The sequence below is a fragment of the Haemorhous mexicanus genome, chromosome 3 (assembly GCF_027477595.1).
Source record: "Haemorhous mexicanus isolate bHaeMex1 chromosome 3, bHaeMex1.pri, whole genome shotgun sequence".
In the NCBI taxonomy this organism is placed as follows: Eukaryota; Metazoa; Chordata; class Aves; order Passeriformes; family Fringillidae; genus Haemorhous; species Haemorhous mexicanus.
The window spans coordinates 72,005,728-72,264,244 of record NC_082343.1 but is presented as its reverse complement, the minus strand read 5'-3'; the positions used below and the strand labels follow the sequence as shown (position 1 = coordinate 72,264,244).

Here is a 258,517-nt window from a genome sequence, read left to right as displayed (position 1 = left end):
CATTCCTGGCTGTGAAGCTGTTGGCATGATCCATGGCTGCGGGACATGGCTGGTCCCTGCCCATCCTGTGCTGTAAGGGACTTCCAGGGGCTGCTGGGATTAAGTGGGATCAGTTGCCCAATGATACATTTAAGTGCTGATTTTTGTGTTTCCCTGTTTTAGCGACATTCAGGGAGGTGGTTTAGCTTCACTGGTTTAATCAAGAGCTCCAGAGCTGAATGTGCAAAAATGATGTGCTGCATTTTAGTGAGAAAATAAGAGATCTGATCAGATCTGGTGAGAAATCCCTGAGTAATATTTGACCTTCCTTGCTGTCTGTGTGCTTTGAAGGCGAAGGATTTAGTGCTTCCTTATGCAGAGCCAGGTGTTCCCTATGAATAACTGGGCCCAACCTAAAAGCAGGAGGAAGTGTATTTAAAAAAACAGAGGTGTGGTAATGACACTATCAAGCTTTTTGTGTGTTGTGTAATCCATGGCTCCTGAAGAGCCTGCTCCCCAGTCATGCCTAAATCACTCCAGCAAAACAATGACAAAACCCTAATAAATTGTCTGGCAAGAGGGGTTCATTCCTTTTCCTCAAGAAAATGCTGTTCACCTCACATAAATACAAAGTTCTGTGGGCTGAATGCTCGTGTGGCAGATACAGTGCCTTGTAAGCACCAAAGCCAAAAGTTCTGAAAGAAGTTTTCTCTTACAGTTTTCTTTATCACCACTAATTGCCCTGATGATGACGATGTGTGCAGATGGTAAGAAACAGAAGAGTTTCATGCAGAGGGCACTGAGAACCTATGATTACCTAGATTAACAGAAAAATAAGTGTCTCTCCATAAATGTTAGCAACTTACACCTTTTGAATTGCAGCTGTACCAAGGTGTGTGTGGGGGGTAATGTTAAGAACGTTAAGAAATTGTTTTCTTGTTCAACCTAATGCAAACTAGAAGTCTAGAAAAAGGGCATCTTTTCTAGATTTGGCAATACTTGTGTTTGGGCTTTAGGTGACTGGTCCGAATTTAGTTCATTCCTACAAGGTAACAGTTCTTAAAGGCAATATAAAAAGACATGCTTTTTCCTCCTTTCCTACAAAAAGTACATGCACTTTTATTTAACTGTGGAATGATTCTTTCTTGTGTGCAATAATTCTCCAGACACTGGAGAATGATGTTGGAAATCGAGAAACAAAATGGTCAGGAAAGTACAAACTTCTCTGCTTTTGTGCACATGACTAAATACTTGAAGGGGAAATCTTTCCACCATTCATTTCACCATTTTAAATGTCAATAACACCACCAAACAGTGCCCTAAAATAATAAACTAACACTCTAGCTATAGAAATTGACCTTTGATTAGCTGGAATTCTATCTGATAAGCCCCAGTAAACTTAAACCATTTGCACCAGTACTGTGGAGCTGAGATGGGTGTTGGGGTTTCTTTTCCTCTAACTGAAAGTGCACATTTTAGGAAATGCAGCAAAGCTGGCGCTGCTCAGCAGCCTCGTGTGGAGACATCCTTAAAAGCTTGTAAGGAAGTCAAAGGTAGAACTGAAAAGCTGAGGGATGGCAGCAGCAGCAAGGGCAAGGATGATTTCTGCAGGACGATCAGGAGGGGCATTTCGTAAGAGAGAAACCTTCTCCCTGGATAGTTTTCCATAGCTAGCAACCATGCATTGCAGTTTCTGTCTTGCAACACAAGCTGTCTGCAGAGATTGTGTCTCCCTACCTGACCTGCATGCCCTGAAAGAGGGCCATGAAGCCTCAGGGGAAAAACACCGCCCTGGGGTGTCCTGTGGACCCCAAATAACCTCTCAAGCCTGGTGTAAACTCTGCCCAAGAGGCATTTGCAGAACACAGGCTTCTTCCTTGCAAACCTGCCTTCACATGGAGCAAAAGTGGAGAGGTTGTCCCCTTCACCTCCTGCCAGCCTCTCTGGCCAGACCAAACTCAAAACCCCAAGGGAAAAGATCCAGCTGGTGTGTTGCAACATCCTTCCTCTGTTTTTGCCAATCCTATTTCTCAGTCTGTTGGCTAAGGTCCAGTATAATATCTCAAGGACACCCCAGTTCCATGGGGGGGAACTGGAGAGATGCAAACAATTTTGAAAACACTTGTTTACATTATTTTGTAGTTTTTTTGGCATCTTAAATTAAATTCAACCACCCATGAAATGAAAATAACCCAAGGGAAAATGTTAGTAAAGGGCTTGCCAATATATCCAATGAGGACTACAACGTGGTAAACATGTTGCTACTAAAAGGAACAGAGGTATAGATGCCAAAGTCTGGGTTTCTCTGGTTTGGAAGTAGGATTTAATTCAACCCAACTTTACTCAGACTCAAATTCAGTGCCCATTGAGGGTGTCCACTTTCCAGTTCCTGAACAGTTTGACTTCTGAAATTCTGCTTCTTGCAGTAGTCTCTGTAGCTTTGGGTCTCCACAGTTCTTTTCTACAAAAATCCTGTCAGTTCATGGAGGAATGGTTTTCCAGCACTTTATTCCATCACATCTCTCAAGAGTGTAGTGCAGGATTGAGGCAAATCTATGATATATTTTCAGAGCAGTTTGCATTTAGAGTGCAATACATGTAATACTTACACAGGTAAACCTAGAGGTGTGTGAAGGGGCAGAAGCACAGGGCTCTCCCAGCCTTGCCACTGGAAGGAGCCTAGCGGGGCAGGACAGGGCTCCAGCAGCTGCATCCAGGGAAGGACAGGTTCATGTGAGACTGGCAGCTCAGGGAGCTGCTGTGGAGCAAGCTGTGAGGGCTGTGGACCACGGGCATGCAGGCCAGATGTAAAGGAGCAAACTGCTGGTGTTAGAAGAGCTCCTGCTCTTGATTTGGCATCCAGAAATGGCCTATGATACTGGGGGGGACGGATCAGAGATCTGTGGAGCGCTACTTTTTCATGCTGATTGAAGGGGACTGCATTAATAGGGCTGCTGAATGTTGATAAGGGCTGCTCTAGTGAGAGAAGCCAACTGATATGATAAGGCATGTATTTTTGTGTCATGTTTCAAGCCATTTAATAGCACTGTGTGGGGGTGGGGTGAACAGGAGCAAAAGTTGGGTTAAAAGATGTCCTTCATGTTAGAGAAACCTATTTGAACTTGCTTTCCTGTAGTTCAAATGAAAAACTGGGTTAAATTAGCTCCGATAAAGCACAAACTGCATGAATTATTGTTCACAGGCAGGAAAAGTGCAAATTTCTATCACTATTCTGCCCATGCATCCTTTTGGGTTTGGGGTGGGTTTTTTATTAGCCCCCACAGGACAGTACTTGAGGCCTTTCCCAAATAATAGCATCAATTGCAAGAAACTGCGTGTGAGGATTCTGCACTGCCACTAGCCCAGGGACAAGGATGCCAAACTTGCTTTCATTGTGGGTGATTTGATTAATCTTTTATTGAGTCTGTGACAGGCTATTGAACTGACTCAGACATGGCTTCTGTGTTTCAGAGACCCAAGGTGTCTTTTTATCCAGTCCTTCCCCTTTCCCTCTGAGCCCAGAAAGCCTGCAATTACGGGCAGTTTTCAAGGATGGCAGCTTTTGCTGACAGCCAGGACTTGTTGGGGTGCAGAGTGGAGGAGCTGGATTGCACTTGGACCAGAATGAAAGCTATTTCAAATGGTGCCACTCAATGCCCCAGGGCTGGGACCTCCCCTCATTTCTGGGTGTGCAGGCTTGGAAGCCAGGACCTGGCCTTGGAGCAGGTGTGTCCCTTGATTCCAGCTGCAATCAGTTGCTCCTCTGCTGCGGGGGGGACAGACACGCAGTGAATCCATATGCACTTCCATGTCCTCTGCCAGCACCCCTAACTGCTCTGGTCATGCCTTCCTGTGCAAACCAGGAAAGGGAAATGTTTGCATGAAAACTCTCAGGAGCTGGGTGATAACAGAGATCCTCAGTCCTGCCATGCTTGACCAAGAACAGGCAATGGTGTCAGGAGCTGCTGTAGGAGTGTCTGACCTTGTACCACTTGCTTGTGTAGAAAACCAAGCTTGAACAAATCTTGAGCTGGCCTGAGTGCCTTTGGAGAAGATGAGATTTCTTCATTTGTCTCCTGTTGCCTGGAGCCCTCAGGACTGGGGTCTGGGTCTTTCCACGACCTTTTCCAAGCCCCCCTGCAAAGCCTTGCCTGAAGCACTTGAATGTGCTGGCAGCTGGAGTTTTTCCATCAAGAGGCTGTGGTAGCAGGGGCATGTGGCAGCACAGGTGAGGAGCACAAAAAGGGCATTGCCAGAGGGAAAGGGAAGGGCACCATCTATGAGCTCTGGTCTTCTCAATGACCCTCAGGACCCTCCATTAGAGGGTGGTGACCTGCTCCTAAAACTTTGCAGTGGTGAAGCAGCTCCCTTTGTAGGGCTCACCCCCTGTGGGGTCCCGTGTGGTTTGGGACCCCGATTTGTTGGTAAAAGTTTCTGTTTCAGCCCGCGCGTTCAAAGGATGAGTCAGAGCTCTTCAGTTTTTCGGTCTCAAGGTTGTTCATTGTATCTTATCTATAAAATTTTCTCCCTGCCCAGCCGAGGTCCATTCAGCAGGACAGTCAGAGGCACTCTGCCTGTCCACACACAGGGTGGTGTTATCTTTATATACTACACACTACTTTTAACATGTTTACAATTATTTTCCAATACCTATCACCTATGTTAGACAGTGAGCTTCTACTCTAAACCAATCTAAAAGTGCCAACATCACCAGAGAAGATGGAGGTAGAGAAGAAGAAGAAGAAAGGCTAGACGCGCCCAAAACCCTCCATGTTGTCCCCAAAAACCCCTATACCAAAAATCCTAAAACCTATATTTACACCCTGTGAGTACTTTATTTTTACACTATTTAAACTGCTGTGGCTTTTATCTCTTCGTGTAAAGGTGGCAATTTGCTCCGTGGTTCGTAATCGAACCCGCTGGTGTTCTGGGCTGTGTGCCAGGGTCTCTGAGCCCCCTGGCAGGGGTCCCGGAAACTCCGGACTCCCAGAGGGATGTCCTGAGTTCCGACAACCACCCTGCTCTGGTGTATCTTGACCTACATTGAAATCTAGGCATCCTGGTGGGTGCCTCATGGTGTCACATTTGTCTCTGGATGGGATCTGTCTCTGTCACTGCAGACAGCTCTGCCCTCTCAGCCTGCAGTCGAGATATTTACATGATTTTTACAACAGTGCAGTATGCCTGTAGAGGCAAGGCACTTTTTTCTCCTTGCAGAGGCAGTTCTGGGTCTTTCTGGCAGCTTTCTGTCTTGGCTCACAGGGTCATTAATGCTGTTAATGGTTGTAAAATTACTGTACCCATTCCTAATATCAGTTGACTTTGGCCTTGAGAGACGGTGCTACCCTTTACACTTTAGCATTTCACAAAGACTTTAAATGCTGGCAGAGAGAGCTGGGCATGAACTAATCTGGGCAGCAAGTTACAGGTTGCTACACTTAAGCTTTTCCACGTGTTGACTTCAGGATCATAGTTACTGTGTGGCTCCACTGATGTAAATGTGAGAGTTCATTTTTCCCCCTGCACTTGTGACTGAGCTTGAAAAATTACTTCCTCTGAAAGCCAGTGTGTTTTAGCGTTTGCTGAAGTGAACCTTTCCTTCCAGGCAAGTGGAATACTGGGCTAAGATTGAGCTTGGTGATTCAATCCTTCAACTTGCAGCCACTCCTCACCCTTGGCATGAGGTTGAGGTGACACAAGGTACAGATCATTTCCTTCAAATAAAAAGCAAAATGTTCTTCTAAGAAGGCCTGAAATATCCATGGTCTGAGAGCTCCTTCAGGAATATAATCTATGGTGCCTGTTTTGGGGTAGGTGTGTCAGACATATCCCATACATTTTAATCTGCACAGCGTGCATGTTTCTTTCTATGATCCTTCACCCAGAATTGTATTTTAATGTTACAGCTGAAGACACATATTTAATTATTGTGGTGCCTGTAAGAAACTCCAGGCTCCTCTGAAGTCCTCTGACAACGCGAAGTGTTTCACAATGTATGAAGAGGTAATTTGCATGGAGAATCAATATGCTAATTATTGTGTCAACGCTTATTGTTTTGGCGTGTTTCTTGGCTCTTTGTCCCGGGGTATACAGCCACGTATGGTCCCAATTCCTCTGCGAGATGAAAGATGTGCCTTGGCTCTGCCACAGTCACAGGACTTGTTAAAAGAGATGCAAACCAAAGAAGACTGGCACAGCTTGTACTGTCTTATCCAGTCTAGCTTCATTCTGTCAGGGAACATCAATTAAATCAGATGAAGAAATTAGGGAGCTTTTGTCTAGCTGGTGAGTTAAATAAATATTGATTAAAATAAAATGATTGCTAAGCAGATGAGTCAAAATAACAACCATACCAATTCGTATGTTTATATAAAGCCAAGTGGTGTGGGAATACAAGTGTCAAATATAGGCCCAGAGAAGTTCTCCTTCTTTGTTTTATTTATTTCAAGGATGGTTCTGCTCTGAGTCAGGGACCAGGAATAGTTGTGCCAGGCTCTGTGCTGCCTCAGAACAAAAAGATGAACTTTGCCTCTCGGCTTTGTCGGCATCCTGAGGCTCTTTTGGACACCGGGGCCGGGCACATGGGAGGAGCATGAGAAACAGGAGGACAACAGGGCTATAACATCATGGATCCCAGCAGGAAACTGTGCAAACCCAGGGCACACACAGCCCGTGCTGCACAGCTTTGGGCCACTGAGCTTCTGGTGGATAACACCGTGGTGGGGCTGTGTGCCATCCAGGACAACAGCCCAAACTCTCCTGGGAGCTTGGGAAAAGCCACCAGAAAACACCATGTCCCTCTGCTAGAGCTGTTAGTTCCTAATTGCTGCACAGCAACTAACGACTGAGCTACCTAGGAAGAATTACAGTGCAAACTTGGATTACACTTCCAGTTTTAAAGTGCTTGCTTTTGGGGCTGTGGATACATGTGGGGCACGGGGAAGGCCAGTGGAGAGGTGCTGTGGATTGGGATAAGCAGTCATAAGAGAAGAATGTAGCTCTTTCCTCACCCTTACTGTCCCTGGATGCAACAAAACACAGTGCAAGCAAAAGGGACAGGTGTGCACCTGAGAGCTCCCTGTTGTTCAGGTGTTCACAGCACTAATGAGCATGGCTGGACTTCCTGCATTTGTCCAAATGTCCACTGTAAACTTTCTGGCAGATCACTTTTTGTGATCTGACAGATCACTATTGCTTCCCCCTCACCTGGGCTGCTGGATCACTCTTTTGCCAGCCAGCTGCTAAGTTGCAGAACCAGCAGCACACAGTCAAGTCTGACACCCACTTGACCCAAGTTTGCTTACCAAACCCTGTTACTCACCTCCCAAGGAACAGAATGGCTCTTACACCCACCCTGGGACACACATATTTGTTGTGCATCCCAGACTTGGGGGGCCAGGCCAGGGGCTGGTGGTGCGTGATGCTGAGTCAGTCTTGCACATTCTCCATGCTTACTCTCCACCCCCAGCATGAGGAAAATAGTTATTTACTCTCTCTCTACTGCAAAGATAAAAAGCAAGAGTGGGGAAGGGTTTATAATATATTAAAATATTCACTAATAATTTTCAGGTATACTTTTTCTAAGTCTCTGTGATCAAGAGCTAGGAGAAAAATATTTGTAAATGGTGCTACACTGAACCTCAGGCAACCATCAAAGCTTTCTTTTCACAAGTACTTCTAGTTTTACTTTATCAAGGATTCCAAGGGCTTTCTGAGCCTAACAACAAGCTTTTAAAATTTGAACAAGCACAGCTTCGGGTGGGTTTCCTCCCAAAAATTGAGAGATTATATACATGCAGGGTGAAGCTAACCTAGAGATGACCTGCCCTGCTGCTGGCTAATCTCTTTTTTTTTCTTTTTTTTTTTCCTTTTTTTTTTTTTTTGGTCTCTGATTTGTTTTGGGTTTGTTTTACTGGAAAATTTCAGGGCTACATTTGTTAGGCTCATGTTCTAACACTTCATATTTTTGCTCTACATGTCAGCTTTTAATTTTCAAATTGCCAGCTACTATCAGGTAACTGAGGTTAACAGAGGTCTCTTTCTTTAGCTGTAACTTAGAAAGCAGAGGAAGAGTAGAGACTATTGAGAAGTCCCACTCGAAATTTGGCAGGGTGCTTTTGCTCCTTTACCTGCAGTAATTAAGCTGGCCCCCCACAGCCTCTGGAAAGCAGCTCTGCCAGCAGGACACCTCCGGCAGCCACTCTCACAGGTGAGCACAAAGGCTCACAGAGCAGAAATGCCTTCGGGCCCCCGGCATGTCAATAGGTCTGCTCAGCTATGCCGAGTTTAGTCATGCATTTTAAGTTTCTTCCTGAACCGGGGTCTTAATTCTTGTGCCATTTTACTGGAACAAAGAGGTCAGATTATTTATAGGTCGGTCGCCTTTGTGTGCACGGAGCTAGCAATGCCTTCAGTGCTCCAATTTCTGGGACTCTTTTTCCCTCCGGCTCTTAAGTGCCAGCTATTCTCTCCTAATGCAATAACAGTAATTATCCCATGGCCGGCCACCGCAGCACCCTGCATTAGCGCCTGCCTTAGCCAGCGCACAGCGAGGCTGGCAGCCAGGTAAAACCCCTGTAATTTATAGCTCATCAGAGAAGCCAGCCAGCCCACGGTCTTCCTGTTTTGCAAAGAGACAGACTTATCACCCAGACGCTGCTGCGATGGGTGCACTGGAAAGGCAGGAAGATAAACTAGTGCACATGCAAGCTCTGGCCCCATCTCTGTTTGTGTTCTCTGTTGTTTCATCCAGGCATGCAGTCAAGCAAAATCATCATGGCTCGATGCAACCAGGAGACAATATTGATGTGTTTTTGCTTCCCGGCAGACCCGTGACATTTCACAATGTAATTGTTGTTTCGCATCCGGCTGCCGAGTGCGGAATGAGAGATGTGGGGCTGGCCATGCCAGGGTGTCTCTGCTAAGGCTTGGATTCCGATGGGAACAGCTCAGATGTTTTATGTGACTGGTGTCCTACAGCACCCTACAGGGTGGGCTGTAGGATGCATGGACTGACTTCACTTCTTCAGACCTTGTACAGTTTGATGACCAGAGGGCTGGAGCACCTCTCCTATGCAGACAGGCTGAGAGAGTTGTGGTTGCTCAGCCTAGAGAAACGAAGGCTCTAGGGAGACCTTACAGGACCTTCCAGTGCCTAAAAGGGGTTACAAGAGATCTTTTTCAAGAACATGAAGTGAAAGGACAAGGGGGAATGGCTTTAAACTGGGAGAGGACAGGTTCAGATTAGATATCAGGAAGAAATTCTTCACTATGAGGGTGGTGAGACACTGGAACAGGTTGCCCAAAGAAGTTGTGGAAACCCTGTCCCTGGAAGTGTTCAAGACCAGGCTGGATGGGGCTGTGAGCAATCTGGTCTAGTGGAAGGTGTTTCTGGCCACAGCAGAGGGTTGGAACCAGATGATGTCTAAGGTCCCTTCCAGCCCAAACCATTCTATGATTCTATGAAATTCTACATGACAGCACTTGTGGTGTGTCTGCTCTTGTGAGGAGATGTTTTCTTTTACTGCTAGGCTGACACATCCAGCAGGATTTGGACAACAGCAGTATTTGATGAGGATAGATGAAATTAGGAGCAGATTTTGAAAGAATCACCGTTGACACTTATCCCAACCTCATGCAGGCAAGGCCAGACAATCCTTGGTGCAGCGGGGGCAAACACACACACATCTGCACTGGAGAGAACAGTCAAGCAAAACCTTCTCCACTACCTTTGGACTTGGCTTGCTGCTGTTCTTCAGGTAGTGAAGAGCATTTTCTGATATGTTAGAACACCTCAGGGTGATAAGCAAAAATTTACTAGCAAAGAAGTTTGTGCCAATGTTTTGCTGAGTAGCTTTTGCATTTCTGACGGTCCCATGGCCTGTGAAACTCAGCAGGAGCAAAGCTGCGGGGTCACAAGTACACTTTCTCTTGACACCTTTAGCTGCTGATCATGTTTTTGGCTGAAATAAAAACTCTTTTGGAAAATATTCATATCTTCGTTCAGTGCTTTGGCAATCTGAGGAGCCTCCATTACTCAGTGATGCTTCAAACTAGCAATGGTAGGGCCCAGATACCCTTGGATTTTACAGCCAACAAACATCTTCATCAGTGAAGTCATACGAGACGATGCTGTTTTGATGTGCAATTAAGTTACTAGAGATCTAGTCACAGAGCAGAGCTTTGAACTAAGCAGCTCTTGCTGTTTGAAGTAAATGGGGAGAATAAACACAAATACGTGTGAGTCTGAGGCTCAGTTTGCCAGCGGGCAGGCTGACAGGTGGGGCAATGTTCCTCAGCAAAGCCAACTCCAGTGGAGAAAGTGGAGGCTTCTGTGCAGGGAAGGCAGAGACAGGGGTGTGGAGGGGCACCCTGTCTGCACCCTGCCTGCTCGCTCCACAAGACTGGGATGCTCAGTTCTCTGGTTAACTCTGGAGAGCCTTGCAGAAAGAGGAATTTATCATTTAGAGGCCATAGAAAAAAAACAGAAAATATTTTCATATAGAAAAATAGTAAGTGTAAGCATCAGAAGCAAACCTGAACTGAAACTTGCAAAGCATTCCAGAAAAAAATGGGAAAAAGTTCTTCAGAGTAAGAAAGGAAGAAAAACAAAGTCAGACTGTTGTGCAGTAAATGAGATTAAGATAATTTAGGCATGGCCTGCAATCAAAGGAGTATTTTACCTCTGCTCTGGTTTAAGGAAGACAAATCCTAGGGGTAAAAGAAGGCTGCTTAATGGGAACAGGGATATGGAAATAGAATTGTTACTGTGCTCAAAGAGCAGGCGGTGTTCCTCTCGGGAAGGCAGGTCGTGTCTGTCCAGCAGTTCTGGAAAGACCAGCATGAGAGGTGGCACGTCTACTAGCAACTGTTTTTATAGATCTGCCAAGTCAGAGAGGGACCCCGTGACTTCAGGATATCCATTACAACGGGTTCAGTTGTGCAGGGTTAAAAAATAATCCTGCCACCATCGGCGCCCTTGTAGCTCCAACCTCACTGGTATGCGGGGCCTCGGAACGTGCCTTGAAGGTTAATTAAAAATGCAAAGGCACATCAAAAATGGGATGAAATGCAACTAAAGGCACATCCTGCCAGACTAACCCGATGGTTCTCTTTGATAAAACAATTATTTTTCCAGACAGGTGATATCTGCCAGATTTCCTTTATCTAGGCTACTTTAATGTATTTGCTATGATGTCAAGTGAGAAACCGCTGATGTTGCTGGAGACAAAATAGATTATTAGAAAAATTGTGTTGTTGGTAAGAGGAGGAGACCATGAGTGCTGAGGCTGGAGATCTCAGGTTAGGAGAAGTTGTCTGTGAGAGTTCTTCAAACAGGAGTTTTGGGAGCAATTTTGTTTCACTGTTTGCCTTAATGGCACGCTCCTGGCCCATGTGAGCGCTGTGCTGATGAAATGTGCTGCACAAAGCCATGAGGCACTGCTGGCATGGAGGTGGCTTGCAGGTCAGGCAGGATGAGCAGGGCACCTGGAGAATGGCTGTAATAAAAGGAGGGTGACATTCAAGTAAAAGACAAAGAGTCACTCAGGTGAAAACTGATGTCAGAGGTGGCTTTTGCTATTAACAGAGACTGAATCGGTTGGGAAAAGAACTGAGGAAAAAGAAAAATCAGCATTAGATACTCACAGGGGAGTTGTGTGCTGCCCCCTTGATTCTGAGGTTGCACCTATTTCCAGCTAAGAAGAGAAAGGATTGGTGCCCAGATGAACTCTCCTCCCCTCCTACCCCTCTCTTTGGGAAAGATGTATTAACAGCAGAGCAGCAGAGAAGATCTGCAAGGGAGACCAGGAGAGCCTCTTCCCCAGGAGGCCATGGGAGTTACTGGAGCACATGCATGTAGTGATGGGGATGGAGTTTGATGAAAAGGCACCCTCCTGCCACAAGTATCCAAGTGCTCCCTGCTCCAGCCTAAGGCCAGCCCCCAATTGTTGCCAGCCACCGGCATATCCATATCTATCTTCTTTGGATTAGGGTCAAAAGCAGCCCCTGGAACAAGAAGCATAACTGGGAGTAGGGGACAGAGAAAAGCTCAGTGGTGCCTCCCAGTGCTTTGGTACCAAATGAACCTGGGAGCCACATTCCACTCTCTGGCCTGGAGCTGCCAGCTCTTCCACCCCCAGCCCCTGGCAGCTGAGCTGTAGCATCAGGGGTCTGACTCCAACACTGGCATTCTGTGAGGAGCAGTTGCAGTGGCGTGCAATTGCATTTGTTTTAATGTTTTTCCTTAAAGCTTGGAAAAGCAATGAAAAAATGAATAAAAACAACTGCCTGTCTGCATGATTCATAGCCAAAGCAACCAACTATATCTTGCTCTGCCTAGCAATTACCAGGCTTTTCATACATGTGCTGTGGAGAAGGGAATTTGTAGTAGGACCCCAGGTGAGGCCTAACCAAACAGGTAGGAGCAGAACCTGACCCTCTGGCTATGCCTTAGGTCAGTCAGATACGGAGCAACCTGGGTCTGGAAGCTACATTGCTGCCTTTGCTGCAGATGCACTGAGAGAGGGGCTCTTGTGGTGAGCTGCCAGACATGGCCCAGCAAGTGGCCAAGAAATGGTTTCCAGCCCAAGTTTGTTGCCCCAACACTCAGGTCAGCAAGGGGAGCAGAAGTGCTCGGGGCTGCAGGGCCTTTCACAGAGGGACTGCAAAGTTACATTCCAGAATTCCTTCAGCTCCTCTAGGAGCTAATATTGTCTCCATCACTGCTGCCTTTATATAGAGAGGGGTGAGACAGAAAGGCAAGAATGTGAGAGAAGAGTAAGTCAGACAGAGAAGAGCTGGGTGCTCATGTAAACCTGCAAGAATTAAAAGTGGAGGCTCCCAATGCTTGTGCAAGAGCCACACGGCATTTGCAGCCTTGGCAAAGCAGTCAGGCAAGCTCCAGCTCCTCTCGTGAGAACAGTCGGGAGCAGAGCGGGGCTCTCCCACCAGGGAGCCCTGGCAGGCTCTTGATTAACACGTTGGTGTTGAGAAGCTAAGTCAAATACAATTATTAAACTGATTATTCATATTCCATTCTGTTCACTGTGGGAAGATACTCCTTTTGGGGTTGTGTTTATGGGCCATACAGATTGTCAGAGTGAATCTAATTAGCAAGAGAAATCCAAATGGAACAATGACTGGTAATTGTTAATGATGCAAGTGTATATTATACCAGCTCAAATGAAATCTTGGGTTGCAAGCAGCACTGAAAGGCAAAAGAACATTTACAGTTGTGCATAGAACACTTCAAGTCCTTAGCTTGCTGCTCTCAGGTGTGACTGAGCTGAGCTTCCACCTGTACAACAGCAGTGATTTGTGAAATTATTCACGGTCACCACCAAAATAAAATGCTTCAAGAATGAATGAGCTGCAGAGCTTTGGTAGGAGAGGTGGTCTGTATCTGGGCTGAAAGTGACCCTTGCTTTGCTTTCACCGCCCTATCCTCAGCTGCCTACAGAGCTGATTTAAAAGAACAGGACCTTTTTTACTTGCACAGTCTCTGGATTGTGTCTCCAGCCTGGGGGTCGGAGCATCCTGGTCCGCCAGCTGTTGGGGCTGCTCTTGGCACGCCTCTCCAGCTCCACCGAGCAAATGTGGGGCAGGCCGCCATCCAAATATTTTGGATTCAGTTTGGATGGTGAATTATGCAATGCACACAGGCACACACACAAAACCTATTTTGTTGTTTCTGCCAAAACAGGTGGCAGAAACAACAGGAGGTGGGCATGTAGACCTTTCCAACTGTACAGCGAGCTGTGCATCTGAGTTTGTTGAAATTATCCGGTCCAGAGCCTGCATTTTGGTTAGCAGACCCCAAACCAGAGTGCTGGGGACTGGCACTCTCACTCTGTGGAAACTGCCGTGCTTGTAGGAGTCGTGGATTTGGTCCAACACTGAGCCTCAGCTCTCACATGAGATGGCCCTGATCCCATGCCTTGCTTCTCACTTTCTAGCCTTGAAAAGGTTTCAGATGGGTTTTCAGTTCAAGACCTACTTATTCCTCTGTGTTTTCTGGGTAGGATGTGTTTGTAAGAAGTGAACTGTATAGAAAAGTTGTGAAAGATAGTTTAAGCTGCAACATTCTGGTTTTCAGAGGTTAGACACAAGTTAGATGTCTTTTTGGGAATACTATAAATGTATATGTGATGGGAAGCCTGGACAGTTGAAACATTTTTTACTTACTCATCCTTCCAAATGTGTGTGGGCAAGACAACATGGAACAGAAAAAAATGCAGATGCTCCCTTTCAGTATTTACTTTATATTTTCTGTGTCATGAATGATGGGAGAAATAACAGACAAGGGTAGGAAGGAAAGTATGAGGAATAACATGAGTGATAGTTGTAAGACCAGAGCATTGGATGAGGCTTCTGTGTCCTTGACCAGAACGTGCAAGCTGGCTGATAAACATCCTTTCATTCATATGGTGTTAGAGTGTTGGAGATGAAGTAGGACATTCAGCTAAAATGAAAATATTTTAGTTAAAAGAGAAAAAAATGTTTATATTAACAGTTGCAGAACTTGAATAAAAACAAGCAAAAGGGCTGGAAAATCTAATTCAGATCCTTTTGTTTTATATAGCCTTGAAGAGAGGTCTGACATGGCTGGTGTCTTATAAAAACCCTTAAAATTTCAATAACACTTTTTCTAATATGTTTGGCAAAATTGTTAAAAACACAAAGAAAAAAAAACATTTCTTTTGCGTAGTCCTCTTCCTAATGCAGATTTGAGTCATCAAAATGAGTCCACTGTATGGCACTCAGTTTTGCCATGCACATGTCAGATTGAAAATTAAAAACCTGAGAAAGTACACAGTACAATTAATATACTTTAAAGATTTTTGTTTGAGGTTTTTTTTTCCCAATGACTTTGCATAGAAGTTTTTCCACGTAACTAAAATCATACTTAGAAATGTATTTTTCAAAGCTAAGAATGTCATCATCGCTTCAATTTTTGCCTTAAAAATAATGATGAGATTAGACTTTTTCTATGCTTTTATTTCTTCAGGATTATAAACAGCGATTTTTTATTTCTCTTTGCTATTGAGATGTGTCAAGGAATTTCAAAGGCAAACAAAATTTTGCCATTGAAAGCAAAATTCCTACACTGTGGGGCAGCCCTTGTTTCAGACATTAGGACTGAATTTTATTTTGCAAATTATTCAAGTAAGAGAGAGCACAAAAAACCCCAACTCAGTGATATTCAAACTCACTTGAACAAGGCACCGTGGAGCCTGAACTGTGTAAAAGCTGGTCCAATTATGAGCAGGGGGTGTACCATAGGAGGGCTCCAGAGGTCCCTTCCAACCCAAATTATTCTATGTGGCTAAAATAAAATATTTTAACGTCACAATTTCTATTTTTTCTAGACTTATGTGAATTTAGACTTCTTCCAGATTTGAACACTTTTTTTTTTTATATCAAAACTAGGCTCAGAGTTCATTATTATCAGTTACAATAAATAAATCTGTTACCTTCAACTGGAGGGCTAGAAAACAATTAAAAATTACAATGAGACCTCTTGGTATCACTTTAAGAAGAGTGAACAAATGCTCAAGAGGAATCTTCACAAACTATTTTGCCAATTCACTTACTGTGTAAGAAGGCATAACAGAGCCAGCATGATGTCCTGGATCATATTATAACCAAGCTTTATCCTGTAACAGCTTCAAGGTGCTAACAAAAACCTTAGGTCTTTATTGCCCAAAACCATTGCACTGCAGCTAACTGAAATTGCCTGGTGTTTTAAACACACTTGCATGGAGAAATCTCTGTAATATCAGTTTCTCACTGGATATTATCAATCCATGGAACATTTAAGAGTACAAAAACAGGAGAAGTGTTGCACAGCAGGTTGAGGTGGGCTCCCCAGCACAGAGCTGGGCTCTCCTTTTGCCAACACTTAGGGAATGCACCATTCCATGTATACAGTCCCCAGAGGAGTCAAGCAGGAGGCAAGTGTTATTTATTCTAGAATCCATGAACCTGCATAAGTGGAATTTGTTTGTTTTGTTAAGCCATAGATCAATCTTCCAAGCCCGTTTCTTTTAGCATGGCTCCTGTGGGTTTTCAGGAGCTAGAACTATCCCACCTGTGACTGAGAGTGACTTAGAGTGACTCTTTCTGTGTCTCAGGCATAAAGAGTTGTTATCAGAAGATGAAAAGACAAAAACTACAAGAACTTTTATTGATTAAATGGCCTCATCACTTTTCATTTGAATGCACATTCAACGCTATCCCAAGATGTCATCCAGTGTCAGTGTCCACTACTCCTTTTGGTCCACATGACTTCTCCACTCATTTGCTCTCCTATGGGTTGAGGTTCTGTCTTGTCTACAAATACAGAACCAGAGGAGGAATCAGCAGGAGGAGAAAAACCAGCAGCAATCCAGACAGGATAGGAGAAGTTGTGTTCCCAGCCTGTGAACATGGAAACCTGAGAGAGATTTGTACCAGACCAGGATGAGGTTTACAGCATCAAAATTCCACACAAGTCTTAACACCTAATGTCTGCTGTTGGACATTTGTTCATCTCCTGAAAAACATTGGTTAAAAAACCCCACACCGATACTTTTTAAACTCATCTCCCTAATCCCTAATTATAAAATGTGATTATCAAAGAACAAAGAATTTGCCCTACGTCTTTATGATGTACAATTTACATACTACCCCATCCTCCCAGCACAGTAATTTTTAAAGGGCACTAAAATATGATAATAACAAGTATTATGCTTGCTGATGTATTATGAAATGTATCCCATTAGTCACTTTATATCTGAAAGGCAGAAAAAATTTCAACCTAGCAACAGAAAGGCTTTTAGGATTTAAAAAAATATTTGGCAGGCAGTAGGCGTGTTAAACTATGCCAGGAGGAACCCAATTGGAGGTTTCCAGAGACAACAGGAGCATAAATAAGTTGCCATCCATGTCGCCCACCGCAGAGCTGGAAGAAAATTCAAAGCTTTGTAACCTGAAGGAGCAAAAGAAAAGCAAAGGACAGCCTGGTGGCAGCTGTGGCCTGGCTCTGGGATCCTTGGGAGGAACTGCTGCCCTCCAAAGCCACAGGGAGAAACACAGCAGCAGATATTCCAGCTCACCTGAGCCCCACTGTGCCCTGCTCGTCTTGTGGGCCACAATAAAGATACCTCACTGCCTTAACTTAGAAAAACTGATCCACTACCAAAAATGCTCAATTAATGATGGTGCTGATGAGACAGATTGAGAGAGTCTTGCCAGCACTTCTTTTTTCCCTCCTACATAGGAAAATTGCTAGCACTAGAGATTTTACTGAAAAGCAGAGCAAGCAGAACACTTCAGTCTTGGACACAAAGCAAGCCAGGCAAAGGACAAGAATACTTCTTGCTCTTTATTTATATCAGTAACTACCTAGAAAAGTTTGGGTTGTTTTTTTTTTGCTATGATCTCTAACTTATTCTGGAGCAGAAATGTCCTTGATGGGCCAGGCAAAGGCTTTCCCCATGAGAAGTGTGTTTTAATCATACTAAAATTTTCATTCAATCCTTTTTTGTTTGGACAAGGAGCTCTTTCAGCAGCAGAGGAGCATGCAGCCAGCAAGACTCCCTGCATAGCTCAAGACTGATCTGCTAAAGAGAAAAAGGCAGCAAAATTTCATTTCCCAGGTGGGTCCAAGCTCAGGACCAGGCAGTTCAGAAGGGAGACAGGAAACTTCTATGGGCTTTATTGAAGATAAGAAATATCCTCCTGCCTCAGCAGGACACACCTCAGCCACACAGTGCTATATTCCTTAAGGTCATCCTGAAATGTGATGGAAAAATTGCTTTTTCCACTTTTGAAGGGACACTGCTTTAATGTCTGAACACAGAAAGTAAAATAAATGACCAAAATTAGTATCAGCTGGGAGGATATCAACCTGTTAGAGAGCGTCCACAGGAGTACCACCAAGATGATTATAGGGATGGAGCACCTCTCCTATGAGGAAAGGCTAGAGGAATTGGGATTTTTCAGCCTGGAAAAGAGAAGGCTTTGGGATGATCTAATTGTGACCTTCTATCACCTGAAAGGAGCCTACAGGAAAGATGGAGAGAGACTATTTACTAGAGAATGTAGTGACAGGATGAGGGGGATTGGCTTTTAACTGAAGAGAACAAATTTAGGCTAGGTATTAGGAAGAAACTCTTCACTGTGAGGGTGGTGGGACACTGGAATAGATCTCCCAGAGAAGCTGTGGATGCCCCATTCCTCAAAGTGTTCAAGGACAGGCTGGAGGGAGCTGGAAGCAATTTGGTCTAGTGGAAGGTGCCCCTGCCCGCAGCAGGGGTGTTGGAACTAAATGATCTTTAAAGTCCCTTCCAACCCAAACCTTTCTGTGGATCTGTGATTCTATTGAATGAGCATAATGAATGCCTGTCACCCCTCAGTCCTGGAGAGAGCTGGCCTATTCAAGGACACTCTTTCTGCTGCACACTGCAGGCCAGCAGAGGAAGGAGGCCTGAGAAAGGACAAGCTACACCTGCAGGAGTCAATGTTCCTGCTCTCAGTGGGAGAGGAAGGTGTCTGCCTTATTTCATTGGCAGTGAGTGACAGTATTTGTGCCAAATCTTTGGGAAAGGCTCTATGCTGCACAAGAGGGCAGCAGGGTTGCTGAACTGAGTGTTTCACAACACTGGCAAACAAAGAAACACTGTCTGTGCCTCTTGCAACCTGGCCCCCAAATGCCAAGCACAAGTGGCCCGGTGGCACCCCCATGGAGGATGCCAGTGAGCAAAACAGTGCTGGGCAGGGGAAAGTGGCCTGCTGCTGGTTATCTGAGAAGCCTTCAGATGCTTCCTTTCTTATTCTCACTTCCTAGAGAGGCTGCTGGGACTGATAAACCTCTGCCTGGAGTGAAACCCTTCCCACCTTTTATGTTAAACACAACCCACTTTACTCTAGTTTGGAGACAAGTGGGAAGCAGTAATTTGAGGATACCTAAAATGGCTGTGCACTTCCCTTCCGTCCAGCCCAGTCTTTGTGTTCCCTATCATGAATTAGGCAGGGCAAACACAGCCAGACAAACCACGGGCTGCAACCTGCCATCAGAACTCGGCCCCATCTCACAACCAGTGCCCGAGGCTGGAATTCGATCATGGGAGAGCTAATAATAACAACACACAGCAAAGAGCAGAGTACCTTGCTGCTGTTGCTGAAAGCATGAAAAATACCATCTTAATTTACAGACTTCTTATGGCATATCATGGCAGGGCATGCCAACAAACGTAGAGCGAGCTAGAAGTGCTATGCTATGGTATGTACTCTTATTGCAGTAAAAATAATAATGATAATAATGATAGTATTAAAAATACCTGCTGAAAATACAGTTTAAAAAAAAAAAAAAGAAAGGACATTCTGCTGTTTATTCAACAATAACGAGGAAAACTATGACATCCACAAAGTGGGCAAAAATAAACAAAAATGAGCCAAGTAACTTTTCTGCTTCTGAAAGCCTCTTAAATACCCCCTTGGCCTGAAGAATATTTCACACAAATTACTCTGATATTTTTCAGATTTATTTTTCATCATTGTTAAGATATCCATTTTGTAAAATTTTATTCTTAAAACCAGTAAAGCTCACACTCAAAGAAACACTGGAACTTAGAAGTCTGGTGGGATTTCATGGCTTTCATTTTACCTGGATTTGAGAAAAAACCCTAAAAACTCTAAGACATTGCCGTGAGCTCAGGTAGGATGCAGGGCTTGCATACATGTCAGAGGCAGCAGCACATGTGCAGGACCCATCCGTTTTCTATGCTGGCTTCTTGTGCTGCTCCAGCTGAGAAAGCAGAGGGGTGCTGAAGATCTGCTGTTGGGTTGAAGTAGGATGTCAGCTTCAGGCAGCCTGAAATTCCTTGCTCCTCACTGCCCTTGGCTCCCAGCAAACCAGCAACAGGACAGGTGGAGAAACTCAGGCATACCATGGGGTTCCTGTCCTTGGACATCCCTCAGGGCCATCACTGGTACTCTGCACCAGGGCTCTGCAGTGCCAAGCTGCATTCAGGCTGTTCTTTGCTTTTTCACAGCATCTCCTATAAAGCCACTGTAGGACAGGAGCAGGCTGCACCACCAGCAGCACTGTCAGAGCTTTCTAAATGCACCCTGGGAGGTGACCTGCATTTCATTTAACAGCAGCTTATAATCATTATCTGGGGTTTCTTAGTGAAATACCAGAGAAATCCTAAATTTGGTTGGAAAAAGATCAGCCTTTTCTGTTTGCAGTTACTTGCTGGAGAGATTATGCTCCAGAGTTATAAACCATTCTCCAGCAAGGAAGGAGTGTTTGGGATTTCCAGCATTAATGCTCCTAAGAAATCATTTGGCTGTCACTAACGTTATGTAAATAGATGGTTCATGTTTATACTCTACAAAATGCATTTACAAGAAAAAGGCTGACTAATTCGGAGGTCAGCTTCTAATTCAAGGTTAGTGCTCAACAGTTTTTTTCCCCTGCCAAATAAAACCACTAAAGGCTAAATTAAAACCATGTGCTCTAACTTACCTTTATGCAGTTACTGATATAAAGAGGGTGGAAGCAATTTTGCTGTCAAATTTAATGCCTCTGTCTAAGGAGTGAAGTAGAACATCCTACAGGAGCTTTTGCACAAGGACACGCATCAAGGGTGCCTGACCTAGAACGTGTGAAGTGCTTGAGTACATGAAAGCCACCTTTCAGTGACCTGTCACTGTTACAGACTAGAGGCTTTATTTCCCAGGAATATTTGAAATAAATAGCAATTTAATGAACAAATCATTTTGCTACAGGGAAAAAAAAAAGATCAGCATGAAGACATTTGACCCATACTATATGGTAATATTGGAGATGGTTGCCAAATTTCTGAACACTACCAGCTTCTAAAGATTGTACCAGCATTTTATTCTCCCTTCTAGCCATTTGTTTATTACAGCTTAAGTGTTATACAGTCTTTGAAATTTCACTTATAATTGAAATGAAAACTAAACTCCACTCCTTTTTATTAGCTTCTCTGGTGTAAATAATACTTTAATTTTATCCATCACTTAAAACATTTTGCCTGGAGAGAGTGGGAGCGCTCACCTGAGGACTTGAGCAGAAAGTCAGTGATGCTGTTCAGCTTCTGCCAGACTAGAAGTAGGGTGTGATGTTTCTGTTCTGCCCCATGAACATGCTCCCAAAAGGTTGAAGGACTGAGGTCTGCCTGATCCCATCTCTCAATCCCTCCATGTCTAAGAAATGCTTGGCCCAGGACTGTGAATGTGTGTCAGGGTGACAAAAACCCAAGCAGATGTAGTGCTTGTTGGGTGGTGGGACTGAAGTGTGCAGGCAACTCCATGCAGAGTCAGCCTGCTCAGGAGCTTCCCAGCTCCTTGGCTCCTTAGCTATGGACCCTGCTTGGGGGCATGTAGCCTCCCTCACAGATCCCAAACTCTTCTGGTACTTACAGTTGCAAAAGAAAACCTCTGGTTTATGAATGTGGCATTCATCTTTAGATGTGGCATTCATCTTTAGAGCCAGCCAGCTCAGAAAGGTTTCTTTCTGGCAAAATTATTGTGGTTTTCTGACTTTGAAGTATAAAATACAAGTTGGATTATGAAATAAATAAAAAAAATGTTTGCACTTCATGGCCTCAGTAAAAACAACCACTTTGTATTACGGAAGCTTGCATCTGTTCCACAGCATCAAAAATGTCACCTGTCCAGAGCCGAGTTTCCCACACAGTCCAGTTGTTATAAAACACTTACATATCACAGTGGCCAAGTGCATACCACAGACTACAGGTGCTGAAGGAAATACAAATCACAGCCAACTGTAGGATGTGTGTCCAATTCAGTGAAGGCCAGGAAATAAAGAACATACATTTATTTAACTGCACTGGGCAGGGACAGCATGAGCATATGGTGGCTGAATGCAGGGCTGGGCTTGCTGTGCTTCCACCTGGGTCAGGAGGGCTCCTCTGCCCTCACAGCACTGGAAGGGTCCCTGCAGCCCACAGGCAGTGCAAGGGTGGATGTGTCAAATGACTCTCCCAGGTGCTGGGTATTTGTGCTACCTGGAGATGCACCCTGCTCCAAACAGAAATAACAGGGATGGCTCCAGGTTCAAGGCACTGGCTCAGACACTGAAGTGACACCACAGCCTGAAAATTACTGAATCCATTCAGAGCAAAACAAAGATCTCACAAGTACTATGAGAAGTGCTGAGTACTCACCCTCTCAAAAGGATTTCTCAGGTGCTGAACCTCACATATCTCTGCTGAAGTCTCTCTTATTTCCCAAACCCTTGTCTCGTTTCAGGCTTTATGTTCATATTGTACCTTTAAACCCAATGAATCCTAAATTTCTTTGCTAAACTGAACTACCACTGAATGTAAAAAGATCCATTTTCACTATGTGCCCAGACTAGATGTGGTGACACCAGAAGAACTGCTGCTACAGTCACCTCATATGCAAATGATTTGTCTCTAAAAATGGTGACCACAAGCTTTTCTTGTAGGCTCAGTACTGTCCGTAGGTCAAGCACAGTGTCCAGGGGTGGGACCCAGCACTGAAGGGGAATAATCAGAGGATTTATTATCTAACATTGAGCCAACTTAACTTTAATAACTCCCATTGCATCTGTGCCCAGATTCTGACCATGACTATAGTGGTAACATGCCTTCCATGAGGCAGGATACGCTGCCTGAAAAGAAGGAGCTTTAGGTTTTTGGATTAAATGGAGAAACGGTTTTGAGTGGATCAGCCAAGATAGCAATAATTGTTATGAGGCTTAACGTAGCTTGTGCAGAAAATATTTCTCAATTGCTTATGGTGGATTGTCAGATGTAAGAACAGGCAAATTGAGCAGACTGTGAAAATAATCCTAGCATAGCTTCCAACAACAGAAGTTAAACTTTTTTTGTTGCTAAGAAATGTGAAATTACAAAAAGCAGTAATACCAGTTGCTTCAGTACCAACAAAAGCATAAAATATTGTTAGCTGCAGTTATTCATTATACATTATCTGATTAAAAGAACGTGATAAGTAACATTTTCCAAGGCTTGCCCTTAGATAAAATTATGTTTTGGCAGGAAAGATCTTCTGTATTGACACATATTGCATACTGAGAAAACATTTTTAAAAACTTTACTGAAGAGAGCATATTTTTCTTGCTGCTCACTAAAGACTCACATCATATTAAAACACTTCCAAAGGTTTTTCATTATTTGAACAGGGACTGATCAGTTATTTGTCTGAGCAATTTCAATATGGTGATGCAGCAGTTATACAAATTTTTTGAAAAAAATAGAACAATAAACTAGAGTACAACCAAATTAATTGTATTTAAGTACTATCCTTAGTTGCAGATGCCAGATTTAACTCTGGGGGATTCCACTTTCTAAAAATTTAATGAAAAATGAGAATGAATGATTGCTGCCAGCTAACTGTTGAAATCATATATATTGCATACATCCATAATAGATGATAATTTAATCTTCATTTAATCTTGAAGGTTATGCTTAGTTTTCAATCATTTAGGGGGTTTAATCGTCTCTCCAAATGTCAGAATTACCAACCTTTGTCAAACTTCAATTTATGGGAGTGATAAGGCAAGCCTTCACATGGCAGTTTATCTCTATACCCTAAAGTTGAAAGATCTTAAAATGTTTTCCAGCTAATAGAAGTTATTTTTGTACAGTAGTTAAGAATTGCTCAATTGTAATTTTAAAAATTCCTTAAGGATGAGTTAGACGGTGATGAAGGAAAGACGTTTTCGGTGACTGAATACTCCTTATCTTCATCTCACACTGAGCTAAAAGTTTGACTGCTCTAATTTTCAAGCTATCTAATCTTTTATATGCTAAAGCATATGAAATCATGCATTATTAGAAGTATGAATTGCAAGAAGAGTTCATTTATTTGGTGTTCTATATACCCTTAATCTAAAATGCATTATGTGGTTAAAATTTTTTCACTTGGTAATATTCATTAAGTCTCAAACTCTTCTTTCAGAGAACAAAATTGCTTCAACCTGATTGAGATATTTTATCTGGGGAAAGAAAAGGGTTACTTTCTTACAAAATCCATTATCATCAGTAAATGTTTTGATGCCCGCATTGGATGTGTATAAGGGATGTTCTCTACTGGAGATCCATTCAAGTGAGTACACAGGCCTCAGGAGTCTCCCACTGAAAACCAGCCACATATTCTTCCTTCAGAAATGTGAGTTTTTCAGTTTCTTAGAACATGTGGAATGTGTTATATTCCTTTCACTGTTGCATCTGAGGCATGCGTGACTATTTTCTTTGTATACACATAGCTGGAAAGAGTGCAGAAATCTATTAAAAGCAAACTCTATTTAATGTTGAGCTTTCAATTTACATTATTATCATTGTAGAAGTAAGGAGTTTTATCACTTGATCTTTTTGTAAAGATATGATTATAGCACTATGCCAATGCATATAATTTTACCAATAAAGTGGAGCTTATCAGAGTGGAATGCCACAGCTGAGAGAAGGGGACACTTCCACCTTGAAGAAAATCAGATGATGCTTGAAAGGTAAAACAGAATTTCCTTGAAATATCCTTTAAAATAATGTTCCTAATTCCTACCTGAAATGGTGGCCAACCTGCCCAAGAATGATGCTTTCAGGACAGATTATTTGTTTTACAATGAAAACACAGTGTGAGCCTGCACTTGTGCTTTTTAGTTTAGTCCTAGGACTTGGGGGTTTGTTTTTAGTTTTCAAGTGTCACTAAATCTTTCTCCCTGCCCCTCTGCTGCAAGATTAATTACTTTCTGTACAAGGGCCCTTCTTTCAAAGTCCTCCATTATTCTGTTTGGACCATACTGGGGAACTTATCCAAGTCAACAGAAAGGCAGCCTTTATCACAGAGAGGCTGTTCATGAAGTGGATGGTTTCATATATTGCTGGGAGAAAATTGCCTTAACATTGCTTATTCACACTGCTGTGCCAGGTGCATCCACTTACATGGCTCAAAATGCTGCTACCACCACATCCTCTGCTGCCAAGACCATTATGTGCTCTGAGTGATGGAGCAAGAGGCAGGACTTAGATCTTCTCTGCTGGGAAGTGGAGGGAGAGAGAACAATCTTTGTGTCTCAAAAGAAAAAAAAAATCTGCTGTAGGGAGCCTTTTAACTCGCTGCGGCTCTGCTACTGTGAGCGCTTCAGAAGATGGGGAGAAAAATAGCAGGAGTTTAGAACAAGATTCTGCTCTGCATCACTGCCCCAAGATACTGTAAAGAGGACAAAGGGAAACTAGGATATAAATAGAGAATGACATTTTCCTTGCATTGTCCACAATGAATACATTTGTACATGAACAAAATCGTTGGAACGAGTCAACATGCATGCCTGATGCTGAAGAAAAGCTTGTTTGTGCTTAGTACATTGAAGACATTGTTCGAAAATAGTTCATCCTTTTGTAAATATTGCCTCGGCATTGGTGCCAGGGTCACTGTTGCTTTGCGCTATCAGCTGAATAAGTATCAGTCATGCACATGCTGCTGGGAGAAATTTTAATACGGGCACCAGATTTAAAAGCAGAAAATTATCCTCTTAAGGACTGTCCCCTTCATTTGTAGTTAATACTCCCTGCTTTATTCTTAGTCTTCTTTCTTCAAAACTTACACGATTTTCTCACAACTAAAGGGTGTTTCATACATGCCACCAGGAAGTAAAACTTGCCCCATCCCTCAGCCACTGCTGATGTGTGTACAAAAAGCAGATTTCCCTTTCTGACAAAACCCTGGTAGGAGGAAACCTTGCCTTTGTTTTTCATCTGCAGTGAAACAACTACAGCAGATACAGGCAACTCCCTCCTCGTGCAAAGTGGTTGAGGTCAGCTGAGCGGCGCCACGATGGAGATCTTGGCTCTTCAGTTTGTTTGCTGTTTTCTGGAAAGACATTTACGTGGCAACAATCCTTTTCTTTTCTCCAGAAGTTTTGAGAATCCAGCAAAACAAATACTTGTACCACATGCAAAACCAAATCTACAAAATTAATACAGTATGTTCTGCATCCAGTGAAAGCTTCCTTGTATCCCTATGCAGAAGGCAAATATGATGAACAAGATACATCTGTATTCATCCCCATACCCAGATTTTTTGGCAAGATAAACCAAAATCTGAAACTACAAAGTATGTAGAACCCTCCAGCATTTCATGCTAGCAAGCAAATACAGCTATCCCCGTGATAAAGTCAAATAGATGAGGGGAAAGTGAACTAGTGACTTGAAGAAAAAAATTGATCACTGGAAAAGCTGAAAATTATACCTCTAAAAATTCTATGATGTCCAGGCAATTTTGAAAATGTTTCTCTGCCCTAAATAAGGTATAGTTCAATTTCAAATAAGATGTGGAAGGAGCTATTGTATCAGGCTTACACAGTGTCTGAATATAACAATGCCACATATCCTGAAGATTACTGTAGTCTACCACTCTGTGCTTTTACCTCTATGGCCATGCCCAGGGTTAAAAAGGCTCAAATCCTCCAGATTCAAATAGTCCAGGCCTCCAGATTTTGCAGGTGGAAGTGGGAGTTTCACTAGGCTGACAGAACAGGGACATCACATGTGTTTTTCTTGCAGCCCAGTTAAGTTGTATTGTGCTCACCCACCTTCACCTGGGCAAAAGGGCCAGGCACTCAATCTGCTCCCAGCTAGTAGGACAGGGCTGAGGGGACACGAGTCCTGCTCTGCTGCTGGCTTGCTTGGAGACAGTGGACAACTTCTGAGAGAGCCCTCTGGGAAGGATGGTGGTGTTGCCTGGAAGCTAGGGAGGCTGGAACTAGGTACTCTTCAACCTGACCCATTCCACGATTCTATGATACATCATCACCCCAGGAATCCCATGTTTTAGGAGGTCTGTGTGCTTTAGTTCAACAACTGCTTTTATGCATTTTATGCATTTGAACCCTGCCTGCATTTATGAAGAAGATGTGCTCTTCTGGCTGTTCCCAGCCCAGATAGGCTTGCCCTGTTACCCCCTTGATTACAGCCCTGGCAGGGTTTTGCCACGTTATTGCCTTTTGTTTTTTGACAAGTTAGTACAATGTGAAAACTTTATTATTGTGATATCTCCTAAAAAAAAGGTGAAATAATCTATAGATCAAGGATGAATGTCCAAAGATTGTACTAATTAATTAATTAATGGAGAATTTCCTTCATATCTTGTAATAACGATTTGCTACAAATTACTCCAACACTTGTCACTTCAGGTTTTCTGATAAATACCTTAATGAAAGGAATTTTTATGTTTTCTATTTCAGGTCTGCAGTCCAGGAGCAGCTTGGAAACTATGAAATACTAGATAATTGCCTGCAAAACTGTTGCACCTATTTGTTTTTCCAGAAGTAGTATCACAGCACACCCCAAAATAAAATATGCATATGCTTTCATACGTGTAGGAGTTAACTAACAATGGTAAGAACTATATAATTAAAAAAAATAAAGGTAGGTCACTAAAATTCACAGTTCATGCTTTATTATTACTATTACTTAAACCATTTGTGACTACTGCACATGCTGATAAATGGATTTTTTAAATTTTTTTTTTTTTTTAGATTGGTTGAACTAAAATGTCAAGAACACTGCTCAAAACCAACTACACTAGCCAAATTACTTTTGTTTGAGCTCTGGACACCTTGAGCTCTCATTTCAGTGTAGCTCTCTGCACATTTTCCAGCACTGCAATGGGTCTAGGATTCCATCCTTCTTCTCTCAAAGATTCCAAAATAATAAGAAAACCGAGGGGTGTAAGTAAAACAAAATCCTTTTGCAGTTAATTTATGTTGACTAGAAATGTGGATTTAAATCAGAACTAGAATTCATTTCTGTAGCAATCACTGCAGTGATTCGCTTTTGTATATGGTAGAATTTAGCAGACTTTTTGAGTAAAATTTGTAAATTTTATTCCAAAAAATTGGAGTTAAAAAGTTCCTTCAGCACAGCAGAAAAAAGATCAAAAAATTGCCATTGTAGAAGTGAGGACTGATTACTCATAGTGGACTGAGTAATCAAGGAGACAGTATATACCCACCTAAAGTAGGTATAGCTTACCTCCCTAATTGCATTTTGCAGTGGCTACAGAGCCTCAACCTTCTTCCGTATTTCTGATAAGCAGAATGGAAGTTTATCCATATCTTCATAGGACAGAACGATAGCAAAGACATTGCAATACAATGGAGTTATTGCAAAAGACTGCTTCTCTCAGTATTGGGTGGTTCCTTGAGAGCCATGAATATAAATATTCAGGAGGAAGTACTGTCAACAAAGGAACATCGTATCTTATGCCCTGGGAGTGATTTAAAGTAAGCAATGTTATTAATAGGATTCCAGCAGTAGCCTATACAAGGTTTTACCACTGTCTTTAGATGACACTCTGACATCACAAACACAATATATTAATAATTAAAATTTGCTTTTAGCATCCAGGTGTCCCACTTCAGACCAGGGACCTTTCCTCTAGGCACTGTAAAAATTCATTAGAAATGGGTCTTGAAAGATTAAGATGAGTATCTGGCTAGATCTTTGCCTTGATTGCAAAAGAGCACTGTCAAGCATCTTAATAATGTATTTACTGGTGCTCAATTAGATGCTAGAGAACAAAATTGATCACCACACTTAAAAATATTTGCTGCTGCCTTACAGCAGTGAAAAATGTTACTATTCATCATGCATATGGCAGAACCCTTGGCTTAACACCAGTTCCTTCAATCACCCTCCATACCTTGGGAAGGAGCTGCCAAGCGCATCCAACCCTGCTTCTCCTCACCTGCAGTTTTCCATGTGTCCCTGAGCAGCTGTGACAGGGAATGTGAGGGAAGTCTGAGAACAAAAGCCCCCCAAAAAACGATGCCCTTCCTATCCATCTACAGGTTAACAGATCCAATGGTCTCTCTGGATTATCAATGATTTTCAGCATGACATTGAACAACTGCTTTACCCTTATTAGTAGATTTGATCTATGAGGATAAAAGAGGGGAAGAGAGGTGCAAATGAGGGTCAAACTATGGTAAGACTATTCTAAATACTCACCTTCATCAACCCATATCATGTTACCAGTAGTGCCATAGCTCTCCTCTTATGTTGAATTTTTTTCCTTTTGGCTTTTCTGAAGATGAGGGAGAAGCCTGTGAAAGAAACAGTTGTTTTCCTTTAGTGCAGTGGGTTTTGTTTGTTTGTCTGATACTGGCTTTCTAGCTTTGATTTTGCAATGTTTTTTAAACACAGGCGTTGCCATGCCTTTTTGCTAAAGGCAGACAGACCAAAGAAACATGTGCAGCACTTAGAAAGTGGTAGAAGAGTTTGACGCAGCACCATAAAATTGAGATTTTTTTTTTCTTTAGATTTTGTTCCCTGTCCCTTTCTTTGCAATTCCTAATGTTTTGCATGCTTTTTGAACCACTGCCAAGCTGTGCATTGATGTTTTTGTGGCACCACTTATTGGAGCCCCACGAGGCTGGAGGGGTAGGAGCCAGCCAAGACCCCTCTGTGTATCACAGGGTATTTATCCACAGCAAGGCTCATCTGCTATTTTCTTGCTCAGTCGTTCTGCTTTGTGGCCTCGTTCCTCATCCTCTCCTCATCCTCACAGTAATCTCTGCACTTTTATTCTTGCCCCTTCACAGAACAGTTCTGAGCATGCTAGTGAAGTGGCTCTGCTACTGGACTCCCATCACCACAAGAAGTAACCATTTGTTTCTGACCTTTGCTCCCTCTCTTTCATGTGATGTTTGTCCACATGAGAGGCTGCCTCTTTGTCCGTGCAGCTTAAGGTTTTTGAGAGCCTCTGGTAAATGATGTCAAATGTCTTTCTTTAATTCCTTTTAAGTGTGTTGACCAGATCTCCCCTCCCCATGGAGGGATTTGTGAGGCATCTCCTCCCTCTGCACAAGGTGCCTGCTTCTTCCCATGTGTCATGCTGGTTTTCTTCAAAATTCTTATTTTGATACAGTTAATAATGGTTTTATATATACATATATAACCGGCCAGCTGATCTTTTCTGATTTCTCTGTTTGGGCATATTCAGGTTTTTAAAGGATGCTTTTAAACTTGTACCAACCCTGATCAAGTTAGTTAGCTATGTTCACATTATTTTTAAGACTTTATAAAAGCTCCAAGATATGATTAGCCCTGGGCTGGACTAGAAATGAAGTGGGAAAGTCTTGGAGTAAATTGCAGGATTTAGATGCTCTTATATCTATGGTCTTCTCAGCTATATGCTGAAGACTCCAAGAAAATCCATATTTTACTACTGTCTCTGTGAGTGAACTTCTCCAGGAGTCCTTTAGATAGAGGTGAAATGGCAAAAAAAAGTTTTGTTCTGGGTTTCTTTATTTCTGGGTGGGCAAACTTGGTCCTTGAATCCAAGCCCAAGAGCAGTCACCTCAACTAAGATTTTAGAAGTAATGAAAGTTTCACAAGAGGAAAAATTGTGACTGCCCATCAAAAACTGGGATGCAAGGATGTGTGGGATAAAATTGGGTAAACAGAAAAAAAAGATAAACACTACAAAGCTTTCCTAATAATAGATTATGGCACGTTAGCCAGACATTTACAAAAACGCACCAAACCCTATTTTCTACATCAAGGAAGTGAGCTGACCTAATCTGACTGGGTTTCAGGAAAACATTTGTTAGTATGCTACTTGAAAAAAAAAAATAAACTGAGTAAGATAGCAGTTGCTAAATTAACTCTTAATATGAATAAAAACTTGCAAAGTAGTTTGGTAGGGAAAGTCTCAAGCTAGCAGAAAGTTTATGGTGAACTTCCTTAAAGAATGATCTCAGACAGATCTTATTAGTTATTTTCACTAACTACTTTCAATTAGGAATGATCAGCTGAGGATTCAAAGCTGGGGTACTGCCTGCACAAAGTGGGGCTGGAATATTGTATAACAATGGGCATGAGAGTCATTTTACTTGATAAGCTTGACTCATTACCCTGGAACTCTGCCTATGCCAAACTTAAGAAAAGTTCCTCAGTATGATATTTTCACTATAAAGACGAATCAAGTGGTAGAGTTTCTCAGTTGTTCTGCAGGCCCAGAAATAAAATATATCAAATAAAGTTGCTATATAAAAATGCCACAACACAAAGGCCATGTAGCCAGTTCCAAGGGAAGGAAAAAAAAAAAAAACCCAAAAAGAAAAGAAACCAGATTTTTGCTTGTTTAATTAGACAGTCATAATGTTAGCTAACTTCCACAAGTTAAAACGACGAAAATGTTCCAGATTTTTCTATTAAAGAAAGCAAAAAAGAATTAATGTTATTTAAGAGTGCCACACAATCCATTCCTCCAATTTCAGAGGCATCACCTGTAAACTGGAGATTAACCTACAAGATCAATAGAAACAATATAATGAGACATTAAATCCATTCCTCTGTTGTTCCTGTAAAAATATTTCAGAATTTGGTCTCTTGCTCCCAGAGCTGTCAAATGAAGCCAGTGCAGGCAGCGAGTGAGAAGTGCTGTACAAACTCTGTTACCTGAGCTAACACACTATGATGTGCTGGAGGTAACCTAATCCTAGAGACAGCTCTGTTCCATGAGCCAAGCTAGCTCCCCTGCAGTGCCCTGCACTGCATGGTGTGCCTGTGCCAGCTCACGTCCATAGTCATGAAAAGTGCAGAGATTCCCAAACAAATCTGGACATGCCAGGAATTCAGGGGAAGCCCGTGGCTTGTATGAATGTGATGACACCCTTTCATAAAAAAGCCTTTTGACACCCTTGTCATGTAATACCAGTATGATAGTGCAAAGGTCAAGGTCACAAGCTAGGAATGAAAAATGTTTGCTGTCAGTATCCACAAAAAAAGGGTAAATTGGGTGTTTTAGTCAATCCTTACACCTTTTGAGATTCTGAGAGCGGGTAGCTTAAATATTAAAATAAATACATAAAAAATCAAAATATTAGTTGCTTTGTATCTTGGAGGCATAGGAAGATATTAATGCCACCAAAAGAGGCACTGGCAACATCTCATCTAGGTCACTGTGCTCACTTCTAACCCCGCAGATTAAAAGAGATTTCCTGGAAGTGGAGGTAAAAAGGAGGGTTAGAAGAATGGTCAGTGGAAAGCACCCTTCTCTGTGACAGGTACAGCACAGCTGGTTTGGCTGAACTCAGGCCGAGCAGGTTTCGGCAGTAAACTGAAAAACTCAAGGGAGGACAGACGGGAACGGACTTTATACTGGGTGAGAGAAATGCTCTTTAAACTGAAATTGAAGAGCTTGCAGAATGTGAGATGTTCAGCTGGTCATGATACACATGCTCTGAAATCTTTCACCATACAGAGGAACAGAAAAACAGAGGCAAGCTGATGGCAGGGGTAGCTTCAAGATGGAGTCCAGTGTCTCTGCATGTTAAGTTGAAGAGTGCAACACGGCTGTCTGCAATAGAGAGGATCAGGCCCCACAGTAGAGGAGGTCTTCTCCAGCCCTGCCCACTTTGTCAAGGACAAAGCTGGCTATGAAAGCTCTGATTTTCAAAATGCGTATCAAATTTACCCATTTGTCACCGGCCAGTTTATCACCACCCTCTATCGTATATTCAACAGTGTTACACAAGAGTGTAAATTAATGTGGAGTGCAATACTCCTAATTATTACAGTTGGGGAGCAAATGGGGCCATGCATATGCAAATATCTAATTAGTCACATTGTGGTTGTCTGTCTGTGGAAATACCCTGTGTGACTATGAAATCATACTGCCTGCTTTGGCTTATACAATGATGCGTGTTGCTGCGACTCTTGCATAAGGAGAATTAGTCCTTCTGTTTTAATAATACTGCACCATTCTGCTCAATTCTGAGCCCTTAATCTTGCATCACAGTGAAACACTGTAACAGCAACGCATAATTGTCTATTTTTCCAATTTTCTATTTTGTAAAATGCTAGTTCCTGACCTCTGCTGAATGTGTACAGTGGCTTACCTTGACACAATATTAGATTAATCTTAACTAAAAAGAGTTTCAGTGCAGCTGTAATAGAAAAAAGAATATGACTTCACCTACCCAGGAATTTCAGGTTTCGGTCTTCTATTCTCAGAAGAATGTTATCGTTTCACTATGACACATTTGTAGTTTCATGAGTTCTGTTTGTTTTAGCCTGAGATGACCTGGCCTTATTAGTTCCTTCTATCCCCTCAAGTTTTGGTGGGATCCCAAGTGCCTCCTTAGTGGTATTGCAAAAGGAAATCCCCATAAACCACAAAAATCCCTAAGAAAAGCTGATGGCAGAATGGAGCAGATCCCCGTTCAGCCAGGCAGCGTCCTCCCCTTGTGCAGCGCTGCCACGGGTGTCGGTCGCAGTCCTGCAAAGAGACAGAGGACAGCATGGCAGCCCGCAGGTTCTGCTTGCTCTCCATGACTGAAAGGACACCTTCACCCAGAGCACTTTTTCTGTATTTGCTCAATTGTAAGATACCTTTTTGCTGGGATTTCCAGGGCAACATCATCACTGTGGTGCTTCTGTAATTTACAGATAAAGGGTGACAAAAATGTGGTTTGGAGGACTGGGCACAATATAGGGTTGTGTTCGCTAAGGCTGGCAAGATATCTGCTTTTTCTGCTCAATTTGTAGGGCTAACTGGTTTCTGAATTATCATTACTTTGTTTTGAGGAGCGTCAGCAATGGATCGATCAAAAAAATGTGTTTCTGTGGTTTTATAAATACCTCTACCTTTTCTCCAGAATACAATAATTTCTTATCTTACTGCTTATACACAGCAATTTAGATTCCTCCTAATTACTACCTAATTTTATGGTTAATTTCACCTCCTTCTCCCTCTCCCAAAATGCAGACATATATATTCTTATGTACATACGCATACCTCATCAAAATTATTTTAGCATAAGCGTGAATACCACGAACCAAAAGTTTGGCATCCCTGCTACAGTGAAAGATGACTGCCACCTATGGGTAAGAGCTCATGTTAACATATTTAGATAAAATTTTAATATTATTCTTTTTAGTTAATTCAGTTTGTAATTATCTACCAGAACAGAGTTCTGATTCATTTGCTCATATTTTGTCAACAACAATAACTGAAAACCATCCTCTCCAAGTTAGGTATTAAACCACTCCCTTAAAAAGGAGCATCAGCTTTACGACGAGTAAAAAAATGAGGTACGACGTTCTTATTTTTCTTATTCGGAATAAAGACTACATAGAAGTGCTCTAATTCCCTATGCAAAGAAAAAAGACTTATTGCTATGCAGCTAGGTACAGCATATTAGATAAAGCTGTATTGAATGACGACTATAATTTTAAAGTTTAGCCGTCTCAAGGTTTTAATATTTTGCTTGCTGTTTCTTTTACTAAATACATAAAACTAGCTTAGTTGTGCAGTTCCATGAAAATGTGTGTATAATCAGTATGTCATAGTAATTTTCTTTTCAAAAATTTTCATTTTTCATAGTAAAATGAAAGCTAAGTGGGGGAAGGGAGGCAGTAGAAAAATGTATGTCCCGATTACGTAAGCCTCAATTTTTCTGATAATCAATCTGCGCAGCATTTACCTAGAAAACTCAAAAGAAAGTACAGACTGGAAAGCCAAATTTATCATATCAAAAATACTTTTTCCAATTCAGTTTTCAGGTACTTAAAAGCAAACAGCTTGACAATTCTGTATATCTGACTACCAAAGAGAAAAGCGCTTGATTACGGCTGCTATACTGTGGTATGCTGCATTAAAATGGACATTATAATCTTTTTCTCAGAAATACCATACGTAAGAATTGCTGGAAGTCTAGCAAATTAATGCATGTATTTCAGTTTGTGAAAAAACATCATTTTGCTCCGGTAAACAGAAGCTAATTGTAGCCATTATATTTCTCCCTTTCGGGGTTGGGACACAGTATTTCTAAAGGAAGAGAGATGAACTTAACAAAAGAGAAAATTATATTAAGAGAGAGAGAGCAACTAATACAAACTAAGATTAAGTCCAATACTGATTTTTTAAAAAAATCTGCCTTTTAAAGTAGTTTTAGTCCTGGGCCTTCTCATTCGTATTGTACTTTACTAAATATGATAATTAGCCGATCTAAAAAACCCCAAATCAGTTTTACACTACTGCTTACCTCCTCCATTTTCACTAAACAAAACTGATACTAAACCTAAATTATAAACTTGCAAAATACTGTAAAAGTGGTTCGTAAATGTTGCTCAAATATCTGAGGTTCACAGATCACCATTTCATGCTTGCTTTCCAACGGCGTCGGTACCCTTTATAATCTACATAATTCAGATGCCTGCGGTAAAATCTTTGTGCTTCATAGACAAAACCATCTTCTAGGTAAAGTCACTGCTCCACAGTAACATATTAGCGATGTATCTTCCTGACTTGTTTTAGGCCAAAAATAGCATTCTTCAATTTACTTCCTTGTGTCCACTTTGGCTACCAAATCAAACTGTCACCAGTCCAGTAACATTTCCCTGTACTTTCAAACCACAGTTTAAAATTAAACCACTTAGTCTCCTTTGATGAGAACTTCATAACAGACAGAAATTACTCCTTAGCACGTTTGATGAAGCCAGCTTAAAATAAAACACCAGAACTGCATGAACATCTGTGACAAATGACTTGTCTCAGTCATCCTGCTCTTTCTTATTTAATCTCCCACTGGAGTACAATTTCATAGGTACACTATTTTACAGTGCAGACCTCCTCCCACCAACCTACTGCTTGCAAAAGGAATTTTAAAAAATATTTTCCATGTGTCATACCAAAATCTGAACAAATTATAGTTGAACCTTTTAAAATAATTAGAAGTAAGAAAATGGAAATAAATAAGCTGGTACCTCAAATTTAAAAAAGCAACAAAAAGGTAAAGAAATGTAGAAATGCAATAATGGATTGTTAAACTAATAGATCTGCTAATGGAATACGAAACAAACCCTCCTTTCTTGATGACACATCGCTGAGTTACTACCTGGATATCATACAAGTAAAAAGGAAGAGAAAATATTTTTAAGTATAGTCAGTATGACGAATTTTGAGATATTCCTATTTCAGTCTCCTTAAAACCAAGGCCATCTTAAAAGACAGGGTACTCGACAAGATCTACATGATATTGGAAAACCCAGACAGGCTTTTCCTGATTTTTTGCCGCCAATGATCTCTGTGTTTTACAAAGGGAAAAAAAATTTCCACAAATCAGGCAGCATTCTTCATTCCCTGAAGTGCTTGCTGTCAATTTTATACCTTTACAGAATGACGAGTAAAATTCCACTTTCCAAGTAAAGAAATACAGAACATTGTATCATTGCTTTAAAAAATTATACTGTTCTATATAGGTGTCTCATCAATTTCACTTGAATGCTGCTTATACTGTATAACACAGATTTTACTTTAAATAATAGTACTTAATGCCCATATGGATTTTTTGTTATCTAATAGCTTTGCTAGATTGGTCATGGATTTTTTACTGTGCTATGTATTTTTTTCAGTACTTAGTTATATGCCTGCATTCTCCACCAGACGTTCAAAATATTACTGCGTTCTGATCTATTCCACTGTTTTGACACTGAAGTGCATTAAGATACTCATAATGTGCTAACAGAGGCAACTAAACAAAAAAACAGGTTACCTTCTGATGTTCTGGAACAAATGGGACTTTATTCTAATGGGGAAAACCTGTTTGTTTGTAATAACTTAGTTTGTAGCTTAAAAAGAGAGCAACACACCTAGAATCACCTCACTGAAAATTCCAGAAAAGCAAGGAACTTCACAAAAAGTCTGCAGTTACCTTGTTTATTAAGTAACCATGCAGAGCTGACAGCTATTAGCAGTAGCAAGGACTTGCATAACGAGGACTTGAAGGAAGGTTTAGTACTATCCATGCCGGAGTGATTTAAAGAGAATGAAGGCACGTATTTCTTTATGATGCATTATGTAACAACAGAGAGGGCAATGTGAGGCATTCAAAAACTACAGGATCCACACTTGATCTCATCCTTGTTATTTATCAGACAAATATTTAATAGTGCTTCTAGCAGAAGGCTTATGAAACACCAAGCATAGGAATGTTATCCTGTATAAATTAGTTTGAAATGTTTTGGGTGACGTATTCTATGTTTTGTACGTCTCTATGAAAATGTAATAGGCCCTATAATTCATCTGCTTCAAACTTCTGCAATACATGCAATCTCAGATAAAAATGTCAAAATCAGTGATAGCTGGACCTTCTGGTTCACATTAGTGTGAAAACTGCTGTTGAGCTGACACATTGATAGATTACGAGTTCTGCTGAAGAATAGCTAAAAATGGTGATTCAATCTTGTCGCTACTATATAAGAAGAATAACAGAAGTGGTGATGATACTCATTATATCATGTCTTTTATCAAAATCCTAAAGGGGTATTGGTGCATCAAACACATCCTCTTCCTGAGAGCTTCTGGTTCCAAAAAAATATTTGTGTAAGTAAATGAAACTAAATAGGCCAATTAAAAACCAGGATCACTTTGTGCCCTAAATTTATTTAAACATTGATACAAATAGCAGATTGTTAAAAGACTTTTTTTCGGGGGGGGGGGGGGGGTGGGTCCTCGCTCTTTCTGTTTTTTTGGTTTTTTTTACAGTAGAGATGCTGGTCTTGTAATGACGAAATGGAGAGCTAGGAGGATTATGAAACACAAGGAACATGAAGGGCAAATCTGACTGAAAGAGAGGGAGAATATTATTCCGATTATTTAAAACTTCACTGGGCTTCTTTACTAACTTAAATCAATACAGGTTCCTGAAATCTATATGGTGATACATGCATACATCCAAGATGCATGTAAGGTAATGTGGATCATCATCTTCTGTTAGGACAGTAAATAAAAACACTTGTATAATCATCTTTTCTGAACACCTCCCTCATCTTTAGATATGCAAAAGAGAACTTTTAAATGGGGCACCTTAAATACTTCTGCTATTCTACCCCTGGTCCTCTGTTATCTGAAACTTGCGTGGTCGTTAATGCTGAAGTGAAGTCAGGTTTAAACACTGACTTCTGCCCCTCAGTGCTTCATACTTCCCTGTGCTGCTGCAAATCATCATGGAAGGCTCAAGATGGAGGGAACGGGGCCTGGGTGGCTTGTGCCTTCCTCCCACAAAGATCACAAAATGCTCCCGGCGCTTACTTCAGACGCATCCAAGGAGTTCTGCAACAACAGAAGGGGAAACAAGGCTTCACAGTCCTCATCTTTCATTGACAGGAATAACAGGTAAGGAGAAAGAGGAAACAGAAACATGGGGGAGGATGGGGGTAACGATTTCATTTTAGAGGCTCTCCTTTCCCAAAGGGAAAGAAACCTTGACACAAACTTCATCACATCACAGAGATGTCGATAGGTAGGCACCTCAGATTTCTGATAACTTGGTCGGTTTGTTTCAGGGAAAGATTAAGCATTCATTTGATTTTTAGTTTTACATTTACCGGGGCCTCTACAGCAAGAATTTGCAGCTTCTCCTGCAATAATTAATGTTTCATGTTGCATAGGAATTTCTCATTACACAAAAAAAACCTTTTCCAACAAAACTGTAACTTAAGCTGTGTTCTTAATTTGATGATGGATGGGGAAGAAAAGCAGCAAGGCAGAAAGTTTATCACCCTACACTAAAATGTAGGGAGAACTAGAAACCGAAATCAAATTTAAAAATAACCAAAGAGGTCTCAGCCTCGTTTCGTGTTTTTCCTACAATTCTTACACATGCATTTGCCTTTTGAGTATGCAGGTCGACATCTTTAGGATATTCAGGCAACGCAGTAATTCACCGTAGATACGGGAAAGAAATAAGTCAGAATTATTTGTAGAGTGTGAAGCAGTAAACAGTAACCAAGAAGAAATGTTTTACGTAACGCTATCATGGCTTGACAGCAAAGTAGATTTATACCATGCTCTTTCAAGCTAGTAAGCTTGGTAACAAGTGAAATGGGTTAAATTTTCTGAGTTTGGAATGCAATTGATTTATGTTTGTTCCACAGTGCTACGCTCTTAAATGTACGAGCTCCTGCGGATGAAAGTCTGCTTTTAGGACAGGCCCCGCAGTGACAGGCTGCGGCATGGCAGGGAGAAGCCCAGGTAATTCTGGCGGGGCAGCGGCTGGCGATGCAGGACGCAGCAGGTACCCAGCCATCCAGCCAGCCCGCCTTACGTAAGGACTTCATTTTCGTTCGGCTACATCTCGCTGCCGCGCGAGGCACGGGAGAGGAGGCTATTCCATCTCCCCGTGCAGCCCCGTCCCCTGTGCCAGGCCCAATGACCGCATCCTCGCATGTTTTAATTTTTTTAATTATTTTTTTTTCTCCTCTCCAAACAGCACATCTACACAGTGGCGTTTACCTACTCGCTCGCGCCGTGGCTGCCACGCAACCTATCTGGGCGGCCGGCTGGCACAGCCCGCGGTCACCGGAGCGATGCCGAAGAGGAAACTCCCGGTCCCTCTTCGGGCGAGGGGCGCGCTGCGGGCCGGCTCCGGGCGGGCAGCTCTCCCTCCTCGGCGGCGGCGGCGGCGGGTGTGCTCCGCTCTGCGGCCAGCGGCGGGCAGCGTCCATTGCAGCTCGGCGGGTCCGCGTCCGGAGTCCAGGGGCTCCGGCAGCCAGCGGGGGCACGCGGCCCCCGCTCCCCTAAACACCGCTGGCCAGGTGCGTTTATTTCTCATCCCGTCCTCTTCCCACAAATCCACCGTCTGCGGCCGCCGAGCCCCAGCAGCAGCCCGGCCAGCCCCCGAGTCACCACCGATCGCTCTCCCCTCTCGCTCTCTCTCTTTCCCTCTCGTTTCAAGCTCTCCCCGAGGAGAAAACAGCACGGCGGGGCCGCTCGTCCTGCATTTCACCGGGAGACGCGGCCGCCGCCGCCGGAGCGCTTAAAACAAAGCGGAGAACAGTCACTTTCCACACTGTTCCTTTCCCTCCCCGCGCCGAGTAACGCGGCTGGCTAGGGGAGCTCGCCTAGCAGGGATGAAAACCAAGGGGGAGCGAAGGCAGGAGAACCCACCCACCCAGCCCGGAGCCCCCCGGCTGCTCCCCGTTCCCGGCGCATCCCGGCGCACCTGACAGCCCGCCGCGCGCGCTGTATTTCCCTCCCTTAGCGACAGGGGAGGCGCGCGCCGGCCGCGGCCCCGCCATTGGCGGAGCGCAGAGGCACGGCGCGGCCATTGGCTGCGGCGGCGACCAATGGGGCGCGCTGTATCCGGGAGGCAGCGGCTGCGGTGCTATTTAAATCCTGCTCGGTGATGTCAGCGCGGGCGGCGCGGGGGGAGCGCCGGGGAGGGCGCGCGGGAGCGGCGGCGCCCGCGCCTGTCAGGCCGCGTTAGGAGCGGCGCGGCCGCCGCCCCCTCCGCGGGGAGCGGGGCGGGAGGGCCCGGCGCACCTGCACGGCCGGCCCCGCCTCACGGGACCCGCAGCGCCCCGCTCCCCTCCCCGCTGAGTTGCCGCGGTGTTGCTCCTGGAGGGTGCGGGTTAATCCCGGGGTGCTGGGTGCGCTCTCTGGTTGCGCGAGTGTCGCGCTAAGCCCTCGCTCGCGGAGAAAGCAGAAGGGCAACTCTTGGCGCTGAAGGCACTTCTGCCAGCTGTTCGCGGGGAGGTACCCTCACTGTACTTCATTTGCTCTCTGTGGCCTCGGTGACACTGAGCCCCTCGACTCAGGAGGGACATTGAGGGACTGGAATGAGTCCAGATCCGGGCAATGAAGCTGGTGAAGGGTCTGGAGCACAAGTCCTGCGAGCAGCAGCTGAGGGAGCTGGGGGTGTTTAGCCGGGAAGAAGGGAGGCTCGGGGAGGCCTTATTGCTCTCTACAATTGCCGCCTTATTGCCACCTGAAAGGAGGGTGTAGCCAGATAGGGTTGGTCTCTTCTCCCAGGCAACCAGTGGCAAGACAAGAGGACACAGCCTCAAGTTGTGCCTGGGGAGTTTCAGACAGAATGACGAATTTATTTACAGAAATGGTGATCAGACATTGTAATGGACTGTCAAGGGACATGGTGGAATCACTGCCCCTGGAATTGTGATGGAAACTTGCCCATGATGTGACCAAAATTCAGGCATCTTACTTTTCACGAAGGTGTGTCACCCTTGATGGGAACACACAGCTGCAGGATTTTCTCAGTTTGCAGATGGATGTGTGCTGTGACCATAGTTTTTTGGCCCATATAACTACAGGCATCTTGGTTGCCCAAAAATGTGTGTTAAGCTACATGGCTGCAGAAGGACTTAGGTGAGGTGACACGTGGAAGTCGTTCCCTAAAAGCAATTCTGTGATATGTTTGAAATAACTGCAGAGGAGGTCACCAAGCTGAATACTGTTGATGCCAAAGAGGATTTATCATGAGGAAATTAGGACCAAAAGCCATGAGGAAGGAGGCTGTCACTGAAAGCGTGTTTGTTTCTTTGCCGGGGCAGGGTATGGCAACAGAGGTAGGGGACAGTAGAAGAAGGCTGATCATGGAAGTGGCTTCTGTGAGGTTTGGGATGGCATATCATAACTTGGGGTCCTCAAGATGAATCTGATATTCTTTGAAGGACATTCTTCCACTGAGAGCCAGATGGAAGAATGCAAGAGCCTCTTTCAGGCACTGATTCCATGTACCTTTTTATTCCCATTGCCATTTCCTTGTTTTCCCTATTTGGGAGGCTGCTTGGAATAGAGGTTAACTCACTCCACTCAGTGTGTTGTTTATGTATTGTATGTGTCCACCAATGCCACCATACGCCAGATTTTCTGTGAGTTACCAACAAGGTTCAGGAGTAATATTTTTTGTTGTTTTGACTGCGCTTTCTCCCCCTGGTTCCCAGCTCTGTTACTTCCAGGATGACTTGGGGAAGTGTTACCTTCCTCTAAAATATCAAATTAGCATTAGCAAGAGATGAAAAGCTGGGCAGAGGTGTTCATGGTGGCTCTGCTCCTGACACATGCATCTTGCTCAAATGCTTAGAACTAGTGATGAGATCTGACTTGAGAAGAATTTTTTCTCTAACATGGCCTGTTGCATTTGAGGTAAAAAATAAATTAATAAATAAAAGGGTAAGGGAGAAGCATTCACCCCACTCAGCAAGATAGGATGTGGTTAATTTTGTAACTGAAACTTGGGTATTTTGGGGACAAGAACTTTTGGACAGAGCCCTCACCCTAAAGCAGTATAAACCTTAAATCTGCTGACAGAGGGGTGGAGCAGAAGAGCTTAATACTTGTAAGTGGAAGACAAATGGATATTTCTGTGCTTCACAGATATGGCATAAACTTACAGGGCCAGAAAGGAATGTAAAGAGTTCATCTCATCTATCCCATGATTTTACTACCATAAAGCAGGATCCAATCTCCCCATCTCTTTCCTGGTAAATACCCAAATTATGCAAATATCTTTAGGGATGAAACTTGATAACCTCCCCTCACATCTCTTTGAGTGTTCTGCTTTCCTTAGCTTAGTACAGTCTAGTTCTTTTTTTATGACCCTGAAAGACTGTAGTCCCTGACTCTTCCTCACTTAGTTCCACACATCTGCTTAAGAAAGGTCTGGAGAAAAAGGCCAGTAGTTATGTCAACATTTCCTCGTGTTTTTTTTTTTTTTTTTTCCTAAACAAGCATGGTGAATTAACAAAGTTAATGGCAGGTGAAATTTGCAGCCCTGGGAAAGTAGCAGACACTGCAGGGGAAGAGGGATGGATGGATGGTGATGTGATGACATCAGCTCTAAAGAGAAAGGTAGGGACAGCTGGGTGCAGCTCCACTGAAAAAAGGGAAAAAAAACCCCCAAACCTCCAACCTGCAAATTTTATCATGCTTAAGGAGAGGGATGCTTACTGACAAGCAATAAAATGCTATTGTAAATGATACTCACTGGACATTGTAGTGTGTAGCAGTGCCTCAGCTTCAGAGTTTTGAAGGGTGTACAAAGATCGCTGCTAGAGCTAGGTAAACAGAGACATGGAGAAACTAGGAGGCAAGTGAGTAGCTGAAGCTCAGATGAGGCAGAACTCATCTGGAAATCCTTTCCCAGTCTCGACATTGCTTCTTCCTGGCCACTCTAGAAATCATTCCTGCTCCAGACTAGTGATACATAATGCTGTCATTTTTCCTGTTAAGAACACATTTTGCAGAAGGATCTATAACATGGTGTAGGATTCAGGCTACAAGATGGGGTCACTGCAGTCCTCTGCTTTAAAACATCACCGATAAAAATCTTATTTTAAATGTTCTGGTCAGGACTAGTGAAGCTTTTCAATTTTTAAATGTGTTTTGTGTGGAAAATCCCTCTGTTAAATAATTAGCAAGTGCTCTGAGCATTACTGCATATTTTATATTTCATCTGCCTGGAAGAAATGGACAGTTCTGTTGCTATAGATTAACTGCAATTTATTTTGTAATACTCTGGCTGCTGGAAGAGAGAGACTTCTTATTTCTTCCTATTTCTTTTGCATCCAATTACTCAAGGAATGGAGCTGGACAGAAGAAGGGTTTAGCCATACCTTTTCTTCTATTCCCAGTCCCAGTGGGCATTTGAGTTTACAAAAAAAAAAATCTGCACAGGCTGTTAATGTGAAAAACAGAGACTGAGTGGTTCAACAGTACAAAGAATTCCAGTGCTGGATCTTATTTTCTTGGCAGGCATTGGCTAGGATGGCTTGTTTATTTTACCTTTTACATAGCCTTATTCCACATTTTAGTGTAAATTTTCCTCAGGCAGAAAAAAAAAATCATTGCTTTTGCATGAATTAAGTCTTAGGTACCAGTGGACACTAATTGTGTTTAAAAGGAAGAATTCAGCATAAAAAGCTGTTCAGGTTTAACCTTTTCCTCTCAGAAGTGGTGTTACAAATGATTCTTTTAATTGAATGAAGGATAAGATCACCTTTCAAGTAATTTTGATAATCAGATTTGTGTTCCTGAGGCTGTTTGAATGGCAGGGTGTGTCAGAAGTGTGGCCCTGGCTCTGCTGTGGGCATTTCTGTACATCTCACTGCTATTAGGCTACACCAGCAGGCCTTGGTGTGACAGAGTGGTAACTGTCACATCGGTTTTCCTGGAAAGTTGTTTTGTCTCGTCTTCAAGACAAACTTTGAATTCTGAGCTAGTTTTATATCCCTGGCACTGCAATGGGCATCACCGTTCCTGAAAGAAAAAATGCTTCAATTTTCATGTGTCTTGGACCTAACAGCCCTCCTGGCAGTCTGTGGGAGCCTTTAGTCTGCCAGAAGATGCAGGTGTGGGTGGGGTCCTCAGCCTGAAGGAATTGTGGATTACAGAACACAGATGAATGTTGATTAACCCAACGTGCCTACAACATACAAAAGTTCTTTAGGAGTATAAGCTAACTTCCTAGTCTCCTCCCCTAGTGTAGCACCAATAGCTCAAGTCTCTAAGCAGACCTCTGCTTAATTTGACAGGCACTGCTTAGGTGGCTGCTCCAGTTTGGTTGGTAAGCAGTGTTACACAGACAGTGGTAACCTGTGCTTGCTGTCTCTGCACGCACTGGGGCTCAGTCCTATATGTTGCACACCTCAGTTTCTTCCATGGTGTTGCCTCGTTAGCACTTGCAGCAAGCATCCTGTGAAGCCTTTAGAAAAGTCTCTTCCAGCTTGCTGGAACACACAGGATGCTGTTTACCATCATGGAGTATAAAGGGGATGTTTGCAGTGGTCCTCAGTGGTCTGCTAAGGACCAGGTCCCGTGTCAGGCCAATGAGGATTGCAGGGAAGAATCAAGGGCTTGGATAAAACTTAATTCTCCATTCTGGCAATCAGACTGGGGAAATGAGTGTTTCCTTGCAACCCCGCTGCAGCTTGCGCATTCTCTTCTATCTCCAAAACACTGCTGAGACTGATGCCAATGAAAATAACAGGCAGAAACATTTTTAACATTTATGCTGCTCATTTGCAATGCAAGTATTGTGAACTCCTGTGTGCTGAAAAGCAGGGAGCAGAATAGAATGGACCAATCTGTTTATGAAGACTGCAGAAGTTTTATACCAGCTCTGAGATTTAAAGGATTGTTTTAGTGTTATTGATCAGCATTTCCAAAATGATGTTGAACTGTAGCTTTCCTGTTGTCAAAAAGCAGAACAACTACAATCTTCATGCTTTGTTAGTAGGTTGGCTCCACGCATCAAAAGGCATGGGACACCAAAGAAGGCTGTAAGAATGTGTTCAAAATAGCATAAGGGGGAATTCTATGTAGTATTTCCTAGGTACAATGTTCTTAAAGAAGTGAAACATTTTACTTTATTCTTTCACAAAACTTACGTCTATGCGTACAACAAAGTCTGCTTTTAGGTATTGGCTTGATTGAGCAACTGTTTTTAGATTTGTCATGAAGTATAATTTGATGTGATATCATGTCAGTGGGCAGTATTAATCTCTGCATAATTTTCCATAACGGGTATGGAACTTGAGACAAATGTTCTTTTATGATCCCCTATAATGAAGGGGGAAGCTTGTCAGCTGTTTTGCCCAATATGTGGATTTTTTTTGTTTTTAAGAGTTAGCTGTTACATTTCACTGTGGTCTTTCTTCTCCTCGCAATCCTGAAAAACAGATTATTCAATCACTAGCATAAAATTTTAAGTCCAGAGATGACTCTTACAGTAAATACCAGTGTGACATTTAATAAAAATTCTTGCCTAAAAATATCTGCAGTAAATCTTAGATCCTATAGGTATGCATATGTATGTATTGGTACTAGAGGATGATGTTGTTGGGGGTTGAGCACCATGTTCCAAAAAAGCAAAGCCATGTAAGCTACTCATCACCTCTTCATCATCTGAGCATATGCAGACACCTACCATTTTTGTGACACTGTTTTAATCCTATGTGGAATGTCTTCATGAAGGCAGCTGCATTTTTAGCATACATGGAAGATTACTGAGCTCAGCACAGAGCCATTTCCAGTCAAGAATGCAAAACAGCAGAGATGGTTATTGTCCACTTCTTTCCTAATGGACATATATTTAGAGGATAGAGGACTTGGTGAGGAACTCAGACTTTCAGCACCGTCAGACAACAATTCCCACTTATTACATGACAGATTTCACCTTAATGGCATGAGTGGAATCATGACACTTCCTCTTCCATGGTTTTCAGAGTTGATTTATAGTCTCTTCCATGCTTGCACGGGACTGTTTTCCTTTCTATAACCACTTAAAATGCCATTCTCCTCTAATTTCTGTGGAATTTGAGGTTTGTAGTAAGGAAAGGGATAATTTTAACACAAGAACTGAAATTGTGTCTGACTCTTGAGTAGATAGAGACAAATATCTCTAGTGCTATTTCCATAGGTCTTTAATTTCTAAGATAAAAAATATATGCCTATTCTCTGGTACCAACTTCTCTTGCATCCTTTAAATAACTGCTCTGTTAGGAGTTTTAAAGCACACAGTGCTTTTCAATTCATTCAGTTCAGCATGAGGGAGAAGCGTGCATCAAATTTAAGGACTCAAATGGAATCATCAGCCACTCACAAGGCAAGAAAGCATTTACAGCTTCTTGTCCTGGGCAATACAGAACACTGAGAAGCTACTGGGTTAACTTGTCCCACCCAACACAGAGCAGAAGCCCCTGGAGTGAATCCAGCATTGCTTAACTATGAGCTGTGTCCATGTGTTTGATTGGTGTGTTGTTTTGGTTTTGTTTTTTCCATTGGAATCATAACTCATTTGCACAAACAATCCCTCGTCCATAATGAATACACATATCAGGTTTATAACAGATAAATTAAATGAGATGTGCTCAGGAGACAGCAAAGCATGCAGTAGTAGAAAGGGAAAGAAGTACCCTTTTCATTCTGCCTGATAAGAATGATCACTCAGAGCAGGATATAATTTTAATTTCTAAGTTATCCAAATCCCCACATCAAAAAAGGAAAACAAAGAGAAAGGAGGTCATTATGGGCACATCGGTATCACAAGTGCTTTGGTATCTTGCTCTTGCGTTGCATTCAATATCTGATCGTACAGCATACAGCACTAAAGCACACAGCATTTGTAAAGATGTCATTAAAGACTGTGACAGTCTAGGCTGCAGGAGACAGAAAGAAAAAAACCTGTTTCCACTTAATCATTTGTTTGAATCTTACATGACTTTTTCCAGGCCAAGAAAAACAACAGCTGTTAAACAAGTGGCAAGTGAGCTGCTGCTCAAAGAAAGGGTTGCAACTCTATATGGCATCATTAAAAGATGAGAGCCAAGAAGTTGTGATCTGCTGCAGACAGCTGAGGGTGTGTGTTACTCTTCAAATTAATTTAGGTAAATTTAATTTATCAGTAAATCAGCTATGATAAGATGCTGGAGAGGGATAACCAGGTTATAGGTGTGGGTGGGAATAATAAGCCCAGCAAAACAAGCTGGTTGGGTATGTGGAGAAGTGTGTTGCTGGACCATCCTGTGAGATGCTTCATCTAGCTGAAGTATCGTATATAAACTTGTGTCACATGCTGATGATCAGGCAGAATTCAAACACTGAAAAGTCTGAGCTGTGGCAGTCTCTGGCTTTGTGTGATTGCCAAAAAAACCCAGAATGGAACACTTGGAGGTATCTTAACCTCTAGTTTCTGCTTGTAATGATTACATGGTGCTGTTTCATGGCAATTTTGAGGTTATTTGAAGGACTCTGGAGAAGGTAGCCTGAATGGCATATGGTATTGGAATGGACCCAGAAACTGCTGGAAGATGCAAGAGGATTCACAAGGGAGGAGAACTGCAGAGGGCAGTGGAGAGAAGCCAAAGTGAACAAGCATGGAGTGCAAAGAATGAACAGATAGTTACCATTATTTACCATTATGGTGTAGTTTAAGATGTTACCTAGGGCTGCTTGGACCTGTGGGAAGCTGAAGAGTGCTCTTTGCTTAGCATGGCAGACCTGCTTATCTAATTATTTTATCGGTGGTATTTCTAGAATACAAGTAATGTGCAAACTGTACTGCAATGTGGAGATAAGCAATAAAGGCAATTCATCAGCTGGATCTGCAGATGCTGATGCCTGAGGTCCCTCATAATCTGGTATGTGCCCAGCAGGAGAGGAGAAAGTGTAGTAAAGAAGAGTCATAGTGCACTTGCTTCCATGGTTCACACAGCTACAGCTGTCAAACAATAGTGCTTCTTGTTTTGGAGTTAACTTGGGTAAAAACTCTTCAGGCCTACTTGCCTGGGGCAAGCCTTCAGGCTACATTGCTGTTAGGAATTTGCAGCTTAAATCTCCTTGGCAGCAGTTGCCATTTTTCAGCTTTTGTGGCAGTGGAGCAGGTTCTTGGGAATGCTAAGGGAAATCTCAGAAGGTATTTGTGAGACACCTGGGAGATACCTGTAAGGATAGGGAGGAAATGTGTGAGAAGCCAGCAGGATGTCATGGGCCTGTAGTAGACCTGCAATGAAGGGGAGGCTTTACTCAGTTTCTTTCCCTTCTCTCAATATGTTCTCATCTTTTCCTCCTCGGGGTGGCTCCTCATGTTCTTGGGAGATTAGAGCTTTTTTTCTGAAGCCCACAACTGTCTACTTCTCACCTTATAGCTGTCTTCCTCTATCAAGTCAATTGTACCTTGAAAAAGCCCTCTTCGTGGCTTTGCTGTAGCCTCTAATTATTCTCTGCTGAAAAGAAGAGGATGCTGGTGTGGCTCCTGTTACAGAGCAAAGAGGAGGCAAAGGCTGAGTGGGGATTATTTGGGCTAGAACAGCAGGTTCTGTATGCCAAGGCACAGTGCCATACAGTCTTCAGCTGCCCCTGCTGGGCTGACCACACTCAAGTAGTGTGTCAGAGGCTCACAGTTCAATCTTCATTATATTGCTGTGTAGTTGTCAGGGATTAACTTTTGTTGGGTAAAGCATGATCAGGCACATCTTATTAAGAAAACATGACTGGTAGCAGTAGCAGAACTGACAAAAACACTTGCCCAGTGACTCAATGCACCCATCATCAAGCAACACTAGAATGAAGAATGAACCTACAACCAGTAAAAATCATCAACCTGAATGGTGCTCTCCACCTCATGAAACTCATCTACCTCAACCCGAAGGGCAGTAACAGAGCCCTACCTTCAGGGACATCTGGGACCAAGCCTGTGTAGCTGGAACCAGCACAATTAATGCTGCTCCTCCCATCTATTGACAATCGCTGGTCCTGTCAGCAAAGGGAGGGGAAGTAGAGATAGCCATTCTTCTGTAACTCTGTAGTGTGCTTTGCATTATTAATCACTCTTTCATGGAGGTAATGAACAGTCACACTCCTTCCCACATATCCAATTATTGCACAATAATTAATGTGCAATTCAGCCCATCCTGACCTAAACCACAAGATGCTGAAGTCTCTTGAGTCTGCTTAAGACCGTCTTGTAGGTTTCCAAACCAGGATCAATTAATGGTAAGTATTTTCTGCACGCTCTCTGCAAACTCCTGCCCCAGTTCCTGCCCTTTGCCTCTGAGGTCTGTCTTCGGTGCAGTGGTGGTCAGGCAGTGGGTGGCTATTGGATACATCAGGACCATAGCTCAGTGGAAAGAGCCCTTATGGACACACTAGCCTCTTTTATCTCTACACCTTTGTGTGTAAGTAGAGGTCATGTTTATATAGCTTTGTATCTAGTTTAAATGTGCAACATCCACTTGCTTAACTGAATGTGCATTGATGGAATAAAACATTTTCCTCTTCATTCCAGATCTGTTTTCTAGCCAAGCTAAAATCTTGTCAATTGATGTATCTACCTCATGGATAATGTCCACTGTCTCCCAGCATAAATAAACCACAGCTGTATGCGTTTCCTGCTAGTTAAACTGACTTAAATTACTAATCATCTCTTCATTCATGTATTGACTTTGGTCTTCTCAGGGTCCTCATAACCATGCAGAGTGTAAAACTGGATGATTGTCCTACTAAGTTATCCCTAAAATAGTTAAGTCTTCTTGAACAATAGAAAGTTACCTGGACTTTATTAATGAAAGATGAGTTTCAGTGTTTGGAGAAGATCTTTGTTCTCTTTCCTGGTTTTCAAGGAAGCTGGTTTCTATCTTTGCTCAGAATACTCCCATAGTGGCTTGTCTATTTGAGTTTCAACTCATGCTTCAAAATGCATTCTTCCTCACTAGTCTTGAAGTCTGAATAGCTCTTTACAAACAGGTAATGTAGGACATTTTAAATATTATCCTTCCAGTCACTCTCCAAAGCTATCTGTCATGATAGGCCTATAGTGGCTGGAATTTAGTTGCAGACATTCCAGGATTTACACTCATCAAATGTCTTAGGTGCAAATGCAAGATGTGGGCAGGGCTGTGTATTCTATTGCCATCTGTCAGATTCAGGTGGGGCGGTTTTCTTTATCTCTTCCACAACCCATCCTCCCTCCGGGGAGACATCTTCTGTAAGTGGGCCATGGAGTGTCACTGCATGGCTGATAAAATTAAGTCATCCCATTGGGAGATGCTTCGCCCAGGGGGAGGAGCCAAGCATTCCTACCTGGATATCATCAGCACTCAGGAATACCTTTTGGAATTTCCTTTGGAAATCCAAAGGATTTCCTCTGGGAATCCTTTTCCACTGGATTCCCAGAGGAGCAGCCTTTTTTCTACTGGATTTCCAGAGGAAGACCAGGCCCATCTACATCAGCACTGGACCTTCAGAGGAAAACTACACCCTTCTACAGAATCACTGCTTCAACAGAACCACATCCAGCACTCCAGGAGGATTGCAGCCACCATTTAATCAGACTGCTACCAACACTCTGACCAATAAGGTGTCAAGTCATATTCTGTCAGCGTTGTTTTGTATTTCTGCATTTTTATTTTTCCTAATACAGAACTGTTATTCCTACTCCCATATCTTTTCTGAGAGCCCCTTAATTTCAAAATTATAATAATTCAGAGGAAGGGGACTTACATTTTCTATTTTAAGAGAGGCTCCTGCCTTCCTTAGCAGACACCTGTCTTTTCAAACCAAGACATAACAGTAGCTACTATTATTACTAGCTAACAGATACCATCTCTTTTTACCTCTGTATCTACCTCTCCTTTTCCTAATAATTAAATTGCAAAATATTTGTGACTGAGAACGTTGTCATGTTGCTCTCCATTTAGAGAGATTGGTTGGAGTTGCTCTCCATTTAAAGAGTCTATTACAATTGGCTTATCAGTCATGACTGAAATTCTTAGGTGGTAGTGAAATAAATTTTTTTAAACAAATTTAATTATGTATTCCTTCAAAAACACCATGTGTTTTAAGGGAATATTTTAGGATATTTGAGTGGAATATTCCTGAAAATACAAAATGTCAGTGTTTCAGGATTCTATCCATAACATGGTTTCTCTATCACTCCAATTGCCATGGAGTGGCAAATTTTACCATGTTTGTAAAGCCAGTATTAAACACTTTTAGTGTTTATCTGGACTCTCACCACAAGACCATAAACTGGATCAACCTTCACTATGGGAATGCAGTGATATTAGGACAGAGCAGTTTCAAAAGCTCAGCAACTGTGTATTCTTTTAGATACTTAAAGTAATAGATTTTCTAAGCTGTATAATCTCACCAGATTCTTAAAGGACACCATCTGTCTGTACCATCACAAAAGTCCAAGTATGCCCTCCCCCTCCCAAAAAATGCAAGATGTTTTTTAATCATAACTGTTGAATGTATTTTCACAATTCAAGAAATCTAACAATGTTTTTGAAGATGAAAGAGTAGCAACAAAACTGAGAAAGCAGATTGTGGGACTTTCCTCCCTTGACCTGATGTGAATGTGGAATTTGAACAATGTTTGTCCTCCTTTGTTCCCCCAGCTGAGGAACACCGTTCTTCCTGTACTATGGACAAAAATCGTAATACAGATCTCTCAATGTACTGTGAGAATAACAGGGCAGGAAACAAGAGTTAAATATTTACAACTGACCAAGTCCTACTCTGTTTGTTTGTACCCATGACAGCAAAGGAGCCATTCTCTGAATGTTGTGTTCCTGGTCAGAGAGGCTTCCTAAACTCTCAGACACCATCACTTCATCTCCTTTCTCAACAGTACCATTAAATTGTGTGCTGGCTTCTGGCTTTCTGTGGAAATCCTTCATGCACATAAATGAGTAGAACGATAATGACAGCAGAGTGCCTCAAGCTGAAATATCAGGATGCAGTTTCACAATTTGCCCACACTGCTCTCAGTCCATTTTGCCATATCCTTCCCCTGTGCCCCACACCTGCCAGCAGCAAAATGGTCCTACAATTACACACAGACTTATCAGCCACCCTATTTGGCAAAGCCAGCTGATTCTGGAGAGGGGAGAGTCTGTTTTCTGTTTAGGCAGGTCCCTTGCCCCCTACACAGCCCTGTGAGAGTCAGCACCAACACACAACAAGGGGGCAGGGCCAGGACATAAGGTTGTCTGTACCTTTAGCAGCAATGCAGATGACTTAAGTTGGTAAAATCTCCCACTAGAAAAGGCATTAGAACAGACTGATAAAAATGAATTTAGAAATTGCCAAGACTTGACAGTATCTATTCTTCAATTTCAGCATGTTTAAAATATGAAACTGTTCTATTGTTTTTTGTGGTGTACCACTTGAATTGGGTGCAGGAATTGAAGGTGAAGGGTTTGAGATATTTTTGGTAAGCATAAGCCAGCATGTCTGATTTCTGCACCAAGAAAATAAACTAAAACTTTGTTTTAGAAAACTAAGAACTAGTGTATACAGCAGGTGGATAGTTTATGAAGAGTCAATATGGCTTTATCACAGGGAAGTTGTACTTCAAAAATCTATTACAGTCCTTTATGCTGAGTGTATGAAAGTAAACAAGAAGCTGAGAAAGGATTCAGTTAGGCTTTCAAAATACTGTTGACCAGGTCCCTCAGTAAAAGCTCATAAAAAAATAAGTTTCATGAAGCAAGAAAAAAAATCTGTTGGTTAGTAACTGTTTAAAAGCTGTGCAGCAATGGATAAAAATACAAGTGTTTTCACAATAAAGATTTGTTACAATTTCACAGTTATTAGCTTTTCATTACCCAGTGAAAAGGTAAAGAATACTATATAGTGATAAGCTTTACTGACTATAATAAGTTCTTTAGGATACTAAAATCAAAAGCCAGCTATAAGGTGTTGCAGGAGGACACCACAAATGAGAAAAGAGCTAACAAAATTAGGTAAACGTAAGCAAATCTTAACTTTTCAATACAGACTAATGGTTTCTAAACATCACTAACATTCAAGAAAGAGGCTATAGAATCATTTTGACCAGTTTGATTAAAATAGTCACAGTTCAAAGGTAAACCACAAGGAAAGAAACTGAGATTAAGCAGGAAAACATTGTTAAAACACTCTACTTTTCTCTATCTCTTATTTTTCTAGGTTACAAGGAAGATCAAGAGGAATGATCAAAGGTGTGGAACATTTCCATCTGAGGAGATAGTAAATGAAAAGTAAACAGACCAAGATGTTTCTATTTGAAGAAAGGGTAATTGAGGGGATACTATGAAGGGAATCTATGAAATGGTGACTGGTATTAGGGCAGATAGAGAGCAATCACATACAACTTCTCACAATAAGAGAATTGAATGTGAGTCTATAAAATTGTCATTTGCCAGGTTCAAAACATTACAAGGAAGTAATTTTCAAAATTACAAGGAAGTAATTTTTTTTTCCATAAAATAGAATTGAATGTAGAATAAATTTGTTGTTATGGTAATAAAAATGAGAATGGGCTAAAAAAGTAATCAGAGTCATCTTGGAGACAATTCTATTGAAGACTATTATGCAGTGGTCTAGAAAGAAATCTCCAGCTTGGAATTGTTGGGAGCTACAGGATATACCCTGGAAAGAATTGATTTGTATGTCTAATGAGCTTTTCATAAGCACCCACAATTGGCCACTGTGGGGAAGAGGGAACTGAGCTACAAAGACCTCTGGTCTGCCCAAGTACAGACATTTTAACTTCTACTTTCCAAACACAGCAAATTACTTTAATGAGGCTTCTAATACCAGCCACATAATGTGAGGTCAGCACAGGTAGGCAATATTTTAGATATTACATCTAACTCCATATTGCCTTGATTAACAGCTATGAAATATCCAAAGGGCATTTATCAGCATCATTTAAGTGGAACTGGTCTTATGCCATGGATGCAACAAACCTCTATATGAGACCAGAGCACTTTCTCCTGGTAAGCACCATGCCATATGTTTTTATCAGGCACTAATTTGGGGGAGAATTAATCTTTATAAAGTTATTACATTAGAGTGTCCTAGTTATGTCAAAGTATAGAGCTGGGGGCTTCTTCATTTGTACAAATGTTGCTAAACATTTTATTTCAGATTTTCAGTCTGGTGGATAATAAAAAACGACTACCCACCAAACCTGGAGCATTAAATTGAGGCTGTGTTTTTGGCAGCTCATCATAGAGGGATTAATATTACTGGAATAGCTTTGTTTCTCAGCAATACCTCCTTAAAAACAGCTCCTCCTGAACACATATTTCTATTTTATTGAGAAAAGGAAATACAGTATTAGAAATCAATGTTTTTAAAGGGTAATTTAAAGAAATCTATCTTGGCAGATGCTGAAATATTTTCAATTTAAAACAAATAGTATTTCTGTCATCCAGTTGGATTTTTTAAATTAGACCATTACTCCTTGATAAGTTAATTACAAAACAGATAGAGACTCAACCAATCTAAAAAAGCATATTGATGAAAGTATAAAGCACATGTCTAAAAGCTACTTTTACTGATTTATGGGTGAAATTTTACTTTTTATATAAAAAAACCTTGTCTCCAACGTCTTAAATCATAGGGAAAAATGCTCAATTTTTCACCCTATCACAGCTAATGTTTTACATTGGTACACTGATGGACTATTGTTTTCCTGTGCTACCATCCATTATAAAAAGTGACAGCATCATAATTGAAATTATTTAAAATATGTTGCATTTAGATAATTCTTTACTTTGCTATAAATATGACTACACAAGAAACGCTGCTGCTGGAAATTGCTAGGATGAGCTACCAAAGTGGAATTATTGCTCAGCAGGCCATATTCCTCTGGGGGTAGGAAATGAAAAATATCAGAACTTCCTTTGAAATTCAGAAAGGTTAAAGGAATGGAAGGAACATTTTTTTGTTGTGTCTGAGATGCAGACAAGGGAAGCACAGAGTGTGTTGCAACCATGGGTTGAAATGTCTCCAGGTCCATCAGCTGAATCCTGGTCTCGCCAAAATCCCTGACAAGTCTTTCAGCTGAGTGAAGTCACAATTTCACCCGAAGGATTTTGGGGTAAAAGGAAGTAAAACTCACCAAAAAAATTGCACTGGGTGATTAGTTTCGTAATCTCTGCCCATGGATGTCCCTGTAACTGTGTTGCATGGCTGCATTTTGTGCTTTTTACAGTAAGAACTTGCCAAGGTGCCAGTGGGAATCCTTCCGGATTCGTGCTGGGATCTGAGCCAAAGTCATGGCAGGTATCAGTCTAAGAGTTTAACAAAATGAATGGTGGAAATCCAGAACCCAAACTAAATGCCATCTATGAGTAATTTACCTGTATAGAAACTGTCCCACAAAGACAACAGATATTGCTGTCCTAAAGTGAACAGGCAGATTTAGCATTTTCAGATACTGTAAAATTTCACAGAACTGACCAGCTGGTGAAAAAGAACCTGGCCAACTGCAGAAAAGTGGCAGAAATAAAAAATCTGGGTTATAGAGGACGTTGTGCCCATGAAACTGTACAGTATCTGAAAAGGCTAAATTTGCTTGTCCACTTTAGGGCAGCAACATCTTGGGGTAAGAAAATATTTATCATATTATAATACATTAAACAGGACTGGCCCTAGAATTGAACCTGGATGAATACTGCTGGTGACTGGTCACCAGCCAGTTTTAAGCATGCCCCTTTAATAACAATCATTAGACTGTTCAATACCAGGTGAAATCATAAGAAATTTTAACAGAAAGGTGTTCACAGAAGACTTCTATACTTCAAACACAGAAAAGAAAAAAAAAGAGAAAAAGAAAGTATGGGACACAACAAAACCCCCAATTTTCAGTATATTGTCCACTGGTAATTCTAAAAACCCAGAACTTTTGAAAAAACAGTCAATTTCTTTAATTGCATGAGAAATCTCCTTTATACAAGGCTTTCCATATTACTGCTCACATCAATACTATCTCAGAGATAACAGCAACCCATAAATTACAATATTGCTCATCACCCTAAATGTGCAGCAAAATTTAGGCAGACACTACGTCTTGGTTGTATACCTTCATCCCCTCCTTCTGATGAACAGCAATACAAGTACCACTGTAAAGTTTGTAACTTTATGCTGTTACATGAGACAAAGTACTGATCTTCACTCCTTCTATTTAAAGAGAAAACCTGTCTGGTGATGTTTGTTTTATCTTTACCTTACAAAATGACATAGTCTAAGGACCCTGAAGGACAGGCATGTCAGCTCTGCAGTTTTGATTTGGGATTGTTCCAGGTAAGACAACTTTTCAAATACCCCTAATTACTACTGTGGAACAGTTTGCATTTTGATATAAATTAAATCCCTGTCTGTAAGTGTGGACTTCTAATTTCCACAGAGAAAAAATGGAAGTCAGAAGTTCTATATGAAAAATAAACATAAGCTGCATTGAAAATTGGACTTTGGATCATTATTCAATGGTTCACATTAAGATGCCTTAGGGAAGTTACTGTGAGCATGGTAACGGCATTGTGAGTCCAGGTTCCAGTTCTGTCACTTGCTTGTGGCTTTTCAGCAGGAGTTTCTTGCATTGCTTCATGATGGAGCAATGTGAAAGGACAAGTGGGGAGTGTCACTGAAATTCTGTGTTAGGGACTGTGCCTGGCCTAGGAGAATGTGGCAGAGTCCATTATCAGGGATTTGACTCCTTCATTTATCACAGTTATTAATGTACCAGATCAAAAGGTCAAGTGACTCACATGAGAATCTCACTTTTCATTTTCAAGAAAAATGTGTCTCTAGCCTTGTGGTTATGGAGAAAAGATAAAAATGTAAATGTGCAAGGGCTTAAAAAGTAGAACAATACTTAAAAAAATCATTAAAAGCCACACTAAACATGAAGAGGTTTTGATCTGATGCTATGAGCTGGGGGATGAATTCATGACTTTTGAGTCAGGGATGGAAAAGATTAGGATGGACAATAGAAAAAGGAGTAGAACAATCTTCCAAAATACTAATTATTTAAAGAGCTATTCCCACATGTTTAAAATTTGAGATAATATTTTACTGTATGCTGCTGTAGACTGTGATCCTTCTGGCTGTTATCTCACTTCAGTCAGTTGGAATTTTACTGACCAATAACTTGACATTTGTTGTTGCAAAGTAGATCCACAAAAAGCACATCTGTTCACGTAGCACAGAATTGCTCTCCCCCAAGGCCCTCAAGACCTGCTTCAGGGCTGGTGCCTCTTACCAATCAATTAAATACACTTGTTTTTATTTTAAAAATGAACCCAGATTTTACATGAAATAGGGGAGATCTGTGTGATACAGTTTGCTGTGCAAGAACTATCAATGGTCAGGCCTGAAGTAATGTTTTGGTTAGAGTTTGTTCTGTAGTGAAATGCTGAAACAAAAGGTGAGGTAGTTTAGTGAGCTTTCAACTACTACAAAGAAGATCTAGTAGAAAGAAAAGAGGCTGAAGAACTCAGCTGAGTGTGAGAACTCTTTGGGTAAAATTTTCACACCTGCCCCAACTCCAGCTTTTTGCAAGTGCTGAATCTCTTGGCACATCTCTAACTAGTCTGTTGCTGTAAGCATTCCTTTTCCATCTCTGAGTATCCTGTCAAGAGCTTCCCACAGGTTTGATTATGGAAACGTGGGGTACAAATCATGGTATCTTGCACAGTGAAGTGTTTTTGTAGTAGAACTTGACATTGCTGGCTGAGTATGAAGAGAGAAATTCTCTATCAAACTTGATGACTCCAAAATTCCCTTTTGATCAGCCAGTGGTTAAATTTTGAAGGGAAGAGCACAGCTATTTCAAAAGTGAAGTTTAGTGGTTCTTCATAAATGCCTTCCATTTCACATCCTTTGATGTCAGGTGAAACCTCAATATTTCAGAAGTTTCCAAAAGTTGTTTACTAAAAATCACAGAATTGGAAAATTTTCTTTTAGTGACCATACTTTTTACTTTGAACCACTTCTCTGTGGTTCAACTTAATTTTTTTGGTTCATCTGTCACTTGCAGACTGATAACATCCTGGTGTCTACTCATGGCCAGCTGGGTCTTAATAATGTGAGATGATGTATAAACACACTTAGCAAAATGATGTTCTATCCCAGAGACAACTGTTGTTGAAAACAATCCTAAAGACGACTGTAAACCTGAGAAAGGAAGAGGATTATTGGTCAATACACTACCATAAAACACAACAGACTGTCTTTAGCTTGGCAGAAAGTTATCTTTTGTCACATATTTGCAGCCTTAGTGTTGCAGCTGTACAATAAAAGATCCTTATTTGCTTCTTACATTTATTAATATTATGTTGTTCTACTTGCATCACAGCTGGAGAATGTTAGAAAGTATTTGGGAGCCTACTGAGCAAAACTCCTTCTGCTACTCCGTTGTGTGGGCTTGATCCAGGAGCAGTAAGTGGAGAGCTGAAAGGTAGAAAAGAACTCTGAAAAAGTTGTGTGATTAAAGAAAACAGCTAAGAGAAATACTGGAGCTTTTAAACCCCTCCCACTTAGCAATGCTGTTTCTTGCACCTTCAGTTTCATCAGCTTCGCACAGACTATCTATCCTACCAAATATGCCTGCCTTCCAAAATTACCCCAGCTTTGGACTGGAGGTAGCAGCAGCTGCAAGACCCCACAGGGTGTGATTATCTGTCTCCTGTTGATTATGTTTAAACATATGCTAAACTGTAAAGGTCATTTTTCTAGCGTGACTCTGGAGTACACTTAATGATAGTCTTGTTACCAATTGACCTCCAGTACCTGACAGAGATTAAACATCTTGGGTGAATTTTCATTGCTTGAATCTGTGCCAAATCCTTTTAATATGTGAAGGACTTGATCACTTTTAAACTGGTGATGTAGTACAAACGAGATTCGGTTTGATGCCAAGATGCCTGCTTGATTTTTGCAGTAAAAGAACAGAAATTCATAACCACTGTGGGAAGCCCAATCTGATTCCTCAGTACATCCTGCCTGGACAAGGTTGAGTAATGCTGCAGCAGCCAGTAGAACTACAGCCATGCTACCTCATGTGATGAAAACACATTATCTGTGTCTATGGGTTATCATCAGAAGCATAACCTCAGCTTTCAAAATAAGGGATATACTTCTTTAAGTATTCATATTGTGGAAATTAAAGTAAATTAGATCATGTTGTAGTGTTGGTTTTAGCAACTTTTACTTACTCTGCTTCCAGCATATTTAGACTTAAACATACCTGAAAAATCTCACTAAATCTTCAGTGGGGCTATTTTCAGGGGTTTCTTTTATGCTCCATTGGCTATTAACATTTCACAGTGTGTCACAACTGGCCATTCTGATTCTATTGAGCCTCGCTGAATGGGAATTTTTGTATCATTTAAGAGCAATTCATGGCGCTGCCTATATTCTATATCACCTCCTCAGAAATAAGGATGATGACAGGTGATGTCTCAAAAGATAAGTAATCTTTCACTACATACCCTCTGTCTACAGTGAGTTCTCTAGATGTTGTACATGAGGTTCACCAGGAAAATTTAGCATGGCATGTTACCTACTTTATTTATCCATTCCATTTGATATACCTACTAAAAATAGCTGTTCTTAGATGAGTGAGTCTTGCCCTCTCACATGTGTCAGTCTGCAGGATCTAATTCTGTAGCTAATTTTACAAAACTGAAGAGTCATAAGATGAATGGGCTGCATTCACCTACTAAATGGGAAACTGTGTCCTCCAGGGATATGTTGATTTAAAAATTTCTTAGAACAAATGTCAATTAAAAGGAAAACGGAAGAGAAAGGATTCCCTACACCCTTTCATGCTTATTTCCTCTTCTTCACTGTTGTTTCCCTTTTATTTGCATCTCTCCTCAGATAAGCTTTCTGTCACCAAATCAATTTTGCCATTTTGTATATCTTTTCTTTTATCTTCTTTACTTTTGCATCTTTGTTGTGGTATAATCTGGCAGGCAGACAACATCACACACTGACTGACTGACTGACTGACTGACTGACTGACTCACTCACTCACTCACTCACTCACTCACTCACTCACTCTTCTTTCCCACTTCAGTGGGATGGTGGAGGGAGTTGCATAAGAAAAATAAAATTCATGGTCTGAGATAAAGACAGTTTCATAGGACAGAAAAAGAAAAAAAAATATTTAAAAGACCATGCAAAACAAATGTTGCACAATGCAACTGCTCTCTACCTGCTGACTGATGCCCAGCCAGTTCCTGAGTAGCAGCCCCTGGCCACCTGTCCCCCTAGTTTATATACTGAGCATGACATTATGTGGTGTAAAATGTTCCCTTTGCCAGTTCAGGTCACCTTGTGCAGTTGTGTCTCCTCCCAGCCTCTTGTGCCCTGCAGCCTGCTTGCTGGTAGGGTGGTGTGAGAAGCAGAAAAGGCCTTCCTTGACTTCATGTAGCAACAACCAAAACATCCCTATGTTATCAGCATCATTCTCATCCTAAATCCAAGCCACTGCACTGTGTCAGTTACAAGGAAGAAAATCAACTCTATCCCAGCTGAAACAGGACAATGTTTTATGTTACTACTATGTGAGAAAATATTTCTACTTATTTCCAGGCATTCCCTATATTTTTATTATTAATGACAATGAGATTGGAACTAAGTTCAGCATCAACCAATGGCTGATTAGTGGTCTTAGTATTTCTGATTAAAATGAGCAGATAACAGTGAAATTTTGAAGGAGAGGGTAATGATTAAAATTTTGCTCATATTTTGAGCTTTTGCTGATACTTTAAGTAGAGAAAGTAGATGGCTGAATTTAACAGCTTCTCACCACTAGAATGGTTTTCTTTACATCATGACTGAAAACTGCACTGACAGGAGACCACAGAAAAGCTTGCTAAACCTAAGCTTTAGGTTTAACATTGGCCTAACATTTAAGCCTGGTTTAACATTGACAATAAATGTCCTGCGCACTAAGACAGAAAGAACGGGACAAATTGTGATTTGCTGGGCATAGGAAAATGGACAGAAGGAAAAATTAAGTCTTTCACCCAGTCTTTCCTTTCTGTGCTCAGAGGCAGGTTGTAGAATACAAGAAATGATGAAAAACAGCAACAAAAATACTGATCAGGCCAGTCTTGCTTTGGAGAGCATGCTGAGCAGGTCAGCAAGGTTGCAAACAGAGATGGGTTTAGAACAAGTATGAAAAGAGTACATCTGCAACAGTCACAAGGTCATGCAAATACCACTCAAGTATCCATGAATATTTGAGCTGCAACTGCTGCCAGGAATTAAACTGGTTTTTCTTTCAATGTAATTCTACAAGTAAAAATATATTTTTGTACGTAGAATCAATCCCCACAGGAAAGTGTGTGTTCCAAAATCACAAAGAATGCCCTTTTCCTTAATTTATTTATCACGGAATAGAAGTGTCCACACAGGCAGCTTTACATTCATAATTACATTGTAAGATTTTTAGTGGTTCATTTTTTCAGTGAGTCAAGTCTTAAAACTATTACTTGATGGAAAACCCCCCAACCTTTGAGGAAGAGCAGGAACAATATTGATATTGCTGTGTTCTGGAAATGGTACCCTTTGTCCTCTTTGAGCAAATCTGGACCATCACACAAAGCACTGTTAGCAATGAAACACTCTGATTAGCAATTTAGGAGAGAAATGTGATGCCATCAGAAAGGAACCCAAAGAATCAACAAAGATGGTAGCCAGAAAATTATATATCACCAGTACAATTTCTAAAAATAATGGTTTCCAAACTTTTCCACGAGGCATTAACAGCTCTTTAAAGGATAATCTTTATTGCTTTGTAATGTACAAAGCAATAAGCAGCTGCTGAGATTGATTAATAGCCAAAGCAAAGTTGAGGCATGTAATCAATCTAAAAAGCCATTTATTGTAAGTATACTACAAAGCAATAGAGATTATTGCTGTTGCACAACAAACCATAACAGAAAACACACAAACACACACACACAGACACACAAACAAACAGTTATTTTCTTTTCAAGGCTTGGAGGGCTATGCTTCCTTTTCCCTGAGTTTTTCTCTCTAACAAAGGCAGGCAACTGGCCTTACAGCAAGCAATCTACTGGGAAAGGTAATGCTCCAAGAACTTCAGTGTTATCTAAAGGAGAAGTAATATTTATTCTTTTAGTTCTGTAGATAGAAATACAAAATTCCACAGGCATTCATCTCGTCCTTGGTAGCAGTACTTTTATTTATATCACCGAGAAAAACAAAAAGTAAGCTTACCAGTCAAAAAATCATCTACTTCATGCAAATGCAGTGCTCATTTAGAAACGAAGGCTATTTACTTTTGTGTGATATTTTTATGAATGGCTACTAAATCACTTCTGATTTTTTTCAGAGTAACACTGAATAAAACAACTGGCTTTCAGCTCCAGCTTATTTCAGCAACTACCCCACCTCATTCTTTTAATGCAACTTTAGTACAGCTTTTAATATATTTTGGTTTTGACTTCCTGAGTCTTCCTGGGAGGCTGTTTCAGAATCTTATCTCTCTACTAGCCTTAAACCTTTTAAAAAATTGGCATTCTGATTTTTCCAGGTCAGATAATGCTCATTTGTTCCTGAACTTAAATTAAGTATACATTGCTTTTTATCTTCTTTAAAGAGATTATATAAACAGAGTCTCTCACCCTTCCCTTGGACAGAATAAACAAGCTGTGCCACTGCAGCTTTATAGCATGATAGGCTTGTCCCTGGATCAGTCTCACCATCCTCCTGTACACTCATCCCAGTCTCAGTCTCTCTCTCCTGAATGTGGATGCTCTGGATGGCACTGAGCTACAGGGGGGCTCCCAACACTGCTTCCTCCTGACATGCATTCACCATGCCTCATGGAAATATCTCACTCAGTAGACCCAAGGATCAAATTTGCCTTTTCCACATCCCCTTTACATTTGAAGCCAGTGGTTAACTTGCACTTCCAGGCACAACTCGCATATTTCTGTTTCTGAACTGATGACCTTGCAGCTTATGACAGAAATTTGTATTAGGACAGAAGGGCACAAGCTTGCAATTTGCACTATTAAGTTTCAGTCCATTTTTATTACTCTAGTTCTCAAGGTTATTCAGGTCTTCCTGTATCATATTGCCATCCCTTTCCTTATTAATTATGTCTCCCACTTCCGTGTCATCAGCAAATTTTATTAACAAACTCCGTCTTGCTATTCCAAGGTAATGAATAAAAATATGACTGAAGAGGTATCCTTGAGACACTCTTGGTAGAATACCACTCAAAGTCAGGTATCACAACAGTGGGAACTGAATTCTCAAATTTCACATTTACAGGAAATACAATTCAGCTCAATGAAAGTTAATTTTTGGGTCCTAGTGGATCTAAACTTTCCAAACTGTTACCTTCAAAAATCTGAAAATATTTCATATCTGCAATTACCAAAAATTTAATAACACCTACTTAAAATCATAGAGCAAGGATTTTCATGAATACATGTACATACCTCCTTACAGATATAAAAATTTGGAGTATAAGAATTTTACTCATGATGTAATGGTCCCTTTGCTTGTTTCTAAGCATTTGACTCTGGTAGTTACAACAATTGTTTTAAAGTTTTTATTGCCTTAGCAGCCAATTTTACCATTTATTCAGCCTTATATTTAATTTTTTATCACCTTCATATATTCCTGCAAGTCATAACTCCCTGCAGAAGATGATCTCCAGACTTGAGATGACATTCTTAATGAATTCCTTTTCTCTGTGGTTCTGAAATTTCAAATTTCCTCATGTTTCCATTTTCAGCAGCCATACCACTCTTATTTCAGGAAATGCTGGACCTAGGTTCATAATCTTCTTCATGACCTTCTTTTTATCTCTTTTTTTTTTTTCCCAGCTGGGGAGTTCAGTGTCAGCAAAATCAATGAAAATTTTTCAATAGTTACTGGTGATATTTCTTTTGTTCCTGCTGGTATTTATTTGCAAAGGGATTGTCACTGAAGTACACGACCTTTTGTCAAAAACTTTAGAGGAAATTCCCATTTACAGCAGCCAAACTGAAGCTCTTACCTATCTCAGCTGTGTCTAACCCTACACTTGTGCTCAGGAGGCATCCCAGGGCTGTGCACACCACAGCTGCTGCTGCTGCTGCTGGTGGCCTTGTTTGAACTAGAAAGTTCTAGTGGCAGAAGATCTGCTGGCATGTGCCACTGACATAGCTGTTTTGGCAGGATGTGCTCACATTTGGCTGTTTTTTAAAGATGCAGTAAGTCCTCAGATCATCAGGCTTTTATCAGCAAGAGAAATCTGGTGCTATGGGAGGTTAACTCAGAGTACCTTGTGCCACATTTTGTAGATTGCTTTCTGGTAATTCTTTGCAGCATGTTGGGGAGCTGCACTGTATATTGTGAGGTACAATGTCCCATCCTAAATCTGAGTAAATATAGGGTCAGATTTAAAAATGCTTTTCTATCTTGTACAATAACCTATTTTTATATGTGTTGTTTCTTCATATTACAGATTTCTCAGTGCCAGAACTCCAGACTGTATCCAACAGCAGAGCTGTCTTGCTCATTTAGGACAGATGAAAGAATTCTTTTATATCCAGAGAGGAGCTTAAAATATTGGGTACTGTGGGCAAATGGTACATAGAGACAATGAATGATAGCTAACTATTTGCAGTAAGTATTTGCTAAACTACAAGAACAAACTGTATTTTTGAGACATACTGTAAACACTGGATGAGGGAAAACTTCAGGGTTGGATCTAAAGTTTGTGTTGTCCTCACAGCACATTCACTCTGAGTTAAGAATTGCTTAAAGCAAAGACAGTGGGGAAATAGGTGGTGCCAGCATTCTGGAAAGCTCTGCCAATCTGGGCATTTTGGCATTATTTGAGGTGCTCAGACTCCAGTAAGATACACAAAATTAACTATTTCCTGCTGCACAGTCTTTTCATGCTGGGTAATGTACTGTAAATCAGAGATGAACTTGATACAATGAGCTTTGCTGGTTGTGGTAGAACAGCAAATAAGGTTTATGTCCAATTTGGTCCCATCTTGTTTTGAATACATAAAATGAAAGCAGTGCTTCTCAGCGGTGATCTCTCTGGAGAGTATTTTATATCAATGTTGTTTGTGAGAGAGTCCATGCTTTCCTTCCCATCTATACTATTGTCAGTAATAGAGCTACAAAGCCAATCCTGGCAGCAAAGACAAGGCAGATCTGGTTGACAAGGTGTTTGTGAAAACAAAAATGCTTAACTGGACAAAAATAACACCAACCCACAAACCTTTAACTTAGCAGTCTCCTGCAAAACACATGAAGGGTCTCATAGGGTCCCTCAATTTCAATGGAGTTTCATCCTGTTTCCTGAATTCAGCACAGAGGCAGTGGCAGTGCTTTGTATTTTTCCATAACATTTCCAGATATTAGAGACAAGTAGATTCCTTAGAATAGCTATCATACATGTAGAATATACAGATGGATGAAAAACACATAGAGCTTAGAGACCATATGTAGGCATGGAACCTGCTGGGTATGTGCATAACCACATGTGTAAGGAAAGTTCCAAACAACGAGTCCGACATGTTATTGACCTGCAGCACCTGTGGTCTGCAGGCAGCCTCTGTGTACACAAAAACAGGCTGAGAGAGTTGGGGTTGTTCAGCCAGTAGAAGAGAAGGCTCTGGGGAGACCTTATAGCACTTTCCAGTACCTAAGGAGGGCTACAAGAAATCTGGAGAGGGTCTTTTTACAAGGATATATAGTGACAGGATAAGGGGGAATGGCTTTAAACTGGAAGAGGGCAGGCTTAGATTCGATGTCGGGAAGAAATTCTTTACTGTGAGGGTGGTGAGACACTGGAACAGGTTGCTCAGAGAAGTTGTGGATGCCCCATCCCAGGGAGTGTTCAGGGCCAGGCTGGATGGGTCTTGGAGCAACCCAGTCTAGTGGAAAAAGGTGCCCCTGTCCATTGCAGGGAGTTGGAACTAGATGATGTTTAAAGTCCCTTCCAACCCATTCTATGATCCCTTGACTTTTTGAACTTTGGCTGAAAACTAATATTTCAGCAATATTAACATGCCCACCCACCAGATACAATTTGACAGGAGAATCTGTTTGGAGGAAAGGCAAGGAATGCTGCTGTAGATACCTTGAGAAAGCAAGTAAGATCACCATGTTAATGCACCAGCTTGATTCAGTGAATCCTCTTACTCATTTAGCTACTTAATGGGCTCTGTGTCTCAACAGTTTTGACTTTATCCACCTTTCTGTGCCTCAAAATCCCTTACAATTTAGTCAGTTCTTGGTATTCTTCACCACAGGCTTCTGTGAATTTTAAGTGCAGTGTCTGAGCTTAGTACGCCCCATAACGAATGTACAGCCATCATAAGTTGTGCACAACAAAATGCTCATAAAAGAAACACTAAACTGAAGGTTGTGTCTTCTGAGGAAAAAAAAAAAAAAAGCCCCTTCTCTTTCACCTTTCACTGGTTCTTAACTTGCACTTTAGGCTCTACATTGGATTGCAACCTTCAATGACCTTCATATTTTTCTTCTGAATTTATTTATTCTTCAAGAAAGGCTATTTCTCCAATATTTCTTCCTGCCTGGCCCAAAGAAATTTGGGATTTGGGTCTTAAATTGACAGGGAGCACCAAAGTCATGGGGAGTTCTGTTCATCTAGCTGTTTCAAAAGGCAGAGTGGAGGAAAATCAAGCATTTCACTAACATGCCAGGGATTTCCAGTCACTGGCAGAGCAGCAGAAATCTCAGGAAATCAATGAAAGCAATCATTGATGTAGGGACAATTGCATAGTGGGTGTGCAGCTGGTAGATTGCTCACAATGCTTAGTTAGCTGGTACAAGAAGTCTTTGTATGCTGTGTGTCAGCACAAACGTGGGTACAACTGAAGCGTATTTCACTTGGCAAGCTGGTGTAACTTCACTGGGAAATCTCAGCTTTTGGCTGGAGGGTTGAGCACTGAGCATGCAGGGAATCCATTGCTGGTCAGAGAGAGGGTAAGGGGCAGAGTTTTCAGGATGCAGTGGTCAAACCACACTAAGCAATGGAAGGTAAAGATTGATGATGACATTTTCCAAAATCTAAAATTTCATCTGAATCTGAATAAGATTTTAAGAAATTTTTAAAAATTTACATCTATCACAGAATATTTAAGGTTTGAAAAAAATCTCTGGAGATCATCTAGTCCAACCCCCTTGCTCAAAGCAGTTAACTAAAGAAGGTTCTTCAGGGACTTTTTCAATTAAATTTTTAATATCACCAAAGATGGAGACCATATAAGCTCTATGAATAACCTCTTTTTGTGCTTGAGATGATTAGAGATAACCATTCTCATCATAGAAATTTGGTTTTATGATTAAATGGGGTTCCATGTACTTCAATTTGTGCCTTCTTTCTCTTGTTCTTTCACTGTGCACCACCAAGAAGTCTGTCTCCATCTTCTTTGCACCCTTCCTTCAGACACACATGGATAAGTTCTCACCAGAGCCTCCTCTTCTCCAGGCTGAACAGGAACAGTCCCAGCTCTCTCAGCCTTTCGTCATGCTAAAGATGCTTCATTCCCTTAGTCATCTTAGAGGCCCTTCTCTAGAATCCAGTATGTCCCTGTTGTACTGGGGACACCATGACTGGACCCAGCACTGCAGCTGTGGCCTCACTGGTGCTGCACAGAAGGAAAGGATCACTTTTGTCCACCACCTGGCAGTGCTTTTCCTAATGCAGCCCAAGAGGCTACTGGCCACCTCTGCAGCAAGCAAAAGGACCTGGGGATGCCAGCTGACTTAAGTTGAACCATTGCTGGTTCAACTTAAGTCAGCTGGCATCCCCAGGTCCTTTTCTGCCAAGTTCCTTTCCAGCCAGCTGGTCCCCAGCATGTACTGGTGCATGTGGTTATTCCTCTCGAGGTGCAGGACTTCACATTTCCCTTTGTTGTGCTTCTTGAGATCCCCCTTGGCCCAGTTCTCCAGCCTGTTTGGGTCCCTCTGAATGGCAGCACAACCATCTGATGTACCAGTCACTCCATCCAGTTTTACATCATCTGTAAACTGGCTGAGGGCGCACCCTGAGGATGAGTGGTCCCCAGCTGCATTTTGTGCGGCCAATCTCAACCCTTTGAGCTCTGCAGTTCTGCCAAATTTAAGTTCAGCTCCATATCCATCTTAATAGCCCATGCTTCATCAGTTTGTCTGTCAGGGTGTAATGGGAGACAATCAAAAGCCTTACTTAAGATATTAAGATAAACAGCATACACTGCTCTCCCTTTCTCCACCAACTAATCATCTCATCATACACCCAGTTCTCTTTCCTGTGACAGATTTCCCTGCTGCATGTAGTGAAGATCTTCATAAACTTGCTTTATTAAAACTTACTAGGCAACTTGATATAGGAGTTGCTTCTAACTGCTATAAAATGAACAGCTCCACCTGCCTTTGTAATGATCTACAAGTGATACAAAACATTGAGCTTATTTAACAGCACATACCAGATGGTTTATGCAAGGTTGAATATGACAGGAAGATTTTTTTCCAGATTGGGGGTGGGGCTGTCATTTTATTTTGAAAAAGAGGGAAGAAACATGGACAAATGGGGGCTGCATTGCCTCTTGTGCTGCTCAAATTGCACTGGAGGCTGCTTTTACAGGTCAGCAGCTAGAAGCAGTAAATGTGGTCAATGAACACTTGGCAGGTAAAGTGCTTAACACTGTTAACTAATTCTCAATTGCACTGAAATATAGGCTTGGCATGTTTGGATATTCAGGTAAGTTTCATCTCTAGACAGATTTAAGTTCAGACCAAAACCTGAGACTGGACACCAGCACAAAATCCCTTTCATGATTTTCAAATCAAACAAAATTTAAAAAAAAATCAATTTGAATGAATGTGACACAATTGAATACTTTTTCATTGAATATTTTTTCATTAGTGAGGCAGAAATGTTCAGAACACACTGATTTTATCTTAGCAATCACTTCAGCAAATACTAGCTTACCTAGACCAAGTGAACTTATAGGCTTTGATGATATTTCCATCCTAAAGTACGGTTACTGCAAACAAAATTTAATTATGTACCCGCATTTAAAAGAGGTGCTGAGAGAGTTCCTTCAATAAAAGCACAGGATGGAAAGGATTTAAGTGAGAAAGTTATAGCAATTGAGACATAGCAGAGAGATCACAAAAGAAATATTTGCTATAATTGCCAAAACTCAGAAAATGAATAAAATTTAACTCTTCATTTTGATGACCTAGAAAATAGAGAGGAGAAATAATGTGCATATGAAAAGGATTAAAGAAGAAGCCAAGAAAGTAGGCTTAGTGGGTTTAACTGGGTGGATTTAAAAATTGTTTAAAGAATGATAACAGTAAAAAGAAATTCAAACTGGCTTTACCAGGAAAGAGATCTACACATTTTTCTGTGAAACTTCCCTTGTATTATTTCAATAAAAGAAAGGTTCAGAAGAAAGTAACAGAAAATGAGCTAACTGTGAATGATCTGAAAATAGCATACATACATGCACACACACACATTCTTTTGGCTTTTAAAGAAGAATATACAGAGGAAAGCGGGTACAATAATAACAAGGTTTTCATTACTTCTGAGGTATTGAACTTGGCTGCCAAAGAAAGAGGACTAGATGCCTAATAATTAGAGATAAAGTAGAAGCTAGCAGAGATAATGGCATGTGTTATGTAAACCAGGTAGCGTTAAACACGGAGATCTTTTTACTGCTATCATAATGCCTGTCAGAATCAAAAAAGGAACTGGAAGAGGGTGTTTGTCTAGAAGAGAGTGGCATAACAAAGCTTATCATAAAAATCAGAAAGACAAATTAAATTTAAAATATCCACAAGGTTCTTATGTAGCAAACATGAAAAAGTAAAAGTTACATTAGCAAGTGATTGGTAATACGAACTTCAAGCTAGTAAGAGATTTATATATATTTACATATAAATATATATAGAGGATGAATGTATTTGGGGAGTGCTTTCAGATAGATCTGAAGTATATAATAAAGGAACAAAGGAAGAAGTTTGGTCAGATGGAGCTGTATTTGTTGTGTTTTTCTATTATTCACAGAGGTAACAACTACCCTCCTACAGCAGTTTTTAGATAAATGTCAAAACGCATTCAGAGATAGCGAACCAAGTCAGTCACAAACAACCCACTTGCCACAAAAGGCCTGTCTTTGTTGTTAATACATGTCTGGAGATTTTCTGATACAGGCTGTGATCACATTACTCATTGCAATAGCAGGAAGCACACGAGGGAGCTGTTCAGGGAGCGTCTGGTTCACCTGGCCAATGGAACCCAAACCTGGAGGTGGATGCATTTTTGGTGAGACCTTGCCAGGAGGCAACCTGGGGAAGTCACTGCAAGTGACCCATTTGTGCCACTCCAACAAAGCCATCTGGCCTGTGGGACCCGTGTGTGTGAAGCTCTGCTACAGCCAGTGTGAAAAGGTCCATCTTTCAGCCTTCCAGAGAACAGGAGGCAAGCGGGAGATGTGACAGCACTTCTGCCCTGCCAGAGAACCAGTAACGTGAGCAATCCAACCTTCACTGCCTGACCAGAGTGACCCAGGCGTGGGACAGGAGTTTGTGGCTGCTGCTACACCATGTCTGAGACCCCAGTTTTTTACTTTGGAAAACTTTCAATGTCTCCGTTTTGAACCTGCAAGTCTGAGCTCAGAGAGAAGGTGTTACAATAATGCTGACACCCGAAGAGTCAGAATCAGCCAACAATTCACCCAGAGAGTTACAGAGAATGAGAAGGGGGTTGGGAAACAGAGTCTTGCCTTATCAGTGAAACAGGCATCATAGCTTTAAAGGTCTGACCCTGAACAGATGATCACCTAGGCTTTTATCCAGTAGTCTGAGATCATCCTGTGAGTGGTCAGCTCCTGCTGTGTCACCTGTCCGTTTATTGTCACTTGCTGTGTCTCTTGTGACTTGTCTGGCCACAGGTCCCGTGCCCTTTATCATGCAAAGAATCAGTGCCAGTTCACAGCCTCTTGATTCCAGCCACCGTGGAGACTCAACCACCACTGGCCACCAACTCAAGAATCCCACCAACTCAAAAGAAGAGAAAGATTGAGCATGAGGACTAATTAGCAGGAGAAGCAAGAAAATCATTAAACCAATAGAAGGTTAAATACTAACAGGAGAATTTGCCAATGAACTGTGATTTGTCCAGTTTGTTTGCTAAAATGTATATTTAGTGTAATTGAAATGGACTGCTCATGGTGGTGTTGGAGTCACTGACCCTAGGAGGTGTTTAAGGAAAGACTGGAAAGACTGGATGTGACATTTAGTGCCATGGTCTAGTTGGCATGGTGGTGTTCAGTCATAGGTTGGACTCGATGATCTCAGAAGTCTTTTCCAAGTTAACCGATTCTGTGATTCTGTAAATTTTTGAGAATCTGAGTTGATTTGTGGAACACTTCCACCTTGCACCCTGCACAGAACAAAAAACATCTCCTGTCTAAACATCCCCTGTCTGTGTTTAGCGCCCCTAAATTGGCAACAACAGGTCACCCCGAGTAACTTCTGCCAGCTGTGCCCTGGGCTTGTGCGAGCCGCCACCACGCTGTCCGTGAACGTGGGCCAGCACTGGCCACGGGGGACAGCTCGCAACCAGGAACGCACCGTCCTGCGGGCCAGCGCCGTGACAGGAGCCCGCACGGGCACTGCTCCTGGGATGTGGGCACGCCATCCCCGGGATGTGGGCACGCCGTCCCCGGGATGTGGGCACGCCGTCCCCGGGATGTGGGCACGCCGTCCCCGGGATGTGGGCACAGCATCCCTGGGATGTGAGCACGCCATCCCGGCCAGGCAGCGGCCGCACGCGCACGCGCACGCGCACGCGCCCGCAGGTGCTCGCGCGTGCGCCTGGGGGTGCCCGGGCGGCCCCGCTCCGGCCAGGGCCCGGCGGCGCCGCTGTGCGTACGGTTGCTATGGGAACGGCGGGCGGCCGAGCGAGGCTGGGGCCCTGCGGAGGCGCTGGCGGGTCCCGACCGAGTCCCCCGGGCAGCGCCCGGTGCCCCCGCCGGCCGTAGTGCTCGTCCCTGGGGGTGCCGCCTGGCCGGGCGGGGGCGAAGGGCCGGACTGTGCGGTAAGTCGGGCGGGAGGCTTTGGAAAGCGGCCGGAGACTGATGATCCCTGTGCCGCTTCCCGGCAGCTTTCCCGTGCTCGGGAGAGAGGCGTGATTGCCGGGTGTGGGCTGGGACAGCGTTTACTCCACAGGTGCTGCTTATTTGGGGTGGGGTTCCTCAGGGCCGTGTTTTCCCACGGCTGCGCTGGAAACCTCACTCTGCTGAGAACTCAGCTCTCCTAACTTCGTTCTTGTTTCTCTTTGATAGCGATTTCTCTGCGTCAAAATTTCATCGGGGTGAAAGTGCATCAGTTGTGATTGGTAAGTTTCAGTTAATCAGAACTATGTCTAATAATAGCGATTGTTTACATCTGAAACGAGGATGTAGTGAGGTGGGGGCTCAGCTCTTCTACCGTGCCTGCAGTAAAAGGACAAGAGGAAGTGGCCTTAAGCTGAGATGGGGAGATGCAGATTAGATATTAGAAAAAGAAAATTCACTGTAAGGATGGCCATGCACTGGAATAGGTTGGCCAGGAAAGTGATGGAGTTGCTAGCCTTGGATGTGTTTAGGAGGCGTCTGGATCGGGCACTGGTTGATGTGGTTAGGGGTTACAGGGGCAGTGCGGGGTTGGCTGTTTAACTTCATGATCTTAAAGGTCTCTTCCAACCTCAGCAATTCTGGGATTTTTACTAAACCTGTACCTGTGTGCTAACTGTTCTAGAGATTTGCTAGGGCAGACAGAACATGGATTCGGATGTCAGGGAGCAGAATGTTCATAGCCTCAATAAAGGGCTTTTCTTCACTGTACTTAGTGATTGCAAATACACCCACTCTGCACCCTAGCAATTAAATGACAACACTCCTGAGATGGGAAAGAGAATGGCAGAGCCAGTGCAGTGCCATATCTGATGTAGCCAGCCATGCTTCTCTCATCTTGATTGAACTGCGATAAGAGCTGTGAGAGTACAGCTGTCTCACTTCTGGACATTGCTGGGACTAATGTGTGGATCCTGTACTGCTATCTACTGCTTTAAAATCTTCCTGTACAGCAAAGACCAGACTTCTGTAGTAAACAACTGGGGAATAAAGACAAGAGCCCAAGTATGGCTTTTCAGACACTGCTGTGATACTCTTCTACCTCACAGCAAAGAGTCAGAGAGGAGCACTTCACTTGTCTGAGTTAAAGGCTACTTGGGAAATGGTGACAGTAGTGAGGGACAAGATCTGTGTGAATCAGTTATGCTGTCCCCATTGACACTGCAGTCTTCCCTCTATCCGTTTCCTGCTGGGACTGGGGAGCAAAATTAGAGAGTCACAGAATATGCTGAATTGGAAGGGACTCTCAAGGATCATGAAGTCCAGCTCGTGGCCCTGCACAGGACCACTGCCAACTGTATCAAACATAAGGCCTACAGAGAAGACCTTCCACTTAAGGTCAAAATTCTGGCTCCCAGTAGCTGGGGGAATAGGGAATGATAGTCTGTCTTGCTTTTTCCAGTGAGAACTGACTGTATAAATTTTTCTAGATAGACAGCTGCAGTGGAACTCCTTAGTGTTTTTTTAATCACATTGTAATAGAGGGAAGAGTAAGGAGCATAGAGAACAAAATTCAGTCACAGTGAAGGCAAGTAATATATTAATGGTAGTTGGAAATATTGAGAACACTGATAGTCTCAGGCTCCTGATCTGTTTCTGAGGGTTTTTTAATTGCGCATCATTTAGTGAAAGAGTTGGTCAGTTCTCCTTATCCAGTTTTATATTGAATGTGCAACAATGACAGACACTGCCAGAATGTGCAGGCTCTCAAAGAAAGAAGAAGCAGCTGGAGAAGTTAGACTGCAGAACAGGAGGAACTGAACTAAGAAACTAAGGATATAAGATTTTTTTTTTTTTACTCCATAGTTTAGAAATAACCCAGATGATGGTGTCTGATCTACTGTCAGTTCATTGTCATAAACTGTGTGAGAGAATAGAAGTTAACAGATGGTCTGAGTCACAGTGCAGAAACATAATTTTGTTTTTAGGTAAGTTTGAAAGCAGAAGAGGAATTTTGCATGGTGTAAGACTCATTATGAGTTTGCTGTAAAATGACAAGGATGATACCTACAGAGAACTGCACCATGATAGGGTCCAGGGGGTGATGGAGCAAGTCTGTCACTGCCCACTGCATTTCCCAGAAACTACAGCAGGACAGAATGCTGATTGAAAGTTTAGGTTTATAACTTACATTAGTGTTGTCTTTCTTTGCCTGTGCTTGGGGTTGGGGAGTTGTTTCTTTCAGAGGAAAAAAATGGATTGCCTGTTCCTTGTCTCTGCTTATGAATTGCTGATAACTGTGCTTCAGTTACTGATAAGGATACCTCTGACATATTAGGAAGCTGCCCTTGGTAAGGTCAATAATATGTATTGGGTTTTTCCTAAGTTGGAAAAACCTGTCTCTTTGCAACATATTATTGAATTCCTGTTTTGGCTGTGGTGTTTCACAAGTAACCAAGTGTCAAGAAACAGTTTTTCTATGGAATTGTAGAGGACCACATCTGGTCCATGAAGCACTGTGACGTATTTTAGTATCCTGTAAAAAAACTGAATGTAGATCTCCATGTCAGATGCTTTCTGTTTTTGAGTATTTTCTCACAGAATTGAGGATCAGAGGAAATGCGTTATTGGTGTTCCTCATTTCCCACTATTTCAGCACAATCTAGGATTTACTGTGGTAGCATAATGAGTGATGAATTAATAGTTTGTCATTTAAAACTAGCATAATACTTTGTGCCATTCACATATATTTTCCAGTGTTCTTCCTGTGCAGTACTTTGCAGAGGAATGCAAGCTTCAAAGACTGAAAATAGAAGAAAAGCAGAACCATTCTACTGGCTGTCAGTGGCAAAGCCTAGGACCAGTTCTGAGATTGTAAATGAAGCCAGAGATGCTCTACAAACAGTAAAAACTCAAAGACCATTCACACCTACAGATGAGCAAAGGAAACTTTTTGGGTCTCAATCCTCACGATGTTCTCAAAATAGACGCTCTGTATGTTTTAGGTACTGTGGCTTTAAGATATTTTCAAATATCCTTTAGCAACAAGAGATTTGATTCTCTAATTATGCTTCCGGTGGTTATTTTCCCTGTGTTAATCTGTATTCCTAATCACATCCTTTGCATTCTTCTAATGATCTTTACTGTTGGTGTTAATCTACACGTCCAGGAAGTTTCTCTGCATTAGAGCTAGCAGAGGCAGCCACTATGCTAGTTTTTTTATGTGTAGAAGAAAATACTGTTACTTACCTTTTCTTGAGACAGTGTAATGCTTTTAATTGAGATAGTCTTCAGCTTTTTTTCCTAGAACATGTGAAAGCTTGCTTGTTTCCTGTAACCTATGTGCTAGATCTTTTTTCAGAGCCTTCTGGGATCTTTTAAATGTGAAATTTTAGGTCCTGCAGTTTGAAATGCCCATTTTCAAACAAAGTTTTTACTACCTCTGAATTATTTCTACGTGGAGTTTTGTTACCATGATGTGCTCTTGTCACTTTTTCTTTCTTCCATTTCCCCATATTCACTGGCAAAGGGAAGAAGCATGCAATTAAAAACCAGCTGATCACACAACTCTGGATCTGCTTTATTCTAACTATGTTTCATTTCTTTGTTAGTCTTGATACATCCAGTTCTGATTCGTCTGAATCAAGACCAAATTCTGGTGTTCGTCTAAGTCCACTGACTCATGTAAGTACTCTGGAAATAACTCATGCAGTACTGATATAAAAATGTGTCTTGGAAGTGTTAGGGAAAAATGGAGGCTTGGGAAAATTTGGGAAAAATGGAGGCTTGTTATAACATTAGTCTGAGACTTTTTAAGTCAGTTCTCCCCAAAAGAAACCTGGAAATAATTTAAACTACTTAAATATTGCTGTATTGGTTTGTGATTCAAAGTGACGTTAACAAGAATTGGAAGACTGATACTTGAGTCAGCTTTTTTTCATTGTAAGTTAACTAAAATAGGTGAAGTTCATGAGCATGAACATGTGCCAACAGCGTGCCCTGGCTGTTAGGAAAGTGGCTGGTGGTATCTGGGGCTGCATTAGGAGGAGTGTTGGCGACAGGTTGAGGGAAATGATCCTTCCCCCTCTGGTAAGGATCAGCACTGGTAAGGCCACACCTAGAGTGCTTGCACTAGTATGCAATTCTGGGCTCCAGAGTACGAGAAAGACATGGAGCTACTGGAGAGAGTCTGATGAACGGCCCCAAAAGTGATGAAGGGGCAGGGAGACATGAGAATGTTCAGCCTGGAGAAGACCAAGGGAGGACCTATTCCATGGATGTAAATATCTGAAAGGCATGTCCAAAGAGGATGGGACCAGCCTCTTTGCAGCAACTGGACCAGAGGCAGAGGGCATAAACTGGGACACAGGAGGTTTCCTCTGAACCTCAGGAAACAGTTTTCCCACTGTGAGGTGATGAGGCCTTGGCACAGGTTGCCCAGACATCTTCAAAAGCTTCTTGGGCATGGTCCTGGGCAACTGAGTTTAGGTGGCCGTAGTTGAATACGGGGCTTGGACCTCCAGAGGTCCTTTCCAACCTCATCTATTCTGTGCTTCTGTGAACAGTAACTTGAAGGTAACCAGGTTGCTTTCTATTTGGCTTGCATTTCTATAAAATGTCATGATTGTAGTTTATTTCAAAACAGATAGAGATCCTTTAAGAACCACTTTTCTCCCTCTGCAAAAGCTGTGTATTGTTTTCAATTTATAAGTGTATCTGCTCTTTCCCAGTTTTATTTATATGTCGTCTTTAAATATAAGATTAAGTCATGGCTGTTTGTTTAGTACCAGAGATAACAGAGCATGCTATAGCAATTAAATGTGCTTGCTGCATACATTGCTTTTTCCAGACAGGAACCTTTAGGAAATTCTTTAGGAAATTGGGGGAAATAGCTAAGAAATTTTATACTTTAGTAATTTGGATAAGGGAATGAATTTACATGAACCAAGTTTAAAAATTTTGAGCATACTTCCATTTAGATTAAGTATATCTACATTTGGATTTCAGAACTGGTGTTAAATTTTCATGGATTTTGTAAGAGTGGAAAAAAATTAGAGAAAACTACTGACCAATGCAAAACCTGTTTTGTTTTTTTTTTTTTTGCTTTTTCAATGGATATAAGTTAATACACTGTAAATTAAGAGTTTGTATTACTGATGGTGGTTGTAAGTAGTCAGTCTCACCTGTTGGATCCTTAATTCTATGGAGAGCTCTGAAGGATCGGCTGGACATTTTCTAGTGGATTCTTTATTTTAAGGAAATTGGTATTGATTTTAGAGGTCAGTGCTTTTATGTAGGTCAAGAGCACAACAAGTGCTTGATACTAGAGATTAGGGACTTGTTCACCTCCTCCAATATGCAAGACACTGACATAAAACTAGGGCTTCCATGTTTCTGGATCTTCATGATTTGTCTCAGTGTGATAGAAAGTAGTGCATATGATGTGGACATATTTGGAAATACTGTTTTAATGCTCAAAAGCAAATCAAAGGACAGATGTATCTCTAGAATTGTTAGCAATAGTCATTGGCAGAATATTTTCTTTGATAAATAAGCTTGCTGCAGTCATAGTTAAATTGAGTACTTATGAGGAGTTAATAATTCTGAGTTCTACTCAAGCTAGGTTTTGTTTTCTGCACCCCTGAATATTGGCTTTATGTGGTGATAATGGTATAAACATCTGGTTTGTTTGGTGGAATGGTATCATTAGATTCAGGATATGAAAATTTCTTAATGAGCAAGCCAGTGTAACTTCTGTTCTATTTTGAACTTAGCCCTTTGTTAGAAATTTTGTGGGTTTGTTTTTTTTTTTAATTTTTTACTTAAATGAAAATTAAATTATCTGTGCTTTTGTTTAAAAATCTTCTTTATTTTTGTCACAGAAACCAGTAGTAATAATTTCTGAAAAAAAAGATGATGCTGCTTCTGTTTTCCATGCAACACCTCCTGCTGATGCTGCGGAGGTTAGAAAAGTCAACAGTGCTTGCAAAGGCTTATTTAGAACACCTTCTCTGAAAGATTTATTTTCTGCTAAGGTGGTTCCTCTGGATCAGAGTAAGAATGTTTTGATTCATATTATTTGCTAGAAACATTACTGCATGATAGGTTTTAATATTGGTAATTACATGAATTATTGATACATTAAAGGACTTGTGTGTCCTTTCAGTGTGAATTCTGGAAGTATTTAAATGGGTTTAAGGCAGTTTTGAAACTGTGATTTCCCAAAATGATGCTGGCTTGCGCTACTGAAGACGAGTTGAAAACTATTCAGGTGCCTCTTCTTCCTATAGGATTCCAAGTAATGGAATTTTACTGAAAGTTGTCATCAGTGAGTAAAATTAACATTAAATGCTGACATGCTTGAACAGATAATGAGATGCCATCATCTAAGGAGATTCCCTGATGGCTTATTGAGCCTAAAAGGAGGAATAAAAAGGAATGATATGTCTTGACAGGCCTCCAACTACATTGTATTTGTTGTTAAGAGTTTCATTAGTGGAGATTTAATAAAGGTCACCAAGTGTGGGATTTAAAAGTAATTTTCTTGAAGATGGGAGATGGCATCTTTGTTTCCTGCATGTGTGCCGGGACTCAGTCTTTATTTCAGAAGATTAATTTATAATGACAGTTCTTACATTCTCCGGGATTGTTACTTTAAGTTATAAACTGAATATTTCACTTTTTCCCTACTAAACTTTACTTCATTTTTATGTATTTATTCTATAAATATATCTTTATATAATGTATCGCTTCATATAGCCTTAGTAAGCTGATGTTGCTAATTGAAGAAGTTGAGAAACTAGTGTATTTGTAACCTGCCTTGGTCTCTTCCCTTTTGGGATCATGCAAATGTAATGTGAGGGGTTTTATTGTGGAGGTTCTTCTTGTATGTACATAGAAGCTTCAGGATTAACAGCTACTTTTTTCCTGAGTTCCTTCATAATATTCAGGTCCTGACATACAATCACTTTTTTTTCTCCAGGTACAATCCACCTATTTGTAAAAGGGAAATAAAGAAGATGAAATATTAAAACTTTAAACACAAGCCCAAAAGACTTTAAGAAATACTATTCATAAGAAGACATTGACTACCTTATTCTTAATAGTCTTAAGCTTTCTCACCTTCTAAATTGATACAAGCAAATTTTGATAATGTAACATGACAAGCAGTAATTAATAACACTTGAACAAAATGTGTTCTCTTTGACTATTTCAGATGAAGTGAAACTTGATTTTGAAGAGCCACCTATGATGATGAATAGTCTTGACAAAAGTAATAATAACTGCTTAGCAGAACAAAAGTTGTACACATCATTTAATGATGAGAGTAGACAATTAATTTGTAATGAACATACCAGCAGATCACGAAGTGAAGACTCCATGGAAGGGACTCCAGCAAACTTTTCACTTCAGCAGCAAGGAGAAAGGTCAGCATTGGTCAAGTATGGTAATGTGCGTCTTCCATACAACCTTTGTCCTAGATACTCAATTGTGCAGATATCGAAATGCTTAGAATTAATGGTATTTGAAGATAACATTACATATGCTTTAAAATGAAACTGTGTTTAGATTATTAGAAAAATTTACATTTCTTCTTTTAGGAAATTTCTACATTCAAAAGATGAATTTGTAAAATATTGTTGGTAGAAATTTGTTCAATTTCTGTGATTGAGATTTTTTGATCATTAACATTTCAAAACCAAGTCTTCTAATCACCGTGTGTAAAGTCCTCAAGTTTAAATTTGATGTGCTTGCATTTGTAGTTTAGTCCTTTTGTTTTAAGGTGCTATACCATTGTCACTTAGCTTGACAGATGAGTAGAGCCATGCTTTCAGTTCTAGTATGTGATCGTACACCAAAAGCAGGCTTGAACTCTTCAGCAATAGAAGCAGAATTTTTTGTGACTTTTAATTTTTAGTTCTTTTTTTTTTTTTTTTTTTGCATGACTAAATAGATAAAAGAGATTAATGAGACTCACATGCCTGCAGTCTGTTTTTACTGGACCTGGAATATCATATCCATTCTTTAATTCATAATCAAATAATTTGTTTTTCTTTTGATTCAGATGTGAATTCTTGCACAGGCAGGAGTAGTCCTGTGGCACTATGTATAGTTGGTGTATCAGTTGCTGCATTAGCAGTCTGATGAGCAACTGTTTTGTGCTAATAAACTGAGAGATCTGGCAATCTCAGCAACAAAGAATGAAAAACACTTTCTTTTCAAAACACATCCTTGTAAAACTTGTTCACTATTAAAAATATCTCCTGGCAAATATGTATCTTCTTTCTAGCATGTTTGTATGCTTAGGGAAAAGCTATTTCCCTGGGTATTCTTAAGCACCTTTGATATTAAAGATTATGTTATTAATTTTATAAAATGAAAAGCCTTTCTATTACTAACTTGATGACAGCACTTAATAGTTTAAGAGAATGTTGTCCATTGAGGCTGTTATAGTAAATTATACATACCAGAGCCATATAGGACTCTTCTATATTAAACTGTAAGCAGGATTTTAAAAAAAGGTAGATTCTAAAAGAATGAAGACTTGTTGTAGCAAAGAAAAAACTCCATGAGTGTGGAGGAAGAATGAGAAAATAAGAGCAGAGATGAAAAATGTAGGTGAAAAAAAGAAAAGTTAAGCACCAAAGAGAATACTTTATCGCAATATCATTTTCTCTCTTTAAAATCAGCGATCTAATAACTTCTTAGATAAAGACAAGTTGGATTATCATACAATACAAATTACTGTAGTTTGAATTTTATTTAATAAAGGTGTGGTGTGAAGTACTTCAGTGTTGCAGTGGAAATGGATAGTCCCTTTTGTGGAATATGCTAGTTTGGTTGATGATGTCCAAGTGCCTCTAACAGGAAAGGGTCAGTTGATTCTTTTGCTAATTCAAAAGAATGACCTTCCTTCTCAGTCATAATTTTAAAACTTGCATGTATAATTGAACAGCTAACCCATTAGGCATGCTTCCTGTCTGTTCAAAATTGTACACTTCTCCTTATAAGAACAAGAGCTCTGAAAATTTTTGGTTTTGCATTTTCGTTACTGGTGCTTTTTGCAATCATGAGTCTCATACATCAGTTAAATTAGATCTCAAATTACTGGCCTTAACATAATACAAAAAATTGCTTTCCAATGTTGTTGTGACTAGTTTTCTCCAAAATGGAAGAAAAATATAACATTCCTCCATCTTTCTGTGTTGAATGCAAGATCTGTATTTTTGAATGTCCCATTTTTACCTCTCCTGTGAGTCCTCTTCTGTGTACTCGAGTCAGAGCTGGTTTTTGCCAATACTTAGGAAGCGAAGCTTCCTGACACCATTTAGGTGCTCATGTGGCTTAGAGCACCACGTATATCTGCAGTGCAGCAAGATGCACAAGAATAATACAAAATGCTTTCCCTTTAGCCACAGACAAAGGTCTCTCATCTGTATCAGCCCAAGCAGTTGATGCCATCATGTGATGGGATGGGTGTGGATAATCTCAGCTGCTCTCATAGGTTGTATCTTCTTGCTAAGACCACACAACACATTGGTCCAGTGTTTGTTTATGATACTACACAAGTCAGGCAGACCTTGTTCTGTGTGCTTGGGTGAGTTCAGAGATGTCATTCTTCCTCTGACATGGCAGTTGAAAGGTACCACAAACCTCGCCCTCCATATAGTTTGTTGAGTTTGGTTTTCATGATAGTTGTATGTAAAAGGCTCCAGAACCATAGGGGGTCATTGCAGTGAGAGATTTGGCATTCTCTCTCAGTAGAACATGTTTACTAGATGATTGTAAGGTTAGATTGCATCTGGTTCTGTATCATAAATACTTGAGGTATCTTGTATAGGGTTACAAGATATTTTCTATTTAAAGTACATTGCATTCAGGAGTAATAGGATGAAAGCTTAAAGGAATGTCAGATCTTTTATTATCTAGTGTCCTGTCATTTTCTATATGAAGCAGGTGTCAACTTCAATTCTGTATTGCAGTGACGTAAAATCCTTACAGGAATTAAGCAAGAGGATTGTAGATACAGCACACTTCATACAGGGGGAGGCGTGGGACTTCCTACTCCCCTTTCCCTACAGTTCCTATACACATACTGAAATAACTTTCCCTAATGAAACCATTTTTCTGCTAATGAGGAAACAGTAGAGCATGGCAAAATAGCATGGCAGATTCCTGCCATTAGTGCTATTATATTTATTTTAAAGGCAGCAGAAGGGAGGTATTCTGTTCCAACAAGAGACTTGATCACTTTCTATCTCACATTCTTTTGTTGTCCCAAAGACTGAAGAAAAGAATGAACAGTGCTAATGAAATCACAGCTGCCTTGTAAAGGTGCTAGGGGGAAAAACGAAAACAACCTTTTGAGGGGAAAAGCCATTTGCCACTTTGTTTGCAATTCTGTTTTGCAAATAACATTCTAGGTGTAATAGAATAGGTGTATTAATTGAAGCAGATTGAATTTATTGACATGTTGCCTCAGGAAAGCTAGGAACAATTTTTGGCAATGATAAGGAAGCTCAGTTTTGTTTACATCTTCTTCTAACCATTGTGCCTTGCCATCTATTGTGATTGCTATAGAAGTGAAACTTCTGAAATGTTTTCTGCATTTATATATTTCAAGATAAGTGTCAACAGTGATGGCAGATTTGCTGATGAAGAGCAACAGTTTCCCGGGTGTAAAAGAATGATGATTTTTTTTTTTCCTACTCCAATTTCTCAATATTCTGAAAGCTTAGATGTCATTCCAGGACTTCTTAAAAGCAGAGGTGCCTTGAGTGAGGAAGAGTTTGGAGGCAAACAGTTCATTCCCAAGTGGCTTGTTCTTTTTTAGTAAGTGAGTTTTATAAAGAGCTACAAAAGGATTAGCAGGTACTGTAAAGAAGATATAGTGTGCCCTGTTTTCTCTCACCATTGCTCTCTTTATTAAAAGCCAGTTTTACAGTATCCTTGAAATATATTCTTATTCCATGAGAATAGTTTCTCTTTCTTGTGCTTTTTTAGAGTTTTGGAATATTTCAATAGAAAATGATAAAAGCAAAGAATTAAATGATAAAGTGAATCATACATTCATAGAATAGGGTGGGTCAGATGGGACTGCTGCAAATTACTTCTCTCTGGTTGCTTAAACTACCTTCACATCTGTGCTCAAAATATACATTCTTTTTCTCTTCAAAGAAAAGGATTCCCACAGAGGGGAGAGATTTTTTTTTCCTGAGGGGAGCACCCATTCTGTTTTGTTCTGGGTGATGTTATTGAAATGAGTGATGTGGTGTGGCTATTGGTTTGAAGTATGGTCTAGCTGACTCTCCAGACTTTTTTCAGTATTTTTTCAGTATTTTTTCAGACTTTTTTCAGTATTTTTATCTTTCTGGTTTTTTAAAAAATTATATATAATTTAGTATATATATAATTATATAGTATATTGAAAACTTTTGGAATTCTCATAAAGACAGAGAAACAGGAAATTAACCTGCTCCCAACTAATCTTTATCTATTTCTGCCTCAGTTGCACTGGCTGTTTGGATCACTGATTTTGAGTGGTGGGAAATCCTTCATAGGTGGAGCTTTCTACAGTGTTTTCCAGATTGTGACATCTACCCTTTCAAGAAGGTGCCTGGTTTGGTCTAGGGTTAAGGGATAGTGTGAGAACACTGGGGAAGAAGAATTCCTTTTTTCAGAACTTGTTACAGACTTCTAAAGAAAAGGGTAAGAGGTAACTTTTATCTCTGGTCTCTTAGTTCACAAGAGAGACAGTGGAGTTTAGGCTCATTTGTGCCCTGTACTCGAAGGACTCTTTCCACTCTAGCACTTAGTTTCAGGTCAATATAATTTTTCTCCAAATCTAGAAGATCTAGGTCTTGAGAGTGCTTGAGAGTCCTTAATACCAATTGAATTGCAATTCTGGAATGGGAAAGTATGCCACACAAAGGGTAGAGAAGAAATGTCAGTTCAGTCTAGGTAGACCTGTAGTAACCGTGGATTTAAATTGATTTTCTCTTTAGAAATGCAGTGTTTATTCAAGATTCAAGTTAGGAAGATGATGAGGTTGTGGTTTTCAGACTCAAATATATTTAGGCTAATGTTTTAGATATTTTTTATGGTTAGAATTAGACTGTCAGTTGTCTGGTTGTCTGAAGATACTCTGCCACAAATAGATACTGTTAATATTTTCAATACTAGACAGAATATGCAGACTGTGAAGAATAAAAAGGATAAGGATAGAGGTTTTGCATCAACCTTGATTATTATTTTAAGTCAAACTGTTTAACATGTGCGTGAGGTTCTCCATCAATAGCCTGTATAAATAAGAAAGGCTGTATTTTTTTATCACTGGAGTTGTCATAAGAAATGAGTGAGCTACTGCCATGATTGTGTTTACAGGATTGTTATTTACTCATCTTTAGGATGACTCAGAGAGTTGGTCTATTTGTCAATATATTTTTACAAATTATGTTGTCTTTCTACTAGTTATATTTTCTCATATCAGTGGTATCAGTTATACACTTGATTATAGTTTTCACTCCATTTGTTTTTTTCCTCTTCTTATTATGTTCCTTATAATCCTTTGCAGTTTCTGAAATAATTTCAGGACATCTATATTACCAGCTTTTAAATTATTTTCATGCTTTTGAGAAGTTTTGTGGATGAGAAGTAAAACTGACTCAAATTGTGTGTAATTGGCTTAATACTTTATTTTATATCTCTTTTAGCTGTCTGCCAGTAATTTTGTCTCCATTGTTTTTTTGAAAAGGAAAATAGTCTTTAAAAATTGAGCTATTATACTGGGTTTTTTTTTCTTTGAGGCTTATTTCCAGATTGTGTTTATCTGTCTTGTTTGTCCCTCAGATGACATCACAGAATGGAAGATTCTGTGGTAACTGAGTAAAATAGGGACAGATTGTCTTAAGTGGCTCAGTGAAGGTCAAATTCTTTGTCTAAAAGGATAGGGTGCTTTTCAAGTGCTAAGTTATGGTCAAGAAGGAATCAGTTGGTTTGCAATAAAAAACATATTCCCTACTATTCAAATAATGAAAGACAATACCAGAAACTAATTCTGATGTCCTTCTGGCAACACAAAATATCTGGATAGTATAATGAAATTGGAATAAAGGGATTAATGAGAAATGCAAATGTTAATTGGTATGTGGAAAAATTAATTTCTGTGAGAGTAAATGACAAAACAAAATACTAAGTTTTCTCATTTTGCCAAAAGCTAAAAACACTTCCTACTAGTTGCTTTGGCAAAAATACTGGAATGTTGTTTATAGTTCCTTTCAAAGTCTACAAAGCAATGTCTTGTTGTTAACATCAGTAATTTTGGTTTAAAGTTAGATGTCTTGTTTCTTGATCACTAAACACTTACAGCAGAGGAATCATGGTAGCAGGGGATTGTGTTCTGAAGCAGTGGCTCCTAAAAGCATTGTGTAAATGACCCTGCTCTGAGAAGATCCATTGCAGTTTCTCTCACTTGCCACAACTCCACATCTGACTCCTCCCCTTCTTCGCCTTGGGGCCCTTGCACCACTTTGTCCCTTGCTGCTGACTCAGGGTTTGCTCCATTGTACTTAGTGCCCTAATTCCCAGGATGACCATTAGCTCCTTTAACTTTCCTTGGAGCCGCTATTGTTATTTTTGAGACAAAGCTGCTGAGTTTGGCTGTGCCCTGATAAACTTGGTCTAGAGCCCTACGTATCTTTGCACAGTGCTCCACAGTGCTCCTGCCAAGAGATCTCACGGGCTGTTCATGAGACCACAGTTTTGAATCATTTTTTAAAAAGTGCTGACAGTCAGTAGATAAACAACCCATTGGCTGATACACCAGAGGGTTGTCCAGAGGAGCCTCAGCAGGCTGCAGAAATGGTTTGACAGGAACATGATGCAGTTTAACAAAGTCTTGCACCTGGGCAGGACCAACCCCAGGCACTAATATATACTGGGAGTGATCCAGCTGGGAGACAGCTTTGCAGAAAAAGACCTGGAGGTCCTGGTGTACACCAAGTTCATAGAACAGCTTAGGATGGGAGAGACCTCAGAAGATCATCTGGCCCAATCTTTTGTGAAAAAGAGAGTAGATGAGATAATCTAGCGCACTGTTCATTTGTGTCTTGAAAACCTCCACTACATCTGGGCTGCTGGGACCAGCTCCAGGCTCCCCAGTGCAACAGAGATGTTGAAATGACTGGAGGGAATCCAGCTACTAAAATGTGAAGGAATCCTTTGTATGAGGAAAGGCTGATAGATCTGGAACCGTTTAGCATGGAGAAGAGAACGTTTGGCAGGGGTTTTTATCAAGATCATTCAATACCTGGAGGGAGGGTGCATTGTAACACCATCACTGGTTGTGGGACAAGAGCTCTTCTCCCCCATGGCAAGCACTCAAAACAGGAAAAACTATTTACCTGTGATGGTTCTTTTTAAGGATTTAATGGTTGTATATACTTCCACAACACCTCCTTGCAGCTTTTCCCTTTGTAGTCCTTATAGAATTGTGAATCTTGGGTTGAAAGAAAAGCACTCAGCTGCTTAAATAGCCAAATGATCCTTATCAACATAAGGCATGCCATCCTGGACAGTGATAGCAATGAAAATAAACCCAGATTACTGTGTAAATATGTAGTCACACTCTGAATATACAGGTGAGTAAAATCTCAAATAACATTCTTTCTAAATGGCTTGTCTGTTTAAGGATTATCCACAGTCAAGGGAACCAAACTCTGATCCAGTCTGGAAGAACACCTTTGTGCCTAGTAGTCATTTTGATACATCTGGTTTTCCTGAACAGGCCCCCAAGATCTGCTTAGCACTGCTTGAAATCTGTTCTTCCTAACACTTGGTGAAATGTCTTGATTTTTGGGTGTAGATACGCCGTGTCTGGCTTTCCAGTGCACACAACGTATGTTGGTAAAATCAGATGTTCAGTGCTTGTATCTATGTATAAACAGTCTGCATCTACTGCAGTGCCTACACTGTTTTTAGAGCTTTGTGAAAAGTTAGAAATTGCTCTCCTAAACTTTTGCAGACCTGAAAACATTGATATGTCACAGATCCAAAATCTGTAAAAATTTCAGTTACATTTTTGTGTTTTAAGTAAACTAGAAATAGGAATTTGTGGGAGCTGAAGGGGATGTAATGAAGGAAAATACAGTGGGGAGAAACTGAATGACTATGAGAGGAAAATGGAAGAAAAAAGATTTGTTTACCTTATCAAAATAAAGACCAAATATAAAAGGGCTCTAAGGTTAAACAAACTATCTGGAGCTTAGATTTGCTTCTGAGGAAGTAACTTTAAGATAAGAATGGTGGTTCTATAGATATAGAAAGGGTTCTGCAGTTAGAGATGTGTAGAAATCATGTGCTCATAGTTAGAGTTCTTAGGCTTAATAAAAAGGGCATGTTTAAAAATGGAAAAGAAATCTGTTTCCAGACACGATTTCCTTACAGCATTTACTCAGGGCATGCTATGCGCAGTCTGTGTGTTAGTAGCTCTGTGCCTTTTTAAGAATCTGTTCAGGTTCTGGTTTACATGGGATAGTCCCAGTTCCTGTCTCTACTTTAGGAGAGAGTCCACAGATCCAGTTTACATGGGTACAAAAGGAGAGGCTCGTAACATCTGGATGAGCAAAGTTGTGTGAGGCCTTGGCAGTCGCAGAAGGAGATACTGTGGAGCTTATGATGTTTTCCATCCCCACTGCCCTAATTTTTTCTCACTCCCCTTTATTCCTGCTCTTCCCTTTGAAAAGTAACCTGTATATTTTTCATTCTTTATTACACTATGTCAATTACTGTGCTTCTCTGTTCTTCTCTCACTTTGTTATCTAGTTTTGCCTCCCAGAGCTGTAAGGATATGTAAGATGATACAGGATCCTTACTGTGAGGAGAGGGTCATGTCAAGAGGGAATGCCTTGAAGCTGGACAATTCAGAAATTGTCCAGAATTCAGAAAAGATGGTCATGTTCTCTTTTTGTTCTAGTTGAGCTTTGCTATTTCACTGACCACGGGTGCTTGATAGATACAATTCTGCAGAGAAGAATTAACTTGTTAGTGTTAGACCATATGTCCCTCTTAACTGGTAACTAAACAATCAGGGGTACCATACATACATCTCTACCCATAATTAAACAAAGGAGTAAGTCTCTGGGTTGAGGGCTATCTGCATTGTCATAGGTTATATCAATACAATGAAACTATTATTGATACACACAAGGTAGGGTCTGGGAATGTCCCTGCCTCTACTTATCAGTGCCCTGTGCTCAGGCATTTGTCAAGGAAAATATCACCTTTCCTGGGCCAAAACTGTAGCAGGGGTGATGCTAAGGGTCGAAATATGTGGGACAGTGTAAGACAAAATTCAGGCCCAATGCCAGACGGTTTAGCACGTAGGGAGGTGGTCAGATTCTCAGATGTTTAAGGTGCTGTATGAGGAAGGAGCCAAAGCACTGTTCCTTCATTGGGATCTTACTTTCACACTTATGATTCAAACCTTGCTGTTGTGTGCAGCTTCTTTGGAGATTACTAGTTCATTTCTTTGCCTCTGAGATATAGTTCATAGAAATTTAGTTTTCCCAGGAATACCATGGAAGGGTGACAGTTTGCAGGTTTACTATGAACAAGAGGCTCATGGCGAGAACAAGCAAGTAAATTTCTAAACATGCAGAATTGCTTAATAAATGCAGCTTTCACTTAATTATCCATTTTTTCACCTGGGGAAAATACTGAACACTTATTGGGTCTGGCTGAGACGGAGTTGATTTTCCCTGGAGCAGCCCTCACAGTGCTGTGCTTTGCATTGAAGGGTGTTGTTGATAACACACCAGCAGTTGGCTACTGCTGAGCAGTGCTCCACAGCATCAGCGCTGGCGCTCCAACTTCAGCTTGGCGCCAGTAGGCTCGGGGTGGGCAAGGTGTTTTGAGGGGACATAACCAGGACAGCTAGACAAGACTGACCAAAGGGATTCCACAATGTATGATGTCTGCTCAGCAATGAAAGTTAAGACAAAGGAAGTGAAGGGGCATTTATTATTATGAGGTTTGTCCTCCAGAGCAATCACTGCATACTCAAGCCCTACTTCCTTGGAAATGGCTAGACATTGCTTTTGGCGGGAAGTTGAGCATAAATCTTTTGTTTTTCTTTGCTTTTGCATGTGGCCTTTGCTTTTGCTTTATTAAACTCTTTTTGTCTGGGCCTATGGGTTTGTCTCTATCTTATCTCTACCCTCCGTCCTGCTGGGGGCGGGGGGGAGTGAAAAAAGTGGTGTCATTGGGCACCTGACATCTGTCCAAGGTCAACCCACCTCACCACACTACTCCAGAACTGTCTCACTTTCCTTTTGGAAGTCCTCACACTATGTGTACATTCAAGAAAGTAGTGCTCTTCATTGAGGCTACTATGGTTTCTTTTATATGAGAAGGACAAAAATGATCCAGTTGCCAAGTTCTTTTTCTTCTAAATCATCAGAGCCTCTGTCAGTTGATTTCTTGATGAGGCCCTTATCAGACGATCAGATTTCTGCCAATTGACTTTGTTTCCAAGGCAACCACTCTCTTGACAAGCCAGTTCCCTTCAATAGTAGGTGACTTATTTTTTGTAATAGGTTGATTATATTTTAACTGCATTGTTCTTAATAAGATACTTCTATTTAAATTTCAATCCTAAATGAAAATATAAAGATAACAAACCAAAAGTCTGAGTAACTTAAATGAAGTTGGCAGAGTGGTAAAGACACATAAAGGGATTTTTTAATCTCTCACAGAATTCCTATATTGTACATATTCCCTAAAGATAAGCCTGCTACGAACCATTCCCAATTATATAGGTATTCTGTGTATTCATTTTCTGAAAATAATGGAAGTTTGGGTGATTTATGAGGATGTTTCCCAAAAGCATGGATGGTTGTACTGCTGGTATTCACAGAACAATTTGTTTTCCTACAAATTTAAGTCTCTAAACTGGTGGTAATGGTGTTTAAAAACCAACAGATTCCAGCCCAACTTCTTTTTGTGCACATTTAATGTGGTCTTACTCTGCATCTCACACATGTAGTGTTTCTCTCTGGTGAGTTAACTCATCCTTTCCTTTAGTGGCTTTTTATATTAATCTGCTTTTGCTTCCAACAAAACTCATAGTATTTTCTTTGTTGAGTTTCTTGGATTCATCCTGGATTTACATTTTCAGGGAAGAGACACAGACAGGATATAGTTACAAAACTCTTTCTCTGAGGAAAGTGAATTCAAACATCCTTATTCATAAAGGCATGTAGTATCATCATGCCTACACAAATTCGGAAGGTAGTGATTTCTGAACATAGCTATGATTAGTATACCATGACTGAAGTTGTTTTCTTGCTTATCCAGTGTCCTTTCAAGTTGTAGTCTTGATTTCAAACATGGCTGAAACTTGTAGAAACATTTCTGAAACTTGTAAAGTTTGTAGGACGAGGCATTCACAAAAATTGAATCAAATTTTTGTTTCTACCAATACATTGAACTGTCTGTCGTGTGCTCTAAGCCCCTTCTTTCTTAGACATGTCAGACAGTTTTAGAGAGGCAAGCACTTCTCTTTTTTACTTTATAAAATATTGCTTCCCTAGAGGAGTAGAAATTGCTATATGTGAGCTGAAATAATTTCAAGGTAGTTTGTGTAAGCATTTGGATTTTGAAACACTTAAATCCTCATGCTGTAAAAATAAAGCACTATTCACTGTTAGCCATAATGAAGCAACTGGTCCTCTGTAATGCGATTGCTTGGGAAATTTCTCACTGATCACAGTGAGCTATCCAGTCCCTTTTGCAGGGAACTGATCTTGCAAGAGCTTTGTCTTTTATTCTGTCTCCATCTGTTGATAGGATGACTTACGTCTTCTGTCTGGACTGACAGACAGGATTTAGGCACCAATCCAGCAAACTCCTTAAACAACAGTTTAGTTTTAAGCCTCAGAGTAACTAAATTACCTAGTTTAAAAAAAATTGAAATAACATTGCTAACAGGCTACTGTCATCTTTATATCGGAGTTCAGGAGATGAGGTTATATTGGTACACGAACTTTAAATGGAATAAGAAGTATTGAATTAAACATACCCTGAGAATACAAAACATAGATTAAGACTTTCCTCTTTAGTGCAGGAGAAAAGATTCCAGTTTGATAGCAGAGAGCCTACATCTTGTATATTTCTTTTAGATCAGTGCTGCTTGAGTGTGTAGCTAGGCAAACAGAATCAATAAATAAATTTATTATAGATGTATGTAGTAGTTTCCTCTGTCCAAAGAAAGACTGACCATAAAATCAGCAGGAATTATTTCATTACTTTGTAAAACAAAAGAAATGGCAACATACCTGTTGTTGTACTGACAGAACTAGTGACCACTACACAGTTAGCAATAATTCACTGGCACTCAGAGAAATTCTAATATATACTTTAAAGGTTACTCAGGTGTTTGTTTCTTTGAAAGATCTTCTCATTAAATATTATGAAAGTGTTAATCCTGTCGGAAAAAAATACTGTCCTTGTGAATGGATGAACTTACATTTTTAAGCTAGTTGAGTTTTATATTCATTTAATGAAGCTGATGGTAAAATAGAAATTTTCTCTTTCTGAATTTAGTTTGGTTCATCTTTCGTTTTATTGAGCAAGCAGAAATGTTTAGTTTTTGTGTTCCATAATGGTGACCTCTTGTGGTGTGAATATGTCAGTATTTCTGAAGGAGCTTTCTGTAATACATATGGGAGGAGTTTGTATTTACATGTAACTTTTAATGAACAGCTAACTTACTAACTTAGTAAAATAACATCATCTTTTCCAATTAGTTAATAATATGCACAACTCAATGCATGTGAAAGAACAAGCATTTTGAGCACAGTTTTGATATGCTTTTGTGTGTTCATACTGTATCTTTTAGTGACCAGATGGAAGAGCCTGGTAAAAAGTCATCACAGCTGAGGACTTCAGGCCAGAAGAGACGAGTAACAGGTACAAGGGATTTCAATATCCATTCAAAAAATGTGAAATTCAGTCAAATAGAAATAATGTAATTCTTGTGATTTGCCAGTATTGTTCTTTATTATTCACTGAACGATATGTTTTGGTTTTCTAGATATATTGGGTTTTCTTACTGTTCTTAGTGAAGAGAAACAACATTCTAGAGATCTTCACTTAAATATATGTTGGTATTTTCTATCTTGCTTTTCTCATATCTAGGCTTAAGAATTTGCCAGTCCCTTAATACCTTATTTGCCCATCACTTTGTAATCTGTCACAGTTGCACAGAAACTATTAAAATTATGCCAACCTGTATTATCTGAAGAAACTGATTTTGGATTGCTGTGTAGGGATGCATTTTGCTAATTTTACGTAACAGTTTTTAATATTTCCTCATAGCTGGCACATTTCATACATCACAAGTGCGTATTTCAGAGTCTAGTATGGATATCTGAAGTTTGTACTGTGCTGTTATTGTGCTTTATTACTGTTTTTCTAGAACTGAGAAATTCTATTATTCTAGATCATTCTGGCAAAAGCTGCACTGTGCTCTGCTTTTGATTCTTTATGAGGAGCAGAGAGTATTTACCATGTCATGCAAGTTAGTACACTTACAAGCCTTTTAATTTGTTTGTGCTATTTTATTGGTGTCACTGAAAATATAAAATATGTTTTTAGGATTGTTTCTTTTTGCGTCTCTTTTTTTAACATTATGTAGCTTCCTTAGTTTGTACATGCTTCATCTTTTATCCCACAGTAAAGAGGGAGATAGCACTAGGAATTCTCCATCATTTCTTCTCTGCAATGGGATTCTTTGTGGAGTGTTCATTTACAAATTATTTCTATTTTCTGATATGAATTGTGTTTATGCTTTGACATTTTAGAGAGGAGGTAGACTGTTTTAATATTGATCTATTTGTGGCCACTCAGTATTCAGTGAAAAGGCTAAACATTATAAGTCAGGCAGTACTCAGCTTTTCAAAGCTCAGTGTTGCTAAGGCTCTTGTATTTACATGCTAAAAACAGCAACCAATAAATGTAGACTGATTAGTGATTTTTTTTTTGACCAGAATGCAAAGCAGTGGTTAAGACCTAGGAAAAACGGAGACAACCAACTTGAAGTTGCTGCATTCTTTTGCCTTGAGTATTTTTTCTGTTGAATTGTGGTTTGCTCTATTAGAAAGTTCTGGACAGCTTCTGCAATATTTTAAATATAGCTAGTACCCTAACTTTTCATCAGCAGCTAAAAAAATCTCCCAGGACTGAGACACATACAATTTAGTAATGTTGCTTTACTTTGTACTCGTGTATTGTATGGTCATTCTTACTTATTTGTACTCGTGCATTGTATGGTCATTCTTACTTATTTAGTAAAAGCTGATTATCTTCTTTTTTATTTAGGTCTAAGAGATAATTATATTTAGATAAAAGGTATACCTTATTTAGATATAAGGTATAATTTTTTTTTTTAAAAATTATGCCATTATGACTTTCAGTTTGCTGTATTCTTCTGATGAATATGAGACAAGTGAAGCAGAGCAGTACAAAAAAAGCATCTGTTCTTTTCATTCTGAACTGAAAATTAAATGGATTTGGTAATATTTTTTTAAAGTGCGAAGTTTGTCTCTATCTGCAAATGCATGCCTGAAGTTTTCTATTTCTTGACTAATGAAGTTAAGTATATGTGTCGTTAAAAAGTCAGTTCCATCTTTCAGTTTAGGAGAGGTAACTACAGATAGAAAATAAAAGAAATAATTGAGTCAATATGTGGGTTTTGTGGCAGGAAGGAAGTGTGCACACTACTATAGTGTTCTCATTTCAGCTGTACTTTTACATTATCCAGAGCAGAATTTTCACTTAATTGCAAACACTGCATAGTGTTTTATTAATTAGGCTACACATCAATTTAAATAAGGCTGTCAACTCATTTGATCTAGAAAATAAATATGCCATGCAAAATAATAAGAATAATAATATTTGCTAATAACATGTACTTATATATTATATATATATAACAAATACAGTGTATTACTTCTGAAATAGCAGCATTTTTTATAATCTTTTGAAATAGGTATATTTGGTAGATTGTGTGTAAGATATAGGTAGACAGTTAATATAGACAAAAAAACTACTCTTTTGGTTATTTTCTAAAGAGCAGGTTTTTAAAATATGAAGTTTTAAATTGTTTTACTGTTCCAAGTAATGCCAGTACCCAGTCACTGTTTTAAGGTCTGAGATACTGTTCTTGTGGTGCAAACCTCTTATTATTGGTGTTCTCAGGTAGTATAGTAGTTTTTGTGTTCCTTCATATTTCTTTTAGGAATTCACATTGTCCTTTAAATTCAAGAGCTAGTAATGGACAACAAAAGACATTTTCAGACAAATCTGTGACTTAAAGAAATGTGTATAATTAAGTCTTAGTGGCTTTCTTATTTAGTAGAGTTGTGTGACTTTTATTTCCCTATTAAAAAAACCTCAAAACAAAACAAATCAACAAACCAGACCCTGTCTTTGTAACAACTTTGCTTGCCTGCAAGATAAAGAGCTTAACCCAGTCTTGAACTTCAAACGCATGCCTACATGCCCCTTGTAAGCAACTGTTAGATCCTTCTTGAGTTTTGCAGAAGCTCTGGCTCTCCATCTGTAGTGGCCCAATAGTCAAGGCCATTATTTTGTCACTTCACAAAATACTAGATGGAGATGTAAAGGATGTTCAGCACGTCAGAATAATTCCCAGTGATACTGCATCCATATGAAGGTGAATCCTGGATTCCATTTTTTAAGAAACCGTGTTTTCACCATCTTCTTTGTCCAATCTGAAAACAGATCCATGCTCCCAGTCTTGTTCCCAGAAAAATTCTAGTCCACTGGTTTTTAGGTCTGCCAGTTTTTGCCTTGATGTCTGTGTTACTTTTTTTTTTTTTTTGTATTTTCTTTTTGAAGCCAAGTATAAAAAAGCTTAAATATTTTTAAAAACTCTCTTTGTGAAGTGGACAAGGTTTCTGATAGCGGAAAGTAGCTTTTTCTGAGTCATGGGGGTATTTGGCTGAGGGTGGCCAAGAACAGTGGGAGTTGGTTGTCTTCAAGATTTCTGTATTGTTTTTTGGAGGCAAAATATCTTTCACATAGCTATAGTTTACTACTCATTTCAGAGGTTGCCGTGTGACAAACTGCTGAATGCAATGAAGAATAGGAATAAACATGGATTTTACAGAAGTTTAGTCATGAAGTTCACAAAACTAATTGCTTGAAGTAGTTACAATTGCTAACAGGATGTAATAACTAACAGGACTTTTCCCTAACTGACCAGTCAGTTAATCAAGCTTAGTGTAATATCATGCATATGTACTAGATAAAATTCTACAATCCTAGAGGATTGTTTGTAGTATGCATTTTTTTTAACAAATAATAAGCTGTCACGTGAACCAGACCTGAGAAATACTAGGACACTTTGATGTTTAAGTAGTCGTTACCTTCCAGTTCAGTGATCAAATTAAACATTAATGTCAGCAAACAAAAGCTTTACAATACAGCTTTACGTATCAAACCACTTATCCATCTAGTTTTGTTTGAAATGTTCGTTTTTGAGAACATGTAAATAGAAAGAAAATCTTTAATTCATAGAATAACCCAGCATATAGAAAAACGTGACATTTTTAGATTTTTTCTGACTAATGAATAAAGTATTTGTAGTTATTTATTACTGTAGAAAGTGAAACCTTCACTGAATGTGTTCTTTTGTTTTGAATGTATTTTGAAGGCTTAAAGGATGAAACAAGAATAAATGAATGGGAAGAGGAAGATTTCTTTTGGCATACAAGGATTCTACCAATTCTGCGTGAACTGGAAAAAAGTCGGTAACACTGCTCTGAAAGGGTGTGTTTTCTGTACTGTTTCTTGCAGGAAGCATGGGACTCATTTTTGTTTTACTACAAAATAATAATAGTAATTGGGGTATGTGGCCTTTTTTTCTTTCATATGTTCAGTGACTTCACAGTGTGAAACTGGCCTGGACAGTCTAGGTGGCCCTGCTTGAGCACAGGGGTTGTACCAGATGACTTTCACAGGTCATTTCCAACCTTACCCATTCTGTGATCCTGTAAAAAAATCCAGAACTGGTTTAGAGAAGATCTTGTCTGATTAAATTACCTTATTTTAGATGGCACAGCTCTGCCAGCGTAGCAGTCAATGTTGAGCTAGTAATTTTAAGAATAAGCACTGCACAGATTCACTGCTTTAACCATGGACTGTATTGAAGGTCTCAATCCATTTTAAAAAACTATGGAAATCTTAATGAAAATTTCCACTTGTGATTAAAGTGTTAGATGTGCCAGAAAAGTATGTAATTACTCAGAATACTAAAGCAAAATTGAGTAAATTAAGTATAGCTTGAAAGGTTAAACACTGGAATCCATTTTGCATTGAAAAAGTAGTTCAGTTGCCTTCTGTAGACATTGTATTTATTTGAATGGTGGGAATATAGAAAGTAGATTTGTTTTTACAAGTAATTCTGTTTTACAGGATCTTTACCAGTGTTTGTGATAGCATGGTACAGATTAGAACTTATTTTGCATAGTTTTGCAAATGTTCATGAGTATGAAACACCTGTACACTGCTAAGTGATTCCTAATATTTATAATTGTTTAAAGAGTTCTCATTCCCATGTCTGTCACTGATGTACAGAAAACAGTGATCAGGAAATTTGAAAACAGCTATGTAACTTCACATTTTCCTTGCTTAATGCCAAGATTGTCAAATATCAGCCACTGAGTTACAGTTTTGCATGGTGAGATGTTTTTTATTTGTAAGCAAAATAAAATTTAGAGGTAAAATCTAATCATGTCTTTCCCTTGTCATGAATGTAGCTAAGGAAAATCAGTTTTCATGCCCCTTTTTCTCGGTCTTCACTTGATTTGGTTAGTGTATTGGGGTTTTTCTAGCTTTTATAAAAACCTGATTATGGCTTAGTTTTTTAAAAATAGATGACATTATCTACTGATTCTTTCTCACCAGTTGATTGAATGTAGTACTACATATACCGTTCGACCTGAGTTTTGCTACTTCTTGAAAATTAACACAAATTGTAACCGAATTGCATCATTGCGTCCTGCAACTGTGTGATATATTGCTTTCTTTAGACTGTTTACTGCATAATTCTTAGGAATATTAGAATTCCATAACTGAAATGCTTTGAGTGGGTCTGTTGGTAATTTAGTATTTTTTAATTTTGTGTGCAGTCATTTGCTTCATACCTTTTAACTAATTCCCTGCACATGAACGTAGGTCGCGTTTTGTTTTTCATATATTAATAGAGAAGCCTTTTTCTTCACCTTCCTCATGCAAAAAATATTTGCAGAAGCCTTTCCATGCAAAAACAAATCTGAAGTTAACCTGGAACTTATTTATTGCCTAAATTCTTCTGAATATGATGTGCTTGGGTTGTTTATAATATGACAAAAAAACCCCTAGTCTCTTTTTCTAGAGGAACAAATAATTTATTTTGTTACATTCCAATACTCAGGTGGTTAAGCTTTAAAATTACCCATGGGATGAGTGATGAATAATTTTTTTGTCAATTTTGATGAAATGGAGTGTAAGACCTTTCAGTTTTGGTTCCTTGCCTCTCCTGTTTAACAGCTTACTGGAGCAGAGCATTTAGAATCACGCTAAATTTTGTAAAATTTTCTGTCATGATGGGAGTAGAAATGGAATAGCCATAGCTGATCCTTGGGTATGGTGATTGCAAATGGAGAGCTTCCAGGCACTTCTCAGCCTGAGAGATCAGTCCTTAAATCAGATCAGTCCCTGCCTATAGGGTAGGGGCCTCAGACATGTTTCATCACAAGTGCTTTGCCTCCTTCAATATGACTTTATTTCAGCTGTGAAGTACACCCTGAGTAAATGCAGAGTTTATACTGCTAGTTCATGTGGATTTACGTGGGGCTTTGTAAGTGTCACCTTATGGACAAAAGCAAATGTAAAAAAATCTTTAAAAAATCTCACTGTTCAATTTTAAAAATAGACAAGACTTCTCCTTTTCTCTGTAAACATGTACATTATTCCATTGTGTTGAGATGCAGTTTTTGCAATTCTGTTTGATTTTTGTATATTTTAAACATAGTCTCAGGGACTTGAGTGAGGAAGTAGATCACTTTTTTGTCAATAGGACAACATTCCACTCAAATATGTCTTGCACCTCTACATTGAAGAGTTCTAGCAAGTTTTTACATTCACTTGTCTTTATCCCAGCAAGGTTTGATGTGTAAAGTTACGTATGTGGGGAGAAAAATGCTCCTTAATGATCCCTTTTTCACATCTAATGTTTGGTGGAGTGCTTTAAAAAATGTTTTCAGAGACACTGTTTCCTGGTAGACATTTGGTCAATCTGATTATTAAGCATCAAAGGTGAGTTTCATTTTAGCTCTAGGTATTATTTTGGCTCAATGATTTCTCAGCTTTTGTCTCCTTTTTTTGACAAAGCAGAATAAAATTATTTCTGGGGATCACATTATCATGTGAAGACATTTATTTTGTGTCTTATTTTTGTTGTTGCACAACCTGTTCTTTATTTTGTTCTTTTGTGTCTTCATGTATTGAGATGCTCTGAATAAAGTGGCACTGATAATTAGGGGGGTTTTTGTCTCCTTTCCTACACCCTTCAAGGAGAAGACAATATAGAACACCTTTGTCTAACTTGTACCAAGCTCCATCAAGCATTGGGTGATGGAAATATGCTTGGAAAAAGATTTAAAAGAAGAAACATCCTTCTGAAGACATTATATAAACTTGTAGACATCGATTCAGATCCACTTTCCCTGAAGCTGGCAAAGATTATTCTGGCTGTAAGTGTTTTGAAATGCTCTTTGGTAGAATGTGAAGCTCAAAATCCTGAATTACAACTTGCATTTAATTTTTCATTTCGTACCTGTAAACTATGTTTAAACTAACCCTTTCCTAAGTTCAGTTTGCTACCACAGGGATACTAGTTTGCCATCCATCTACATCAACACTTGTAGCTTATTTTCTGCTGAGAAGTTACATCTGGGGGAGGAAGGAGGGGTACAAATAGAATAGTTGGTGTATGGTGGCAGGAATATTGTATAGGCATGGAAAAGACACAGTGTTCTAAACTGGGATACACATGCTGGGATTTAAAAAACCCAATGATTATAAAATGTACACTTGGGAATGAAGCTTTGGTTTTGAGTAATATCTTGATCTTGTTCTGGAAATACTAAAATGGAGAGTTGTTTTTTTTGGGTTTTTTTTTTTTTTTTTTGAAGGTGAGTGAATGTAAATAATCTTTTGCTTTAATATTTCTGGTTAAAACTCTCAATTAAATTTTGTGCTTCAGAACTTCTTTGTTCATGTTCTACAAAGCATGTATGGACAGTCACTGGTGAAAGGAAGCCCACTAACATTGTGTTGTAGGCATCTGAGTAATATGTCTGCATGTTGAGGGAGTCATGTTCTCCTATAAGGTACTGTAAGTTATGTTATTGAGAGGATGCAGTTATGTACTCAGATACCACAGAGATGTTAAGTGGTGCTTATTAAAAAGAAAGGTTCCTTTACAGACATTTTTCTGTGTAATCTTTCAAAAAGCATGAACCTAGAAGAAATTGCCCTTGAAATGCAGAGAAAAGGAAGAGAGATGTCATTGTATTTTTACCACCTTTACTTTCCTTTCACAATCTCTCATCATATAGCTGAGAGTAAATTTCATTATGACATGTACTGTTGTACTGGAGGTCTTTGTGGTAGGGTCCAAGATACCAAACCACTTATTTCCATACAGAATTTCTTTCTAAGGGAATTGGAGAAAAAATCCTGTAAGTTATTGATATACTACCTGTTTATATTAATACATTAAAGTTAAAACCTGTTATTTTAAAGCCAGCACAGTTTGCTAAATAGAGTTTAAAATACCCAAGTTTCAGGTTGTTTCAGTTTCCTTTAATTCTGCATACATCTTCAGTGTGTTTCCATGTGTTGTTAGGATTTCAGCTGTAATTTAATAGTTCTGTGAGAATACAAGCTTGCCATGGTGTCTGAACTTATAGAATGTTAGGTGCATATTTGCATGCAGATTTGAGTTGTGATTTTATGTCTTTTAATTTCTTTGCAGATGAAAGTAGATGGAAAAAATCTTCTTAGTGTTTGCAAGCTAGCATTTAAAATTTGTAGGAACGAAAATAATTATTTCATCATTCAAAATGATACATTATTGGGTATGTATTCTTTCTTGTTCTGTAAGTGAGATGTTGAAATTCAACAGTTAAAGTTGTTCATCTTTGAAAAAACATTTTCAGAATTAAAAATTCTGAAGAAAGACTAAAAATTGCCTGCCTAGGTCAAAGTAATGGTTGGTCTAGTCCAGTATTCTGTGTCTAAGTAGCGATGGGGATGGGGAATGTTGTTTAGGGGGAGCACAGGAGCCTGTGTGTTTTCTGTGATCTGTTTCCCCAGCACTCCTCCACCATCCAGAACTGATCTGTTCTATTAGGGACCTTAGATGGTGCATCCCTGCTTAATCCCATTTTAGTTTCTGTTTATATGTCTTTTGTTCATTCATTTGCCTTTTTGCATTTCCTGATTCTGTCTCCCTCTATGATGTCATAGAACAATTTCCAGAAATTCTCTGTGTGCTGTTTTAAATCTGTATATTTTTCTTTATCCCCCTGCTTGTAGTTTTGCAGGATTTAGATTTGCAGGTATACAGTCAGTTTACCTTTAACCTTCAGGTTTTTTTAAAAGGCAATCTTATCACATATCTCTGTCTTCTCCATTTCAAGACTGGGGCATCTCAGCCTCTTGGCTCTTTGAGCAGATATTGTGTCATTAATTTGTTTTATAATTCCTTCTCTGTACCTTCTCAAACTCCAGTGGATCCTTCTTGAGATATATGGAACAAAGATATCTATAGAATTCGAGCTGTGTCTGCACCAAATTTATAGAAATGAGATAATCCTGTCTCCAGTCTTGGCCATCATCAGGGAGGATCTTGAGAATAGTTATTGGGTTTTCAATATTTTTTATAGCTGCTGCTTCACATTGAGCCAATGGTTTTGCAGAGCTGTCAGCAATGGCTCTAAGATCTTTTGTGTTTGTAACAGTGTTTGTGTCATGCACACCTCCCTACCCCTTGCAAATATGAGAAATATGAAAAAAATTAAATTGTGCAAATGATACTCAGTATTGATTGAAAGTAATTCCTTTCATTAAAACTTTAATATGTTTTATTAATGTAGGCCTTGATCTTGCCAGCAGTTATTGCTTCTGTATTGGTTAAGGCATATGTGTATATTTGCTTAAATAGTTGAGAGTATTCATGGTCTTTGAGTTTAGTACACAATTGTTGTCAGAAATGAAGACACGCCTTTCAGGTGGTAAGGAAAGGACTCGCAGGAAGCAGAACAAGGTTTGGATACTGAAAAGTAGTTTTGTAGAGATCAGCATCATACACAGCATTTGAACAAGTTGCATTTTTCTCTCATTTTCATCCTCATTCACTTTTCTTTCACTTGCTCTTCTTTCCCTGTATTTTAAAAACTAGTGAAGGAAAGAGCATTGGTAGGCGTTGTTTTATTTGTTTATTCATTCTTGTGTTTTGGACCCACCTTTTCCCAGAAGAAGATATGACCCTGGCCTATCATCACAACTGCCCAGGTCCCTGTTACAGTCAGGGTTATAGATTCTTTTTTTTTTTCCCCTCTTCTGTCCCTCTGAACTATTTATGTGCAGTGCAGCAGCTCCAGTAGAAGAAATAAGTTAATCTTTCACCCCAGAACAGACAATACTGTTCAAGACCCTCTTTGATACTGTGCAGAGCAGGAACCTGCAACTGAGTTCTCACATTGCCACAACCCAAGTGATTTAATTGGTGAGGATGGGAGTTTGGACAAGAAACTACAGTGTGTACTTCATTTATATATATATATATATATATATATATGTATGTATATATATAAACACACATATATACATATATATACATATACATATATACACCATTTCCCACAGCTTCAGTTGAGGCAGAAAAAAATTTTTAAATTGCTTCAATTTAATGATATAAGAAAATGTTTTTTTCAGCTGGAACTGAATGGAACATAGGAAGCAGAAATCTCTTTGAATCAGTTACTAGAAGTTTAAAAGTATAATGTTGGTTAGGATTGCTCATTTGTTTAAGATACCCCAGTAAATTCAGAATGTCTCAATTTGACTGCAAAAGATACCTTGGCCATGTGTTAACACAAATTTTAACATTTCAGATGTCTGACAGTGGTTGCAAAAAACAAAACTTCTATGTCAACTTTACCTATATAGAAAGTAAATCTAAAAAGACTAGGAACAGATTTCAAATGTGAGAGATGTGAATTAGGCCCCTGTGCCTTTTAGTGCTCTATTTGAGATGCTTTAAGATACTTGATTGTTAATGAAGTAGTGGGAAGTACACAAAATTCCAGGCATACACAATCACTTTTGCATCTTGACTGAGAATTTCAATGATTCCTGCTATGTGTTTACAGCTTACATTGGTTCTTGAAGTCTAGGAGAACAGAAGTCCGGCCCATTCTCCTATTCATCAATAATTGTTTCCTGGTTTCAGTCCAAATATCCAATTTTTCTAGCCCACTTATTAGAAATGTAAGAGTTCAATCTGAGGGTGCTTTCTAGTTGTTAATCTCTTTATTGACTGGATTGTGTCAATAAAAACTTTCATATTAGACTTTCTGAATTATGATTTTCCTCTTAGATTATTTGCTGCAGGTTCTGTGGAATGAAGATCTGCAAACAAACCATGAAGCTCTCGTCTATTGCATGGCAGCTATAAAAGTCATGTCTGAAAAGGAAGCACTCCGTTTTAAAATGGTCAGCAAAGGAGCTATTGAAATGTTTCTGGAATTAATGAAGCAGATTAATAACATAAAAGAACATGAAACATATTTCTCCAAGTTGGGCCACTTATTAGTCCAGGTTAGCATTTACTTTTTTTTCTAAAAGTATGTACTGCAAGGGCAAATTAAAAATTTATTTAGAGGAGATAAGCTAACCCTGTGTGCTACTGACAGAGTTGTACCTATATTTCAATAGACTTATTTTTAAGAAGTTAAATGAAGTTGTTCAGGACCTAATTTAATTACCACAGATGTTTGTGTGTAGTCAGTTTTAAAGGCTTTAGAAATTCTGAAGTTAATAGAAGTATTTTTATACCTAATAAACCAGTTTCTCATTACTACTTTATTGTGCTGGCAATATTCTGGATACTGTAGTAAGCAGATAAAAATATGTTCTCTATCTAAATTCTTGAAGCTGAAATACAAGCTGGTTCTGCAATACTCTAGGAGATTACAAAAATCTTTTTTATTACAAGAATAATGCCTTTTTATTACAAGAATAATGTATTTTAAATATGTGTAGGGAAATACAGCTGTGTTTCTTTGACAAAATGTTTTTGAAGAACTGTAAGATAAGGAAAAAGTAGTTGCAAAAGCAAACACTTTTTGAATCTTTTGAAGGCAGCAGGCTCAAAACTGTTTTCACATACAAAGCACCTTGATAAGTGGTGGCTCTGAAAACCAATCCTTGTCCCTAAAAGTTTTTAAACCCATGTATATTAGAAACACTGTGAGATAGATATTGTGTTTACCAAGGATTTGCCAGGTAGATTCCTGGCATTTGTTTGGAAGTTACTGATGAAGTGTTTAGTGAATAGTTGAATTGTAAACTTTCAGGTACTTCATAGGAAAATACATTGAACAATTTTCTGAGGTAGCGTTTGCGCTAGGTTTGTCAGCTAGTTATGCCAGATTTCTTTAATTCTCTACTAATTTATAAGCACAGGGTTTTATACTTCTTGAAATTATATGAGAAAACAGATAACCTACATCATCACATTAGTATTGGTGATTTTTGTCTGATTTTTTTAGTCTTAGTAATAAAACTAATGAATCAATTTATTTCCAGGATTTTTACTATCTGTCTGAAATTTCTCACAACTTTGCAGGAATGTTTTTCTTCCACTATTTGCCTGTGGATAAATTTAGGTTTTTTTTAGTCAAGGGTTTAATTTGCAAATGTGTAAAAGGAAAATATTTTATGCTTTCTTTTAAAAATCCCTCATATCTCTGCTTTTTTCAGTACAAATGGAAGTGTAGCAAATCTGCTTTGTACTGTTTGAATAGACTGGCTGTTTCTAAGAAGTCCTTGAGTGTTTTGTGGAGAAGTCAGTACTGACAGCTGTCTCTTACTGAGATTGCTCTTTCACTTGTTTGTGTTCTCTTCTATAATAGTACAGATACTTCAGTTTTCTTCCTCTTGTGAGAAAAGTAGTGATTCCTACTTCTATGGAATTCCTGTGTGACTTTCTCATATTGGTTGCTTCAACAAACCCATGTGCACTACTTCCTTCATGTGAGTTAATTGATCAGTCTTCATAGACAGATGAATGAGTTGTTCTGCTTTAGGGATGGTTGAAGAAAGTTTCTTCTGTGATCCATGTCTTCAGAATAAAGTTTTCATAACATACTGCATCTTGTAGCAAGAGATCAAATAGCCAGTGATGTACAGAAATAATGTCTTCAGTTATAGACAGCAAACTAAATTGGAGGAGGAAAAGACTTTGAATAGTCACAGTGAAGTGAGCTCTGCTATCTCTTAACCTTGGTAACTGAAGTATCCCATTTAGTTGGGACCAGCTCTTCATTTTTTAACTGTATAATTGCACAATCACCAGATGGCAGTGTTATACATAATCTTGCTAGATCCTTTTTGTGGGAATAGAGTCCCTATCTGATTTCTTCATTCTTCCACAATGGTTTTTTCGCAGAAGTCACACAGTACAAGAATAAAAATGTTAGTAATTTTTTTTCCCCTTAATAGAAGGCATGAAACCAGGATCAACTTTGATTAATTTTATGTTGCTTAACCTAACAGTCTGTTAATATTTATACAAAATACAGTAGTGCTTGCTCAAAAACCAAGATTTTTGAAGACTCACTGTCAAGACTTAGTAAGTATTCCCTGTTCCTTAACTGAAAAGCACTTAAATGTCTTTTCCTTTAAAAATAGCATTTGTCATCAGTTAAATTTTCTGTTTGGGTGAATTTAATCTTTCATATGGCAATGTAAGGATTAGGACTGGTGGGGGTTGCTAAAGATAATGGTTATGCATTTCTCCCCCAAACATAGGGTCTGCTTGAAGCAATCACAGTATCTCTAGAATTCAGCTGCTGTCTGGCTAGCTTCTGTTATTTTTCAAACTGTACTCTTCAAGTCTCAGTTGCACATTAAGTGTGTTTTATGGATATATACTTCTGTGAGCTGCTGAATGCTGTTTTCTTGCACATTTAAGTGTATATGTTGTTTGCATTGCTTTTCCTTTCCAACCTTTGTCTGAGGGTTGCTCTTGATAGAATTTACTGCTTGAGGATTTTGAACCATCTAACTGTATCAAGCATTGAAAAGTTTTGCTCTCTTTTTGGAGACCTCTGTGCCATCATCTATTGATTTTTCCCCATTCTCTAATATGTAAGTCTCTTTGCTGTAGTGAAAGCTCTTGTCTGGGTTTGAACAACACTTAATATGTGGCTTTTCCTTAATTTCTTTTATTGTGTCAATTGAAGCTTAGCTAGAATTCAAAAACTATCATCCTAGGCTGACTGTGAACGTCTTGTATGTAAGCACCAAATGGAGTCAGCTGTCTCTATTCCATGTGACAAGAATTTTTCTACCAAAACTTTTGAAAAGCAAAGTATTTGATCAGAATATATTTATTAAAATGTACCTCCAGTATTGTGTTGATTTTTGAAGCATCGTGACTTGAGAAGGAATATACATCTGGAAATTTTTTTTGCAGTTGTTCAGTAAAAATAATCAAAAATCCCATATGTCTTCTTAAAATATGAGTGATATGAAGCAAATGGCTTCTGTAGGTTCAGATTCTCTGTATTATGAATATAGTATAAATTGCATTTTTATTGCTGAAGTTAAATCCATTCACATCCTGCATTGTCACATAGTTTTTCCCTCTATGCCTTGCTTCTCCATTTTGACATGTTGCATCTCCTGTTGCCCCATTACAGAGCATCATGGGGTTGCTGAAGATTTGTACTCTGCTGTCAAATTTGTTGAAATAGGGTAGCAAATTTGGAAGCTGCTGGAGTATGGACAGAATATGCATAGAGTCCCATGTGCAAAAGCTGAAACACAGCATCTTAACCTGCTCTTTGTCAAGAGTTTTTCTTTAAAATTAGCAATTGCATATCATTGGATAAGCAGTCCAATTTAGTGATAAAATGCTTAATTTCCAGAGTTTTTTGTGATAAGAAACAATTTGAACAGATAGTTTTTGTGCCTTATCAAACTCCATTCAAAACCAAATTGAAGTTAATAACTTCACTCTGAATAAGGAAACTTGGAAGAATTCCCATATCCGCATAAGATTGAATGACTGAATGACTTCATTTTGTAGTAAGTTCTGGATTAGATCAAAATAACTTAAATGTCATTGCCTGTCTGACCTTGTCATTTGAATACTCTTGCCTTGGAAGAGAACCAGAATATTTCAAAATGTGCAATATTTTGAATAGGTGATGCATTTGTACATCTACCAGAGTTAGATTATGCTTTAAGCTCCTTGAAATAGAACAGTATCATCTGAAGATGTTTTGGTTTCTTCAAATAGACCTGAGCACTTAATTGTTCAAACAGTGAATTTCTTTTATCATGATTAACTTTTAATTTTTTAATTGGAATAAATCTGATTGTGTTTTAAAATCAATACATTTTAGTTTGCAGTTATCATCAAAATATATATTAGTATTTTCAAGATTTAAATATAAATTTGCAATACTAAGATTTATTGAGGAATTATGCAAAAAATTCCTTTAACCATCCGCAGGGTTTCACCTAATTCCACTTGATACATGGCTGTATACATGCAAGATTTTAAAGCATGAAAGATCCTGTGTCCCTCATAGAAGGAGGTTATATGCAGTCAAAGACCAGTGTCAATCTTACACTTTCAAACAGTTATCCCAAACACACCATCCTGCTCCCCCCACGTTGTTATTTATTGGTTAACACCTAGCTGCAGAATGTTAGCGGGCACGCAGAGTGCTTGAGGTGCTGTAAGTGAGACCCGAGCTGTACTGGCTTGTGCTGTGGGCAGCGGTGGTTACTGACTGTTCGAACCTCCATGTGCAGCTGACGGCCACTCTGCGGATCCTGGCTAACTGCGCGCTGTCGCGCCGCCAGCTCAGCCCCAGCGCTGCCATCCCCGAGCTCTGCGTGGCGCTGGAGCAGCGCAGCAGCGACAAGGACGTGTGCATCTGGATTGTCAGCGTCCTCAGGTACGTGCGGACACAGTTCTCTCTGCAGGCACGTCCCCCTCCCTCGAAGGAGGCAGGAGCAAGCACTGAGTTTGGAAGGTTTACATTGAACTCTTTTTTAAAAGCTCTGTGTAGCTTGTAATTATATTGTATGTTAATTGTGTCTCTGTTAATGCTTACAGAATTGTGTAATTGTAGCCATACAGACTTGGATTCATCATCCTGTGAAAAATATTTTGTTGTATTGTGTCATTCTTTGATCCCACCGATTTTGATTGAGTTTTTTAAAGTACCATTTCTTGTATTTTAAAGCTGCATAAGTTATTAGGTATTTATTAATCCTGGTTTAGGCCACATTTGAAAAAAGAATAATGAGAGAAATTACACAAGGAACTGTGTGTTGTGAAATAAAATACACAAGAGGGAAAATGTGACTAGTGTTCATTGTTTTGAGCTGTTACAGAGTGTTTGAAGAGATTAACCCTGGGATCAGGGCTTGAGTGTGCAGATGGAAGTGCTGAAAGAATCTCAGTTTTATGAGCAGCCAACGGCTGCTTCCCAAGTCGTGCTTTTTAGAGGGAGATCAGTGTGAGTTAGTCAGCACAAAGATCTTTTTGTAATCTGAATAGTTTCTCAATCAAAAGTCTTCCAGTTACCAAGCATCAGCTTGCAATATTCAGTGCTAGATGGACTCGCAGACAATGTAAGGATTTGGAAGAAGTTGTGAAATGGCCATTGGTAATTTCAGGAATAGTGGGATAATAAGTGCAATTTATGAGTGATGTGCTGGGTGAAGTATTTGCCATTGCTGCTTTTTTAGTGCATTGAGTCATGTTGCTCTATGTTCAGTGAGATTCTCTTGTGGGCTTCTCCTCCTGTTCAGGTACTCCAAATTGTCCATCACGTTCTCCTCTCTGGATGAGGCTGAGCTATGCTTTGAGCAGTGGCTCTGTAAGGGGCTGGCACTCCTTCCTCCCCACAGCTGAAACCAAGCAAATCTGCTTCTTTGCTGTTTGTGCCATCTGTGAAGCATGTGAATGGCTTCCCCAATTCCATGCTACCTTGTTCACATCTGTCTCTAGTTTTGTTCCTAAAAATGAGCTCTTGCAATGATTATAGCACTTTGAGCATATTTACTTCTTCTGAGGAGAGAGCATTTCTTTTACTTGGAAAATGCCATGAAAACTGGGATAATGAGTTTGCAATTAAGTGTAATTGATACTTACACTGTAATTCTAATAAGGACATTTACTTGGTATAGAATTCAATATGGAGAAAAAATAACTCACCTTACCTTACTTAAAGTTTCCTGGTGCTTCAATTTTTTTCCTCAAGATTAAAACCACATGATCCAAGAATACAAATTAGCCATAGAAATCAATTTAATTAGCTGCCTGGAAATTGCAGTCACACCAAAAAAATATATATATACTATGCAGTAAAGAGCTCAGATTTGAATTTTGTTTTGTCTTCTAGTAATACAGAATGATTAATCTCTCAATCAACTTTAGGCAGCTTCTTCATAGAGAATGTGTTCAATCTATTCAGATTATTCATTCAATAAGACTGTAAATCTTCCTGTAATAAGTTGTAATTGAACATCAACACAGATCTTTTCTGGTTTTGACTACATAAGGAGTAAGATGTTATCCTAGTTTGTTCTGTTATTGCATTTTTATGGTGTGACCAAAGCATGTCCAGTTCCCTGTTCTGGCAGTGGGCAAGGTAAGCAGTGCAGGACTGGAGCAGATGTTAGGAAATGTGCAGAGATAAATCCTGCCTGCAAAGAGGCATAGTCTCTATTTGCTGGTGAGAGAGGTGTCTCTTAGTGCTGTTGCTGGGCTCTACTAGGTGTGCACTAGGAAGGGACCCTTCATTTCCTCTCATCTGACTTCCCACATCATCTTGAAATTCCAGTTCTCCCCTTTAGCGCTAAGTAGTGCTGGTGTTAGCATACTGTGCCCGTATGGTAAGCAGGTTGGGAAGCTCCTTATGTTTGCTTCTTCCTGTAATGCACTGTGCCAAGGATAGCTAGGCTTCTGTTGTGCTCTTATATAACTGCACAGGCCTCTGCTAGAAGTATTGGCATTCACTTCATTTGTTGGAAAATACAGCTCTGAGAATCAAAAGTGACTTTCTAAAAAATGTTTTGTGGAAAATAGTACTTTCATTCATTTTTTTTTTTTTCTTTATAGCAAACTTTCTACCTACAATGACTTCTGTGCAGCTTTAGCAGACTGCTCCAGATGTTACATTGTATTTTTAACCCTGCTAAACAAATACCAGAAGCAGCAGGTCAGTTTTTCATCTCTTGATTTTTATATATTAATCCTCTGATGTGTCTGTGTATTATTGTGTATAAGCTTGTTTTCAGTGTCCTACTTTTATGCATTTACCAAATAAAAATTTTAAATGGTTGACAGCATTTCTAAGTAGTAAATAATTGTAATTAAATAATTTAGATTAAAAATTCAAAGCAATACAGCGGACAGTTGATTAACTTGTCTATCTATGTGTAGAAACAGTCCTTTGAGTACCTTTTTTTCCCCCTAGTTTTAAGAAATAAGTACCTTTTTTTCCCCCTAGTTTTAAGAAATATTTTTTAAAGCAACAAGCTATTTGAATATTTAGTTGTTGGTAATTGTTGGGCTTCCTCCTGTCTTCCTCACTTGCAAAAGAAGTGTGACTTTTCTAGAGCTAAGCAATATGAAAGCAGAGGAAAATATCTTCCTTGCTGTCATGTAAAAAGGGGAGATTTACTCAACCCCTTTGTGTTTAAATAGTCTGTCAGAGCCCCAGGAAAGCCGTGACCCTTGTGCCCAACCAGTCTGTCAGTGTCCCATTATGGGACCCTTCACTAAGCAGTCCCAGTGGATCTGTCCAACTGACTTATTCAGGGTCACACACCTAACAGAGGAACCTCCTCCTCCTCCTTTACCCACTGTGGGCAGAGGGCAGTACCCTTGGAGGACAGTTTGCAGACCAACACTCTTATTAATAGAATTGTGAAAGGTGAAGGTTTGAGACTTGCCAGTGATAGTATCAGACTGCAAAAAGTATATTCAAAGCAATGTATTAGTTTAAACAACGTACTAACAAGCTCTAATCCCCAATAAAAGCTGGTCTGAGACAATCATTCAGCATGTAGAGATCACATTGCTTACACAGTAGGCGTCCCTATGAGGGAAAAGACAGATTCAGCTTGTCGACTGATCCCAGAAGTTACAATGGAGTCTTCCCCCATTTCTTCCCATTCTTAACTCATTTTTATACTTTTTCTTTATGTTTAGGTGGGACTTGAGTGGCTTTGGTCATAGCTCTTAGTGAGAGGTGGTTGTACTAGGGGGTGGATATCTCAGGATAGTACCTGGGATAATCTTGGGGTGGGGACATGCATTAGTCCAAATAGAATGATTTCATAACAGCTACTGATTCAAGAGCAGGACATTTTCCTTTATCTCCCTTGGTTTTCAGCTACTATGGGGCTTATCAACTAGAAAGTACCACTGAGTTCCCTCCTCTGCAAGGGTTTCAACACTGTGCCTGGCCATGGTGTCTCCACTCTGCTCCACCCTCCATTGGGTCCCCTTAGGTTGCATAGTGTGTGGGAGGTCAGATATGCTGACCATATTTCATCCAGGGAGTTCCACTGTGGTTTGGTTTTCCCTGTGACTTCCATACCATTATCTTTGTACCCTTAGTCATCTTCCCATACTCTCTAACTGCATAAGATAGCAAAGTGTTTCTCTCCTTTACCAGAGAAAACCACATGCCTGGAGTACTGCATCTGGGATGTTCATGTAGAAATAAATGCTTAGACTTTGTCAAAGTGCCTTGTATCATGAAGTAAAATTCTGAGTATAGTTGCTGCCAACTTTATTAGAACTCCAAGGGTGTTGCTCTATTGTCCTGCTGTATCACAGTGATCTTTCTTACATTTACTGAAGATAAAACTCAGAGCTTGGTGAAGGATCCCAGTCTTACAGATTGATGCATTGGTAAGAGTGGAGTGCCCTATGTAGGGCAAATTACTCAGCTCTATTGCCAGGTAAGTTTTAAGAAGAAAATAATTTTTATCTAAAGCATAGATGTTCAAGTGTGGAACAAGGTCCCAAACCAGAGAACATTAAATTACATTAAGATCAGTCTTAAAAGTAAGGACCTTTCTTGGCTGGTCAGCATCTAGACTAGTTTGAGATAATTTAGTTATCCTATTCAGTTTATCCCAGGGTTAGTTATTCTTGGGGGTTTGTTGGAAGGAGGTTTTTTGGGTTGCTATCATTGAAGGAAGTTAAAGAAAGTAGCTGGATTGGCTATACTGAACAATATTCTTTCTCCTTCCAAATACAAAAATAATTTGTTCCTTTCCTGTTTACCAGCATCCCTGTTTTCTATGATAATGCACAAGGAACAGGAACAAAGATTAAGTTGTTTCTCTTCTTCTAAATATCTGCTGTAGCATATCTGAGTATTTCTAGGTTCAGACTGCTCTTGTATAGTTTAGTCTTCCAAGACACTTTAGTAAAATACTATGTAAATGCTGTGTAAATAACATGAAAAATGTCAAAGGCATTTTATTTTCCTAGATTTATAGTTATTCTTTCTTGTGACCATTGAATGAAAAACTCAACAAATTATGGAACTGAGATTAAGGATCCTTAATTAAGTAATGCCTTTCTCCTAAACTTAATCTGTCATTTTAAGGGTAGCTTTTCTAGGTTCCTGAGATAATAGCTATGTGTCATAATGATCTGTAGGTTCATATCTACCTCAAATTTTGTTGTTATTTAGTATTCAGAGTTTAGCTTCTTATTTGGCTATTAAGTGGTCCTAAAATACATCTTTCTTCACAAGGTTAGCATTGCATTTTGTGTTAAATTGTCAGTTGTTTTATCAAAATACAAATGAGTGAAGAAGTAGCTTGTGTATCAGAAAAAACCTTAGCTTTTACATTGTGTTGATTATATATGCAATGTCTTCAGAATAATTATTTCTTACTGCAGATTTGAAACAAGCATGCAATTGTCAATTGTCAGCTTAGCCCTGCAGAAACAAGAAGAAGAACATAGATAATGTAGTGCACCACTTTTTCTGCAGTATGTAATAAACACTTGAGCTGTGTGGAGTGCAAATGTTTTTCCTGAGGTGTAGTTGGCACTGCTAATCTTTTTTTTTTTAATGCTGACAGCTAATGAGTTACAGTATGAGTTGGTATGTGTTGAAAATAAATGAAGTAACAGCAGTGTGAGTAAAATTGTCTGCTGTGGGAAAAATCAAAGAGAAGGAAAAATCATCATTATTATTATTATCATATTAAAAGCATTAAAAATCTTCAGGACTACAAACTGATATGTGAAGAAAGGAAGTGTGTGTATGTGTGTCTGTGTGTGCATGTGTTTTTCTGAGTTTTCAGGTTGCAGGTTTTGTGGGATCAGGCTTTTTACTGGCATTCATAGTAGCTAGAAACACAGGGGAAGAAATAGAGGAAAACCAGCATTCAGACTTTCTCAAGGGCTGTCATAATTGTGACTTTAATTATTAAGTACAGTGAAAATAAAAATGGGAGCACTGGAAATAGGCTTAATGACTTGCACCCACACCACACACTGAATTCCACAGTTGCAACCCAAATAGTCTCTGTTCTTTGCTTCACACTGCAGTTATAATTCTTTTCCCTTTTTTTCTCAGCTCATTTTCTTCCTTGAGTGAAGGAGTCAGAAGGAATGGAAGGGTAATGATTCAACTCTGAGGCAGACTTTTGGGGAAATTGAGTTGGCAAGACTGTGTCACAGTCTTGGGTAGGGAATACAGAAGACTGGAAAAGCTGAATCTTGAGGGCAGGACTGGGGAAGTCAACTGGGCTTTTACACACAGCTGAAGTATGTATTCATGATTGGCTTTGGACCTTCCTTGTGTGGAGTAACAAAAAAATCCTTGGTGGTTGCCACATGCTGTCAAAACTGTCAGAAGTGTTTGTGTAGAGCCTCTGTCTTGCAGGATAAGCTTTGCATGATTCTGTTTCTAGTCAGCATTGTAGTGTTTTGCCCATCTCAAGAAATCTTCTAGCAGGGTTCTGTTCCACTTCCCCACATCATTATAATCTCTAAGCTTTCCAGATAAACTGCAGAAAGAGTGACTTTCTCAGGCTGTGGTTAATATCACAAGTCACAAGCAGGCCATGCTTTTGGAACAGAGACCTTGCCGAAATAGGACAGTAGCTTCTGTCAGGCACTACCTGAGCTTAGGTGGCATTTTGGGGCCCTGCCAGCTTTTGTGTAATGTTTTATCAGTTGGGAGTCTGTTTACAATCCTAAGAGCACAAACGCAGGGTGTGATACTAAAATTTGTATAGGAGCAATCTTATGCCTGTTGTATAGAAAGGTCCCCTTACACTTTAGTGTTCCTAATTTTGAAATTGGGAAGCATTTGTTTAAGAATCTGACATCACTGGATGCAGTAATTGCCTATTCAGCAAAATGATAATTACATTGGATCACATGAGCAGTTCATCCAGTCTCCTCTTGATACTTAGCAATGGTGAAATTCAGATGTCTGGAGAACAATAAAAATGGAGCAGGCTTGTATGAAACTTCCTGTGTGTACTTACCAAACCTCCAACTCTTTCCAGTTTGGAAACACCCTCAGCCAGCTGTGTATGAAATAAACCTCAGCTGACTTCTTTTCTATGAAATTCTACAGTCTCCCTTCAACCCCATGTAAACTTTTAACGTGTTAAAGATCCATTGACAAGGAGTTACATAGCAAACTATTCCTTTTACCTATTTTGAATTTTGTCTTTACTGTCTTTATTTGATGCTTTGTGGTTCTTGTATTGCAAATGTCTTTTCGCACCTCCCTTGATGTTCTAGGTGTTTATCCTATTCTCTTCTCCATGCTGAGGGGTCCTTGCTTATGTTGTCCTTTCTGATAGACTGTTCCATGCCATGGTGTAGCCATGTTGCTTTTCTCATAATATTTTCCAGTCCTGATTCCAGTCTTTTTTTGAGAGGAGGAAACCAGAACACAGCACTTAAGATGTGGCCATATCGTAGATATACATGCCTGCATAAATTTATTTCCCAATAATTCCCAATACTTTATTTGCTTTCTTGATCTGTGGTCATTAAACTCTGTCATTAACTCCAAGATTGCTCTCTAGGTAGATATGGTTGGTTTATAGTCTGTCATTTTATACATGAAGATATGTTTGGTTTGTTCTTTTCCATGGAACCTTTAATGTGTAAATTAATGCATTTAAATTTCATCTGCTATTTTATTACCAACTGACCACAATTCTTTTTCAGCTTTTCAGTCAGCCTTCATCTTAGGTACTTTGAATGTCATGGTGAAATCAGTACATTCTTTCATTTCACTGCTGCTGCCCAGTTTCTGTGTTTATGGACAAATTGAATACAACAGATCCTAGAACAAAGCCTTGGGAATTCCACTGGTCATCTTCCACCATTGCAGAAACTAATAATTTACTCTGTTTTACATCCTCTAATCATCTATCTATACCAGAACATTCTCCCTTTCAGCATGACTCCTTAGTTTCACTAGGATTTTGGTGAGTGACTTCGTTATCAAAGTCTCTTGGAAAGTCACATGGGTGATATCAGATGGGTCTTTTTTATGCATGTTTGTTAATCCCTTCAAAGGGCTCAGTAAATGCTTAAGTCAGAAATTAGAAGTCTTAAAGCTGATTGTGTCCACTTCTTTTTTTTTTTTTTTTTTTTGGTGGGGGGGGTTAATCTTTTTTTTGGGTTTTTTTGTGGTCTCTTCTAATTTACCTGGTTCAGACACCAGACTTGATTCTCACTTGGAATCTTTTCATGTTTGTTACAGTTTTAGGAGGTTGCATAGTGCTGTTCATAATTAAGCTATTTAATTAATTAGTTCTTTTAGAACTGTTGGATAATTATCCTGTCCTGGTGATTGGTTACTCTTTGTTTTGTCAGTTTGTTCCTTAAAGTTGTTTGTGATTGCTTCAGTTCTGGACAGATGGTTCTGATGAGCCTTCCCCAGAGAATGCTGTCGCTTTGAGATCTCCCAGTTGCTTCTAGAGTGGGCATGAATCAATGCAAAGAACTCATTTAGCTTCTCTGCAATTACTTTTTCTTCTCTCAGTGCTCCTATTTTATCCTGATCATCAATTAGTTCTTCAGATTCTGGCAAACTTCCCAGTCCTCATTTTCTGATTTGAAAAAAATTGTTATTATTTTTGCATCTCTTGCATCAGCTAGAAGAACTGCACTTATTTTCAATTATAATTTGCACACTGCTTTACCTGGTTGATTTGGCAATCAGTTTGTCAGCAACAATTTATTAAATGAAGAGATGTTGCCTTGTCATCCTCTGTAAGGACTTGTGCACATTTATCAGGTTCACTGTGCCTGGGTGCCCAGCTTCCTTCCCAAGTGCATCTACCAGGTAACAGTTCCCAAATCAGCTTATTGTCTTCTGTGAGCAAGCAGGCTTTTGCTTGTGAGATTTGCTCTTGTCTCCACTAAAGAAAAAACCTTGTTCCAGGGCTGTTGAATGTCCTTTTTGCTCTTGGGAATGCTGCTGTGGGGAATGTTGTCGCAGGTGAGGCCTCTAACTGCAGCGAATTTTCCCCCTGTGTTTCTGGCTTTATTGATTAGGTAAGGGCTTATCTGCATGTGGTGATGGCTGGTATTCCTGGCTAGTGTTTTGGCTGGCTTATGGGTAACTCTGTGATGAGCTCCCAGGAACCCACTATCTGTCTGTTTCAGTCAGTCATAGAACATCAGTCATGTAGTGCCCAAAAGCAGCCACAGGCTCTTCCTTATACAGTGCAGTGCTGCACCTGTGTTTAGTTCAGGTACACATTTGCCTTTTAAATACTTTGAGAGTTGTTGGAACTCTGCTCAGTGCCATCACACTCTTTATTAATGTCATATTGGAGGCAGTGGTGTGTTCCTGTGTCTACTGCTTGCTCCTAAATAACTGGCTATCCAGTGCTGACCCAAGTGTTCTTTGTGTTTTGGTTACTCACTTTTTCCTCTGTGCCATCCCTCATTTGAGCTGAGGACAGCTGTTTGTGTGACAGCACGATACATCATGTCAGAGAACTGACCCAGCTTCCAATAACCCTAAAACTGAAAAAAAGAACCCCAGTCCTTTCCTGGTTATCATCTGCATTCCTTTCCTGTGTAGTTTGTTGAACAGCCATACAAATGCTTCCTTGATCCCAAATACTGAGGCAGCAATGTGGGAGAGGAAAGAAACTCTGTATGGAAAGGAGATTGAGTGCTGTTTATGCCACTACTTGTGCTGAAATGCTTGTCAAGGTAACCCTGCAAAGAACTGGCATAGATAATGTGGTTCTTTTCTCCTACATGTACTAGTACATATTTTCAGTTGTATTCCTCCTCAGTGTAGCCCAACATTATAATAGTGCCTAGGAAAATTTTAAAAAGGAAATTGATCAGTAATGTAATTGATCATTAAAGAGCAAAAAATACAAGTTTTTTCTCAGATGTTTTGTATGTGTACTTGCATATTCACAACTGAACAATCATTCTCTCTGAATTTGCTTCTGTTTCCAAGAAGGAAGTAGCAATTCTAGGATTGTTATTCTGTCAACTCTGAAGGACATTACCTGCTGATAAAGGTGGATAACAACAGAAGGTCACTCTTTCCCTACAGTATGATTTCTGATGGTGTGCTGAGCTGAAAAGTGTATGTGTGTCTTCCTAAAGCTTTAGGGTTTTTTTTTCTTTTTTTTTTTGGCTGAAAGAAAAAGCAAAAATGTTAAGAAAAGCACAGAATATTTGATCTGTACACTGAGTGTAAAATTATCAGAAATGCAGTGTTCAAAGTTTGTAATGAACCAGTTGGCATGCATCATATAGAAATCTGCTGTTCTGGTGTATCAAAAGATACAAGTGAGTGTATGTAATCATTAGATAGGTAAACAATAAAATATCAATAATAATAATAATATATTACTGCTTGGTGAGACACATTTATGAAAATATGCTATTGTAGTTTTTGATTTACCTTCTCTAAATGATGCTGAAAGCTTGGTAACACCTCTAAAAAGGGCTAAAAGAATTACTAGAGTTAAAATGCCCCAAGGAAATTAATTTATCCATGACAAAGGTCAGACCATTAGCAAGCTGCCTATTAATAGAATCTGCACAAGGAAAACATTTCTGTTAGAAGAACAGTCTTTAATCTAGAAAAAAAAAAAAGAGCTGATAAGAAATAGGGGCTAAAGTTGTTCAAATTTAAAGTAGTAATAAGAATAAAGATTTTAACAAGAGAGATCAGCAGTCATTGGAGCAATACCATGGAGGATATGGTTTTCAACTTTTTTTTTTCCAATTAATTTAATTTCTGAAATACTATTTTTTTAGAGAGTCTACACAGCTTTTCATCAAATATTGTTCTGCTTGCTTTTCTTCTTTTCCTTTCTCAGGTCTCCAGGTCTCCACAAACAAACCTAAGCACAAGTTCTTGATTGCTGAAATTCACTAAGTGCAAATGAACCCTTTTCTGAAAAGTTTAGCCTAACAGATCAGATTTTGGGATGTAGAAATTATTGGGTAGGGTCCTGTGCTGTGGATACACTGAAGTATAACTGCACTTTACTAATGGTCCCTCCTTCTCCTCAAATGCATTAATATTTGGGGGGGGGAAGGAGGGTCCCTTTACTGGCAAGGTACTCCTTGCTGTTCCCGTGGCAAAACTTCTCTCTGCTCCTTATTTCACATTACTTAGTCAGGAGATTCTCTATTTGTTTTTGATACTTCCAGTGTGTTCTACACCACTGCCCTCTCCCCTTTTTTTAATTCTTTAAATTGAGTTTCCTATTGTGACAGCTGTTCTTTCTGTGGTTGAACAGAAATTTTTCCAGCTAGAATGTCACTTCAAGATGAGTATTTACTGTATTTGGAAGAGATTAGCTCTGGGTTAGTATAGGTACAGTAATTTTGCCTATAAGTAGACTATTAAACCCAAAGGAAACTCCCAAGTTTTCTTTCTAAGGTGCATAATAAAGCAGAAATACAAATTTGGAAGTGAAGTGTACATTAGATTTGAATGAGAAGCAGGGCAGGTGGTAGAATTTTGACTAACTCTACTGAAATTTGGGTAACATGGAAAGCAGATTTCATTTACAGCTGATGATTCAATAGGAACTCAGCTGCTGGCATCTGACCTTTTGTTTGTTACTATCCCCCTCATTTTGATTGCCCAGACACCAAATAAAGTAACAGCAGGTACTTGGCCAGCATTCACAGGTTCTAGATTAGACTGTCCTTCCTTGTTGATCTTGTTTTAGTTAGAAACTACTGACCTAATTTGCTTTCCTTCCTTACTGATAAGATGCCTGTACAGTCAGTACCTGTGCTCATCATGCTTACACTGAAAGGCAGGTGTACTTTATTGCCAAGATCAACTGTTGTCAGGTTCTGTGACTCAGCAGGTCCATGGGGTACCTTTGCTACTAGGGCAGGGCAAGGAAGAGAATTTTAGAAGTAGATAAGCAAAAAAAACCTTTCATATCCGTCATGGTCAAGTGTTTATGTGTCAGTTGCCAGAAGAATAAGAGTTAAATGTTGATGGAGTATGTGGTGCTGTTACCACCTCAAAACCCAAAATATCACGGTTTCTTCACAGATAGGAAGCAAATAAAAAGATCTTCTCAAGCTTTTCTTGATTTGTTTGTTCTAATTTATTTATGTAGGTGAAGCTGTGTGCTCTCGTATATAGCTTTCCACTCAGGTTTTTAGTACACTCTACGTTCAGCATGTCTCACATGAATGCCTCACTATAAAAAGATGAAATAACTGAGTGTAATTCCTATCTTTAATCTAGTTTGTCTTTAGTGCACTACATGTTTAAACTTCCATACGATATAAATTGGTCTGACAAATGTAATTTTTCTGTAAGTGTGAAAGAATGTCTGGAATTCCATATGCAGTTAATACTCCAGACATGTGGAAATGAACAGTAATCTCATTTATTATATTGATTGTTTGCTACAGAAAGGCCCATGGGCCTTGCACAGGTTTAATCATGCAAGGAGTTTCAAAAGATCATGTAGCTTTGCATGTATCTTTTTACACAGCCATTCTAAGATGGTGTTTCTTATTCTTGCAGTCCTTACCCATGAGCATTTAAAGAAATATAGCCAAAAAAAATACAAATCCTTGAGCATTGTACTACTCAGGAGAAGTTGTACAGCTTTCCTCTTTGTCCTTGCTTGTTAAATTTTCACTGAAAGAGAATGCAGCTTTGGTACTAGTCTATTAAAGCCGGATGTGCTTAGCTAAAAAAGAAGTATTTTATAAGTTTGTTTTGCTGGGCTGTAGGTGGAAAGCACAGCTGAGATCACACTTCTCAAAATATCAGTTGATTGCTGTGTGGTACCTGTTTGTCTCTTTCCTGATTGGGTAGAGCTGTTGCTGGGCTGATACCATTTTGACCAAAATTAGAAAGTCAATATAAACGAGTCAAACTAGATTGCCTGCTTTTTTCAGTTCTCTCTTCTGATTCATCAGTTGTTTGTTTCAAATTTTTACAGCCTTTGTGAGTTGGGTGTTGTGCCAGCAAAGGTGAAAGCTCTTTGTGGTTAGTCATTAAGAATATTCATAAAAAAATAGTCGTGATGACATTTAGATCGTAACAAAAATGTGATGCCTAGTTAAAAAAAACCTGGAAGTGTGTCCTACAGAGTGATATTATTAAATACATGAATGTGAAAACCATTTCCTCATGTAAGAGACTGCTGCTTCTTATGTTCAGGCATAGCACTCATCTTCCTGAGAGGATGTTATTGTGGCAGAGGCTTAGGACCTGAAACTTACAGGTGAAGGCAGGTATCAAAGGAGGAATTGCTGCCTAAACATCTTTTTTTCTTCAGTATTATCTTGTATATTTTAACAAGTTAGACTGTGCCTGGTTAACTTATGTTACTAATACTGGGGAGGGTTAGAATATGTGTAAAAATAATTATGATATTTGAAGAAAAACAGCATAATAATTGTTTAGTAAAATTCTAGGTTAGTGCAAGTACAGCAGGTTAGGAGCTAAAGGCAGATGGTTCTCATGTACTTGAAGAAATGCTGTTACTTTACCTGTACCATTAAGCTAAAGCTACAGACTTTTTTTTTTTTTTTAAGTTAGTAGATTTTGATGCAAGTGACGGAGGGAAATGTTTCAAGTAGTTTAAACTTGAGTTACTTTAGACTTTCAGATTTTTTTTTTTCTTGTCACATACTGTTGGCTAAGGAAAAGATGGGGACGTTATTGAATGCCATTCAGTTAGGATCCTCTAGTCTTGCCACTAAAAGTTTGTGTCTCAGTATGTACAGAGGCTAGGCTAGAAAGTGCTTTAGGAGAGCAACTTGGTTAAATCATGAGATCTCAAGATACTTTACAAAAATAGAAAATAGGTCTCATTCAGCAATGATAAAAGGGTAGGAAGAGCATATAAAATCAGAAAAAAAAAAAACCCAGCAGAGCACAATATGAGGTGCAACTACAAAGGGACATAAAAAGAAACAAAACTTTTTATAGTAAAGTGAGAAGACAACAAGGAAATAATTTCTCTGGTGTTCGGAAGAAGCAGAGCATTACTGTCAGGTGCTGTGAATAGTGAAGTGTGAAATGCCTTTTTTTTTCTGCTTCTTTTTCTGAAAGGGTTATGTATGACCAAATGAATAATCTCTACTTTAGCCTGGATTCTTTTGTCACTAATAAACAAGCTGAAGCATATTAAATGTCATCAAACCAGCTGATGCAATTTACCTTTTGGTGTTTACAAAAGGACGGAAAGGGGATCCCAGTCTCTGGGATTCTTGAAAAGTTATGATGAATTGCAAGGTTGTAGGGTGCCTGTTTTTAACAGGAGAAAGAGAAGGAACTGAAGAATGACAGACCAGTGAATTTAAATTATATTTCTAGTAGAAATCAGGAACAAATAATTCAGCTGTTAGCAATTAGAATGAACTACAAAATGAATAAAACCTAATTTGGATTTAACAGTAACAAATCAAGGGGAAGGAGTTTAACCTCTAAAACTGGTTACCAGGCCTAGAAAAGGAAAGGTTGTGGTCTCTTCCTGTAACAGCTGAAACTTTCTTACTTGAAAGATTAGTAAATTCTGGCCCATATGATTATTCTAGTTATATAAAGTGTGGTTTTAAGATGTTTTAAGATTACTGTGGGCTTGGTAAAAATAGATGACGTCTACTAAGTATATCGCATTAGTCATTATCCCAGTGGTATGTTAGTTCTGTCAGATGTTTTTGATTTCTTCTGTAATTCAGGTTATGAAAATTGGTAGCATAAAAAATTATTTCTAGCTGCTGTGTTTGGCATTCCTTCAGTTGTTCTGGATGTGCTATTATCTGAATTGGGAAGCAAATTAAGTATTATTTTCTTTTTAAGCAGCTGCCACCTTCTGATGTTTTCCATGTAATATGATTTGTTTATTTATTTTGTTACAGGATTTGGTTATCCGTATCATCTTCATTCTTGGTAATTTAACAGCAAGGAATGACCAGTCCCGGGAGCAGTTTTTTAAAGAAAAAGAAAGTGTTAACACCTTGACATCATTATTCCAAACCTACTATGAACTTGATTTGAATGCACTGACATGGCACCATGATAGAAAAGGAAAAAACCAACCAAAGTATCCTTCAGAAGCAGAAGATGTTCTGATAAAACTCATCAGAGTGCTGGCCAATCTCTCCATTCACCCTAAAGTAGGTGCAGCTCTTGCAGCTGCCCATCCTGTTGTAGGATTACTTGTTACAGTACTAGGTAATAACATTTATGTTGTGTTTGTTATCTTTATTCAGCCTGTAAGGAGAGTTTAAGTTTTTCCATTGCAAAAAAAACCCAAAGTCAATTGGCTGACATTCACACACTGTTTTATGTAGGAGGGCTGTACTTTGGTGCTGACTTTTCAGTATCTGGGGAAAGATGTTGTAGAAGTCTTTAATTCAGTGATCAGGTTTGCAGATAGGATCATTAAAGATAAGAAAACAAATTTTATTTTAAACACATCTCACTGAGAGTTAATATATAAGGAAAGTTTGTTCTTATCAGGTGCTATATAGATGTGTTTGGTGGTGGTTTGTTTTTTTTAAAGGCTTGCATTTTTTGTGACTGTTTTGGATTAAGTTTCTGTTCTCTGCACCCATAACTTTCAGCCTCTTCAAGGAATTTTCTCTTACTTTTTTCCTTCTTTTTCAGTCTTCCAACCTTTTATCTCTTTCAGATGGAAGAGTGTCTCCCTCCAAATGGAGGATTAGGACTGCAGTTCCTTTACCACTAACTGATCCCCTTGTAAATCTAATTACAGACTAGGGCTGGTCTGTTTGGCCCATAACAGAGTTTAACTGGGACAAGATACATGTTAAACAGCTCAGTATATTTTACTGTGTAATGAGAACATTAAATATTATGTTAAGGTGATCAACCTGACTGTACACTGTCTTACCAGTCATGAGGGATGAGACAAGTCAGACTCACAACTTGGTTCTGTCTCATAGGTTGAAACTGTCTCAATGATTTTGTAAGTGCTTTTGACCTTCAGAGCTTCTCTGTGCTACTGTCTCCTCCTCTTGAGCACTCTATCAGTCAGTTTACTACAAAATGTTCAGTCTCCCTATGAACTTACCCCTCATTTATTTCTTTCACTCTTGGCTTCTGAGGCCAGAGACCTCGGACAAATAAGTCTTTCAGACTTTTATACGTGTTAACATTCTGTCAGGAAGTCTGAGAGAAAAATCTTTCAGATATTATTGAAGTGGTCTTTAACCATTTTTTCTCCATGTCAATCACACAGCCCTATTTCTGCACATGGACTCTCCTCAGTGCCATCTTAAAACAGCAAAGAGGATTTGTAAAATGTCTTAACTACCTAAATTTTAAACTATGTTGCCTGAGTCACAGTGATTTCTCTAAATTAATAATGGGAAAGAATGGTTTTGGATTAAAATTTTTGATCAGGTGTTCCTGTAGCTTCTGCCATGTTACTGAACAACAGAAAGTTTGACTGCAGTAGCAGCCATATAAACTATTACTCACTTTGCTTCTGGGATCTAATGCACTGCAAAATTAGACATATGTGTGTGTTTATCTACACATGCATATGTTTTGGGGTTTTTTACTCTCAGAATACAAATCAGTTGATGCCTGTGAAGAGTTGGTCATCAATGCTGCAACAACAATCAACAATTTGTCCTACTACCAAGTGGAGAATTCTGCAGTTCAAGAGAAGCAGCTACACATTGCTGAAAGTAAGGACTTTTAAACGAGTACTTTTTGTACAACTTTTAGAAAGCAGAAATATTTTGACACAACAGAAGGACACATAACATTTTGTGGTATTATATTGCAGGAGTATAAAGTTCATAGGGCTAAATTCTTTCAATAATGATTTCCCCCTTTTTTTTTTAAAACAGTATGACATATATGAAAATAGTTGGGTTGTTCACAAAATCCCTTCTTTTCCTCCACAAAGGAATTTGCTATATTGTTTTCTGTTCAGCAATTTTTTGCCAGATTTGTTCAAAATCTATATACCTGAGCCAAAATAATCATGTTGCTTTTTCCTTCTAATCACGGTATGGCAAGAGGATTTTTTCTTATTATTACTTTCTATACCTGTAAAATCAGATTTCTGTCTGTTTCTGGCTTGTAAATCCATTGGCAATATTGTATTGAATGATTGTCTCCCCTCTGACATGGTGGACAACAATCAGTTATGTGTCGGAACTGCACTGATTTCTGGGACTATTGTGTTAATGTTGTGCAAAAGATAGAGAGGCTGTGTCTTGCACATCTCTCTGTCTCAATAGACCAAATACTGGGGAGAGACAGAACCTGAAGTTCACACAACAGGTAGAATGAGGAACAGGAAAAAATATCCTGGCTGTCAGCCCAGTGCCTGGGCTGGTAGACATCATATTCTCTGTAGGTAACATCTCTGCTGTTCTGTCATGACTCATTTTATCACCTATAAGCCAGCTGCCTCTTGTTGCTGGTTGAAAACAAATTACTTCTGTCCTGTTGGCATGTGGAGCCAGTCCCATCACCTTCCTGAACTGAGGAAAGAGGAAACCTTTTGATGCAAGACCAGCAGGCTTTCTGCTCCTGCAGGCATTTTGAGAATACTTGCTGTTTGATATGAGTGGTGGACAAAATCCCTTCAGATGTCTTTTTAAGACAAGTTCAAGGTGTGTTCAGTACTAGTATTGCAACATCCAGAGGCAGAAGTAATGATGACAAAGCCAACCTCCCTTCTATATTTTTTTCTCTCTTCTGTCATATGAAGGGCCAAGGGTTGACTTATTTGAGTCCTCTGTGTGATGGACTGATTTTAGTGTTTTGCTTTGTACTCACAGAAGGCTGATAAATGTAACTTCTGTAACATCACTCCTCTGCCATGCACCAAAATCTTCCATGACTGTAGCTCTTCCTAGGAAGTGCTGAAGGTGTCATTCCTACTGCTGAAGCACACACTGATCGTATGTGAAAGTGCCAAGCAGAAAAGCAGCAAGGAAGTGAATGCATCAGATTGGGACAATATTAAGTAGCTGTTGAGAGAAAATGTGTTTGCTTTATAGCAGCACTGAGAGAAAACAGAGCTAATGTCAGAAAATAATTTGAGCTTTAGGAGACATCCCACCATAAGACCATCTGTTCATCAATTCTCTTATATATTACAACATTTTTAAAATTATGTCTTCCTGGATTTTCATATGAACCCACTCAAAATTGCATAGCAAAACTGGCTCCCCTATTACAACTGTGCTTAGACTGTCTCCATAACTCCTCGTTTGTTCCTTTGCATTTAGTCCCATATTGGAGTGCTTTGTTTTATCTTCGAAGCCAAACAAAACAATTTTGTTCTTGTTCTACCATCAGCTCACCCCCTTTGCTGCCACCAGACAGACAGACAACTGCTCCCATTTATTACATTTATTGCTGTTGCTGTTTGCATTCTGATATTCATTGATAAAAAAGAGCCATGTATTTGTGATTTATAATTAATTTCTCTGCAAACCATCAGTGCTCTTAAAGCTGTTAATGAGTGACAATATGGATGCAGTTGTGGAGGCTGTCAGAGTCTTTGGCAATCTTTCCCAGTATCATGAGATCCGTGACTTCATCATGCAGAAAAAGAGTGAGTTACTTTTGTGTTTGTAGGAGTTCTATTTTTAAATGTCCATGGTTCTAAAAAGAAAAGGTTGTTAATAAGCTGTCTCTGTTAAAGGGTAGAATCAATCTTCCCTGATGTTTTGCAAATTAGGCAAGCATTAGAATCCAATAATAGTCTTTATAAATACCATTTTATTTCAGTTTCATTAAAATGGAAATATTGGAGTAGGAAAAATATGCCATGGTACTTTCACAGAGGTAAATATTACAAAAACTCTGTTTTTCCTGAAGTTTCAAATTTGAAATTTCCCTTTACTCAAATAGCTTTTCAGATCCTTCAGGTTAGTAGTGATATGTTACAAAATTAAAATCCAATTAAAGTCTCATTTAGGTTCATAATCTCAGATTTTTTTTCCCCATATTTGACAGCTTGTTAGCACTTCATAACATGTGGCTAGGATTTGACTGCCTCAGCAAAGACCTCCTATTTGCCTCAGGGTGAAGGAGGATACAAGTCTTCTCAAGTCCTTTTGCTTTGGGTATCTAAAGAGCTTTGGGGAAAATGGCAACACCTTGCCATCCACAGAAGGTGTGTCATCAGCTTAGACACCAGTTCATTGTAATTTTTTTTTTTTTTTTTTCCTGCCTCTTGGTGCTGAAAGTGAGGTGATCATGTCCCAGTATGCAAGTCTTTATTCCAAGGGTGGCACATCACCATATATAAAGGGAGAAGTCACCCTTAGTAGCCGGTTCCTGGTGAACAGTCTCAGTCAAAGGACTAAATTTTCCAGCTGAGAGAGACTGTGGTGTTGGTGTGCCAAGCTCAGGAATTGCTGAGAGGCTTCCTCTCAGAGAGGCCAGCCCAGCTCCCTGGCTGGGTCTGGCTGCACTGCTCTGCAGTCAGTGCCAGCAGGTGCTGTGGGATGCTGCTCCCACTGGAGCCCCAGGCTGGAGTCGGTGCAGTCTGGGACAACCCTGCATTCCCAGGGGAAAGAACTTCCCCCTCTGAGTGCCAGATACCAAATCCTTGCAGTTTCTGCTGACTCTGGGATGGAAGAAGGGGTGATACTTTCAAGAAATAAGCTTCAATTCAGTTTGATCAATTTAGCCTCTTGCAATGGGATTTCCACATTTCTTTGGTGTATTTTTATTACTAGAATTTCTGGTTTGTTGTTTTGAAGGAGCTGATGTTCAGCGTGATGTTGCTTTGTCATGTGCCTTCTCTATAAATGTCACAGTAATGCGCTACAAGGGTGAATTTTTGGATAGGGTCTCCTGCATTTGACTGCTTTCTAATAAGTGTGTTGTAATGCCATTTGTATGGTAAATCCATCTTCCTGGCAATATTGTTTCCTTTTTTACAATCCAGTATACAAGTTTGTGATTGCTTTGCTGGATTCCAAGAACCGAGAGGTCTGTTTTCCTGCCTGTGGAGTTCTGCTCAATCTCACAGTAGATGAGAACAAGCGAGCATTTCTCAGGGAAGAAGGAGGAATTGGAAAGTAAGTTCCTGATTGTGCTTGAGAAAAAGTAATTTTGAGTAGTTTGGCCAAAAAGTTTCAATTGGAGTGTTTTTTATTGGGGCTAATAGCTTGTAATAAAGATGCCAGCATAGCAGATACTTGGTATCTAATGTTCTTAGAGAAAAGTCTTTCATAAGAGCCAAACCCCACAGAAAGGTCTCCCAAAGACCCTCTGTGATGTACACAGCAGAGACAGAGAAGAGAGCAACTCAGGCCTGGCTTTGCAGCAGCTGCTTGTGCTTGGCTTAACTGGATCCTAGGTGGACTGCAGTGAACAGCAGGGTCAGTGTGTGTCTGGGGCAAGGTGAAGGTACTTCAGGGAATTATAAAACACATGGTCCCTTGCAATTTTTGTAACCACTTGGTTCTGTAGGGAAAACTACCTGATGTAGTTCCCTGCTCGGCAGGGAACAGCTCCTGAGTCTCCTCTCTCTGGGACTTCAAGTTAAGGGCACTGTAACATTGTAAGGGATATTAGACCTTGAAAAAGCACCATGGATGCAACACTTGTGGCTTTGATGTTCAGATAATAGCGGATCCAGCTTAATTGGAGCAACATGAAAGATCATGTTCCTGTGCTTGTAAAGCAGTTGGTACAGCCCACAGTTGTGAAACAATATGCCTCACTTTGAAATGCTTTCCTGTTCATACATCATATAATTACTTTTTTATACACTGTAAACAATGCATAGTCTTCTTGTCCTTCCTTCCCATGTTCTAGTTAACTTACAATATAAAGCTGGAAAAGGAGAATAAAAATAAGTTGCTGGGACATTTGCTAATAAATGTGAGAAATTTCTATTATATAGAATTTTCTGTAGCCAATAGAACCATATAAATTCAGAATTTTCTAGACTGTGTCTGAAAATTTGTGAGGGAAGGAACAAAAAACTGTAACAGCATGGAATGAATCTAGAGAATTTGGAAGTGATTGTTAAGGAGATCATCCTGACAGTGCCAAACCAGCTCTATGGATTTTTGGAACTGAGGTTATTGTACCAATATATAGTGGCCCAAAGAAAACAGGGAATTAGTCTTTTCAGAGAGTTACATTTAAAAAAAAATTAGGGCAAGTTCTTTTGGCTTTTCATTAGATGCCTCCTGTTGTCCCACAATGACTGCCTTCAGAGAGGAGGAAAAAAGCAAACATCTTTTTGGGTGGTCTTCAATGACTGATATTTCCAGCCATACCTGAATACAGTAGTTATCCTTTACTATTCAATAGATTATAAATCTCTCTGTGAAGTGGAGAAGTGAGGGAAGGAGGGGTTTCTAAGGTTGAGGAAGAGAACAGCAGTGAAGGATTACTGTTGGAGAGGTCACCAGGGACACCTTAGAAAAACAGGCATTTCTGAGAGGAGTACCTGGGGAGTTCAGGCTGAGGAAATGAAAGAACATGTGGGATCAGCAAAATTGTGAGACTTCACTGAATGTGAAAGGTCATTCTTTGATCATGGAAGTAGCAGATTCCTTTGGATTTGTTTTTTTGGTGAGATGATCTGATGTGTATTGAGATGGATATTCTGCCTGAAGCTTTTTCTGCATTCCCACCACCTTTTCCAGATGAATCATTGGTACCTGATAAAGTTTGGCTTGGTTTGCAATCTCTGCTTTAGTGGTAGTCACAGATTTGGGACAGTCACATATTGTAATGAAATTTGATGGAATTTTAGTGTCTTTGAAACGGTTACATTTGCAAAGTATATGAGTGAAATTGGTCAGCTGGGTTAGAAAGTTACAGAGGATGGGCAGCTGCAGGCAGGCACGCACATGTGTAGACAAAAGGCATGTCTACATCCTTGGGGAACTACTCTTAATGAAAAGGGGGAAGAAAGTAGCATCTGAAGTTTATTAATGTAGAATTTTCCTGCAAGCTTCCATGGAGTTTGCTTACATTTCTAGACTGCCAGATTTTGAAGAGCTCAGGAGTAAATTCCATGTAACAAACCACTGGTTTTGTTTGGTACCAACAGGTTGATTGACTGCTTACAAGACTTTGGGCCAGCAGACTGGCAGCTCTCGTGTTTGATCTGCAAAACCCTGTGGAACTACAGCGAGAACATGGCGAGCGCGGCCTCCTGCTTCGGAGGGAACACCAACGTGCTGCTGATGCTGCTCACAGCACTTCTGGGTGAGACTCTGAGTCTGGGCTCTTTTCCTCAATAAAAGACATGGAAGGAGCAAAATCAAAGCAGGATTAGGGTGGGAAGTCTGTCCTGCAGCTTTCAGTGGCTGGCCAGTGTGGGCTGTGCAGCAGCACAGTGGTCCCTGTGCAGCACACACTGTGCCCCCTGGGGATCGTGGCATTTCTGGGTGCAGTGGGCTGACTTTGCTGCCTGGCCATCCTTCTTGTCTCTCCATGGTCTCCTTGTGGGCAAGGACAACAGCCTGACAATTTCTCATCTGCTCCCTAAAGCCAAGAAGTGTGTGCTCATTGCTTCACAAGGCTGAAGGATTAATGTAAGGACCTTGATTTGCTTACCCAGTGGGATCTTTTCATCTGGGCATTTAGTTTTCCTTCAAATTTTACATAGTTCAGTGGCTGTGTAATAGTCCTGTAGTCAGTATATGTAATTTTCCTCGTTTGGTTTTTGAGCACTGCTTTGCTTATGATTTTATTTTGGGTAGGTCACTTGCAATTATCTTTCAAAAAATCTTTAAAATATAAATCAAATTGAAGGAAACTAACTATGTTTGATATGGTTTTAATTGGAAATTGATTAAAGATGTATACTTACTGTCAGACCCAGACAGAACATGAGATCTCACAGTCTCTTTTGTTGTAGACAATCAGAAAAGTGGGTGGGTTTGTGAGGATTTTGTTCCAGTTACGGCAGAATTACTGATATTCGCTGCTGTAATAGTTCCTTGCATTACATTCCTTGCTATGATGGACTTTATCTTAAAGTGTGCAGTAATTCCATCTATTTATCAGAAAATAGCAGTGTTTCAAGGTTATTGCTGCACTTTTTAACATTCTGCAAGAGATCTGCAAACTTTACAGCCACAATCATGCTTGAATTTTCTGGCACATAACGAGAGGTATACATCTTTGTTTTAGAAAGTACATGCTTATGTTTTCCTCTGCATTTAACACTGCTAATTGAAGCAATTGATTTGACTGCAGAGTCCAGGCTGGATAGCAATTGTAACTCTTGTTGATTTGTATAACTTTCATCAACTGGAAGTTTGTGTACATTTGCAATTGCAGTTACAGTTGTGATTGCAATGCAGCTATAATGGTAATTAATTGGGAACAGGTTAGAATTAAATCAGAAAGCCAGTCATTCTTCACACTCTAGTAAGAAGAGGAGCTGTCAAAAAAGCACATCGTATTCATTGGATCTGGTTCCTCTGTGTACAGAGAGCCAGCAAATCTTAGTAATAGCAGCTGGTTGATATTGTCCTACATCTTCCTCCTCCCATTGTGTCCAGTAACAGCCTTGAACCGTCATTGCTCTGATTCTATCATTCAGGAAGCAGGAGGCAACTGCTGACAGCCAGTGAACTGTACTTGAGCGTCAGCACACCCTCAGGAAGCGGAAAAAGTGGAGCATGGCACAGCAGACACCTCACTTCACCTGCTGAGCTTGGCCTCCTCCCCTTTATTTTTCCCTCCCCCACCTGGCACAGGATGACAAAAGATACAAGGAAGCAAAAGGGAATGGAAGTGGCCTGGAAAGAGGTTGTGCCCAAGAGAAAGGCTGGACAAAGGGCACTCTTTGTTTTTCTTTTTCCTTGCCTGATCCCAGCAGCCTGGGATGCAGTAGCCCTGCTTTCCAATGGCACTTGTCCTTCACCTTCTTTCAGCTGCTCTTGACTTTGATGTCACTCTGCTGGCTCAGAGCTTCTGGAGGCTGCTGTTCCCAGGCCCCTGGCAGCAGCTTTGCCTTGGCCCAGGCCATCATGGGCAGTGGTGGAGATGAGTTTCTGTCTTGGGAACATTCTTCTGTTTGGTCATTCACCGAAAAGAAAGTTTCTCCCTCTCTCTCCAGACTTTTTCTTGTGCTTTCACCTCTGCTATCAATTCCAGGAGGTTATTTTGGAATCTCAGTCCATGTGAACTCTTAGATGACATGACTGAGCTTCCAGGGCTGCCAGCCCCTGTCTTGCCGGTGTTTCAAGGATGGGCAGCCCTTGCAGACAGCAGGAGTCTGCACTCCAGTTTCCAGTTTCCCCCACAGTATGCAGGCCCACTGTGTTTGTCTTATTCCTGGGCTTGCAGCCAGCACATATGCTCTTTGGCCAAGACCCAATATTGCTGGTTTTTGAGGAGAGTCGTGGGAAAATTAAATTATCTGAGGATGCACAGCTTGCATGCGGAACACTGATCCTCGCTGATCCACAGCATTACTCACGTTCTGCTTTGGAAGTTTGCTGTTTCAGTTCAACACTTCAGCTTTGAACTGCTTCTGACCCTTGTTCTTGTAGGCTGGAATTCTCAACCTCAGTGATTCCATAAATATTCAGTCGACTTCTGGGGGGCACAGCTGTCTAATAAAAGGGAGAAATGCCTCTCACTCTGTGTTTGAACAGAGTTAATTTGGGTAGAAAAAAGCAGGAGTAGGCAAAGCAATTCTGTTTGAAAACAAATCCCATAATCCCTTATTTTCCACTTCAGGGTCTCTGGCTTCTCTGCTGCTGAGATTGATTTTAGGTATGTTGGGTTACTGTGCCATTGACAGGACAAGAGCTAATGGGCACAGGTTGCAGTAAGACAAAATTCCAATTAAGCATTAGGAAAAGAGATTTCCATCATGATGGGAGTTAAGCACTGGAACAGGCTGCTGCCCTAGAAGGTGTTCAGTACTCAGCAGGACAGGCTAGAGCAAACTGATACATGGCGACTCTGCTCCAGAGGTTTTTTACAACCTAAATTATCCTATGACATCATAAAATATAAATTTGATGTCAGAGGCTGGATTTTATCTCTGATTACAAGCTTTCTTCCTGCAGAGATATGACATCCTTCTTGAAAGAATGGGTGTTCTTTTTCTCTTTATTTTGTTACTGAAAGACTCTAAATGTCATCTCCTTATGTAGAACCCCTTTTGGAATCTTTCTCACCATCAGCCTCCGTTTAACTTTGGTAGTTGCAATGTAGTGGCACAGGAGCCACTTGTTTGCAGTTGCTGGTAACTTTGTGTGAGCTGGAAATGATACACAGGAATGTCATTTCGTCCTTTATACCTGTCTCAGCTCAGGCCATCTGATCTGCACAGGCACCTTGGCATGCTTTTGGGTGGGAGTAAGTACTCTTTTCTCCATAAAGTTTGATTCAAAATGTGGGTAACTGAAGTTTCTCTTCAGCCCCAAGTTGCCTTTACCTGCTGTGACTGTGCAATTAGCTCCCTTACAGAGTTTTTTATTTAACACCTTGTGAATCTGGTGCCTTTTCGTAGTTTAGGCCAAGGGTTAAGTATTGCCCATTTGGAGCAGGATTCTACCTTCATTTTAGGTTTGTTTATGGCCTAAATCCTGTCAAATATCCTTCTGTTAAACTGTGTGAAAACATTCAGCATTATCAGTTGTGTTTGTGGATTCCTGATTCAGGAGAATGCTTCTGGTTGCAGACTGATTTGTATTTTCTCTAAGAGTTTATCTCTTTGCCACATCCAATGCCAAGCAAAATGGAGGGAAGAAAATGACTGATGACTTCCTTTCATTCCTAACATTGTCTTTAATAAAGACTGTCCTGTTGTTTTATTTTTGAAATTTGTGAGGAAGGGAGGGCATCAGTAAATAGAGTAACCAGTGTGGTTCAAGTTCCTTCAGTGTGAGAGTAGATAGAGTTTGAGTCTCCAGATTAGCAGAGCAATTTGGGACAGGAAAAACATAGTTGTAGTTAGATGAATGGATTGCTTACCTCAGCAAAATTGCTGTGGGCAATATTAAACCCTGGGTACTTTCTGGACTGACAGTCACAGTAAATGATCAATCTCAGAGACAGTTTTTGTCTCAGAGACACCTGTGAGGCGTGAGAATAAAAGAACTTGCAGTACCATTTTCACTGTTCTACTGACCTTACCATCCTTTATTTTCAATTAAATCTAAGACCCTCAGACGGTGATGCTGAACTTACCTCAAGTGAGGTTGTTTTTAAGCCATCAGCATACACAGCTGGTAAGCTGCATGTGTCACAAAATACATAGTTGAGTGTATTTTTATTTGGAACTGATGACAGTATTTCCTTGATTACAGATGAAGAGGTAGAGTTGGAGTGCAGCCTTGACAAAGGTATAAAGGACTGCCAAAGAGTATATTGGGAAAGAGAGTTCAAACCCGTGGCAGAAAAACTTCTTGACAGAATTCAAAGCCATCACTCTTCCAGCTGAGTCTATCACTCCATTTTAATCACTCGGGGTGTTTTTATCAGGTAAACTGTCTATTTCTAATATACCTGTTCATTGCCAGTGGTAAGCTTGTTGGGGAGCATGTCTATTCTAAAAAAAGTCAGAAGAGCCTGGCATTTATGTACTGGATGCTATCTTCTGAAGAGCTTGTATGAAATCTTTGCATATGTAATTACTTTTTACAATATACCTGAGCTGATGAAGAAGCTGTTCAGTGTGACTTGTCTAGTAATTGCATTGTTTCTTCACTGGAAAAATATTTGCTGAACTTCTAATTTTAAAAGGTAAGTTATGAGTGAGTACTTGGACCTCTGTGGTACCAAAAATGCTGTGCAAACCAATGTTATGTGACAGGAGCCACATCTCACCTACAGACTTTGACACGCTTTTACCTTTTTTTAAGGAACTTCTGTGACAGAGTAACGCTGTGCTGTTGGGGCATTGTCCTGTGTTCCTTCATGAGCTTCACTCTTGTGGTCAGGGAAAGTCACCCTCTTTTCCTTCTGACACTGGGGCTAGGGTCTAGGGTATCCCTGCTAATCCAGCTGCTGCCTTGATGCTGGTGGGATGTAGGCCCAGCTGTGCTGATCTTCTGTGAATTGGAGCTTCCCATCTTTAGGCAAAACACCCATATCCCTGATGTCAGAGAAGATTTTACCTTCTTTCAGTTGGTCCCACACTCCCGGGAGCCGCCTGTGTGTCTCGACTTCTCAGATTTCTTGGCCAGCTGTCTCCCCTGAACCTGTGTCTCTGTCTGTGGGGCCGTAACAGGCCTCTTTCTCCCTGTTCCCCCTGACTGCTGCTGGCTTGTTTATTGCTCCGTTTCATCCTTCCACCGTGTAAAAGTCCGGGCTTGTAGCCCATGGATTAGCGCAGCAGGCGCATCGCCGGCCTCGAGCGTTCACAGCCCAGTTGGCCACAGGGAGCTTTACAGCCCTGACCCATTTCTCTCTTTCCTGACCTCAGATTACAGAGATGAAACAGCTGTGCGGGGGCTGCAGGGCTCCTGCTCCCGTGGGTCAGCAGCATCACCAGGAGCAGCTCCAGCCTGGCAATCCTGGGAGAGGCTGGAGGAATTTGTTGGGAGGCAGCAATTCATAGCTCCCTCAGTGGCACTTTCTCTCTACCTTTGGTAGTCCCTGACCTCTGCTTCCAGGTGAGGAGAGAGAGGCTGGGAAGTAGCACCATGGTAGAAGAGTAGCGAGACTTCTTTCCTAGTTTAGATCCCTGCTTTTACAGGGCAGGGAAAGGGAGATTTCATGGTCCAGGTTTTGGGAGTGGTGAGGAGGAAACTTCAGTGAAAGTGATAAAATTTGCTCCATTCTTTGTGTCTCAGCAGTTCAGGTGTTACTTGTGCCCAGCAAGGCTCAGCCCTGCTTTGGGAGCTTGTGTGCTGGTGGCCTCTGTCACGGAGGCTGATCCACAGGAGAGAAGCGCTCGGCATTCAGTGTGGTTTGGCTCCAACAACAGATCTGCTCAGCTCAAAAATATCTCAATTATCATCCCTTCTTTTGCCATTTTAATTTTAGCTGAAATTGAAGAGAAAATAAATGGTTTCAATGTCCCATTTGTTTCTGGGAGAAAAGAATGGATTTGGTCTGAGAGAGTTTTAAAGAAAGGATGATGGGAAAGTAGTCCCTGTGGGGAAGAATCTGGAGGCATTTGTTCCTGGCATTTGTGTCACAGCAAGGCAGGCAAACATCCGGCTGTACAGGGCAGGGTGGGGGCCCTGGAAAAGGCCCCTGTGGCTAAGCCCTGTTAGGAGGACTAATCAGAATTGACAAGGGCTGAATCTCTGTCAGAAGGCAGCTGATACTGATGGCTGGCTCAAGGCAAGGTGGTGCTTGGGCAATTTAGATTTGTTCAAGTACAACACTAATTATGTCAGTTACTACTAATAAAACTGTAACCAATAGCTTGAAGCACTGTGTCGGCAGCTGGGCAGAGCTGGGGATCCTGGGGCAGCCACCATGTGTGAGCTCTGGCCTTTGAACAGGAAGAGGCATGTTCAGAGGAACTGGATTGGGAAGAGAGGGTGGCACAGGACTCTTGAGCACCCCTCCAGTCGAGCTATACCAGCCTCTGTCTTTCTCTGAAGAAAAACCTGTGAGTAGTAAGAAGCAGCCCCAGAATGCTGGATTTCAGGTGTGTTCTTATGGCATTGTTTACTAGTTGGGTATCTCTGCCACAGACCTCAGTGCAGCAGCTCTGTGGTGTCCAGGAGCCCATTCCTCTTCTCCCTTGGGAAGAGGTGCCAACACCACAGCTGAGGTACATGAGAGGCTGCTGTACTTCATAGCCACGGGCTGGGGCTCTGCCAGAGCTGCCCAGGAGTACTGGGCAGGGAGTTGGGATTGCCTGCAGGTTGTGGCTTCTGCTCTGATGGCAGCTGTGACCAGATGAAGCCACTCACACACAGATCCACTGCAGTGTTTACTGCTTGAAAAGTGAGAGGGCACTTGGATGTGGCTGGAGAGCATAGGATGGAAATGGCCACTTGAGGTTTCTTGGAGAAATTCATGTCTACCTTTGACCTCAGAAAGCACCTGGAGACTGAAGTGCTGCAGGAACTGTTCACAGACTGGAAAGGCACAGCTCAGCTCTACAATGCCCTTAAGACAGGAAAGTTTTGCTCTGTTTTTGGAACATTAAAAATCCTGTATTTTCAGTTAAGAGGAAGCACCAGATGCTTCCTGTTAGTCACAATTTTTGACAGTTTATTAATCTTTCTCCCCTAGATCTTTTTAGATATTTTAGCTTCTTGGATTGTAAACTTAAAACTGTTCTCAGAAGGTTCTGTAGAAAAAGAAACCAATCTGAGCTGAGACCCAGGCCAGAGGACAGAAATTAAACTGCTTATGGGCTTGGGAAATTCCATTTCACAGAATCACAGAAAATCATAGAAGCAGCTGAGTTGGAAAGGACCCATCAGCATAATCGAGTTCCAGTCCTGGCCCTGCACCAGACACCCCAAGAATCACACCTTGTGCCTGAGAGCTTTGTCCAAATGGGTGAAAATATCAGCAGTACAGAAGAGGTGTTCCCACTACAGTTAGTGAAGCTCTAGCTCTGTTTTTAAACTTTTCCTCCCACCATTTCAGACTCAGTTAAAAAATTCTTGGCCCACGATTTTAACTGTTTGCTCAGTTACTGTTTCAAACATTTTAGATGGTCTTACAACAAGTAAGAACAGAAGCTTAAAGTTAAACCACACAGAAACACCAAGAGAAAAAGTTGTTACCTTTATTTCAAAAATACCAGTAATACTGACAAATTTAAAAAGCAATTCACACTCATACAAAAGTATTCATGTGTTCTCCAAAACCACTGTATATTAAATGTCAGCATTTTAATCACGTTTTGATTTACTAAAAATAGATGTTTTTTAGCCTAGTTATTTAAGCAACTGCAAAAATCATTAAGACCAGCGTTGGGCATGTAATACAGTAGGACTGTTTGGCAGTCTAGAACAACATTCCCACACCTTTTCCTAGCTCCTTTTTGGTTCACCCATGAAAAGGAGGACAAGAAGGCTACTCGACACTTTGTGTAGGTAGATCTCTAAGCTCTGAGGACTTCAGTCCCCTTCTTTCCATAGGAAGACCATTGCACTTTGGAGCTCATGAAATAATGCTGAACAAACACCCTGTTTTTAAGGCTAAACTAGTTGAGAAAATTGACTGCTATCTTTCAAATGATCAGTGTGGACAGAAGAGGTTTAGTTCTGATTGAACAGGGAATCTAAATAACAAGGCTTTTTTGAAACCACACACAATAAAGGCTCAGACAATAGCAGTGCTCACTTTCACTTCTAGCTCAACTGGAACAGCCTGGGTCTGTTCACTCCACCTGCACAAATAGCAGCATCAAGATTTTCTAGAATTATTCTTGTAGGGAAAGCAAATGTCATCAAGTCCCAGTTCTTTTTGCACTCCGACTCCCGCAGTATTTGCCTTAACACAAGATCTATGTATCTATGGTTTGCTATATTGCCACAAGTTCAGAGAATGTCCCGGGCTGTCTAAAGCCAAAATACCATGAGCAGGCAGCACTTCTGCACAACCCTGTCTGTCAACTGCCAAGCGTTCGCTGCCCAGCGGCAGCAATGATATTCCAAACATGGAAATAGCTGAAACTAAAGGAGTTATGGCACAATGGGCATCTTAACTTATAGCTACTGTTGGTCCTGAGGCTTCGTATCTTCCTCTGCCATACTGCAGCTGCAGAACATTCCAACGTCGACAGGCAGCCAGAGACATCAGGTCATGTAGCGAGTAATAGCTCTCAGAGCATAAAGTAGTTCGGCTTGCATCCGAGCTTCTACCAGAAGCAAATTGACATGGACCTGCGGAGAGAGAAGAAGTTCCGCTTTAGCACCGAGCTCACCGCCACGCGCTGCAGCCACAGGAAGCCCGGGGGCTGTGGGCACTGTGCTGGGGCAGGAGCAGCAGGGGAGCACTGCCTGTGTCACCAGCCAGACCTTGCTGTGGAGCTCACTGAGGGGGCAGAGGAACCAATGTCACAGCCTGTGGCACTGTGGCACAGCGTGGCACTGGCCCACGGGCACACTTACATAGGGCCAGGGCCATAGGAAGAGGAAATTATCCTTTAGCAGACCAGCTGGTTTAGCTGGAAAAAACAGACAAGCTTTCAAGCACACAAGCCCTTCTCTGGCAGCACAATATGCACAGCTTGTTCAATTTCAGTGAGGCTAATGACTAAAGGCAGAAGGGCAGGGAGTACCTGTGGAGCAGAGAGGGGTGCTAGCAAAGGCAGAGGTGATAAGGACATTTGTCCCTGGGGACTGAGAGAGAAACACACAGACAGCTTCCACCTGACACAAGGTGAAGCACCAGAAAAACTCTCAAGTGCCATAAACTCTCTATCTCTACTGAGACACAGGTGTTCTTAAGCTACTGGAGCTAAGAATTTTAGTTCCCCACATCATCTCCTCCATGCCTTTACTGCATTTCTTTGAGAATGAAATCAGAAACTTGTGGGGGGAAGGGTGTGAAAGTATTTTTTCACTGACAGCAGGCTGCTGTGAGTTTGCTCTGGCATGTAAGGGTTGTGTGTGGTTTCATTTGCATGATCTCTGTGAGAATGTATGGTTATTGCGTTCTGTGACACACATGTGAATGAGCCTTGGCTTTTGATGGCTATGGAGATGCAAAGATTGGGCTTTAAAGAAGGATTTGTGTGCTTGGAAAGCTCATCTATCACAGTCAGTTTAACCAAAACATAGGCAGGGTTTTACTTGAACAATCTTAAATCATTGTAGTTACAGGACCCTTCTTTAAGGGCTTTATCAAGAACTAGAGCCTTTAATGATATGAGCATTAATGATTTCTGCATCTTTATGTTTCAGCATTGACTTTAAGTGAGGCCAAGAAACACCTTTCCAAAGAAAAACTGAAGGACATAAACTTAATGGACTCAATATCTGGGAATTAACAGCAGGAAATATGACTGGGAGGTGTAATTCAGGCTGTAACCCTGCAGCAGAGCTTTTAAGCTTTGATAAAAAAGCTGTTTTGGGGCTATCCAGGCCAGAAGGACCAGGGGACTGGAAAGACCCTGGGCCAGCCAAAGAGCTGTTTCAGGTCTGCTGCCAAGGGATGGATGGATTGTGCACCACTTTCCTGCCTCTCTGGGATACGGGCAGTACTGACTGCAGTTGAGGTGAAGCTGTACCATTCTCATGTCTAACGCCCTGTACTGCTCAGAGCTTGCCCAGTCCATGTCAGCTGTTAGCCAGCAGACAGGCAGGACAGGGGAGATTATTTCAGCCTGGAAACATGACACTTCCCAATGACTTGACTGTGAGCAGAACCCCAGGAGCACCAGCTAAAGCTAAAGCTGTGTGGCTGTCAGGGAGACAGGGGCCCGTGGCTGTCCCTCAGCACACACACCAACTGTACCTTCTCAGAGTGTTCAAACTGTCTCCAGAAGCTATCATACATTCTTTTTGTGGTCTTTTCAGGAGTGCAAACCACAGTCTTGATATAAACTTTAAAGCTGCGGTCCAACAACTGATTAATTTCACCATAGTCATAATCATCGTATCTGTTTGGAATTGAAAGAAAAACACTTTCATTTTCAAGCAGCAGTTATTTCACTTGCATTGTTTCTAAGTTCCTATGGCAAAACAAATTATTGGGTAAGTGTAACACTAGTGGCCCTCCCCCACAAACAAAATATGTTTAGAAATACATGCATGTTTGCTTAATAAATAGTTCTGGTTCAACCCAAGAAAGAAAAGCCCATGTGTTGAGAACAAAACCAGTAAAACTGACCTTATTCCAAACATACAATGAATATAGTTCCAAATAGCTCGTCTTAGCATTGAGGTATCCACATCTTTGTGCATGGCCATTGTGTTGTAAGTCAGATTATAAGCAATATGGAACTTCTCATCAAGTAGTTGTCCCACATCTGGATAAAGACGATTAACCAAGGAATAGCCATGGTCTTCCCAGGAATAATCCTTAGAATAAGTAAAAATGCAAAATGAAGCATTTCAGAAATAAAATATACTTGTGAAGACCCAGAGCTTTAGTATAGTTAAAGATCCCAGGGTAGATAATCCACTGGGGGTAGGGGTTGTTCATTTGCTGGCTTAATTTAAGCCTCACCCATGGGGAAGTGAGAGCACAGCCATTTCCAGGTTTGGTATCTGGCACAGGTTGCTCCCTGAGCCTCCCTATGGCAGCAGGCAGCCTTTTACCTGAACACGAAAGGTGGGCACGTGCATTCCGTGTCTGGAGAAGTCTTTGTAACCATAGCTGGTATCCTCAAAGTGCCGAGACACATCTCTTGTTGCTGCAGATTCTTCATCTTCTGTTAATGTCAAACAGAATTTCACACAATTTGGAAAGAACAAATTGGAAGTGTATGAGCAGAACTCCTGCAGAAGAATGAGTCTCTATGCTTTTAATCAAACACATTTTCACTGGATTACCCGTATTGAGATTCTCTGGTACAGTTCTGTGACCGCAGCTATGGTGTTCAGGCAACTCCATGAAAAACACTCAGGTTTTTTCTTACAAACATTTTTTTCTCCCTTCTGTTATACTGCAGTCTCCACCCTGTCCCCTGAATCTAGGGGATGTTTTCCCCCTAACTCAAGAGATCTATAAAGATGTCAAGGGAAAAACCTGGCTTGGAACAGAGAGCTTATTAAAAGAGAGACTTCTGAGACTCCCATGCAGAGAGTGCCTTAGAGGAAATTGTATTGAAGAGCCCATTACAACCCTAAACTTATAACAGATTAAGTATTGTCTCTGAGTCATCTGAAAAGTAATGTTTCATATACTTAAATAGCAAAGCATGTCAAGTGTCTTGTTTTTAGAGCATCTTGCAAGATGCTTAAATCTCCTGTGAAACTTCTAAAACTCTCAAGAGATTCCATCTCTTCTGGAGATTTCTGTTAAACACAGTTTTGGTCAGAGTGTTATGGTGTGTCTGCAAGCAGACACAAATCTTGGCACTACTTTGCTTCTAAGTGTTCCTGGAAGAAAACAAGGCATCCCTAATCCTGATTCCTTCAAAGAAATGTTAATGTTTGTGTGACATCTAATAGCACTTCTTTCCCCTTTTGCAGGAGTATTTCTTCAAATAATTTGGAAAAGTCTTAATAAATACATATACAGACTACATCTGCACTACCTGAAGAGCACACAAACATGCTTTCTCTCTTCTCTCTTTCAAAACGTGTGGCCATCTCTTCTTGGCTGGCTTCCTCTTCATCTCTGCACTCCTGCAGCTGCTTCATCTTCTCCATAAGAGCTTCAACTTCACAGACAGACTCTGTGGACTAAAAAGAAGTGAAAGACATTTCATTTTCATGCAACAGGAACTGACAATGATGGCAGAAATTGCCAAGCCAGAAAGTTTAAACACAACTGAAGTCCTTTACATCTTTAAATAAAGATTTTTCAAGGAACACAGTTTTTGAAAGAAACCTGTACTGACAATGGTTTACATTTAGTCATCATCTTTTCTCAATTAGACCCCTGGTATTTTTAGCATGATTTAAAAGATTACAGCATTTTGGAACTAGTTGTTCTCATGCTAAAATTAGTTTCTCTTAGTCTAAATGTTCAACAACTGAAAAACAAGGAGCTGTAACAGAAATTTTGATAGAGGAAGTAACCACAATTTACCACCCAACTGTATTTTTCTCCTCCTCTGCTCACAGAGAAGAAACATTGAAGGAAAAAGGAAGGGTAAGTATAAATGCAGATTTAATGAAGCCTCAAAAGAAAGCCAGTGCAAGATAATCGTCTTTCGCAACAGTTGTTTTAACACCACAAAAATTCAGTAATTGATCTTGTAAACATTCATCAGCACCAAAGTAGAGTAAAATTATCTTTAATTTATACAGTTCTGCCCCTTTCCTCCCTGCCTTTTGCAGTTTGGTCCTTCAGAGAGCCAGCAAGCTCCATCAAACAAATTTAAATGCCACCCACACCACTGCAGTAAAATATCACAGGCAAGGATCTTGCAGTGAGAACACCCTCATGGCTGTTCTTAAACCAACACTTAGTTCACATCATTCTTCTCACCAAGGGAAAAAAAGTCCAGATCAACATAACTGCTGCAGGCGGGAGAGAGTGTTTTAAAGAGAGTCACAAAGTTGTGAATGATCTGTTAAAAATGATCCTTTGTGTGATGCATGACAAACACCTCAAGGCAAAAAAGTCAGAGCCTAGAATCAAAGGAAGAGCCAACTTTCCACTGCACGGATTAAAAAAAGCATTCCTGGCCACTGCCGCTCAGGACAGGCGTCATGAACTAGCTGAGGCTGGGACTCGTCTCAGTTCACCTTCAGGAATGACAGGCAGAAAAAAAAGACAACAGAGATGTGTCTGCTTCTCCCTTTGGTAGCTTTCCCCAGCTTCCCAGTATCATTTCAGCTCCTCCTAAATGCATTTTTTCAATACCCACATCTGGATTAGGCTCACCAATCCCACTCTCAAAAGAATGAAAAGAGACAGGCACCCTCCACATATTAAGTTTACGAAGAAATAACTACTTTTGGAAGAGATTGTTTGTTCAGACAGACACTTACTGGAATACTTCCAGCTGGGCTGGCATGGATTTCATCCACCCCGTGGTAACCATTTGTTATATCACATATGCAATAGTTACTGACAGAGGGGGGCCTGAAGGTGTGACCCCCTTCACAGTCGATCTCTGGGCTGATCCCACAGCCAAACGTGAAGGAAGCAAGGGAGTGGTAGTGTGTAAGGAGAACGACTGCATGGATCAGCTCTGCCAGGGACCAGCTGTTCTCTTCTGTCTTCAGAAGTTGCTTTAAAAATAAGGCAAGACAAAAGCATTGAAGTCATTCATTTGACCCCACCTTAATGCAATTTATCAACACATTTCTTTGTCAGGTAAAATTACTTTTCTGACATCCAAACACGCTTCCTGACTCTGCTGTCATTAGCGTGCTCAGTGACCGGCCACACAGACCTTCATAGTTATGCCACAAAGGACACAACTTTTTTCCCGTCTCTGTCCCTGGGCAATTGAATAAGTTGGGGCTTCTCTTTTGCACCATGTGGTTTCTATTGAGGCCATACTGACTTGCTTTGAAATTTCACACCTCTGATGAAGATGCAACCACAACTGTTGCATGTTTGTTCAAATGGTCTTTATAGCATCAGAAAACCCAGGCAACTCCTTGCTGATCTGCTGTGTAAAAACCTGGCACAGGCTCCCTCCATCTTGTCCCTGTGGGTGGAATGCTCTAGATTCGACAAGAAGCTTCAAACCCCAACTTCCCCTTCAGGCAGGAAAGTGTGGGAGGTTTGGGGCCTTCTGGCAGAGCGTGCACCCTCCCCGTCCTTCCTCAGCTGGACCTGCCACCACCTCTCACCAGGCCAGGCAGCACAGAGGAAGTCCCAGCACCCACGTGCTCCTTGCTCAGGGCACAGAGGAGAGCAGAAGGGGTGGAAGAAGCAGCCCTTTTGTGGTTTGTTGGTGCTGCAGTCCTGGCTGTCCTGTACTACCACCACTCCCCTGGGCAGCTCTGCCAGCCTCCTCTCTCCAGCCCACCTGAAAACTCAGCACTTGAACTGGCAGCAAGCCAGACAAAAATGTGGTGGCTGGTGTTCTGCCTGACCTCTGGCAGCAACTCGGAAACACCCAGGGGTTCTGGCTACTGAAAGCACACAGCTTGAGGAGGGAGGTGCACACCTGAGCACATCGTCATTGCACCAACAGAATTCCAACATGACAGAGAAATTTCAGGGTGTTGTAAATGAAATTTGTTACTCATTTAAGAGCAGTTATAATCCTGTTAGTTTTACAACAGGGCACAAGTGATACTAGATCATGCAGTGATGTAGCATGGAAATCAAAGCCATTACCACAGAATATCTTTCATCCTGTCTGTCTCTGAATCCAAGAATCTGTGATTGTTTTCCTGAAAAAAGGTGACATTCACATTACTCCGTGAGAGACCTACCTCGATATGTTCCTTGGTGATAAGCCAGGGTCGGTGAGCCAACATTTTGTTCAGTTCTCCTAAATTTTGCAATTTTTGAGGTGCATTTTCTAGACCATTCAACCATTTAGGGTCTCCACCAACATGAAGGAAGTCATTCACGTGGAGGTTAACAAGGTAAGAGCACTGATGTCGTGCTGCAGCCTAGAAATGAAAACAGTGTGATGCAGAAAACAATTACAGAAAGTTAGTACTTTACGACAAATACCATAAGGCATCATTTCCTCAAAACATCCAGGAATAAGACTTGCACTGATCAAAGACTCAAGTAAAAGAAGATCTCTGAGATGAACACATGAGCTTGTTTTGATTATTGTTCTCGCAACATAAATACCCCTTGTTCATAGACACCGTCGTTATGCTGGCTACAGGTGCAACGTGCCTATACCCAGGGAGAAACACAGGCATGGATTTATTGCATGTCCTGAAGCAAGTAATCCATACTGCATCCTACTCCCCAGGGGGAAGAAGCTGTCTCTAGCTGAACTTTACCAGCAACAATCAAAAGCAGGTTTTAGATTGCATATGGCAAGAGAGACTACAGGCAGCTTCTCAGCAAAGAAAGACCCAGTATCATTTACTCCAACACTTTCTACATCAAATTAAGACACAGCCCTTAAAACCTTAATTCAACTTCACCAAGCAAAGATCAACTGGCAGATTAAAAATTAGAAATCAACCACTTTTGGCAGAAAACTTGCTCAGAATTTACATTATTCAGAAATGCACAATGGGACCAAATATTGAGTTAGGAGAAGTGTATGTGACAGGACACAGATACAAAAACAAGCTTTCTTGAGAAACAGTTTCTGAGATAGTAAGGAAGCCAATAACAAAGTTATCTCATTTCTATAGCACGCTTTTCCCCTTTTTCTCACAGTCCTAGCAAATTGTGAATATAAAGTGCTGATCTTCTGAAACCATCTGTAAAGCAGACACCAACAAACCTACTCTGCTTTTCCCTTAGCTGCTGGTGAAACGCCTTTCCAGCTAGAAACTGCAAAGCAGCAGCAGCTGCTCTGGGGCAGGGCTGGGGCTCTGCCGGGTGCGTACCATGATCCCGATGTAGTGCCGGTAATGGAGCGGGAGCGGGCCATCCATCTGCAGCAGATAGTGCTGAGTTTTGAGAAAGCTTTCGAGATACTGCGGGTGGAAAACCATCACCAAGGTGACGTTGTCCAGTCGGCCCAGCGTGGCAAAAGACTCCGCAAACAGTGTGTGCATCGTGGCGTCCTCCCTTCCCACCTGAATTGTCTGATTGGAGAGAAGGAGCAATGAGCAATATTGTCCAAGTTCCACCAATAAAATAGCAAATAAATACATTGCCACAGCACCCAGAGGCCCCAAGTGAAAGGAATTATACTATAAATCTATTAATGGCATTAAATCAGTGCACATGAGGCACATTAAATCCCTGTAAAACCTCTCATTTAGGAGATCACAAGTGGTTGTACCAGCAAAAGGAGATTTTTGGCTTTAGACTCTCTCTAATACAACACTGACTTCTCATTTTTAACAGTCTCACCTTCACTTTCTTGAATACCCCAGGCTGATCTTAGTTTATTATAACTAGAAGCTAATTGAATCATCACTTTTACTATGGGAAGAAGAGGGAAAGAAGCAAAAAGCTGGCTAAGATTATAAGAGAGAAAAAAAAGGAAATTGAAAAAGACTAAAATTCCTAGAAAACCACAGGCATATTACTAACTTTTCCTCTACTCCAAATTCTCTTACCAGACAGTCAGGAGATAAGCAGCAGAAATGCTCATCCAAAGCACTCTGAACCTTCTCAGACTCTTCAGAGTGGTAGAGGCAGCTCAGGAAAAAGCAATCCCAGAGCAGAGGGGCAGGTACCTTGTGGACCAGTAGGAAATTACATCCGGATGTTCACAAGGAAACAGTATTGGGTTTCTCTCATACTAGATAGCAGCATGGGAGGGGTCATAACTATTCCAAAGCTCCCCAAGGCTCTCGCTGTTCTGTACACTAGAACTGTGGCCAAAGTCTCAGGACTGAATGTGATCACTCCTGAAAATGTTTTGCAGATCAGCAGCTGTCCTGAAACCACTGTGAGCAACTACTATAAAATGATGTTCCTTAAAAGCATAAAGTTCACTATGTACTTGAAAACACTACCACACCTCCTTCTCAGGGATGAATCTGCTTGGTCCGTGTCCCAGTGGTCTAGGAATTCTTATTCCAAGTTCCTAGAAAAGAAAATTACACCACCTCAGCATTTAGTTATAAACAGCTTTTCAGCTGTGGTTGCAAGAAAGAAAAGAGTTCTCCATTCAGAGCTGGGCTTATTTGGGTACTTGTGGTACTCTTGCACGGGCACTTTTACTAGTACTGTTTGTACAAATGCAAATTTTTTTTTATACAAGTGCTTTATAATTAGCTGTGCTTGTTTACAGCACACTGCCCCGCTCCAGCAACAAAAAGTTCAGCAACAAAGGCCCTGTCAACCAAAGAAAACACACACAAATTTATATGCATGCACACACACACACAAACACACTACAGGCTGGTTCACGGAAAATTCTGCATAAAGCATATTTTGGCAGGGTGTCCAGGACAAGGAGTTCCGAACATGCCGGCTGCTGTGTGGTTATGCCACTGATACAAAACGAGGCTGCTGTGTGTGTACATCCGCAGCTCGCCAGCACACAACACCCTGTGCATCTGTCAGGAAATGAAACAGCTGTAACCCTAATCAGATTTCTTCTTCCCAACCTCAAAGAGCACTTAAACTGCTGAAAGTACCTGATCTACATTTGCATCTGCTTTCTTTTCAAGATAGGATAAAAAGCTATTCACATTTGCAGGGAAGGAGGGAGGGAGGGGAATTTGCTCCATCAGAACATCAGCAGCCACATCCTTGCACCCACTTGTGTGGATGTGTTGCCTTGCAGGGAAGGTGGAGGCTGGATAACCCTGGCAGTTCACTACTTGTCCTCTCCTTCAGCCAGATGGAGCTTTCTGACAGGCCTATGGCACCCTGGGCCTTTCCTGCAGCCAAGGAGCAAACACATGGAAGACTTGGGTGCATTTGTGTCCTGTCCGTTAACACTGTTCCCTTTGGAAGGGAGGGAGCCGTGTGTTCCAGGGCAGTCTCTGTAGCACAGAGCTGCCCGCTGAGAAGGCACAGCAGGTTCCAGGGGGCAGGTACCAGGGCAGGACAGGGCCTCACCTCACACTTTCACACATGCCCCCCGTGGCCATCGCTGCAGAGGCTCGTCTGCCGTGTGCGTGGCACTCACTGCAAACCAGCTCTCCTGAGGGGATTACTCCCCACTGAGCAGCTTGGCTCCCCCAGGAAAGATGGGAGCCCTGCCAGCTGAAGGCATAGCACTCTTCCAGATGGAGGGAGACCTGGGATTAAAGCTGAGGATGGAGCTGAGTGCTAAACACCAGGCATTATAGAAACTAATGGTTTGGGCTCCTTATCTGTGCCCTCTTTCCCAGTCATCTTTTAGAACATATGCATTGCCTCTATTCCACAGCCAAATCCAACCATTTTGTGACGATACCAACTTCTCAAGCAGGTTTAGATGAATAAATACCAAGGACTGAGCCAGTTCAGGCCGTACAGAGCAGAGGGGCACTTTCAGCTGGTCCAGGCCTCAGAGCAGATGATGCCCCAAGAGCTGCCTGCCAAATGCAGTTGTTAACTTTGCCACATTTTCCCCACACAGGTAAAGGCCGTTAAAATGTGCAATACTGGTTGCGCTCACTACTGCACTTTTTTTCTCTTTAGCTGAGGTTTCTATTTGCACGAGTTTCACTGAACGAGAAGCAATTTTATTAATCAGTTACTGTTTCCTGAACTTTCCCCAAAGATTAAAAAACAACTTCAGAGAGCTGGAAACAATGAGTGCAGGCCTAAGTGGCAACTGCCAAACTCTTAAGACTCTGCCAGTCTCCTTAAATCCCAAAGTCAGATGCCTTCATTTCTCAAGTCTTACTTGGATAAAATAAGATCAAAGGGCATCTCTAACAAACAGTCTTTTCACTTTTTCCCCTCAGTGTCGCTTTTTCCTGCAATGGGTCCCAACACACAGAAGCAAATTTTGCCTGTCAGCTAAGCAATGCCACTTGCAGGATGGAATTTATCAACACTTCTCTTTAAAACTTCAGCAAAACTTCTTATTTTGGCTATAACTACACTCGATAAACAGAGCCAAACAACAGCAAGCAAAAAGAGAGATCACTTAAATTGTAAACAGGATTTAATTTAGCAGATGTCTGCAGTTTGCCAGACCAAGCCCTCCAAGACAAACACCTTGAAGTTTAATTCTTGAACAACTGTTTTTCAGTTTTTCCTTTTCCCAGAACAGTTAGAGGAAGCAAAAAAACCCCCAAACTCAGATGTAAGAACCCGAAATCAGCAGACTGCTAGTGTATTTTGCTTCACAATCTAAAATACGTCACAATCAATACACTTCTGTTTATTAAAGCATACAGAGGTCAAACTTACAATTACACAGCATGTAACAGGTTATATTACTCAACCATCCAAACCCTGGCTGCAGAGTGACTTAAGAATTTTTTTAACGATTAAATGAGTTGCTTTGTTTTCCATCAGGAGAGGCATCATCCCCCTGATATCATGGCACCAGCCTAGTACTTGAGAAGCTTGGGGTCAAGGCTCTGTTGTGACAGAAACGTAACAAAGGCTCTATGAAGATGAGCCTGTTTCCCATCTGCAAAACAGGAGTTTCTTCCAGAGGGTGCTGAGAACAGAAGTGACTTACTATGAGGTGCATGCTTAACACAGTCACGAGAGCTGTGTAAAATCTGACCCATTAAAAGCCTTTTGAAAACTTGTTCTTGAGTTACAAGCTATGGCAGACCTTTCAAGAACTATTTTTCTCTCTCTTTCAGAAGCAGCATTTAATCAAATTCTCCTAGTACTTCAGAAATAGCTGTGTGCTTCCAGCATCCCAGAATTTCAACTACTTGATAACACAGCAAAAATTCTCCAAACAGTCCTAGTGAATCTCTCCTTTGTGCTGAACATGTCTATGCTTCACGATACCCTTCGCTACACCTCCATCTGCCAAATACACGAAAGTCAGGGAGCAACACTCTCCTCTCAAAGGCAAGACCTGCATCCTGACCAGACACACCCCTACATCTCTCTCCTGCACCTTTCTCTTAAAGCACCATCTCACCTGAAGCGCCAACAAGCACTTGGTGAAGCAGTTGTGTCTAGGACAAGCAGCATCTGGAAAAAAGCCTGTATTCCTTTTGGTGATTCCAAAAGTATAAGCAACTTTCATGCAATTCCAGACCACAGAATTGCACACCAAAGTGACCTACTTAGTGACACATTCACTGCATCAAACTTCTCCTGGCTCCTTTCCTCCTGTTTGCCAACCTCACCACACCACTTTCATTCAGTCGAGAAACTCTGCAGCTGAATACAGCTCAAAGCTCAGCAGAAAGCCAGCCACAACTGAGGCTTTAGGTGCAAACAAATAACAATAACAATAATGATGAAGGTGATGCATCAGACGCACTCCATCTTCAAAGCCAGAACATAAAACTCAGGTGGCTGCAAAGCTGAGCACCAAAGGTGGAACACCCAGAAGCTCAAGCTAATGGAAGGAGGTGGGCCTTGCTGGATGGCAATCCACTCCACTGCTCACATTCCAGACATACCTTGACAGAAAAGCAAGACTTTAGCCATGTCAGTGCTGTATTGCTGCATTGACAGAGACAACCTCGAAAAACACAGAAAAACCTCCTCTTTCCCCTTATGTATGTAACTTGTATTTCTGTACAGCCATTATTATTATTTCCATGGGAACTTAGCTCACCAATCACCAGGTACCGATCATTTCCCAATCTACACATCTCTCACCATTGCCATATCAGCCCAGCATCACATGTCATGCATTTAGATAATGCAAGATTCCTGTGAGGTAGGATAAGTATATTATCTCCAATCTAGAAAAAAAATCCCTCAGAAATGGAAAAGCTACACATCTTAGAGAAGCTGCTACAGAAGACTGGTGGCTTGAGCTGAGAGCTCTGAAGTCACAGGCTAATGCCCTAACTATCAGACTGTGTGCCTGTTCAGAGACTTCTCAGCCAGGAAATGCTTTATGCAAATTTACACCAAGAAACAGCACTGCAGAACTGAGACAGAAAAGTTAATGAGACAACTCTGCAAGCTTAATTATATACTTCCCAGTCACCACTTACTCTCACCAGTCTGGCTCAATTAGCACATCCAACTCCACAAGGACGACTAGACCAAAAAGTCTGTACTGCCTGCACATATATGCTCAGGGAAGACTACTCTAAAGCCTCAAATGTGTAAATTCACACAATGTAGAGCTTTTCTGTATCTTACAGCTGTTGATCCAGCCCAATTTTTAGGTAGCTTTTTAAAGCCTCTTGACAGGAACATCATTCCTGTCAAATTTATGTAAAAGCCTGAGATCAAAAATTGAACTGCAATAGTGTAGAAGAGGTTTGTAAACACTAACAGTACAACACACATTACCTCTGCTAGCAAGAAAACATTATCTGCTTTGGTTCTGAATTTCTTAAAAAAAAAAAAAAAAAGTCACAGTCTAAGCAGACACACAGTATCAGAAATTCAATTTCACCTAGAAACACTGAAAACAAAGCTACAAGCCAGGTCACAGAGCCTCTGGAACAGGAACAGCTATCTTAACTTAAGCTACAGTTCTTCCTCCACTGTATGCCTAAAATGCTTTTTCAGATCCTTGTTGGTCCCTCACTACTTGCTCCTTGAAGCTAGAGCTCTGCCCCTTTTCACATAACCTCTCCCAAAACTCCATGGTAGTTTTGTCCAGTGAATCTGGGGACTTCACCAAACTGCTAATTTTCAGTCATTCAGGACTGTTGAGCTATGAGCCACAATGCTCACTCAGACTGCTTCCCTGGTGTTTGCACAGTGAGTCATTTTGCTCCCCTCAAGTACAGTCAGTACCACTATCAAGTCTACTAGATTTGTATCTACCAGAAAGACTTATTTATGTACCTACTTAGGCCTTCTCTAAATGGCACAGGGAACATTTTATCATAGAAAAGCCACAGGCAAAGTAAAATTGTAATTACCAATTTACTTCACTAAACTACATTTGAATTAACGTCTTTATCTGAATCATCTATGTCCTGATTAAGCACCAAGTCCTGCTAGATTCAAACAAAATTATATGAAAATCACACCCCATAATACAATATAAAACAATCTAATGTAATGAACCAGGGAAGGAAAATGAGATTGAATTTTTTGGAGGTAACATTTTTTTCTAGATAACCAGTCATCGTTTTACATAATGTAAGTGCTTTCCTACCCAAGCTTAGGGTTAAGAAAGGCACAATGAGCTGTGAGTTAAAAACTCTTCAACACAATCTCTCAGCAGAATTAACTCCTCCAGCATGCCTGCGCTGAAAAGTCAACTCAGTATAATATGATGAGCATCTGAAGCATGGGCATTGAAAATACCCATTTAGGGCTTTATAAGCTTGTAGGATGAAATGCCCCTAAGGATATAAGTGTCCAAGAAGGTTGTGCAGCGTTTCCAAGGGGGACTTGGCACTTACCAGTCTAAGAGGCTTCATGCTGCTCCTTCTGCTGTGCTCACAGTGAACTGTCTGGTTCCTGCTTCCCCTTTAAAGGCCACCAACAGCAAAAGCTCACTGGTGGTGACACTGAGGCTACAAGTAGAGTTTCCTTGTTTAGGACCTTAACAACAAGGACTGGCACAACTGGCCCCACAGGACAAGCTGTCCCCAAGCTGATACATACTCAGCTTAAAAACTGTATTTTCAGTTCTGCTAAATGCAGTAGCTACTGTAGTTACCATACTGGTCAGAAAACTTTCAAGAAGGTGGGATTTAATAACAAATGGTGGTGATTAAATATATTTCTTTTCCTACACACAGAGAAATGCTACATATATTCTAAATGGGGGCTATGCAGAGCTGGCCCCACATTTTTCCTACTTCACTTTTTTACTAAATCCTGAAGTAGCTGCAATTGTTGTGGCTTTCCCAAACAAACCACGATTCACATTAAAATGACAGAAAAAAATTATCCTACAAATGCTCATGTACTTTAAATTTTTGCACTGGTTCTGTTTGCTGGGTATTTCAGACTGTCATTCAGCTGAAGCAACAGACATGTCTCCACTTGTACGGATTTAAAGAACTGGGAACAAGTACTCCCCCTCTGTTACAAAGTGCTTTGTTACACAGACCTACCACTCTTCACTGGAATTAGAGCATGGCAAATGCTGAACTGTTCCTCTTTCATATAGAGGATGTTATTCTTACATGAATTTAATTTCATTATAATTTCTCTGAACGTCTCAAAGTGCTTTGAAATACCCGATTTTAAAAACAACCCCATCTAGTTTATGTGATTTGATTCAAGACAGAAACCAAGGCAAGGGAGTGTGTCCAAGATCACACACCTTGTTCACAATGGCAGGAATGAAAGCAAAGCTCAGACTCCTCTGTCTCCATCTCTAGCACCTCATCTCTGGTCATTTTCTAGGACTGAGTGGTACAAGCAGGTCCAGCTGCAGTAGTCTCAAGGTGCCTGCCGATGTGTTACCTACTCTTACTCAGCATTAACAGCTCTTCCTGAAGCGGTTTTGTGACACAACTGCCTAGAGTCCACAACCCAATTTACTTTTGATATGAGCTCACTGAAACTGAGGCTGAGTTTCAATGATTAGTGCCTAGCTTTTTTAATATGGCACTTCTGTAGTGAAACAGAAAGCATTAAAGGGCAATGGATTTCGAATGAATGCCTGCAATTTCCCTGCTGTAAATACTATTTAAATACCAATAAATTGGTGACACAGCAGGAAACAGTCTAAATGTGACAGTAACTGTTTGCATTACATAGACTGTACTGCTGGATTATGTCAAAGCAAAGCATATATTCATACATATGTATCCATATGTATCCATGAAGTACTGGGTTACTCTAAATCAGAAAAACACAGAACAGGCTCTGCCACAACCTACCCCAGTTCTGACGATTTAAAATTTTCCTTTAAAAGAAGAATCTTAACGTGGTGACACTAAGAAATTTTACAAGAGAGAGCCAAATCAGCAGGTTTATTACTGCCCAAAATAATGCTCTTGACTTGCATTTGTTTATAATTACAGCCCGCTCTTCTCCATGAGAAACACAAGACCAGCTTTACTGTTTCAAAAGGATAATCCAAATCTATGCAAGAACGACGTGAACGCCGGGCAATTCCCAGACAAAAACCACCTGGACGAGCCCGAGAACTCTGCAGAGGTACCCGGTTACCACACACCCCAGCGGAACACAGCTCTCCTGGGAGCAGGGGCGTCGCGGAGGATGGCGACAGCATCTGCGCTGTCACCGCGGGCAGCAGCTGCTGAACAGGACCTGTGAACCCCCGAACGACGCCCTCCGAGCGAGGAGCCCGCAGGGAAACGTCGCTGCTGCCTCCTCAGCCCCGCGGATGATCCGCAGGGGACTGCCCGGGCTCCCGCCCCCCTTCCAGCAGGGATTTCTCTGGGGAATGCGCCCGGGCAGAGAGACCCCCGCCCCTGGGGGCAGCCTGGCCACCCGCGAGTACCTGGTGCTGCCGGCCCTGCCTCGCCACCATCCGGCCGGTGCTGGGGCCGGGCTCGCCTCTCTCGCAGCCCCGCTGGGTTCTGCCCCAGCGCCGCCGGGGCGGTGCCAGCCCCGTCCCGCCCGCCCGGCGCAGGGGCGGAGCGGCGGCCGGGGCCCTGCCCCGCCGGGACCCCGGGGCTGCTCTCTGTGCCCGGGAGTGGCACCAAATGCCCCGGGCGGGGGCACAAGAGGCGGCAGTCCCCGTCCAGTCCACCCCGGCCCGGCAGGACAGTCTCGAGCCCCGGGCCCCTCGGCTCCGTTCCGCTTTCCTCCCCGGCACAAAGACGCTCCTCGGACGATGCTTTCCGCCCCCCTGTCCTGTTCCTTATGCAAGAGTTTCTACCTTCTCTTTAAGCAACAAAATAATTACGGCTTTTAAACCGAGAAATCGCAGGAGGTTCACATTTTGCAGATATTTGTGTGACTAAGTGCGCTGCTGCTGCAGAAATCTGGCCTCCTGCCTATTCCCAAGATCATAACAGTCCTGGGCAAACATATGTTTTGCAATCGTATCAGCAAAACACTCGGCCTTTGTTTGCAGCAGGCTGTGCTGCGCCTGCCGACCCCCCAGGACTGTAAAGTCTGCCAGATGCCTTGCATCTCCCACCTCTTTTGGTCTGGGATTTTATGTCATCAGTTATTTCAAAAGAAACAAGTCCCTGAGCTGGCCCATGGGATTTTTACTGCTTTTTTCTTTCACAACATTATAAGATCTATAAAGCTACATTCTGTTAGATAGTGTTACTTCAAATAATTTGAATTAAAATAAAATATGGTAGACCCCAAGAGGAGACCTTTTGTTGCAGATTTCATGGGAGAAGGGCCAGGACAGCTCTGAACCCCTAAACATACTCACCTGGGGGAGGAAGGCTTCTGCCTACAATTCAGGCTGCGCAGTTTTGAACTGTACCAAGTTATCTTAACAACCAAGCAGGGAAATTCCGTGACACTGAACTTTACACTTCTGTTAAATGTAAAACTGAACACTGCAAAATTGCACACAAGCTGTTCCTGTTATCAAATCTAGCAGCTAAATGCAGAAAACACTGAGGACAGTGCCGTAAGGGGAACATGGCAACATGACGCAAGGTAGCACTTCTGCACATCTCTAATTCTGGAGCCTTAAAGGCTTTCTTTCCTCTCCAGTTTGCAAATACCACCACACCTCTGGGTCATGCAACTAATGCTGGAGAACCAAGGAATACTCCACTACTGAAGGCTTAGCAGCAGTTATAAGGTTAAATTACCTAGAGATGCCCAAGCACCACAGCTCCATCCTTATTTGGGGCCTTGGCTTGAAGCTGCTAAGTTTCTCCAGAAGAAACTGAGTGTCCTTACCTACTTGCACTTTATAAAATGCTCAACAGAAGCATGGAGAAAGAATAAAGCAATACTGGCAGAGAAGATTACACTTTGTGAGCTAATAAAATAAACAAATGAAGAACAGTGTTTAATTCCCACTGCTTACTTCCTTACTTCAGGCCAAGGTATAACAAAAAGGTGGCATGGGCTCCTCTTCCAACAAAGGCAGAGAACTGGCTTGCGCTCAGAAAAACTATTGAAAGGGAGAGAAATTACTTGAAAGCTGAAATGCAAGAAGATGCCTCACCATAAGAAGCCTCCCTGGATGACAAATGACCATCCCCTTCAGTGAATTTGTCAAGACCCTCGGAATAAGGGGTGGGGTAAGAGGGGCAGAACTCCCTCACTTCCGAAGTGGTTTTGTCCCACTGTGGTCATTTGTACTGCCTGGGTATTTGTGAGGAAGCCTGTTTATATTAACAGTTGTTCCTATACAAAGAACCTTGGCAGATACAGAGTCTTTTCTGGCATCGTCCAAGGGAAATTCTCTCTCTTTAAACAACCAACTCAACAACAGAAGGTAGGAAATTGTATCGTGTTCTCCGCTTTCTCTGTCAGGAGAGATGGAGGCAGTGACAGCATGTCAGAAAAACTGTGTACAAAGGGGAAGAGGAAGTTGCACAGCCACAGCAAACAAGTAATAATGGACTTAAAAGCTCTCCCATATGGCCAGAGTACACAAGCCCTGCTCAGGCCCCAGGTATGCCTCTGCCTTAGTGGAATCCCATCACCCAACTTGCTGCAAGCCCTTTCTTCACCCCAGCTCTCACACAAGTACTTCTAAAGTGCAACTCCTCCAAACTAAAGAGCCCACACAAACCTGAGCCCCTGCTCCTCTATAAATCAGTACACAATTGCAGACTGAAATTATTTGTATTTGTGAGCTAGTATGACCAATTACATGAGCAATTTCATAACAGAATATGGCACAGAGCTCACTTGGGTACTGAGGAGTGCAAACCGCAGTGCAGCTGGGGAACAGGGGGACAGATCCATGGTTTGGTTTGCATAACTGGAGTGTTCCACTGGGGAAACACAGCAGTACGTTTGACCATGTATCAGTGCAAGTAAACAGATCTAGTGAAATGCTCCTACGGGAAAACACAACAGATGTTTAACATGAAAATACTGATAGATACCGAGTTCCTTTCACCCAGAAAGAGTGTATGAGATATACTCAAAGCAAACACCACCTACAGCAAGGAAGCACACTCCTTCATATCAAGCATATCCATAGAAGTTGGCATTTAACATCTGTGTACTCTAAGTTACCAGAAATGCAATTTTTCCTTATTGCTACATTTAAAGAAAAGCCCTGGGGAAGCTAAAATGAGACCAACCAGCTACAGTGTGAAAAGCCTAATCCTGCAAACAAAAACACCTCCACTTTGCTGCTTTAAGTTGGAACAGTTCTGTTTCAGCCCAATAGGGCAACTTTTTGAGTCAAGTTCAGCACAAACATATGACTCCAAAGAACTGGCAAACCTAGATCTTAAATTCTTCCCACAGAAAATCCATCCAGGCAGGAGCACTTGAAATGCCAGTTATTGCAGTGCCCTGGACATCAAATTAGTATCTTGGAGAATGATCAGATGATTCTTTCCCTGGAACACTTACTAGAAAAAACAGGTAATTCTTTGGGGCTCTGAGCTGATTTGTATTAGTTTTAACTCCACCTAATATGGTGCCTTAACGAAGTCACCAGCTGTTTCAGCAATGACAAAGCAGCCCCACACTGGCCACTATGAACATTTCCCTGTGGATTCCTCTCATTCCTTGCTGTCCACAGCCACTTTTCATAACAAATTTCATATGTGTCTATTAATCTTTTCTATCCCTTGATTATACATTTGTTATTTCTCAAACAGCAAAAATCTTTATCATGACAACAATATGGCACAGGAATCAAACCACTAATTACAGTGATGAAAGAATTTAAATTAAATAGAAGAACATACCATTGTAGCATGCAAGTAAAAAAAATATAGCCAACATTTGAAAGCCTTCCTATTGATTGAACCTTAATCTGTCTGATTTTAAAAAAATCATTCTATTATTAGAATTGTTACACAGTTCTAGGGAGGAGAATACACTGTATTCTTTGTACAATCTAAATTCTTGCTGTATGTGTCAAAAAGGATCAACCCTTTAGGAATGTCACTACACCTAATACTTTTATAATAATAACAAAAACAAGTTATTAGAATGGAGGGCTGACAATTGGCCACATCAGGAGATAAGTTTAGACCAATATACAGAAGCTTTCCTTTTGTAGTCTTTAGGATTGTAAGGTTGGCTAAGTCCAAACATTTTACCCTATTTGTACATTAAATTTATTGTCTTTTCTTCAAACCTTATCTGTCCTCAAAATTCTGTTTTTCTATTTCTAGACCCTGCCTAAATGCTGTATTCTTAATGGCCACATCTTCAGCATTAATGGGCAAATGACTTGCAAGTGATCATGCTGGCTTGTGAGCAATTATAAATCAGGTCATTTATTCCTAGCCCACTGTACTTCCCACCAAAAACACCATCTTTTCTCTCAGAGCTGCAAGAGGCTGTGAGATTCCTTTGTTTCACCTGAGCTGTTATCACAATTGACTGACCTGAACTCACCAAGCTGTAAGAACTTCAGTAGTTTTATTTGTTTCCTGAACTGTTTGGTTCATCACTTAGGACTCTTACTGCCCCCAAAGAGTCCTTCTTCTGGTAATTTCTACATTTAAGATATCTACAGCTCACTCCCACTTCTAAACCACAAGTTGTTTTGTTTTTAATGTCAGCACGGCTTATCCAAATTTAACATTCTGTTCTGCAGTTATTAGGTAGCAGAAGTACAAAGTTTCATTTAGGGAGCTATAAGAAGTTTAGATCTTGAGATTATTCATGCTTTGGCAAGGACACAAAAACAGAAGTATGGTTTCTAAGACTACTGTAAATTGGTAGATTAAAGATGCATATCTAAAGCTTAGAAGATTTTCAAGAGTGTCTTACCAGATTATCCTTCCCCTTTTTTATGAGGGTATGCAGCCCTTCCTAGGCTGATAGGGAGCAGCTGACCTATCGAAGTTGTTTGTCTGGCTGGCTGTGGGTTCTGCTGCTGCTGTTCTGAGGTGGCCCCAGACTCACACACCACATAAGAATACTCAGGTTAACAAGTTCCCCCCAGATCCAGCTCTCCCAAAATCAAAGTCTGTGTCAGCTAGTTTCAAAGCTGACCTTGGTATCTCGGAGGTAACTTCTGAACTTTTGATGGCTAGAGGGTGTATAGAGAGGGGATGGGCTGTCCAGCTGCAGATTGTCACCACTCCCTGGGGAATGGAACATCTGCAGCCTGCCAGTCACTCTGCAGTCTCTCTGTACTAAATAAGCATTAAGGTTAAACAAAACTAGTTTAACCTTAATAAAAGAGTGTATTTGGAGTTCAGACAAGAAAAATAAAACTTAGCTCTCAGCTGTCTAGAAATGGTTTGGCCTAAATAGGTCACTTCTCTTTCCTTTAGTAACAGACTGCTGGGTCACACCAATGCCAAACACATTCTCCTTGGAGCTGGGATACATTCTACCATTTTATACTGATGTCCCTTCTCCCCAAGATGAATACTGAAAAGGGATGAATAGGATGTGTCCAGTGAAAATTCACCCTTAGGAACTTCCTGCGACTCTTAATCCTCAAGACTGATTGAGTGAGACAATTCAGCATCTTACTTGCTGTGCTGCCTGGAATGCTGTCTGACCCTGCCTCACCACTATCATGTGAAGATGCTCTTGGAAGGCCTGTCCTGCAGGGATGGAAGTGTCCCTATCACTCACTGAGCAATCAACTGCCAACAAACCTTCTACACAATGCAAACATATGTCTTCAAAGCAAGGGAAAGCCAGCTGAAACATCTCTGTGAGTTTAAGGCTTCTGTTTGTTTTATTTTTAACTGCATTTAACCTCAGAAATAGTCTTTATACGAAAACATAAGAAAAAAACAGTGAAATGCATCTCATTTCAGACAGAAATAAGACACAACAGCAAGCACATGAGGAGAAGGAAAAGGCCTTTAGGAGTACTGGAGTGTTACGCTTAGCTTACTGGAATTGGCTGAGACTATGACAGCAAGTGACCCAGAACTGCACTGCTGTGAGGTTACAGCAAGTGTGCAGGAAATGCTGTGCAAGTGTCCTGTAAAGAAGTTGCATCTAAAACCTGCTCTCATACTCTGGAGCATACAGACATGCAACCCAGAAGTGCATCTTACCAGAAGCTTTTTGCCATCTTTACTCCTAGGGGCTCTAGTGTGTTTCTAGAAAATTGCTTTGTACTGTGACCTGAGGCTCATGCCTGATTTGATTCTGCAGGTACAACATACAAAAACCTTACTTTTGCAGAGCCTTCACTAAGAAACAAACTAGAAGTTTATAAAATGCTATGTCAAGAAGTCAAGTCAACCCTTAATCTCATATATATGCACACTGCTTTCAAAAACTAAGATATTTTTGTGTGTTTTCTTTGTGTGTGTTTTGATGGTGTTTTTTTTTTTAAAATAAATTCAGTGTTCTCCCCACAAAACCACAAGTAACAAGAATGGAATATGACAAAATGTCATGCCATTTAGTGTACCTCAAGACTCAGCTATTTATCTGTAGCTTGATTTTTCAATGAGATAAATGAAGTGAAATAGTACTAAACTAATAATGCCAATTACTGCTAGATATTCAGGAACCCTTCTGTCAGTAACTGCACTTTGGGGAACTGTTTTGTGGCTTCTTGCACTTGCCACTTTCAGGCACATGCTCAGAGTGCCTAAGAGCAGCAACCAAGAAGAAAAAAAGAAAAATCAGTTCTTTTATTTTCAGTTTTCACAGTCTAGCTGTGTCCCACATAATGTCAATTAGTTTTTTGAGTCTGGGAATTCTGGAAAAACATCACAGTTTTGTATTAGGGAAAAAAATCCAAATAACCATAACACTATATTCCTCTTGCACTGTCTATAATGACCTATCTTGTCAGGAGGGTTGCAAATTCCTCTACTGAATCTCTCTCCTTATTTACCTTATATATGGAGCCAAGTACAGTACTATCATATAACATTTATCAACTCCTTTAGAACGGTATCTTGGCAAAAAGTTAAGTACAAAAGTAAACAGCATCATCATATAAGAGCAAAACCCACATCATTGATTTAATGATAGCCATTAAGAAAACAGATCATCCTCTAGGTACTATTCAAGAACTGATTGTTATAAGTTAAGGAGATAACTGTCATTTTCATATCAGATCTGTTTCTTTTTGCTTTTGTTCTCAGAGACAAACCCATTAAGACCTCTGCATGAGGAGAATCATAAAAATACCCAGATGAATAATATATTTCTTGTCATTTTTGGCAATTTTTATTGGTGTTTTGTTTCAATTCAGACAGGACTGTGATTTTCATTATTCCCATTCTCAGAAGACAATGCTAAGATTTTTGAAACAAGTCATTTTTTGGCCTTTGCTTTCTAAGTCAGAAGAATTGACAAAAGCACTGCTTTCCTGCTGATACAAACCCTAAAAGATCTGGCCTGTCTCCTACTCAGGAATCAATACCATTTCCTACAGTGGGTCTTACTATGTTGCCACTTGCAGCAACATGTCATTCCTTCCTCTTACAGCGAGTTAAGAGGTCACTGACACTCGTTGGGAGTACACAGCAGGGAGCAGAAGCCTCCCAGCCCATCAGGAGCAACCCCTGCCCTGTGACCAGCGCCGGCCAACACCCGCTCTGATGAGCCCCAGCAAACTGCAGTGCCTCTGCCAACACGTGCTTCAAGGACACAGTACACGTGCCTCTGTTTAGCACAGCACAACTTCTGCATCCTTCTAAATCCTGGAGAGCTTCAGAGCTTGGAGAGCTCCCTCAAGGCCCCTGGGACAAACTGGCCTGGCACCAAGCTCCTGCGGGACTATCATCCTCCTACTGCCACTGCCACCTTGGCACTTTTCCACTGGCCACAAATGCTTTGGGGCCCTGCAGGACAAGTGTAAAGTCACAGGAAATTTCTGCAACTGAGCTGCTCAGGATCTGAATAAACCCATATACTCTTCTGGACTTTGTAACATTGCTGTCTGCAATACTGTCATCTAAACCACGCAACTGTTAATGCCTTCCCCCATCTACCTTCTCAAAAGCATATTTTGTAGGGCAACTAAGTCAAAACAGGCTTGAAACCAATTCTAGCACTTTCTGTTCAAATACTGTTAAGTTTTTGGGGGCTTTTTGTTTGGTTGGTTGGTTGGGTTTTTTTTTTTTCTGGTTTTTTTTTGTTGTTGTTGTTGTTTTTTTTAAGTTAACCACAGTACTGGAACTTAGCCTTAGATCCACTGTTTGTTACAATCATAATTTTAAATCAACCACTTGCTGCTGTGAGAGATGAAAGGCCACCTACCACTGCCTACCTGCCTACTTTCTATACAGCATTTTAAACCCATGATAGATTCTGTCAAAGTCTTGGGAAAGGCCAGCACTGACTATATAGCCCCTCAGATTCCCACATGCTGAAACCACACACAAAATACATACACCATATGTGCTGTAGGAGACACAATGCTCTCAGATTTCCTTACCAAAAGAAGAATCTTGTAATCAAGTATCTTGTAATCAAGCTACCAATGAAGCCTGATTAATAGCAATTTTCAAATGTAAAGTAAGTAAATAAAATACAAGTAAGTAAATGAAATGCACACATACAATACTAAACATACACAATTTTATTAAGATAGGATTAAAATAGTATCTGATAAATCTGGATGTGAAGCTATAAGCGTTCAAACACCTTCTCATTTAGTCAGTGAAGCTACAAATCCTACCTGACCCTCTGCTCCTCACCAGCGTGACAAGTGTACTCTGGACACTCAGCAGGGATTCCAAACCAGCAAAACAGAGCAGAAAACTCAGGCAGAACTGGACCACATTTTCACTACTGATGAATGATCACTGAAGCCTGTAAACTGAAATGTTAGCAAAAAATTCTGGTTCATTTGCTAACTTGCCTATATTACCAAGAACTAAGCAGAGATTATGACTTTTCTTCATCAGGGTGTGTTTGTCATCTTCCTGAGATGTCCTTCTCTTGAGAGAGACTCCACAAAAATAATTCATTCTAGTATTTTTGTAAATGTAAATTTCATTCAAGTAACAAATTATAACTTAATGTGAAATATGACTTGAAATAAAGTCATATATCCCATCACACTCCTCTGAAGCTGGTAGGTTGAGACTAAACCAAATCTGGATTCTAGCAAACAAGGGCCAGAGGCCAACTCTTTAGAGCTGCAGCAAATAAGGAATTACTTGGCAAAGCATAGGTCTGGAGATGTCAAAGATCACTGCACAATGCCTAAAACATACAAGACTGAGATGACTTCCAGAGAAATCATTTTGGTGAGCCTAGACCAGGGGTTCCCAGAGAAACCAGAGTCAGGATTGGCATTAGGATTTGAACCACCACTGACTGGTAGGGCAAAATTCAGGCTTTGGGCTAAGGAATGAGAGAGAACTCCTTAGCATCATCTCTCTAGATTTAAACTTAAGCCTAGTGGGAGTCATTTTGTTAAGGCAAGGTGTTTGCACATCCACAGCCAGAAGCTGAAGTGTAGAACTTGTACTAACCAGAAAGGGAGGTTCAAATGTGGCAAATGAGAGGGCTCCCTGAGTCCCCTCTTTTAACAAAAGGCTGATTCTTTGCTCTGAAAGAATAAATAAATAAAACCCTGTGTACCTGAATTCACACTGCAATATCATCTATATTCTTTCTTCTGCATAAAAGGGCCACATTTTCTACAATGAATTCTTTCTCAGGGCTATAGAACAATAATGCAGCATTACACACACAGGCAGGCACTTTCTTAATAGCTGTCCCGCTCTAATTATTTTGTTGAAATACAATCAAGACATTGCTGGAAGGGAATGTTTTAATTCGGAGTCACTTGAGACTTCAGGTTGTTTCTGGCAACACATTGCCCTGGCTGAGGGAAATGGTCTTGTACAAGCAACCAAAATTAATCATCTGACCACGCCTAAGCTGACCTGAACAGGAAAGAAAGATAACCCCCATATAAGCTTGTACAGCAAGTATGTTAGGAGTGAAGGACTTTGCCCAGTTTCACATGATACAGCAACTGGACAAATTCTCCTAATGGCTCTGAACCTCAAACACAGGCTGCTCTGAAAGCAGAGGGAAGAAGAAATCAGCTAGAGGCAAGCTGGGGAGCTAGTTTGAGAGGAGAAACTCCACGAAAGAAATGACAGGATAGGGTTAGAATGTTTCTGCATGGCAATGTGGGCACAGCCCAGGTGGGCAGCATAGATGTTAAATCAACAAATTTTGAAAGAACATGAAATGTGACTGCAGTGCATCCAGAACCATTTTAGTTCACTGGGTACTGCCAGTGACCTCCCGAGTATAGTTGGTGTAACAGGTCTGAACCTGCTCCAAAAACATCAGACACCTGTGTGTATGCATGCAGCCATCATTTTACAGCCTGTAACCAGCTACCAGAAGCCCCAAATGACCAATTTCCTTTTTTTCCCTTGTCTATGCCATCTTCCAGGAGGGAAGGGGATGGCAGGGGTGGAAGGGACAGGAATGTGTGTGGGTAATGGCAGCTCTATTTATGAAGTCCTAAAAACAGAGTAGCTCTCTGCATGGGTACTCACTGATGAAAAAAACCAACCCACAACTGCCTGCTTTGCCTCATAACAAGACAGACGTTCACATAAAACAAAACACACATTTAGATTTTTGGCTCAGTGTATTTGTCTCTGAATTGTTACTCTGCATATCAACAAATGATCCTTTGTTTTGAAAAAGCCTTACCAGCCACAAGTTTCCCAAGAGAGGGACATCCTCAGGCACTGACAGGCCTGCCTGGTAATAAGTAACCAGCACGTATGGGATAGATGGCACAAATCCAGGTCTGAGTATAGAGGAATCACAGGAATACTGGCCAAGAGAGAGTTTAAGTTAAGAAGGTGTCTGGGTACAAGAATGACAGAAAAGTACTGGACACAGTTATCCTACAACCCTGCTATGCTGCCTTGCATGCCAGCTTGTTGACATTTATGTGGCTATTGAAAAATGAGAGAACAACCACAAACAAGTCACTACGCAGAACTTTTTTTCTAAAAGTACAATGTTAAGGAACATTGGACACAGAGGTATCCAAGCCAGTCTTAAAGCAATCAGCCTCACATTGAGAGTTACTGGCTAACAATTCTCAGTCAACAGTAGCTAAAAACATTCAATCCCAAGCACCTAGAGCATGGGAAAGACTGCGGTCTATTTAAAAGTCAGGAATATCAAAAAGCTGCAGTAGAAACAGAAGTCTGGACTTGGCAAGTAAATGCCTTTTCCACTCCTTTTTAGACAAACTTCCTTGATGAAAGTTGTCCATTTTAAAGGAATTGAATTTTGCATTTGAGTATCCTATTAAATTCTTAACCAAGTTAGGTTAAAACCTTTTTATAAAATAAATACAAGAATATAGTAACTGTTTTTTTCCATGAAGTTTGTTGACAGACTAGAGCAACAGCACTTACATTATAGTTTTCAAACAGTAATTAAAGCCTCTAAAAGCAAATTTATTTCATGTTTTCTCTGTTAACTAGCAAAGTATCAACTGAATGTTATTGGCATTTATCCTGCTATTTTGGTCACTATCAGATTTGAAGGAATACAGCTGCACCCATTTTTCCCATTTGTTTTATACCAGTGTCTCCCTAAATGTTTTCTTCCTCTCACCATATAAAACTTCCACCAACTGTTGGAGAAGTTCCCCAGCTGCATTTGACTCTAATATGAACTTCCTCATTAGACTGTCTACAACCTTTAGCCCATGTTCCCAGTAGTCTCAGGGGGCAAAGGGAGTGGGAAGTTGCTCAGAAAGCTTGTAACTAACAGAACATTGTGAAAGGAACATGAAGGGAACTAGAGTCAATAAATTTGATTTGAAGATTTTAAGCAAAGTGCCTGAATAGACAGCACATATTTTTGCTCTGGTAACAACCTCAGCCATTACATAAGTGTATTTGTACATCACCCTGGAAAGCCTACAGTTCCTGTGGTAGAAGGATGCTTGACCTCCACGGTTTGCTGCTTACAAACAACAGTTTACATCAAGCAAAGTGTCCCATTTGAGATGCCCTTGAACCAATTTGAAAACTTATTACAGCAGCATTGCAATTATTTGTAAAGTAGGTGGAGAACAACCCAGGAAAAAAAAAGCTTCAAAGGTTTTCAATTAACTTCCAAGTGGCATTTCCAAGAATCGGCATGCCTGTTCCATACTGTGAAGTAGTTTTCCAACTGTTTCCTTTGCCCAGTATTTTTCCAAACTGACTAGCACAGCCAAGCACAGCTAGGCAACTCAGAAGAGTGCACAGTGAAAGACATTTTAGAAGAAGCCTGGGTTCGTGACCTATTTTATGTAATGGAAATATGCTTAAGTATGATTCTAATGTAGATATAAGAACTCTTCACATTGAGATGATATCGACTTATGTGGCTCTCTTATGTGCCAGTAAGGCTTGTACATCACGTTCTTCCCTGATAGGAGGCCCCTTCCACAAAATGAGGCTCAAAATTCAGAACACAGAAAAGCCAGTTTTCTGCTGCTTTATTGTTTTCAGTCTCTCCTGATCCTCCTGCTTCCCAAACTAGCTCAGCTTTTCAATGACATGAAAACTAGAAGGATCTAGAGCAATGTACTAAGGTTTCAGGACAATGCCAGAAAACCAAAGCAGCCCCCCAGTTCTACTCTAAACTTCCACCTGCAAAGACTTTCTTTCACATTATGGAAGAGACTTATCTCTGCTCTGCTATAAGTTGCTGCTATTAAAAATAAAAATTAAATCTAGCTATGCAAGAGCTCATTATTACTTTGCTGATGTCTCTTTATCAAAGCCACTTGAAGATTGAAAATATCTGGTCTGCCCCAGGAAAAACAAAGTCCAGGAGAATTTATCTAAATTTGAGCTTGTTATGAAGCTGAAACTTCCACAAGATCAATAAATACAGGCTTTGTCTCAGCTATCTGTGGTTATATTACACCACAACTTCTGCCTTGGAAGAACTAGGAAGGTAGAGGTTGAAAACTTGCCACGTACACATGTAAAAGTAGAAGAAAACAGGCTGCACTCCTCCCCAGTGCCTGAGAGCTGGATCCACTGATGATTAAGGAGAGGGGAGAGAGCAAAGCTAGAAAAGGCAGTTTATGGACATGAAGGATGGCAAACCAGAGGCTTGGGTGGGGATAGCAAGAATGAGCATCCCGAACCAAGGACTCCTAGGGAAAGGCATGCCTATACTTGTTGGGCTTAGGGACAGCCAGCCCCCCCTTAGTATGGAGACTGATCCAGGACAGGAACCTTGGAAGTTGCTGTGTAGTCTATCAGGAACTAGTGGAAACCATCTCTCTCAGACTAAAAGCAGCTTTTAGGGGGTGAGATTTGGTGTGATTCAACTTCATTGAAGTTTCAAACACTGGAAGTTTAAGATAGGGCAGGGACTTCATAGGAAACATGGGTTTGCCTGAGTCTGTGACCAAAATGCAACTAAATCCTTCCCAATGGTCTGAGAGCTTTGCTGTTTAATCTGTTCAGATAGATTCAATTTGTAGAATTGAACTTCCAAGTTTTATTATTAAGCACAGCTGCTAGCAAACAGTAACACAAAAATCTGATGTCAAACTAAAACGGTAGCCTGTCTATTCCTTCCACTGCGGCTACTGTATTTGTTTTCTCTCTTTGGACAAACACTCACCCAAACTTGGGACAGTTCCAGCTGATTACATCAGCAGTTTATACCGCAGTAGTTACAGACAAAAACTAACCTTCATATTACTCTATGGACTTTATTACAATTTCCTGCTAAAATCTGCAGCATTAGCAACAACCTTGTATGTTATTAAATCTATAGCATCTGAAAAAGAAAATTGAGATGCTTTTATTTTTCATCTTCAGAACAAATAAATTAGAGTTCCGCAGAGCATCTAATTATCACAGAGATTTTCAGAGACATCAAATTATCATCGACTTTGCAATTAACACTACAGGCCAGTGACAAATGATGCAGGAGTACCTCTTAACACAATTTAACAAAACCAGTTAAGTCCCAAAGCAAAGAGGGATTCAAAGCCTTTCAGATGACAGGAAATAGTGGCCAGCTGGCTAGAGATTTAATGAATACAACAGCATTCAGCAGCAACTTGAAAACTGTCTGCTTTGGTAAGGCTGAGTTATTAAAGAAATCTCCATTTATAAACAGTGTTGATGGGATTTAAACAGCCTGTGTAAGAAGGATTAAAAGTCAATTGAAAAGTCTATACAGATAAGAAAGCAAAAAGAAACTGTGCCCTTGAATTCTGTACACAGTGATTAACCTTATCTCTGTCTCCTGGCACTCAGCAGGGGTAAAACAGGCTGCCTTATGCTGGTGAGGTGGGCTTTGCATTAGGGTTATTTAATGCTTGTACAGTGCTTTGAGCTCTACTGTCCCTTCACTCTCCCCCTCTCCGTTTTTCCAAACTGTATACTAAAAATCATCTTTTGCCATCCCACCGGTTACATTTAGCAGATACCAGAGACACATAAATTGCAAGAGGCTTTCCAGGCATGCTATAATGATTAGGTTTTTCCTTCCTTTATGTAATTGATGATCTTGCTATTCTCTGTTAGACTTTGATAACTGTACACTTTCAATAGAAACCAGTGTAAATATTGACAATGGAGATTGGCAAGTGGGGATTTCTGGAAGAAGGAGGAGGGAGATGAGGACTTGTTTTTAAGGGTTTTTTTTCCTTTTGCCTTCAGAATATCCTGTAATATTCTGCTTCACCCACGACCTACTATGGCTCATAATTTATGTATCACTTAGAATAAGACAACAGAAAGGAACACAAAACTAGCTCTTTTCAGTCCTTAATCCATCCCTCCCCTATCCTTTCTCATCTTCTCATCCCATCCAAAATCCAGCCTATTCTGGTAACATAAGTTGCCTATTTCTGATGTGCCTTTTGTAAAACTGCCAAAGCCAAAGAGCATTTAAGGTGAAAATGTACAATGCCACGTCTTGTCTTGGTTTCCCTTGCCTGTAACATAGTCTAACATTTGATTTGCTTCCTTTGGTCTTATCCAGGATACAATAAGAGCTTTATTAAGAAGTAAGAATCTGGGCCATTGATTTGAACAAGGGCTGTTTAGCCATGACACAGAACCAAAGAGAGCTGCTCCACACATCAGCTCTGGAAGCAGCAGTGCCCTTTCAGTGCAGGGCTCTTTACAGGAGTGCAGTGCTTGGCAGCCCAGCTGGGCAGCTTCTGGGACCCAGGTTATCTCCTGGCACAGTCCTTCACCTCATTGTGCCAGCCTGTCAGAGCTAGTTCGGGTGTGTCCAACGCTGCACCACAAACACGATGTAAACATATTCCAATTACTTATCTGTGACATTTATCAGCCTATGTTTTTTTCCAAGGCATTGCAGAAACCATTACATAAACATAACCAGAACATTACTTGCAGAAGGGGAAAGCTATTCCACTGGGAAGTAATATTTAAGAAACAAACAAACCACAGATACTTATGAGTACATGGCCTCCATGCAAATCTGGGGTGGAAATGAAGAACATCAATATACAATTGCCCAAGGGAGATTCAATGAACTTATATTCAATCAGCTATGTTTGTATAAACGTGTATAAAAATCCAGTAGGAAATACATTTTTTCATTCAATAAGTATGCTTTTATATCCTTCAGAGTAAGAAGTATATTTTCACTCAAAACATATTTGTGACTTTTCATTTTGCAGCAATGTTTTCATGGTCCAGGTCTTGCTCTGGATGACATACCCAGGTAGTCCTCACTGAGGATATAGAAATAAACTTAGCAAAACCAATCCCTCCTAAAAGCTCATCACCCTTTTATGTAGTTCCTACTTAAAAAAGGAGGGTTTCTTGTACTTTCTTCTGTTTAGGCTGCAAAGTCAACATAGGTAAGATAGCCAGGTGTCCCTATTTGTTAGGGTTTCTACCATTTTACTATGACACTAAAAAGGATTGGATTGCCATTCTGTGAGAGCTGTGAAAGATGAGGTGAACCTTAAAAACTGAAAAACCACCTTGCATCTGAAAGTAGCCATGCAGCTGCCTCACTGAAACATCCAGAGTATCAGTCACAGTTCCCCTGCCTCAATGCACGTACCTAAGAGGATTATGGTCTAAAAACGTGCAGTTTGGCTCCTCTGCTGTAACCTCATGATGTTATTTGGGCATTTATGAATAGCCAGATCTCCGTGCAGATGAGCTGCTAATAACATGGCACGTACCAATCACACTGCAAAGCAAGTGATCTCACCTAGGCAGCTTGTGTAAACACAAGCTCAGCCACAGAAACATGACAAGCTTCTGAGCATGCTTAAGGTTATTCCATGAAGACTATTTATTCTGTTGCTTGGAAACACATAAATAGGGCTTTTGGGGGTTCCTCTCCAATTTTTCATGAAGAAAATTTAGACCAAGAATTCCTTCAAAGAAGGGGGGTTTCCTCTTGTGGTAATTTAGCATACCATATTCTGAAGATTAACTTTTTTAAACAGCATTTCCAAATCCAGCAATCTTCCTTTCTGACTACCTATTTCCATTAGGAAGTATTCTACTGTCATAGCCAAGAACTGATGGCACTTCCAGTGGCCTATTTGAACAAATGCACACTGCTGGAATGAAGACCACTTCTCCCCATGAATGCATTTTGGAAAAGTATTTTTGAAAGCATCCTGGACACGACAGTGAAACTGAATTTAAATTCTGAAAGATAAAAAAAGTCCAAACCCTTTGAAAGAAGCTATAAATATCTGTTTCCGTCTTCCTTAAATCAATAGATATTACTTACTTGTTGGCAGACTGGCAGGAAAAAAAAGTCTTTGGTTATTCACAAGGTCTACCATTAAAAACCAAGAATGGATAGATTCAACTGTATCATGGTCTCATGGAGAAGCAGTTAAACCCCAGTTCTGTCCAGATTAGAAGAGGGTAAATCCTATTTACCACCATTTAATCTCCCCTATACTACATCTTCCATTATTCATACTTAAAAACAAAATTCTATTTCATATGCAGCAGTGTTAACAGAAATTCCATCAGAGTAAATATGAAGTCCACACTATGTGAAATCTCTGGTTTGCAAAATATTTACCAAAGAATTCTGTAAGAAAATAAAGTTTATTTTTATATAAGATAGTTCATTATATCAACTAAAGCAGTTGGAAAACTACAGGGGGCAAGCTCTACTTCAGATCAGGCTTAGAAGTTTATCTACTTTTATCAATTGTATGAGCTCATCTAAGAAAAGCAAGCACCTCTTCCCATAAGTCTGATTTGCTGTTATAACAGCTACAACACTATTTTTATTCAAAAAGAAAGACCAAATTTAGAATTTTGCTAAATGTTTTTAGTTGTTTCCCCCCCCCGTGCCCATCAAAACAGCATATAATTCTTTCCTCAAAGGCTCCACTGCTACAAATACCAGAGCAGGAGAAGAAATAGTGGTCAGACAATTATTTTAGAGATATATACTCTGCAATTTATTTTAGAGATATATACTCTGCATGAAGTGGGATTTCAAAGAAAGATGGTATGATAAGGAGGTTTAGCCAACAGCTTTGGCTAAACAGCCAAAGCTTTTTTTATGCAACTTTGTAAAATGAGCAGGTATTTATTTTCAATATACAGTTATTGAACTCTGCCTGGCTTACCTGATGAGTACAAAATTTGATGGACAAATGACAGAAAATTATTACATATTCTTCAATGTTTTAATCTTCATAATAACAAAGAGAAAAACACCTTGAAATTTGTACAGCACACCATGCAGAGTATTTCAGAAATAGTCAAAGGAAATTACAAAAGTATCCCAGCTGTAGAAAAAGGACAGATGGGACCCCTGAAAGCCTACTGGGGACCAACGTCCTGTTTCAGCAGAATCAACTGCAGCTTTGTCATCCTGACAGATGTTTGCCTAACCTGACTGAAGTGCCATGAGTCCTTAAGTAAAGGAGTGCTTAACTAGCCTTATTATTAAGAACTATATTTTACCTGGTACCATTATCTGAATGAATCTGTGAACATAGAATGACTCTTCAGTTATAAAAAAAATATTACCTTCTATTAGTGCTGCATAATTTAACACACCACCAGTTCTCAAAGAACATATTGCTAAGAAAGACTTTTATTATGTTCCTGCAGTGTGACTCAGCAGCTCAATTGTCTTTTCATCCAGATATAAAGCAAAACAAACTCAAGTCTAGAAGCAAAGAGCATCAAATATAATGCATGACAGAATGGAAGTGACAACAGGCATTTCAACTTAAGTGCAGCTCAAAGCATTGTTCTTTGTTTCCCAATTCTTTTATGGCTTCAGTGACTGAGAAATAGAGGGGTAAAGATAAAGAACAGGGTGATTTAAAATTTCTAAGGAACAACTGCTTTGTCTGTTTTGTGATAAACTTTTCAGAGCAGGGGAATGAAGTTTCTAGGAAGAGCAGCAGTACATAATCTAACTGCAACTTAGAACAATGCTTTGCAGAGGATGGGGGATTAAGAGAGGTCTATTCCTACTCTATCAGAAAACTGGTTGCAGTACACCATTAGCAAAGGGTGGTTCAAAAGGCTTAGATCCCATCTCTATTCAACCCTACTTTTGCACCAGCTCTTGCTGACTTTTGAGAATTTCTTGTCCTTCTCCAGCAGCCCCACTATTAGTTACTCTGTCAGGGAGAGATTACTTCTTCAGAGACAGATAAGTAATGACCTTGGACAGCAAGTTTGTTACTTCATCTTTGCCTCAGAAGATGGGGACAAAATGTTCTACTTGTTCTGTGCAACCCTTGTCACTGAAGAAAACAAGTAGTGGCTGATGTACTGCTGTCTCCTCCAGACTGAACAAGCCAAGTGATCTCAGCTCCTCATAAGGCTTCCTCTCCAGACCCTTCACCATGCTCATGGCCCTCCTCTGGATGCTCTCTAATCCTTCTTGCTTCATATCCTTCTTGCATTGTGGTGCCCAAAACTGCACACAGGACTTGAGGTGAGGCCCCACCAGCACAGAGTTAAGTGGGACAATCCCCTTCCTTGCCTGGTTGGCCCAGGGAAAGGTTCCTCTCTGTGCTTCTTAGCAGTGACTTAAGTTCAGATGGAACTTTCCGCCTGTGCTCTCCTCTATTGTTTCTTTCAGTGGTAATTTACTACAATTATATCCCCATTCCATGCTCACACGAACTCTGCCAACAGAAAGCAATCCTGTCCTACATCCTGGAAGGCCCATATATTTTTTTCCTCACACAACAGATGTCATCACATCAAAGAACAGTGATGATTATCAGCAAGCCTCTCAAGGCACACACAAAGGCAAGCAAAAACACACAGCTGTTTAATAAGTCTTGTTGAGGACCCTTGGTATACTTACAAAAATTCACACAAAAGCAGGATCAATGAGCCTCCATGCAAGATTTCTCCCAACTGCATGATGGTCATATTTCAACAAACTAGTTACAGGTGATAAAAAAAAAAAGAATGCATGGAAACTCTTTTCAAGTTTTCACAGGTAGAGGTGAAGCAGAAATATGGAAGTCCAAGACCCCAGCCAGTGTAAGATGTAGGTAATGGCTGGATAACAGTAGATTTTTGCAGGAGTTTTACTTAGTCAATGTAAAAGGATATTTCTAATGCTACTACAAAGGAATTTCAGGGTAGAAGGGAAAAGGGCTCAAGGACATTTTAAATGTATGCGACTACAAAAATCAATCCTACAGGAAAAAAAGGAGGAAACAATGCTGAGTGCAGCTCTGGAAGACAGTGGTGTAACGGACAGGAGCACCTTTCCCTCCACTGGAATCTTGGGCTACCCTAATTTGTGAACATTTGCACATGTGTGTTCAGAATGGCACAGTAAAGAAGGGAAAGAGGATGGCTGGAAAACTGTAGAAAACTGTGGAAAACTCTTAATAGCCAATGTCCCTTTTCTTTTATCTTACATTTAACCTAGGACTCCCTGTCTCCTTTCAAGAATTCCTTAAAGATAAACATTTTGCCTGTAGTCATGCATACAAGCCATATTTCCACCTTTATTTGTCAATCAGTGCTAGGTTTTCTTCTATGTTAAACTGGCCTCCTATTCACTATTGAGGCAATGATCAGGCATTTCAGTCTGTATGGAATAATTTCCTATGAAAAGTCTTAGACACTTTTCCTACTTTAAAAAAACTTACAAACTCACTGGAGAGCAACAAAAAGAAAACATTATGCTAGAGCAGTTACCACAGTGGAAACACAGTCAATGATTACGATGTCTGGGAACTGTCACAACATAATAACAATAAATTAATACCTGGGGAAAAAGACTAAACCCCACTGTTCATTGAATTATAATATGAATTAGCATGGCAATCCATGAAGGAAAAAGAGGCTACATATGTGATCAAATTCAATGTGAAATCCCTCTCTACAAATATCTGATACTTATTAATTATTGTAATCTTTAAATAATTGATCTTATTTACTCAAGTGCTGTACTTTCTGAAACTGAAAGCTTTCCTTACCATCAAGAGAGGCAACTCTTTTCCTACAGTTGACATCTCAAAGAGTTCTCTTCGCTTAAAAATGTACTTTGGCTCCATCTGCATTATTGGTTTGCCCTTGCACTATATCTGAATGATTCCATAGGAAATATACTTAAGTCCACAAACAAAGCTTTTTTTAAAACCAGTTTCTACAGTTGTACAGCTGAGCTTGCAAATTCATCCAGGTCCAAAAGTCTAAAGTGCACCTCTACAGATCATCAGTGCAAGAAGGTGTCTGAACACAAGCCAGCTTCAGAAACCATACAACTTTGACACTGTTTTCACCATTTCAGAGCTAATAAACTCTGCCTCTTAAAATGAGAAACAGGTCTAATACTTCCTGGAAGACATTCAACCATAATGAAGGTCAAGTTATATCCCAGATGCATACCTGTAATTTCACTCTGTCCACGTCATTAACGACCAGACAAAACTAGAAACGGTATCAGATTCCAAGCAGCTAAAATGGCTTTGCTGATGCCGCTCAATCCTGGACAATTCATTCTTACTCTGCTGGGGAGTTCAATGACCTAACAGGATTCAGAAGCAGTGAGCATTCCTGCAGATATGCTCAGCAGATAGCTGTACTGTGAGAGGAGACAAGATCTGTTGAGAAGGCAGTCTTTCCATGGCCTTAGCTATATGCAGTATTTGTAGGTAAACTGCTACTGATTATTAAAATGGGTTTGGTTAATCTGCCACAAGCTATGTCCATACTTTTTTAAACACTGTTTACAAATGGCTTAAACAAGAAAGAGATAAAACCAAATGAAAAAGAAGCTTTTATAACCCCATGTACATTTATTTACATCAAGATTCAAACCAGCTTAAACTTTAATGATGGTTATGTATGGAACAGCATTTGCAAAACAGACTACTGACAAAACTATGCAAACATTGCTCTTGCAGTACTGTCAAGTCAGCTTGGGAACAGCTACTGCTGTGGTTTCCTTGTGAAAGTGTAAGCATCTTAGGATCTGATAAGAGACACTGTAGGAGGGTATTATAATAAAGACAGAATTTAAGTTCCAATTCTTCATCCTCATAAATTCATTAGGGTAACAAAGGCCCCATATGACATAGATGCAAGTAATTCTGGGCTTTAAACATGAGAACTGCAGGTATGATGCTAAAGTAGTTGCACTTGATGCTGTCTGTCAATACTTGCTGAGCCAAGCAAGTCTTCAAACCCTGTCCCTTTTCAGCTCCAGAAAAGAAATTTATGAAAATCTTAGCTTCCAAAATAGAAAATTTAAATATGCATAATCCAAATATCTGCATGTTGTTTACTTGTAATTCAAAATTAGCATACAGTTCTGTGTAACTGGACTCCAAAGATTCTGCTGGATTACTGATGACAATTTATTGTTGAAATGCTCATTTCAAACAGTAAGTATAAATGAGTTTTCCTGTAGTGTCCCAAGAATCACTCACTCAGCCATTACCTGAACATCTAAAAAGTCTATATATTGAAGAAACAGCCTCCTGTCTTTCTCAAATATGGTAGTACACCTTCTAAACCAAAATTTTTACCTGAACTGTAGTAATATGGTTTCAGAGAGATGTGTAATCAAAGCATGAAGGGAAAATGGCTCTCTCTGCTTCAGGTATCTTCAGGTAAAAAAAGGAAGTTCTAGAACTGATAAATTGTAAACCTCGAAAACAAAGAAACCTGCTTGTTGTATAGTCTGTGTGATAAGAGCTCAAACCAGTACATTTTGGTATACTCTATAATTAATCTTTGGACATATCTCCTATGATAAATACTTATCTAATAAGAATAATGCATATACTTTTTCAAAACATCAGTTGGAGACAATCAATTCAAAACAACCAATGGAGACATTGCTCAATGAGTCTAGCACAAAAGTTTAAACAGCTCTGCAGCAGTCTTTAAAGGAGCCAAGAAAGCCTGTGTGATGTGCTTCTCTTCCCCCTTCAAAAAAATGGGAGGTAAAGGAAGTTTTATTTGACAAGCTTAGAAATTTAGGTTTGTTTATATGAGACTCTAGAGAACTAGCACAGCTACACTGCAGTTTTCAGCAAGTTCAGCTCTGGCCATAAATTACAGTGGATACAGCCCAGCAGGCATGACTCATTCCTTCTGCAACTGTGCTTTAACATCTAAAAGGCCCTGCACATCAGCCTGTTTCCAGGAATATCATATTTTTTGCACACTTGCCTAATGATGACAAGTAGAATTCCGGGCTTTTGTTTTTGCTCAGGTCCCATCTCCCAAGACCTGATGTGCCCAGCTGTGTCAAAGGCATGTGAGTACAAGTGTCCCCAGTTTATGTGTCAGCCTTGTTGATGAGCACTTTCCTCGAGAATCTCTGGTCCTCTGGTCCAGTGTTAGGCCACAGAACTTCACTACTAGACAATAACATTCATCTGGGTAAGCAAAAGGAGAAAATTACAATAAAGACTGGCTGTAAAAGGATTTAATTCTGGATGAGAAGGGGATTTACAGAAAATGTGTGAGGAAGGAACCACTGGTAGGCTTCACTCATCTTTTATTAAGAAAAGATACGTTCTTTTTTAATTAATAAAATGAAATACATTGCAAAGATTAGAGGCAAAATACAGAGTGATATCTCAAAAACTTAAATATATTTACAGTTTTATTGATAATTTAAATTAACATGATGCATTCATTCTTTTATAATGGAACTTTTATACTCACTTTGAACGTTCCTCTTTTCATTTTGAACTTAATCAGACAAAAATTGTCAAAATCTATTACCAAGAAAAGCTAATTTTCATAACTTGAAATTTCAAGATTCAAGATCTTGAAATGTGCCTCCATAAACAAAAAAATCTAAACCATTAATTATCTTGAAAGATTTCTGTAATTCACCTGATTGAAAAATTGCTTTAGTAAACAATTCAAAGCTATTTGATAAATATAGGGACTACTACACTATCTAAATGCTAGTCATAAATTGACAAGACTTTCTTCCATAAAAGGGTCTAAAAGGCTGTATTTCAGAAATCTGGTTTTTAAGTTTTTGTGTTAATCATAATGAAATCTGTGAGCATGTGTGAACACAACATGTATTTTTTAAATAAAGGATTTTCCTGACAAGGAAACCGGAGCTGGCTACAAGAGCCATGGCTGACTTCCTGCTCTTTCCTTGGACCTAAATAATAATTCAAGGCAAATTAAAAAAAGGGTGGACATTTCTGCTTCCCTAGGAAAACCCATCTAACATCCAATTAAAGAGTTTAACTCTGAAGGTAAAGGTAATCTGATAATATCTTAGAAATCCTTGTCTGGATCTTCTGTCCATACTCAGAAACAATATTATCCTTACTTGCTTATGGTGTTTTTTCTATATTGTTAATGGTCAAAAATTACTTGAATTATTTGTTACAGCTTCTATTTTCACTAGCATATGCAATTAAGACCTAATAGGGTGTTGTAACACAGGCAAACAAGGTCATATGGCTATATCATGGAACACAGACTTTCATGGCCCTGAAAGAAAAAAAACTCTCAAAACCTCAGAATTTTAGCATCTATTAAAACCAAAAATTTTAAAATTCTGGGATGAGATAATAAGTGAATGGAAAATAACAAAAAGGCAACATAACAAAACCATCTGAATTTCCTTTTTTAACCCTCAAAGCTTAGCCAATTAAATATATTTCACCTTAAATATATACAGAATTGACTGAAATGGCTAGTGTTGTTTTCAAGATTGTATGGAGGATGGGCAAAGTACCAAAAACTAGAGAAACAAGAAACAATGCTTTCATTTAAAGAAGGAAACAAAAAAGGAACCAGTTCAGCCAGCTGAATTTCAATTCCTAAAAAAAGTGGGGGGGGGGGGGAAATTAGCAAAGCAGTTTCTAAGTGCCTAGGCAATATGTGATAGGGTAAAAGGCAAAATTCAGTTTGACACACATGTTGAGGACAGATTCTGAAAGCTTTCTAGCTTGCCTTCCCCAGCCGATAATAGGTTTGAACAAGGGAAGGCACATGCTGCTGGTAGTCTTTAAAACAGTCAGATAAACTTCTCATACACAGCCTAGATATAGTAATTGTTTCTTCCCTGGGGCATCTCAACAGACCTAACAGCTCTCTTCAGCACCTTCCCTACCTTCCCTGTTCTGTGGTTCTGTGAAAACACCTTTTAATTTAGCTATCCCACACATAAGGACAAAGAAAATAATCAACATGCACACTTGGGAAAGTAATTTGGAAAGCACTGTCTCCAGAAGGAACATTGGGAACTGCAGCTTGGGGTCTACTATGTATTTGTTACTGTGGTTCAGCTGCCTAGAAGGCTAATTTGAGCTAAAATATATAAAAGTAGAAATATCAGGTAAAAAAACCAACCCCCTTTCCTGCAAGCATTATGGCAATCTGATTGTTTATGATGATTTTCCTGGTGTCAGAATTTACTTGAAAATACTAGAAGGATTTTTAAGGCTCCTGTTGATTTGGTAAAGAAAGGGGAACCTCTCAGTACACACCTTAAAAACCTCACTATAGGCAAATAAATGGAAGCTGAGAGATGACTTGATATTTTTGCATATTCACATATATATTTTTATATAGACACACACCTTTAAGACTCATTAAGATGTCTAAGAAGAAAAAAAAGATTGGGGAAAAAAAAAAAGAATTTTTTTCAAATTCATAAATTAACTCACAGAAAACCACAATGAACAGAAATTGACATTACACAAATATGTCTTACAGAGGTACCACTTTCTAGCAGCAAGAAGATTACTCTGAAATCTCTTACTACAGGAAATGGACATCATTGCTTCAATTTTAAAGTAAATTTAGATACCTTTCAGGAACTTAACTTATATTCAGCTTCTGGGAGAGAAATAAAACTCTGACCTACACACACAAGACTGATTCAGATCATCACAATTCTCTAACCTGGCCTAGAAGTCTGTACACTTCTTTCTCTCAGCTTCTGTGAGATGCTTCCTAGTCTGTGTGTTTTGTAACAGAAGGGACTCAAGACAAAAGTGCCATGATGCAAAGACAGACAGAAAGAATACTGAGGTACCTGAAAAAAGGTACCTCAAAGGCAACAGTCATATAAAAATAACTTCTTAGATTCCACAAAGAAAGGAGCTTTAAGACTTGGCAAGTGAAAAACTCAAAGAACACTATGGAAAGGAAAGAGGCAAGGAGAAAAATCAACATATCAGAAGGAAGATGACTGCCATCCATCATGGAAGAAATGGTGAGCTGCCTCTTGAAAAGGCTCTGGGCTTGAAATATGTGTGAGAGAAATAAAACTCATCTGCTCCCATAGCCTGGGCTGCCTGACATGTTTCAAGTTAATAGTACCTCAGGCTTTCTGCAGTCCCTCCATAGGCTCAGACTTGCCTGACAAAGCAGTTCCAAAGTCAGGGACATTACAAAAAGCAAGCATTTTATTGTTATTGCTGTACTGATTAATCTATGTCTAAACCTACCCTGTACATTACATACAGTCTTTGTTTACATTTTATTACTGTACAAGTTGTTCCAAAGGAATCTTTCCCTTCCCTACAGTAACAACCAGGAAAAAAAATTTCCAGTAATACATTATGCTTCCATGTGTGGTAATTGTCATAACAATTTAACCTCCAGTCCATCCTAACAACCATTGCTAGAACAAATTCTCCCTTTGGCCAGCCATGCATCAAGTCTCACTCCAAAATACTGTCAAGGCTGCTACTGGATGCTCAGCAGAAGACTTCAGCAATGTAACTAATTCATGCTACCCATCTGCTAAAGAAAATTTAAAACTGCCAGTTCAGGCAGGACATTTTCTATGACAGCAAAATAGCATATTTGACATGTTTATAACTTTCAACTCCCAGTCTTAAAGTCTCAATATTTCAATCACAATGTTGTCCCAAAAAAATAGTAATAATGAAATTTTGTATGTCAGATTAAATTATAAAGTGGTTGGAAAACAGAATCTAAGTTAAATATAATTAGGTGTTTGTGTTTATTTTTTTTTTTAAATTAAGACATTAACGTAAAAAGGATTCTTAAAAATTTAATAATGAGAAAGACTTATTATGTACCAACACATACAGGATTCCAGAGGAGCCCAAACTAGATATTTACTCAGAACAAGAGAATCTTAAGACATTTTTGCTGTTTTGGAAAACATGACGGAATATGTTAAGTTAAAAGAAATACAGAATACACTCATATTCTTTATCCTCAGATCATTATATTAGATAAGTATGTTAAACATTTCCTAGGACTTTCAAATCATTACGAATCATTATGAATGGTTGACTGAACGGTACGTCCAGGTGCCTGTGGATTAGAGGGCGATATGGAAAGGTGCCCTTTAAAAAACAGTCCTAGAGTGGCTCAGTTCTGAAGTCCTACTTCTGCCTGAATGAAATTTTGAGTTCCTGGGACAGAAAGATAAAACCTTGTTCTACATGATATGGAAACAACAGAACATGTGAGAATTGAGATATAGGAAGAAATATACATGTATCAGAGATATGCAAGGAAGAAGCAATTACAATATAGCACTCATTACAGACCTGAATAATGAAGAGCAGGAAAACATCATCAGCAAAGCATACAAGAAAAGGGCAGGCTATGTTAAAGCTCTTCTGGAGCTGAGCCATCTAACAAACACGGGAAACATTCTGAGAGATAAAATGCTCCACAATGTACTGAGACAAAGTGTTTGTTTAGGAGATGGGGGATTTGTTTTTCAGCACTGTAAGGTAGGTTTGGCTCCTCTTTGCAATGTTGGGTATTTTATAGCTGCTTAAACATCTAGCCAGTTAATGATCTTTTAAAACTTCTAAGATTATCAAAACATCTAAAAGTATGACTTTAAATGTTCATAACACTGGAATTAAATTTCATATGTCTTATAAACAGTACTTCCTATGCAGAAAAACAAAACAGTATCACTAAAGCAAAACCCTAAATGACAGTACAGCCCATTACATTAAAACAGAAGCATTCTCTATTTTGGAGAAGTGCATTTAATGTAGATATTTAACATTAGTTCATATTTATTGAGCTCCAATTAAATGTTGTAAACATTTTTTTTTGGTTTTAAACCAGAAATGAAACCTGAAATTCTTTCTTATTTATTACCCAAGGGACACATTAACAGCAGTACCTCCTTACTGAGCTAGGCTGTACCTGTTTTAAATGAAAGCATCTGTCAGCTGAACAAGCAAACCAGGAGTTGTCTATTTCGGTCAATACTTAATTTCCACATGGAAGCTAAGAACATGTGCACCCACCTAGGAAAACCAACAACTCTAAACTTGGCAAAACACAGGGCATAGGTTTATTTTTTACCAATACCAACAGTGTATAACTGTTTCTTAGTGAAACTACCTTAACCAGCCAGTAGAAAAATTCCTGGGAGATTAAATACTCAGTCCTCCAGAATCAGGTTTGAATTTTCTACTTAACATCAAATTCATGTTGTGATGCTGTTATTCTGGGAAGTAAACTAACATTTTCTTTTTTTCCATGCCCTGAATCCATGGGCAAAGAAACAGTACTAATAGGCTTGTGTTTTAATAGTAATTGTAATACCAGCAATAATTTTGTTGGTACAAAACTATTCAGTCAACCATTTATTGATTCATAAGGCTCTGAAAGTCCTAGGAAATGTTTAACATCTTTATATTCATGATTTCCATATGTAAATCAGATATTAGAATAGGGCTTAATTGCAAATTAAATTCCCCCTCCTTCCCCCATGATGAAGAGATACAGGACAGAGCTTTCACTGTAGGATAAAGTTGATGAAAGTGATTAAAATAGAACTTGCTGTGCAGTTGCTCAGAACCACAATCTTGCTTTCTGCACTTTCAGCATTTCCAGAACGTGGAGGAAAGCATAAATAGACTACAACAATGAAACAGAGCTCCACCAGAGATCTGAGACAATGTGTGCAAACACAGGAACTTCCCTTTTTCAACTCTTGGTAGTCCCCGATTCACAGAATATCCTGTATCACAAACTTTAGATGACATAAAGTTGGACATGGGAAAGGGGTAAATTTGTCTTTGACTAAAATTTGAGTTTTTATTCTCAGAATTTAACTGGACAGTGACTGTGGTGAGGATTGCATTGTCTATGCAATAAAAAAGAATGTCAACACTCAAAGGAAGAATTCAGGTTGCATGAATGATTTTGAACACAAACAACAGCACTTGCATAAACTCCCACTAAGCTTCAAACCTGCAAAGTTTGGAACTGTGGCATAATGCTTCTGGTGACCCAGGGTACAGGGATAACCTTACACACAAGCAGAAGCTTCTTTACACTTAGCAGACTGTCAAGAATCCAGAAATTCCAGTGAACCTCAACACTTATTTCCATGGTCCAACTGTAATATTTCCCCCCTGCCCTGCAACTCCAAGGAAAGGGAAAATCTACCATGTCTACATGACTAGACTGCAGATTTGAAGACAGAGCCTTTTATCCTTACACCTCCACTCTCACTACTGATCTGACAGCTTCCTCCAACTCCAGTTGCAATGCCTGCAACTGCTGCAAAGTTTTTAGAGGCTCGTAACTGCACAAAGGCAAATCCTTCTTTTTAACACTTACATGCTTGACAAATCAGAGTGGTAGCCATGGGGAAAAAGAAAATTCCTCTTGTGTAGTTCAAGTGCTCCTGTCAAATATCAAAAGATCTGCTTCAAAAAAAAAAAAAAATTAGACTCTCTCAAAGAAAAGGTCATAACAACTCTTTCCAAGGAAATGTCAGGGCATATCTATGCAGGTTTTGCACAAGGTAATGTCTCAGTAATGCAAACCAACATTAGTTTAGAAAAATATATGGGTAAGGTATAGCTATATACCTCTAGAATTAAGTCATAGTAATGACAAGACAAAAGCACTTCTATTGCTCCAGTTTATAGCTGTGGATAAAATGGAGAATAGTTTGTAGTGTGGAAATTTTAGACCGACAGAAATATTTCTGAGTAGTAGCGTTATGAAACAGAAAAAAAGAAATACTGAAAACTCTACAAATAAGCAAAAATACTAAAACTCATCTTGATATAGGGTGATTTCCATAATCTATTTGATCTATAAACCACCAAACCAAAACTATTGACCCATGCACTTCTTCCTCCCAAACCAAACCATATTCAGTGTCTTATCCAGCTCTGATTTAGTACCTCAAACACTAGATCAGTCACTCTTATGTACATTTACTTTGTGGCATTTCATTATTTTCCTTCAGTTGTTCAATACAGAGAGGTTACATACACCTGCCTGCAGAAGTAAAGACAGAGAGGAGGGGGTTTAAGCTACAATACCTGGAGCTTTTACAATGATTGAAAAAACTGTTTATATATTTTTGCCTTAGTTTCCACTTGAAACAGAATGGTATAACTGAGTCCAATCCCTCCGTGTGGAAGGCAATTATTTATCAGCTTCCTTTTGGCAAAGAATTCTTTCACCTCTTATTTTAAAGCACTGAGGGTACCAAGGTGTTTCCTGCTCAGCCATTTATCACAGCAGGCTTATAATTTATTTTAACAAGAAGCACAAGATAAAAAGGATATCACAGAAGTGCAATGCCCCACAGAAAAGGGAATGCAATTCTAATAGCCACCAAGACAGGTTTCTAATGCTGAAGATTCTCCTACCAAAGCAAGCACCGTTAATCCCTGTTGAGTCAGAGCATTGCACAGACTGCTGATGTATTCAGGAATTACTGCCCCCTGCTCATTGCCCCCAGTTAGACTGTCCACAGTATTATGAACAATTGGCACGTAACACCAGAGGTTACCACCAGCTGTATATGCACACACACCCATTCCTATGAACACATGTACAAACACTCAGCACCATGCTATTAAAACACCACATTTCTTCTGTCAGGTCTCACCTTCTCAGAGGTGTTCATATGCTGTTCCAAAAACTAGTCTGAACAAATGAACACTTTTACCTTCATTTCTAGATTAACATTCTTCATTGAGGGAACAATTAGCACCAGCTGATGGAGCTATTACTTTGGTTGAGTTCTGAAAGCGGTACAAAGTTCACAGTAAGTCTGAAGTCATTGAAGACTTGATTTTTTTTTTTTTTTTGCCAGCACAAGAGAGATGAACTCTGGAATTTACTTGTATGTTTCCTCCAGGAAACATACAAATAAATTCCAGAATTCATTCAATGTTTGTGCTTTGCCTATTCCCTGAGCTGCATGATAGATCCTGGACAAGTGAGGATAATTGAAGTTAAACATTTCCAGCATTCAAGAATAAAATTTTGACCTTTATAATCTGAAAGAAATCTTTTTTTTTTTTTTTTAAACTTCACTTTTCCTTTAATATTTAGAAGAAGAAACTTACACACTGGAGGATTTTGAAATTTTTCCTCTTAAATTTATCTTTATTATTTGTAAACTCCTGCATCCTCTCAGCACAAGGAATTAATCAGTTCTTCTCTGAGCTTTTCCATTTCCCAAGCCAAACATCTGCACTTGCCTTCCCCCATCTGCTGTTCTTGTTGTTGAGTTAGTTTACCACCTCAATCACAATTTCCTTTTCAGTTTCACTAAACAATAGATTGGTGCTCTCCTGAATGAGGTTGCCTTCTGTCTTTTCTATCATTCCATCTTTCCCCTTCACTAACCTGAGGCGATGAGAAGAAACCACTAGCAAAAGCTCGTCTCCTTTGCTTTATAAGAGAAATTGCAAAAATAGTAAGACAAATGCAAAGACAATCCAAGAGCAAGGCCTCATATATGTATATCTATATCCACATATAAACACTTGTTTTAAAGCAGACTAGGAAGAAAGCCATTTAAAAGCAACACAAACACACTCCTACAAACCACTGTAGCTATTGTTAAACATTTACTTGGTTTTGCCTGTGTGCAGTGTTACTTTATTAAATACAATGGAAATGGCCCATTGGGTAAGTGTGATGAGATGCAACAATAGCCAAAGCTGTCAATTAATTTTAGTCACATATGTGTTGTCCAGGCTATACAAACCTGTAAATGCAAGAATCTTAAATGAAAAATAAAACAAATAGTGAATTCTACAGGCTGAAGAGCCTGAGGGCAGTAAACAAAACCTACAGCCTTTTTCTATAAGTCTCACTGTTTTGGGAGTTGCCAGAAATGGATCAGCAGATCAGACTGAGGAACTGCAGACTCAGCAGCTTCAAAACCAAACTACCCCACCATTTTATCATACTGATCTACAATAAAAGACCTAAAAGAATTTTCTTAAACTACAGTAAAATAAATTTAAAAAATTTCTGATATCCTGGCAAATAACATACATGAGCAAACTCCAAAGTGTATTTTTTGTGAATTTTTCGTTATTATTGGAATGGTGTGTGAGCAACTGGAACTGTAATTACATATTGACTTGACTCACACGATGTTAAACCATTTCTAAATAGATTTTCAGTTATGCTTTCTGTAGGATCCTCTTTTGCCATTACCAGCACATCAGTGCCTTACAGCAGTATGTAAGGTATCATGAAATTTAGTTACTAGGAATCCATATTCTTCTCTAACCCTTTTTCTAGGAAGAGGAATACTACATGCAATATTTTCATCTAACTCTTGATTTATTTATTTTTAAAATTAGAAGCAGCAAGCTCAATGTGTTCTTTTTACACTTACAGAGGAAAAGAACAGTTGGGAATGGCCTTGAACATACTTGTTTTCCCATGGGCATTTAATTCATAATCTAGGAGCACTCACCTCCAAAATAAATAACACTATGCTTCCAAAGTCCCCACTATGTTTTCAATCACAGTCTTGGGGTTTGAGTCTTTTGCCATCTAAGGATTCCTTCAGCAATGCTAAGCTTTGTGTTTCTTTTAAGTATTGGAAAGAACTGATGATCTGACAAAATCCAGGACTACTCTACAAATTGAAAAGAAAAAAATTACAAAGTTTAGTTGTCAAAACCAGAGATGTGACACAGTTTAGGTCACTGTGAAGTGACAGCCTCTCTGAATAAACAATAAATACACCAACACTAAACTCTTTCCTATCAGTATCTCTAAATATCTGTCACCCACTGTTTCTAAATTGCTAAAAGTAACTTCTTATTTTACTGATTGGTCCAAAAATTGTAAAATGTTATTTGAGTAACATAATCACCTCTGCAGATAAATACTGGTCCAGACTTTTTGAGTTTGAGAGGGGAACAGAAGCCAAATCTCCTAGAAATTCCTTAAAATATAATTTTGACGGTTTTTATTTCACCCTTCCTGTTTTTATTTATAATCCTCCGCACATGCGGAGGACTCAAAACATTGAGGGAAACAGTTCTCCCGAACAGCCACAGCTATCCCAGCCACTCTGGGCTTTGCTTTCTGTTGCCCACTTCTCATTTCATGTATGTTAAACAGAGGACTAAGAAAAAGCATGCAGCCACTAACAACCCTCCTTGGGACACCTTCAGCAAGGGGCAGCCTTGCTTCATAGGTGCTTCAATCTCTGCCTCCTCATTTACATCTTTGACACTTGGCCTTCCTCTTTCTACTTGCAAGTGCAATCCTCTCCCAACAGCATGGCTCACTGTGTTTTTGAGGGAGGGATACTCTTTATTTTTGGGACAAAGGCACAGTCATCTCCTTGGTTAGTGCTAACAACAACAGCAACCAGTACCAGAGGCCCAGAAAACAGGGTAAGGTAGAGGTGTCACAGCCCACTTGCCTTGTTAAGGCACCCCCTGCCTGCCTCCAGCAACCTGCCACTCAGAGAGAGCCAGAGTTGGGCAGCACATTTTAACACCCTTCCAAAAACCTCTCCCAGTTTCTGTGCACTTGTCTGAAACAGTATAGGCTACTAGGAGACATACTAGCCTACAGAAACGAAGTTTCAAAGGTTAGCTGTGCCATATTTAAGTTAAATAATAAAAAAAGAAGTAATTTTGCTTGCAAACTACCTCCCAACAAGGATATTGAAAGCCTTTTACTCTTTCATATAAGGCAGAAACAGCAAAACACTGTTCCCATTCTCTAATAGGAAATAGAATTTTCTAATATGAATGGACAGCTCTATTGTAATTTCATTGTTTTCTGAATAGCAAGCACATAGAGCACAGCCTGTAAAATGAGAATTTGCTTCCCCTTACATGCATATCTTGCAGTTGTCAGTCTGAAATGTCATCTGCTATCCAATCACACTTTTTGAAGCTCTCTGCTACCAGCTTCCCATTTTACTAACCAGCTTAGTATCAGCAAATATTTTAAGGAGGTTAAGAGACTGTCAATTAAGATAACAAAACAAGAACTCTAAAAATTGCTTCACTAGCTCTTTTAGGCCTATGGAGAAAGGGAAGAGATGCATCTTTTTTTTCCACAAACATAACTAAACAGCAGCAACATTTATGTAAAGGAAAGAGCACAGTTCAACATTTTCATATGCAACATAGAAGACTACAATAATATAATAATGAATCTCCCTTTCAAATTTAGATCTGAAAGCACAGGTTCATCCTTCAGTCTCACGGAGTCTCAGGATATGCAAACAATGCTGGTAAGCCAAAGAAACCCTAAATTGTTGCATCAGCCCTAAGGCACAGATATAAAAAGGTTATTTTCAGGACTTCCTACAGCTTACAAAAGGGAAGCAGCCAGAGAAACCCTTTCTCAAAGCAAGTCTTCAGAGATCTCTGCAGCACTGAGCAAGATTCCCTCCTTCACGCAGCTCCCTTAATTACCCTAATTTGAAAATATTCAAATTAACAGCTACAAAGTGAGCATAAAAGGAATGAGGCTGCTAGCTCTCCCATTCCTATCCAACAGGAAGAAAGTCTTCTTTAGAGAAAAAGTTACTTTTGTTTGTTATCTAGTTGATAACTAACCAAAAAAACTAGAAATCAACAATACCATTACCATACCACTCCTCCATTTGCAGCTGTGGAATTCCTTTTTTTTTTTAAGTTTCTGAGGAAGGCTTTTCTCTGTCACTTTTCTGGGTTAAGATTTTAAACAAACAATTAAAAAGACTTGTGTATTAGGGAATTGAAAGTATATTTTCCTGGTAATTCCTTCGTAAGTGCACGTGTTATTTCCTCCACACTTTGCTCCAAAGAGCAAGGAATTTTTATAGGATAATGTGAAAGCTTATAAAACCATCACTGAGGGTGCAAAGATTTAAGAAGGGAATGTTTAATATTAATTCAGCAACACCAATAAGGTATCACAGCTGATCGTTTAAAAATCTCAACACTTAATTCTGTATAGATCATGAAAATAAATGCATTTTCAAAAGTCGACTGGCAATTTACATATTACTGACTACTGCCTTTATCCATATTTAAATATAACAGAAGCAAATCCAATTATTCAGGGAGGAAGGGAAAAACTGAACTTGGGTTTTAAGAGCTTTCTGGTAGTCAGCCTCTCTTGCCTTTAATCTTCTCTCTCATCTATTTCCATTCTTATTCTCTCTGTATCTTTGCCTTCTTCTGAAGGCAATTACTCCTACAGTCAACATTCCTGTTTGGTGCTGGTCCAATTCCTTGTTACTTGATAATACCACAAGTTCCTGCTTCACAAACTAGCCTTTCACAGCCTTCTGCTTCTGTATGCATCCCATGTGAACCACAACAAAAGTCATATGTGTTTTCCATATAATTTTCTACCTTTTTTTGAAAGAGAGAGAGGAAGTAGGTTAATGAGTACTGATGTATTCAGTTATGCCAGATACTTACTCAGCTGGAACATTCACTGCAGATGATCAAATCATTCAGTTGCAGTCTGGAGTTATTTTACACAGGGCATCAAAATAGTTTAAGTCCTTAACTTAAAAAAAAAAAAAATCCAAGAAAATTCCAGATCTATTTCAATTGATTAACATAATAAAAAGGAAACTCACTAAATAATGATCAGAAATAGCAATTTGACCTTTACAAAAATAATGAAAGACAGTACTGCAAGTGTAAACATTTTACTGAGCAGACATAAAAACAGCTTTAGAAGAATAACTGCCTTTAGTAGAAGCTGAGGTCAATACATTATAAAATGTGAAAACAACTTTCAGCTCTAGCTAAGATGCAAGGAAGTTCTTGAATATGATACATAGTCACCCAGAAAAATGCAAACAACATATCTAGACAACTTGCACAGGCACAATTTTCTCAGGAGAAAATGAGGAAAAAACAAAAAACCACCAAATAAAACCCCAAAAACTTGAATTCATTCCAACCATCTAAAGTACTACATCTGTTCCAAAAAGGTTAACTGCGTTTTTTCTGGTTTATTTGGATATTAAATGCAAGATAAAAGATCTCTAGGCGAAATGTAAAAGATTGTATCTTATTTTTGGGAAATAAACAGATTCCAGAGGTGTGTTCCCGCCCAGCCAATCGGGAGACTGTCGTGCAGCTCTGCCACCTCTCAGAGCCCAATCACAGCCATGAAGGGAAACTCGTTTTGCAGTTTGTCTCGGCGGTGCTGATGATGAATGGCTGCTTCAGGGGAAGAGATCAAGCTGTGCGGTAAATCTTCACATTTGTTCCATCTGCTTTTCTATTTTAAACAGCTGCAGTGATCAGCCTGGCACCCTACATTAAGTACATGTGAATTTCATAAGAGAAAACATTTCTGTAAGTGAAAACATGACCTGGGGAGGGCAAACCTTTCTCAAATTGAACACTGCAACTTCTGCAAACAGCTGCAGAAATTTACTATAATTTTGTATCTGCCTTCCAGAAAAGATAGGCCATAATCATAGCTCAATTTTACAGCTTTTACAAGGTCTACTTTGCAGCCATAGCCGATTTCAAGATTATGTTCTCTGCCTTCTGTCCTCCTTCCTAGCTCCACTTTGCAATACAACTTGTAAGATGGCAGAAGTAATATGCAAACAGAATATGTTTATTAAAATATGCAACTCAAATATACAAAAGCCTAACCTCTAAGCCTTACTTATCTTGTAACTGTGCTGAGGTTGTACTAATGTAAGGTATCAATCTAGCCTGGCTCCTAAGGTCACCATTTTAAAGGAATGCTTTCAATAAAGCCCATTACTGATTTTAAGCCAAAAAGACTGGTAAACATACTGAGACAAGCCATGGCTTTGGGTGTTTTTTTCCTTTGGTTATAAACACCAATTCTTGACTGGTCAGATTCCAGTGTGGCCAAATGCTGCTTTCACTTATACTTTGACTGTGTTGTTCTTTGTCTCCTGACATACTGTGCAGCACTGCTGTGTTCTGCTAAACAGCTTCCTCACTTCTCAAAGCTAGCTACATTTCAAATGCCAGCAAAACAAAGTTTAGTGCCTTGATAAGAATATCCACCCTACCCCCAAACTGAAATGTTTTAGGATTCTAAGGAAGGAGAATGCTAGCACATGTATCTACATGTGCTAGACTATAACATGTTTGTTTTTCTATTACTGTTTCTCTCCCCCACCTTAAATTCAGTTTCTTTGAAAGTTTGAATATGTTTAGTCACTTCTGAATTAAAGTAAATGAAAACTGAAGTGAAATGGCAATAAAATGAAATTGCAGATAGCAGTACTATAGGTTGCCTTTTCAAAGTCTCACAAGAAATTACAATCTCTTAGATAGTTTCCACCATACTCTATCTATGGATAATTTTCTTCACATTTATATGTCATGCTATAGAAGTTTTCTAAAGTACAATGCTATATAAAAGTTAGCAGAAAATATTTCAACATCAACTAAATGTACTTCTATAAATACATCCTATCAGCTTTTCACATAACTCAAAACTATTGTGAAGTTCCATGAGCATTATTTACATTTTACAGATAAGCAAACTGAAATGGGGCTATAACTCGTCTAAGATCACACAGCAAATCAGAGAGTGGCAAGGCCAGGAATAGCACTCATCTCCCAGGCCATTCCTAGAACTGTTAAGCCCATTTCAATATTGCTGAAGTAGGAGAAGGTACATTTGGGGAGAAATGCCAGAGGAAGATTTCTTAGTAAGGAGTCAGAGAGAACACTCACGTGCCAAGTTCTTGAGAGATCAAAGCCTCGACTGTATCTGTCCCCTCCTTGCAATAAGACAGCTTGTTGAAAGTGCCTTTCAACAGCAGGACACATGAATGTGAATGTGACACCAAGCTGGCAAAGACTTCAGAAAATAAGATTTGATCTTAAAGGCTAACTATAATATCTTTTGATTAGCAGAATTTAAAGCTGACATGTTTATACATTCAATGTATAATTTTGCAAATACAATGACCGAACAACAAAATAACCACAATCTCAGTGTTAATCTCTTAGGAAGAAATCAAAACTATTTGAGAACTGTCTGTAGTTTCTATTATTTCATAAGTTTCATTTTAAAGAAGATTTTAATATTTAAATAAGTTTTAAGGCTATTAGAGACATTTAGCACCTTTAAGGAGAATTTCAAGAAAGGAATTATAATTTTCTGTATTCAGACAGACCTAAAGTAGACATTTTGAATATTATTCTAAAGGTAGCACAATACATGGTTAAGCCATGCTAGCAAGGTGCTTTCTTTTGGTTCACCAGTAAGGACTCAAAAAATTGTGCAAAAAGTCTCTGCATAACCAGCATGAAAAAAACAGGTCAAAGTAACAAAACAAAACCCCGAATAAAGCAAAAAGATTCTACTTCACTTACCTGCTTTCAGCAGTATCTTAGATTTATGCAAATAATCCTAAATTGTCACACTCTGTCAAGGAGCTGGAGCACTAAATTGTGAGCTCCCTCAGGCTGACAGTTTTTTATTTGGGATTTCAAACAGCTGAACTTCGTTTGCTTTATTTCCTCACCTCCCCACCCCCATGTCCTGCCTCAACAGTCCCTTCTTCTGTTATGCTCCCGTGCGTCAGCGGGATGCGTTCCTGCAGCCCCGCATGCTGCATGATGCAAGAATGTGCAATCTGGAAGGGCTGGTATTGATACAGTCCCAGCAAGGTATGTGCCTTATGGGCACACAAAGTTAGGCAGATCCTGTCCATACAGTCAATACAGAAATCAATATCTTTATGTAGTAAGCACTAGTGGAAATGAACAGATCTTTAAAAACAAATTTTTGATTTCATGACGCAACTGAAAGTTGGCATCATGTGACACTGTAGGAAAATAGTAAGATGATGGCAAAGTAGGAAGCAAGAGCAATGAGATGATGATGACAGAACAGGGAAGGGAAAAGCTGAAAGGAATTCAGTTTAGGATACACTAACTAAGGTAGTCATCAAGTCATCAGACATGAATACGATCTGTGCCCAGACAGCTGAGACAGAAAATGGAATCTGAAATTCAGAGACCAGAGATGGTCTACCTCAAAGAAAATTAATAGGGAAAATTTTGATGAGTTTGATAGTGCAGAGTGAGTGCAAAAAAAGGTCCAACAATAATACCCCGCACATTTAATTAACATGAACATAGAGAATTTGCACAAAAACACTAGTCAAAAATCTTTATTAGCCTGGGACTAAAGACATTTATTGAATGGATTTTACCTTTCATGTTGCTTTCATTTTTAAATTCTGCCAATCTAATATTTGCAAGTTCCGCTCTTTCTTTACAATCCCTGGCTGTAAAGCTTAGTGAAATGACTGGATGCTAACTGCCAAGTATTCTTGTGCCTTAACAGGATATAGGCACTTCATTCCAATAACATGATTTTATTTGGCAGTTGGCACTAAACAGGCATTAGGGTTATGATTCAGTACTTGGTTGTCTCAACAATCTAATGTTGAATGAACTTTTATCTCCCTAGCATTTGATAATCAGACTATTAAAAGGTTAAAACAGGCAAAAAGATTTCTAAAACTTTTTTTCTACAGAAATCTTCATATTTCACAGAGCACTTTTCAAGGACAAGAGCACTAAACAATCAGCCAGAGGTGCATAAATTCCAAAGCAATATTTATTGTGTTACTATTAGCTATGCTTTCTCCTAATACCTCTCTCTACTGCCCCATGTAAACACTCACACAACGCTCTTACTGAAAAATACTGCTTGCTTTGAAAATATTCTCAAAGCTTTATGTTCTCACAATCTTCACAGATCACAGAATTTTCCTTTCCTAGAGTAGTGAAGGGGAGATAACACTGAACAAGCATCAGAAAATTCTTCCTAACTTCACAAGCTACTGTGTTGCTCTCCCTCACCAACCTGTACTTCTCTCTTCCCCGCTCCAGAAACGGTAACTAGACTTCCTCTCTTGTTTCAGCTCTGTCTCCAGAGAAGCAAGCAAGCAGCACCCATTGCAGCCCCTACATAGCTCCGAGTACTGCTGCACAAAGCTCTGCCTGGCTCCAAACTCACCCGAAGCAGTAAGTCCAAAAGCCTCTGTCCTCCCACATGCTGATATCTTGAGCCAGAGGTGCAACCTGCTAGACTGTCATCTGCTGAAACCCCCATCTCAAATTCTTCTACTTCAAGAAAGATGAAAAGAAATCGCTAGAAGAAATGGTTATATTTGAGCTGGGACTGTGTCCTCATTCCATGAAAGTCTAATGCCAGAGTTGAGCACTTGTTTTCCCCTTCAGCTTACAGAGTGGTTCCTCCAAGAGGTAAAAAGTAAAACCCACAAACCAGCACTTGGACAATGTAAATTGTAGGTGCTCAATGCTATTCCTGAACTCTGGTCCAAGTACAGATCTAGCTACACTCACTAACGCCTCTATAAATCACCCCTTTCCAAACCAGCTGGGTCTAGTAATGCATAAGGGGTCCACAAGAAGCAAGTCACTGTGGGATAGATTAAATTAATAAATGTCCACCATTTAGGTTGGACATATTCTCAGGTTTCCAGCAGGGAGAAATCAAGCAGACCATTACACAAGCAAAGCCTTACCAGCTTCCATTTTGCACAAACTACTATTTTCCCTGGTTCCACCCAAAGTATAATGATCTACAGTAAAAGGGCTGACTCCATCTTTTCAAGGACATTGATAACTTAATGTTAAAAGGAAAACTATGGGGGTTTTGTTTTCCTTTGGTTTGTTGCTTGTTTCTCTATTTGATATTTTGAAGATTAAAAACTTCACAGAAGAGGGAAGGAATCGCCAAAAAGGAAGTCTGCTAACCTGACAATGGGCCAGCCTTTGGTTTTATGCTAGCTATTCCAGAAACAACAACGAACCAAACAAAAAAAAACCCAGACTATTTTGAAGTTCCATATTTATAACTCTAGGCTTCTGATGTTCATAAAAGCTTTTACAGCTAGGAGGTCATTAAACAGTCACCCCAGGTATCATAAAACTAATTCATTTCACTTGGGAAAGGTAGGGAGAAAACTATTAGCCCAGTCTTGTGGGAAAACAGGGAAGAACTGGCCATCATCAGCCACCTTCTTTAATCTACTGCCAATAGATTAAACCAATAATTGTCTACAGCACCATTTGATGTTTGGCATTTGCTACATTTCCTTCCTTTCCAAAATCCTTTAAGAAGTTTTGAAGATGCTGGAATATATGTTTTAGCATGCAGGCATGCTTTAACACAGACGGAAAAGTAAACATTAATAAGAGCTGTTATCATAATAAGTTCACACAATTGCAAACAATCAATTTACCACCATTTTGTGAGTTAAATCTTGTCACTTCAGTCACAGCAACTGACAGCACGCTCCCCATTTGATGTGTTTTACACAGCAAGTCAGACAAGTAAGTTTTTATAGATGAGCTACTCCAAAGTTAATGGTAATTTAGTTCACATGCAATCATGGGAAGTTACCCTAAAATCAGAAGGCCTGAGTGTGAAGGGAAGTGTTAGTGTATATCTTGTAAGTTCATCACAGAGAAACACTCAGGGGCTCTTCAGGTTGCAGATTTTCATGGTACTGTTCATGAAACCTCTGGCATTTCACAATGCCCGTGGCCATCCACTCTGTGCAAGATTCAACTGCACACATATCTATGTTTGAAAAAAGATCTATTAAACAGAGTGGAAGCACAGTGTCACTAAAGAGACATGTATTTCATCTCCTATTGTTTGATATAATTAGGAGATGGGGAAATAAAAAGGCCTCTGCACATTTAATATATGCTATTATGTCATCTAGTTGCATGTTTGCTTGAGGCTTACTTCATTTGGCCTGAATATAAACTTGGAAGAACTTCAGGTTCTTTTAATGCTAATGATCTAGTTCCTGCATAATACAGTCAAATGAAAAAGCTTGACATGGGAAAACTTAAATAGCAACAAGAATACACAGTTCTCTTCAAGAAGAATTTCAACTTCAGCCTCTATTTAACTCAGCCCAGTGTACAATACTTGTTGACACTGTTTTGTTCTTCCTCCAGACTGTCCTGCTGGTTCTGTAACCCTGTTTCAGCCACTTAGCTGCATTAGTGCAGGTTACTCACATCTCACTGCACTTGGGTTTTGAAAGCAAGTTGCAAATCCACTAGAGACCAATTATTTTCTTTCTAGGTCCCAAACTGTTCTATGAAGTCTTATACACCCATTGATATTTTAAAGAACTGTTCTTCTTTTCCCTTAATGGGAACTTCTAGATGCAAACATTTTTCTCCAAAACTAAAGATAAATAGAAAACTCATAAAAAATACCAACAGACACCCAGTTTTGGTTCAAACCTCCACCAAGATGTGGCAGTCAGTTATAAAGGAATAACGAACCTACAGTGCCCTCACGTGTGAGGAGATATGAATTAGAAGAAGTCTGGCTATCTAGAAAGGGAGAGAAAAGTTCTCAGGCCTTCAGGAAGCACCCTCACTGAAGAAACAATGCTTTCCAGCACGGGGGGATAATTGCCCTCATGCATTAGGACTGATTGGGTACTATAAACGTGTGCAAGAAACAAATGACAAAATATCTCCACTTTCAACTGCCTTTTCAGGTGCTTGTGAGCTGAAAGTTTGATGTGCATTCTCACTACAGGAACATAAAAAAGGTCGTTTAGTTATCTAGTGTATAAGCCACTAAAAAATATTTCAAGGAAGTACCACCTTAGTGAAAGGTCAAATTTACAAATACAATAAACACTGTGCAGACAAGTCCAACGATGTTGAAGACAACATTTCTTCAAGTGTCTAAGCAAAGATCACACTTCACTCTATTACTCAGGAACACAAAAGTTACCTTTTCTACAGTTACACAGAGATTGAGGAGGGTAATGTACCTTAACTAGCATTCACAAAACCTGTAGGTCAAGTTGGAAGTCACCTAAGTTAACCAACAGGAAGCACCAAAGACAGGAGTGCCTTATCTCTCACTGTGCTAGAGCTTTCTACCCACCACAAAAAGGCAACTGCATCTATTCACGACCACAGCCTCAAGCTGAGAGACTGGTGCTCTCACCTCAGCAGTGAGATCACTTCAACAAGATAGAGGCCAAGTCCCAGTCATTAATGGGCCCAAGGTGACTTCACCTCTTCTCTAAATAAAGGTAAGCTGTTTAATGATGGCGACACAGCCAGCACTTCCAACTGCATTAGTCCTGCTTTACATGCAATTCTTAACTTGTTCACAGGCCTGGAAATGAGAGCAAAAGCTAGTTCAATTCTCTCATCTTGGGAGCCCAGGCATGTAAAGGGCATGACTTTGAATCACCTCAGGGAGAAAAGGTGCTGAACCCAGAGTCCTCACTCTTTGGAAATGCTCTAACCACTAAGCTATTTCTCAGGAGCGGGAGGGGTAGCTCTGGTTTGTTTTGTGCAAAGCCCATCTGATAGGTCTTCAGTAAACATGCTCCAAGAACACCATGTTCTGCAAACCCTGAGAGGAGATAGAAGGAAACATTTAACCTCTGGATCCACAGTGAGCTTACTTGAGCACAGGCGTGGAACTACTGCTCACTTCCAGATCTGAAACAGCCGTAAGTGTGGCTGAACATCTGATGAAGTTCTGCCTAGATGCTCACTGATTTTGGCTAAAGGGTAAGAAGGATCCTGAATTTTGAAGCTCTCAGTTGGGTCATAAACACAAGCTTCCTGAACTCAGCTCCTGTCTTTAGACTGTGTCATTGTCTTTCAGTGACTTAGTGAAAAACAGAACCTTTGTCTTGACAAATAATTATAACACAGGACAGAGGAACTCCCATGTTGGTAGCTGTAAGTGCAGAAATCTGAAGTTATCTTACTCCATTTAAAACAAACAAACCCCAAAACCAACCAAGCAAAAAAAAAAAAAAAAAAAAAAAAAACAAAAACAAACAAACAAACAAAAAACCCAAAAAAACCCACCAGCTATACTATAAAAAACATTAGGTTTGAAAAGCAAAGTATTTTGATGCTAGTAACTACCAGAAGTTGAGTCTATCTAGATTATTTCAACTTTCAATTTTCAAGATTTTGTTTTACTGAAGGGAGAACATTTTCCTGTTAGGGTTACTTTTTCCTATAGTGCCATATGTTGCAGTACCTCACTTCTCTTACTCTTATTGTGAATGAGGTATCAATGATAAAGCAGCAACAAACTTGCCAATGAAAATATGGCATAGTAAGCTCTGCCACAGCCAGGGTTGAATTAAGTAGAGCACCTTTCCCACTGGATGAGGCCTTGCCACACAGTAGGATAAAAGCTGAAACACAGCTAGGAAGTTTCACCATGCAGGGTCCCTCTGAGCACATACCAGCAACTCCTGTGCACCACAGTCACACAGCAAAGAATATAGTTTCTTCTAGCTAGTGAGGACTGCCAAAAATTCTATTTTCCACTATCTATCTTTCTTTATATTAGTGGACAATTAACAGTATTTAAACAGATTTTAGCCTTGACAATGCAGTAGTTTTACTCTCTTGGAATAAAGAAAAAAAAAGCAAATAGCAACACTACCACACATTATTTTACTTAAGATAATACAGTTCAGCAGAAAAAAAATTATTTAATTCCAGAGATAGCTTAAATATGTTTATTGATAAATTTTGTTTAACAGGAACTAAAAAGTCCTAAAACCTTAAATGTCAGCCATTTCTTCCCAACTAGAATCTACTCTTTTGTTGAATCTGTTCTTAGAAAAACTGGTTAGCTGCCATGTGCTAGTTTAAAATTCTTCTTGGATAAGCTCAAAATTAAAGTTAAGAGTTATTCACCAGAGTCTTCTAGTAGTATATTTTCCCCTAAAGTCCTTCATATAGATCCCTTGCTAGATCCTTCAGAAAAAGAAAACAGACTGATTTTGGCTATTATTTTCACTTAGTACCTTTACTAGTATTTTCAGGTTAGATCGGGGAAAGTCAATACCACAGCCAGCAACAGAAGACACCATCATACATACTCAGGACTGATTTCCTTCACAAACCTCAGCTTTTTTACCCCAACTCTTTCAGTTATAAAAACATCACTGTAGTTGGGCAGAGGATTTTTTTCTGTTGTTTTGGCTTTGGGTTTTTTTTTAATCTGTGGGAGTGCATGCCTCTTGTGTTCAGATGTGGTGACTTAGTGCAGTGAGTGCCTTTTTCCTTCTTTCAGCTTTGTTTTTTTGAAAGACATATTGATGCCAAGGCTTCATTAACAATACAGAGGTAATATTAGGGAAGTTTCAGTTGGAGATAAATGCCTTACAAAACTGAAATAGTGACAATCATTAATTAAAATAGAAATAGGCATGATACTTGAATATAGTGGACGTTATTCATAATTAATATATAAAGTGCTGATTCACCTACTACCACAAACTTCTTATTCACGAATGCTTTTCTTCTCCCTGTACTATAACTGTGTCAATCATCACTGCTTTAAGTCAGTTACAATTACATTATTTCTAAAGAAAACTAGCAGGATTTCATCACCAACAGAAAAATAACTAAAAATATGCCCCATCTCAAGAAGTTTTCATGTTACTATTCTGCAAACAGAAATAGCATAAGACAAAAGGACAAAGGTTTCATTTTTCAAGAGTTTTAGAGTAATACATCTCCATTTATATTGATGTCACTTCAAACAAATCAAAAACTGGCAACAAAACATGAGACATGAAGTCTCCCCCAAGTGTTCCTTCAAATTCATTACATCTTCCTGGAGCAGGTGCACCAGATTAAAGTTCATTCCATGTAGAATTCTGTGAAGCACATACAAGTGAGGAATGTCTATTTACTGCTGTGGCAACTGGCACACCTGGTAGCCCACGCTGAGCCAATTTGGTCCTGAAAATAATTGCAGCTACATTCATATGACATTACATTTAACCTCCCAGGCCCTGCTGAAAGGTACACCACACAAATAAATAGAGACACTGCTTCCAGGCTCCATATGGCCCATCCAAAACTTGCTTCCTGCATCTCTCTACTCACAGTGTAACTTCTCAGATTAAGAGACAAGTGTGAGTGTCAGCTTGGCACAATGATCACACTTATGGCCATGGGAACCTCCAGGAAACACCTCCTGTGTCTCACTTGTAAGAGGAGACACATGATTGTTTGTAACAAATGGAAGTACTAAGTGAGTTTTGAAACAGAATCCTGCAGCAATGTTTCAAGATGCATCTGGACAGACCAACCAGCACAGGGGCCTCAACCCTGCAAGCACATGCATGCTTCACTCTACTACACAGGAGCAGCCATTCTGGCAAATTAGGGCTGCTCCCAAAAATAACAGGCAGATGGGATTTTTTTCAGGATAATGTCTGTGGTACACTACACTTTTAATGAAGTACCTGCTGGTTTATTTTTAATCTATAATTTTTAGATAATGTGATGGTATTAATGTAAGTACCCTCAGTAAAGCAGTTCCCTCCAAATGTGACAGTAAGTGCCCAAAATACTACTGCTAAGACAATAAATCCTTCAGGAGAAAATCAAGGGGAAAAAAAATCCCAACCAAATCCGAACACAACAATCTAATTAAATAGATGTGTTTAATCTGAATAAAGAAAAAATGCTTTCCTCTTATGATACAAAAACAAATTGTGTCCTATTTCTGTAGCACAACACACTCTTTCCCTCCCTCTTCAAAAAAGATCCCAGAAGATGAACTTTAAAAGAGCCATGCAAACATGTATTTCATCCTAGTTTTCTGAAGGCAACATATTTAGAAGTGTCCTAAAAAGAAAGAGAAGACAAATACTTAACGTTTTGACTGGAGAAATTATTTTAGCATGTTTCAGTCTTCACCAAAATTCTTGTTCAATTCACCTCATTAATCTAACTGGATTACCACTACTCAGATTAAATCCTTCACCCACCTTGCAGGGCCTTCAAAGCTTTCTCACTACTTTGGCTTTAATATAAAGCACTTTGGACTGAGGTAAATTAATTTCACTGCATCTGGACAAAATGTGTTTTTTTCCTAACCCGATAAAGTTTTAAGACCTCAGGGATTTATTTCTCAATGTGACATCTTGTCAATAAAAATTACCTTAAGGGCCAAGCTAAGTTTTGAGATGAGGCAGAGCAAGTTTCAAACTCCAGTTCAGTACAGATCCCACTCATGCTTGAATGAGATACTCATACACCCAAGACAAATGCTCAAAGATTTTTACAACTTTAAATGAAAACATGAAACTCCTAATGCTTGAGAAGATCTTTCTTTGTTAGTTCAACTGCCTTCATAAGTCACTCACCTGAGAGAGGCAAGCCAAAGAATGGAATTTGAGACCTTAATGTTCATAGGTTTTGGCTATTCTAAGGGTATTTTTCTTGCTGGTCTTCATTGGACTTTCAGTTACTACTGAGGAAGCCTTTTCCTGCAAGCACTCTGTCTAAAGCAGCACATTTTCACAAAAAGGAGGATTTTTTTGAGACATCAAACAACTCTGTAACAACCAGATAAACACTGATATTCTAGCAAATTCTAAATTTTACTCTCAAAAACACACACTGAAGAACTAGTTCCAGTATTGTGGTGGATTGATGCTGGCTGCACGCTAGGTCCCCACCAAAGCTGCTCTATCCCTCTCTTCTTCAGCTAGACAGGGAGACAATATAATAAAAGAAGCTTGTAGGCCCAGGTAAGGACAGGAAGAGATCACTCACTCACCAGTTACCATCACAGGCAAAACATACTTGATTTGGGGAAATTATTTTAAATTATTAATAAATCAGAGTAAGATAATGAGAAATAAACCCAAAATTTCAAGCATCTTATCCCTCCCAACCCCACTTTCTTCCTGGGCTTAACTTCCCTCACAATTTTTTCTACTTCCTCTTCCCTAGCAATGCAGGGGAACAGGGAAAGGGGTTGTGATCAGACACATTGTCTCTGCTGTTCCTTCCTCCCCTGCTCCAGGGGTCCCTCCCCACAGGAGGCAGTTCTACATTAACTTCTCCAAAGTGCATCCTTCCTCAGGGCTGCAGTTCTTCATGAACTGCACCAGCTGGGGTCCCTTCCAGTGGGGTGGAGCCATTCAGGAATGGACTGCTCCATCATGGATCCCCCTCAGAGTCACAAATCCTGCCAGCAAAATCTCTACAGCTCCATTCTCCACAAGGCCACAGGTGCTACCAGGAGACTGCCACAGCACAGGCTCCCAGACTTCCTCAGGTATCCACCTGCTCTGGTGTAGGATCCTCCACACCCTGTAGGTGGAGATCTGCTCCACCACAGACCTCCACTGGGACATCCTGCCTCATCATGGTCCGGACCATGGGCTGCAATGGAATCTCAGCTCAGTCCCTAAAACACCACTTCCCCCTCCTTCTTCACTGCCCTTGTCTGCAGAGCTGTTTCTCTCATATATCCCTCCCTTCTCTCACTCCAGCTGCTATTACCTGGGGCTTTCCTTAAAGACATTATGCCAGAGGTGCCACCACTGTCACTGATGGGCTTGGCCTTGGCCAGTGACAGGCCCATCTCGGAGCCAATTAGACATTTGGGAGATTTTCAGCAGCTTCTCACAGGAGTCACCCCTGTAGCTGCTATGAAACCAAAATCTTGCCATACAAACCCAATACAAATACAGAGCCAAGGGGGGTAAAAAAATAAAATCCATTTTTTATTAAATAATCTGCCCCACACATTTCCTGGACTTCATCTCCACTACAAGAGAGAAATAAAAAAGATCGCTGTAAGATCCTTCTAGAAATTTAGAATTTGCATCAATAAGGAGAGCATTCCCTTTAGAATGCTCTCCTGCAGATGATGCCAGATTTCCAAATCAGACTCTGTGAAGAGGCATGATCCAGTTACATGAAGGAAAGCAACTGCCACAAGGACATAATAGCAGTTTTTCTTTTGTATTTTTATAGTAGCAGAATATTGTTGCAGCAGAGTATTATATGGCATGCTGCTTCAATTCTTTATCATTCTATAATATTCAGAATTGTTGAAAAATCAAGTAACTTCTCAGAGGAAGCTTCCCCTTGCCATTTCAAGTCTTAGGGTTCAAGACTTCTCAGAGAGCTCAATATTCAGAAATGCAAACTATGTAAGAGGTATCACACTATTTTGAAAAGAAAGTAGTTTACAGACTTTATTATCCACATGAAGACTGTTTTAGTCTGTTGGAGATGAAGAGCTCCATTTCAATGAACATCAGAATCTACCGTTGTACCAGATAAAGGAATTTAGTCTCAAACTGGGCTATGAAATTATATTATCCCTGGCTTCTGTTACATACAGAAGGAGAAGATATTTCACATGATACTATCCCTAGGAAAATCACTTCATTCTATTTCAAAATTATTTATGCTTGGCTTAAGAATTTAGAGTTAGTTCTTTGTTAGACTGCCTCTTATATTCTATATCCATAATAAAAACTTACAGCACATCCTCTTTCCAGTTTGATTTCTACTTATATTTCTTAGCAGTTTTAGACAACAAAGGAGCTCAATGCTTTTTCCAAGTCCTGTCTAGTTGGATTGGCCACTCTCATTTTTAAACAAATTAATTCAAGTAGTACTGTAGCGGGATATTCTACCCCGGAATGTGGTCAAGCAACTTGGACAATGTCCTGTTTGCACAGCTATCAGTGGTGGGCTGAGCTCAGGCCATGTGCTGGTTTTGGTGTTGAACTACACTAAACCCCAATTCAGTATCCTGACAGTGAGGCAAAGATTTGGCAGACAAGCTGCTAAGCTAACCTGGCAGACATGGGACTGGCAGTCAGTCTCTTAATACTAGGAAAGTCCAGTCCACTTTTATAAGGTAAGGTTTCTCTAGCATATTCCCTCTTGACACTCCTCAAGGTTAAGAGAGAGACCTGCCTATGAGCATTGGTAGGGTGAGTTCCACCCACATGTACCTACTCCTTCCTGCAAGCTTTAATATAATAGCTTTGCAATAGTGCTCTGTTCTATCCTATAAATACACTGCTAGCAGTCCTAGCTTTTTTACTGTACAGGAAAGAAATCTAGGGCTAAGACTGGATCCAGCCACACCTGGACCTCTCTCTGAGAAGGAGTTTAGAAAGCAAGGGCTTCCTTTCAGCACCTCGTGGTTCAGCAGCAGGACTTGTCGCTCCACCCTCAACAAGTACATAGAGCAAATGTTTAGAAGATTAGTATTCATTTTTCTGCTGAAGTTTTGATGATAGGCTTGTATGACATGATAGACATGATGATATGTTTGTTTCTGTTACAGAATCAAGAAGGTGTCTCCTTACAGCTGTCTAAAACAGATACATACAAAAAAAAAAAAAAATCACACCAGACCATCACATAGGACAGAATCAGACAGGTTATATTAGCAAAGGATAATCTGGGATAAGTTTGCACTAAAGCCATAGACTTCAAACAAAACTTCAAGCTTTGGCCCTCTCACACCAGCATCCCAGACCCAAACTCTGAGATTATATCTTTGAAGACATTTTATTCCTCAAAAGGCATTTTTATTCATTATTAAACAGGGAATTTGTGAGTCTGAGTGAGTGTGCAACTAGAGAAATTTTCAGTTTCCCAACCAAGAAGAGGTTTAGAAGATAGTATTAAAATCTGATTTTATTCTCTGCAAAATGCATTAGTTTTTTTGACCTCAGGACATCTTCCCAAGTATTTTTTAGCAACTGTTTTTTTGAGGGAACAAACAGCAAGTCATTTAGCTTCCATGTGACATTTCCATCAGAACTTTGCAATCACCTTAGCATGTTTTTATGCACATGCATGAAGATTTATTGCCACTGGAAATGACTTTTGAGCCATGTGGCTGCCCTTCCCCAGAGATCTGGTAGCCAAGAACTGTACCTCCCCCCAAAACATGTAGATGTGTGACACACTGCACCGCAGACCTGGGGCTCTGAGAAGAGGAACATAGGTGGAAGCCACATATATGGGAAGCACACCACAGCTTACCAGTACAAAATTAATTTTTGAATCATGAAGGAGCCATATTTTCCACTGTCCTTCGGAGTAATGAACTGCACACTGAATTCAGAGTGTATAAAACCAGCACTTTTCCCAAGTCTTATATCACTAGACACAAACATACAGAAAACTCTACAAAGAACACAGAACAGTCTATGCTTCAATCTTAGGTATTCATTTAATGCATAAGCTACAAAGAGTTAACTACTACCTTTAGAATCTAAAATTAAGATTTTTACATTGTGCATTACAAATGGTATGTTCTGCATTAAAAACAGCTTTCCTAGTGAAACTTTACTCAAAACCTTGAATCCTTTAACAGAAAGGCCTGACACCAAATAAGGAAAGAAAAAGAAGCAACATTTGACATTTCCAATTTACACATACTCTTCTGACAGATTATAGACAATATCAGCCAAGCAGAGTTGCCATATTCTGAAGAGCTAGAAAAGCAGAACACTACAAGCCAAGATACCAATATGCCTTCTAGAAGCCAGACAAAACCATTTCCATTTGGCTTATTTTCCTGCCTCGTGGAACAGAACAGTAGCAATAAAAATGTCAGAATTAAGTTTTTCTTATAGAACACTATTTATACATCAATTTCTCGGTAAACATAAGCAACCATTACAAACATAACTCTTAAAAACAAAATGTAACCTAGGTGAAGTTATAAGGTTTCCAAAACCTTTTCTGTAACACAAGTAGGAAGGACAGAATGGACACAAAGGAAGTTACAGCAAATATCAAAAGCATATCCTGGAAAGGCCTTATCTCGTAACATGGTGAGCTCCAGAAAACGTTTTGTGCACAGCAGTTGCCAAATATTTAGTACTGTTAAAGGGACATAAGTTTGCACTCAGCACTGACTTGAAATTCACAGAAATACAAAGTTTTTCTTAAACTTTTTCCTTTCTTTGGTCTTTCTTCTACATGGGTATCAGTGTGAAACTAGTTTAGAACTAAAATTTAAATAAATGGAAAATCCAAACAAACGGTTTAATCTGCGTGGAATGTGCTGTTGGCAAACAAGCTGCATTTAAAGCTAAGAGTTTTGTAGCACCAGAACACCAGCAACAGGCTCAGCAACAAGCTGCAATGGAAAAAAAATCTTTCAGAAAAGAGGTTTTCCTCCTCCCAGACACAAACACCATCCCCTCTCCCACCAAAAAAAGAAAACAAAAGAAAAAAAATGCACGCAGGAAAGGCTTTAGAACTTTAAATAAGTTTGCATTTTCAAGTTTATCCCTCCTTTGAATAAATGTCATATTATTCCATGTTTACTCTCTTGGAGTTAAGAAATCCTTGACAAAAATATTTGTCTCAGAAGAAAACCGTTTACAAACAATTCAATACTAATCAACAATATCCCAGGGAGAGAAATTTGGTGAAGAGGTGATTACATCTTGAGTCTCAAAGCTCAGGCTCACAAGCCTGAACTATTTAGGCAGACAAAGGACCTGCCAGCAAAGACCTGCAACTAAGAAAACTTTAATACTGACTCCAGAAGGCATAGAATAGTGAAAAAAAGTTAAAATTTTTAACTAATTTACAGGGAAAAAAATAAAACCCACATGTTTTCAGAAGCAGTTTTCAGTGCATTTCTACAATACAGTACCTGAATTGAAAGTAAGTTCTTGCAGTTGCACAGAAGGGACATATTATCAGATTACATAAGCAGCATCACCTCTATTTTTAAAATACCAGCCCAGTATATTTTTGGGTTATATTTTTGCACTAGAACACAGTACTGGGTGATACTTTTAACCCAAAATTACATGAAAGAACAAACTTTGTTTCTACATAAAGCTGAAGTAAGAAAAATGGTAAATTGTTTACTAGGTTTAAATAGAACTAAACCAGTTCACCTTCCCAAACCAACTTTTGGCAGTAATTTAACCTAAGCTTTCCAGAAAAAAAAAAAAAAAGACAAAGGGAAAGAAAAAAAGTCAAAGTCACTGAAAACATCAGAAAGGCAGTAAACAAGAAAAACTGCCAACACTTAACTTTTTGGGCTTAATTAATTTATGTAGCTTCAAGTGAAGATTTCCATGTTTCCATTGATTTCTGGAGAGAAACCTAACCTCCAATCCCCGTTAAACTGTAAACAATTTACTGGAATAGAAAACCATACTGACAGCAAACCATATTTTTGGAAATTTAAACACTTGGTATCCACAGGAAAATATAATCAAGCTTTCAAAACCTTTTTTTCAGGCCCACAATGGTATATTCAGTACTTTTCCACTATGTTTATTTTAAAAGGAGAAACCCTGACCTGAAGAAAAAGTCAAGAGTAAGATGACAAAAGAGCAAGTATTTCTTCAGTGCTCACTTTGCACTTGTCACAGTAAGACAATGTAATTTTCTTTAAAGTAATATGCTTTGATCAGGCTAACAGAAGATACATTATTTTACATTACCCAGAAGTCCATACTTTTTTTTTACTTTGTATTGCATGCTAATTTACAAAACATTGCAAAATCTTAGAGCTTTTCCCTTTGCTTGAACATCTCCTCAAGATACATAGAATTTCCCCATTTGTCAGCATAAAGCACCCAAATGTATGCCAAGAGCCCAAAATAAAGACAGTTATTTACTAATAAACAGGACAAACAAATTGTATGATAAAAAAAATCCCAAAAATATAAATAAATTGGCTTTTTGGAAACTTAGATCTAAATTAGGAAAATCAATGCAGAGATGGGAAGGATCACTGCTACCCATACACTATTAGAGTCAGAGCAAGAAAAACAATTTCAGATAGAGATCTAAGTGGACACTAGAAGCTGAGTGTAGACTGGAAAGGAATATATCCAGTTATGAGTTGAAATGAACAGCCAACTTCTAAAATTACCTCTAGAAAGAGAAGCAGAATCAAAAGAAAGTTTAAAAAAAATCTAAAAAAGCATTCATGTGACTTAGTGACTGCTAGATCAGGAGAACAGATGCTGCTATTTACAAAATACATTCAAGCTGAAGCATTTCTGGTTCCTACAGATCTCTAGGTATTAGCTCCTATTTAAAAACAAAAAAAGAAAGAAAACAAATCTTTTTTTAACTAAGCTGCCAATGTACATCCTATAATTGCTTACCTCATTACTAAACAGCAAGAGATAAGGAAATGTTTGTGTTTGATTTCTTCAGTTTTAAAGCATTTCAATGCAGTCAAAAAATAAATATCAACCAAGATATTACCAGAAGTGTGCTTCATGCTTCACTTATTTTGAAAATAAAAATTCTAGTTATGATGTCCTGAAAATCAACTCAGCAGAATCACATAAACTCATAAATTTACAGATCAAGTAATTTCCAACAATTATAAGGAAAAGCTGACTAAGCAACAGCATTAGAAGTGCCCCAGATGCCCTACTTCGCATCACTTTGAGAACCTCCACTGTTTTCAAGCAACTCCTTATTCCAGCCAAAGACATTCCCAAGGTCAGGCAATTCTGGAGTTGACAAGCTCAGCAAGAGAAAATGTTCCTTCATCTCTCTCAACAGACTGAAGCCTTAAGAAAGAAGGCAAGTAGTCATTTAAGTCTTTAAGAAATATGTTCACATGCCTGCTCAGAATATTCCCTGACATGTCAAGATTAATTCTTCTCCATTAACATCAGCCTCACCCCACATGTGACACAGATCCATCATCAGAACGTGTTTACAATAATACTGCAGAGGCAGCAGACGCCATAAATAAGACAGATCATTTTAAAGCATCATGTCATTACTTCAGTATTCTCTCTCAATCTGAGAAAACCAAAAGTATTAAACACCACCAAAAATGCCCATAACAGACAGATGTTTTCTAAACTAGTGATCTGGTAAAGCACCATGTGGATTTTGAAGGGAGCACCCTACAATGAATAACTAAATCCATTCCATCCAATGGCTGGAAGAGACAAAGCATGGTTTTGCTATGAAGTGAACTCACAAAAAAGGATGTTTTAACTCACTGTATCTAAGAGCACTATGGGAAACAGGAAACGATTTGGGTATTGGCATTGTGCAGAAGGACTAGTCAGCTTCCAGACAGATCAGATTCACCACCACCAGTGAGGACACCATATTTAAATTCTTAAGCTGGAATAGACTATAGATTTCAACTGAGACACCTTTCTGGGGTGGCTGACCAACAGTATGAATCACAGGGGAACATCCCTATCATGCAGCAGGACACAGTCACATTTACTTGGACAAAAATCCTAAACCTAACAAATCTGCCTAGCTAGAGATCTCAAAGTTCACTAAAGAAAACTACTAGTGTTGTACAGGAAGGCTAAAAAATACTTTAGACGAAGTTATAAAGTCATTTTTCAAAGATTACCCCCAAGAAGAATAAAGATTTGGAAAGTCAGGCAGTCTTCCATAACACCACTCATCAGGATAAACCATTTGGGAGAAATGAGCTTCATTTACCCTTATTACTCTTAACAAGTGTGCACCACAGAGCTCAAACACAAAGCAAAAAGTGAATTATCTTGAGAATTCACATTGCTAGAACAAATATAGCAATGAAACAGAAAAGTAACTCCTATTTTATCCTTTATGGATGTACACAGGGGAATTACTATCTCCTCTCCTGGCAGAGGCTTTATTTGTCCTACCACAGTGGCAGAGGACACAATGTCTGCTTTGGCTATCACCTGAAGTCTTCCTATCCTTTCTGGATGCCCATTTAATTTAAATGATACAAGTATTTTGCCAGGATTTGGAAAGGAAGGATATTCCCTTCCATGTCCTCTGCCAAGCAAGCCTAGATTCCAATCAGTCCCTCAGGGTTTTAAGACAGGAAGATTTATTTGGCTGCTCACATGACCCCTCTCTTTTGTGCCATAACAGCCCACGGCAAACTGTGGATTCTGATACATCTATCCACTAAAGCAGCAGACCTGAGACAACAAAGAGAAACCACCCCTTTAAGCCCACCTGATGCTTTTATGTAAGAGACAGGCTTCAGACTACAGGTTTGAGCACTATTTGTCAGGTAAATACAGTCTTGAAGATCAAAGGGAAAGGACTTAAATGGTTCTTGAAGTCCCTCCAAGCAGTTACCAATACAAAACACATAAAAAGAAGCTGGAAGGAAAAAATCATCCCACTAAGCAATGCTCTGTCTTTCCCAGGGAGAGATCAAATAAGCTCCTCACTCCTGCCTGATGCTTAAGAACAGTTTAGATCTAGAGATGAACATGACTGGATAAATCTATCCTAATATTGAAATTGTCCCCAAATGTCCAATCCAAGTCTTTCTGGAATTTAGATCCATTGTTCATTCATTCTATCTCATGTTTTTTTTTTTTTTTGTTTTTGCAGCAGGATTTTCATCCCTTTTCATCCCATTTCTTTTGGAATATATTAGCCTAAGCCTCCTTTTAGCTGACCACACCACCACTAAGTACTTCAAATCTTCTTCACAAAACAACTCCAAAGGACTTGAAGACATGATACAAGCTCACATTAAATATTAAAGTAATTTTTTTTAAATTATATGATTGCTCTCCAGTATTCTTACTCTCCCTCCCAGCTTGTAATCTATTTGACAAAGCATAAAAATTTGTTAATCAAGCCTTTGCTGGACTGGACCTTGTAGAGGCTGTACCAAGTACTTGTTACTTGACCTCACTTGCCTTCTGGGAATGGTTTTCCAGCTAATTTTACTCACTAAAGTGCAGTTTATAGATCACAATTCCCCAGCTTGTTAATCAGGCTATCATGTGAACATTGAGGACTCCAGTATATCAATCTATTAATATAATAGAATCGCTCTGCACCACAAGGCCTGCTACTCCATCACAGAAGCAGTAGCAATGCTGGATTTAAAAGAATTTATCCTGGCTAAGTCTGCTTTGGCTGTTGCTCAACTTCTTTTCCTAGGCACTAAAATGTGTTTCAACACTGGTCCAGTATTTTTTTTGAGCTATAGTTAAAATCCATCAGCTTCCTCTTCATCCCATCCCATTTAGCCCACACTGAAGAAGCATGCACCAATTAATCTGAGTCTGCTACTTCCCTCCACTATCTTGAAATTACAATCCACTACATGAGATCACTTCAGCTAGTTGCTTTTTTAAGCAGCCTAGAACTAATTTCACCAGGCCCTACCAGATTTAAAATCTGTTGCTTATCCAAGCAACCTATAGGTTTTCCCCCCACCCTGCAGCCTAGGAAGGTACTATTTATGCTTTTATGGCTATCGACTACACAGGCCGGATTAACCATTTCAGAAAACATTTCAATCACCTCAGCTTTATATGTCAATCCACTAATCTGTGGATCTTTTATTTCTTGCTTCCTTCCAATATTCATTTTAGCCATGCCTCCTTATGTTTTTGACCATCCTAACTTTATTCATAGATCTTTGTGTACTTTCTATATGTTTCCTTTGTTTGCATCAATGAAAAGATCAACAGAGAGCAGAGTTATTGTTTCATTACTAATTTTCCCCTTCAATGCAAGTGTTTGGTATCATTAGACTACTTCTCAAAGAGGAAGAGATTGTTTCTTTCTTCCTTATATTTGCCTCCAGTCAAGCTTTGTGTGCCATATTCTCTGCATTTTGACACCCATGGGTTTTATTCTGCTGTTGTCATCTTTTATCCTATGTAGACTAGCATCTTGTTGCACCTGCAGAACCTGCCCTCCATCTATGTATTCTCTTTGTTTATCAAGAGGATGAATTTACACCCTTGTGGATAGCAGTATGTCCTTCTGAGTTTTCTCCATTGAATAGTTACAAGAGGATAATACATAATTATCAAATCTCATCCTTTCAGTGATTCTTCTCCAGCTATGGACAGACACCTTGTATTTATATTCCACTCATACATTACTGATTGATCCAACAGAGGCTGGCAGAAGACTTTTAATGAGCATGTGTTTAGACATTCCACTGCTGTTCTTTCCCAATATATTTGTGTTGGTGTGCAGACACCCAGCACACTGGGAGGAATGACGCACTACTCTGCAAGGTCATAGGCACTATGCTATAAATACATGCAAACACTCCATGAACAAGAATTTACCAAGAACCTATGATACATCTTTGCCTCAAAAACCATTCATCAAACATTTTTAAATGCAAACATTGAAACTGTTTTCACTTGGTTAAAGCATTGCAATTGAAATATGTTTAAAACATTTTCTAAATTATCCATTGAGGTCAAAGTGGCTTTAGGAACTTGCTTTTATTAATAAAAGCAAAAATTAGAAAAAAGGGGATTCATTTGCTGACACTGTCTTTATAATAACCCTTACAAAAACAACTCATTTATTCTAAATGGGAAAACATATGTATTCTCTCAGGTAAAAAAGTATATGTTATTTTATACATACATATATATATATATATATATATATATATAGACATAGAGCCTACAATGAGAAAACTCAATAGGAATTTATGTTAAGCAATAATTAATTCTATAGATTCTGATACAAGCAATATTATTTATTAATAAAATAATTATTAATGCTATTTATTCTGATACAAGCAATATCATTTATTAATAAAATAATTATTAATGCTATTTATTCTGATACAAGCAATATTATTTATTAATAAAATAATTATTAATGCTATTTATTAACAGTAAAGAAGAAAGCTGCACACTTAGCAGTCCACCATGTATCAGAGGAATTTTTATCTGGGGGAAAAAACCCAAAACATAACAAAGGCAGGCTTAGAGGGATGCCACTCTGACACAGGCTGCTGCCAAGCCTGCAGCTTACACCAGCCATATAATGCATTCTACCAACCTGCTCCAGACACAAAGCTGCAAAATCACCAGGAGCACCAGTTGCTCATGCCTAAATATTTGCTGACTGCCCCAACAGGCAAGAGGGCACTAACTCAAAGAAAAAAATAGCAAACAGACCACATGGAAAATTCTAATCTTTGATTTCTTCACTGATTTATGCTGGAAGCAAATCTGAAAGACCAATAAAGCACATTTTGCAGTTCTGCATATTGAGGCAGCTGGGATAGGCAGGAATAAAAGGAAATACATGAGTCCAGGCTCAGAGTTCTAGTCTGGGAATGCACCATTCCAGGAGAGAGAATGAAGGGAGCCCCAGTTCACAGTAGAACTTCTGGGTTCAAAGTTGCCTCTCCTGCCCTGGGCTCCATGTCATTTACTAACTTTGGACAGCATAATTGTACATATTGCTGTGGACTTCAGTATTGTTTCAGAGCCCAAAACAGGGAGATAAAGTAATAAAAGTGCTGATGCTGTTCTGAATGGGATTTCACATTTTTATGTTACTAACCTTTGGAAGCACTGCTGAAAGCCACGAGTTCTATGGGGTGATAATATTTAATTTAATAGTTTGAATATCTGAAGTCTTCACTGCAGAGATCTGAACAATATTTTTTTGGTGATTAATCAACAGAAAACCATTTCATGCCTGACAATAGTCCTCAATAGTGTTCAGCACCTAAAACAGAACATTTGCACGGGATTTTTTTCCAACAAATGTGAATCCAAAGATTACAATGAAAAATTTCATTTATGAGTACAGACACAAGAACTAAGATTTGCCACTCTAAATTGATAAAATACAGAATACTTCTCTCTTAGATCTATGCTTCTGAAAAGGAAAATTTACAAAAGCAGCTTTTAAAAATTTTCTTAAAATATTGGTTTATTTGACTTTATTTTGCTTAACTTGTTGGTAAACTTTTACTGCACCTTGTGTGGACAGTTGGTTTCACAGCTATTAAACCTTTCACACCTATGTTTATTAATCAAACTAGCAAGGACCATGGCATTTGATCTTGCATCTGCTGTATGAAGATGGACATTTTCTGCCAGAACTTTTTGGCCTAGTTAAAAAAATAAAAAAAAGCTAGTAACAAAGTTTCTAAACCACACTAAAACTTGAACAGGCCACTAACTTCAAATACATAAAAACATAAAAGGGAGTCATCCGGCCCTGTATTCTGACCTCACCCCAATATTTAGGTGAGAGATCACCATCTGTTTGGCCTTTGAATAGACTGATATTTTGAACCTGACAAAAACAAGCCTTCCTTTAGCAGTCTGTTGCAGTAACTCATCATTCTCACTGGTAACAGACTCACTCCTCATATTAACCTTTAACCAGAAAGATACCAGATGAAGTTTTCAACTCAATATTCAATTTTGGGGTGGTTGTTTGTTTCACTGGCTTCAGTTTTTAAAGAAAAGCAGTCAAGCCTTTTACTTGGCCATGTGGAAACATCAGTTTGGAGAAAAACTCCACAAATAGCCTAAACTGGGTAAAATAAGTTACACTGTATTTATCACACTGCACACTACTGAGAAGTTAGACAAAATAAACAGAGACTCTTTCAGCTCCAATAACTCAAACCCAGAATGTATTTCTATATATATATGATAACATATAATCTTTTTTATGTTTTACATATTTATGCATATAATGTACAAATTATTCTATCTATAGTACTTTCATGTATTATTATTATGTTTCCCTGGATTTCCCTATATTCAACCTGTTAAAGTTCAGGGAGAAAAAGCACAGTAGTGAGAATCAGACAGCTATCTCCAAGCACAGCTCTCTCTATTCACTTGGGATTAAAAGAAATACCTGAATTTCCTCTCCCTATTCTGCAGTTAAAAGTAGCATCTTTAGCATCTGGACCTGATGATACAAGAATTCCAAGACCTGCGCAAAAACCTGAGGTGAGCAAGACAATCGCAATGCAAGTAACTATAATTAGACTGCAAGAGTGGAAGAGTACAAAATAACATTTATTTTTGTTAGCATTAGGTCAGTAAATGTAATCCTCTATTGGCTAGGCTGCCTATGAGCAATTAAAAAAAAAGTTTGGATCCTATTGATGCCAGTGGAAAAACTATTTACCAATAAACAAGAAGGCATTCTGACAGGCTCTGCCTTAACAACAAGCTCACCTGCTTTTAAAAGCTCCAAGACTGCCCATTTATATTTTCAATTGGCAACAACAATATCAATACCCAAATCCTTCCTGCTTTTACGTTAAAGTTAACCGGGTAATACCACAGCACTATTAATACAAACTGAAATTAGAGTGCTAGAGTTGTCATTTTAGTGCTTCCTTGGGCATGCCCCAACTTTCCAGCCATTCATTGCCAAATCTTCTCTGGTGGATTCCACTGAAAGACTGTGCTTTTTCACAGAATAGTTAGGGTTGGAAGGGACCTCTGGAGATCACCCAGTCCAACCTCACTGCCAAGGCAGGGTCACCTAGAGCAGGTGACACAGGAACACATCCAGGTGTTTTTTGAGTGCCTTCAGTGAGATATCTCCCCCCCCCCCCCCGCCTTCCAATAACGCTTTTCTAAGTGTTTATTCGGGGAGAGAGCCGCAGGGGTGGGGAGCACTTAGCACGTTTGATTGCAGGATTAAATCTGACAGGGTGGACCAGACGCCCACCTCGTCCCAGAGGTGAAACCCGAAGGCACCCTGCGTGGAACGGGGCAGGGAGAGCTCCCTGTCCCAAAGCCGAAGGGCTGGTGTGCCGCGCTCACCTGCACCCCGCTGAGGATCGCCGCGCTCTTCTCCCTCACGTCGGGGAAGGGGCACCTCTTGGACAGCATGAGCAGGCGGGCCAGCGCCTCGCCCAGCCCGTCCCGGGCGGCGGGCACCGGCAGCCCGTTGGCGGCCGCCCCGGAGGCGACGCTCTCTGCGCGGCGGAGCACGGCTTGCCCGATGGTGTCCAGGGCGGCGTCGCGGGCGGCGGCGTCCCGGCTGCACAGCCCGTCCCAGCGCACCTCGCCCTCCCGCTCCTCCATGGGGCCGCCCGGCCGCTGCTCTCCCGCCGCAGCAGCCGCCTCCTCCTCCTCAGCAACCCCGGCGCGGCCGCCCCATGGCGGGCTCCCGGCAGCCGCCAGCCCGCCCACACAGACGACGACGAGCGCGGCCGCGGCGAGCGCAGAGCCCGCTGCCCGCGCCGCATGGGGGGCAGCGCGGGCCGGTGCCCCCGACAGCCGCCGCCGCCCTCCCGCGCCGGGGCTGCCGAGCGAGCGGAGCCGCTGCGGCTTCGCCTATCCCGGCGGCGAGAGGGGCGGCCACCACCCCGCGGCGCCGGCGGCTCCTCCTCCCTGCCCCGGGCATGGAGGGAAGGGGCGGCCCCGGCCCTGCCTCTCCCGGGGCGGCCCCTTAGCCCTCCCCGCCGGGGCCGCCACCGAGCCCCGGCAGTCCCCTCACTCGGGGTTGGGGGAAATAGCCCCGCCCAGCACGGGGAGCCCGCATGACAGACGGCCGCTCAGCCAATCGTGTTTCAGCATTCGCAGCCAGGAGGCCCAATCGCGGCGGGGTGCGGCAATTCCGGGAGGGGCTGCTGGGATATGTAGTCCGATCAAAGGGCGGTCGTGCGGCCCTCGCGCGGGAAGACTACGCGTCCCGGCAGGCAGCGCGGCGCGCGGCCGGACTCCTGCCTGGGAAGGGAGAGCTCTCGCAGGGATGCGCGCACGGTGTTCCCGTCAACCTGTTGGATAGGGGTTCGGGGGCATTTTCCCATCTGTCGCAGCGGGTTATGGAGCGCCGGGAGGCACACGGGGGTGAAGCAGTCCTGGGATGTATCCTAAGTAAGCGCGTCAGCGGGAGCGGAAGATCTGTCGGTTGTAAGGAAACACAGTCCCGTCATCGCTTGGGATAAAGCAGGGATCGGGGGGAGGGCGGGAAAATCCCCGGAATATTCACATTGAGCAACAGTTCCGCAGTGTTTTTATCCAGATTAATCCCAGGGGATTTTTTTTTTAAATCCCAGTTGTGCAGGGCGGAGAGGAGAAGGCTCGGGGGGAATCTTACTCGCGCATATATCCGGACATTTATATGTGCCTAGAGGGAAGGTGCAGTGAGGATGGAGCCCAGTGACAGTATCAGAGGCAAGGGACTCAAACTGAAACACAGGAGCTTCCCTCTGAACATCAGGAAGCACATTTTTTACTGTGAGGGTGGCCAAGCGCTGGCACGGGTTGCCCAGGGAGGTTGTGGGCTTGCTGTCTTTGGGGATGTTCAAAAGCTGCCTGGACACGGGGCAGCCTGGGTAGCTGTCTCTAGGTGGCCCTGCTTGAGAGGGCGGGTTGGACCAGATGGTCTCCAGAGGTCCCTGCCAAACTCAGCCGGTTCTGTGATTAAGTGTAATCTGCCGCTAAAGAGGCTGGTATTGCTGTTTCTCTTGCTTTTCCTGCAGGGAAAAAAAAAAAAAAAAAAAAAAGCTGTTTATGATAAATTTTAATTTTCAGCCAAGTCAGTTCCTTGATCCAGTTCACCTCTTGGCAGAGAAGAGGAGAAGAAAACAAGGGCAGAACTGTTTGCAGCTGTCACATTGAAGTAATCATGAAACTAAAATTTTGAGTACACAGAAAGGCAAAAGAATACTTGGGAGTAAATTAGAAACAGGACATTGAGCCTACATAGGGTCTTGCATAATTATTTTTAGCTTCTCACATACACATTTCTCACTCTAAAATTCAGATGTCAAAACTGAAGGTAAATGCAGAATGAGCTACTCTTATGCCACAAAAAGACAGAGAAACCGCTTCTAAGTCCAGGAAGAGAGCCTGGGCTGGCTCACCAACACCATCCATCAGCTCTCTTCTCTGTAAAGAATCTGATTTCTTCATCTGCCATCTCTTTGTTTTCTGGAACAGTTTCTTTAAAACTTGCATTTACCTGTACCTTTGAAGGAAGACCAGTCTGTTTTTGCCCATAAAATCCCTTCTGCAAGGAGGCTGCATTGCCATTATTCAGTAGGGTGGACAGGCCTGGGCTGCTTCACGCAGCTGCTTCCTCCAGCCCTTTGGCACCCTGGTGAACAATGTATCTGCTGAAATCAGCACTACCTGTAATAAATATGAGTCTTGACTTCTCTAAGCACTAGAGGCCTCCACCCACCATAACTGATGGTTTCAAAGAAAATAGTTCTGTCCGTGCCTTTTATGTTGTTGCAGGGATTTTTTGTTTGTTTCTTCTGTTTTTTACACAGCTTCCCATCCCATTCTGTTGTCCCTCGTTATGGTCTCCCATTTTCCTGTGAATGGGCATGTCACATCTGTTTGCTTTATTTCTATTTAGAATTTGATCTCCAGAAGTTGGCTAGATCTTATTTTTCCCATCGTGAGTTTTTGGGTGTCTCTGACAATGACAACATATGTCCAAGATCAGAAGAGTGAACCAGAATCAGAGCTGGAGCTTTGGTGTTTTAGACTTTGGTACAGCTATATTCGCACACTGAATGCCAAGATTGACTGAAAGTCACAGCACTGCCTTTTATCTTTTAGAAGCTGTTTTTTCCACTGGCTCCAAATGAACTCTGGCTACAGGAAACAGATTGTGAAACTGGCTCCAAGGCCTAAACTTCAGATTTCAGCCCTTTGTTTTATAGATTTAATGTAGTACTTAGGGAATAGCAATGAGGATGGCTTTATTTTTTTTCCAAACCAAATCTCTGCAGTTTTCTGATACCAGGTCAGGCTTCTTTATGCACTATAAGACATTGTGGAAATCAAGGTCAAAGGCTACCAGTGGAATTAATCAGAGCCCAAAGTTAGGGGAATGTGTTTGTTTGATTTGTGTGTTCACGGACTAAAGTTAATATGCTTGTTTTTGATCCCTACAGAATGGATAAGAGAGAGGCAGAATTATGAAGGAAACAATCTGGCAACTCATCCAGAATTACAGCAGCTGAGTTTTCAAAATGATAAGCTGAAGAAAAACAAATTTGTGGCTGTTTTAGACCTCAGTATTTCCTTCCTTCATGATTTATCAACTTCCTTTTTTTTTTAACTAGATAAGGACTTCTATAGCTATATGCAGATGACATCCAACAGCAGAATTATATTTGAAAATACAATATCTAGTAATTGCATTCATGTTCCATCTAAAATATATTATATTTACTTTTAAAAGTTCATTCCAGTTTCTGTATGTCACAAAAGAGCACTTTACTCGAGAATGCATTTAGTCAAATACTGGAGAACTAAGAAGAATGACACAGTAAAACTTGTGCTGTCTAGAAGGAGCTGCTTTTTAAATTAAATTCCTTCAACTGTTTTCCTTTACACCTGTTTTTCTTAAGGCTTACTTCATTCCAATTGCTAAATACCTAGGGTGGGATGATTCTTCAAAAAGTTCACCCTCCCTTTTTAGATCTGTATTTTGGCATGTTGCCACAATAAATGGCACTCCAGATTAAAATGCATTTTTCTTTACAGCTATCCTCTGAGAAATCAAAGTTCTGTGACTCCTGTTTTGCAAAGAGACATCAAAAAGCCAAAGGCTACTCCTCTACTGCCTTTGAACCCAGGCTCAAGTTTGGTATCAAGTCCGAACCATTCTGTTTGGGAGGAGATGTGGCCTTTTTTTGCTTCTGAGCATATGTTTGTACATCTAATTTGTTCTGTCCTATTATGTGTTGCAGGCATACATTTGCACCAAAGTCTGCCACCCTGCCTCCGTAGAGGTCACAAATACAGCTGGTATGGGTAAATTAGACAACAGCTTCTTCTTAGGAGACCAAATCCTCCACGCAGAAAATCTGTGGAATAGTTTATGCTGGGGAGTGGGTTGCTTTGGGAAGAGCTGGGCTATGAACTAGAACTAGGCCAGAACTACTTAAAGTCCACGGCCACTGCTGGATGTTGCCAACTCTCTGGCTATACTCCACACCTGAAACACTGAGGACCAGGAAAACAGTATGGGTAAACTAAGAGTGCAGTTCTGAAAAACTCCTCTGAGCTCTTATTAATCTGAGCTCCACCTGAACTCTTGTTAATCTGTTTCTGGATAGAAGTGTTTGGAATTGCCCCAAACTGAGCACCTTGCAACCAGTCTCCTCTTTGTTCCCATTTGTGGTCTGGGAAGTAGGTGGAGCAGCTCTAAGAGAGGTCCTGCTGAGTGGAACCTCTCCAAGCCCAACAAGTCAGAGTCTTCTGTTGTAGGCACAAATGGCTTCAGTGCCTGGCAGAATTTGATAGAGTGCTCACCTCCAGTACTGTAACCCAGGGATTGAAGAATTGCCTTTTAGATCAAAGGCAATTCTTTTTGTTTTACATCAACACCTCCTAACTACCAGGAGAGTGTCCCAGGTGGTCAGGAGGATTGCAAAATGGAAGAGAAGCATTCATCACCTCACTTGGTGAATTTGTGCCCTATTGGAAAGGATGGCAAGTAAGTGGCACTAGTGTGAACTAGACAGAAGGAGACCCAGGGATCTGTAGGCACTTATTCCTGGTTTCTGATAACTTTTCCCAGGCTAGTGCTGTTTTTTTATCCAAGAACTATTTACTGCAGAAATGCATAAATTAACCCCAGGACCCTGTTTTGATGATTGAACTAGATGAGAGAGACACCTCCTTGTTTTACTCTTTGGCCTCAGCTGCCTTGTCCTTGTTCAAGCCTCACATGCTTTTTGGAGCAGGGTCATAACTTCAAACGAAAAGGTGGTGACTCCCTGTTTCCTTCCTGCTCTTCCTCCTCCCAGTCTAGCATGGTGGTCAGGGATGAGGCATGAATGCTCCCCAGGAACTCCCACTTCCTGGCCAATGCTCTCACCACTGGGTAGCAGCACAGAGAAGGTGGACACTGTTTCCTCCAGCTGCACTTTAAAAGAAAAGGAACATTGCTTATTGGGAATTTTATATCTGCTGACAGCCCAAAAAGCCCTTTAAGCGCCTTTGGCAGGCTGTTAACACCGACCTTGGTGTTTTCCAGCAGTAACACAAAGAAAAATGCTGTGACCAGCAGCCACATGAACTGAAGTCACAGACCAGAAAAGCTACAGGGACTCTTTATTCATTGTTTTAACGAACAGATTTTGGCACTCACTGCCAGAAGAGGACTCCAAATTCTGAGTCCAAAGAAGATAAAGGTGCCAAGCATTAGGGTGGGACTTCACCCACGTCTATGTTCATAGAGTTTCTTCACCCTGAAACAAAGCTCTTGTTAGCTCCTCACTGAGTGTGCTGCTTGTTTTGGATCTATACCTGCATTTCTTTTTCATACAGGGAATATAAGCCTGTCATTACCACACTCAGCCCCGAGGCTGAAAGGCTCATGTATCCTGAAACATCAGCCCCTTATTAGTCCCAACTCTCTGATTTATTAAGGTCACACAGAATGACAAGAATTGAAGTCAAGAACCTAGAGCTTCACTAAATTTGCTTGCATTCAGAAGCTGCATATAGTTAATAGGGAAGAAATGCCTATTAAAAACTTTATAATCAATTGAAGTTAGTTTTCTGCCTGCGACATTGCACAAGATTTCGTAGCATCTTACTCAGATTTCATCTTTCTATATCTCCAAAGCCATGCAAGTTTAAATATACAGATTATATAAAACAAGTAATGCCTTTGACAGTTTTAAGTTTCCCCAGGCAACTCAGAGCAGAAGTAATGATAAAACCATTCCTACATTTTTTAATACTTCTTATACCATATGATATAGAAACTATTTGACATTAATACCTAGAATATTGTGCCTGTTCAGGATGTGCAATGTGAATGTTAGAATTGCTATGATTATTCTGGGTCATGTAAACAGATGACATTTTTAAAAACATTCTTCAACAAAATAGGTCTCCAAAGTAAGATCGACAAGTTACTTGAGGAGTTGCTTTCATTTTTTCTGCATATTAAAAGGCAACTATTTCAGACAAAATATGATTTGGGGAATAATTTCTTGCCTGGAGTGAAACTTATCTTTTCCTTTTCTTGCTAACTTTTTTTTTTTTCTTTTCCTCAGTCTGTTTCTTAGGCTGCCTGATGTACAAATGCAGAATGGAGTTTTTGTTCCTTGCCAGGTGCCTAGCTATCGGCAGCACAGGAATATATGAAAAAAATGTAGGTGTGGTAGGTGGTAAAAAGAGACAAATCCTATGAATAATTACCCTCTTTGTGTTTCTCTGCTCATCCATGTCAAGCTTTTGTGGTTATCTGTCTAAAATCTACCTCCTACTCCTTCTTCAGGCTAGGTTAAGGGATAGTGGATGAAGAGACTGACTCTTTCCCTGAGAAAGTATTGGTGAAAACAGAAGTTTACTTTAAAAATAAATTCCAAGGCAACAGTGGGGACACAATCTGTTTCATCTGCCTAGAGGGCAAGTTGCAACGTTCAAAACCATCTTTCAGTGGTACCATTAAATATTTGAGACATAAAAGGTGAAAATTATCATGCAGTAAAAGTGTTTACTGTGAATGAGTCAACACCTGCAATAATCATCCCCTACCTCCTTACATTTCTTCACCATGATTGTCATTTCACCCCCTCCCTTATATTTGCCCTGCCCTACCCTAATGTGCCTTTTCCTTTTTGCATTTGCCTTTCTAATATCTAATTATTCTGCCTGTGCACAGATACAGTCTTTTATACTGGAGTCAGTTACCCTTGAAAACCTTCCCTTTACACAACAGCAAACCTTCCTTTTTTTTTTTTTTTCCAAGGGTATATAGCCAAAGCCAGTAATATCTTCCTGCCTTCCAATCTATCAGGACACACCAAACTAAAGAAACTACATATGGAAGACTGTGTGATGGAATCAGCAGGAAATAACAGAGGACAGAAAAAGTAGCCTCTTGCATTCTTCATGTAGAGTATGAGGAGAACACCTTCAATTTCCACATCAGTCAGTATACTAAGGGCAAGCAGCATCTCTGGATATTAAGTATAAAAGGAATAAACTTGTTTGGTAATCTTGTGGGGGGGTGGGGGGGGTGTGGATGGATATTTTTACTTTGAAAAAATCCTAGCTTTTTGTGCTGGAAAAGTGAGTAAGATAAAAGGAATACCAAACGGCAAACGGCAAGGAGCAAAGCTATAGGATCATGTAAATACAATAAAGAGAGAGGAGGTGAGGGGCAAATTCCAAATGTAATAGAAGGTAAATGAAAGAAGAGGAACAGAACTGTGGGTGAAGTGAGGAAGTGCATTAGTGATCATTTATAGTATTTGGGTTTTGTTTGATGCTTATTACAAAAAGATTATTAATTACTTTGGACTGATTAAAGATATATAAATGTAATTATTTTGCTAGCACTATATTACAGGGTAAATGTTTTCATGCTAAGATGGCAATTATTTCTAGGTAGGAATTTGCAGTCTTGCTCCTCTAAAGTTCCTTTATCATCTGTACACAATTTACACCAACTTGATTTCCCCACCAAGGGTTGATTGTGGGTGTATCATGTGCTTTTGGATGAAGGCCCATTTGGATGAGGAATTTGGTCTGCTGTACTCATTGAAGAAAACAGCAAAACTCTAATAATATTTTGACCCAAGTTTGCATGCTTGATACACTGCCAAGTTAGAATCTATTCCCCAAAAAATTGTTAAAAAAATCACAGGTTTTTTTCTCCACTAAGTTGTTTCTTTGCCATGCTCACAAAGTACTCATGTAACTCATTCCACTTTCTTTCTTCCTCCTTTTTTTTTTTTTTGGTATGCTTTTTTGTTCTCTCTTTTCTCTGTAGCAAACAGGAACTAGAGAAATATCAGTGTGAATGCTTAGAAGTGAAATGCTGACACAGTGGAAAGTCTTAGGAGTTTTGGGCATTTGTTGGGTTGTTTGTGGTTTGGTGGCTTTTTTTTTTTTTTTTTTTTTTTTAATTAAAATGCCAGGTTTTATCCTTCTTGACAGTACATAGGGTATCATGAGAAAAGAGAGAATGCCACTTCTTTTCCTTTTCTTTCAAGAATGAAAAACCATGACTGTGTGAAAGTTCTGTATAACACTTGCTATTCAGGAACGGATGGGCTTTGCTACAGTAGTATCAAAGAAGAGACTGGAAATTTAACCTTTATGTATCCATAAAGGTTAAATTTCCAGTCTCTTCTTTGATACACACTGCCAGTATGTATCTTGCAGTTTGTACAACAAACTGCCTCCCATGGATTTGGCCGTGTCAGTTTTTCAAAACACTCCCAGGTTCCTTAATTTCTCTAATAAATTTTTGCTATTTGCTCTGAACTTGCTCAAAATGGAACTTGACAAAACTTTAAAAAAATGTAGAAATGCTTTATTGATTTGGTGTGGTTTCCCTTACTGATTTTGCAGCTGCCACCATTTCATGTCTAACTCACTTATATTAGAAGAGATATGGGAGTATCAGCTGCTTAGATATGTCCTGAGCATTGTCATGTGTTTCAGGCTGATTAAAGTGGTTGTGTCAGGATGCTAGAGACTGGGTGTTCCCAAAACAACAATGCAGTTTGCCCACAACATTATTTATTTCTATTTTTTCCTCTGTAGAGGGGCTGTTCTTTGTCTGCTGGGAATAAGGCTGAATGTTGCAGCATAGCTAGTACAGCTGACCAAGCTTTTCTCCCAGTTCTCAAAGGAAAGTGAAAGGGGAAAAAATACACCAGTTTGGATTGTGTCACAAAACCATTAGCCAGCAAGACTTGGCTCAAGTAGACAAGGCAGCAGCCAGAGTTTTGGGAGCTTCTCGGTATTGCCTGTGTTGGGGCAGTTCTTTAGAACTCCTCTTTATGTCAGATAAACACTGAATCAGTCTTTGGTTCATCTAAGACTTTGTTTTCAGTTATCAAAAAACCACTGTAAATTGTGCATGCCTGTTAGGTCAGGGCAGAAGATAGATATCTTTGCATTTCTTTCTGAAAAGTGCTTTGATCTGCTTTTTCTTTTTCCTCTTTGAAGGTGTTCTGACAGCACCTCTTTCTTTGGTTCTAAAAGGTTGCCCTCACAGCAATTTGAATGAACCAGTGTCCCTGTGAGATAGCAAACATCAGAGAACTTAGTGGAAGTATCCCTTACGTTATCACATTATTCATTTAGTGTGTCTTTTGGGAGATTGTTAAGCCAGCATTATTCCCTGAGTCTGCTATTGTTTACATGTGGAAAAAGCTTTTCCATATGCTGCTTTACAGCATAATTGTATGTGTGGCAAAATGTTTCTGGACTTTCCACTTGAGGAGACATTTTTTTCAAACTTTGTAATGAAGTTGCTTGCATTGGAGGGGAGACGTGGCTTGCAGAGGAGGGGAGGAGGATGATGAAGAAGTCATAAGTGGTCTTTCTGTAACACTTGGGATTTCAGTTGTGTTCAGTAATTCTCCTATTATATTCTTCTCTACTGTCAGTATGCTTGCTTGGGCCAGACAGCAGTAACTAAAATGTCAATTGATTTTTACAGCAACCCAATCCAGTACTCTGGCATTTACTGCAGGCCATATTCAGCAAAAGTAAATAGAAATGGTATAAAGGTGAATGGTATTAGTACTTAGATGACTCTGATGAAATGGGAAGTTCTCTGTTTGTCTTAAGGTACCAAACTCCAGTTTGCTTGCTCTTTTCTGAAGCGTGAATGTTACATGTACAGGGATGATCCTGATGGTGGGATTGCTCCCCAGCATACTTTGTGCAAGCTCATTCTCAGCCTGCATGTGGTGCTGAGCCAAGAGGCTGAAGTGGTCCCACTCGAGGGACCAGCCCTTCTCATGCTCACAATCCCAGACCTGAGCACTCCAGCTGCAGCAAGGCAAGAGGTGGGCAGAGTATTTGCATTAATGCAGTGCTGTCACAGAGCTAATGTGCTGTGCCTGGCATCATGCACCATGCACAGAGGTTGCAACTGTGTGGCACAAAGCTCGGTGAGCCTCCTAGCTCAGACCTGGAGAAAAACAGCTGGCTTGGCCAGGCTGATATTTAATTACAGAATATTCCAAGTTGGAAGGGACCCTTCTAAGCCCATGGGCGCAACTAAGTTACCCCATTCTTGATGCAGCCAGTGTTGGAACCAGTTACTTTGTATTTCTGGGTAAAATAACACCACTTGTCTGAGCATCACTACTGCGTCCACCAACACAAGCTGTGCCATTTCCCATTAAAAAACCCAAAGGGCCAGTGTTGACTCCAGATATGACCTGCACAGCACAAGTGCTTTGCCCTGCTCACCGCAGCAGTGTAGGCTGCTGGGGTGGGAGTGAGGCATTTCTTCCTTCTTCCCCTCCCCTCTTCGTGTAACTGGGGTATTTTGTCAGCCTCTATTTAATATGCATACTTCTCTCTTGGCTTTTGCCCAAACTCAAAGGAGTGCACTGCTTTGCTCAACCAAGGGCTTGTCTAAACAACGATATTCTGGCTGCTTTAACGAGTGTTGTTCAAGTGCTAAATCCCCCTAAGCCTTGTGGAGTTACATTAGTACAAACATTGCTGTTTGGGAAGCAATATCTGCTTTAAAGCACCTCTCTAGGGCTGTGTACCAGGTGTCCATGGCAGTGGCACCATGGAATAAGAGAGTGGCTTATGCTTGCTGCATAAGACTTTTTAAAAAGCAAACCTGGTTGTGATGGTTTTATAGAAGCTTGAATACTTGGCGGGGGGAAAAGTTGTGGTAGGACAGTTGACGTTCAAGCATACGTCAACTACTTGGTTATTTCCTGATATGTTTCTTGTTGCAGTGGGCTGGAAGTGGCCAGGATGTTTAGTGATGCCTTGCTGGTGTAGAGTGACCTGGTCCTTTTCCTGGCATGCATCTCCTCGCCTGAGGTCTGCAGTGTTGTACACGTTCCTCCTGTGCAGTTTGGTTGCTATGAACTATTTACCTGCTGAGATATTAGGACTTGTCTACGCCAGAGTGCCTCTACCAGAGTAATTATGCTGACACAGCCTCAAAGCACTATAGCAACTGTGCCCTCAGCTGCTCCACACAGCCTCTGTATCTGAGGAAGCTGTGGTCAAGCAAGGCGTCCCTTACTGTGTCTGCAGCAGAGTTTCTGCAAACACAGGTGTCTCGGTCCTGTGGTGTTTTCTTTCACACCCTTTGCTGAGCCTGTGCTCTTAGGAGCAGCTTGGGGAGCTTCCCCCTCCAGCTGGAGGGTGTTTTTCACATTAAAGTTGTGGGATTTTTGTGCTGAAGCCCACACCGGATTAGCTGAATCACCACCACCAGGCAGGTGAGCTGGCCTCTTCTCTTTCACTTCCCTTTGGTTTTACTTGCAGAACTAAAGGGGTTTTATTTCCCTTTCTGCCAAATAGGTTTGCCCCCTGCCCCCCCCCCCCACTTTTGTATTACTGAGCTTGTCCAGAAACTCTCAAATATTCAGCTTCTTTATTCCCTCCTTTTTTCATTATTTGCTTCGGATCACTGCCCTCCTTACAACTGTCCACAGACCCATCTCCTTGGGAACAGCAGAACTTGTTTATGTGAAAGTAATAAGGAAAGTAATTGATGTGTAGCTGTGCAGGCATGCAGGGGAGCCATGTTCCACTGGAGGATGTTGGAAAAGCAAGTCTCCACTTATGCTGACTGCCAGAAGGTTGGATGGTATAAGCAAAAAATCACCTTCTTCCTCTGCTGTTTCCAAAGTTGCCTTTTATTCACAGTGGTGGTAGGAAACTTCTTGCCTGTGCATATACTCATTTTTATGGACTTTTTTTTTGCTGGTCTTTTTCATCACCAATGTGAAGGGGTTGAATAGCAGCAGGAAAAATTTTAAGTCTTGCTGATCTCTTATTTTCTGGAACTCCATGCTGATGCACTGTGCCATGCCAGGACCATCTCCTCTCTTGTCTTGGCCCTGACCACCTCTGTGGCCACAGGACTTTCTCATCCACGTTTTGAGGTTTCTGCTGCTCCCTGCTTTGTGCCTTTCACTGCCATTGCCCCTTGTGCTGTTGGACATGGTTGATAGAGCTGGCCAGGTATCCCAGGATGGTCTTTCTCAGTCCTTCAGGATAGAGGTAGGGAGGCCTGTAAACAGCTTTTGTGGCTATAAATGTGGTCTGGTCACCAGATGGGACCTCTTCCAAGTGATGGTGGGGTACCTGGCTGTCTGCTGCTGCCTAACCAGTGCCAAGAGCTTGTGGCCAGGCCTTGAGTAGGATGGCAGCAAGGCCCCATGGAGAAGTCTTTGGAAAAGACCTGTGGCATAAGGGTAGCCTAGACAGCCTCCCTCTTTGGGACCAGGGGGGCTACTCTGAGAGGTGTGACCTCGTGGGTGTTAGCACACAAAAGTGGTGATGGCTGGGAGGCCCCAAGCCAAGCAAGTCCTGGTGAAGAGGTGCTCATGTTGACATCTCTGTAATGACAGTTTGGAGGAAGAAAGAAAAATTTCTGCTTGCCCTTCAGTTTAGTGCATACCTTGAAGAGGCAGTGTGGCTGGATGATTTTTTTTGGTTTTTTGTACAGAGTTTGGAATGGGCTGTAAGAACTGCAAGTGCTCCTAGAAACTTCTTTGTTATTGGAAACTTTCCCTTGTTTGCCACCCAGTATGAATGGCTTCTCCTGGGGTGTGCTTCTTCAGCAGGCTCTAGTCTTAGTTTCTTTCTTCCTTGTGTTGCTAGATACCTCCTTTGGGTGATTTTCTTGGGGACTAACATCTGTAAATAGCCTTACCCAAGCAGGAAGACTGTTCCAGTTGCGTGCCTTGTATTTTAAACACAAGTCATACAACAATCATAATTGTTTTATCACTGAACCTTCAAATACGCTGTTTTTCTATTAGCTGAAGCTCTATAGACTCTTCTCTTCTTACACTATATCAAGTGAAATGCTTGATACTACTTTGATAGGTCACTGTAGGATGATTTCAAACACTTGCTTTAACTTCCTAGAGGTTGTATTAGCCTAAAGCACTTTCTGCACATTTCACTGTCCCATGTCTTGAGTATCAAGAAAAATTTCTATTTGAGAGGGTGTGAACTGTCTTCAAATGTGCTTCTCATAAAACAAAGACTGTGAAAGGGTGGAACAGAAAGGGAGTGAAGAAACAGAACTTAATATGTGCAGCTGATAATGGAGATAATACTGGGGATATTGCATATTAAATATCCTCCTGTTATCTCAACACTAAATGTGGAGAACTGTGTCTTTATTATGGAATAATGGTACATTATTTACCATATGTAATTTGGTTTTACATCCAAAAAGATGGGAAGAGGAAAACTAAGGAGACTGCAAATGGAAATAGGCTGTAAAACCTGGAATGTTTGCTCTGCAGGGAGCACTTAGAGTCAAAACACTGAAGTCTGTAAAACAGTTAGTAGAAAATGCTCTTGATACTTGGGTTTTTAAAGGACAAAAATCAGTTCTAATAAGTTATTAGAAAGCACCTAGAAAAATCTTGGAAAATTTTGGTCAGTCAAAAGGAAGCTATGTTTTTTAGTGTTATGAAAGACATTGTTTTGGAGTTGCATTGAAAGACAGGATTCTTCTGGTGGGGTGTGGGTATAATTATTATTGATGTTGTTGTTGTTATTATTACTACTATTATTATTATTTTGGTGTGTATGATCTGGTTTGATATAAACAGAGCCAGGAACAGCCCAGTGACATACTTCTGAAAAAGAGTCTTTTAAAGAAATAATGTCATTAAATGTCTCTCTTTCTACAGGCTATGGATTCTGAATCAAAGAACAGTTTCATAGGAAGCTTTCTTCAGCCACCAGATTGGAAGCTTCCTGCAGCCTTTGTTTATATGGAATCAAAGAAGTTGGCAGCTGCTGCTGGTGACAGGCCTTCTCTCCCAAATAACCAAGGTATAGCCAAAATATGTCCTTAAAACAGTCTTTTTAATTGTTCCATGTGAAATCTCTTGAGCAAACTCCCCATCCTATTTGACTGAGTTCAATGACTTGCTGCAGTTATCAGTCTGACATTAAGACAGGATGTATATGTGTCCTGAGGGAGTAGTCTCCCTGAAGTCATACGTCTCGAATGGAAACCTCTGCAAATCTTCTAACATCCTTGTAAACTTTGGCTTTGAAATTTGTTTAACTTAAAATCGTCAGACTTCCTCTGAAAGCAAAGGAGAATGCTTCAAACTCAGTAGAAGTAGTTCATGACTTCAAATACAGTAAAAAAAAGATCATTAGTATGATACAGTGACCTGAAATTGGCTTTGCATGGTGCTATTTGACTCCTTACAGCTTAAAATCACTTCTAAGGATTTTTTTTTTGGTAGAGATTTTTTTGTTGTTTGTTTTTGGGTTTTGTTTTTGGGGTTTTTTGCATGGTATATTTCCTTGGGAGAGCATTTGAACAATTCAGACTCCCAGGAAAGTTAGCAGCATGACAGTTAGTCCCTATGAAATATGTTGTCACGTGCCTTAATGGGTGACTGCTCTCTGGAGCTCACAAGGCAAATGCTCAGTGGCTTAACATATCTGGAGAGCCTGGGGAATATTAAGGATACCCACACTTGGACTTACTGTCATGGACAACTTTGCTACCTTGCACAGACATAACCTATGAGTGTGCATGGGGTCATTGTTCTTCACCTGAAAAATCTGTGATTTCTGTAGTAATATTTCATACAGAGTTTGGGCTTTTTTTGGATTACAGTGATCAGTTTAGTGCTGTGTAGCTAAGTGTTAAGGAAGTGTTTGGCATGACAATAGAAGGATGGAAAAGGTGGTCCCACTTCATCCTTCTGCTTTCTGGTATTTGCTTTTTGGTTTGAGTTTTTTTGATGTTTGCTTGGTTTTTGCTGTTTTGTGGTTTGGTTTGGTTTTTGTTTGTTTTTTTAATAGTTCTGTGATAACATGGTGAATGTTGTTACAGAGGTAGCAATATTTGATGGCATTCTTTTGATGAGAGAGTTTGGAATAGAGAAACTGTCAATTATAAAATGTCAGAAAATTAGCTTGAATTGTTGCAGGACCTGTCTTAAACTTCCACAGGTGTGGAAGTTTATGGAGAGCCAGCAGACTTTTTTTTGTAGCTGAAATTGCAGCTTTTATTTTTGGTATAATTTGACACATACTGATTTGAGGCTGAAAGCAAAATCTTCCAGACTTGTTTCCATGGTTTAAAGAATCATCATCATTAATGTTTCAACATCTACAAGATAGTAGATGTTGAAACATTACCTTTTGAAGCAATAAAGTATTTAACAATGTATCCTTTGCTAAATTGTCTTTTGTATCTGATTTCTCCCCCTGTTCTGAGCATGTTTTCTCTTTTTAATCTGTCTGGACCAGCTGCCTCACACCAAAGCTTATGACCTCACTTGGGTACCTGTGTTCTCTGCTTCTATTTAAAGAAGAAGCCCAGGGTTTACTATATTCTATTTGCCATTATTTCTTTGTGCTTGCTGCCATTTGGAGTGAAAATAGTTTTGCTTATCGGGCCAGAGCTTTATACCTCAGTTACGCAGGAAACACATCCATTTTCTCCCGTATGTGTTCTGCATATGTTAGTGTACTGCAGGGGAATAGAATTAATTTTGGGAGTGATACTAGGAAGAAAATTTAGGTAGTATATTGTAATGTGAAATGTTTTCTAATAATGATAATCATCATCAAAATAGGAACTGTTACTTAAGGTGTAGCTGTTGTGTTGTTTGCTAGCTGTAGTGGCAGCCCTGAGAGCTCTGCAAGAAAAGATCTGCCGCCTAGAGCTGGAGAAGTCACAGGCTGAAGAAAAACTGTGCAGCCTCTCCAGAGCAGCTGCTCAGTACAAGAAGGTCTTAGAGCACAAATCCTATGAGAAGGATGCAGCATATCGAGAGCTGATGCAACAGAGGAAAGGTATTTCTTTGGAGTGATAAGGTGTAGCCACAGCAACACTAAGACTGTATAATCCAGGGAGTGTTTTGTTTTGAAAAACTGCTAATTAGTGTAGCCCCCTTTTGTTTTTTGCTTCAGAACTGAGGAGGGACATGAGCTTGATAATTGTGGATAAAGTTGAGATATTTTTTACATATATCAACTGAGTATTGCATAAGCCTTAAAGCAATTTTAAAGACTAAACCTGTTTCAGGTGGTATGTTTAACTCCTACAATAAGCAGGCAGCTGCTTACATAACACTGCTAACTTGAGAAAAGATAGGAGAAGAGAAGATTTTCCTCTCTCAGATTCTGGTTAGGTATCTGCTGATACAAATCAAAGTAACTGCAGTGCTCATGCCTTTGGAATTCAAATTAGAGACTAGCTTTGAAAAAACACTTTGATTCTCATGTCTTATATATAAAATATGTTTTAACCTCATTACTTGTTCAGACTAACCAAACTGTTCTTCCCTGTTTTGAAGACAGAGAATTCCTCAATGATACGACAGTCTGGCTAAATGTGTAGCTCCCTTTGCTGTACTGAATGTCTTGTTTCTCTCTGTAGATTCAAATGCAGTACAATCCCGCTGCTCCCTGCTGGAGAAACAGCTGGATTACATGAGAAAGATGGTTTCCAGTGCAGAACTGGAAAAGAAAATTATTTTAGAACAACAGGTGAAGCCATTTAGCATAATAACAAAGTAGTGACATAGTTCAAAAGTATAGAAATGTGCAAGACATCAAGGTTTTTGTGGTCATTGTTTTTCCTCAGCTCTGCTCAGGCTGCTAGCAAACAGAAGCAATTTAGTGAATGGCTGATGACAACCATTCAATGAAGTGTATGAAAAGCTCCCTGGGTGGAACTCCTAATGAGCAAAGCCATGCTAATACTTGCACACTTGGTAGACAAAAAAGCTGGTGGAATCTTAAGTCGTCTTTGTCTGCCTGGTATTTTTCATCACTTTGCAATTTAAAAAATATGGAATTTAAAGTAATTAAACACCTTTATGCTAGTGTGGGGTGGTTTGGTGTGGGGTTTTTTTTTTTTTTTTTTGCTGTCTGAAACAATTTCAATCAATTGCCAACTCCATTCTTGCTTATTTTTTCCAGGCTCAGCTTCAGAAAGAGGAAGATCAGAACCGGTTGGAGCTGCATGCAAAACTTGAAAAGCTTGAAATGCTAGAAAAAGAGTGTCTTAAACTTACTGCTACTCAGAGAATTGCTGAAGTAAGCATGCATGGAATGACAGTCTGAAAGTCATATGGTATCATTTTATGGCACACTATTAATAGTACTGAGTTTTGCAAAAGTTGCCTGTTAAAGCATACCTGACTGAATGCCACCTCTGCTTCGTGTGCATGAGTCTTTTTTCAGTCTGGGCTTTAAAAATTCCTACAGTCCAGTTTTATCCCCACATTAGAGTTGTGAGCTCCTCCAGACCTCTGATTCAACATGATAAATTGAAGTGGGACTAATTATTCTTGCCTTCAAATTCAGGACAAGATCAAACACTTAGAAGAAAAGCTGTGTAAAGAAGAGCATCAGCATAAGCTAATACAAGATAAAACTGCTCAGGTAGACTGAAAAGATTTTATCTTCTTTTTTTGTACTGAAGAAAGCTATTCCCTCTGTTCAAAATGCCCTTCTCATTTTATTACATTTTAACTTCTTGTGTTTATTACCTGGGCAGAACTCCTGAAATGCTACCTAGATGAGTTATAAGCTACATATTAGAAAGCTTGCCAGGTGTGTTGTATATGTCAGTAAAGAAAGATTCTACTTGGGTTTGTATTAGTGATACAGTTCATCAGCCTCAACACTGCTCTAAGTGACTCAGGTAGAAAATTAATTTCTAGGAAATCTGTAACTGAATCAGGTTAACTTAATTTTCAGTAACTCAAAAGTGATCATATATGAAACCATATATACCAAGTGAGGTTGGTTATTATGTTTGTTTTCCTCCCTTTGTTAAGATCTGTAGAAATCTAATACATAGGGCTGTACTTGGAAAAACCTTAATCAGTGATATGTTGTTCATCAAATGAGATCTTGTATAATTCATTATTCTGTGAAGCCATAATCAGTTTGTTGGGCCAGCATCCATCTGAGAGAGGAGTATTTGCCAAAGAGAGCAAAAATATGAAACCTTTTGTTAAAGGGGCAAGGCAGTCATATTCCAAACCTCACTTTGTGCATTAGTAGCAGCCAGCTTGAAAGAGAAGACCAATTGTGGGGGAATTCCCTTGGGGTGAGGTGGGGGCTGCAGTGCTGAAGAGTAATATTGGAATAATGTAAGCAAAGCTGATGCTTTAATTTAATTCATCACTGCTGTCAGCTCTTATACCTCATCCAAGGATGATGGGTTTTCATCAACCCAGGATGCTTTAAATAACACGCAAATTGTAGCCCAGATGTCTGATCACCTCCAGAATCCAGCAGAATGACACAGTTGAAAACTTGTAATTTTTTTGGTTTCTTGCTTAGACTGCATGCTACTGCAGAGCAAAAGGCCTAGTACAGAGATTTTATCTTCTGAGAAACATGGGAAGAATAACTCTCCCAGAGCAGATAGTCTAAACATTTGGTCAAGAAATGGCTTAGATGCAGTAAACTGAGTCCTAAAGTAGTGTTAGTACCATCTTAATACACTGCAGGATGGATTTAGGTCTGTTGGATCTGGGCTGGGAAGCACAGGGTGCAGTGTGGTTCACTTCCTCTTGATGACAGAAAAGCCAGAATATTCTCGCTTTTGTGGTGGACCTCCAGCATTGTTTAGCTGGAGCTGTAACACATGCCAAAACCAAGTCCTTGTCCAGTGTTTAATTGGGGATGATTATCATCCTGTTTATAGCCTCGATAGCAACTTTGAACCACCGAGCTGTATGAGGATTGTCCAGCAGGTTTGACCTCAATGTAACACAGATGGGCTTAGTTCTCTCTCTCCCCAGATTGTAGGAGCCAAATGTTCATATAATTTGGATTTTATGATCACATCCTCAGCATGTGGCAGGATTGGCTTATCTCAGTTGCTGGTTGTCACAGTGGAAAAATACAGCTGCTACTGCAGCTGAATATGAAAATGAATACTAAGACAGAGCTGTAAGATCTGCCTGATACCCTGCCTTCCTAGTAATCTGTTCAGGTTTTAAATGTAGCTTATGCCTTCCAAGCAGGACAGTTAATAGTGCCCTTAATTGGTTCTTATCCATGCATGAATGAGAGAATTAATTCAACCTTGCTATTTCGTACTTCTAATATTACATTAAATGGCTCCTTTTTTTTTTTTTTTTTTTTGCTTATTGCCACAGCTTCAAACAGGATTTGATATAAACAGAATAAACAGAATTTTGATGTCTTCAGTAACATCTCAACATGAACCTGAAAAGGAAAATGGGAAGAGCAAAAAACCTAGGAAGGTAACATGGAAATTTTTATTAGCATACTGTTGCTGATTGCATCTGACTTGCACAGAGACTGGAATTTGTGAAAAATGGTGATGTAAGAGGCACTTGATTCATCTGCTGCACTTTACTCCACTTCCAAAGTGACAAACAGTGCTAAATGACTCTTTTTTCCCCTCTTTTTTTTTTTCGTTCCTTCATTAATTAAAATGGTACTGGGGTGATAGGACATCACTTTGAAAATCTTGAAAATCTTCCCTTATCAGCTTGACAGTTACCTCTATTAATGTCTTGCTGCCATCCCCCATGTCCTGCCTCAGCTTCCTTTCAGTTTATCTGGCAAAATTAGTTTCCAAAGGAATTTTAGCTCAGCATCTTAAGGTGTTGTGTTTTGGGGGGATTACTGAAATCAAGAGAATTTATTTTGCAACACATGTTACAGGTCAGTCAAAATTTTGCAACTGTGATTTAGAAAACATAAGTCAACAAGGTTCAATTACTTTCATGTTAGCCTAATTGCTAAACAATCTCCTACATGCATATGGAATAAAATTTATTTGTGTCAGCTGTTGGAAAGTCTTATTTGTTACACATATAGGAGGGAAATTTTTTTTTTTTTAACCAGAAGAAAACTGAGGTGATGCATTTCACTGTGTATTTACTTGAATTTTACTTACTTAAAAAAAAAGTTTAAGACTGTACTCTTGAGTCAGCAGATTGGAATTTTTTGTCTTATATTTTCTTATGGCAGAGAAATCCTACAATGAAAAAAATGCAGCTTTCACAATTACATGTAAAGGCTGGTGAGCTACCTTTTGTGGCTGGGAAGGTAGGTGAAAACCACTGCTGTCACTAAGGTGACATCTTTGGTTTGAGTAAGGCTGTGCAGTTGTTCATTACTTCTGTAAGCTGCTGATCATTCTTCTTTAAGTCTGCCAGCTCCAGCCATTCTGTCAGCGCAAACGTACAAAGCGTGCTGCACATTATGAAGCATCGCAATCCGTGTATCTCATCGCGAGGACAAGGAGGAGCCACAGCTGGGATTTCAGGACACAGTGCACGTTCAAAATCTGTATCCTCTTGTTCCCCATCACCCACTGTCACCAGGAGCTTTTCAGACCTTCTGTTGGCCTTTCAAGATGAGCTGGGCCAAATGAGCTCGTGAGTACCCATCAGTGGTGTTGTGAGTAAACGTGACTTCAGCAGTAGCCCTGAGAAGCGACGGGGTGCTGTAAGTGAGCCTAGCCTGTTTTAGCTATAGGACTGCTTGTTGACAGAATGACCTGAGCAGGCTTGACTAGTAGGATTTTTCTCATTCAAAAAATTCTTTCTATCTTGGTGTTTCACTGGTCTTGTTTTTTTGCTTCCACATCCTGTATTTAAAAGAGCAGCAAATGAAAGCCTTTCAGACCTGTGCTTTTTAGACATTTTAAACATATTCTGAGATATACAGAGTAAACTAAAACTTTTCTCCTGGATAAGGCTACAAAGGAGGTGCTGATATTGAGTAGGCCTGCAGGATGCAGTCAGTCTGGATGGTGGAATGGGTTAGTATAGCTCTGGCGTGAACAGTCCTGTCCCAACATCTCTCCTGTTCCTTTGTACTCACTCCGTGTTCTTTCCTTCCCCGTGTACCTGCTGGGTCCTTGTGCTGAGTCAGTCTGGAGCTTGTACCCTTTGCTTGTTGATAGCAGGAGAACTTGCTGGTCCTGTAAGGTTGTTGTGAAAGAGGGTCAGTCTCCTGCCAGAAAATGGGCAGGGTGTGGAAGAAGCTAACACTTCAGATGGGAGTGTATGTATCTTTCTAGCCATGCAAGTAAGTGTGGATTACAGCCTGTTGTGTTCTTAGGCATCTTCCCATTAATGCAGGCTTGTGGGACTGTGGGCCAAAGCTCTGTAGCTGGTCATAGCAGACATGTCAACACAATGAGCTGTGGTTTGAACAGGGGAGGATGTGCTGATTAAACCAGTTAGGATGTTGACACTGATTTGAAATCCTTGATGTGGTAAAACTTAAACTGGCAAGCAATCTAATGTTCAAAAAGCAATGTCTAGCTTACTCATGGCAGTTCAAGGACAGGCTTTTTTCTTTAATAGCAACAACCAGTTGCTTCAATTAAACTGTCAAGGAAAAGCAGTTACTCAGATGTCAGAATAGAAGCTCTGACCTTTGTAAAGGGATTATTGATTTAAGAGGGGGTCTCTGGCTTCAACCTGTTCAGGTATCTGGGTACCAAGATTTACACAATTTCTTTTACTTAATCTGTTTTTTTTTTTAATTAAGCAGCCCACTTTGCTGTAAATCTTTCTGAGTATAATATTTTAATTTTAATAATTTGTCAGAAAATTTGTAACTTCAGAGTACTAGTTTAAAAAATACTTTCATGTATTATGCTAAGCCTTCAAAGTCTGATCTAAATTGGCAGGAAGTGAAAATGTTGTACTGCATAGCTGCTGTTCACTTTTGAAAATCTCATTTTGCACAATATTACACGTGTAGTTGTTATGCCTGTGGGAAGAAGGAGAAGTAAGATGGACATCAGCAAAAAATTTGAAATGAGAAAATCAGACTCATGGGAAACCTTTTCCCTTCCTCATGTTAATATATTCCAGATTAATGTGTATTGTGTGAGAGTGGAAATAATGCTAAATTTCTGTACTCTGCACAAAATGGCTAGGAACTCCTGTAGGAAGAAATCCTAGAGACTGTATCATTAGATTGCCATTTTTGTCTTTAATAGTGAGCATCAAGAACTTCTGAAGCAGATACAGGAGACTCAAGACTCCCAAGCTCGTGAAGACCTGGAACAGGAGCTGGATTGCCTCATAAAACAAATGGAGATGAAAGGAAAACAAATATCCAAGCTGAAAAAGCATCAGGCTACTGTAAGAATGAAATATTAACTCTCCAGCTACTAACATTTGTTGAAAGGCTGCCACAATTCTGCCTCCTGTTGTCATCAGCTAGAATGTCACTGGAATGTTTTAAGCCAAGATGTTCCAGTGAAGGTGATTATAATTAGACTGCTGGGTCATATTTTTGTACCTCCAATTTCTTCGCTGGATCAAGAAAAAGTGCTTACAACTGGCAGTTAGGAATGTATGCTGGTGGGAAGTCTTCCTGCCCTCTGGCAGTTCTGCAGTACAGAGCTGGGTTGCACTGTCTGTCACTTTTGCTCACTGTGTTAAGACAAACTGTTGAAATTTCATTTCTTTATATCCTGTCCCTCAGGGGAATGAGAAAATAGAAGCTGTAATTCCTGTACAGACTGGATTTAATGTTTTTTATATTACTGAAACGTTGAAGCTTTTTGTTAAGTAGTCTGTTGACCAGAGCTTCTCCAAAATCAAAGCTGGGCAAACCTTTCAGTTTTGTTTAACCTTTAAACTGCCCTCATTCTGTCAGTATTTAGTTTAGAGCCAAACATAGCAACTTTTCATACATGCCCATATAAAATCGCTCTTCTGTAGTTGAACAGCCTAACTCTTGTAGCAATTTGGTTTGGGCATATGATTAAACATTCAATCCATAGTTCTGTCTGATTTGATTGTTTGTGGGTTTTTCAGCTTATGTTTCAATATAAATACTCGCCTGAGAACTTTGCTTATACAGGAACAAAAAACTCAACATGAGACCTTATGAAAAGAGGAGGATATAGTTAATTTAAATCTGACCAGTTTTATTCATATTCATTTTTGATGGATTTTACTCACTTAAACTTTTTGTTGTCCATAAAATTGTAAGCATAGAGGTGCTTTATATCATAGCAGATGTGTCAGACTTGCATGTTAGCAGTATGGACAATGGGCACTGTCCTGCTGAGTACTCACTGCCTCTCTTGGCAATGTCAGCTGCTTTTTTTTTGATAAAACTCTTATATTCTTGAAGACCCAACAATTATGGTGTTTCTCCTTGCCCCAAAATCCTGCTGTCTTCATCCTCAGGAACCTAAGACACTGGGCAACAACTGCACCTTGGTTTCTTTCTTTTGCATATCTTTATGGTCCCAGTTTGCCTTTGTTTTGGGATGATGAAGAGTAGCACATACAATGTGGTGCAACCTTGTCGTCTTTGCCTCTTACCAGTGTGCAGATCTTCTGGCAAGTCCTCTGTGCTCTGGTACAGCTTGGTCAGAGCACACCCCTTAGGGTGCTGCTGTAAATAGTAGGGTCTGTATGAGTAGATGTCTGTATGGTTAAACTGTCCATCATGCCCTGGTTATCAATACAGGCCATTCCTCTAATTCCTTGGCCTGTATTTTTTTTTCCTAGTGCTTTTGCACACAGACATTTCCATTTGTATTTTGTACAGACCAATCTTAATATTTCTAATGCATATTTCTTTTTCCAGAACCTGCCATACTAAAAGTGCCATGCTAATCTCTGTGTTTCACAGTTAATTATATGTTCTAGAATGCAATAAAGTTAATTATTTTTAGAAATGGACTTAAAGCCTAAATTGGCATTTGGTATGCTTCCAGCCTAATTTTGTCTTTGGGAAGTGACCTTTTCATGCCAAGTGCAAGTCAAGACTCATTATTTAACATTTTAAAAAACATTCTTTAGTAACGAACCCTGTTTATTCTGTTGTCCACTTTTGTTAAGGAGGCTTCAAAATAAGCTTCTTAGATCCAGTAACTGATAATTAACAGTATACATTTTAGAGATTTATTGGTTGTTTGGTTTTTTTATTAGGGTAGTACAATCTGAAATGAAAAGCAACTGTTGTAAATACAGATGATTAAGAGATGATATTACAGCTGTCTCAAGCAAGCATTTTTATGTTAGGGAGTGATAGGATTCAACAACCAATTGGGTGTGGATGAGGTCAGTTTTCTGTAGTGGTTTCTTTACTGTGCAGGGTTACTAAGTTTAAACTTTTCTCTTTTTTTTTTGGATGTCTCTTGGTCATCTCTTGTTTGGAGTTCAGTAGAAGTCCAGTCACCTCTACAGCTGTGGGTCTTTGGAGTATGCAACATTCTAATTAGTATTTTTTTTCCCTAGGTGCAGAAATTAAAGAGAAAAACTCAGAAATTGAGGCAAGGGGCAACTCATGTCAAACTAAAGTGTGGTGAACAAAAGGAAGCAAAGGAGATTGCAGTCACTGTAAAGGAAAGTATGTCTAAACCTTGTCCTGGGCAGAAGAGCAGAAGTTCTCTTCAGCTGCTAAAAGCTGTGAGGAAACTTCAGCTATCTCTGAAAAAAGATTATGTCATCTGAGAAGAATAGTTCTGAAGTTTGCTATGTTAGAAGTTTTTGAAGTTGTCTGACATCTAGTAAATTTTTCGTTGTGCAAAATACCTCTTAAAAATAAGCTGGATACAGTAGACTTGTACATTCTACACTGCCTGCTCTGCAGTAGGTCAGTTTCTTCACCTTAGAATTAACTTTCATGTAGTGTAGCTGTAACTCAACTACACTTCCTTGTAATAAAGTGTTTTCATGGGCTAAAGAAATGTTATTATTTGTTAACTTGTCAAATAAAATTTTATACTTTTTTACACTTAAAATAGTATGTGATCTTTGGTGTCCTATTTCCCCAGCTGCCAAGGAGATATTTAGAACTTGCTTTTCCAGAATGACTTGTGCTAGTGCTTCTGTATACTTAAAGCTGCTTAGACAGAATTCAAAGCATGGTATTTTTTTTCATGGTGCAGATAGATTTTCTGAGATAGTTTTATGCATTTCTGAGTACTGGAATCACTGATACTGGTAGGGATAGGGTACATAAATCTGTCTGTCTCTCTCTGTACCTTGACCTGGTATTTTTGTTGACTACAGAATCCTGGGGAGAAGGTGTTATTTTGGAACTGGAGAAGCAGGGCTCTGGTTCCCCTCTTGAGCAGAAGCTGTGGTGGAGGGCTGCAACTTTGGGTCTGTCAACCAAGTACTGGATGGGGCAGTCTTTCAAGGATGGCAGCATTGAATAGTTAGTCTTCAAAATGTGTGTGCTGGCAGGGGCTGTCCAGTCCCAGAAAAAAATTTGTGTTTGCCCTTCTGTGAGGTGAGTGGCTGGAGGGAAAGGGAAACAGTTGAACCTGGTCCTGCTGGCAGCTGGGCATTTCTCATCTCTGCCTGCTTCAGAGAGGGACCAGGAGCTGAAAAAGCTGTCTTGCTCAGACCCGGGAGCTGGGATTTGAGAGGGGAAAAAAGGAAATGGATAATACATGAGCTTACATTGGCTGACTGGTTACATCACTTGTATTTCAACTCAAAAGATTTAAATGCATTTTAATAATTCTTTTCTGCTATTTCTTTCTGAAGCTTTTATTTCTGTAATGTGTGTGTTTTCACACACCAGAGAAAAGTAGATGCATTTCAGCATTGACTGAGAGTTCCAAACCAGATACAAAGAAAGTGTATCCCAAACCAGTTTTCTTGCTTGAAGAAAGTCATAAAATTTGTTTTCAGATTGTATCTTGGGAGGGAGGGGTAGGGTAGGAGGTCAGGTTATATTTATCTATTAGCATATTCACAGTTCGAGGCAGTTGTCAGTCATGTAAAATAAGTCTTCAAAGAAATATCTGTCAGAGAATAATTGTCTAGAAACTGCATTGGGAAGGAAAGCTTGTGCACAACTGTGGTGAAGTTCAGCTCCATGAGTTAGGCAGATCACAGTGAATTTTGCTGGGATCGAATGCTTCATGTCTTTATGCTCCAAAAATGTTCTGGCCTAGAACTCCATAAACATACATTGGAGAAAGCACAGTGGTCAGAGCAGGCTTCTTCACAAGAACAATATGTTTTTGGCTTAGTAAGTGCTTACTCTATTCTTTTGCAAATCCTTGTTTTGATTTATATCCTGTATGTTTTTGTTTGTCTTCTCAGATGAAACTGTATATATCTCTTTTTTATTAATAGCTTGGATCTAGCTCTGCAAGGCAGCAGACAAAAACACACAGTGATCCAAAAAAAAAAAAAGGACTTGGGAGTTATTTACTTGAGGTCTGGGTTCTTTTGCACTGAGTTATGCAAAATTGTGACAACAGGTTTTATTGGCATTTGAATCGAGGGTTGTGTTTCATGGTTAGATATCAAGGAAAGCAAACAAAAGATTTAGGTCAAACAGTGTGATTAAAACAAATTGCATCCACCAATAGTTCACTTTCCTATTGCTAATGTGTGCTAGCACAATTTAATGACTATTTACTTGAGCCTGCTGGAAAGACTTTGTCCTAGTACAAAAGATGTTCAGTTTGAGCATGTCTGTTACAATCTTCTAACTAGCAAAGCTGGAGACTGGACATAGCTATAAATCCAGTGTGTTCTGGGAATAGAAGCTGGCAAAAACACTCAGAGCTAAATACTCAGGGCAGGATCTTGCTGGAATTTGGATACTGGCTAACGTAACTAAGTGCAGATGTTTATGTGGACTGAAATACATTCCCAGAATAAGAATATTGTACAAACACATTATGATTTTATAGCAGGAAAAAAAGCCAAGGAAATGATGATAATAAAACAAGCACTCACATTTTTGATGAAGCACGTTCTGTTTCCCTCTCCTTGCCTGTACTGAAGTGCCTCTGCTGTGTCCCCTGCTGGGGCCTGTTGAAGCTTCTGCAAGTTGCTTGGGTTGTGGCTCTGGTGCTTACCTGAAAGTCTCCATGGGCTCCCATGTGAGTGCCACAGTCTGTCTTAGATGAGAGGAGAAGCGAGAAGAAAGCATTTCTGAAAGTGTTACTCTGAGGGAACAGCTGAAACAGGTCAGATTAATCTTATCCCAAATGCCTGATCATTAGTTTTACAGCCATTATCTATTAGTGTTATTTTTATCTGAACTTCACATAGTGGCATAATTTATTTTCTCTCGATTCCTTCTTATTTATACAGCTGAAGAACTGACTGCTCTTTATTTTCCTTAGCAATTTTTAATTTAGCTGGTGTTTCTTGCTTTAGTTTGGGCTTCCCAGCCCTGACTTTAGCTGCACCAGTGCTTTTCTTTTGGGGTCACGATTGTGTCAGCTGTTCCATTTTGAATACATGCATGGGAGCCAGGAATACCAGCTTTTTCATTGTGTGTTTACCACAGAATTGTGGTTGAAATTCAATGGAATGTCAAAACATAAACTGAATTCATTTCATGTTGCATATTGTAAGCAAAACTTTAGATCTCCCAGGCAGGTCAAGTGTGTCCTTCTTAGAGTCAAGAGGAAGCAGCTTCAAACATAATGCTGCAATGTATAAACTGAGTGGTTACATAGGAGACTTTCCTTGGCAATGATGAGATGAAAGCTAAGATGATGTGTCCAGGTTTGGCATTACACTTCAAGGAAGCTGTAGACTACTTGGAGAATATGTGGAGGAAAAACAGAGGTGAAGAACACTTGACTAAGACATTTGAGACAAAAAAGAAAGGAACTGGATTTACACCTCCACTATATTTTCTCTATGTTATAAATCTTAAGAAACATGGGACATCACTGTAAAGGTGAAGGGAATAAAATTCTGTTTGCATTTATGCATAGGACATATAATAGTGGGCTAAAAATCAAGCTTTCCAAAGATAGTGTAAGCTAAACACTGACATCTAGGCTAGGAGGTTGTTGACCATCTCTAATGGCCATCCGTTTTTAAAAACAGGATAAACAAATACCTTTAGGGGGCAGATTTACTTTTTCCTGCCCAAGAGCAGTGAAAGTAGTAGATGGATTGTAAAACCCATTCTGGTCCTACCTCTTTAGGGCTCTGAAGTGTTCCAGCAGTTTGCCATGTTTTGCTTTTGGATGAGATCTAGGGGGCCTTTTTTAATGGTCCAGTTTTTCACCTGTGGTTTTAATTTTCATGCAGTCATTTTTCTCAAACAGATAAAAATTATGTATTGTGTGCTTCCTGTAAGTATATTTATCATAGAACCTTAGAATATCTGAGGATGGAAGTGAACCATAAGAACCAAAAATTCTAATTCCCTGCTCCTTGCAGGACTACCTTAAGCTAAACCAAATGGCCAAGAGTGTCATCCAGATGCTCCTTGAACTCAGGTAGGTTTGGTGCCATGATCATTTCCCTGGGAGCTTGGTCCAATGACAGACCACCCTCTGGCTGAACAGTCATTTCCTAGTGACCAGTGTTGATACATGAGAATAAAAAACCAGTTCTCCTCCAAAAGTTTTCTCAGCTCCCCCTTCTGTCATACAGGCATACTAGGAAGGTGACAGGATTGTGAAGGATGCTTATCAAGGAACTCCACTGCATAGCTGCCCCCTCTAATATGTATTTATAGGATTGACAAGTATCCAGATGGACAAAAAAAAAAAAAAAAAAAGAGGCGGAAGACAAGAATTTGCCAAAAAGTCTTCTAATTAAATAAATTCTGCTGTTTTAATACAGTATTTTCATATCATAAAACTTGATTACTCATAAATTCACCATCTGAGCTGTGTTGAGCCTGACAAATGTTTGCATTATACCAAATTCTGTGTAGCATCCTGTTGAACATTTTTTTCTCTTATTGTTCTGTTGGAATTCCAAAGGATGCATCTTGTTTCAGAAAATAAAGGGAGGTAACACTGAAGAAAGGCTTACAGGCAGGTAGATAAAATGCACAGTGTTTTTTTTAAAAAAAAACCTCTTAGATTTGCCAAGAAGTAACTGAAAATGAAAACCAGAGAAAGTAATATGATTTTTGAAATCTGGGCCTATAAAGGCAGAATAGGAGGGGTCATAATGCTGTTTTCACTGTAGTAACACAGCATAACCCTTCTTTCATCTGAGTAGTACTGTGGACTTGCAGCAAAACTGTGGTTATGCAGCATTTATTTATGTGACAACTCCCAGTTAAATTCAATGCCTAATAATTCTTTCTGTATTTACCAATTTAGAATTTTTTTTAAATTATTTTTTTTAATTCGATGTACACTCCTTTTGCATGTGCCGGAAGCAAATGTCCTTGTTATTCAGGCTGCTGTCATGCAGAGGGAGTTAGAGAGCTGGAAATAGGCCGGAGATGGGAGCACACGACAGTACTGCTGCTGCTCCAGGTCGGGCTTCCGCTGGCTGCGAGGATCCAGGAGCTTTCACTGGCCCAGCAGGTTGCACTGTGCACATTTGAAAGTAAAACCAATATGAAACTCCTTCCTAAAACAGGCATGAAAATGCCAGTATTTGCAGTTCCATTGCACAAAATGAAAATTTTCTCTTCTTCTGTTTCTCAAAAAGATGGGAATCTATGCCAGACCAAACAGGCTGGGCCAAGGTTCTCTTAATTCCCTGAAGTTTTTGTGCTGTTCTAGTACACCCATGTTGCAGGTTAGTTTAATTTTCAGTTTTTAAGTGGATTTCAAATTTCTAGGTTCGGTGATCTGAATTCTGCCATTTTCCTGGTATGAACTGGTTTGGTTTTTTAATACCTGAAATACTTCCACCGGGTCAACTTAAGGGAAGTACACTTCATGAGTAAGTCTAATAGCACAGTGGTCATTGATGGCTGATTAGCTGTTGTTTCGGTGTTACTCTCCAATGCTAATGATGATATATATGCTTTTGAAGCTTTCTGTTGTGTCAAGATGCTATTGTTTTTGAATGTGTGATTAGCTGGTTATTTCTGATTTTGTTCCAGTTTTTTTGCAGACAGAATTACTCAGCCAGTCCAGAGTAAATATTTGCACATCTTGAGATGGAAGAGATTTTGTATGCACGGCAGTGTTATTGCACAGTTTTATCCCCTTTATCAGGAGAGAACCAAAACTAGGATCTGTCATGCATACATCTAGCACAGCAGCTGTTCATGAAAAACAGTGTGTCAGCAATGGCTTTTTTCCCACCCAAATAAAAAGCTATTAACATCGAAAGTAATTTGCCTCTAGACTTTCACTCTCAGCTATCTACTTATAATCAGAATTAGCTGATCAGCAAGATTCACTATTGGGACTGAAATTCCCTTTTCCTAATTGGCTTGGAAATAACATTTGTAAGCACTTAGGAAGAAGATAAACCTTTGAGATTACTCTCAGGCTAGGATTCTTCATGCAGTAGGAATGCAATGGCTTCTAGCTAAGACAAGAAGAAGATTCAGAAATGCAAAAGTAACAATCTCTCTATTATATAGATAAGCAGAAGCAATTCAGTTACATCAAGCAGTAGCACAACAATGCAGTTCAGAGGGCTGCAAGGATTTCAGTGGCAAGGAAAAGTTCCTGACAGGAAAGAAAAATCCAGTGAATGTAGTGATGCAGGAAGACTTGCACCTAGCAGTTATAGCATGTCACCTACACTCTCTGAAAATAGTTTTCTCCAGGTAAGATGAGCATCCTTTGAACAGTGAAGTGTAATTATGAAGTGTTTTAAAAAGTAAAGAGGAAGATCAAATTCAATGTGAGAAGTCTATAGGTTTATAAATAATGAGCTAGGCTGTGTATATGTGACTTTCAATTTCTTTTAGCAGATTGATTTTACTGGAAAGGAAATGTTGCAGTGATAAAAATTATTTAGGTTATTAATGAGCTCCTTGTGTGCAGTGCGGGTAGTGTTGAGCTGCTTGGATTTGAGGAGATCTGGGATGAGAAGGAGAAAGCTTGGAGAGACTTTTTTCTGTATTATCACTATGATGATGTTTAGATAGAGCAGGACATTACTGGGTACTGAGACATCTCAATGAGGCCTGCAGATTTGGGGAGTATTTGTTTAAGCATCACCTTTTGAAAATAGTTTTGAATACTTCCTTATTTATCCAATTTCTTCCAATAATTTTATTTTATCAGTGCTACATGTAATTGACAATAAATAAACTTTTGGAATTATATATAATTGATAGCTAGAGTTTGGGTTTTTCTCTTTTGTGTTTCATTTTGTTACTAAATTTGCTACTGAACAGTTTATATGCTTTCTAAATGACTAAGAAAAATAATTGGTATGTTCTTAACTCCAGTTCTCCAGCATTTGCCTGTTTCTCATAGAATGAATGTTGTTGATGAGAAATATCCTGATGTGGTTCAAGACAATTGGAAAAAAATAAGAAGTGCATTAGACAGGAATTCATATCTTTTTAATACTGATGTGCTTCCCTGTTCAAGAATTTTAAGAAGAAATTGTGAAGAATAATCAGATTTCCTTTAAAACCACAGTCCTGCAGATAATGCATTAGTTTATATGTATTTTCTGAGAAAGGTCAATACTGCAAACATTGCCATCCTTGGTTTGTATGCTTGAGAAATCTGGAGTGTGGATTTTAAAGTCAGCAGGAATCCTGGAAACCTGGTGCTCAGGTTCCAGAGTCTGGAGCCCTGAATCTGCAGTGGTTGCTCCTCTGGACTTACTGTGTCTTGAACTGCAGACACAGGCAGTTCAGAAGGATATTTGTGGAACCAACTTGATGGAGAAGCCAAGATGTTGTCTCAATTATGCCAAACCCTGAAACCCATATTTCCAATTTTCTGCAGCAATATTATTTCAAATATTTCTGTGGGTGGCCTGTTTCTGGATAAACTAAGAGAAGAAGGCTCTTGTTTAAAGACTTATGCTGAAGTATCTCTAGGAGTCTCTAGATTTTCAGTCTAAACTGTCTGCTTATGATCAGAATTAGCTGCTCAGCAAGATTCACTATTGGAACTGGGTATCTAGGAGTATCTGCTTGTGGCTATTCTCAAGTTCTCTTTCCTTTTGAAGGAAGGGAGGGAATTGTTTACATAGAATTACTCATGTGAGTGGTACTTAGCAAGCAAAGCAGCATTCTTGTTGCGGAGTGTTTAAAACCTGGGATGTAACCCATGCTGTTACAGAGTAGGAGCACTGTGGAACTGTAGCAGTTCACAGGGTTGTCTCTGGAAAAGTACAACCCCTCTCTTCTTGGAACTAGGCAGGCCTATGCTTCATCCTTGCAGGTGATGAGTGGGCTGCCCAGAGTGGAGGATAAAAAAGTAAAAGGTGCTGGGACTTGTCCTCCCTGTCTCCTTTCTCCACCAAAAATCCCTAGTGGATGTACCTGTGGATTGGCACGGGGGAGGAAGGCACAGCCCTTGGCCCAAGTGGGACTGTCCAACCAGTGACAATTGATTGGGACAGTGCTGAGGAAAGTACAACTTTACCTGGGGCAGGTAAGAGGTCTGTAAAATTTAGTTAGTGGCTCTGACTGGTCGAACTGGTGGTGCTGGTGCAGCCATTTTTCACTCCTTAACCCAAAAGGGGTCCATAATGGGGAGACACGGCTGCACTGCCCCAGGAGTATGGCACTACCCTGGCAGGAGGAGCAGGGTTAAACGCTTTGTCCCATATACAGCCTCTTGAACCTGCCACATTTCTCTTACATGAGCAGGATAGAATGAGAGATGATCCATGATCTTGGATACAATGGGCTAATAATGTACAGAGAAGGGAGCAAGACCTACAACATTACAAAGTTCATCTGAGCCACTCTGTGGAATAGACCCTTATTAGTATTAAAAGCAACTCAGATGTGCTCTGGATCATTTTGATCTTCAGTATCTGGTTATCTAATATTTGAAGAACAGTTTCATCTTACCATCATAAGTGTCATTCACCTGCTATCTAGATCTGAGCATCATAGATGAAACAACAGAATGATTAGACAAGACATTAAAAACAAAGCTGAAATAAAGCATGGAACAAAAACACAGATGGCCCTGTATTGATTAAACAATGAGATAAAAATTGTATTACATGTAGTTCCAGTAAACCCCAAGAGTTGTGCTGAATTTTAGCAAATTCTGTCTTACCTGTTGATATCATTGCACACATAAGCAATACTCACCAATACTGGATAAAGAAGAATCAGCTGATACTTATGTAGACTTTCAAAGGTCTCTGGAAAAATAGTAGCAGGAGAAGTGCTGTGCTGCTGTTTATTATGGTTTGGCCTAAGACAAAAAGCAACCACCAACCAACCAAACCCCCAGTGTTAAACATATCCATCAAAGAGCTGAGAAAAGGGAAGAAAATATGGCAAACCTTACAGTAACACAATAGTTTTTCCACTTCAAGGATGAAGTAATACCAGTATCGTTCAAAGTCTTGAGCAAGCCTGAGGTGATGTAAAGAAGAAGGAGAAAAGAGTATTCTTCTAAAAATGGTTGTTATGATGCCAACAGACTCTTCGGCACTGATACTAGGCCAGATTCAGCCATCCCCTGAACACCCTTGTTTCAGAAGCTGGCCATAGCAGCATTGTGCCAGAATCAGATACCAGAGGAGTGATAACCCTGAAATAGTAAGCTACTTGAAGTTCTCATGGCATGTGAAGATTTGGGAGGTGTGTGTGTGAGAAGAATGTTGTACATACCTGAGCAGGAGGCACGTTCAGGCAGAAGGATTTGTTAGCTGATGTCCTTTCCTAGAGGATAGGCACTCCTCCAAGGACTGTGGAGGTGCCTTGACCTCCAACAGCTGTTTATCTTTTGGGATCTGGCAGAAGGCCCTTTCTTAAAAGAAATATGAAAATAATAAAAATCCACACAACATAGGTTTCCCTTGCCATAATATTCTATTCTCTGACATACGTCTGCTTCAGGATAAAAAACCCCAGGGAAGTAAGTCATGGTGTGGATGAAAAGTAAGGGGCACTTTAGGGACAGCAGGGACAGCATTGCTTTCAGACATCTTGCACCCTTGTTGCTTAAAGTGTTGATGTTCTCCAGCTGGTCTTATTATGGTTTTTTTTCGCAGTCCTACCACAAGGAAAATGGTTTCACTCTGCGCTGGCATGACACTGAAACCAAGGAGCTGAAACCTCAGTTCTTGCTTCTGCTTTCTCACTCTGATATTGACTATAACCTTAAGAATCTCAATAACTCTCTGATGAGATTGGACCCTCTTTCCCTGGTAATTGAAATGTACTCCCCAATGGTAAGGAAAAAAAAAATTAAAAAAGGTCTTTAAAAGCATGGAAGAAAGTCTCATTTTATTATGAGTCAGTGTTTTGCATCATGGAAAATAAGATTGTGTTATTTTTGCTCTTGACAGGAAGCAGCAAAAAGGCTCAACTCACACCCGCTAAGCTCTAATAACCGCTTACATTCATATTTTCAGTATCTTGGTTCTGAGGCTGTGCCTTTGTTCTCTCAGGTCTCACTAGCCTTTGCTGTGCATTTTCTCGAGTTTTCCTGCCTTTGTTTGGTGTGTTCCTGAGCTGTGGTCCTTCCACTAGAGGTCGGCTGCAGCACACCATCACCCAGAAACTCGCCAGCCTCCACAGTTCTCGGAATATCAGCAGGAATGAGTTTCATTTTTATTGTTATCCAAAAGGCAAAACCATATGAAAATCTCTACCATGTGCCCAGAGTCCAAAAGAGTTGTGTAGCTGTTAAACAGAAAAACAGACTGCTTTTATATGCATGACTTGCCTTACAAACTGCACCTTGAATGAGCACAGGTGATCAGCTGAAAAGCACAAAGGTTTGATTGCATAAACTGATCTGTAACATTTTCCTCAAATTAGCATTTGAGCTATCAGAGATAAGCACAGGCAGACATGTTTACCCAACTAGGCAATGATGTACACTGCCTTCATTGTAAGCTGGCTTAATTTGTGGTCTTAGTTTTTAAACAGGACTTTTAAAGTACACCTTCTGTGGAATGCTATTCTTACCAAAGCCATTAATAAGACATTTGTTATTAACTTTGGGTGAAAGACAGTGGTTTTGAAAATCCTGTTTGTTTATTTGGGGGTGCCAGAATTAACAGCAGGGAGTTTCATTGTGTATGCTGGAAAGTAAAAGAAACACAGAACCAGAATGTCTCCTTTGTCCCTTTACCACTCCAATTATTTTCATATCTTTTTTTGGCTGATAATATGCAGTATTGCTTTACTCTAGGATTTCATATCCAGTTTAGGAAATTTATTTCCGTACCATCTCCTTTTGTGCTTTAGGTTCTGCAAAACTTCAGAAGCATCTTCTGCAAACAGCAGATGATGAGAACATTTCTAGCTTATGATGCAGAGATTTCTTAGTCAGAGAGCTGGAGCATGCTAGATGCTGCCAAGACTTTGGAAAAGAGAAACTACAGGATTCCTTACTTAAAGGTAATAGTGAGGAACTTTCCTTTTTCAGTTGTGTTAGTCCTAACTAGTCTTCTAGTTTTCTAGGATGTACCAAGATACATTTCAACAACTGAAGTCTAAAATGTTTATTTTGACAAATGGAAGGATGATTTTTTTTAAAAATTGAGGCCTTATCAAACTACAATAGTTCTGTACAGGAAAGGAGCCCTATTCATATCTGCTGAAAATACAAATGGAATGTGTTGCTCTTGCTTTGCTATATATTGCCTCCTATATAAAAACGGGTAGCAATATTCATAAGTTTTGTGGTTACTTTTATGTCAACCAGATTAATCCTAAAGTAGATCCCTGGCAGCAAAAGCTTTTGATGGAACTGCAACAATAGAAAAAAGGAGGTAAACTGATGGACCTTCCTTTCTAAATCTGTAGAGATAATATAAGTGATTAAAGTAATTTCATTTGAAGCTATTTTAATTTATTTATTGGACACTTCAAGGGAAATTGAAATCTCTAGAGAAAGGTTGCCTCAGGTTTATGTATCACGTGCTTATGCTTGAATTCATAAAGATCCATTACTAAGGTGCGGTAGAGATATTTTTTCCCTCTCTTTCCCAGTTCAGGAGTTTCAAAATGCAGCTCAAGCACTTGCATAAATATTCAAAAACTCTGAAGTTCACCTAAGTCAAGTCAAAATCAGCCCTGGAATTTGTGTCAAAGGGATTGCTCAGAACAGCTCTTTTTGTTATGTGAGCAAGGTTCAGACATGTGCTCAAAAGACAAGGACAGATGCTCTAATAATAAGGTACAAGTTGGTGGGGCACAATGTGTCCCAGGGAGTGGCTACTGAGTCAACTGCTATTTTAGTTCTGGCTTCCCAGGCTCTCTTGACTATGGTGATACAATGCCATTTTGGGACATTTTGAGGATGTACTACTTGCCACCCAGCCTCCTTGAAAAAATGGCAGTGTGTCTTCAGAGATCAGGAGTCTTTTGCATCTGCAGGGAGCAGGAGGCACCTCTAACACCTCTCATTCATTTGTCCTAATTGCATCTTATTCACTGTGTGCACCCTTCAGGGCTGACCTGCACCTGCCCAGCAAGAGCTGCTCATTCACCCCTGCTGTGGATGCCTGAAGGAGATGTGGGGTATGACAGCTGGCCAAGTGTGCTGGGGTTTTGCCACATTATCCCAGTGAAATTGGAGCAGGTCTGGTATCCTCATCTGTAAAACTGGCAAAACAGGAGTGTTCTGCTGCCAAAACAAGAGAAAACTCATGCAGTTAAGATGGTGAACTGCTACTTTAGACCTGGATCTATATCAATACCTCATCCAGTGACACTGATATGGTGTCAGGGCATGAGGTTACTGCCTCCCATCCCCTGGGTGAGCCTGAAGCACTATGAAAGCATGAATACCTTGTAGCTCTTCTCCCAGTTCTACATAAAATAGATATCTTCCCTAAAGCTGTGGAGAAGTTGTGCCCCTATGTGCCCTTTTCTATCAATAATCACATTCCTGACAAATGGAAAGTCCTAGGTGTGCTCTTTCTTCTTTTATTATTCGTGTGGTGGGTCCAACTCATGTGAGGCTGTTTCAACCCAGAAATGTTGCTGAGCTCCTAAGTTTTCTATTCCCAAAGAACCACTGCTGCAGTCCATCCAAATACTTCTGTGCTCAGGCTTGAAGATCCCTGCTGTCTAGAAAGGGGGTAGTGGGCTTGTCAAAGAGCAGCAGATGATGCTGTGAATGTGCTCAAGTTGTGGGCAAGCTTTCCTTTGAGATCCTTGTTGGCTGGTAACTGTTTAGTAGAGAGGCAGTAAAGGATCAGAAATTGTTGACTCCCAACCAGTAAGAAAGTGAATAAAGTAAAAAGTTGGGAAATTAATGGAAATGTAATTTCCATACAGTTTGATATTTAATTTGCATTTTTATTAAAGGCTTAGGTCCCCTGCCCCCTCCTTTTTAATTTTTTTCTCCTGTGTTAAGCGAGGTTCCATTTGTTCAAAACAGATGACAAAGAATCTTATGAAACTCATGTTCTTAATATCCTTGGAATTCCTATAATGCTTTGCTAGAAGTTGTATCAAGAAAATTTTATGGATACTAGTAACTGCTAAAACATGACTATGTTCTTCAAATTATAGTTCTGATAGAAGTGGCAATTAAAAAACTGCAAGGTGAGATATGTGTTTTTAAAATTACTTTTGTACTATTATTAATTTTATTTAACCTAAGGTTTGGCAGTACTCTGTATATTAATATTCTCACTGGTTCCTATTTAACATTTGTTATTCCTTTTGTGGGTCTCACAATGCATTTGAGAGAGAACTTGTCTTAAATTGCAGAATTCAGAAACTGGATATGTAGGCTTTACAGCTGAATTTGGCTTTACAGTATTTTAACTAATGTAATAGGATGATTTTGATGTTACTCTTAGAAAGATTATATGTTTACAGCCTTTTAAAAAAAATTAGGACAGAAATAAGTTTTCTTTTATGATCTCTCTTTCCAGACCTTTTCCCCATGCCAGATACTTCACAAAGAAACCATTCTTTCAAATCTTTCTACAGCAGGTAGTTTTTCTGGAAAGCTTGGGTACAAGCCATCATCACTAACAGAAGTAAAACTGACTTTGCTGCTCACTGAGACAATGAAAAAAAAATATTTCTCGTTGTTTTTTTCTATAGTGATTTGCTCACCAAATACCATATATTTGATTTTGATCATCACTCCTTAAGGATGAGGGGTAACAGGAAATGAAAGAGGTAATCTCTCCCCTCCAGAAATCTTAGAAAAAAAACTCTTTTGCATTCTTTCCAATCTGGTGTACTTCCCCGATATGCTATAGTAGGCAAATCCATTCTACGATTTTCACCTTGGAGAGGGGGCAGCAGAGAACTTTCTCAACTAAAGGAGAAGCAGTCATGAGCAGTGCTGCAGAGCCAGATGCTCTAAATTGATCTTGACTCACTGCGGGATGGGGTCTGGTGTGCTGACTCGCTGGCCTTGTGAATCTTTTGTCTGTATTTGGTGTGAGAGTGATGGAGGATCCCCAGCAACATGCAGCAGCAGTGTTTGAAACACATCCTGTGTGGTCAAATTCTACCACTTCTTTTCACGCCACTGGACAGCAGAGCTACAGTCATGTCTGGGGGAAGTTCCACCAGATACTTAGAAGGCTAGAAATTATGGATAATGGACAAGTAACACACCTAGCAGGCATTTGTCAGCTTTGATAGAGGGCTTCTGTAACAGATTTCTCTTTGGACACCAGCTTTCCCTTTTTTCAAAGTTCAGTCTCCTGCTACTGCTGCCAAGCTGGAGCTGCCCAGCTGCAGTGTGTGGTGGTGTGCCAAGGTGTCCTCTGCTCCTTGCGCTCACCAGCTCCAGTACAGCACAAGCAGCGTGAAACAGCACCTCTGTAAAAACAACATGAGGATGTGCCTGCAGCAGGGCTCAGGAGTGGATTTGGCCATGAGAAGTGTGCCCTGGTATTTACTGAAGGGTAATGGTCTTAGGGAATGGGTTAGCATGTGTGTATGGGGGGGAGGGGAGGAAGGACTGCAGCATGACCTGGTTGCTAGAAGCCATCCAGCAGCTGAGCACCCGGGGACCTGAGAGCAAATCCCTGCTTTGTGCAGGGGCAGGTGTGGTAGCAAGTTCCTCCTCTAAAGGAGGAAGTGGCATCTGTGGACATTGCCTCAGAGAGGCTCAGAAGCTGCAAGAAATCTCTGGGTTTTGTAGAGGGGGAGAAAAAGCCCCAATGGCCTCACTGTGGGGGTAGTGAAGAAAAATAAGACCTACTTCTCTGGTATCTGGGGAAGTTACAGTATCTGTGTGGCAAGCTCTATGACTAATTCTCTGAATGTGAAACCATCCCTTTGATGCTTTGATTCCCTATTTCTTTATTGTTCTTTGGACTAAAAGCCCTTCACAGCTGCTGCATTTTGCACAGAAGGGTTACATCCCAGAATTTTTTGTATCTGCAACCCAATATTCACTTTGGCTCACTCCACCCATGCCTGCACTAGTGGGCCCTTGTGGCAAGGTAAGAAAAAAGAGAAAAATCTCCTCAATTTGCTACTGTTTTTTGTAGAGAAAAGCTCCATTCTGCCTGGAGCTGAGGCAGCCCTAATGTTAATGAGAAGGTCTTGAGCCCATTCCATTGGCCAGCATCAAGCATGGCAGTAATACAGGAGTAGGGGAAAGGGAACAGAGAAAGAGAGAGAGCATTTAGTCTCACACATTCCCTCTTTCCTGCTGATTAATCTGTCCCAAGCTTGATACCAGCTCTGTGTTAAAAATATAACCACATTTTTTGTCAGGAAAATCTCCCACCTGCAAAAAAACCCCAAAGGTCTTCCTACCTGAGGCTGACCTAGACCAGGAAATATTCAATTCCTAAACGAAAACTTCAGAAAAAGAACTCCAAACATTGGGTTGACTCATGAAAGCACCATGAAAATTAATGAATGAAAATTAATGATGGGAAAAAAAAGAAAAAAAAAAAAAAGAAAACAGGTTTGTCCAGTGCATCTTTTGTCAAGTGCACTAAATCCACGGTTGGGTTGGGAAAGAGTAGCTGATTGAGGGCAGTGCAAGGAATGTGATGATTTAAATTTTAAAACAGTCTAGTCATCCAGGTTACTGAAGAACTAGAATTAGATCCTCCACAAAGAAAAAATGTGCTGTCCAGCTTTCTCTCTTTTAAAATAAAACTTTGGCGGCTAGCCAAAAATGTGCCATCACTTTTTTCATCATGTCACTCACGTTTTTCAGACAGCATTGTCTGTTGTTTTAGATTGGAAATTTTAAATGGAAATGCCTCATCCCATGCTTAGTCCATATACTTTCCCTGATATTTAACAGAGATGCACAATTAATGTTATTGATTCAGGGAAACCTATTTTAATACTATTTGACCTTGTGCTATTTTATGTAATAGAGATGGAAGGACCTGGAGTTTCTCAGATTTAAGAAATTAGACCTTTAGAGTCAATGAGAAAAGGATGAGTGAGGATGATCATACTAAGACAGAGAAATTGGTTCACAGGTAATCTGTAATTGCAAGGATTATGTAAAGAATTCATTGCTTGACAATTTGTCATCAAGATTTGCTTGGCTTGAAGGAATTCTTGGAGACAATACACTCATGATATCTACTTGCAAATTTACAGAACTGCCAACGTAGTCCTAAGATTATCTGTGCCACTTCTATTAGAAGCTTCGTTAGAATGTCTCATGTTTAGCAGGATAAATTTGACAAGCACCCTTTTGTAAAGATACTTTAACAGGATTTTCTGGAATCAGAAAAAACCAAGACCAAGATTAATGCTAAACCTTTAGCACACTGAAAAGAATTCCAATTTACTGCATTCAAATAATTTTGGCTAGAGAAGATATAAGAATTTTTCTTACGTACTTGATTGTCTGAGACAATGAAACGGATAATGCCAAGTAAATCACTGTCCATAATGACCCACAATTAATAAATACTGCGTGACTCACAGTGATCGTCTCAGATACACTGATACTAATGCCAGTTTAATTCCACTGATACTGGTGGAGTAACTCCTGATGTTTGTGAGAAAGCCTTGGAACTGATACCAAGGCAGGTGTAGCTGTTTTCTTGCTTGCTATTCTTCTGCTATTCTTCTACTACAGTGTTGAATGTGCTCAAAAGAAGTGAGGAAAAAATCTCAAATCAAGTATTTAATTTCATTTTACAGAATGTTTGATAGAGCATTTAATATAAGCTTGTTTTGGGGTTGTTGTGTATATATCACAGTAAAACTTTCCTACAGTGTAGTTTGATGTTATTTCTTTGTTCCACACTATGATTTTACCCCATGCTGCTTCTGTGACCTGCTGGAGCCCAGAAATTAGTTTTGCTTTTATGTCTGGAGGAAAGAGGATGAACTAGGAGGTCAGACATGTCACTAGGCATAGCTGTACTGAGGTTTTAGTGAGACAGAAGTTCTGAATTTCTTTGGAAAATTCCCTTGTTCTGTCCCTTGCCACAGTCTTGTCTTTGAAACAGGGACAGTGCTTTCATATGGCCCAAGGACAAACCACAAAGGACTGAAAAGGAATCAAATATTGTTAAGTTATATGCTGTGATAATTTCACTGCCAGCTAGATTATCAATTTCATCCAGTGTGGAACTTCCTTCCCTTTTCTTTTTATTATTATAAAATCTATGCATAAAACTGTTTTTGTATATATAGTTGATAAAGCCCAAAATAAGGAAAAGCAATTATATCAACATATTAAAAGAAGCAGTTTCATTATTCCATACTGCAGATTTCCTTGACTTTCAGTCCTGTAGGCAGCACCAGTCTTCTTTTAGACAACAGACATAGCCAGACTATTTGCTTTGTAGAGGTTCAGAAATCTTCTTGAATAGTAAAAAATGTAATTACATTTTTCCTGTCAGGAAAAAGGTATAGCTATACCGGCAGCTTGCAGCTGCTTGGGCTAGAAGGTGACACAGCTACTTCCCACAGGGAGCACGTGGTGAGGGGAAGAGCCTACTTGTCCTGTCTTTTCTTGTGTCCCCTGAGGAGTCTGTGAGCTAATGCTTTAAAAATAAAATCTGCAGAGAACAGACTTAATTTTTTTAAGAGGGTCATCCAGCTGAAAATGCACCTGTTCACTTGTTCCAGCAAACGTGCCTGAGGATTGTTGAGTATTTCAGGTCCATGTAGAGAAGCCTGACCATCCGTGCTGCTGGCCACTCCTTAAAGGCTGGTTGCTTAAATCCCAGCACAGAAGATGCTGCCAAAGGAGGCACTGGGGTTTTTGGTGACCTGAGTTCCCAGCCACATGTTCAGTACACACCAAGGTGAGGTACCACCCGAGTCTTCCAAAGCATGTTCTTCACCAGGAGTACACTGTCCAGTGCTCTGGATCTCTCCATGCCTGCTGTGTTCTGATCAAGCTGAATGATCTGAGGGATTCAGGGTAACTCATTCCTCAGAACTTTTGTCTGGCCCTTACCAACAAAACTTGTATTTACCAGTGGTCTGTAACAAACCTGAGAAACTTCAGGCATATAGAAGTACAATGTCAATAATGACTGTCAGATAAACATTGGCTTATATAGATGCTGCTGGTTGTGCTTAAACTACAACCTTTTTAAGTGTGGGACTATTATACAACATAGATATTCCCAAAAAATCCAAGGCATTCTGCAATTTATGGAAATGTTTGTTAAGTAACTCCTAATGACTTCTAAAAAGTACTATTAAATTTTGGTAGACCTTAGGACTTTCTGGTTTTCAATCTTGCATGAGGGCATGTGGCCAAAGCGAAATAATTTGTACATTTACTTCACAGGTTTGAAAAAATAAATACAAACGTAATTCCTAAGTCTTATCAAACAAGTTTCCTTTTTTTTTTTTTTTTTATGGAATACCCCAAACAGAATTGGTATCTCATCCAGATATTTGTAGTTTGATGTGAGATATATAGTATTTTGTCATTTGAGCTGTAGAATTTCTGCTACTTAGCACTCATCCCAAAATTCTCATGTAAAAAGCCTGAAGAAGCATGACAGTATTCTAAAAGGAGTATTTTCAGCATTTTGAACTCATATTTATTTCTTATTTACTGGAAACTTGTTTGTGTGGTTTTTTTCCATAGAAACATATAGAAGTAAACACAAATGCAGAAGAACTGTGGCTATAACCAAAAAGGAAGTAGGCTTCCAGCCCCCATTTTTTGCTTGTGTAAGTCTTCAAACATTCCATCCACCCCCCAGAAAATAACAAAACAAATCAACCCCCCCCCAAACCCCCCAAAACCAACACAAAAACCCCAAGAAAACAAATAAACAAACAAACCAAAACGAACAAAACCCCAAACAAAAGACAACAACAAAAAATCAAACTAACCAAACACAAAAAACCCCACACCACCTTCATCCAGAAACATAAAAAATCCCAAACTTCTTTGAAAATAAACAAAGTGTGGGGGACAGACATGGAATTGGTGATATTTTAAAAGTATGTCTATTTTTATTTCTAATATGATCACATTTATCCTTTAAAAATATAATCAGTAAAATTCCTAAATGAAAGCTACTTGGAACTAGAAAATTGTATTTTTCCACAAAAGACATGTTTAAAAGAGGGCTCCATCTTCAAATTTTCAAGTCAGAAAAAGTTATTTGAAAACTTTTTCTTTTCAATGGGAGGTGTCAGCTTTCCAGGGAGCAGGCACTGGGACAAAATCTCCTGAATTGTAGATAATATACATATGTTTTCATTCCTATTTTTTCAGTGGCAGAAGAAATGATGCAAAGATCGGTTCTGACCTTCCATGTAGGCAATCTCTGATCTGGAGATTAGATGTGAAATACTTCAGAGAGCACTCGCAATGAGAGAGACATTATTGCACAGGGGCCTGTCTTTCCCCTGGACTAATACATGGATATGGATATATACTCTTGAACTTTAACTAAAGCCTAGATAAATATTTACTAATCTGATTACAGTTTATTTGGCAGTGAATTTAGAAACAGAGGCAGCAGTATTTCCTTAACAACAGTCTCTAATGTGTTTTGTTTGTTTTGGGTTTTTTTTAATATGCTGCACAGACTGTCCTTCAAAAGCTAGAACAACAAGAAAGTCAATTTACTGGCAACCTACTTGAGATCTGCCTACAATGTAGGTAGCATTTGCCATAAACACAAAATGTATGGCATTGTTTCTTAAATACATTATCATTTAATCAATGCTCATAATCGGAGTACCTGTGTTATGAATCCCTCCACACTGTAAGCTGTGAGCTAGTGTGACAATTCAGGACATATTCTGTCTGAAACTGAGACTGAGTCAGCATTGCACCCTCCCTATACT

The 258,517-nt window shown here is 40.0% G+C and overlaps 3 protein-coding genes and 1 long non-coding RNA gene across 12 annotated transcripts; 2 read left to right on the top strand and 2 right to left on the bottom strand.

Annotated features, from left to right (window-relative positions):
- The first annotated feature begins 71,978 nt into the window (after window positions 1–71,978).
- Window positions 71,979–141,924, top strand: ARMC2 (armadillo repeat containing 2). 5 transcript variants are annotated; one of them, XM_059842317.1, is made up of 20 exons: window positions 71,979–72,196; window positions 72,444–72,496; window positions 74,970–75,217; window positions 75,824–75,896; window positions 78,095–78,266; window positions 79,429–79,639; window positions 92,110–92,180; window positions 95,950–96,042; window positions 98,853–99,031; window positions 100,318–100,420; window positions 102,946–103,166; window positions 107,397–107,542; window positions 109,717–109,816; window positions 122,002–122,317; window positions 123,679–123,801; window positions 125,577–125,690; window positions 127,035–127,167; window positions 129,162–129,319; window positions 133,390–133,564; window positions 141,145–141,924. In XM_059842317.1, exons 3-19 carry the CDS (start codon window positions 75,000–75,002, stop codon window positions 133,521–133,523), a joined length of 2,565 nt encoding a protein of 854 aa, XP_059698300.1. In that variant the 5' UTR covers window positions 71,979–72,196; window positions 72,444–72,496; window positions 74,970–74,999; the 3' UTR covers window positions 133,524–133,564; window positions 141,145–141,924. The 5 variants fall into 5 exon arrangements, with proteins under 5 accessions (XP_059698300.1, XP_059698301.1, XP_059698299.1 ...); XM_059842318.1 differs by lacking the exon at window positions 141,145–141,924 and having other exon boundaries at window positions 98,856–99,031; window positions 133,390–133,747; XM_059842316.1 differs by lacking the exon at window positions 141,145–141,924 and having other exon boundaries at window positions 133,390–133,747.
- SESN1 (sestrin 1) lies at window positions 136,771–214,695 on the bottom strand. Of its 4 annotated transcripts, none has more exons than XM_059842322.1 (10): window positions 214,319–214,695; window positions 146,199–146,264; window positions 145,111–145,311; window positions 144,019–144,201; window positions 142,615–142,857; window positions 141,210–141,357; window positions 140,269–140,381; window positions 139,838–140,028; window positions 139,463–139,607; window positions 136,771–137,886 (listed from the first exon to the last, which is right to left on the bottom strand). In XM_059842322.1, the coding sequence occupies exons 1-10, from the start codon at window positions 214,580–214,582 to the stop codon at window positions 137,800–137,802; spliced, it is 1,641 nt and encodes a 546-aa protein (XP_059698305.1). In that variant the 5' UTR covers window positions 214,583–214,695; the 3' UTR covers window positions 136,771–137,799. The 4 variants fall into 4 exon arrangements, with proteins under 4 accessions (XP_059698305.1, XP_059698306.1, XP_059698307.1 ...); XM_059842323.1 differs by lacking the exon at window positions 214,319–214,695 and adding an exon at window positions 153,663–153,794; XM_059842324.1 differs by lacking the exon at window positions 214,319–214,695 and adding an exon at window positions 151,642–151,779.
- Window positions 187,588–193,757, bottom strand: LOC132325243 (uncharacterized). Its single transcript, XR_009485859.1, has 2 exons — window positions 191,274–193,757; window positions 187,588–190,704 (listed from the first exon to the last, which is right to left on the bottom strand). It is a non-coding gene; the product is annotated as an uncharacterized LOC132325243 (long non-coding RNA).
- A 488-nt stretch (window positions 214,696–215,183) lies between the features above and the next one.
- Window positions 215,184–239,213, top strand: CEP57L1 (centrosomal protein 57 like 1). Of its 2 annotated transcripts, none has more exons than XR_009485858.1 (13): window positions 215,184–215,413; window positions 218,215–220,634; window positions 221,235–221,416; window positions 228,145–228,289; window positions 230,102–230,281; window positions 230,868–230,977; window positions 231,413–231,529; window positions 231,800–231,877; window positions 233,611–233,718; window positions 234,455–234,532; window positions 234,635–234,864; window positions 236,445–236,712; window positions 238,708–238,845. XR_009485858.1 is itself a non-coding variant. In XM_059842326.1 (13 exons), exons 3-13 carry the CDS (start codon window positions 221,387–221,389, stop codon window positions 238,921–238,923), a joined length of 1,437 nt encoding a protein of 478 aa, XP_059698309.1. In that variant the 5' UTR covers window positions 215,186–215,413; window positions 218,215–220,634; window positions 221,235–221,386; the 3' UTR covers window positions 238,924–239,213. The 2 variants fall into 2 exon arrangements, 1 of the variants encoding a protein (XP_059698309.1); XM_059842326.1 differs by having other exon boundaries at window positions 215,186–215,413; window positions 236,445–236,589; window positions 238,708–239,213.
- The last annotated feature ends 19,304 nt before the right edge of the window (window positions 239,214–258,517 follow it).

What these genes read in the sequence shown, in the direction of transcription:
- CEP57L1 (XM_059842326.1), top strand. Translation starts at nt 221,387, where the DNA reads ATGAGGAGAACACCTTCAATTTCCACATCA. An exon ending in GCTGATGCAACAGAGGAAAG is followed by an intron (nt 230,282 to 230,867) that starts GTATTTCTTTGG and finishes TTCTCTCTGTAG; the next exon opens with ATTCAAATGCAGTACAATCC. An exon ending in AAATTATTTTAGAACAACAG is followed by an intron (nt 230,978 to 231,412) that starts GTGAAGCCATTT and finishes TATTTTTTCCAG; the next exon opens with GCTCAGCTTCAGAAAGAGGA.
- SESN1 (XM_059842322.1), bottom strand. Translation starts at nt 214,582, where the DNA reads ATGGAGGAGCGGGAGGGCGAGGTGCGCTGGGACGGGCTGTGCAGCCGG. An exon ending in TCACCAAGGAACATATCGAG is followed by an intron (nt 142,858 to 144,018) that starts GTAGGTCTCTCA and finishes TTATTTTTAAAG; the next exon opens with CAACTTCTGAAGACAGAAGA. An exon ending in AGTTTGAACACTCTGAGAAG is followed by an intron (nt 137,887 to 139,462) that starts GTACAGTTGGTG and finishes CTCTCTCCGCAG; the next exon opens with GTCCATGTCAATTTGCTTCT.
- ARMC2 (XM_059842317.1), top strand. Translation starts at nt 75,000, where the DNA reads ATGCAAGCTTCAAAGACTGAAAATAGAAGAAAAGCAGAACCATTCTAC. An exon ending in TGGGCCACTTATTAGTCCAG is followed by an intron (nt 103,167 to 107,396) that starts GTTAGCATTTAC and finishes CTCCATGTGCAG; the next exon opens with CTGACGGCCACTCTGCGGAT. An exon ending in ATTACTTGTTACAGTACTAG is followed by an intron (nt 122,318 to 123,678) that starts GTAATAACATTT and finishes TTTTACTCTCAG; the next exon opens with AATACAAATCAGTTGATGCC.